Here is a 288,358-nt window from a genome sequence, read left to right as displayed (position 1 = left end):
TCGATCTCCAGGAGAAATCTTAATCTGATTGTAGCCAGAGAATCCGTCCATTAGTGAGTACATCTCATACCCAGCTGTCATGTCGACTATCATATCAATATTTGGCAATGGAAAGTCATCTTTTGGACATGCTTTATTGAGATCTCTAAAATCTGTACAAACTCTGATAGATTTATTTGCCTTTGACACAGGTACTATGTTGGAAATCCATTCAGCATAATCTATCGCTCTGATAAATCCAGCTTTGAGTGGTTTCTCTAGTTCAACTTTGACCAATAGTACGACATGTGGGTGCATCTTACTAAGTTTTTGTTTAACTGGTTTTTCTACTGGTGTGATTGAGAGATGGTGCATAATGAGATCAGGATCTAAGCCTGGCATATCAGAGTATATCCATGCAAAATTTATTTTCTTCTCTAGGAATAGCTGAGTGAAATCCTTCAATTCCTCTGTTGATAGTGATTGAGCTACGTGAATAATTTGTGGTGTCTTGATTCCCAATATTCACTAGCTGAGTTGGCTCGATCAATATGGAAGACCACTCCTGAAAATGACTGGGTAGTATACCAAGTATCTCACCTTCAGGTGCCTTAGAGAGGTTTTCACCTTTGGGTATGTCTTTTATTTTCTCTTTTTTAGATTCTGACACTGCCACAATGTGGTTTTCACCATCAGATCTTTTATTTTTATCTTTCTTGTATTTGCGACTAAGATACTTGATATCCTCTTCAGTCATATTTTCACTCCATTCACTGGTGGAAGAGTTAATAGGTTCGACTGCATTGAGATAATAGGATAATGTATAGTCATTGGCAAAAATAGGTATATCCATGGGTTGATTCTGTAAAGTACAGTCAATCAATTCGGGATGTATTAGGGACAAATTTTGGATAGGTTCAAGAGCGTTCACAGTATTGTTATCATAGCTGCGGATCAAAAAGTCAAGTTCTAGAATGATACCTTGCGTAAGTGTCTCAAGACCAGGAAGAGTCAGATCATGATTATTAAAGTTCACGTTAATATTTAATCAATCTAATCCAATAGGCATACTTATAACATCATTGACTAAGTCAGACTGGACATCATGTCGTGGTTTAACAGCAAGAAGACTAGTGGGCAATTTTTCATTGTTTGTATCAGATGATTTAGAATTTGAGGATGAGTGGGTATCATCATGAACAGGACTGTCATTAGAGTCATCAGAATCATCAGAGTTATCTGATGAAGTTTCCAAGTCTCTTTCAGGTGATTTAGTAAGCATATGTATGGTATCAATACTAACATCTTTAATGCTACAAATTCTTTCATATTGTAGTTCATTTGTCATTTGTATCTGACACACCTGTTGACATGGTCTCATTGTTTCTGTGGCTTTCTGTCGTCTACTCCATTTAGCTTCTTCTAGACTGACAACTGGTTCTTGTCCTGCAGCTTCTAACTCTTCCTGTGTAGTGCTATAACTGATTTGTTCTATTTCAGGATAAGGACACATAGATGAGAAGCTTTCTGGTATTGTTCCTTCTTTCAATGCTTGTTCATAATTTGCTTGCCTCTTTTGTCTAATTTCTTGTATTTCCTTCTCTAGTTTTAGGCGCATCAACTCTTGAGTATCATCTATGATACCACTAGATTCTTCTGAAGTTTCTGTAGCGGATGTGTCTGAAAGATAGACAAGACCCCATTCATACTCATTTGAATCAGTCTCTGAATCATCTACCTGTTGCCTGCCAGTATATGTGACTGGAATTTTTAATGGTGCAAACAATTCTCTGATTCTTACAAATTCATCTCTTATATCTTCAGGAACCTCAACTTCTTGTATTATTGTAGCTAATACCGTTGAAGCTTGAGCACTGACTATTTCTTCTTTCTTGACTGTTGATTCCTCTCTCTCTTTTCTACGCTCTTCTTTCGTCTGTTTAGCATTTGCTTCATGTAATATTAAAGGCGATATCTTTTTCAAGCCTTTAGAATTAGAAACATGTTTTTGTTCTGATGTCTTTTTAGGGTTGTATCCTAGTCCAGCTTTATCATGTGTGGATTTGGTTTGTAGCTGAATTGGTTCAGTAATACCTTCTTTTTGTTTGCCCAAAGGACCAGTACCTGAGTACCCCATGCGCTGAATCATTTTTTAACCATGACCATACTAGTTTGAAGAAATCTCACAATGTCGTACCTCCTCATTTGGACTATCTTCCTTATAGAGCCAGTTAAGCACAACATCCTCTTCTATTTCATCTGCCAAGGAGGTAGAAGACTATATAAAGAGACCATCATATATAATATTTGGAGCTGGAGTTTGGGTTCTCATAGCCTCTGATGGCTTGCCTAACTATTTTGGTGATGGAGGAAGAGAAACTAATGATAATACTGGTTCTATCTTGTAGCTATCCATGCCGGTATCTGTAATCTTCAATCTCTTTTCTAAGTCTTTGATCAATGTTTCTGGATCTTCATTTGGAGAGGCTGCCCTATTATGAGGCATAAGAGTATCTTCACCTTTTGTCAATGCACTACAGATGACATTTGTATCAACCAGAATATTGACTTCAGCTCCATTATAAGGAAACTTTAAGCATTGGTGATATGTTGAGGGTACTACCTTCATTTCATGAATCCATGGCCTGCCCAACAATATATTGTATGACAATGGGATATCGAGAACCTGGAAAAGGACATCTCTCTCTGTCGATCCCACTCTGATTGGTAATGATACCAAACCTTTGGAGGTCCTCTCTTCTTCATCATAGGCTTTAATTGTTATTTTCTTGCCTGGGTCAATGACATTTTCAGAGAATCCTAGTTGTGTAAGCAGATGATAAGTATAGATATTCAACCCCGTGCCTCCATCTATCAAAACATGTTTAACTCTGTGTTTGTGGATCATGGCTTCAATATGCAATGGCTGGTTATGTGGATGATTTAATGAGTTGTCATCTTCCTCAGAGAAGGTCAAATAGTGAGGTGAAGTCAGATGACCCACCATAGACTGAAACCGATCAATGTCTAAATCTTTTGGAACGTTGGTAGTGAGCAATGCTTGGTGTAGAATTTCCTTGTGAGCAGATGAGAGCTGTAGCAATTCAAAAATTGAAATTTGAGCATTTGTCCTTTTCAACTGTTCAACCACGCTGTATCCAGAGGATGATGATGAGGAGGTTAATCTTTTAAATTTGTCCAAGGTTGATTCCTTTTGTTTATTTGGCACAACTTTCAGATTTGATGTTTCTTGAGCCGGTTTGGAAGAGCTAGCTCCTTGGAGGGTGACTTTCTTTTGAGATCTGGTCAGAGCTTTTGAATATCGTGATTCATTTGGTTTATCTTGAACTATAATCACATTGCAATGTTCTGAGTGTGAAGGTTCAATCATGTTGATAATGTTGTCCTGGCTGGCATAAGCATAATTTACCTTGGCACCTCCTTTGGTCTTTGAGGAATCACCTTGTTCATAAGCAAGCAAAGGGTCTTTAAATGCTTTATGATCAGCATTGGTTGGGTGATTCCCAACAACAACTTTACCAACGTCTATGAGATCCTGAATCTCATGTTTTAGCTTCATGCAATTGTTTATGTTATGACCCTTATTCCGATGGAAGTCACAATATCCATTTTCTCTCCACCATCTTGGTTTGACATCTGGATCATATGGTCTGGAGTTATCTGGTAGTGTTATCAAGTTGTTTGCCAATAGAGTTTTGAAAGCCGACTCATATGACTCTTCAAGAGGAGTAAAATCACGCTTAGGTCTAGAAAGCCAAGGCTTTTCTTTGAACCATTCCTTTGTTTTCTTTGGCTGATTTTCTACTGCAATTTCAGTGGCTTTAAGCGCTTGTGTAGCACTAGCCAGATTGAATATTATTGATTTTGAGTTGGTTTTGACAGTGTCTACTACTCCATCATTAACAACATTCTTGTTGTTGTCTTTGGCAAATTTCCAATACTTGTTCTTCTCTTTAGAACTGGATCCTGTTTGTGTTTCTTTCCAAGGTGTGATATCTCCCTTTTTTATGAGCACATCTTCCATTCAAATGGCATTATCTACCATTTTGTTAAATGATGGGTGTACTTGCATTTGTACACTATATTTCATTTCGGGGACCAAGTTATTGACAAATATATCCATTTTCTCAGAGTCCGGGATAGGTCGTGGGTACCTAGAGAACATCCTTCTCTAGCGTTGGAGAAAAGTAAGAAGAGGTTCCCCTGTTTTCTGTTGAGTATTACAAAGATTGATCATAGTCACAGGATGTCGAATGTTGTATGAGTATTTTTGTAAGAATAGTTGGATTAGTTCTTCAAATGTTTTTATTCCTTTGGGTAGACTTGAGAACCATTCCATTGCTTGACCCCCTAAACTCCTTGGGAAGAGACGCATAAGGTACGTTTGATCATGCATGAATTCCATACAAGCAGCACTAAATTCCCTGACATGATCTTGAGGATCTAAGGTACCATCATATTTATCAAATTTTGGGATTTCCACTCGTGAAGGGAACGGAGGCATGTGTAAATTCTTGTCAAATGGGAAGGGACCCAGAGAATATTGGTTCGGGGAATTGTCCTTATTCTTCAGGTTTGTGAGCTCTGTTCACAAAGCTATTAACTGCTTGTGTACCATGAGTATAGGTAAGTCTTTCCTCTTAGTAACAAGTGTCTGAACATCATATCCAACAGGAAGTTTAGCACCTTGATTTGCTAGTTCTAAGAAACAGTCTTCCTTTTCTCGGAGCATGATAGGTTTCATCATTTTTCTAAAGTCTTTGTCTTTCTGACAGTCAAGGATTTCTTTTTCTGGAGGTTCAGTAGCTTTGTGAGTCTCACTTAATGATGAGGAGTCATTATGATTTTCAGGAATATTACGGTCGTTTTTGTTTCCATCATTGTTTTCTGTCTCATGTATAGTGGGAGATTTTGGTTCATCAAAAATTGGTCCGCCTGATGACGATGGTATGTCAGTGAGGGGATCCTTCACGTAGAATGGATTATCTTGATAAGTGAAGGTTTTCTCTTTGGCTTTTGTCTTACGAGAACTCCTGGTTTGAATAGGCATTTTTATGGATTAGTGTGACCTAGAGTTGTTTTGTGATGAGGAGGTCAAGATCAATTTCAGAGCTAGTTTGTTCTGTTTAGCGTATTGTTTTGGGAGAAACAACTGAGATTTTGTCTGATTTCAGGAACGATCTATCCTGTCTAAGACATTTTCCTGGGTTGATTCTAAAATTGTAACTAAGATTCAGTCTGATTCAGGAACGATATATCCTATGTAAGACGTTATCTAAGTGACTTGAGTTTGATAGGTAGTTTTGATTGAACTAGCTAAAGGGTGATCGACCAAATCGTGCAACAACAAAAAAAAGGGTAGAGGTACACTATTTTGATCTATTTTATGCTCAGGAAAATGATAGCCAGTATTATGTTCGCTGTAGACTATGTTTTTGCCAATTTTGAATGTTCTGTCTAACAAAACCAGAGACTCGTACGACTGGGTTTTCTGAACCGGATGACAGTTTAGCAGTTATAGGATGATAGAAGTTTTGTTTCGTACGAGTTGTTGTCTTATACCGTACAACTAATGGGCATGTGCAGGACGACAAAAGACTTAGGTCGATTATGTCTCATATGAGACAGAATACAGTGCAGGATGATGAATGATTTAAACTCGTATGACAGAGAATCTGATATAGAACGACAATTGAGTAGATTCGTACGACACAGGACTGGTGCAACATGATAAATTATCAGACTCGTATGACTGTTCACAGGGCAGAGACTAAAAATTCTAAGTTTTCTGACTGCTGAGTATGACAAATTCTGAGATGGGCTGATTTTTTACTAGGATTGATACAGATAGAGTTTCGACTTAGGATGGACTAGTTTCTGACACGGACAGAGTTTCGACTCACTGAGTTGTTTCTGGTCTTCACTGATATTTGGTATTTCAGTTTTTTTGGTTTCAGGGATGAAAAACACAGAAAACAAGTACTATTTATAGTGACTCCAATCACAGCATGCAAACCCTAAGGAATTTGGTGAGGAAAGAAAACCTTTGCTTGTAGACTCAGGTACACACCCAATAGCTAATCAGAATACGGCCACTGAGTCTCACGCAATAGATTCTCAACGCCGTATTATCCGACTCCAAATGCTAATGGGGGCATGAAATGACAAGTATCTTGGGAGAGTTACTATCTCTCTTGCATAAAGATTATCCCCCTTTCAGAGATGAACCGGGTAGCTTCTAATTTTAAATTGGATTTAGTCAGGGATCCATTCGGCGCGTCGAGGTATAAACTCAATTAAGAGGTCTCCCAGCCTTGAAAACCAAGGTTTAATATACCCAAAGGTATAGAGGAGAGCTATTCCTGAGCACTGTCGTTGACTTTATTTTCATCAAATCACGTTTATTTTATAGTGGGTTAGAGTACTTGGCGTCTAGCCATTCCCACTTAGGTCATTCCCCTCACACTGGCCATAACAACTTTAAGAGTTTTTCAACCCCTCAGGAGGGCAGGCCCGCTAAAGATGTACAAATCTCAAACAAAGAAAAAGCTTCAAGGGTCTGGATTTCTGATTGTCTAGAAAAAGACAAGAGCATACTCTCCTACCTCTCAGAATTTTCTAAAAAGCACAAAAGACAGATTTGTTCTTTAACTAGATAGCAAGTTAGGTTCCTAAAAAATGAATTTAAAGAATACATGATGTTTAGTTGATTCTCCTTAGGCAACCTGCAAAGAGAATGAATCAGTAGTCATATTGTCTTTGTGCGACAAGCAATATTCTTCGACAAGCATTCTGCAAAAACTAGTTAGGCTGTGAAAAACTCTGAGACAGATAGATAAACAGTCAAGGTCAATTGTCAGAAATGAAAAATATGAAATTTTGCCTCTTTTACTAGAAAATACAGAATCGTACGACAGAGTCTCGACTCGTATGAGACAGGAAACAGTAAAGTACGAGACCAGATTGCTGATGATGTTGGCTTGTATGGAAGATGATTACTACTCATACGATAGAGTGTATGCTCGTACGACTGGCGTGTCTACCCGTACGATAATATGTTTGTAATTCATGCAACACCTACAATTTGTTGTTTCATCCTGTAAGAATTGTCGTACGAGATGTACGAACGAAAAACCGAAAAATCTGAAACCTGGAAAATAAGAAAAATAAAGCAGTCAGTCTTGGAGGACGAAAAAAAATGTAGTCTTCGGGCCCCACGGTGGGCGCCAGAAATCTGTGTGTGAAAAAGTGAACTTGTAGCTGCAAGCACAACACTTCAATTATTTCATTATATGCATGGTTAGTAATCAATAATCAATAAGAAATAAACCATAGCAAAGCGACTAATTGCCTTCTAAAAGATGCGAGTATAAGATTGCTCTCAAATTTTTTATAAGCAATACCAGTGACTAGACTACACCAAGACGAAGGATTTAATCTATATATGATATTAAGCTATATGGATGCAAGATGGATGAGTAATTCAAGCAAATTCAAGCAACAATGCATGCAAGCAATAATGAATGGATGCAAGTAATCTAAAAAAGCACAATGATTTCAAAAAGCTCAATTTAGGATTAATTGAAAATAATTGAGAAATTAGGTTGAGTTAACCTTGAGATAGATTCCAATTATAGTTTAATTGAAATGCATTCAAATTAGAAGTCCAAGTTGCATTGGAAAATAATAATAAATTAATTCCATGCACATCTGATAAAAATAGATAATTCTTCAATTTAATCAAGAAAAGAGTTTTCTTAATGCAACTGAACTTCTTTTTCTGAAAAGCTTTGAGTTCCAATTTTAGAGAATAATTCAACAATTCAATTAAATTGCTTTTCTGATTTCAAGTTCTAAATTTAGAAAAAGAAATAATATCTCAAGTTTGATTTCTCTCTCTCTTCAATTCTTTTTTTTTTTTTACTTTTGTTTTGTTTCAATTCAACTCTTTGTAATAAATTAATTCTTCTTTTGTAATAAATTAATCCTTTCGCATGATTGAATGGCAAATTTATTAATTAATTAAATATGCAAAGATATTTAATAAATTAAAATGGGATAATTGATCAAAATGATTATTCTTGAAATAATTCAATTAATTAAATAAATATTTAATTAATATTGAGTGGTTGATTTGCCATGTGATTTTTGATAATTAAGGAATTAATAATGTGCTCAAGATTGATTTAATTGCCTTTGGTTAGGACCTTGGTGATGTTGTCGAGATTAGGGGCCCATGGTTTAGATGACAAATTTTAGGGTATTACAACACCATGCTTGAAAATGCGAGTTTTGATTCTGAAGCCAAGAGCATGAAAGCATCATTATGAAACTTATTGTATTCGCAAATCATCATTTTGAAGTTTTTCTTCTTAAACTTATGTTTTGAAGCATCAAAATGGGTATGTGGAGGCAAAACAAGCTTGAAAATGCAAGTTCTAATTTCGGAGCCTCGTGAAACCACGATTATGAAACTTATCATACTCCCAAATGATCATTTTGAAGCTGGTGCTTCCTAAAGACAAGGTTTGAAGCATCAAAATGTGTGTTTGGATGCACAAAAAGATTGAAAATGAATTTTTTTATTCTGAAGCCACATGAAAGCGTAGTTACAAAACTTATAGTACTCCCAAATCATCATTTTCAAGCTTTCCCTTCCTGAACGCATGTTTTGAAGCATCAAAATGGGTGTTAGGAGGGACAATAAGCATCGAAATGCAAATTTTTATGCTGAAGCCACGAGCATGAAAGCGCAATTACGAAACTTATCTTAGTCCCAAATTATCATTTTGAAGTTTGTGCTTTCTAAACACATGTTTTGAAGCATCAAAAAGGGTGTTTGGAGGCACAAAAAGATTGAAAATGCAAGTTCTGATTCAGAAGCCATAAGAATGAAAGCACTATCATGGAACTTATCCTACTCCCAAATCATCATTTTGAAGCTTATGCTTCTTAAACATAAGTTTTGAAATATCAAAATGTGTGTTTGGAAGCAAAACAAGCATGGAAATTCAAGTTCCAATTCCGAAGCCATGAGCGTGAAAGCTCAGTTATGAAACTTATCGTACTCCAAATCATCATTTTGAAGCTTGTGCTTCCTAAACGCAAGTTTTTAAGCATTAACATGTGTGTTTGGAGGTACAACAAGCTTGAAAATGGAAGTTCTGATTCTGAAGCCACGAGCATGAAAGCATCGTTGTGAAACTTAATGTACTCCCAAATCATCATTCTGAAACATGTGCTTCCTAAACAAAACTTTTGAAGTATCAATATGGGTGTAAGGCACAACAAGCTTGAAAATGTAACTTCTAATTGAGGGGCCACGAGCATGAAAGCATGATTATTAAACTTATCGTACTCCCAAATCATCATTTTGAAGCTTGTGCTTCCTAAACTTAAGTTTTGAAGTATGAAAATGTGTGTTTGGAGGTACGATAAGATTGAAAATGCAAGTTTTGATTTCAAGGGCCATGAGCATGAAAGTTCGTTTATTAAACTTATTGTACTCGCAAATCATCATTTTGAAGCTTGTGCTTCCTAACCGCAATTTTTAAAGCATCAAAATAGGTGTTTCATGGAACAACAAGTTTGAAAATGCATGTTTGGATTTTGAAGCCACTAGCATGAAAGTGCGATTGTGAAACTTATCGTACTCCCAAATCATAATTTTGAAGCTTATGCTTCCTAAACACAAGTTGTAAAAGCATCAAAATGTGTGTTTGGAGATACAACAAGCTTGAAAATGCAAGTTCTGATTCCGAAGTCAGAGTACAAAAGCACGATTATGAAACTTATCGTACTCCCAAATCATCATTTTGAAGATGTTGCTTCCTAAACGAAAGTTTTGAAGTGTCAAAATGGGTGTTTGGAGGCAGAACAAGCTTGAAAGTGCAAGTTATGATTCTGAAGCCATGAGCATGAAATCATGATTATGAAATTTATTGTACTACCAAATCAACATTTTGAAGCTTGTGCTTCCTAAATGCACGTTTTGAAGCATGAAAATGGAAGTTTGGAGGCACAACAAGCTTGAAAATGCATGCTCTGATTTCAAAGCCACTAGCATAGTATGTAAGCATGATGATGAAACTTATTTTACTCTGAAATCATCATTTTGAAGCTTGCACTTCCTAAATGCAAGTTTTGAAGCATCACAATGTGTGTTTTGAGGCACAACAAGCTTGAAAATGCGAGTTCTGATTCTGAAGCCATCAACAACATGATTATGAAACTTATTGTACTCGTAAATCATCATTTTGAATTTTTCCTTCCTAAACTTATGTTTTGAAGCATCAAAATGGGTATGTGGAGGCACAACAAGCTTGAAAATGCATGTTTTGATTTCGGAGCCACGAGCATGAAAGCGCGATTATGAAACTTATCATACTCCTAGATGATCATTTTGAAGCTGGTGCTTCCTAAACATAAGTTTTGAAACATCAAAATGTGTGTTTGGACACACAAAAAGATTGAAAATGCAAGTTTTAATTCTGAAGCCACATAAAATTGCAATTATAAAACTTATCATACTCACAAATCATCATTTTCAAGGTTGCCCTTCATAAACGCATGTTTTGATGCATCAAAATGGCAGCTTGGAGGGACAAGAAGTTTGAAAATGCAATTTTTTATTCTGTAGCCACAACCATGAAAGCGCAATTATGAAACTTAACGTAATGCCAAATCATCCTTTCGAAGTTTTTGCTTTCGAAACACATATTTTGAAGAATCAAAAAGGGTGTTTGGAGGAACAAAAAGATTGAAAATGTAAATTTTTGATTGCGAAACCATGTGCATGAAAGCACGATTATGAAACTTATCCTACTCTCAAATCATCATTTTGAAGCTTGTGCTTCCTAAACATAATTTTTTAGACATCAAAATGTTTTTTTGGAAGCACAACAAGCTTGAAAATGCAAGTTATAATTCTGAAGCCTACAGCGTGAAAGCTCCGTTATGAAACTTATCGTACTCCCAAATCATCATTTTGAAGCTTTGCTTACTAAACACAATTTTGAAGAATCAAAATGTGTGTTTGGAGGTACAATAAGCTTGAAAATGCAAGTTTTGATTCGAAAGCAATGATCATCAAAGTGCGATTATGAAACTTATCGTCCTCCCAAGTCATCATTTTGAAGCTTGTGCTTCGTAAATGTAAGTTTTGAAGCATCAAAATGGGAGTTTAGAGGCACGAAAAGATTGAAAATGCATGTCTTGATTTCGAAGCCACGAGTATGAAAACATGATTATGAAATTTATCGTACTCCCAAATCATCATTTTGAAACTCGTGCTAACTAAACACAAGTTTTGAAGCATCAAAATGGGTGTTTGGAGGCACAACAAGCTTGAAAATGCAAGTTCTAATTCTGAAGCCACGAGCATGAAAGTGTGATTATGAAACTTATCATACTCCCAAATTATCATTTTGAAGCTTATGCTTCCTAAATACAAATTTTGAAGCATCAAAATGATTGTTTGGAGGCACAACAAGCTTGAAAATGCAAGTTCTGATTCCGAAGCCACAAGCATGATTATGACACTTATCATAATTTCAAATCATCATTTTGAAGCTTGTGGTTCCTAACTAAAAGTTTTGAATTATGACAATGGGTCTTTGGAGGCACAACAAACTCGAAAATTGCAAGTTCTGATTCAGAAGCCACGAGTATGAAAACGTGATCATGAAACTTATCGTACTCCCAACTCATGATTTTAAATTTTGTGCTTCCTAAATGCAAGTTTTGAAGTATCAAAATGTGTGTTTGGAGCTACAACAAGCTTGAAAATGCGAGTTTTGATTTAGAAACCTTATATGATTAGGAAACTTATCATACTCCCAAATCAGCATTTTCAAGGTTGTGCTTCCTAAATGTATGTTTTGAAGCATCAACATGGGTGTTTGGAGGGACAAGAAGTTTGAAAATGAAAATTTTTATTCCAAAGCCACGGACATGAAAGTTCGATTATGAAAGTTATTGTACTCGCAAATCATCATTTTGAAGTTTTTCTTCCTAAACACATGTTTTGAAGCATGAAAAAGGGTGTTTGAAGGCACAACAAGATTGAAAATGCAAGTTTTGATTTTGAAGCCACGACCATGAAAGCACGGTTATGAAACTTATCATACTTCCAAAGCTCCATTGTGAAACTTATCGTACTCCCAAATGATCATTTTGAAACATGTGCTTCCTAAACACAAGTTTTGAAGTATCAAAATGGGTGTTTGGAGGCACAACAACCTTGAAAATGTAAGTTCTAATTGAGGGGCGATGAGCATGAAAGCATGATTATTAAACTTATCATACTCCCAAATCATCATTTTGAAGATTGTGCTTCGTAAACACAAGTTTTGAAGTATGAAAATGTGTGTTTGGAGGTACAATAAGCTTGAAAGTGCAAGTTATGATTTCGAAGCCATGAGCATGAAAGTGCAGTTATTAAACTTATCATACTCGCAAATCATTATTTTGAAGCTTGTTCTTCCTAAATGCAAGTTATGTAGCGTCGAAATGGGTGTTTTATGGAACAATAAGTTTGAAAATGCACGTTTGGATTTTGAAGACACGAGCATGAAAATGTGATTGTGAAACTTATCGTACTCCCAAATCATCCTTTTGAAGCTTGTGCTTCCTAAACGCAAGTTGTAAAAGCATCAAAATGTGTGTTTGGAGATACAAAAAGCTTGACAATGCAAGTTTTGCTTCCGAAGCCACAAGCACGAAAGCACGATTATGAAACTTATCGTACTCCCAAATAAACATTTTGAAGCCTTTTCTTCCTAAATGAAAGTTTTGAAGTGTCAAAATGGGTGTTTGGGGGCAGAACAAGATTGAAAATGCAATTTATGATTCTGAAGCCATGAGCATGAAAGCGTGATTATGAAACTTATCGTACTACCAAATCAACATTTTGAAGATTGTGCTTCCTAAATGCACGTTTTGAAGTATAAAAATGGGTGTTTGGAGGCACAACAAGCTTGAAAATGCATGTTCTAATTCCAAAGCCACTAGCATGTAAGTGCGATGATGAAACTTATCATACTCCCAAATCATCATTTTGAAGCTTGTGCTTCCTAAATGCAAGTTTTGAAGCATCAAAATGTGTGTTTGGAGGCACAACAAGCTTGAAAATGCAAGTTCTGATTCTGAAGCCATGACCATGAAAGGATGATTATGAAACTTATCATACTCACAAATCACCATTTTGAAGTTTTCCTTCCTAAACTTATGTTTTGAAGCATCAAAATGGGTATTTGGAGGCATAAGAAGCCTTAAAAAGCAAGTTCTGATTTCGGAGCAATGATCATGAAATAATGATTATGAAACTTATCATACTCCCAAATGATCATTTTGAAGTTGGTCCTTCCTAATCACAAGTTCTTAAGCATCAAAATGTGTGTTTGGATGCACAAAAAGCTTGAAAATGCAAGTTTTGATTCTGAAGCCACATGAAAGTGCAGTTATAAAACTTATCGTACTTCCAAATCATCATTTTAAACCTTGCCCTTCCCGAACGCATGTTTTGAAGCATCAGAATGGGTGTTTGGAGGGACAGGAAGCTTGAAAATGCAAGGTTTCATTCTGAAGCCACGAGCATGAAATTACAATTATGAAACTTATCGTACTCCCAAATCATCATTTTGAAAATTGTGCTTTCTAAACACATGTTTTGAAGCATCAAGAAGGGTGTTTGGAGGTACAACAAGATTGAAAAGGCAAGTTTTGATTTCAAAGCCACGAGTATGAAAGCATGATTATGAAACTTATCGTACTCCCAAATCATCATTTTGAAACTTGTGCTAACTAAACACAAGTTTTGAAGCATCAAAATGGGTGTTTGGAGGCACAACAAGATTGGTAATCCAAGTTCTAATTCCAAAGCCACGTGCATGAAAGTGCGATTATGAAACTTATCGTACTCCCAAATCATCATTTTGAAGATTATGCTTCCTTAACGCAAATTTTGAAGAATCAAAATGGTTGTTTGGAGGCACAACAAGCTTGAAAATGCAAGTTCTAATTCTGAAGCCACAAGCATGAAAGCATGATTATGAAACTTATCATACTTCCAAATTATCATTTTGAAGTTTGTGGTTCCTAAACACAAGTTTTGAAGTATGAAAATGGGTCTTTGGAGGCACATCAAACTTGAAAAATACAAGTTCTGATTCAAAAGCTACAAGTTTGAAAATGCAAGTTTGGATTTTGAAGCCACGAGCATGAAAGTACGATTGTGAAACTTATTGTACTCCCAAATCATCATTTTGAAGCTTGTGCTTCCTAAATGCAACTTGGAAAAGCATTAAAATGTGTGTTTGGAGATACAACAAGCTTGAAAATACAACATTTGATTCCAAAGCCATGAGCACGATTATGAAACTTATCGTACTCCCAAATCATCATTTGGAAGCTTGTCCTTCTTAAACGGAAGTTTAGAAGTGTCAAAATGGGTGTTTGGAGGCACAACAAGCTTGAAAATGCTAGTTATGATCCTAAAGCCATGAGCATGAAAGCGTGATTATGAAACTTGTTGTACTACCAAATCAACATTTTTAAGATTGTGCTTCCTAAATGCACGTTTTGAAGCATAAAAATGGGTGTTTGGAGGCACAACATGCTTGAAAATGCATGTTTTAATTCTGAAGCCACTAGCATGTAAGCACGATGATGAAACTTATCATACTCCCAAATCATCAGTTTGAATCTTGTGCTTCCTAAACGCAAGTTTTGAATCATCAAATTGTGTGTTTGGAGGCACAACAAGCTTCAAAATGCAAGTTATGATTCTGAAGCTATGAGCATGAATGCATGATTATGAAACTTATCATACTCACAAATCATCATTTTGAATATTTCCTTCCTAAACTTATGTTTTTAAGCATCAAAATGGCTATGTGGAGGTGCAACAAGCTTGAAAATGCAAGTTCTGATTTCTGAGCCACGAGCATGAAAGCACAATTATGAAACTTATCATACTCCCAAATGATCATTTTGAAGCTGGTGCTTCCTAAACACAAGTTTTGAAGCATCAAAATGTTTATTTTTTTGATAAATATAAACGGGTTTTACATGGACCATAAACCAAAAGTTTTACATAAACCGGCCATCAACCAAACAAACATGAACCAATATCAGGGGAGCACCTCCGAACAGTCACGAAAGCGAAAGAGACACAGAGAAACAAGACAAATTAAAACAAAAACCCTCAATTAAGAGAGTGCACTAGATCCTTGTTCTTTTGGATGGAAATCTTGTTGATTTCATCCAGCTCCTCCATAATGAATCTGGAGGTACCCTTGTTGCTACTCCTAATTTTGGTTCTAGAACTAGGACTAGTGGTTTTATTGTCTCCAACAACCATATCTTCCCCTCCAAGATCTTTCACCGGTTCGCTGTGGTAGGCTCTGTAATCAACAACCATGGCATTGATCTTTTCAAGCCCCTCTATATTGTTGTTCATGGATTCTTTGCTTTTGTCAACCAGGTTCTTGAGGTTTTTCTTTATCTCCACCATAGACTGTTCCACCTTTTCAATTCTATGTTCATGATTGCATTTCATCACCTCGACATCCTGGGAGAGCTTTTGGGTCATAATCATGAGTTTCTCGGATTTGCTGGGCTCAGGGAAAGCAGTGAATATTTCAATAATCTCTTTAACCCCCACTTTGAGGGTATCAATTTATCGCTCCACCCACTTCCAACAGCTCTCTTGGCTTCTAGTAGCTTCCATTACCAGGTTCATCAGATTACCAGTCCTTTGTATCCCATTGTTCTCTTCTTTGGCCATGGTCCCTTGTTTTTCTTTAAGGACATTGATGGGGATGTCAAATTTTATTTCCTCATCCGAATTTTTTGGACCATAGTCCTTATCCATCAACTTCTTTTTAGAGAGGGGCAACGAGGCTCGACCTTAGAAATCAGTTTGCTGGTGGTTTTATATTTGTTGGCCACCCATCTGGGAGGATTCTTACTGCTAAACGTCCTAGGGGTGACCATCATCTCCCCTTCTTCTGCAGGTTTATAATTAGGGTCATCAAGAGGAATGGCACCCCCACAATCCTCCAAATCCATATTTGAGTCAAAGACATCCTAGATATTAGTTTGATGACTGGTCTTAGTTAAAGAGGGCTCAACTTCAAGGGACCTAGCATACTCCATGATGAGCACAATAAGCCCTTCATGGAGAATAGGGTTGTTTGGATTTTCCAAATGTTTTTCCAGGCTATTTTCTAAAGAGGAGGCTAGATAGAAAGGAACATAAATGATTTTACCATGCCTAAAATGATTCAAAATGGTAAAATGATAGGAAAAGATGTTGGCATATCTACCATCAAGTGTAATATACCTCATTATGAACTTGGCCATGTTAGCCTAGGGAGCCATAAGATCTTTCCTATTATAGCCGTCATCAGCCATCTTGGTGACTCTAGAGCGCTCCTTGTCTTTGTCAAAGAATCTCATCAAGTCCTCCTCCCCAATTTTCCTATCCCTATAAAATATTCTAGTAGTCGTCGCAAGACCAGTGACCATCACCACGAAGGTTTTATCAATCTGATATTCGGCTCCATAAGCCCTTAGGATCCCTTTTTTCCACCTGTTGACAAAGGCCTCCGTGAGAAGAGGAGAAGGGCCATGAAGTCGATCCAAAAAGGGGACGATTCCCCCATCAATGAATTCTTGCCACACATCCTTGTTTTTCTTCCATTTCTCGCAAGTAGACAGTTCTTTCTTGTTCTTGTCCCCACCCATTATGCTCTTGGTTGCCGAATAGCAGAAAATGGGCCACACCAGAAAAGGCTCCAAACAGTTGTAGGAAATGGGCCACACCAGAAAAGTCTCCAAATAGTAGCATAATATGGGCCACACAATAAGGCAAAAAATCCAGGCACTAGGGAAGTTTCTAGATCTTTAGTTAGGGAAAACAAAATGGAGTCATTTCCCGATCAACTCTATCAAATCATGACAAAAGATCATTGATTAACGTAGGTGGGCATAATCATCATGGTCCATCTCACATAGGTTTTTAGGGAATGAATCCCTACTACTCCACCATTTGGTCGCCACATATCCCACTGCCAGATTGGCTAGTAGATCCGTCACTTTATTTCCTTCCCGGTATACATGCTAGATTTTGAAATCTTCCAGCTCATTTATTATATCATGACAATCCTTGATCAGATTAGTTATCATCCGCTAGGATCCATGCATCCACTCAGATAGTTGACAGTGTTTAACAAGTCAGATTCCAACCAAACTATAGTAAAGCCTTATTTTTTAGCCATGTGTAACCTAATGTGGGCAGTGTTGGCTTCCGCATAGTGGTTAGACTGGGTGCCCAGAGGGAGCACCACCATAGAAACCAACATACCAAAATAATTCCTAGCCACTCCCCCGCACCCGGTCGGCCCAGGATTTCCTTTAGTCATCCCATCCACATTGATTTTGATCCAACCCATAGGGGGAGGATGACAACGAACATTTTGTCTGCATTGCTTGGTTTTGTGCACTGGAATGGCAATATTCTAGTCAATTTTCCACCGATTGATAGTATCCCAATCCTCCTGGAGAGTAGGGAGGGGATGATCATTCTTTCTTCTCGGGCAATAGTGCAAAAAATTCTCCTTGGTAGTAAAATGAATTTTAGTAGCCACAACAAATGCAGGAGTTTCCAAATCCCTAAAAAACTCTATTGTTTCTTTCTTTCTAGATGCCCTAGGCAATATGCGGAAGAGATAAATTCCAGAGAACTCCCAAAGTTTGATTATTAGAGGGGCGTTTCCATTCAAACCACATTCTATGGACAGTATCAGGGAAGACCCAATCAATGTTCCATATGTTAAGAAAGTGATTCGAGATATCCTTGGTAAAGGCATAATGAAGCAGCAGATGGCCAACATTTTCCTCTACCTCTTTACAAAGAAAATATCTATTGGTAAGAGGAATACCTCTTTTGCAAAGATTTTCAATGGTAGAGATCTTTCCCTACATAAACAACCAGAAAAAAATGTTAATTTTAGGAATTAAGTGCTTGTTCCAGATACCAGCCCAAAAGGGGGGGGGAGAAGCTTTTGGAGATGAACTTATAAGCATCAGGAACCTTGAACTTCCCAGAAGAGAAGAAATTCCAGAACACTTTATCCTCCCCTAGAGAATAGGGGATGTGAATACAATTCAACTAGGGTTGCATAGGTAACAAAGCATTATCCACACAGTTGAGGTCCAACCAGACTCCATATCTAAAATAATCAGCCACCCAGATGCCAATTTTTCTGAGATATAATTCATTGAAGGGAGGAGCCCAAATAGAGTCTAATAAGGGGCCATCACCAGTCCACCAGTCATCCCAAAATATTATTTTGGTACCATTCCCTAGCATCCATTTGAAACTATGCAAGATAACTTTGGAGGAGCCATAGAGATTGCTCCATAAATCATAAACAACATTGGGAAGATCATAATTTTATAGAGTGTTTTGGAAATCTGGAATGTGGTATTTATGTTTGAATATGTCAATCCATTCGGTATTCTCTTTAAGACATCTCCAAAGTTTCTTGACCATCTGGGCCTTATTGAAATCTCTCTAAATCTGGATGTCTAGTCCCCCATGGATATGGGAAGGCAAACCTGATTCCAAGCGACAAGATGTAATCTATTCTTAGATTTAGTTCCAGTCCATAAATTTTTTTTGTGAATTCTTTCTAGTTTATCAGCAATTTTGGCTGGGATTTTGAATAAGCTCATAGCATAAACTGGGAGGTTCTGAAGCGAGGCTTTGAGCAGCTGGAGTTTACTAGCTTGGATTAACAAAGCACCTTTCCACCTAGCCAACTTGTTATGGAATTTTTCTATAAGATTCTCCCAAAAGGAATTTGGAGCCGGACCATGGCAGAGAGGAAGACCTAAATAGGAGTCAGGAAAAGATCCAACTTTACAGCCAATAATTGAGGCAATCTTCATTTTCCTGTGTTCAGGGGTGTTAAAGAAGAAAATGGAGCTTTTAGCCAGGCTAATTTTTTGCCTTGAACCATGTTCATAGATATTCAAAGTCTTTTTTAAATTCTTAGCTTCTTTAACCGAACTTTCCCCCATCAATAGAGTCATCAACACATTGTTGGTGAGAGCATGAGGAGGCCTGAGAGGAGGGAAGTAAGCCCATAATATTACCATTTTTGACTTCCCTCTAAATAATTTTATTGAGAGCTTCACTCATTAGAATGGAAAGGAAAGGGGATAGAGGATCACCTTGTCTTATGCCCCTAGACATGGAGAAGAAACCAGAGGCAGATTCATTAATCAACACAAAAAATTTTGGGGTGGAAACACATTGCTCAATGATCTGGATGAAGTTATCTCCAAATCCAAAAGCCCTAAGGATTCGAAGGAGAAAGCTCCAATTGACTCTATCAAAAGCTTTCAACAGGTTCAATTTTAGAAAAAACCAGGTTTTTTATTGATAGAAAGGGAGTGGATATTCTCATGCACCACAATAACAGAATTCAGGATCTGCCACCCAGGGACAAACCCCATTTGATCTTTAGAAATTAAAGAGGGGATGAGAATCTTTAGCCTGAGCATCAAAATCTTGGTGAATATTTTATAAAGAGAATTGCAAAGGCTAATAGGTCTAAAATACTGAAAAAGAGAAGGTGTCAGGTTTCTTAGGGATGAGGACAAGGAAGGTGGTGTTCAGTTCCTTCAGGAGAGAGCAGGATCCAAAAAATTCTTGAGTTGCAGTGACCATATCAGTACAAATGATCTACCAAAAATTCTGAAAGAAAAAAAGAGGGAAACCATCAGGGTCGGGGACCTTGTTACCTTCAAAAGAGAAGACTGGATTGCGAACTTCATTAGGAGAGGGAATTCTCGTAAGCTCCAAGTTCATGTCCTGAGATATGATGGAGGGAACTTCCTGCAAGATTTCATTTTGAGCTAGAGGATCAAGAGGGTCATCCACAGAAAGGAGATTAGAGAAAAAGTTGATGGCTTCCTGGCAAATCTCATCATGCTTATCAACCCATCTCTGTCCGATCTGAATTTTGTTTATTCTATTAGCAGCCCTATGCTTAAGAGTCATCATATGAAAGAACTTGGTTTTTTTGGTCGCCACTTTTGAGCCATAAAGCTCTAGATCTCTGCTTCCAAAATTCCTCTTCTTTTGAAATAATGTCATGCAATTTAGTCAAAATTTCAATTTCTTTGTTCGAAACATCTTTATCGAACCTGAAAAATTGAATATAATTTTGAACCTCCTCAAGATCCAGTTTGAGCTTCTCTTTAGCTTTGAAGATATTGCCAAAGGAGGGTTTATTCCAATGTTGAATATTAGACTTGACATTGGAAAGCTTCTTGGTTATACGAAACATAGTCGTGCCCTGAATATCAATATTCCACCACTCCAAAAATTTATCTTGGATTTCAGGGGCCATCAGCCACATTTCTCAAATCTGAAGGGGTACACCTTTCTACCAGACAGCAAACTAATCAAGAGGCAGATGGGGAAGTGATCAGATCCAAGACGGGCCAAGGCATCCATCCGAAGCTAATTAGGAGAGACAAGCCCCCTATCGAGCTTAACCTGAATAAGATCCTCCCCACTACGTCCGTTGGACCAGGTGAACTTGGCACCAATAAGATCCAAATCCAAAAGGCTCAAAGAGTTGATCATGTTAGCCAAGTCATGTCTAATATCAATAGAGATAGGAATACCCCCAGATTTCTCTAGATTAGAGAGAGGGGTATTGAAATCACCTAGAAGAATCCATTTCTCATTAGGGAAGAGCGATCTAGCATGGAAAATGGAAGAGCAGAGGGATTTCCTAGCAGATCAACCATTAGGAGCATAGATGTTTTAAATAACCCAAGAGGATGCATCTTTAAGATTAGAGAATCTAGTAGCAATGTGATTAGGAGAAGAGAGAACCACTTTAACACATAGAAGCACCATCTGCCTCTACACAGTAAACACCGCAATCTCCAAAGATCGCCAGTTTAATTTTTTCCACTTTGCTACCAGGCATTTTCTTTTCTTGGACAAGGAAAATATGAAGTTTATGATCTCTGACCAAATTGGATAGCAGGTCATGCTTGTGGGGGTGATTTAAACCCCTTATGTTCCATCAGATGACTTTCATTTAGCATGAGGGGGGATCCCATCCCCATTTTTGGTAATGTTCTCTAGGCTCCATCTGCAATGGCAACCCAACTCTGCCTATCTCTGCTAACAACATTGGGTGGTCTCCCCACCCCCTAGATTCTGACCCATAGTTTGCTTTTTGTTTGTTTCTAGTTAAGACCCCCCCTGAGATCAGAGTGTTTTGGCCAATAGGGGAGTTCCTTCTTCTGTTTTTGGGTATGACCTCAATAAAAGGAGCAGAGTCCTCAAGAGATGATTCCTGCAAGGGGAGGTCAAGGATTTTGACTCAATATAGCTATCCATATCCACAATCAACTGAATGGGGATATCCTGAGCAAATCCAAAAGAATTTGGGAGAACCACATCAAAATAGGGGGCCTCCATAGCAGGGGAGTCCCCAATAATCTCCTAAATGGTTTGAGGGAGGGTCTGCGACTAGGGAATCCATCTTCTCTAAGGGACACAAATCATTCCTCTTCCTCCATTATTTCTTTGGCTTAGCAGGACACTGCCTGGCCTAGTGACCCACTTTTTTTTATAGTGGAAGCACGCGAAGGGGATGGATTCATACTCCACTTTCTGCACCCATCTGCCAAGCTTGGAGAAAAGATCTACCTCAGAAGGTAGATTTGTAGACTGTTTGACATTGACACATATTCTGGCATAAACTAGTCATCTTTTAGCTGTAGTCATTGGGTTGACTAGGATTAACTCACCGAAGCAAGCTGCAATTCCCGAAAATATTTCTTCTCCCCAAAATTCCATGGGTAAACCTGATAGTCTGACTTAGAGAGGGGCTTCATTACATTCCCAGTTTTTGGGATTAAAACCTGGTTCCCACTTTTTAAGGGCCAGTGAGGCTTTTCCTAGCATCCAAGGACCTCCCACCAAAATAGATCAAAAGTCTTCTTCACAGGCGAATGAAAAGGAGAAGAAGCCACCAGCCATAGTGGTGCAGGAGCACCTAGTTGATCAAGTAAAACTCTTATTTTTGAGTATATTATGCTTACATGTTTGTAATGTCTTGTGTTAGGTTGATAATGTTGTTTTAGGTTGTTGTGTGTGATGTTTAGTGGTTTTGATCTCATTTTGGGTTCAAGAGGTCAATTTTTGCCTTTCAGGCTTTGAGTTGACAATTTTTGGCAAAAATGTGCAAAATTGCCAAAAAGGTCTTCTAATGCTTTCCAAAGCATTGAAACATGTTTGCTAAGTGTTTTTAGGCATATCAAAGTTGTTTAGACAAGTTGATAAGGTTATATTGTCAAAAATGCCTCTTGGAGCAATAAATGTTGTCATTTGGCTTGAAAAGTTGTCAAAGTTGTCATTTTTGGGTTTTTCTTGCAAAATTGAAGTTATGGAAGCCTCATGTCCGTACTAAGGCTTGATAACCAACTGGAAAAACTATAAAAGGCCTCCCTTTTCCTTGGAAAGGGTTGGTGATTGTATGAGCTAAAGCTTCTTAATAAAATCATGAAATTTTGGCTTTTATGACTGGTTTTTCCTTCCTTTGGGCAACACTCCGTACTGTAGCTTCTTAGTCCATATTGCACCTTTGGGAAAGTCTGAAAAATAGTTTTATAATTCTCTCCAAGTGATTGTAGTACTGGTTTCCTTTGGCAATTAGTTTGTACAAATTTATTTTACTTCTGTGTGCTCGCTGCCCTGTGAAGGGTTTGAAGTTCCAAAATGCCACCACTTGACTGATCCAGGTCTGGGATTCCACAAAATGGATTTAGCCAAGTTGGAATTCATGTATATACTATACATATTATTTTCTTTATGCCAAAAGTGTGGTTGGAACAAGGACTTGAGTGAATACTAGGCAAGTATTGGTTATTTGGCTAGTAGCATGAACAAAAACTCAAGATTTGCACCCAAAAGTAATTTGGAGTGAACAAATGAATGAGGCAGAGGTCTGGGCATGTGGCCAAGGATGTTTAGCATCATCTTGTAGTGTTAGAGTAGCTTCTCTTTAATCATTCTCATTTTGTAAACAAAATAGTGAGTTCACTATTTTTGTGAATTGTGTTACCAAAATGCTCAAGGAATGCTTCAAAGCATAATCCAAGCCTTGTAACTGAGAAGGAAATGTAATAGGAAGAATCTCTAGTGTTTTTCAAACCTCATTGAGGTATATTTCCAATTCAAACCCTTCATTATGCAGGTCAAAAAGTGTAGCAACTGTTGATTGGTAAAAGGGCAGCAAATTAATAGTGACAATGGCAATTTTATTATTTTCTCACTTGCTTGCCAAGTGTTTGGCATTATGTTTGTAGGGTAGTAATAGGGGAAGGTTCTATTTCATGTGGAAGAAGTCCTAAGCCATTTTGGAGGCTTGAAGAGTGGAGTTGGAGAGACTTTCCAATGTTTTTTGGTCTAAACCCTACCAAACCCCCCAAATATGCCTAAAATGGTGGACAATCCTCTTGTTGCTCTAACAGTGGCCCAAACCATGAAAATCCATTAGTACATACCTCTAAAACACCTTCCAAAAATAGTTTATTGAAGGATAAGCCCATCATTGGGCAGGGTGAGCAAAAAAGAGTCCATTACCCCTCCACAGGCTAGTAGCCCTTTGACTGCATAACACAGAGTTTTTAGAACCCGATTGCAAGGAGGAGTTTGGGGCTCATGAGATTTTGTGTGGACATTCTAAAATAGTAAAAAAAGTGACAATTGGATCCTTAGATAGTGTGTAGCCTCATTTGGGGGTTTTTGGACCTTTGGTTGGTGAGTTGAGTAAGCCAAAGACTATGGGTCTTAAACCAAGTATGGTCATCAAAACTTGAGCAAATCTTGCTGCCCTACATGTCCATGTTGAAGACTCCTAATGCACTCTGAAACAGTGAGTTGGATGCCAAGAGAGTAGGGATTGAGGAGTGTGTAGTTGGGTGGAGTGAGCAGTTGGAGTAAGTTTGAGCATGGGTATGAGCTATCACCAAAAGGGAGGTTGTTAGTGAAGACTTGTAGAGAGACTTGACTATTGCAACTAAACTTGATATTGGCCAACATAAGGAGCAGACATAAACAATACTTTTGTTTCCTATTGTAACTTCTTGACCAAAATTGGTCTTTCGAGCACTTTCCTACCAACCTCCCTATCACATAGCCACAACATTAGTTTGACCTTTACCTTTCCATTTCCTAGCCACCTAGGATCTAATTACCTCAATATTTGGGCGTGGTCCAATAAATTTTCCAACCAAGGCTAAGTGCATGTGAGCTATATTCTGTTCAACAATATGTTCCGGTATAGAGATTGAGCAATTGCAAGAATTCCGGTCCACTTTATGCGGTATCAGTGAAATGGCCTTGCCCTTAAGTTTTGTTGCAAAAAGAGAGGCCCATTTCTTGTTGCATTCCACATAGGGAATTATATTATTGGGGCCCTCAACCTCACCAGGTTTGTTGGAAGTGCCAGATTTACCATTGGTAGTATTATGAATAGTACCACCATCCTATGGATCATTTGAGGCCCCATCCAAAGGATCTAGGACCGATTTAGTGGGGCAAGTCATGGCGGAATCCCCTCGGCTCCCAGAACCAGCATCAAGCAAATTGAAACTTGAACCTATTCCTGCATCAAGCGAATTCAAACTTGAACTTGACATTTATATGATTATTAAATTTACAATAACCATGTTTTATCCGCATCAAAATGTGTATTTAGACACACAAAAAGATTGAAAATGCAAGTTTTGATTCTGAAGCCACATGAAAGCGCAACTATAAAACTTATCGTACTCCCAAAACATCATTTTCAACCTTGCCCTTGCTAAACGCATGTTTTGAAGTAACAAAATGGGTGTTTGGAGGGACAAGAAGCTTGAAAATGCAAATTTTTATTCTGAAGCCACAAGCATGAAAGCACAATTATGAAACTTATCGTACTCCTAAATAATCGTTTTGAAGTTTGTGCTTTCTAAACGCATGTTTTGAAGAATCAAAAAGGGTGTTTGGAGGCACAAAAAGATTGAAAATGTAACTCTTTATTCCCAAGCTATGAGCATGAAAGCTCGATTATGAAAATTATCCTACTCCCAAATCATCATTTTGAAGCTTGTGCTTCCTAACCATAAGTTTTGAAACATCAAAATGTGTGTTTGGAAGCACAACAACTTTGAAATGCAAGTTCCAATTCTGAAGCTACGAGCGTGAAATCTCAATTATAAAACTTATCGTACTCCCAAATCATCTTTTTAAAGCTTGTGCTTCCTAAACACAAGTTTTTAAGCATTAACATGTGTGTTTGGAGGTACAAAAAGCTTGAAAATGCAAGTTCTAGTTTCAAAGCCACAAGCATGAAAGCATGATTATGAAACTTATCGTATTACCAAATCAACATTTTGAAGGTTGTGCTTCCTAAATGCACGTTTTGAAGCACAAAAATGTGTGTTTAAAGGCTAAACAAGCTTGAAAATGCATGTTATGATTCTGAAGCCACTAGCATGTTAGCGCGATGATGAAACTTATCATACTCCCAAATCTTGTGCTTCCTAAACACAAGTTTTGAAGCATCAAAATATGTGTTTGGAGGCACAACAAGCTTCAAAATGCACGTTTTGATTCTGAAGCCATGAGCATGAAAGCATGATTATGCAACTTATCGTACTCGCAAATCATCATTTTGAAGTTTTTCTTTATAAACTTACGTTTTGAAGCATCAAAATGGGTATGTGGAGGCACAACAAGCTTGAAAATGCAAGTTTTGGTTTTGGAGCTACGAGCATGAAAGTGCCATTATGAAACTTATCGTACTCTGAAATCATCATTTTCAAGCTTGCCCTTCCAAAAACGTATGTTTTGAAGCATCAAAATGAGTGTTTGGAGGGACAAGAAGCTTGAAAATGCAAGTTTTTTTTCCGAAGCCACAAGTATGAAAGCGCAACTATGAAACTTATCGTACTCCCAAATCATCATTTTGAAGTTTGTCCTTTCTAAATGCATGTTTTGAAGCCTTAAAAAGGGTGTTTGGAGGCACAAAAAGATTGAAAATGTAACTTTTGATTCCGAAGCCATAAGCATGAAAGCGCGATTAGGAAACTTATCCTACTCCAGAATCATCATTTTGAAGCTTGTGATTCCTAAACATAAGTTTTGAAACATCAAAATGTGTGTTTAGAAGCACAACAAGATTGAAAATGCAAGTTCCAATTCCGAAGCCATGAGCGTGAAAGCTCAGTTATGAAACTTATCGTACTCCCAAATCATCATTTTAAAGCTTGCGCTTCCTAAACACAAGTTTTTAAGCATTAACATGTGTGTTTGGAGGTACAACAAGCTTGAAAATGTAAGTTCTAATTTCAAAGCCACAAGGATAGAAACATGGTTATGAAACTTATCATACTCCCAAATCAGCATTTTCAAGCTTTTGTTTACTAAATGCAAGGTTTGAAGAATCAAAATGTGTGTTTGGAGGTACAACAATCTTGAAAATACATGTTCTGATTACAAAGCCACAAACATGTAAGCACGATTATGAAGCTAATCATCATTTTGAAGCTTGTGGTTCCTCAACACAAGTTTTGAATTATGAAAATGGGACTTTGGAGGCACAACAAACTTGAAAATGAAAGTTTTGATTTAGAAGCCATGAAGTATGAAAGCACGATTATGAAACTTATCGTACTCCCAAATCATGATTTTGAAGTTTGTGCTTCCTCAACGCATGTTTTGAAGCATCAAAATGTGTGTTTGGAGGTACAACAACTTTGAAAATGCAAGTTTTGATTCAGAAGCCATGAGCCCGAATCATCATTTTCAAGGTTGTGCTTCCTAAATATATGTTTTGAAGCATCAACATGGGTGTTTGGAGGGACAAAAAGCTTGAAAATGCAAGTTGTTATTCCAAAGCCACGAGCATGAAAGCATGATTATGAAAGCATGATTATGAAACTTATCATACTTGCAAATCATCATTTTGAAGCATCAAAATGGGTATGTGGAGGCACAACAAGATTGAAAATGCAAGGTCTGATTTCGGAGCCACGAGCATGAAATCGCGATTATGAAACTTATCATACTCCCAAATGATTATTTTGAAGCTGGTGCTTCCTAATCACAAGTTTTGAAGCATCAAAATTTGTTAGTGGATGCAAAAAAAAGTTGAAAATGCAAGTTTTGATTCCGAAGCCACAAGAAAGCACAGTTATAAAAATTATCGTACTCCCAAATCATCATTTTCAAGCTTGCCCTTCCTTAACATTGTTTTGAAGCATCAAAATGGGTGTTTGGAGGGACAAGAAGCTTGAAAATGTAAGTTTTTATTCCGAAGCCACGAGCATGAAAGCACAATTATGCAACTTATCGTACTCCCAAATGATCATTTTGAAACTTGTGCTTTCTAAACGCATGTTTTGAAGCATCAAAAAGGGTGTTTGGAGGCACAAAAAGATTGAAAATGTAACTTTTGATCCCGAAGCCATGAGCACGAAAGCGTGATTATGAAACTTATCCTACTCCCAAATCATCATTTTGAAGTTTGTGGTTCTTATACACATGTTTTGAAGCATCAAACAGGGTGTTTGGAGGCACAACAAGATTGAAAATGCAAGTTTTGATTTTGAAGCCACGACCATGAAAGCGCGATTATGAAACTTATCATACTCCCAAATAATCATTTTGAAATTTATGCTTCGTAAAAGCATATTTTGAAGCATAAAAAAGGGTGTTTGGAGGCACAAGAAGCTTGAAAATGCAAGTTTTGATTCTGAAGCCACGACCATGAAAGCGTGATTATGAAACTTATCATACTCCCGAATCATCATTTTGAAATTTATGCTTCCTAAAAGCATGTTATGAAGTATCAAAAAGGGTGTTTGGAGGCACAAGAAGCTTGAAAATGCAAGTTTTGATTCCGTAGCTACGAGCATGAAAATGTTGTTGTGAAACTTATCATACTCCCAAATCATCATTTTGAAACATGTGCTCCCTAAACACAAGTTTTGAAGTATCAAAATGGGTGTTTGGAGGCACAACAAGTTTGAAAATATAAGTTCTAATTGAGCGGTCACGAGCATGAAAGCGTGATTATGAAACTTATCATACTCCCAAATCATAAGTTTGAAGCTTGTGCTTGCCAAACGTAGGTTTTGGAGTATGAAAATGTGTGTTTGGAGGTACAATAAGCTTGAAAATGCAAGTTATGATTTGGAAGCCATGAGCATGAAAGTGGGGTTATTAAACTTATCATACTCGCAAATCATCATTTTGAAGCTTGTGCTTCCTGAACGTGAGTTTTGAAGAATCGAAATGGGTATCTCATGGAACAATAAGTTTGAAAATGCATGTTTGGATTTTGAAGCCATGAGCATGAAAGTGTGATTGTGAAACTCATCTTCATCCAAAATTATCGTTTTGAATCTTGTGCTTCCTAAACGCAAGCTATAAAAGCATCAAAATGTGTGTTTGGAGATACAACAAGCTTGAAAATGCAAGTTTTGATTTCGAAGCCACGAGCACGAAAGCATGATTGTGAAAATTATCGTACTCCTAAATCATCATTTTGAAGCTTGTGCTTCCTAAACAAAAGTTTTGAAGTGTCAAAATGGGTGTTTGGAGGCACAACAAGTTTGAAAATGCAAGTTATGATTCCGAAGCCATGAGCATGAAAGTGTGATTATGAAACTTATCGTACTACCAAATCAACATTTTGAAGCTTGTGCTTCCTCAATGCACGTTTTGAAGCATAAAATGGGTGTTTGGAGGCACAACAAGCTTGAAAATGCATGTTCTGGTTCCGAAGCCACTAGCATGTAAGCACGACGAAACTTAAATCATACTCCCAAATCATCATTTTGAAGCTTGTGCTTCCTAAACACAAGTTTTGAAGCATCAAAATGTGTGTTTGGAGGTGCAACAAGCTTGAAAATGCGAGTTCTGATTCTGAAGCCATGAGCATGAAAGCAAGATTATGAAACTTATCGTACTCACAAATCATCATTTTGAAGCATGTCTTCCTAAACTTATGATTTGAAGCATCAAAATGGGTATGTGGAGGCACAACAAGCTTGAAAATGCAAGTTCTAATTTCGGAGCCACGAGAATGAAAGCACGATTATGAAACTTATCATACTCCCAAATGATCATTTTGAAGTTGGTCTTTCCAAAAAACAAGTTTTGAAGCATCAAAATGTGTGCTTGGATGCACAAAAAGCTTGAAAATGCAAGTTTTGATTTTGAAGCCACATGAAAGCGCAGTTATAAATCATACTCCCAAATCATTATTTTCAAGCTTGCCCTTCCTCCTAAACACATGTTTTGAAGCATCAAAATGAGTGCTTGGAGGGACAAGAAGCTTGAAAATGCAAGTCTTTATTCTGAAGCCACGAGCATGAAAGCACAATTATGAAACTTATCGTACTCCCTAATCATTGTTTTGAAGTTTGTACTTTCTAAATGCATTTTTTGAAGCATCAAAAAAGGTGTTTGGAGGCACAAAAAGACTAAAAATGCAAGTTTTGATTCTGAAAGCGTGATTATGAAACTTATCGTATTCCCAAATCATAAACTTGAATCTTGTGCTTGCCAAACGCAAGTTTTGAAGTATGAAAATGTGTGTTTGTATGTACAATAAGCTTGAAAATGCAAGTTTTTTTTGGAACCCATGAGCATGAAAGTGCGGTTATTAAACTTATCATACTAGCAAATCATCATTTTGAAGCTTATGCTTCCTAAATGCAAGTTTTAAAGAATCGAAATGGATGTTTCATGGAACAACAAGTTTGAAAATGCACGTTTGGATTTTGAAGCAATGAGCATGAAAGTGTGATTGTCAAACGTATCGTACTCCCAAATCAGCTTTTTGAATCTTGTGCTTCCTAAAAGCAAGTTGTAAAAGCATCGAAATCTGTGCTTGGAGATACAACAAGCTTGAAACTGCAAGTTCTGATTTTGAAGCCACGAGCATGAAAGGATGATTGTGAAACTTATCGTACTCCCAAATCATCATTTTGAAGCTTGTGCTTTGTAAATGAAAGTTTTGAAGTGTCAAAATGGGTGTTTGGAGGCACAACAAGCTTGAAAATGCAAGTTATGATTCCGAAGCCATGAGCATGAGAGCATGATTATAAAACTTATCATACTACCAAATACATATTTTGAAGCTTGTGCTTCCTCAATGCACGTTTTGAAGAATAAAAATGGGTATTCGGAGGCACAACAAGCTTGAAAATGCAAGTTTTGATTCCGAAGCCACTAGCATGTAAGCATGATGATGAAACTTATCATACTCCCAAATCATCATTTTAAAGCTTGTGCTTCCTAAATGCAAGTTTTGAAGCATCAAAATATGTGTTTGGAGGCACACCAAGCTTGAAAATACGAGTTCTGATTTTGAAGCCATGAGCATGAAAGTATGATTATGAAACGTATTGTACTCGCAAATCATCATTTTGAAGTTTTTCTTCCTAAACATGTTTTGAAGCATCAAAATGGGTATGTGGAGGCAAAAAAGGCTTGAAAATGCAAGTTTTGATTTCGGAGCCACGAGCATGAAAGCGCGATTATGAAACTTATTATACTCCCAAATAATCATTTTTAAGCTTGTGCTTCCTAAACAAAATTTTTGAAGCATCAAAATGTGTGTTTGGATGCACAAAAAGCTTGAAAATGCAAGTTTTGATTGCAAAGCCACATTGAAGCGCAGCTATAAAACTTATCGTACTCCCAAATCATCATTTTCAAGATTGCCCTTCCTAAATGCATGTTTTGAAGCATCAAAATGGGTGTTTGGAGGGACAGGAAGCTTGAAAATGCAAGTTTTTATTCCGAAGCAACGAGCATAAAAGCACAATTATGAAACTTATCGTACTCCCATATCATCGTTTTGAAGTTTGTTCTTTCTAAATGTATGTTTTGAAACATCAAAAAGGGTGTTTGGAGGCACAAAAAGATTGAAAATACAAGTTTTGATTCTGAAGCCACGACCATGAAAGCGTGATTATGAAACTTATCATACTCCCAAATCATCATTTTGAAATTTATGCTTGCTAAAAGCATGTTTTGAACCATCAAAAAGGGTGTTCGGAGGCACAAGAAGCTAAAAAAATGCAAGTTCAGATTCCAAAGCCATGAGCATGAAAGCGTCATTGTGAAACTTATCGTACTCCCAAATCATCATTCTGAAACATGTGCTTCCTTAACATAAGTTTTGAAGTATCAAAATGGGTGTTTGGAGGCACAAAAGGCTTGAAAATGTAAGTTCTAATTGAGGAGCCACGAGCATGAAAGTGTGATTATGAAACTTATCGTACTCCCAAATCATAATTTTGAAGCTTGTGCTTGCTAAACGCAAGTTTTTAAGTATGAAAATGTGTGTTTGGAGGTACAATAAGCTTGAAAATGCAAGTTATGATTTGGAAGCCATGAGCATGAAAGTGCGGTTATTAAACTTATCGTATTCACAAATCATCATTTTGAAGCTTGTGCTTCCTAAACGTAAGTTTTAAAGAATCGAAATGGATGTCTCATGGAACAACAATTTTGAAAATGCACCTTTATATTTTGAAGCCATGAGCATGAAAGTGCGATTGTGAAACTTATCGTACTCCCAAATCATCATTTTGAATCTTTTGCTTCCTAAATGCAAGTTGTAAAAGCAACAAAATGTGTGTTTGGAAATACAAGAAGCTTGAAAATGCAAATTCTGATTCCGAAGCCACGAGCACGAAAGAATGATTGTGAAACTTATCATACTCCCAAATCATAATTTTGAAGCTTGTTCTTCCTAAACAAAAGTTTTGAAGTGTCAAAATGGGTGTTTGGAGGCACAACAAGCTTGAAAATGCAAGTTATGATTCTAAAACCATGAGCATGAAAGCATGATTATGAAACTTATCATACTACCAAATCAACATTTTGAAGCTTGTGCTTCCTCAATGCACATTTTGAAGAATAAAAATGGGTGTTTCGAGGCACATCAAACTTGAAAATGCAAGGTCTGATTCCAAAGCCACTAGCATGTAAGCGCGATGATGAAACTTATCATACTCCCAAATCATCATTTTGAAGCTTGTGATTCCTAAACGCAAGTTTTGAAGCATCAAAATATGTCTTTGGAGGCACACCAATCTTGAAAATGCGAGTACTGATTTTGAAGCCATGAGCATGAAAGCATGATTATGAAACTTATCGTACTTGCAAAATATCATTTTGAAGTTTTTCCTCCTAAACTTATATTTTGAAGCATCAAAATGGGTATGTGGAGGCACAACAAGCTTGAAAATGCAAGTTCTGATTTTGGAGCCACGAGCATGAAAGCGTGATTATTAAAATTATCGTACTCCCAAATCATCATTTTATAGTTTGTGCTTTCTAAACGTATGTTTTGAAGCATCAAAAAGGGTGTTTGGAGGCACAAACAGATTGAAAATGTAACTTTTGATTCTGAAGCCATGAGCATGAAAGTGCGATTATGAAACTTATCGTACTCCCAAATCATCATTTTGAAGCTTGTGCTTCCTAAACATAAGTTTTGAAACATAAAAATGTGTGTTTGGAAGCACAACAAGCTTGAAAATGCAAGTTTTTATTCCGAAGCCATGAGCATGAAAGCGCAATTATTAAACTTATCGTACTCCCAAATCATCATTTTGAAGTTTGTTCTTTCTAAACATATGTTTTGAAGAATCAGAAAGGGTGTTTGGAGGCACAAAAATATTGAAAATGTAACTTTTGATTCTGAAGCCATGAATATGAAAGCGTGACTATGAAACTTATCCTACTCCCAAATCATCATTTTGAAGCTTGTGCTTCCTAAACATAAGTTTTGAAACATCAAAATTTGTGTTTGGAAGCACAATAAGCTTGAAAATGCAAGTTCTAATTCCGAAGCCTAGAGCGTGAAAGCCCAGTTATGAAACTTGTCGTACTCCCAAATCATCATTTTAAAGCATGCGCTTCCTAAACGCAAGTATTTTAAGCATTAATATGTGTGTTTGGAGGTACAACAAGCTTGACAATACAAGTTATAATTTCAATGCCACGAGCATGGAAACGCAGTTATGAAACTTACGTACTCCCAAATCATCATTTTGAAGCTTTTTCTTACTAAATGCAAGGTTTGAAGAATCAAAATGTGTGTTTGGAGGTACAACAAGCTTGAAAATGCAAGTTTTGATTCAAAAGCCACGAGCATGAAACTTATCGTACTCCCAAGTCATCATTTTGAAGCTTGTGATTCCTAAACATATTGAACCATTAAATGGGTGTTTAGAGGCACGAAAAGCTTGAAAATGCATGTCTTGATTATGAAGCCACAAACATGTAAGCGCAATTATGAAACTAATTGTACTCCCAAATCATCATTTTGAAGCTTGTGCTTCCTAAACTCAAGTTTTGAAGTATCAAAATGGGTGTTTGGAGGTACAACAAGATTGAAAAGACAAGTTTTAATTTTGAAGCCATGAGTACGAAAGTATGATTATAAAACTTATCGTACTCGCAAATCATCATTTTGAAACTTGTGCTAACTAAACACAAGTTTTGAAGCATAAAAATGGGTGTTTGGAGGCACAACAAGCTTGAAAATGGAAGTTCTGATTCCAAAGCCATGAGCATGAAAGTGCGATTATGAAACTTATCATACTCCCAAATAATCATTTTGAAGCTTATGCTTCCTAAACTCAAATATTGAAGCATCAAAATGGTTGTTTGGAGGCACAACAAGCTTGAAAATGCAAGTTCTAATTCTGAAGCCACAAACATGAAAAAATGATTATGAAACTTATCATACTTCTTAATCATCATTTTGAAGTATGAAAATGGGTCTTTGGAGGCGCAACAAACTCAAAAAATTCAAGTTCTTATTCAGAAGCCACGAGTATGAAAACGCGATCATGAATCTTATCGTACTCCGAAATCATGATTTCGAAGTTTGTGCTTCCTAAATGCAAGTTTTGAAGCATCAAAATATGTGTTTGGAGGTACAACAAGCTTGAAAATGCGAGTTTTGAATTAGAAACCATGAACATGATTACAAAACTTATCGTACTCCCAAATCATTATTTTCAAGGTTGTGCTTCCTAAATATATGTTTTGAATCATCAACATGGGTGTTTGGAGGGACAAGAAGCTTGAAAATGCAAGTTTTTATTCCGAAACCATGAGCATGAAAGCGCGATTATGAAAGTTATCGTACTCCCAAATCATCATTTTGAAGTTTGTGCTTCCTAAACACATGTTTTGAAGCATCAAAAAGGGTGTTTGGAGGCACAACAAGATTGGAAATGCAAGTTTTGATTTTGAAGCCACGACCATGAAAGCGCGATTATGAAACTTATCATACTCCCAAATCATCATTTTAAAATTTATGCTTCCTAAAAGCATGTTTTGAAGCATCAAAAAAGGTGTTTGGAGGCACAAAAGTCTTGAAAATGCAAGTTCTGATTCCGAAGCCACGAGCATGAAAGCACCGTTGTGAAACTTATTGTACTCCCAAATCATCATTTCGAAACATGTGCTTCCTAAACACAAGTTTTGAAGTATCAAAATGGTTCTTTGGAGGCACAACATGCTTGAAAATGTAAGTTCTAATTGAGGGGCCACAAGTATGAAAGCGTAATTATGAAACTTATCATACTCCCAAATCATCATTTTGAAGCTTGTGCTTCCTAAACGCAAGTTTTGAAGTATGAAAATTTGTGTTTGGAGGTACAATAAGCCTGAAAATGCAAGTTATGATTTCGAAGCCATGAGCATGAAAGTGCAGTTATTAAACTTATCGTACTCACAAATCATCATTTTGAAGCATCAAAATGGGTCTTTCATGGAACAACAAGTTTGAAAATGCATGTTTGGATTTTGAAGACACGAGCATGAAAGTTATGATTTTGAAGCCATGAGTATGAAAGTGTGGTTACTAAACTTATCGTACTCCCAAATCATCATTTTGAAGCTTGTGCTTCCTAAATGCAAGTTATAAAAGCATCAAAATGTGCGTTTGGAAATATAACAAGCTTGAAAATGCAAGTTTTGATTCCGAAGCCACGAGCACGAAAGCATGATTATGAAATGTATCATACTCCCAAATCATCATTTTGAAGCTTTTGCTTCCTAAACAAAATTTTTGAAGTGTCAAAATGGGTGTTTGGAGGCACAACAAGCTTGAAAATGTAAGCTATGATTCTGAAGCCATGAGCTTGAAAGCATGATTGTGAAACTTATCGTACTACCAAATCAACATTTTGAAGCTTGTGCTTCCTAAATGCACGTTTTGAATCATAAAAATGGGTGTTTGGAGGTACAACAAGTTTGATAATGCATATTCTGATTTCAAAGCCACTAGCATGTAAGCATGATGATGAAACTTATCATACTCCCAAATCATCATTTTGAAGCTTGTGCTTTCCTAAATGCAAGTTTTGAAGCATCAAAATGTGTGTTTAGAGGCACAACAAGCTTGAAAATGGGAGTTCTGATTCTGAAGCCATGAGCATGAAAGCATAATTATGAAATTTATTGTACTCACAAATCATCATTTTGAAGTTTTCCTTACTAAACTTATGTTTTGAAACATCAAAATGGGTATGCGAAGGCACAACAAGCTTGAAAATGCAACTTCTGATTTCGGAGCCACGAGCATGAAAGCGCTATTATGAAACTTATCATACTCCCAAATGATCATTTTGAAGCTAGTGCTTCCTCAACACAAGTTTTGAATCATCATAATGTGTGTTTTTGGATGCGAAAAAAGCTTGAAAATGCATGTTTTGCTTCCAAAGCCACATGAAAGCGCATTTATAAAACTTATCATACTCCCAAATAATCATTTTCAACCTTGCCCTTCCTAAACACATGTTTTAAAGCATCAAAATGGGAGTTTGGAGAGTCAAGAAGCTTGAAATTGCAAGTTTTTATTCTGAAGCCACGAGCATGGAAGTGCAATTATGAAACTTATCGTACTCCCAAATCATCATTTTAAACTTTGTGATTTCTAAGCGCATGTTTTCAAGCATCAAAAAGGTGTTTGGAGGCACAAAAATATTGAAAATGTAACTTTTGATTGCGAAGCTATGAGCATGAAAGCGTGATTATGAATCTTATCCTACTCCCTAATCATCATTTTGAAGCTTGTGCTTCCTAAACATGGCTTTGCAATTTGGAGGCACAACAAGCTTGAAAATGCAAGTTATGATTCTAAAGCCATGAGCATGAAAGCGTGATTATGAAACTTATTGTACTACCAAATAAACATTTTCAAGCTTGTGCTTCCTAAATGCACGTTTTGAAGCATAAAAATGGGTGTTTGGAGGTACAACAAGCTTGAAAATGCATGTTCTAATTCTGAAGCCACTAGCATGTAAGCGTGGTGATGAAACTTATCATACTCCCAAATCATCATTTTGAAGCTCGTGCTTCTGAAACACAAGTTTTGAAGCATCAAAATGTGTGTTTGGATGCACAAAAAGCTTAAAAGTGCAAATTTAGATTTCGACGCCACATGAAAGCACAGTTATAAAACTTATGGTACTCCCAAATCATCGTTTTGAAGTTTGTGTTTTCTAAACACATGTTTGGAAGTATCAAAAAGGGTGTTTGGAGGCACAAAAAGATTGAAAATGTAACTTTGGATTCCGAAGCCATGAGCATGAAAGCGCGATTATGAAACTTATCCTACTCCCAAATCACCATTTTGAAGCTTGTGCTTCCTAAACAAGTTTTGAAACATCAAAATGTTTGTATGAAGCACAACAAGCTTGAAAATGCAAGTTCCAATTCCGAAGCCACGAGCGTGAAAGCTCAGTTATGAAACTTATCATACTCCAAAATCATCATTTTCAAGCTTGTGCTTCCTAAACGCAATATTTTAAGCATTAACATGTGTGTTTGGAGGTACAACAAGCTTGAAAATGCAAGTTCTAATTTCAAAGCCATGAGCATGGAAATGTGGTTATGAAACTTATCGTACTCCCAAATCAGCATTTTGAAGCTTTTACTTACTAAATGCAAGCTTTGAATAATCAAAATGTGTGTTTGGAGGTACAACAAGCTTGAAAATGCAAGTTCTCATTCCAAAGCCATGAGCATGAAAGCACGATTATGAAACTTATCATACTCCTAGGTCATCATTTTGAAGCTTGTGCATCCTAAATGTAAGTTTTGAAGCATCCAAATGGCTGTTTAGAGGCACGAAAACCTTGAAAATGCATGTTCTGATTATGAAGCCACAAACATTTAAGCGCAATTATGAAACTAATCATACTCCCAAATCATTATTTTGAAGCTTGTGATTCCTAAAATCAAGTTTTAAAGTATCAAAATGGGTGTTTGGAGGTACAACAAGATTGAAAATGCAAGTTCTGATTCCGAAGCCACAAGCATGAAAGTGTGATTATGAAACTTATCGTACTCCCAAATCATCATTTCAAAACATGTGCTTCCTAAACAAAAGTTTTGAAGTATCAAAATGTGTGTTTGGAGGCACATTAAGCTTGAAAATGTAAGTTCTAATTGAGGGGCCACGAGCATGAAAGTACGATTATGAAACTTATCGTACACCCAAATCATAATTTTGAAGCTTGTCCTTCCTAAACACAAGTTTTGAACTATGAAAATGTGTGTTTGGAGGTACAATAAGATTGAAAATTCAAGTTATGATTTCGAAGCCATGAGCATGAAAGTGCGGTTATTAAACTTATCGTACTCGCAAAGCATCATTTTAAAGCTTGTGCTTCCTAAACGCAAGTTTTGAAGCATCAAAATGGGTCTTTCATGGAACAACAAGTTTGAAATTGCACGTTTGGATTTTGAATTATCAAAATGTGTGTTTGGAGAAACAACAAGCTTGAAAATGCAAGTTCTAATTCCAAAGCCACGAGCACGAAAGCACTATTATGAAACTTATTGTACTTCCAAATCATCATTTTGCAGCTTTTGTTTCCTAAACAAAAGTTTTGAAGTTTCAAAATGGGTGTTTGGAGGCACAACAAGCTAGAAAATGCAAGTTATGATTGCAAATCCACTAGCATGAAAGCGTGATTATTAAATTTATCGTACTACCAAATCAACATTTTGAATCTTTGCTTCCTAAATGCACATTTTGAATCATAAAAATGGGTGTTTGGAGGCACAACAAGCTTGAAAATGCATGTTTTGATTCCGAAACCACTAGAATGTAAGCGCGATGATGAAACTTATCATACTCCCAAATCATCATTTTGAAGCTTGTGCTTCCTAAACGCAAGTTTTGAAGCATCAAAATGTGTGTTTGGCGGCACAAGCAGCTTGAAAATGCAAGTTCTGATTCTAAAGCCATGAGCATGACAGCATGATTATGAAACTTATTGTACTCACAAATCATCATTTTGAAATTTTTCTTCCTAAACTTATTATACTCGCAAATCATGATTTTGAAGTTTTTCTTCCTAAACTTATCGTATTCTCAAATGAGCATGAAAGCATGAATATGAAACTTATCGTACTCGCAAATCAAGAATTACATTTTCAATCTTTTATGCCTCCAAACACCCTTTTTGATGCTTCAAAACATCCGTTTAGAAAGCACAAATTTCAAAATGATGATTTGTGAGTACGATAAGTTTCATAATTGTGGTTTCATGCTCGTGGCTTCGAAATAAAAATTGCATTTTCAAGCTTCTTGTCCCTCTAAACACCCATTTCGATGCTTCAAAACATGCGTTTAGGAAGGGCATGCTTGAAAATGATGATTTGGGAATACGATAAGTTTTATAACTGCGCTTTCATGTGGCTGCAGAATTAAAACTTAGATTTTCAAGATTTTTGTTCGTCCAAACACACATTTTGATGCTTCAAAACTTGTGTTTAGGAATCATACTCCCAAATCATCATTTTGAAGCTTGCACTTCCTAAATGCAAGTTTTGAAGCCTCAAAATGTGTATTTGGAAGCACAACAAGCTTGAAAATGCAAGTTCTAATTAAGAAGCCATGAGCATGAAAGCATGATTATGAAACTTATCATACTTGCAAATCATCATTTTGAAGTTTTTCTTGCTAAACTTATCTTACTCGCAAAATCATCGTTTTTAAGTTTTTTCTTTCTAAACTTATTATACTCGCAAATGATCTTAAAAGCATGATTATGAAACTTATCGTACTCGCAAATCAAAAGTTACATTTTCAATCTTTTTGTGCCTCGAAACACCCTTTTTGATGCTTCAAAACATGCATTTAGAAAACAAAATCTTCAAAAAGAAGATTTGGGAGTACGATAAGTTTCATAATTGCGCTTTCATGCTCGTGGCTTCGGAATAAAAACTTGCATTTTCAAGGTTCTTGCCCCTCCAAACACCAATTTTGATACTTCAAGACATGCATTTAGGAAGGGCAAGCCTAAAAATGATGATTTGAGAGTATGATAAGTTTTATAATTGTGCTTTGATGTGGCTTCAGAATCAAAACTTGCATTTTCAAGCTTTTTGTACGTCCTAACACACATTTTGATTCTTCAAAACTTGTGTTTTAAGCACCAGCATCAAAATCGCGTTTTTCAGCTTGAACCTTGTTGTGCCTCCATATACCACTTTTGATGCTTCAAAACATAAGTCTAGGAAGAAAAACTTCAAAATGTTGATTTGGTAGTACAATAAGTTTTGTAATCACGCTTTCATGCTCGTGGCTTCAGAATAAGAACTTGTATTTTAAAGCTTGTTGTGCCTCCAAACACACATTTTCATACTTCAAAACTTGTTTTTAGGAAGCACAAGCTTCAAAATGATGATTTGGGAGTATGATAAGTTTCATCATTGTGCTTACATGCTAGTGGCTTCGGAATCAGAACATGCATTTTCAAGCTTGTTGTGCCTCCAAACACCCATTTTTATGCTTCAAAACGTGATTGTGCTTTCTAAACTCCCAAAGCTTGTGCTTTTCTAAACAAAAGTTTTGAAGTGTCAAAATGGGTGTTTGGAGGCACAATAAGCTTGAAAATGCAAGTTATGATTCCGAAGCCATGAGAATGAAAGCACAATTATGAAACTTTTCGTACTACGAAATCAATAATTTGAAGCTTGTGCTTCCTAAATAAAACTTCAAAATGATGATTTGGGAGTACGATAACTTTCATACTAAAAACTTGCATTTTCAAGCTTGTTGGCCCTCCAAACACCCATTTTGATGCTTCATAACATGCGTTTAGGAAGCACAAGCTTGAAAATGATGATTTGGGAGTACAATAAGTTTCATAATCATGCTTTCATGCTTGTTGCTTCACAAGCAAAATTTCCATTTTCAAGCTTGTTGTGCCTCCAAACACCCATTTTGATACTTCAAAACTTTCATTTATGAAGCACAGCCTTCAAAATGATGATTTGGGAGTACAATAAGTTTCATAATAGCACTTTATAGCTCGTGGCCTCAGAATCAAAACTTGGATTTTTAAGCTTGTTGTACCTCCAAACACACATTTTGATGCTTCAAAACTTGCGTTTAGGGAGCACAAACTTCAAAATGATGGTTTGGATGTACGATAAGTTTCATAATCATGCTTTCATTCTAATGCCTTCTGATTCAAAACTTGCATTTTCAAGTTTGTTGTGCCTCTAAAGACCCATTTTCGTACTTGAAAACTTGTGTTTAGGAAGCACAAGCTTCAAAATGATAAATTAGAAGTACGATAAGTGTCATAATTGGGCTTTCACGCTTGTGGCTTTGGAATCAGAACTTGCATTATCAATCTTGTTGTGCCTCCAAACAACCATTTTGATGCTTCAAAATGATGATTTGGGAGTATGATAAGTTTCGTAATCGCACTTTCATGCTTATGGCTTCAAAATCAAAACTTGCATTTTCCAGCATGTTGTACCTCCAAACACCCATTTTGATGCTTCAGAACAAGCTTCAAAATGACGACTTTGGAGTAGGATAATTTTCATAATCACGCTTTCATGCTCGTGGCTTCAAAATCAAAAATTGCATTTTCAAGCTTGTTGTACCTCCAAATACACATTTTAATGCTTAAAAACTTGCATTTAGGAAGGACAAGCTTCAAAATGATGATTTGGGATTACAATAAGTTTCATAACCAAGTTTTCAAGCTCGTGGATTTGGAATTAGAACTTGTATTTTCAAGCTTGTTGTGCCTCCGAACACACATTTTGATGTTTCAAAACTTGCGTTTAGGAAGACAAGCTTCAAAATGATGATTTGGGAGTACGATAAGTTTCATAATTGCGCTTTCATGCTCATGTCTTCGGAATCAAAATTTGTATTTTCAAGCTTGTTGTACCTCCAAACACACATTTTGATACTTCAAAACTTGTGTTTAGAAAGAGCAAGCTTCAAAATAATGATTTGGGAGTACAATAAGTTTCATAATCGTGTTTACATGCTTGTGGATTTGGAATCAAAACTTGCATTTTCAAGATTTTTGTGCCTCCAAACACCCATTTTGATGCTTTGAAACTTGCATTTAGGAAGTACAAGCTTCAAAATGATGATTTTGTAGTACAATCAGCTTCATAATCGTGCTTGCATGGTTGTGGCTATAAAATTAGAACTTGTGTTTTCAAGCATGTTGTGCCTCCAAACACCTCTTTTGATGCTTCAAAACTTGCGTTTAGGAAGCACAAGCTTCAAAATGATGATTTGGGAGTACGATAAGTTTCATAAATGTTCTTTAATGCTCCTGGCATCAGAGTCAGAACTTGCATTTTCAAGCTTGTTGTGCCTCCAAACACCTAGTTTGATGCTTCAAAACTTGCGTTTAGGAAGCACATGCCTAAAAATGATTATTTGGGACTACGATAAGTTTCATAATTGCGCTTTGATGCTCGTCACTTCAGAATCAGGACTTTCATTTTCATGCTTGTTGTGCCTCAAAACACCCATTTTGTTGCTTCAAAACTTTTGTTTAGGAATTACAAGCTTCAAAATGATGATTTGGGAGTACGATAAGTTTCATAATCACGCTTTCATGCTCATAGCTTTGGAATCAAAACTTGCATTTTTGAGATTGTTGCACCTCGAAACACACATTTTGATGCTCTAAACACAACATCAAAATATGTTTAGGAAGCACAAGCTTCAATATGATTGAATTTGGAGTACGATAAGTTTCATAATCACATTTTCATGCTCATTGTTTCGGTATCATAACTTGCATTTTCAAGCTTGTTGTGCCTCCAAACACCCATTTTGATGCTTCAAAACTTGTGTTTAGAAAGCAGAATATTTAAAATGATTATTTGGGAGTACGATAGGTTTCATAATTGCACTTTCATGCTCATGGCCTTAAAATCAGAACTTGCATTTTAGAGCTTGTTGTACCTCCAAACACATGTTTTGATGCTTCAAAACTTGCGTTTAGGAAGCACAAGCTTCAAAATGATGATTTGGGAGTACGACAAGCTTCATAATTGTGCTTTAATGCTCCTGGCATCAAAGTCTGAACTTGCATTTTCAAGCTTGTTGTGCCTCCAAATAGAAAGTTTGATGCTTCAAAACATGCGTTTAGGAAGCAGAAGCTTCAAAATGATGATTTTGGAATACGATAAGTTTCATAATCATGCTTTCATGCTCATGACTTCAGAATCAGGTGTTGCATTTTCAAGCTTGTTGTGCCTTGAAACACCCATTTTGTTACTTCAAAATGATGATTTGGGAGTACGATAAGTTTCATAATCATGCTTTCATGCTCATGGCTTTGGAATCAAAACTTGCATTTTCAAGATTCTTGCACCTCGAAACACACATTTAGATGCTTTAAAAATGTGTTTAGGAAGCACAAGCTTCAAAATCATTTTAAATATTGTGCTTCCTAATTACAAGTTTTGAAGTATCAAAATGGGTGTTTGGAGGCACAACAAGCTTGAAAATCCATGTTTTGATTCTAAAGCCATGAGCATGAAAGCGCGATTCTGAAAATTATCGTACTCCCAAATCATCATTTTGAAGGTTGTGGTTCCTAAACACAAGTTTTGAAGAATCAAAATGGGTGTTTGGAAGCACAACAATCTTGAAAATGCATGTTTTGATATCGAAGCAACGAGCATTAAAGGCAATTATGAAACTTATCGTACTAAAAAATCAATCATTTTGAAGCTTGTGCTTCCTAAATACAAGATTTGAAGCATCAAAATGTGTGTTTGGAGGTACAACAAGTTTGAAAATGCAAGTTTTAATTCCGAAAGCATGAGCATGAAAGCGCAATTATGAAAATGATCATACTCCCAAGTCATAATTTTGAAGCTTGTGCTTCCTAAACGCATGTTTTGAAGCATCAAAATGGGTGTTAGGCACAACAAGCTTGAAAATGAAAGTTTTTGATTCCAAAGCCATGAGCATGAAAGTGAAATTATGAAACTTATTGTATTCCCAAATCATCATATTGAAACTTGCGCTTCCTAAACACAAATTTTGAAGCATCAAAATGGATGTTTGGAGGCACAACAAGCTTGAAAATGCAAGTTCTTCTTTTGAAGCCACGAGCATTAAAGCGCGATTATGAAGCTTATCGTACTCGAAAATCATCATTTTGAAGCTCATGCTTCTTAAACGCAAGTTTTGAAGCATCAAAATGGGTGTTTGGAGGCACAACAAACTTGAAAATGCAAATTTTAATTCCAAAGCCACGAGCATGCAAGTGCGATTATGAAACTTATTGTACTCCCAAATCATCATTTTGAAGCTTGTGCTTCCTAAATGCAAATTTTGAGGCATGAAAATGGTTGTTTGGAGGCACATCAAACTTGAAAATGCAAGTGTTGATTCCAAAGGCACAAGCATGAAAGCATGATTATGAAACTTATCATACTTCCAAATCATCATTTTGAAGCTTGTGGTTTCTAAACGCAAGTTTTGAAGTATGAAAATGGGTCTTTGGAGGCCCAACAAACTTGAAAATGCAAGTTCTAATTCAGAAGCCTTGTGTATGAAAGCGCGAATATGGAACTTATCATAGTCCCAAATCATGATTTTGAAGATTTTGCTTCCTAAATGCAAGTTTTGAAGCATCAAAATGTGTGTTTGGAGGTACAACAAGTTTGAAAATGTAAGTTGTGATTCAGAAGCCATGAGCATGAAAGCATGATTAAGAAAACTTATCGTACTCCCAAATCATCATTTTCATGGTTTTGATTTCTAAATGTATGTTTTGAAGCATCAACATGGGTGTTTGGAGGGACAACAAGCTTGAAAATGCAAGTTTTTATTCCAAAGCCACGAGCATGAAAGCACGATTATGAAAGTTATCGTACTCTCCAATAATCATTTTGAAGTTTGTGCTTTCTAAACACATGTTTTGAAGCATAAAAAAGGGTGTTTATGAAACTTATCGTACTCCCAAATCATCATTTTGAAGCTTGTGCTTCCTAAATGCAAGTTTTGAAGTATGAAAATGTGTGTTTGGAGGTACAATAATCTTGAAAATGAAAGTTATGATTTTGAAGGCATGAGCATGAAGGTGCAATTATTAAACTTATCGTACTTGCAAATCATCATTTTGAAGTTTGTGCTTCCTAAACACAAGTTTTGAAGCATCGAAATAGGTTTTTCATGGAACAACAAGTTTCAAAATGCACATTTTGATTTTGAAGCCATGGACATGAAAGTGCAATTGTGAAACTTATTGTACTCTTGAATCATCATTTTCAAGCTTGTGCTTCCTAAATGCAAGTTGTAATAGCATCAAAATGTGTGTTTGGTGATACATCAAGCTTGAAAATAATCATTTTGAAGTTTTTCTTACTAAACTTATCATAGTCACAAATCATCATTTTTAAGTTTTTCTTCCTAAACTTATTGTACTTGCAAATGAGCATTAAAGCATGATGATGAAACATATCATAAACCCAAATCATGATTTTGAAGTTTGTGCTTCCTAAACGCAAGTTTTAAAGCATCAAAATGTGTGTTTGGAGGTACAACAAGCTTGAAAATGTGATTTTTGATTTAGAAGCCATGACCATGATTAAGAAACTTATTGTACTCTGAAATTATCATTTTCAAGGTTGTGCTTCCTAAATGTATGTTTTGAAGCATCAACATGGGTGTTTGGATGGACGAGAAGCTTGAAAATGCAAGTTTTTATTCTGAATCCATGAGCATGAAAGCATGATTACGAAAGTTTATCGTATTCCCAAATCATCATTTTGAAGTTTGTGCTTCCTAAACACATGTTTTGAAGCGAAAAAAGGGTGTTTGGAGGCACAACAAGATTGAAAATGCAATTTTTGATTCTGAAGCACGACTATGAAAGCGTGATTATGAAATTTATCATACTCCCATATCATCATTTTGAAATTTATGCTTCCTAAAAGCATGTTTTGAAGCATCAAAAAGGGTGTTTGGAGGCACAAGAAGCTTGAAAATACAAATTTTGATTCCAAAGCCACGAATGAGCATGAAAGCATCATTGTGAAACTTATCGTACTCCCAAATCATCATTTCAAAACACGTGCTTCTTAAACACAAGTTTTGAAGTATCAAAATGGTTGTTCGGAGGCACAACAAGCTTGAAAATTTAAGTAATAAATCAGGGGCCACGAGCATGAAAGCATGATTATGAAACTTATCGTAGTCCCAAATCATCATTTTGAAGCTTGTGCTTCCTAAATGCAAGTTTTGAAGTATGAAAATGTGTGTTTGGAGGTACAATAAGCTTGAAAATGCAAGTTATGATTTCAAAGGCATGAGCATGAAAGTGTAGTTATTAAATGTATCGTACTCGCAAATCATCATTTTGAAGCTTGTGCTTCCTAAACGCAAGTTTTGAAGCATCGAAATGGATGTTTCATGGAACATCAAGTTTGAAAATGCACTTTTGGATTTTGAAGCCATGAGCATGAAAGTGTGATTGTGAAACTTATCATACTCGCAAATCATCATGTTGAAGCTTGTGCTTCCTAAACGCAAGCTGTAAAAGCATCAAAATGTGTGTTTTCAGATACAACAAGCTTGAAAATCCAAGTTCTGATTCCGAAGCCACGAGCATGAAAGCATGATTATGAAACTTATCGTACTCCCAAATCATCATTTTGAAGCTTGTGCTTCCTAAACGCAAGTTGTGAAGCATGAAAATCTGTGTTTGGAGGCACAACAAGCTTGAAATGCGAGTTTTGATTCCGAAGCCAAGAGCATGGAAGCATGATTATGAAATTTATCGTACTACCAAATCATCATTTTGGAATTTATGCTTCCTAAAAGCATGTTTTGAAGCAGTAAAAAGGGTGTTTGGAGGCACAAGAAGCTTGAAAATGCAAGTTCTGATTCAGAAGCCACGAGTATGAAAGCGTGATTATGAAATTTATCGTACTACCAAATCAACAAATTGAAACTTGGGATTCCTAAATGCATGTTTTGAAGCATAAAAATGGGTGTTTGGAGGCACAACAAGCTTGAAAATGCATCTTCTGATTCTGAAGCCACTATCATGTATGCATGATGATGAAACTTATCATACTCCCAAATCATCATTTTGAAGCTTATGCTTCCTAAACGCAGGTTTTGAAGCATCAAAATATTTGTTTGGAGGCACAACAAGCTTGAAAATGCTTTTGCATACTAAACGCAAGGTTTGAAGAATAAAAATGTGTTTTTGGAGGTACAACAAGCTTGAAAATGCAAATTCGGATTCTAAAGCCACGAGCATGAAAGCACGATTATTAAACTTATCGTACTCCCAAATCATCAGTTTGAAGCTTGTGCTTCCTAAACCTAAGTTTTGAAGCATCAAAATGGGTGTTTAGAGGCATGGAAATCTTGCAAATGCATGTTTTGATTACGAAGCTACAAACATTTAAGTGCGATTATGAAACTAACCGTACTCCCAAATCATCATTTTGAAACTTGTGCTTCCTAAACTCAAGTTTTGAATTATCAAAATGGGTGTTTCGAGATACAACAGTATTGAAAATGAAAATTTTGATTTCGAAGCCACAAGTATGAAAGCATGATTATGAAAGTTATCGTACTCCCAAATCATCATTTTGAAGCTTGTGCTGACTAGACACAAGTTTTGAAGTTATCAAAATGGGTGTTGTGAGGTACAACAATCTTGAAAATGTAAGTTCTGATTTCAAAACCACGAGCATGAAAGTGCGAATTTGAAACTTATCGTACTCCAAAATCATCATTTTGAAGCTTATTCATCCTAAACGCAAATTTTGAAGCATCAAAATGGTTATTTGGAGGGACAACAAGCTTGAAAATGCAACTTTTTATTCCTAAGACACAAGAATGAAAGCTCGATTATGAAAGTTATCGTACTCCCAAATCATTATTTTGAAGTTTGTGTTTCCTAAACAAATGTTTTGAAGCATCAAAAAGGGTGTTTGGAGGCACAAGAAGATTGAAAATGCAAGTTTTGATTGCGAAGCCACTAGCATGTAAGCGCAATGGTGAAACTTATCATACTCCCAAATCATGATTTTAAAGCTTGTGCTTCCTAAATGCAAGTTTTGAAGCATCAAAATGTGTGTTTGGCGGCACAATAATCATGAAAATGCAAGTTATGATTCTGAATCCATGAGCATGAAAGCATGATTATGAAACTTATCGTAGTCGCAAATTATCATTTTGAAGTTTTTCTTTTTAAACTTTTCTTCCTAAATGTTCTTGTGCTTTCTAAGCTCTCAAAGCTTATACTTTCTAAACGAAAGTTTTGAAGTGTCAAATGGGAGTTTGGAGGCACAACAAGCTTGAAAATGCAAGTTATGATTCCGAAGCCACGAGCATGAAAGCGTGATTATGAAACTTATCATACTCCCAAATCAACATTTTGATGCTTATGCTTCCTAAATGCATGTTTTGAAGCATAAAAATGGGTGTTTGGAGGCACAACAAGCTTGAAAATGAATGTTCTGATTTTGAAGCCACTAGCATGTAAGCGCTATGAAGTTTTATAATTGCGCTTTCATGTGGCTTTAGAATCAAAACATGCATTTTCGAGCTTTTTGTGCATCCAAACACACATTTTGATGCTTCAAAACTTATGTTTAGGAATAATACTCCCAAATCATCATTTTGAAGCTTGTGCTTCCTAAACGCAACTTTTGAAGCATCAAAAAGTGTGCTTGGAGGCACAACAAGCTTGAAAATGCAAGTTTTGATTCTGAAGCCATGAGCATGAAAGCATGATTATAAAACTTATTGTACTCCCAAATAATCATTTCGAAGTTTTTCTTCTTAAACTTATCGTATTCACAAATGAGCATGAAAGCATGAATATGAAACTTATCGTACTCGCAAATCAAAAATTACATTTTCAATCATTTTGTGCCTCCAAACACCCTTTTTGATGCTTCAAAATATGCGTTTAGAAAGCACAAACTTCAAAATGATGATTTGAGAATACGATAAGTTTCATAATTGCGCTTTCATGCTCGTGGATTCAGAATAAAAACTTGCATTTTGAAGCTTCTTGTGCCTCCAAACACCCATTTCGATGCTTCAAAACATGCGTCTAGGAAGGGCAAGCTTGACACTTACATGCTAGTGGCTTTAGAATCAAAACATCCATTTTGAAGCTTTTTGTGTGTCCAAACACACATTCATCATCCTTACATGCTAGTTGCTTCGGAATAAAAACATGCATTTTGAAACTTGTTGTGCCTCCAAACACCTATTTTTATGCTTCAAAACGTGCATTTAGGAAGCACAAGCTTTAAAATGTTGATTTGGTAATACAATAAGTTTCATAATCACGCTTTCATGCTCGTGGCTTCAGAAACATAACTTGCATTTTCAAGATTGTTGTGCCTCAAAACACCCATTTTAACACTTCAAAACTTTCGTTTACAAAGCTTTTTGTGGCTTAGGGAGTACGATATGTTTTATAACTATGCTTTCATGTGGCTTCTGAATCAAAAATTGCATTTTCAAGCTTTTTGTGCGTTCAAACACACATTTTGATGCTTCAAAACTTGTGTTTAGGAATCATACTCCCAAATCATCATTTTGAAGCTTGTACTTCCTAAATGCAAGTTTTGAAGCATCAAAATGTGTGTTCGGAGGCACAACAAGGTTGAAAATGTAAGTTCTGATTCTGAAGCCATGAGCATGAAAGCATGATTATGAAGCTTTTGTACTCACAAATCTTCATTTTGAATTTTTTATTCCTAAACTTATCATACTCGCAAATCATCATTTTGAAGTTTTTCTTCCTAAACTTATTGTACTCACAAATGAGCATGAAAGCATGATTATGAAACTTATCGTACTCGCAAATCAAAAGTTACATTTTCAATCTTTTTGTGCCTCCAAACACTGTTTTTGATGTTTCAAAACATGCATTTAAAAAACACAAACTTCAAAACAATGATTTGGGAGTATGCTAAGTTTTATAATTGCACTTTCATGCTTGTTTCGGAATAAAAACTTGCATTTTCAAGCTTCTTGCCCCTCCAAACACCCATTTTGATGCTTCAAAACATTTGTTTAGGAAGGGAAAAGTTTGATGCTTCAAAACAAATGCTTCAAAACATTTGCTTGAAAATGATGATTTGGGAGTACGATAAGTTTTATAACCGCGCTTTCATGTGGCTTCAGAATCAAAACTTGCATTTTTAAGCTTTTTGTGCATCCAAACACACATTTTGATGCTTCAAAACTTGTGTTTAGGAAGCACCGACTTCAAAATGATCATTTGGGAGTATGATAAGTTTCATAATCATGCTTTCATGCTCGTGTCTCTGAAATAAGAACTTGCATTTTCAAGCTTGTTGTGCCCTCACATACCCATTTTGATGCTTCAAAACATAAGTTTAGGAAGAAAAACTTCAAAATGTTGATTTTATAGTACGATAAGTTTAATAATCACACTTTCATGTTCATGGCTTCAAAATAAGAACTTGCATTTTCAAGCTTGTTGTGCCTCCAAACACCCATTTTTATGCTTCAAAACGTGCTTGTGCTTTCTAAACTCCCAAACCTTGTGATTTCTAAACTAAAGTTTTGAAGTGTCAAAATGGGTGTTTGGAGGCACAACAAGCTTGAAAATACAAGTTATGATTCCAAAGCCACAAGAATGAAAGCGTGATTATGAAACTTGTCACTCTATCAAATCCACATTTTGAAGCTTTTGCTTCCTAAATGCACATTTTGAAGCATAAGAATGGGTGTTTGGAGGCACAACAAGCTCGAAAATGCATGTTTTGATTCCATAGCCACTAGCTTGTAAGCGTAATGATGGAACTTATCATACTCACAAATCATCATTTTGAAGCTTGTGGTTCCTAAACACAAGTTTTGAAGCATCAAAATGTGTGTTTGGAGGCACAACAAGCTTGAAAATGCAATTTCTGATTTCAAAGCCACGAGCATGAAAGCGCGATTATAAAACTTATCATGCTCCCAAATGATGATTTTGAAGGTGGTGCTTCTTAAACACAAGTTTTGAAGAATGAAAATGGGTGTTTGGAGGGATAAGAAGCTTCAAAATGCTTGTTTTTGTTCCATAGCCACGAGCATGAAAGCGCAATTATGAAACTTATCGTACTCCCAAATCATCGTTTTGAAGTTTGTGCTTTCTAAATGCATGTTTTGAAGCATCAAAAAGGGTATGTGGAGGCACAAAAAGCTTGAAAATGCAAGTTTTGATTCCGAAGCCACATGAAAGCGCAGTTATAAAACTTATCGTACTCCTAAATAATCATTTTCAAGCTTTACATACCTACTAAAAGCATGTTTTGAAGCATCAAAATGGGTGTTTGGATGGACAAGAAGGTTGAAAATGCAAGTTTTTATTTTGAAGCCATGAGCATGAAAGTGCAATTATGAAACTTATCATACTCCCAAATCATCATTTTGAAGCTTGTGCTTCCTAAACAAAAGTTTTGAAGTGTCAAAATAGGTGTTTGGAGGCACAACAAGCTTGAAAATGCAAGTTATGGTTCTGAAGCCACGAGCATGAAAGCATGAATATGAAACTTATCATTGCAAAATCTCACCATTCATTCCCGAAACTAATTTGGGGCTTGAAGGGGAGGGAAGCAGGGAATGAAGGAAACAGACAACAAGGGATGAAAACAAGCAGGGAAGGAAGCACAACCACCAATACTCATCTTACCTACCCTGCCTTACCTACCTTAACACCACCTACACTTACACCTACACTTGCACCTACACAACTCTTTCTATTTAAGCAACCCACTCATAAGCAACTCATAACTCACTAACCCACTACCAAATCAAGCTTTTGAAGCTTGTGCTTCCTAAATGCACGTTTTGAAGCATAAAAATGGGTGTTTGGAGGGTTAAGAAGCTTGAAAATGCAAGTTTGTTTTCCGAAGGCACGAGCGTGAAAGCGCAATTATGAAACTTACCGTACTCCCAAATCATCGTTTTGAAGTTTGTGCTTTCTAAATGCATGTTTTGAAGCATCAAAATGGGTATGTGGAGGCACAACAAGCTTGAAAATACAAGTTCTGATTTCAAAACCATGAGCATGAAAGCGCGGTTATGAAACTTATCATACTCCCAAATGAAGATTTTGAAGTTGGTGCTTCCTAAACACAAATTTTGAAGCATCAAAATGTGTGTTTGGATGCACAAAAAGCTTGAAAATGCAAGTTTTGATTCCAAAGCCACATGAAAGCGCATTTATAAAACTTATTGTACTCCCAAATCATCATTTTCAAGCTTGCCCTTTATAAACACATGTTTTGAAGCATAAAAATGGGTGTTTGGAGGGACAAGAAGCTTGAAACTGCATATTTTTATTCTAAAACCACGAGCATGAATGCACAATTCTAAAACTTATCATACTCCCAAATTATCATTTTGAAGTTTGTGCTTTCTAAATGCACATTTGGAAGCATCAAAATGGGTATGTGGAAGCACAACAAGCTTGAAAATGAAAAATCTGATTTCGGAGCCACGAGCATGAAAGCACGATTATGAAACTTATCTTACTCCCAAATGAGGATTTTGAAACGGGTGCTTCCTAAATACAAGTTTTGAAGCATCCAAATGTGTGTTAGGACGCACAAAAAGCTTGAAAATGCAAGTTTTGATTCCAAAGCCACATGAAAGCGCAATTATAAAACTTATCATAATCCCAAATCATCATTTTCAAGCTTGCCTTACGAAAACACATGTTTTGAAGCATCAAAATGGGTGTTTGGAGGGACAAGAATCTTGAAAATGCAAGTTTTTAGTCTGAAGCCATGAGCATGAAAGCGCAATTATGAAACTTATCATACTCCCAAATCATCATTTTGAAACTTGTGCTTCCTAAACTTGAAGTGTCAAAATGGGTGTTTGGAGGCACAACAAGCTTGAAAATGTAAGTTATGATTCCAAAGCCATGAGCATGAAAGCGTGAATATGAAAGTTATCGTACTACCAAATCAGCATTTTGAAGCTTGTGTTTCCTAAATGCACGTTTTGAAGCATAAAAATGGGTGTTTGGAGGCACAACAAGCTTGAATATGCATGTTTTGATTTCAGAGCCATGAGCATGAAAACGTGATTATGAAACTTATCATACTACCAAATGATCATTTTCAAGTTGGTGCTTCCTAAATACAAGTTTTGAAGCATCAAAATGAGTGTTTGGATGCACAAAAAATGTGAAAATGCAAGTTTTGATTCTGAAGCCACATGAAACCGTAGTTATAAAACTTATCGTAATCCCAAATCATCATTTTCAACCTTGCCCTTCCTAAACGTATGTTCTGAAGCATCAAAATGGGTGTTTGGAGGGACAAGAGGCTTGAAAATGCATTTTTTTTAATTCGGATGCCACGAGCATGAAAGTGCAATTATTAAACTTATTGTACTCCCAAATCATCATTTTGAAGTTTGTGCTTTCTAAACGCATGTTTTGAAGAATCAAAAAGGGTGTTTAGAGGCACAAAAAGATTGAAAATGTAACTTTCAATTTCGAAGCCATGAGCATGAAAGCACGATTATGAAACTTATCCTACTCCCAATTCATCATTTTGAAGCTTGTGCTTCCTAAACATAAGTTTTGAAACATCAAAATGTCAGTTTGGAAGCATGAGAAGCTTGAAAATGCAAGTCCTAATTCTGAAGCCATGAGCATGAAACCTCAGTTATGAAACTTATCGTACTCCCAAATCATCATTTTGAAGGTTGTGCTTCCTAAGTGCAAGTATTTAAGCATTAACAGGTGTGTTTGGAGCTACAATAAGCTTGAAAACCCAAGTTCCAATTTCAAAGCCAGGAACATGGAAACACAGTTATGAAACTTATCGTACACCCAAATCATGATTTTGAAGCTTTTTCTTACTACACTCAAGGTTTGAAGAATCAAAATGTGTGTTTGGAGGTACAAAAAGCTTTAAAATGCAAGTTCTGATTCCAAAGCTGCGAGCATGAAAGCGCGATTATGAAACTTATCGTACTTCCAAGTTATCATTTTGAAGCTTGTGCTTCTTAAACGTAAGTTTTGAAGGATCAAAATGGGTGTTTAGAGGCTCAAAAATCTTGAAAATGCATGATATGATTACGAAGCTACAAACATGTAAGCACAATTATGAAACGAATTGTACTCCCAAGTCATTATTTTGAAGCTTGTGCTTCCTAAACTCAAGTTTTGAAGTATCAAAATGGGTGTTTGGAGGTACAACAAGATTGAAAAGGCAAGTTTTGATTTCGAAGCCACAAGTATGAAAGCACAATTAAGAAACTTATCGTACTCCCAAATCATCATTTTGAAGCTTGTGCTTCCTAAACCTAAGTTTTGAAGCATCAAAATGGGTGTTTTGAGGTCCAACAAGCTTGAAAATGCAAGCTCTGATTCCGAATCCAAGAGCATAAAAGTGTGATTATGAAACTTATCGTACTCCCAAATCAACATTTTGAAGCTTATGCTTCCTAAACAAAAATTTGGAAGCATCAAAATGGTTGTTTGGAGAGGTGCAACAAGCTTGAAAATGCGAGTTTTGATTCCGTTGCCACAAGCATGATTATGAAACTTATCATACTTCCAAATCATCATTTTTAAGCTTGTGGTTCCAAAATTAAAGTTTTGAAGTATGAAAATGGGTCTTTGGAGGCACAACAAACTCGAAAATGAAAGTTCTAATTTAGAAGCCATGAGTATGAAAGTGCGATTATGAAACTTATCATACTCCCAAATCATGATTTTGAAGTTTGTGCTTCATATACACAAGTTTTGAAGTATCAAAATATGTATTTGGAGGTACAACAAGCTTGAAAATGCAACGATTATAAAACTTATCATACTCCCAAATCATTATTTTGAAACTTATGCTTCCTAAAAGCATGTTTTAAAGCAACAAAAATGGTGTTTGGAGGCACAAGAAGCTTGACAATGCAAGTTTTGATTCAGAAGCCACGAGGGTGAAAGCACTATTGTGAAAATTATCATACTCCCAAATAATCATTTTGAAGCTTGTGCTTCCTAAACGATAGTTTTGAAGTGTCAAAATGGGTGTTTCGAGGCACACCAAGCTTGAAAATGCAAGTTATGATTCTAAAGCCATGAGCATGAAAGCGTGATTATGAAATTTATCGTACTACCAAATCAACATTTTGAAGCTTGTGCTTCCTAAATGCATGTTTGGAGGCACAAAAAGCTTGAAAATGCATCTTCTGATTCCGAAGCCACTAGCATGTAAGCGCGAGGATGAAACTTACCATATTGTCAAATCATCATTTCGAATCTCATACTTCCTAAACGCAAGTTTTGAAGAATAAAAATATTTCTTTGGAGGCACAACAAGCTTGAAAATGCAAGTTTTGTTTCTGAAGTCAAGAGCATGAAAGCATGATTATGAAACTTATCTTACTCGCAAATCATCATTTTGAAGTTTTTCTTCCTAAACTTATGTTTTGAAGCATCAAAATGGGTATGTGGAGGCACAACAAGCTTGAAATTGCAAGTTCTAATTTTAGAGCCACAACCATGAAAGTTTGATTATGAAAATGATCATACTCTCAAATGATGATTTTGAAGCTGGTGGTTCCTAAACACAAGTTTTGAAGCATCAAAATGTGTTTTTGGACGCACAAAAAGCTTGAAAATGCAAGTTTTGATTCCGAAGCCACATGAAAGCGTAGTTATAAAACTTATTGTACTCCCAAATCATCATTTTCAAGCTTTTCCTTCCTAAACGCATGTTTTGAAGCATCAAAATGGGTGTTTAAAGGGACAAGAAGCTTGAAAATGCAAGTTTTTATTCCGAAGCCACGAAAGTGAAAGCTTAGTTATGAAACTTATCGTACTCCCAAATCATGTTTTTGAATCTTGCGCTTCCTAAACGCAAGTTTTTAAGCATTAACATGTGTGTTTAAAGTTACAACAAGCTTGAAAATGCAAGTTCTAATTTCAAAGCCACGAACATGGAAACGCGGTTATGAAACTTATCGTACCCCCAAGTCATCATTTTGAAGCTTGTGCTTCCTAAACGTAACTTTTGAAGAATCCAAATGGGTATTTAGAGGCACAAAAAGATTGAAAATGCATGTTTTGATTATGAAGCCACAAACATGTAAGCGCAATTATGAAACTAATCATACTCCCAAATCATCATTTTGAAGCTTGTGCTTCGTAAATTCAAGTTTTGAATTATCAAAATGTGTGTTTGGAGGTACAACAAGATTGAAAAGGCAAGTTTTGATTTCGAAGCAACAAGTATGAAAGCATGATTATGAAACTTATCCTACTCCCAAATCATCATTTTGAAGCTTGTGCTAACTAAACATAAGTTTTGAAGCATCAAAATTGGTATTTGGAGGTACAACAAGGTGGAAAATGCAAGTTCGGATTCTGAAGCCACGAGAATGAAAGTGCGATTATGAAACTTATCGTACTCCCAAATCATCATTTTGAAGTTTGTGCTTCCTAAACAAAAATTTTGAAGCATCAAAATGGTTGTTTGTAGGCACAACAATCTTGAAAATGTAAGTTTTGATTCCAAAGCCACAAGCATGAAAGAATGATTACTTCCAAATCATCATTTTGAAGCTTGTGGTTCCTAAACACAAGTTTTGAAGTATGAAAATGGGTGTTTGGAGGCACAACGAACTCGAAAATGTAAAATCTGATTCAATGAATATGAAAGCACAATTATGAAACTTATCTTAATCCCAAATCATGATTTTTAAGTTTGTGCTTCCTAAATGCAAGTTTTGAAGCATCAAAATGTGTGTTTGGAGGTACAACAAGCTTGAAAATGCAAGTTTTTATTTAGAAGCCATGAGCATGATTATGAAACTTATCGTACTCCCAGATCATCATTTTCAAGGTTGTGCTTCCTATACATTTTGAAGTATCAACATGGGTGTTTGGAGGGACAAGAAGCTTGAAAATGCAAGTTTTTATTCCAAATCCACGAGCATTAAAGCGCGATTATGAAAGTTATCATACTCCCAAAGCATAATTTTAAAGTTTGTGCTTCCTAAACACATGTTTTAAAGCATCAAAAAGGATGTTTGGAGGCACGACAAGATTGAAAATGCAAGTTTTGATTCTGAAGCCATGACCATGAAAGAGTGATTATGAAACTTATCATACTCCCGAATCATCATTTTGAAATTTATGCTTCCTAAAATCATGTTTTGAAGCATCAAAAAGGGTGTTTGGAGGTACAAGAAGCTTGAAAATGCAAGTTCTGATGTCTAAGCCAGGAGCATGAAAGCGTCGTTGTGAAACTTATCGTACTCCCAAATCATCATTTCAAAACATGTGTTTCCTAAACACAAGTTTTGAAGTATCAAAATGGGTGTTTGGAGGCACAACAAGCTTGAAAATGTAAGTTCTAATTGAAGGGCCACGAGCATGAAAGCGTGATTGTGAAACTTATCGTACTCCCAAATCATCATTTTGAAGCTTATAGTTACTAAACAGAAGTTTTAAAGTATGAAAATGTGTGTTTGGAGGTACAATAAGCTTGAAAATGCAAGTTATGATTTCGAAGCCATGAGCATGAAAGTGTGGCTATTAAACTTATCGTACTCACAAATCATCATTTTGAAGCTTGTGCTTCCTAAATGCAAGTATTGAAGCATCAAAATGGGTGTTTCATGCAACAACAAGTTTGAAAATGCATGTTTGGATTTTGAAGCCACAAGCATGAAAGTACGATTGTGAAACATATCGTACTCCCAAATCATCATTTTAAACGCAAGTTTTTAAAGCATAAAAATGTGTGTTTGGAGATACAACAAGCTTGAAAATGCAAGTTCTGATTTCGAAGCCACGAGCATGAAAGCACGATTATGAGACTTATCGTACGCCCAAATCATCATTTTCTAAAAGAAAGTTTTGAAGTTTCAAAATGGGTGTTTGGAGGCACAACAAGCTTGAAAATGCAAGTTATGATTCCGAAGCCATGAGCATGAAAGCGTGATTATGAAACTTATCGTACTACCAAATCAACATTTGGAAGGTTGTGCTTCGTAAATGCATGTTTTGAAGCATAAAAATGGGTGTTTGGAGGTACAACAAGCTTGAAAATGCAAGTTCTGATTCTGAAGCCATGAGCATGAGAGCATGATTATGAAACTTATCGTACTCCTGAATCATCATTTTGAAGTTTTTCTTCCTAAAATTATGTTTTGAAGCATTAAAATGGGTATGTGGAGGCAGATCAAACTTGAAAATTCAAGTTCTAATTTCGGAGCCACGAGCATGAAAGCACGATTATGAAACCTATCATACTCCCAAATGATGATTTTGAAGCTGGTGCTTCTAAAACACAAGTTTTGAAGCATCAAAATGTGTGTTTTGACGCACAAAAAGATTGAAAATGCAAGTTTTGATTCCAAAGCCACATGAAAGCGCAGTTCTAAAACTTATCATACTCCCTAATCATCATTTTCAAGATTGCCCTTCCTAAATGCATGTTTTGAAGCATCAAAATGGGTGTTTTTGAGGGACAAGAAGCTTGAAAATGCAATTTTTTATTCCACAGCCACAAGCATGAAAGAGCAATTATGAAACTTATTGTATTCCCAAATCATTGTTTTGAAGTTTGTGCTTTCTAAACACATGTTTTGAAGCATCAAAAATGCTGTTTGGAGGCACAAAAGATTGAAAATGTAACTTTTCATTCTGAAGTGATGAGCATGAAAGCGCAATTATGAAACTTATGCTACTCCCAAATCATCATTTTGAAGCTTGTGCTTCCTAAACATAAGTTTTGAAACATCAAAATGTGTGTTTGGAAGCACAACAAGCTTGAAAATGAAAGTTCTTATTCCATAGCCACGAGCGTGAAATCTCAGTTATGAAACTTATTGTACTCCCAAATCATCATTTTGAATCTCATGCTTCCTAAATGCAAGTTTTTAAGCATTAACATGTGTGTTTGGAGGTACAACAAGCTTGAAAATGCAAGTTCTAATTTGAAAGCCATGAGCATGGAAACACGGTTATGAAAGTTATCGTACTCCCAAATCATCATTTTGAAGCTTTTGCTTACACAACCTTTTGCAAGGTTTGAAAAATCAAAATGTGTGTTTGGAGGTACAACAAGCTTGAAAATGTAAGTTTTGATTCCAAAGCCATGAGCATGAAAGCATGATTATCAAACTTATCATACTCCCAAGTCATCATTTTGAAGCTTGTGCTTCCTAAAAGTAAGTTTTGAAGCATCAAAATGGGTGTTTAGAGGCACGAAAAGCTTGAAAATCCATGTCCTGATTACAAAGCCACAAACACGTGAGCATGATTATGAAACTAATCATACTCACAAATCATCATTTTGAAGCTTGTGTGCTTCCTAAACGCAAGTTTTGAAGCATCAAAATGTGTGTTTGGAGGTACTCATTATTCATGATAGGGTGGGTCAATGATACAATAAAGAACCATAGATTTAAGAAGAAGGCTCAGATTTCCAAAAAAAATAGTTACTCCAAAAAAGAAGTTACACAATGAAAGCACCATTGACAAATCCATGGGCATTCAAGGGCCTTGCTATTATAGTTATATCCGTCAAACCCTAAAAGAGCAATCAACCACCAAAAGAGAAGATCAAGGGTTTTTGACAAAAGACAATGGTCATGTGATTGTAGCCCTTATAGTAAAGTCTGAGCATGAGTGCCAGAAAACAACGAGTTGTGGAATTGATAAAGCTATAAAAAGAAGCGCATGATCACCATGCATCAAGATCTTAGCACTTTGCATGTTATTCTCAAACTTAACATAAAGAGTAAAAAACCTTTGAAGACTATTTGCAGACAAGGAGTCCACGTAACATGCAAAATAATCCAAAGTGTATGCAAAGAAAGCTCCTGTTCAAGATCCAGTTCAAGCTCACATAACAGAAAAATGCACAAGATTCAAAATGATGATTTTAGAGTACGATCAACTTTATAATCGCGCTTTCATGGTTGTGGCTATGAAATTATAGCTTTTGTTTTCAAGCTTGTTGTGCCTCCAAGCACCCATTTTGATGCTTCAAAACTTGCGTTTAGGAAGAACAAGCTTCAAAATGATGATTTGGGAGTACGATAAGTTTAATAATTGTGCTTTATTGCTCCTAGCTTCAAAGTCAGAACTTGCGTTTTCAAGCTTGTTGTGCCTCCAAACACCTAGTTTGATGCTTCAAAACTTGCAGTTAGGAAGCACAAGCTTGAAAATGATGATTTGGGACTACGATAAGTTTCATAATTGCGCTTTCATGCTCGTGGCTTCAGAATCAGGACTTGCATTTTCAAGCTTGTTGTGCCTCGAAACACCAATTTTGTTGCTTCAAAACTTTTGTTTAAGAATTACAAGCTTCAAAATGATGATTTGGGAGTACGATAAGTTTCATAATCACACTTTCATGCTCATGGTTGCGGAATCAAAACTTAAATTTTCAAGATTGTTGTACCTCAAAACACACATTTTGATTCTTTAGAAATGTGTTTAGGAAGCACAAGCTTCAAAATGATTGAATTTGGAGTATGATAAGTTTCATAATTGCACTTTCATGCTCATTGTTTCGGTATCAGAACTTACATTTTCAAGCTTCTTGTGCCTCCAAACACCCATTTTGATGCTTGAAACTTGTGTTTAGGAAGCAAAAGATTCAAAATGATTATTTGGGAGTACGATAGGTTTCATAATTGTACTTTCATGCTAATGGGCTTAAAATCAAAACTTGCATTTTAGATTTTGTTGTAATCAGAACTTGCATTTTAGAGCTTGTTGTACCTCCAAACACACATTTTGATGCTTCAAAACTTGCGATTAGGAAGCATAAGCTTCAAAATGATCATTTAAGTGTACAATAATTTTCAAAATCACACTTTCATTCTTGTTGTTTCACAATCAGAACTTGCATTTTCAAACTTGTTGTGCCTCCAAACACCTATTTTGATGCTTCAAAACTTGCGTTTAGGAAGCACAAGCTTCAAACTGATTATTTGGGATTACGATAAGTTTAATAATTGTGCTTTCATGGTCGTGGCTTTAGAACCACAACTTGCATTTATAAGATTTTTCTACCTCCAAACACACATTTTGATGATTCAAAACATGCTTTTAGGAAGCACAAGCTTGTTGTGCCTCCAAACACCCATTTTGTTGCTTCAAAATGATTTTAGATTTTGATAAGTTTCACAATCACGCTTTTATGCTCCTGGCTTCAGAATTAGAACTTTTATTTTTAAGATTGTTGTACCTTGAAATACACATTTTGATGCTTCAAAACTTGTGTTCAGGAAGCACAAGCTTCAAAATGATTGAGTTTGGAGTAGGATAATTTTCATAATCGCACTTTCATGCATGTTTTGGTATCAGAACTTGCATTTTCAAGCTTGTTGTGCCTACGAAGCATAAGCATCAAAATGTTGATTTGGGAGTACGATAAGTTTCATAATCGCACTTCCATGCAAGGCTTCAGAATCAAAACTTCCATTTTCAAGCTAGTTGTGCCTCCAAACACCCATTTTGGTGCTTCAAAACTTGCGTTTAGGAAGCACAAGCTTCAAAATTATGATTTGGGAGTAGAATAAGTTTCATAATCAAGCTTTGAAGCTCAAGCTCATGGCTTCAAAATTAAAACATACATTTTTAAACTTGTTGTGTCTCCAAACACCCATTTTGATGCTTCAAAACTTGGGTTTTTGAAGTGCAAGCTTCAAAATGATGTTTTCGGAGCACGATAAGTTTCAAAATCGTGCTTTGAAGCTCAAGACTTCAAAATTGAAACCTGCATGTTGAAGCTTGTTGTGCCTCCAAATGCCCATTTTGATGCATGAAAACTTGGGTTTTGGGAGGACGATAAATCTCAAAATCGCACTTTGAAGCTTGTGGCCTTGGAATCAGAACTAGTATTTTGAAGCTTGTTGTGGCTCGAGACACCAATTTATATTCTTCAAAACTTGGGTTTTCTAAGTACAAGATTCAAAATGATGTTTTGTGAGCATGATAAGTTAAAAAATCGTGCTTTCATGCTCATGGCTTTAGAATAAAAACTTGAATTTTGAAGCTTTTTGCGCCTCTAAACACCCATTTTGATGCTTTTATCCTCATGGATTCATAATCAAAACTTGCATTTTGAAGAATCATTATGTGTGTTTGGAGGTACAACAAGCTCTAAAATTCAAGTTCTAATTCCGAAGCCATGAGTATGAAAGCACAATTATAAAACCTATCGTACTCCCAAATCATCATTTTGAAGCTTATGCTTCCTAAACACAAGTTTTGAAGAATCAAAATGGATGTTTGGAGGCACAACAAGCTTGAAAATGCAAGTTCCGATATCAAAGCAATGAGCATTAAAAGCAATTATGAAATTTATCGTACTCCAAAATCAATCAGTTTGAAGCTTGTCCTTCCTAAATACAAGATTTGAAGCATCAAAATGTGTGTTTGGAGGTACAACAAGTTTGAAAATGCAAGTTTTAATTCCGAAAGCATGAGCATGAAAGCACAATTATGAAAATGATCATACTCTCAAGTCATGATTTTGAAGCTTGTGCATCCTAAAAACAAGTTTTGAAGAGTCAAAATGGCTGTTTGGAGGCACACAAGCTTGAAAATGCAAGTTTCGATACCAAAGCAACGAGCATTAAAAGTGATTATGAAACTTATCGTACTCCAAAATCAATCATTTTGAAGCTTGTGCTTCCTAAATACAAGATTTGAAGCATCAAAATGTGTGTTTGGAGGTACAAAAAGTTTGAAAATGTAAGTTTTAATTCCGAAAGCATGAGCATGAAAGTGCAATTATGAAAATGATCATACTCCCAAGTCAAGATTTTGAAGCTTGTGCTTCTTAAACACAAGTTTTGAAGCATCAAAATGGGTGTTTGGAGGCACAATAAGCTTGAAAATGCAACTTTTGATTCCAAAGCCATGAGCATGAAAGCGCGATTATGAAACTTATCGTACTCCCAAATCATCATTTTGAAGCTTGTGCTTCCTAAACACAAATTTTAAAGCACCAAAATGGTTGTTTGGAGGCACAACAAACTTGCAAATGCAAGTGTTGATTCCGAAGCCAAGCATGAAAGCATGATTATGAAACTTATCATACTTCCAAATCATCATTTCGAAGCTTGTGGTTACTAAACGCAAGTTTTGAAGAATGAAAATGGGTCTTTGGAGCCCAAAAAAACTTGAAAATGCAAGTTCTAATTTAGAAGCCACAAGTATGAAAGCGTGAATAGGAAACTTATCATACTCCCAAATCATGATTTTGAAGATTTTGCTTCCTAAACACAAGTTTTGAAGCATCAAAATGTGTGTTTGGAGGTACAACAAGATTGAAAGTGCAAGTTTTGATTTAGAAGCCATGAGCATGAAAGCATGATTAAGAAAACTTATCGTACTCCCAAATCATCATTTTCAAGGTTGTGCTTCCTAAATGTATGTTTTGAAGCATCAACATGGGTGTTTGGAGGGACAACAAGCTTGAAAATGCAATTTTTTATTCGGAAGCCACGACCATGAAAGCACGATTATGAATGTTATCGTACTCTCAAATAATCATTTTGAAGTTTGTGCTTCTTAAACACATGTTTTGAAGCATCAAAAGGGGTGTTTGGAGGCACAACAAGATTGAGAATGCAAGTTTTGATTCTAAAGCCACGACCATGAAAATGCAATTATGAAATTTATCATACTCCCAAATCATCATTTTGAAATTTATTCTTCCTAAAAGCATGTTTTGAAGCATCAAAAAAGGTGTTTGGAGGCACGCGAAGCTTGAAAATGCAAGTTTTGATTCCGAAGCCACGAGCATGAAAGCATCACTGTGAAACTTATCGTACTCCCAAATCATCATTTCAAAACATTTGTTTCCTTAACACAAGTTTTGAAGTATCAAAATGGGTGTTTGGAGGCACAAAAAGATTGAAAATGTAAGTTCTAATTGAGGGGCCATGAGCATGAAAACATGATTATGAAACTTATCGTACTCCCAAATCATCATTTTGAAGCTTGTGCTTCCTAAACGCAAGTTTTGAATTGAAGTATGAAAATGTTTGTTTGGAGGTACAATAAGCTTGAAAATATAAGTTATGATTTCAAAGCCAATGAGCATGAAAGTGCGGTTATTAAACTTATCGTACTCTCAAATCATTGTTTTGAAGCTTGTACTTGTGAAACACAAATTTTGAAGTGTCAAAATGGGTGTTTGGAGGCACAACAAGATTGAAAATGCAAGTTATGATTATGAAGCCAGGAGCATGAAAGTGTGATTATGAAACTTATCGTACTACCAAATCAATATTTTGAAGTTTGTGCTTCCTAAATGCACGTTTTGAAGCATACAAATGGGTGTTTGGAGGCACAACAAGCTTGAAAATGCATGTTATGATTCCGAAGCCACTAGCATGTAAGCGCGATGATGAAACTTATCATACTCCCAAATCATCATTTTGAAGCTTGTGCTAAAGCTTTCCATGAATCCAGTCTTTAGTGGAAAGTCGTATTAAACTTAATGGCCTCTATATGACTTGTTTTTTTATCTCAATGGTTAGTTAGGGATGGTTATAAGGCTAATTTGACATTTATTTTTATTTTTTATTGTTTAAATATTGTATATATTCAAGTAGGATATGAGGAGGCACAACGAGCTTGAAAATGGAAGTTCTGATTATGAAACTTATCATACTCCCAAATGATCATTTTGAAGCTGGTGCTTCCTAAACACAAGTTTTAACCATCAAAATATGTGTTTGGATGCACAAAAATCTTTAAAAATGCAAGTTTTGATTTTGAAGTCCCATGAAAGCATAGTTATAAAACTTATCGTACTCCCAAATCATCATTTTCAAGGTCATGCTTCCTAAATGTATGTTTTTAAGCATCAACATGGGTGTTTGGAGGGACAAGAAGCTTGAAAATGCAAGTTTTCATTCCAAAGCCATGAGCATGAAAGCATGATTATGAAAGTTATCATACTCCCAAATCATGATTTTGAAGTTTGTGCTTCTTAAACGCAAGTTTTGAAGCATCAAAATGTGTGTTTGGAGGTACAACAATCTTGAAAATGAAAGTTTTGAATCAAAAGCCTCATGCATGAAAGCATGATTAAGAAACTTATCGTACTCCCAAATCATCATTTTCAAGGTTGTGCTTCCTAAATGTATATTTCGAAGCATAAACATGGGTGTTTGGAGGCACAAGAAGCTTGAAAATGCAAGTTTTTATTCCGAAGCCATGAGCATGAAAGGGAAAATATGAAACTTATCATACTCCCAAATCATCATTTTGAAGTTTGTGCTTTCTAAACGCATCAAAAAGGGTATTTGGAGGCACAAAAAGATTAAAAATATAATTTTGATTCCGAAGCCATGAGAATGAAAGCACGATTATGAAACTTATCCTACTCCCAAATCATCATTTTTAAGCTTGTGCTTCCTAAAAATAAGTTTTGAAACATCAAAATGTGTGTTGGGAAGCACAACAGGCTTGAAAATGCAAGTTCTAATTCTGAAGCCTAGAGTGTGAAAGGTCAGTTATGAAACTTATCGTACTCCCGAATCATCATTTTGAAGCTTGCGCTTCCTAAACACAAGTTTTTAAGCCTTAACATGTGTGTTTGGAGGTACAACAAGCTTGAAAATGCAAGTTCTAATTTCAAAGTCACGACCATGAAAGCGCGATTATGAAACTTATCGTACTCCCAAATCATCATTTTTAAATTTATGCTTCCTAAAATCATGTTTGGAGGCACAAGAAGCTTCAAAATGCAAATTTTGATTCCAAAGCCACGAGCATTAAAATGCGATTATGAAACTTATCATACTCCCAAGTCATCATTTTGAAGCTTGTGCTTCCTAAACTTAAGTTTTGAAGCATCAAAATGGGTGTTTAGAGGCACGAAAAGCTAGAAAATGCATGTATTTATTCAAAGCCACATACATGTAAGCACGATTATGAAACTAATCATACTCCCAAATCATCATTTTCAAGATTGTGCCTCCTAAACTCAAGTTTTGAAGTATCAAAATGGGTGTTTGGAGGTACAACAAGATTGAAGCATCAAAATGGGTGTTTGTAGGCACAACAACCTTCAAAATGCAAGTTCTGATTCTGAAACCATGAGCATGAAAGTACGATAATTAAAATTATCGTACTCCCAAATCATCATTTTGAATCTTATGCTTCCTAAATGCAAATTTTGAAGCATCAAAATATTTGTTTGGAGGCACAACAAGCTTGAAATTGCAAGTTTTGATTCCGAAGCCACAAGCATGATTATGAAACTTATCATAATTCCAAATCATCATTTTGAAGCTTGTGGATCCTAAACGCAAGTTTTGAAGTATGAAAATGGGTCTTTGGAAGCACAACAAACTTAAAAATGCAAGTTCCGATTCAGAAGCCACGAGTATGAAAGCGCGATTATGAAAGTTATCGTACTCCCAAGTCATGATTTGGAAGTTTGTGCTTCCTAAACACATGTTTTGAAGCGTCAAAATGTGTGTTTGGAGGTACAACAAGCTTGAAAATGCAAGTTTTGATTCAGAACCCATTAGCCCAAATCATCATTTTCAAGGTTGTGCTTCCTAAATGTATGTTTTGAAGCATCACCATGGGTGTTTGGAGGGACAACAAGCTTGAAAATGCAAGTTTTTATTCTGATTCCACGAGCATGAAAGCACGATTATGAAAGTAATCGTACTCCCAAATCATAATTTTGAAGTTTTTGGTTGCTAAACACGTGTTTTGAAGCATCAAAAAGGGTTTTTGGAGGCACAAGAAGATTGAAAATGCAAGTTTTGATTCTGAAGCCATGACCATGAAAGCGTGATTATGAAACTTATCAAACTTCCAAATCATCATTTTGAAATTTATGCTTCCTAAAAGAATGTTTTGAAGCATCAAAAGGGGTGTTTGGAGGCGCAAAAAGCTTGAAAAATGCAAGTTCTAATTCTGAAGCCACAAGCATGAAAGTGCCGCTGTGAAAGTTATCGTACTCCCAAATCATCATTTCGAAACATGTGCTTCCTAAAAACAAATTTTGAAGTATCAAAATGGGTTTTTGGATGCACAACAAGCTTGAAAATGTAAGTTCTAATTGAGGGGCCACGAGCATGAAATAGTGATTATGAAACCTGTCATACTCTTGGAGGTACAATAAGCTTGAAAATGCAAGTTATGATTTCAAAGCCATGAGCATGAAAGTGTGGTTATTAAACTTATCGTACTCGCAAATCATCATTTTGAAGCTTATGCTTCCTAAACGCAAGTTTTGAAGCAACGAAATGGATGTTTAATGGAACAACAAGTTTGAAAATGCACGCTAGGATTTTGAAGCCACGAACGAGCATGAAAGTGCGATTGTCAAACTTATCATACTCCCAAATAATCATTTTGAAGCTTGTGCTTCCTAAATGCAAGTTGTAAGAGCATCAAAATGTGTGTTTGGAGATACAACAAGCTTGAAAATGCAAGTTTTGATTCCGAAGCCACGAGCACGAAAGCACGATTATGAAACTTATCGTACTCCCAAATCATCATTTTGAAGCTTTTGCTTCCTAAATGAAAGTTTTGAAGTGACAAAATGGGTGTTTGGAGGCACACCAAGCTTGAAAATGCAAGTTATGATTCTGAAGTCACGAGCATGAAAGCGTGATTATGAAACTTGTCATACTACCAAATCAATATTTTGAAGCTCGTGCTTCCTAAATGCACGTTTTGGAGCATAAAAAATGGGTGTTTGGAGGCACAACAAGCTTGAAAATGCATGTTCTGATTACGAAGCCACTAGTATGTAAGCACGATGATGGAACTTATCATACTCCCAAATCATCATTTTGAAGCTTGTGCTTCCTAAATGCAAGTTTTGAAGCATCAAAATGTGTGTTTAGAAGCACAATAAGCTTGAAAATGTGAGTTCTGATTTCAGAGCCATGAGCATGAAAGCGCGATTATCAAATTGTGTGTTTGAACGCACAAAAAGCTTGAAAATGCAAGTTTTGATTCCGAAGCCACATGAAAGCGGAGTTATAAAACTTATCCTACTCCCAAATCATCATTTTCAAGCTTGCCCTTCCTAAACACATGTTTTGAAGCATCAAAATGGGTGTTTGGAGGGACAAGAAGTTCGAAAATGCAAGTTTTTATTCCAAAGCCACGAGCATGAAAGCGCAATTATTAAACTTATCGTACTCCCATATCATCATTTTGAAGTTTGTGCTTTCTAAACGCATGTTTTGAAGAATAAAAAAGGGTGTTTGGAGGCACAAAAATATTGAAAATGTAACTTTTGATTCTGAAGCCATGTGCATGAAAGCGTGATTATGAAACTTATCCTACTCCCAAATCATCATTTTGAAGATTGTGCTTCCTAAACATAAGTTGTGAAACATCAAAATGTGTGTGAGGGAGCACAACAAGCTTGAAAATGAAAGTTCCAATTTCAAAGCCACGAGCATGAAAGCTCAGTTATGAAACTTATCATACTCCCAAATCATCATTTTCAAGCTTGTGTTTCCTAAACGCAAGTTTTTAAGAATTAACATGTGTGTTTGGAGGTACAACAAGCTTTAAAATGCAAGTTCTAATTTCGAAGCCACGAGTATGGAAACACGGTTATGCAACTTATCATACTCCCAAATCATCATTTTGAAGCTTTTGCTTACACAACCTTTTGCAAGGTTTGAAAAATCAAAATGTGTGTTTGGAGGTATAACAAGCTTGAGAATGCAAGTTCTGATTCCAAAGAGTGACCATGAAAGTGCGATTATGAAACTTATCGTACTCCCAAGTCATCATTTTGAAGCTTGTGCATCATAAACGTAAGTTTTGGAGCATCAAAATGAGTGTTTATAGGCACGAAAAGCTTGAAATTGCATGTTCTGAATATGAAGCCACAAACATGTAAGCGTAATTATGAAGCTAATCGTTCTCCCAAATCATCATTTTAAAGCTTGTGCTTCCTAAACTCAAGTTTTGAATTATCAAAATAGGTGTTTGGAGGTACAGAAAGATTGAAAAGGCAAGTTTTGATTTTGAAGCCACAAGTATGAAAGGACGATTATGAAACTTATCGTAGTCCCAAATCATCATTTTGAAGCTTGTGCTAACTAAACACAAGTTTTGAAGCATCAAAAAGGGTGTTTGGAGGCACAACAAGTTTGAAAATGAATGTTCTGATTCTGAAGCCAGGAGCATGAAAGTGTGATTATGAAACTTATGATACTCCCAAATCATCATTTTGAAGCTTATGCCTCCTAAACGCAAATTTTGAAGCATCAAAATGGTTGTTTGGAGGCACAACAAGCTTGAAAATGCAAGTTTTGATTCTGAAGCCACAAGCATGAAAGCATGATTATGAAACTTATCATACTTTCAAATTATCATTTTGAAGCTTATGGTTCCTAAACACAAGTTTTGAAGTATGAAAATGGGTCTTTCAAGGCACAACAAACGTGAAAATACAGGTTCTGATTCAGAAACCATGAGTATGAAAGCACGATTATGAAACTTATCGTACTCTCAAATCATGATTTTGAAGTTTGTACTTTGTAAATGCATGTTTTGAAGCGTCAAAATGTGTGTTTGGAGGTACAACAAGCTTGAAAATGCAAGTTTTTATTCAGAAACCTTGACCATGAAAGCGTAATTATGAAACTTATCATACTCCAAAATCATCATTTTTAAATTTATGCTTCCTAAAAGCATGTTTTGAAATTTATGCTTCCTAAAAGCATGTTTTGAAATTTATGCTTCCTAAAAGCATGTTTTGAAATTTGTGCTTCCTAAATGCAAGTTTTGAAGTATGAAAATGTCTGTTTAAAGGTACAATAAGCTTGAAAATACAAGTTATGATTTTGAATCCATGAGCATTAAAGTGTGGTTATTAAACTTATCATACTCACAAATCATCATTTTGAAGCTTGTGCTTCCTAAACATAAGTTTTGAAGCATCGAAATAGGTGTTTCATGGAACAACAAGTTTGAAAATGCACGTTAGGATTTTTAAGCCCTGAACGAGAATGAAAGTGTGACTGTGAAACATATCGTACTCCCAAATCATCATTTTGAAGCTTGTGCATCCTGAATCATATCTTACTCCCAAATCATCATTTTGAAGCTTTTGCTTCCTAAAAGAAAGTTTTGAAGTGACAAAATGGGTGTTTGGAGGCACAACAAGCTTGAAAATGCAAGTTATGATTCTGAAGCCACGAGCATGAAAGCGTGATTATGAAACTTATCCTACTACCAAATCAATATTTTGAAGCTTGTGCTTCGGGTGTTTGGAGGCACAACAAGCTTGAAAATGCATGTTCTGATTTCGAAGCCACTAGCATGTAAGCACGATGATGAAACATCATACTCCCAAATCATCATTTTGAAGCTTGTGCTTCCTATATGCAAGTTTTGAAGCATCAAAATGTGTCTTTGGAGGCACAACAAGCTTGAAAATGCGAGTTCTAATTCTAAAGCCATTAGCATGAAATAATGATTATGAAACTTATCGTACTCACAAATAATCATTTTGAAGTTTTCCTTCCTAAACTTATGTTTTGAAGCACCAAAATGATCATACTCCCAAATCATCATTTTGGACCTGGTGCTTCCTAAACACAAGTTTTGAAGCATCAAAATGTGTGTTTGGAAGCACAAAAAGATTGAAAATGCAAGTTTTGATTTCGAAGCCACATTAAAGCGCAGTTATAAAACTTATCGTACTCCCAAATCATCATTTTCAAGCTTGCCCTTCCTAAACACATGTTTTGAAGCATCAAAATGGGTGTTTGGAGGGACAAGAATCTCAAAAATGCAAGTTTTTATTTTGAAGCCACGAGCATGAAAGTGCAATTATGAAACTTATCGTACTCCCAAATCATCGTTTTGAAGTTTGTGCTTTCTAAACGCATGTTTTGAAGCATCAAAAAGGGTGTTTGGAGGCACACAAAGATTGAAAATGTAACTTGATTCTAAAGCCATGGGCACTAAAGCGCAATTATGAAACTTATCCTACTCTCAAATCATCATTTTGAAGCTTGTGGTTCCTAAACATAAGTTTTGAAACATCAAAATGTGTGTTAGGAAGCACAACAAGCTTGAAAATTCAAGTTCCAATTCCGAATCCACGAGTGTGAAAGCTCAGTTATGGAACTTATTGTACTCCCAAATCATCATTTTGAAGCTTGCGCTTCCTAAATGCAAGTTTTTAAGCATTAACATGTGTGTTTGGAGGTACAACAAGCTTGAAAATACAAGTTCTAATTTGAAAGCCACGAGCATGGAAAGACGATTATGAAACTTATCGTACTCCCAGACCATTATTTTGAAGCTTTTGCTTACTAAATGCAAGGTTTGAAGAATCAAAATGTGAGTTTGGAGGTACAACAAGCTTGAAAATGCAGGTTTTGATTCCAAAGCCACGACCATGAAAGCGCGATTATGAAACTTATCATACTCCCAAGTCATCATTTTGAAGCTTGTGCTTCCTAAACATAAGTTTTGGAGCATCAAAATGGGTGTTTAGAGGCACACAAATCTTAAAAATTCATGTTCTGATTACGAAGCCACAAACATGTAAGCACGATTATGAAGCTAATCATACTCCCAAATCATCATTTTGAAGCTTGTGCTTCCTAAACTCAAGTTTTGAATTATCAAAATGGGTGTTTGGAGGTATAAAAAGATTGAAAAGGAAACTTTTGAGTTCGAAGCCACAAGTATGAAAGCATGATTATGAAACTCATCATACTCCCAAATCATCATTTTCAAGCTTGTGCAAACTAAACACAAGTTTTGAAGCATCAAAATGGGTGTTTGGAGGCACAACAAGCTTGAAAATGCAAGTTCTGATTCTAAAGCCATGAGCATGGAAGTGTGATTATGAAACTTATAGTACTCCCAAATCATCGTTTTGAAGCTTATGCTTCCTAAACGCAAATTTTGAGGCATCAAAATGGTTGTTTGGAGGCACAACAAGCTTGAAAATGGAAGTTTTGATTCTGAAGCCACAAACATGAAAGCATGATTATGAAACGTATCATACTTCCAAATCATCATTTTGAAGGTTGTGGTTCCTAAACGCAAGTTTTGAAGTATGAAAGGTCTTTGGAAGCACAACAAACTTGAAAATGCAAGTTTTGATTCAGAAGCCACGCGTATGAAAGCGCGATTATGAAACTTATTGTACTCCCAAATCATGATTTTGAACTTTATGCTTCCTAAATGCATGTTTCGAAGCGTCAAAATGTGTTTTTGTAGGTGCAACAAGGTTGAAAATGCAAGTTTTGATTAAGAAGCCATTAGCCCAAATCATCATTTTCAAGGTTGTACTTCCTAAATTTATGTTTTGAAGCATCAACAAGGGTGTTTCGAGGGACAACAACCTTTAAAATGCAAGTTTTTATTCCAAAGCCATGAGCATGAAAGTGCGATTATGAAAATTATTGTACTCCCAAGTCATCATTTTGAAGTTTGTGGTTCCTAAACACATGTTTCAAAGCATCAAAAAGAGTGTTTGGAGGCACAACAAGATTGAAAATGCAAGTTTTGATTCTGAAGCCATGACAATGAAAGCATGATTATGAAACTTGTCATACTCCCAAATCATCATTTTGAAATTTATGCTTCCTAAAAGCATGTTTTGAAGCATCAAAAAGGGTGTTTGGAGGCACAAGAAGCTTGAAAATGCAAGTTCTGATTCCAAAACCACGAGCACGAAAACCCCATTGTGAAACTTATCGTACTCCCAAATCATGATTTCGAAACATGTGCTTCCTAAACACAAATTTTGAATTATCAAAATGGGTGTTTGGATGCACAACAAGGTTGAAAACGTAAGTTCTAATTGAGGGGCCACGAGCATGAAAGTGTGATTATAAAACTTATCGTACTCCCAAATCATAATTTTGAAGCTTATGCTTCCTAAATGCACGTTTTGAAGTATGAAAATGTGTGTTTGGAGGTACAATAAGCTTGAAAATGCAAGTTATGATTTCAAAGCCATGAGCATGAAAGTGTGGTTATTAAACAAATCGTACTCGCAAATCATCATTTTGAAGCTTGTGCTTAATGGGTGTTTCATGGAACAACAAGTTTGAAAATGCATGTTAGGATTTTGAAGCCACAAACAAGCATGAAAGTGCGATTGTGAAACTTATCGTACTCCCAAATCATCATTTTGAAGCTTGTGCTTCCTAAACGCAAGTTGTAAAAGCATCAAAATGTGTGTTTGGAGATGCAACAAGCTTGAAAATACAAGTTCTGATTCTGAAGCCACGAGAATGATTATGAAACCTATCATACTCCCAAATCATCATTTTGAAGCTTTTCCTTCCTAAACGAAAGTTTAGAAGTGTCAAAATGGGTGTTTGGAGGCACAACAAGCTTGAAAATGCAAGTTATGATTCTGAAGCCACGAGCATGAAAGAGTGACTATGAAACTTATCATACTCCCAAATCAACATTTTGAAGCTTGTGCTTCCTAATTGCACGTTTTGAAGCATAAAAATGGGTGTTTGGAGGCACAACAAGCTTGAAAATGCATATTCTGATTCCGAAGCTAGTAGCATGTAAGTGCGATGATGAAAATTATCATACTCCCAAATCATCATTTTGAAGCTTGTGCTTCCTAAACACAAGTTTTGAAGAATCAAAATGTGTGTTTCGAGGCACAAAAAGCTTGAAAATATGAGTTCTGATTTTGAAGCCATGATAAGGAAAGTATGATTATAAAACTTATTGTACTTGCAAATCATCATTTTGAAGTTTTTCTTCCTAAACTTATGTTTTGAAGAATAAAAATGGGTATGTGGAGGCACAACAAGCTTGAAAATGCAAGTTCTGATTTCGGAGCCACGAGCATAAAAGCGCGATTATGAACCTTATCATACTCCCAAATGATCATTTTGAAGTTGTTGCTTCTCAAACACAAGTTTTGAAGAATCAAAATGTGTGTTTGGACGCACAAAAAGCTTGAAAATACAAGTTTTGATTCTGGAGCCACATGAAAGCATAGTTATAAAACTTATCGTACTCCCAAATCATCATTTTCGAGATTTCCCTTCCTAAAGGCATGTTTTGAAGCATCAAAATGGGTGTTTGGAGGGACAACAAGCTCGAAAATGCAAGTTTTTATTCTGATGCCACGAGTATGAAAGAGAGATTATGAAAGTTATCGTAGTCCCAAATCATAATTTTGAAGTTGTGCTTCCTAAATACATGTTTCGAAGCATCAAAAAGGGTGTTTATAGGCACAACAAGATTGAAAATAAATTTTTTTGATTCTAAAGCCATGACCATGAAAGCGTGATTATGAAACTTATCATACTCCTAAATCATCATTTGAAATTTATGCTTCCTAAAAGCATGTTTTGAAGCATCAAAAAGGGTGTTTCGAGGCACAAGAAGCTTGAAAATGCAAGTTCTCATTCTGAAGCCACGAGCATGAAAGCGTCATTATGAAACTTATCGTACTCCCAAATCATCATTTTGAAACATGTGCTTCCTAAACACAAGTTTTGAAGTATTAAAATGGGTGTTTGGAGGCACAACAAGCTTGAAAATGTAAGTTCTAATTGAGCGGCCATGAGCATGAAAGTGTGATTATGAAACTTATCGTACTCCCAAATCATAATTTTGAAGCTTGTGCTTCCTAAACGCAATTTTTGAAGTATGAAAATGTGTGTTTGGAGGTATAATAAGCTTGAAAATGCAAGTTATGATTTCAAAGCCATGAGCATGAAAGTGCGGTTAGTAAACTTATCGTACTCGCAAATCATCATTTTGAAGTTTTTTGTTCCTAAATGCAAGTTTTGAAGAATCGAAATGGGTGTCTCATGGAAAAACAAGTTTGAAAATGCACGTTTGGACTTTGAAGCCATGTGCATGAAAGTGTGATTGTGAAACTGATCTTACTCCCAAATCATCATTTTGAAGCTTTTGCTTCCTAAACGCAAGCTGTAAAAGCATCAAAATGTGTTTTTGGAGATACAACAAGCTTGAAAATGCAAGTTCTGATTCCGAAGCCACGATCACGAAAGCACGATTGTGAAACTTATCGTACTCCCAAATCATCATTTTGAAGCTTGTGCTTCCTAAACGAAAGTTTTGAAGTGTCAAAATGGGTGTTTGGAGGCACAACAAGCTTGAAAATGCAAGTTATGATTCTGAAGCCACGAGCATGAAAGTGTGATTATGAAACTTATCGTATTACCAAATAAATATTTTGAAGCATAAAAATGGGTGTTTGGAGGCACAACAAGCTTGAAAATGCATGTTCTGATTCTGAAGGCACTAGCATGTATGCTGGATGATGAAACTTATCATACTCCCAAATCATCATTTTGAAGCTTGTGTTTCCTAAACGCAAGTTTTGAAGCATGAAAATGTGTGTTTGGAGGAACAACAAGCTTGAAAATGTGAGTTCTGATTCTAAAGCCATGAGCATGAAAGCATGATTATGAAACTTATCGTACTCACAAATCGTCATTTTGAAGTTTTCTTGCTAAACTTATGTTAAATGGGTATTTAGAGGCACAACAAGCTTGAAAATGCAAGTTCTTATTTCAGAGCCACGAGCATGAAAACATGATTATCAAACTTATCATGCTCCCAAACGATCATTTTGAAGTTGGTGCTTCCTAAACAAAAGTTTTGAAGCATCAAAATGTATGTTTGGACGCACAAAAAGCTTGAAAATGTATGTTTTGATTCCGAAGCCACATGAAAGCGCAGTTATAAAACTTATCATACTCCCAAATCATTATTTTCAAGCTTGCCCTTCCTAAATGCATGTTTTGAAGCATCAAAATGGGTGTTTGGAGGGACAAGAAGCTTCAAAATGTAAGTTTTTATTCTGAAGCCATGAGCATGAAAGGGCAATTATGAAACTTATCGTACTCCCAAATCATCCTTTTGAAGTTTGTGCTTTCTAAATGCATGTTTTGAAACATCAAAAAGGGTGTTTGGAGGCACAAAAAGACTGAAAATGTAACCTTTGATTCCGAAATCATGAGCATGAAAACACGATTATGAAACTTATATTAGTCCTAAATCATTATTTTGAAGCTTGTGCTTCCTAAACATAAGTTTTGAAACATCAAAATGTGTTTTTGAAGCAAAACAAGCTTGAAAATGCAAGTTCCAATTTCAAAGCCATGAGCGTGAAAGCTTAGTTATGAAACTTATCGTACTCCCAAATCTTCATTTTGAAGCTTGTGCTTCCTAAACACAAGTTTTAAAGCATTAACATGTGTGTTTGGAGGTACAACAAGCTTGAAAATGTAAGTTCTAATTTCAAAGCCACACGCATGGAAACACGGTTATGAAACTTATCGTACTCCCAAATCATCATTTTGAAGCTTTTTCTTACTAAACGCAAGGTTTGAAGAATCAAAATGTGCGTTTGAAGGTACAACAAGCTTGAAAATGTAAGTTCTGATTCCAAAGCCGCGACCATGAATGTGAGATTATGAAACTTACCATACTCCCAAGTCATCATTTTGAAGCTTGGGCTTCCTAAACGTAAGTTTTGGAGCATCAAAATGGCTATTTAGAGACACAAAAAGCTTGGAAATGCATGTTCTGATTATGAAGCCACAAACATGTAAGCGCGATTATGAAGCCAATCATACTCCCAAATCATTATTTTGAAGCTTGTGCTTCCTAAACTCAAGTTTTGAATTATCAAAATGAGTGTTTGGAGGTACAACAAGATTGAAAAGGCAAGTTTTGATTTCAAAGCCACAAGTATGAAAGAACGATTGTGAAATGTATCATACTCCCAAATCATCATTTTGAAGCTTGTGCTAACTAAACACACGTTTTGAAGCATCAAAATGGCTGTTTGGAGGCACAACAAGCTTGAAAATGCAAGTTCCAATTCCGAAGCCACGAGCATGAAAGTGCAATTATGAAACTTATTGTACTCCTAAATCATCATTTTGAAACTGATGCTTAACAAATGCAAATTTTGAAGCATCAAAATGGTTGTTTGGAGGCACAAAAAGCTTGAAAATGCAAGTTTCGATTCCGAAGCCACACACATGAAAGAATGTTATGAAACTTATCATACTTCCAAATCATCATTTTGAAGCTTGTGGTTCCTAAATGCTAGTTTTGAAGTATGAAAATGGTTCTTTGGAGGCACAACAAACTTGAAAATGCAAGTTCTTATTCAGAAGCCACGAGTATGAAAGTGTGATTATGAAACTTATCGTACTCCCAAATCATGATTTTAAAGTTTGTGCTTCCTGAACGCATGTTTTGAAGCATCAAAATGTGTGTTTGGAGGTACAACAAGCTTGAAAATGTAAGTTTTGATTTAGAAGCGATGAGCCCAAATCATTATTTTCAAGGTTGTGCTTCCTAAATGTATATTTGGAAGCATCAACATGGGTGTTTGGAGGGACAACATGCTTGAAAATGGAAGTTTTTATTCCGAAGCCATGACCATGAAAGCGCGATTATGAAAGTTATCGTACTCCCAAATCATCATTTTGAAGCTTGTGCTTCCTAACCAGATGCTTTGAAGCATCAAAAAGGGTGTTTGGAGGCACAACAAGATTGAAAATGCAAGTTTTGATTTTGAAGCCACGACCATCAAAGAGCGATTATGAAACTTATCATACTCCCAAATCATCATTTTTAAATTTATGCTTCCTAAAAGCATATTTTCAAGCATCAAAAAGGGTGTTTGGAGGCACAAGAATCTTGACTATGAAAGTTCTCATTCCGAAGCCATGAGCATGAAAGTGTCATTGTGAAACTTATCGTACTCCCACATAAACATTTTGAAACATATGCTTCCTAAACACAAGTTTTGAAGTATCAAAATGGGTGTTTGGAGGCACAACAAGCTTGAAAATGTAAGTTTTGATTCCGAAGCCACGAGCATGAAAGTACGATTGTGAAACTTATCTTACTCCCAAATCATCATTTTAAAGCTTGTGTTTTCTAAACACAAGCTGTAAAAGCATCAAAATGTGTGTTTGGAGATACAACAAGCTTGAAAATGCAAGTTTTGATTCCGAAGCCACGAGCACGAAAGCACGATTGTGAAACTTATCGTACTCTCAAATCATCATTTTGAAGCTTGTGCTTCCTAAACGAAAGTTTTGAAGTGTCAAAATGGGTGTTTGGAGGCACAACAAGCTTGAAATGCAACTTATGATTTTGAAGCCACGAGCATGAAAGTGTGATTATGAAACTTATCGTACTACCAAATAAACATTTTGAAGCTTGTGCTTCCTAAATGCACATTTTGAAACATAAAAATGGGTGTTTGGAGGCACAACAAGCTTGAAAATGCATGGTCTAATTACGAAGCCACTAGCATGTAAGTGCGATGATGAAACCTATCATACTCCCAAAACATCATTTTCAAGCTTCTGCTTCCTAAACGCAAGTTTTGAAGCATCAAAATGTGTGTTTGGAGGGACAAGAATCTTGAAAATGCAAGTTTTTATTCTGAAGCCTCGAGTATGAAAGTGTATTTATGAAACTTATCGTACTCCCAAATCATCTTCTTGAAGTTTGTGCTTTATAAATGCATGTTTTGAAGCATTAAAAAGGGTGTTTGGAGGCACAATAAGATTAAAAGTGTAACTTTTTATTCAGAAGCCATGAGCATGAAAGCGTGATTATGAAACTTATCCTACTCCCAAATCATCATTTTGAAGCTTGTGCTTCCTAAACATAATTTTTGAAACATCAAAATGTGTGTTTGGAAGCACAACAAGCTTGAAAATGCAAGTTCTAATTCTGAAGCCTAGAGCATGAAAGCTTAGTTATGGAACTTATCGTACTCCCAAATCATCATTTTGAAGCTTGCGCTTCCTAAATGCAAGTTTTTAAGCATTAACATGTGTTTGGAGGCACAACAAGCTTGAGAATGCAAGTTCTAATTTCAAAGCAAACGCGGTTATGAAACTTATCGTACTCCCAAATCATCATTTTGGAGCTTTTTCTTACTAAACGCAAGGTTTGAAGAATAAAAATGTGTGTTTGGATGTACAACAAGCTTGAAAATGCAAGTTCTGATTCCAAAGCAATGATAATGAAAGCACGATTATGAAACTTATCATACTCCCAAGTCATCATTTTGAAGCTTGTGCTTCCTAAACATAAGTTTTGAAGCTTCAAAATGTGTGTTTAGAGGCAAGAAAAGCTTGAAAATGTATGTTCTGATTATGAAGCCACAATTATATAAGCATGATTATGAAACTAATTGTACTCCCAAATCATCATTTTGAAGCTTGTGCTTCCTAAAATCAACTTTTGAAGTATCACACTAAGTGTTTGGAGGTTCAACAAGATTAAAAAGGCAAGTTTTTATTTCGAAGCCACGAGTATGAAAGCATGATTATGAAAATTATCGTACTCCCAAATCATCATTTTGAAGCTTATGCTAACTAAACACAAGTTTTGAAGCATCAAAATGGGTGTTTGGAGGTACAACAAGCTTGAAAATGCAAGTTTTGATTCGAAAGCCACAAGCATGAAAGCATGATTATGAAACTTATCATACTTCTAAATCATCATTTTGAAGCTTGTGGTTCCTAAATGCAAGTTTTGAAGTATGAAAATCGGTGTTTGGAGGCAAAACAAACTCAAAAAATGCATGTTCTGATTCAAAAGCCACAAGTATGAAAACACAATCATGAAACTTATTGTACTCCCAAATCATAATTTTGAAGTTTGTGCTTCATGAACGCAAGTTTTGAAGCATCAAAATTTGTGTTTGGAGGTACAACAAGCTTGAAAATGCGAATTTTGGTTCAGAAGCCATGAGCATGATTAGGAAACTTATCGTACTCCCAAATCATCATTTTCAAGGTTGTGATTCCTAAATGTATGTTTTGAAGCATCAACATGGGTGTTTAGAGGGACAAGAAGCTTGAAAATACAAGTTTTTATTCTGAAGCCATGAGCATTAAAATGCAATTACGTTATCGTAGTCCCAAATCATCATTTTGAAGTTTGTGCCTCCTAAACACAACATGTTTTGAAGCATCAAAAAGGGTGTTTGGAGGCACACGAATATTGAAAATGCAAGTTTTAATTCTGAAGCCATGACCATGAAAGCGCGGTTATGAAACTTATCGTACTCCCAAGTCATCATTTTGAAGCTTGTGCTTACTAAACACAACGTTTGAAGAATCAAAATGTGTGTTTGAAAGTACAACAAGATTGAAAATGCAAGTTCTGATTCCAAAGCTACGACCATGAAACTTATCGTACTCCCAAGTCATCATTTTGAAGCTTGTGCTTCCTAAACATAAGTTTTGGAGTATCAAAATGGGTGTTTAGAGGTACAAAAAGCCTGAAAATGCTTGTTCTGATTACGAAGCCACAAACATGTAAGCACGATTATGAAGCTAATCATACTCCCGAATCATTATTTTCAAGCTCATGCTTCCTAAACTTGAGTTTTGAAGTATCAAAATGGGTGTTTGGAGGTACAACAAGATTGAAAAGGTAAAAGCCACAAGTATGAAAGCACGATTATGAAACTTATCGTACTCCTAAATCATCATTTTGAAGCTTGTGCTAACTAGAGCTTTCGAGCCACACGCTTTGAAATGAGGTTCTAAGAGCATGATGTGCATCAAAATCACATCTTGAAATCTTCTTGTGCCTCCAAACACCAATTTCGATGCTTCAAAACTAAAGATTTTGAGGCATAAGCTCCAAAACAAGGTTCTAAGAGCACGATATGCATCAAAATCAAATTTTGACTCTCCCGGCTCCAAAATCAGGATTTGCATCTTGAAACCTTGTCGTGCCTCCAAACATCGATTTTGATGCTCCAAAATTGAGGATTTTGAGGCACAATTTCTAAAACAGGGTTCTAAGAGCATAATGTGCATCAAAATTGAATTTTGAGACTACTGGCTCTAGAATTGGGGCATGCATCTTGAAACCTTGTTTTGCCCCAAAACATTGATTTTGAAGTTCCAAAATTAGGGCTTTCAAGGCACAAGCTCTGAAATGAGGTTCTAACAACACGATGTACATCAAAATTGTGTTTTGATGCTACCGACTCTGGAATTGGGACTTGTGTCTTGAAACCTTGTTGTGCCTCCAAACACTAATTTTTGTGCTCCAAAAATGAGGCTTTTGAGGCATGACTTCTGAAATGAGGTTCTAAGAACACCATGTTTGTCAAAATCATGTTTTGACGCTATCAACTTGATAATTGAGACTTGTGTCTTGAAACCTTGTTGTGCCTTTAAACATTAATTTTGATGTTTTGAAACTAGAGCTTTCGAACCACATGCTTCGAAACGAGATTCTAAGAGCACGATGTGCATCAAAATCATGTTTTGACACTACAGGCTCTGGAATAAGGACTTGCGTCTTGAAAGCTTGTTGTGCCTCCAAACACCAATTTTGATGCTTCGAAACCAAAGATTTTGAGGCATAAGCTCCAAAACAAGGTTCTAAGAACATGATGTGCCTCAAAATCAAATTTTGATGCTATCGGCTCTAGAATGAGGACTTCCATCTTGAAACCTTGTTGTGCCTCGAAACAATGATTTTGATGCTCTGAAAGTAGGGTATTGGAGGCACAAGCTTCGAAAAGAGGTTCTAAGAGCACGATGTGTGCTAAAATCAGATTTCGACGCTATTGACTCGAGAATCGGGACTTACATCTTGAAACCTTATGCCTTCAAACATTGATTTTGATGCTCCAAAACTGGGTCTTTCGAGGCAAAAGCTCCGAAATGAGCTTCTAAGAGAATGATGTGCGTCAAAATGGAATTTTCATGCTACAGGCTCCGGAATAGGGACTTGCTTCTTGAAACCTTGTTGTGCCTGAAAACATTGATTTTGATGTTCCAAAATCAGGGCTTTCAAGGCACAAGCTCCGAAATGAGGTTCTAAGAGCATGATGTACATCAAAACAACTCTGGAATTGGGACTTGTGTCTTGAAACCTTCTTATGCCTCCAAACACTATTTTTTATGCTCCAAAAATAAGGCTTTTGAGGCACAACCTCCGGAATGAGGTTCTAAGAACACCATGTTTGTAAAAATCATGTTTTGCGCGATCAGCTTGAGAATCGAGACTTTTGTCGTGGAACCTCGTTGTTCGTTTAAACATGTATTTTGATGTTTTGAAACTAGAGCTTTCGAGCCACACTCTTCGAAACGAGATTCTAAGAGCATGATTTGCATCAAAATCACATTTTGACACTACAGGCTCTGGAAAAAGGGACTTGCGTCTTGAAAGTTTGTTGTGCCTCCAAACACCAATTTTGATGCTTCGAAACTGAGGATTTTGAGACATAAGCTCCAAAACAAGGTTCCAAGAGCACGATGTGCCTCAAATTCAAATTTTGATGCTACCGGCTCTAGAATCAGGACTTGCATCTTGAAACCTTGTTGTGCCTCCAAATATCGATTTTAATGATCCAAAACTAGAGCTTTTGAGGCACAATTTGTAAAACAGGGTTCTAAGAGCCCAATGTGCATCAAAATTGAATTTTGATGCTACTGGCTCTAGAATTGGGGCTTGTAGTTTGAAATCTTGTTGTGCCTCAAAACATTGATTTTGATGCTCTAAAACCGGGGCTTTTGGGGCACAAGCTTCGAAATGATGTTCTAAGAGCACGATGTGTGCCAAAATTAGATTTTGACGCTATTGACTCTAGAATCAGGACTTGCATCTTGAAACCTTGTTGTGCCTCCAAACATTGATTTTGATGCTTCAAAACTGGGTCTTTCAAGGTACAAGCTCCGAAATGAGCTTCTAAGAGAATGATGTGCGTGTGCGTCAAAACAAAATTTTGATGCTATAGGCTCTAGAATAGGGACTTACTTCTTGAAACCTTGTTGTGCCTCAAAACATTGATTTTGATGTTCCAAAATCAGGGCTTTCAAGGCACAAGCTCCGAAATGAGGTTCTAAGAGCATGATGTACATCAAAATTGTGTTTTCACACTACTGACTCTGGAATTGGGAATTATGTCTTAAAACCTTGTTGTGCCTGCAAACACTAATTTTTATGCTCCAAAAATGAGGCTTTTGAGACACAACCTCTGAAATGAGGTTCTAAGAACACCATGTTTGTCAAAATCATGTCTTGACGCTATCAGCTTGGGAATCAGGACTTGTGTCTTGAAACCTTGTTGTGCCTTTAAACATTGATTATGATGTTTTGAATCTGGAGCTTTCGAGCCACACGCTCTGAAACAAGGTTCTAAGAGCATGATGTGCATCAAAATCATGTTTTGACTCTACGGGCTCCGGAATAGGGACTTGCTTCTTGAAAGCTTGTTGTGCCTCCAAACACCAATTTTGATTCTTTGAAACCGAATATTTTGAGGCATAAGCTCCAAAACAAGGTTCTAACAGCACGATATGCGTCAAAATCAAATTTTGACGCTACCGGCTCTAGAATCAGGGTTTGCATCTTGAAACCTTGTTGTGCCTCCAAACATCGATTTTGATGCTCCAAAACTGGGGCTTTTGAAGCACAATTTGTAAAATAGCGTTCTAAGAGCACAATGTGCATCAAAATTAAATTTTGATGCTACTGGTTCTAGAATAGGGACATGCTTCTTGAAACCTTGTTGTGCCTCAAAACATTGATTTTGATGTTCCAAAATCAGGGCTTTCAAGGCACAAACTCATAAATGATCTTCTAAGAGCATGATGTACATCAAAATTGCATTTTGACTTTATCGACTCTGGAATTGGGACTTGTGTCTTGAAACCTTGTTGTGTCTCCAAACACTAATTTTTATGCTCCAAAAATGAGGCTTTTGGGGCACAATCTCTGAAATGAGGTTCTAAGAACACCATGTTTGTCAAAATTGTGTTTTGACGCCATCAGCTTGACAATTGGGAATTGTGTTGTGAAACCTTGTTGTTCCTTTAAACATTGATTTTGATGTTTTGAAACTGGAGCTTTCAAGGCACACGCTCTGAAATGAAGTTCTAAGAGCGCGATGTGCATCAAAATCACATTTTGACACTACAGGCTCCTGAATAGGGACTTGCGTCTTGATAGCTTGTTGTGCCTCCAAACATGAATTTTGATGCTTCAAAACTGAAGATTTTGAGGCATAAGCTTCAAAAGAAAGTTCTCAGAGCACGATGTGCATCAAAATCAAATTTTGACGGTACGGACTCCAGAATCAGGACTTGCATCTTGAAACCTTGTTGTGCCTCCAAACATCAATTTTGATGATCCAAAACTGGAGCTTTTGAGGCACAATTTCTAAAACTGGGTTCTAAGAGCACAATGTGCATCAAAATTGAATTTTGATGCTACCGGCTCTAGAATCAGGGCTTGCATCTTGAAACCTTGTTGTGCCTCAAAACACTGATTTTGTTGCTCTAAAAGCGATGCTTTCGAGGCACAAGCTTCAAAATGAGGTTCTAAGAGCATGATGTGCTCCAAAATTAGATTTTGATGCTATTGACTCTAGAATCGGGACTTGCATCTTGAAACATTGATTTTGATGCTCCAAAACTTAGTCTTTTGAGGCAAAAGCTCTGAAATGAGCTTCTCAGAGAATGATGTGCGTCAAAATGGAATTTTGATGCTATAGGCTCTAGAATAGGGACTTGCTTCTTGAAACCTTATTGTGCCTCAAAACATTGATTTTGATGTTCCAAAATTAGGGCTTTCAAGGCACAAGCTCCGAAATGAGGTTCTCAAACCACGATGTACATCAAAATTATGTTTTGACATTACTGACTCTGGAATTGGAACTTATGTCTTGAAACCTTGTTGTGCCTCCAAACACTAATTTTTATGCTCCAAAAATGAGGCTTTTGAGGGAGAACCTCCGTAATGAGGTTCAAAGAACACCATGTTTGTCAAAATCGTGTTTTGATGCCATCAGCTTGAGAATCAGGACTTGTGTCATGAAAACTTGTTGTTCCTTTAAACATTGATTTTTATGTTTTGAAACTGGAGCTTTTGAGCCACACGCTCCGAAACGAGGTTCTAAAAACATGATGTGCATGAAAATCATGTTTTGAAACTACAAGCTCCAGAATAGGGACTTGTGTCTTGAAAGCTTGTTGTGTCTCCAAACACCAATTTTGATGCTTCGAAACCAAATTTTGTTGTGCCTCCAAACATCGATTTTGATGTTGCAAAACTTGGGCTTTTGAGGCACAATTTCTAAAATAGGGTTCTAAGAGCACAATGTGCATAAAATTTGTATTTTGATGCTACTGGATCTAGAATCGGGGCTTGCATCTTGAAACCTTGTTGTGCCTCAAAACACTAATTTTGATGCTCTAAAATCGGGGCTTTCGAGGCACAAGCTTTGAAATGAGGTTCTAAGCGCACGATGTGCACCAAAATCATATTTTGACGTTATTGACTCTAGAATCGGGACTTGCATCTTGAAACCTTGTTGTGCCTCCAAACATTGATTTTGATGCTCCAAAACTGGGTCTTTCGAGGCACAAGCTCTGAAATGAGCTTCTAAGAGAATGATGTGCGTCAAAATGGAATTTTGACGCTACAGACTCTAGAATAGGGACTTGCTTCTTGAAACCTTGTTCTTCCTGAAAACATTGATTTTGATGTTCCAAAATCAAGGGTTTCAAGGCACAAGCTCCAAAAATGAGGCTTTTGAGGCACAATCTCTGAAATGAGGTTCTAAGCACACCATGTTTGTCAAAATTATGTTTTCACGCCATCAACTTCAGAATCAGGACTTGTGTCGTGAAACCTTGTTGTTCCTTTAAACATTGACTTTGATCTTTTGAAATTGGAGCTTTCAAGCCACACGCTCTGAAATGAGGTTCTAAGAGCACAATGTGCACCAAAATCATGTTTTGACACTACAGGCTTCGGAAAAGGGACTTTCTTCTTGAAAGCTTGTTGTGCCTCCAAATACCAATTTTGATGCTTTGAAACCAAGGATTTTGAGGCATAAGCTCCAAAACAAGGTTCCAAGAGCACGATGTGCCTCAAAATCAAATTTTGATGCTACCGGCTCCAGAATCAGGACTTGCATCTTGAAACTTTGTTGTGCTTCCAAAAATCAATTTTGATGATCCAAAACTGGAGCTTTTGAGGCACAATTTTTAAAACAGGCTTCTAAGAGCACAATGTGCATCAAAATTGAATTTTGATGCTACTAGCTCTAGAATCGGGGCTTGCATATTCAAACCTTTTTGTGCCTCAAAACACTGATTTTGATGCTCCGAAACTGAGGCTTTGGAGGCACAAGCTTCAAAATAATTTTCTAAGAACACAATGTGCGCCAAAATCAGATTTTGACGCTATTGACTCTAGAATTGGGACTTGCATCTTGAAACCTTGTGCCTCCAAACATTGATTTTGATGCTCCAATACTAGGTCTTTCGAGGAAAAAGCTCCAAAATGAGCTTCTAAGAGAATGATGTGCGTCAAAATGGAATTTTCACGCTACAGGCTCTGGAATAGGGACTTGCTTCTTGAAACCTAGTTGTGCCTCAAAACATTGATTTTGATGTTCCAAAATCAGGGCTTTCAAGGCACAAGCTCCAAAATGAGGTTCTAAGAGTACGATGTACATCAAAATTTTGTTTTCATGTTAACGACTCTAGAACTGGGACTTGTGTCTTGAAACCTTGTTATGCCTCCAAACACTAATTTTTATGCTCCAAAAATGAGGCTTTTGAGGAACAACCTCCGAAATGAGGTTCTAAGAACACCATGTTTGTAAAAGTCATATTTTGACGCCATCAGCTTGAGAATTGGGACTTGTGTCGTGAAACCTTGTTGTTCTTTTAAACATTCATTTTGATGTTTTGAAATAGGAACTTTCGAGCCACACACTCCGAAATGAGGTTCTAAGAGCATGATGTGCATCAAAATCACGTTTTGACACTACAGGCTCCGGAATAGGGATTTGTGTCTTGAAAGCTTGTTGTGCTTCCAAACACCAATTTTGATGCTTCGAAACTGAGGATTTTTAGGAATAAGCTCCAAGACAAGTTTCCAAGAACATGATGTGCCTCAAAATCAAAATTTGACGCTACTGGCTCCAGAATTAGGACTTGCATCTTGAAACCTTGTTGTGCCTCCAAAAATCGATTTTAATGATCCAAAACTGGAGCTTTTGAGGCACAATTTCTAAAACAGGGTTCTAAGAGCACAATCTGCATCAAAATTGAATTTTGATGCTACTGGCTCTAGAATCGTGGCTTGCAGTTTGAAACCTTATTGTGCCTCAAAACACCGATTTTGATGCTCTGAAACTGAGGCTTTCAGGGCACAAGCTTCGAAATGAGGTTCTAAGAGCATGATGCACGCTAAAATTAGATTTTGAAGCTATTGACTCTAGAATTGGGACTTGCATCTTGAAACCTTGGTGTGCCTCCAAACATTTATTTTGATGCTGTAAAACTAGGTCTTTCGAGGTACAAACTCTGAAATGAGCTTCTAAGAGAATGATGTGCATCAAAATGGAATTTTGACGCTACAGGTTCTGGAATAGGGACTTGCTTCTTAAAACCTTGTTGTGCCTCAAATCATTGATTTTGATGTTCCAAAATTAGGGCTTTCAAGGCACAAGCTCCGAAATGAGGTTCTAAGACTATGATATACATCAAAATTGCGTTTTGACGCTACCGACTCTGGAATTGGGACTTGTGTCTTGAAACCTTGTTGTGCCTGCAAACACTAATTTTTATGCTCCAAGAATGAGGCTTTTGAGGCACAACCTCTGAAATGAGGTTCTAACAACACCATGTTTGTCAAAATCATGTTTTGACGCTATCAGCTTGGGAATATGGACTTGTGTCTTGAAACCTTGTTGTGCCTTTAAACATTGATTTTGATGTTTTGAAACTGGAGCTTTCAAGCCACACGCTTTGAAATAAGGTTATAAGAGAACGATGTGCATGAAAATCATGTTTTGACACTACGGGCTCCGGAATAGGGACTTGCTTCTTGAAAGCTTGTTGTGCCTCCAAACAACAATTTTGATGCTTTGAAACCGAATATTTTGAGGCATAAGCTCCAAATCAAGGTTCTAATAGAACGATGTGCATCAAAATCAAATTTTGGCGCTACCGGCTTTAGAATCAAGACTTGCATCTTGAAACCTTGTTGTGCCTCCAAACATCAATTTTGATACTCCAAAACTAGGGCTTTTGAAGGACAATTTTTAAAACAGGGTTCTAAGAGCACAATGTGCATCAAAATTGAATTTTGATGCTACTGGCTCTAGAATAGGGACTTGTTTCTTGAAACCTTGTTGTGCCTCAAAACATTGATTTTGATGTTCCAAAATTAGGGCTTTCAAGGCACAAGCTCGGAAATGAACTTCTAAGAGCATGATGTACATCAAAATTCCATTTTGACTTTACCAACTCCGAAATTGGGACTTGTGACTTGAAACCTTGTTGTGTCTCCAAACACTAATTTTTATCTCCAAAAATGAGGCTTTTGAGGCACAATCTCTGAAATGAGGTTCTAAGAACACCATGTTTGTCAAAATTATGTTTTGATGCCATCAGCTTGACAATCGGGAATTGTGTCGCGAAACCTTGTTGTTCCTTTAAACATTGATTTTGATGTTTTGAAACTGGAGCTTTCGAGCCACACGCTCTGAAATGAAGTTCAAGAGCACGATGTGCATCAAAATCACATTTTGACACTACAGGCTCCGAAATAGGAACTTGCATCTTGATAGCTTATTGTGCCTCCAAACATCGATTTTGATGATCCAAAACTGGAGCTTTTGAGGCACAATTTATAAAACTTGGTTCTAAGAGCACAATCTGCATCAAAATTGAATTTTGATGCTACTGCCTCTAGAATCAGGGCTTGCATCTTGAAACCTTGTTGTGCCTCAAAACACTAATTTTGATGCTCTGAAACCAGGGCTTTCGAGGCACAAGCTTCGAAGTGAGGTTCTAAGAGCATGATGTGTGCCAAAATCAGATTTTAATGCTATTGACTCTAGAATCGGGACTTGCATCTTGAAACATTGTTGTGCCTCCAAACATTGATTTTGATGCTCCAAAACTCAGTCTTTCGACGCAAAAGCTCTGAAACGAGCTTCTAAGAGAATGATGTGTGTCAAAATGGAATTTTGATGCTATAGGATCCAAAATAGGGACTTGCTTCTTGAAACCTTATTGTGCCTCAAAACATTGATTTTGATGTTCCAAAATTAGGGCTTTCAAGGCACAAGCTCCGAAATGAGGTTCTAAGAGCACAATGTACATCAAAATTGCGTTTTGACATTACCGACTCTGGAATTTGGACTTGTGTCTTGAAACCTTGTTGTGCCTCCAAGCACTAATTTATATGCTCCAAAAATGAGGCTTTTGAGGGACAACCTCCGTAGTGAGGTTCTAAGAACACCATATTTGTCAAAATTGTGTTTTGATGCCATCAGCTTGAGAGTCAGGACTTGTGTTGTGAAAACTTGTTGTTCCTTTAAACATTAATTTTGATGTTTTGAAACTGGAGCTTTTGAGCCACATGTTCTGAAATGAGGTTCTAAAAGCGCGATGTGCATCAAAATCACGTTTTGACACTATAGGCTCCTGAACAGGGACTTGCATTTTGAAATCTTGTTGTGCCTCCAAACATCAATTTTGATGCTTCAAAACCAAAGTTTTTGAGGCATAAGCTCCAAAACAAGGTTCCAAGAGCACGATGTGCGTCAAAATCAAATTTTGAATCTACCGGCTCTAGAATGAGAACTTGCATCTTGAAATCTTGTTGTGTCTCCAAACATCGATTTGATGATCCAAAACTGGAGCTTTTGAGGGACAATTTCTAAAATAGGGTTCTAAGAGCACAATCTGCATCAAAAATGAATTTTGATGCTACTGGCTATAGAATTAGGGCTTGCATCTTGAAACCTTGTTGTGGCTCAAAAAACTAATTTTGATGCTCCAAAACAGGGGCTTTCAAGGCACAAGCTTCGAAATGAGGTTCTAAGAGCACGATGTGCACCAAAATTAGATTTTGACACTATTGACTCTAGAATCAGGACTTGCATCTTGAAATTGTGCCTCCAAACATCAATTTTGATGCTCCAAAACTAGGGCTTTTGAGGCACAATTTCTAAAACAGGGTTCTAAGAGCACAATATGCATCAAAATTGAATTTTGATGCTACTGGCTCTACCATCGAGGCTTGCATTTTGAAACCTTGTTGTGCCTCAAAAGGCTGATTTTGATGCTCCGCAACCGGGGCTTTTGAGGCACAAGCTGCAAAATGAGGTTCTAAGAGCACAATGTGCACCAAAATTAGATTTTGATGCTATTGACTCTAGAATCGGGACTTGCATCTTGAAACCTTGTTGTGCCTCCAAACATTGATTTTGATGCTCCAAAATTGGGTCTTTCGAGGCAAAATCTCTGAAATGAGCTTCTAAGAGAATGAGGTGCGTCAAAATCAAATTTTGACGTTACAGGCTCTGAAATAGGGACTTGCTTCTTAAAACCTTGTTGTGCCTGAAAACATTGATTTTGATGTTCCAAAGTCAGGGCTTACAAGGCACAACCTCTGAAATGAGGTTCTAAGAGCATGATGTACATTAAAATTGTGTTTTGACGCTATGGACTCTAGAATTGGGACTTGTGTCTGGAAACCTTGTTGTGCCTCCAAACACTAATTTATGCTCTAAAAGTGAGGCTTTTGATGCACAACTTCTGAAATGGGGTTCTAAGAGCACGATGTGCATCAAAATCACGTTTTGACACTACAAGCTCTGTAATAGGCAGTTGTGTCGTGAAAGTTTGTTGTTCCTCTAGACACCAATTCTTATGCTTTGAAACCGAAGATTTTGAGGCATAATTTCTAAAACAGGGTTCTAAGAGCACAATGTGCATCAAAATTGAATTTTGATGCTACTGGCTCTAAAATCGGGGCTTGCATCTTGAAACCTTGTTGTGCCTCAAAATACTAATTTTGATGCTCTAAAAACATAAAGCACAAGCTTCGAAATGAGGTTCTAAGAGCACGATGTGCACCAAAATCAGATTTTGGCGCTATTGACTCAAGAATCAGGACTTGCATCTTGAAACCTTGTTTTGTCTCAAAACATTGATTTTGATGCTCCAAAACTGGGTCTTTTGAGGCACAACCTCCAAAATGAGCTTCTAAGAGAATGATGTGCGTCAAAATGGAGTTTTGACGCTACAGGCTCTCGAATAGGGACTTGCTTCTTCAAACCTTATTGTGCCTCAATGATTTTGAGGCACAACCTCCGAAATGAGGTTCTAAGAACACCATGTTTGTAAAAATCTTGGTTTGACGCTATCAGCTTGAGAACCAGGATTTGTGTCTTGAAACCTTGTTGTGCCTTTAAACATTGCTTTTGATGTTTTGAAACTGGAGCTTTCAAGCCACACACTCTTAAATGACGTTCTTAGAGCACGATGTGCACCAAAATCACGTTTGACACTACAAGCTCTTGAATAGGGAGTTGCATGTTGAAAGCTTGTTGCGCATCCAAACATGAATTTTGATGCTTTGAAACCAAAGATTTTAAGGCATAAGCTCCAAAACAAGGTTCTAAGAACACGATGTGCGTCAAAATCAAATTTTGACTCTACCAGCCCAAGATTCAGGACTTGCATCTTGAAACCTTGTTGTGCCTCCAAACATCGATTTTCAAGCACAATTTCTAAAATAGGGTTCTAAGAGCACAACGTGCATCAAAATTGAATTTTGATGCTACTGGCTCTAGAATTGGGGCTTGGATCTTGAAACCTTGTTGTGCCTCAAAATACTAATTTTGATGGTCTAAAACTGGGGCTTTCGAGGCACAAGCTTCGAAATGAGGTTCTAAGAGCACGATGTGCGCCAAAATCAGATTTTGACTCTAGAATCAAGACTTGCATCTTGAAACCTTGTTGTGCCTCCAGACATAGATTTTGATGCTCCAAAACTCGGTCTTTCGAGGCATAAGCTCCGAAATGAGCTTCAAAGAGAATGATGTGCGTCAAAATAAAACTTTGATGCTACAGTCTCTGGAATAGGGACTTTCTTCTTGAAACCATGTTGTGCCTCAAAACATTGATTTGATGTTCCCAAATTAGATTTTGACGCTATTGACTCTAGAATCAATACTTGCATCTTGAAACCTTGTTGTGCCTCCACACATTGATTTTGATGATCCAAAACTAGGTCTTTCGAAGCACAAGGTCTGAAATGAGCTTCTAAGAGAATGATGTGCATCAAAATCAAATTTTGACGCTACAGGCTCCAGAATAGGGACTTGCATCTTGAAACCTTTTTGTGCCTCAAAACATTGATTTTAATGTTCCAAAATCAGGGCTTTCAAGGCATAAGCTCCGAAATGAGGTTCTAAGAGCATGATGTACATCAAAATTGCATTTTCACGCTACCGACTCTAGAATTGGGACTTTTGTCTTGAAACCTTGTTGTGCCTCCAAACACTAATTTTTATGCTCCAAAAATGAGACTTTTGAGCCACAACCTCCGAAATGAGGTTTTAAGAACATAATGTTTGTCAAAATCATGTTTTGACGCTATCAGCTTGAGAATCGGGACTTGTGTCTTTTAACCTTATTGTGCGTGTAAACATTGATTTTGATGTTTTGAAACTGGAGCTTTCGAGCCACACGCTCCAAAATGAGGTTCTAAGAGCACGATGTGCATCAAAATAATGTTTTGACAATACAGGCTCCAGAATAGGGACTTGCATCTTGAAACCTTGTTGTGCCTCCAAACACGAATTTCGATACTTCAAAACCGAAGATTTTGAGGCATAAGCTCCAAAACAAGGTTCTAAGAGCACAATGTGCGTCAATATCAAATTTTGACTCTACCGGCTCGAGAATTAGGACTTGCATCTTGAAACCTTGTTGTGCCTCCAAACATCGATTTTGATGCTCCAAAACTGGGGATTTTGAGGCACAATTTCTAAAACAGGGTTCTAAGAGCCCAATGTGCATCAAAATTGAATTTTGATGCTCCTGGCTCTAGAATCAGGGCTTGCATCCTAAAACCTTGTTGTGCCTCAAAACACTGATTTTGATGTTTTGAAACTATGGTTTTCCAGGCACAAGATTCGAAATGAGGTTCTAAGAGCACGATGTGCTCCAAAATCAGATTTTGATGATATTGACTCTACAATCAGGACTTGCATCTTGAAACCTTGTTGTGCCTCCAAACATTGATTTCGATGATCCAAAACTAGGTCTTTCGAGGCACAAGCTCTGAAATGAGCTTCTAAGAGAATGATGTGCATCAAAATGAAATTTTGACGCTACAAGCTCTGGAATTAGGACTTGTCTCTTTAAACCTTGTTGTGCCTCCAAACATTAATTTTATGCTCCAAAAATGAGGCTATTCAGGCACAACCTCTGAAATGAGGTTCTATGAATACCATGTTTGTTAAAATCATGTTTTGGTGCTATCAGCTTGAGTATAGGACTTGTGTCTTGAAACCTTGTTGTGCCTTTAAACATTAAGTTTGATGTTTTGAAACTGGAGCTTTCCAGCCACATGCTCCAAAATGAGGTTCTAAGAGCACAATGTGCATCAAAATCACGTTTTGACACTACAGGCTCTGGAATAGGGACTTGTGTCTTTAAAGCTTGTTGTGCCTCCAAACACCAATTTTGATGCTTCGAAACTGAAGATTTTAAGGCATAAGCTCCAAAACAAGGTTCTAAGAGCAGGATGTGTGTCAAAATCAAATTTGACGCTACAAGCTCCAGAATCAGGAGTTGCATCCAGAATCAATTTTGATGCTCCAACATTGAGGCTTTTGAGGCACAATTTCTAAAACAGGGTTCTAAGTGCACAATATGCATCAAAATTGAATTTTGATGCTACTAGCTCTAGAATCGGGGCTTACATCTTGAAACCTTGTTGTCCCTCAAAACATTGATTTTGATGCTCCGCAACCGAGGCTTTCAAGGCACAAGCTTCGAAATGATGTTCTAAGAGCACGATGTGCTCCAAAATCAGATTTTGACGCTATTGACTCTAGAATCGGGACTTGCATCTTGAAACCTTGTCGTGCCTCCAAAAATTCATTTTGATCCTCCAAAACTAGGTCTTTCGAGGCACAAGCTCCGAAATGAGCTTCTAAGAGAATGATGTGCGTCATAATCAAATTTTGACGCAACAGGCTCTGGAATAGGGACTTGCTTCTGGAAACCTTCTTGTGCCTCAAAAATTTGATTTTGATGTTCCAAAATCAAGGCTTTCAAGGCAAAAGCTTCGAAATTAGGTTCTAAGAGTATGATGTACATCAAAATTGCGTTTTGACACTACCGACTCTAGAACTGGGACTTGTGTCTTGAAACCTTGTTGTGGATCCAAACACTAATTTTTATGCTCTAAAAACGAGGCTTTTGAGGTGCAACCTCCGAAATGAGGTTCTAAGAACACCATGTTTTTCAAAATTGTGTTTTGACGCTATCGGCTTGAGAATCAGGACTTATGTCTCGAAACCTTGTTGTGCCTTTAAACATTGATTTTAATGTTTTGAAACTGGAGCTTTCAAGCCACACGCTCTGAAACAAGGTTCTAGCAGCACAATGTGCATCAAAATCACGTTTTGATACTACAGGCTCTAGAATAGGGACTTCTGTCTTGAAAGCTTGTTGTGCCTCCAAAAACCAATTTCAATGCTTCGAAACTGAAGATTTTGAGGCATAACCTCCAAAACAAGGTTCTAAGAGCACAATGTACATCAAAATCAAATTTTGATGCTACTGGCTCCAGAATCAGGAATTGCATCTTGAAACCTTGTTGATCCACCAAACATCGATTTTGATGCTCCAAAACTGGGGCTTTGAGGCACAATTTCTAAAACAAGGTTCTAAGAGCATAATGTGCATCAAAATTGAATTTTGATGCTAGTAGCTCTAGAATCAAGGGTTTTATCTTGAAACCTTGTTGTGCCTCAAAACACTAATTTTGATGCTCTGAAACCGGGGTATTCAAGGCACAAGCTTTTTAATAAGGTTCTAAGAGCACGATGTTCGCCAAAATCAAATTTTGATGCTATTGACTCTAGAATCGGGACTTGCATCTTCAAACCTTGTTGTGCCTCCAAACATTGATTTTGATGCTCCAAAACTGGGTCTTTCGAGGCACAAGCTCCGAAATGAGCTTCTAAGAGAATGATGTGCATAAAGATGGAATTTTGACGCTAAAATCTCCAGAATAGGGACTTGCTTCTTGAAACCTTGTTGTTCCTCAAAACATTGATTTTGATGGTCCAAAATCAGGGCATTCAAGGCCCAAGTTTTGAAATCAGGTTTTAAGTGCACGGTGTACATCAAAATTGCATTTTGACGCTATAGACTCTGGAATTGGGACTTGTCAAAATTGTGTTTTCATGCTATCAACTTGAGAATCGGGACTAGAGCTTTCAAGCCACACACATCAAAATCACATTTTGTGCCTCCAAACATTGATTTTGATGTTTTGAAACCTTTTTGTGCCTCCAAACATTGATTTTGATGCTCCAAAATTAGGTCTTTCGAGGCACAAGCTTCGAAATGAGCTTCTAAGAGAATGATGTGCGTCAAAATGGAATTTTGACGCTACAGGCTCTGTAATAGGCACTTGCTTCTTGAAACCTTGTTGTGCCTCAAAACATTGATTTTGATGTTCCAAAATCAGGGCTTTCAAGGCACAACCTCCAAAATGAGGTTCTAAGAGAATAATGTACATCAAAATTGCATTTTGACGCTACCGACTCTAGAATCGAGACTTGTGTCTAGAAACCTTGTTCTGTCTCCAAACATTGATTTTGATGCTCTGAAATGAGCTTCTAAGAGAATGATGTGCGTCAAAATGGAATTTTCATGCTATAGGCTCCAAAATAGGGGCTTGCTTCTTGAAACCTTATTGTGCCTCAAAACATTGATTTTGATGTTGCAAAATCAAGGCTTTCGAGGCACAAGCTCTGCAATCAGCTTCTAAGAGAATGATGTGCGTCAAAATGGAAATTTGATGCTATAGACTCCAAAATAGGGACTTGCTTCTTGAAACCTTGTTGTGCCTCAAAACATTAATTTTGATGTTCCAAAATCAGGGCTTTCGAAGAGCATGATGTACATGAAAATTACATTTTGATGCTACCGTCTCTGGAATTGGGACTTGTGTCTTGAAACTTTGTTGTGCCTCCAAACAGTAATTTTTATGCTCCAAAAATGAGGCTTTTGAGGCACAACCTCTGAAATGAGGTTCTAAGAACATCATGTTTGTCAAAATCATGTTTTGAAACTCGAGCTTTCGAGCCACACGCTCTGAAACAAGGTTCTAAGAGCACAATGTGCATGAAAATCACATTTTTACACAATAGCCTCTAGAATAGGGACTTGCGTCTTGAAAGCTTGTTTTTCCTCCAAACACCAATTTTGATGCTTTGAAATCGAAGATTTTGAGAGATAAGCTCCGAAACAAGGTTCTAAGAGCATGATGTGCATCAGAATAAAATTCTGACGCTACTGGCTCCAAAATCAAGACTTGCATTTTGAAACCTTGTTGTCGCTCCAAACATCAATTTTGATGCTCCAAAAACGGGGCTTTTGAGGTACAATTTTTAAAACTGTGTTCTAAGAACACAATGTGCATCAAAATTGAATTTTGATGCTACTGGCTCTAGAATCAGGGCTTGCATCTTGAAACCTTGTTGTGCCTCAAAAAACTAATTTTGATGATCCAAAACCGAGGCTTTCGAGGCACAAGCTTCGAAATGAGATTCTAAGAGCACGATGTGCACCAAAATCAGGCTTTTGTGCCTCCAAACACCAATTTTGATGCTTCGAAACCAAAGATTTTGAGGCATAAGCTCCAAATCAAGGTTCTAAGAGCATGATGTGCGTCAAAATGAAATTTTGACTCTACCGGCTCCAGAATTAGGATTTTCATCTTGAAACCTTGTTGTCCCTCTAAACATCAATTTTGATGCTCCAAAACTAGGGCTTTTGAGGCACAATTTCTAAAATAGGGTTCTAAGAGCACAATGTGCATCAAAATTGAATTTTGATGCCACTGGCTCTAGAATCGGAGCTTGCATTTTGAAACCATATTGTGCCTCAAAACACTGATTTTGATGCTCTAAAACTGAGGCTTTTGATGCACAAGCTTCGAAATGAGGTTCTAAGAGCACGTTGTGCACCAAAATCAGATTTTGACGCTATGGACTCTAGAATTGGGACTTGCATCTTGAAACATTGTGGTTCCTTCAAACATTGATTTTGATGTTTTGAAACTGGAGCTTTCAAGCCACACGCTCCAAAACGAGGTTCTAAGAACACGATGTGCATCAAAATCACGTTTTGACACTAGAAGCTCTGGAATAGGGACTTTCATCTTGGATGCTTGTTGTGCTTGCAAACACCAATTTCGACGGTTTGAAACCAAAGATTTTGAGGCATAAGCTCCAAAAAGAGGTTCTAAGAGCACGATGTGCGTCACAATCAAATTTTGACTCTACGGGCTCCTGAATCTGGACTTGGATCTTGAAACCTTTGTTGGCATTATGTGAACCAGTATGAGGACATAATGACATTGTATGTTGTCATTGATGTCAATATGCTGAAGAGGTGAGAACCGACATATGAGAGAATTGGTATAACACTGTGAACCGTCATTTGTGCCAAAGTGAAGTGGTGTGCTTGTTTAAGGTGAACCGGCATATGGTTATGGGAACCAGCACATGGAAGCATTGTATGACTACTGGTTGGTAGTCTCAACTTTAGGGTTTCTGGTTGAAGTGCTTCAAGCCTATGTGGCTCAACCATTGACTTATAGTGATGAGTTAGCATGATACCAAAGAACAGATTGTGTTGCCACGTAAGCCTTGTGTGCATGAAGGATCTTGCATGAAGAAGATTGTTCCTATCTACCTCGGGAATGTGAGAAGTCTGTAAAACGGTGATAACGTGTGATGGGTTATCAGACGCCATAAAATCGGTGGAAATGGACGATGGGGAATGTCTTGAGATTGGATCAAGAATTGCTGCATTTAATGCAGTGTGCTCAACGGCTAGGATTAAACCGTTTGAATTCCTTAACCTAACAAGTTTAGGGTTTAGGGTTTATGCTATCGACCTATCTATTTTCCTATAAGGTCGATGTTGTGTCTCTTTCTGAGGTTGTTGGCAAAAGTCGTGTATGTGTATCCAAGAGAAGGGATACATGATTCTTGCCAGACCAAAAGGAGAGAAGTGATACCTATAGAGTGTAAGTGCAGAAGGTGAAGAGGAGCTTAAGCGGATCTGCATTGGCATTGAGTGTTGTTACCAGATCATTGTAATACCTATTGATCTCTAACCACCTAAACAGTTGGAAAATCCCTTAACAGGGTAGCCTTAACCGGCTTGCTGTAAATCCTTTAACAGGGTAATTCAAAGCTATTGAGTTTGAAATCCTTTAGCTATTGAGTTCTTGAAATCCTCTAACAAGGTAACCTTTAACAGGGTTTAACCCTTAACCGGGTATTGTAGCCATCCCTTAACCGGGTGATCTCTAACAGGATCAGTTCCTAGCAGAACCTATTGTAATGTCTCTAACCGGACAAGGCTCCTAACAGAGCGGACTTCTAAAGAGTTCAAAAATAGCTTGTGGGTATTCATCCCCACCGTGGTTTTTCCCAGTTGGGGTTCCACATGAAAAATATGTGTGTCATGTGTGATGCTTTTATCTTGTGATGTTTTGCTATTGTCTGTCAAGCATATGATGGTTTTGTGTTTTATGCTTATCAATAAAACATGTTGAACTAGCTATTATTATGATCTGATGATAGATTACCTGTTTATGCATAAGAGAGAAATGGTAAGGTAGTCTTGAGTTGAGTGAAAAGCTAAGTGAGTAACTAGTTAATGCTTGTCTCAGTCAGTCTTAGCTTTACCGGTTGCACTCTATTTCAAACCAGTGTCACTGTTTGCCAATCAGTTGAAGTGTCTGCTGTTAGACCGATTTAGGAATGTATTTCAGTCTGTACTGATTCACCCCCCTCGTCGGTACCGGGTTAGTACTATCAGTTCATCATTGAGTTATCAACCTTGTTGTGCCTCCAAACATTGATTTTGATGCTCCAAAATTCGGGTTTTTGAGGCACAATTTCTAAAACAGGGTTCTAAGAGCACAACGTGCATCAAAATTAAATTTTGATGCTAGTGGCTCTAGAATCGGGGCTTGCATCTTGAAACCTTGTTGTGCCTCAAAACATTGATTTTGATGCTCTAAAATTGGGGCTTTCGAGGCACAAGCTTCAAAATGAAGTTCTAAGAGCACGATGTGCACCAAAATCAACCTTTTGTTCCTCCAAACACCAATTTTGATACTTCGAAACCAAAGATTTTGAGGCATAAGCTCCAAAACAAGGTTCTAAGAGCACAATGTGCATCAAAATGGAATTTTGACGCTGCAAGCTCTAGAATAGGGATTTGCTTCTTGAAACCTTGTTGTGCCTCAAAACATTGATTTTGATGTTTTAAAATAAGGGCTTTCAAGGCACAAGCTCAGAAATGAGGTTCTGAGAGCATGATGTACATCAAAAAAAAATTTTGACGCTACTGACTTTGGAATTGGGACTCGTGTCTTCAAACCTTCTTGTGCCTCCAAACACTAATTTTTATGCTCCAAAAATGAGGCTTCTGAGGCACGACGTTCGAAAAGAGGTTCTAAGAACAACATGTTTGTAAAAATTGTGTTTTGATGCTATTAGCTTGAGAATTGGGACTTGTGTCTTGAAACCTTGTTCTGCCTTTAAACATTGATTTTGATGTTTTGAAACTGGAGCTTTCGAGCCACATGCTCCAAAATGAGATTCTAAGAGCATGCATGGTTCTACGAAAACAATGTTTGTCAAAATCATGTTTTGATGCCATCAGCTTGACAATCAAGACTTGTGTCTTGAAACCTTTGTGTGTGTTTAAACATTGATTTCATCTTGAAAGCTCGTTTTGACACTACAGGCTCCAAAATAGGGACTTGCATCTTGAAAGCTTGTTGTGCCTCCAAACACCAATTTGCATGAGCATGATTTGCTTCAAAATCAAATTTTGATGCTATTGCCTCCTGAATCAGGACTTGCATCTTGAAACCTTATTGTGCCTCCAAACATCGATTTTGATGCTCCAAAATTGGGGCTTTTGAGGCACAATTTCTAAAACAGGGTTCTAAGGGCACAATGTGCATCGAATTGAATTTTGATGCTAGTGGCTCTAGAATCGAGGCTTGCATCTTGAAACCTAGTTGTGCCTCAAAAAATTGATTTTGATGCTCTAAAACTGGGGCTTTCGAGGCACAAGCTTCAAAATGAGGTTCTAAGAGCACGATGTGCACCAAAATCAGATTTTGACGCTATTGACTCTAGAATCGGAACTTGCATCTTGAAACCTTGTTCTACCTCAAAACATTGATTTTTATGCTCCAAAACTAGGTCTTTCGAGTCACAAGCTCCCAAATGAGCTTCCAAGAGAATCATGTGTGTCAAAATGGGATTTTGATGCTATGGGCTCTAGAGTAGGGACTTGCTTCTTGAAACCTTGTTGTGCCTCAATAAATTGATTTTCATGTTCCAAAATCAGGGCTTTGAAGGCAAACACTCCAAAATGAGGTTCTAAGAGCATGATGTACATCAAAAATGCATTTTGATGCAACCAACTCTGAACTTGGGACTCGTGTCTTGAAACCTTGTTGTGCCTCCAAACACTAATTTTTATGCTCCAAAAATGAGGCTTTTGAGGCACAACCTCTGAAATGAGTTTCTAAGAACACCATGTTTGTCAAAATCGTGTTTTGATGCTATCAGCTTGAGAATTGGGACTTGTGTCTTGAAACTTTGTTGTGCCTTTAAACATTGATTTTGATGTCTTGAAACTAGAGCTTTCGAGCCACACACTCCGAAACGAGGTTCTAAGAGCACAATGTGCATCAAAATCACGTTTTGACAATACAAGCTCCAGAATAGGGACTTGTGTCTTGAAAGCTTGTTGTGCCTACAAACACCAATTTTGATGCTTCGAAACCGAAGATTTTGAGGCGTAAGCTCCAAAACAAGGTTTTGAGAGCACGATGTGTGTTAGAATCAAATTTTGATGCTACCGGCTCCAGAATCAGAACTTGCATCTTGAAACCTTGTTGTGCCTCCAAACATTGATTTTGATGCTCCAAAACTGGGGCTTTCGAGGCACAGGCTCCGAAATGAGCTTCTAAGAGAATGATGTGTGTCAAAATGGAATTTTGATGCTACAGGCTCTGGAATAGGGTCTTGCTTCTTGAAACCTTGTTGTGCCTCAAAAGATTGATTTTAATGTTCCAAAATTAGGCCTTTCAAGGCACAAGCTCCGAAATGAGGTTCTAAGAGCATGATGTACATCAAAATTGTGTTTTGACGCTACCGACTCTAGAATTGGGACTTGTGTCTTGAAACATTGTTGCACCTGCAAACACTAATTTTTATGCTCCAAAAACAATTATTTTGAGGAACTACCTCCAAAATGAGGTTCTAAGAATACCATGTTTGTCAAAATCGTGTTTTGACGCTATCAGGTTGACAATTGGGACTTGTGCCTTGAAACCTTGTTGTGTCTCAAAATATTGATTTTCATGTTCCAAAATCAGGGCTTTCAAGGCACAAGATCCGAAATGAGATTCTAAAAGCATGATGTACATCAAGATTGCATTTTGACGCTACTGAATCTGGAATTGGGACTTGTGTCTTGAAACCTTGTTGTGGCTCCAAACACTAATTTTTATGCTCCAAAAATGCGGCTTTTAAGGCACCACCTCCGAAATGAGGTTCTAAGAACACCATGATTGTCGAAATCGTGTTTTGACGCTATCAGCATGAGAATCAGGACTTGTGTCTCGAAACCTTATTGTGCCTTTAAACATTGATTTTGATGTTTTGAAACTGGAGCTTTCGAGCCACATGCTCCGAAACAAGGTTCTAATACCACGATGTGCATGAAAATCTTGTTTTGACGCTATAGGTTCTGGAATAGGGACTTACGTCTTGAATGCTTGTTGTGCCTCCAAACACCAATTTTGATGCACAATTACTAAAACTGGGTTCTAAGAGCGTAATGTGCATCAAAATTGAATTTTGATTCTACTGGCTCTAGAATCGAGGCTTACATCTTGAAACTTTGTTGTGCCTCAAAACATTGATTTTGATGCTCCGAAACTAGGGGTTTCGAGCCACAAGCTTCGAATTAAGGTTCTAACAGCACGATGTGCGCCAAAATCATATTTTGACGCTACTGACTCTAGAATCGAAACTTGCATCTTGAAACCTTGTTGTGCCTCCAAACATTGATTTTGATGCTCCAAAACTGGGTCTTTTGAGGCACAAGCTCCGAAATGAGCTTCTAAGAGAATGATGTGCGTCAAAATGGAATTTTAGCTCTATAGGCTCCGGAATAGGGACTTGCTTCTTGAAACCTTGTTGTGCCTCAAAACATTGATTTTGATGTTCCAAAATTAGGGCTTTCAAGGCACAAGCTCCGAAATGAGGTTCTAAGAACACCATGTTTGTTAAAATCGGGTTTTGACACTACTGACTCTGGAATTGGGACATGTGTCTTGAAACCTTGTTGTGCCTCCAAACACTAATTTTTATGCTCCAAAAATGAGGCTTTTGAGGCACGACCTCCAAAATGAGGTTCTAAGAGCATAATGTGCATCAAAATTGAATTTTGATGCTATTGGCTCTAGAATCGGGGCTTGCATCTTGAAACCATGTTTGTCCTAAGAGCATCATGTACATCAAAATTGTGTTTTGAAGCTACCGACTCTGGAATTGGGACTCGTGTCTTGAAACCTTGTTGTGCCTCCAAATATAAATTTTTATGACTGAAAAACAAGGCTTTTGATGCTATCATCTTCAATATCAGGGCTTGTTGTGCCTCCAAACACCAATTCGATGCTTCAAAACCGAAGATTTTGAAGCATAAGCTCCAAAACAAGGTTCTAAGAGAATGATGTGCGTCAAAATCAAATTTTGATGCTACCGGCTCCAGAATCAGGACTTGCATCTTGAAACCTTGTTGTGCCTCCAAACATCGATTTTGATACTCCAAAACTAGGGCTTTTGAGGCACAATTTCTAAAACAGGGTTCTAAGAGCACAATGTGCATCAAAATTGAATTTTGATGCTAATGGCTCTAGAATCGAGTCTTGCATCTTACAACCTTATTGTGCCTCAAAACACTAATTTTGATGCTTCAAAAGTAGGGCTTTCCAGGCACAAGCTTCGAAATGAGGTTCTAAGAGCACGATGTGTGCCAAAATCAGATTTTGATGATATTGACTCTAGAACCGGGACTTGCATCTTGAAACCTTGTTGTGCCTCCAAACATTGATTTTCATGCTCCAAAACTGGGTCTTTTGAGGCACAAGCTCTGAAATGAGCTTCTAAGAGAATGATGTGCGTCAAAATGGAATTTTGATGCTACAGGCTATGGAATGATGTTCTAAGAGCACGATGTACATCAAAATTGGGTCTTTCGAGGCACAAGCTCCGAAATGATGTTCTAAGAGCACGATTTACATCAAAATTGCGTTTTGACGCTACCGAATCTGGAATTGGGACACGTATCTTGAAACCTTGTTGTGCCTCCAAACACTAATTTTTATGCTCCAAAAATGAGGCTTTTGAGGAACGACCTCCAAAATGAGGTTCTAAGAGCACAATGTGTATCAAAATTGAATTTTGATGCTATTGGCTCTAGAATCAGGGCTTGCATCTTGAAACCTTGTTGTGCCTCAAAACATTGATTTTGATGCTTTGTAACTGGGGCTTTTGACGCAAAAGCTTCGAAATGAGGTTCTAAGAGCACGATTTGCGCCAAAATCAGATTTTGATGCTATTGACTCTAGAATCGGGACTTGCATCTTGAAACCTTGTTGTGCCTTAAAACACTGATTTTGATGCTCCAAAACTGGGTCTTTCGAGGCACAAGGTCCGCAACAAGCTTCTAAGAGAATGATGTGTGTCAATATGGAATTTTGATGCTACAAGCTCCGGAATAGGGACTTTCTTCTTGAAACCTTATTGTGCCTCAAATCACTGATTTTCAGGTTCCAAAATCAAGGCTTTCAAGGCACAAGCTTCAAAATGAGGTTCTAAGAGCACGATGTAAATCAAAATTGTGTTTTGATGCTACCGACTCTGGATTTGGGACCCGTCTCTTGAAACCTTGTTGTACCTCCAAACACTAATTTTTATGCTCCAAAAACGAGGCTTTTGAGGCACAACCTCCAAAATGAGGTTCTAAGAGCACAATGTGCATCAAAATTGAATTTTGATGCTACTAGCTCTAGAATCGGGCCTTGCATCTTGAAACCTTGTTGTGCCTCAAAACACTGATTTTAATGCTTCGAAATCGGGGCTTTTGAGGCCCAAGCTTCGAAATGAGGTTCCTTGAGCATCATGTGTGCCAAAATCAGATTTTGATGCTATTGACTCTAGAATCGGGACTTGCATCTTGAAACCTTGTTGTGCCTCCAAACATTGATTTTGATTTTCCAAAATTGGGTCTTTCGAGGCACAAGCTCCGAAATGAGTTTCTAAGAGAATCATGTGCGTCAAAATGGAATTTTCATGCTAGAGTTTCTAAGAGTAAAATGTGCTTCAAAATCACATTTTGACACTACCGGCTTTGGAATCAAGACTTGCGTCTTGAAACATTGTTGTGCCTCCAAACACCAATTTTGATGTTCCAAAATCGAAACATTCTAGGTGCAAGATTCGAAGCAAGGTTCTAAGGGAACAATGTGCATCAAAATTGAATTTCGATGCTACCAGCACGGGAATCGGGACTTGCATCTTCAAACCTTGTTGAGCCTCAAAACATTGATTTTGATGTTCCAAAATCAGGGCTTTCAAGGCACAAGCTCCGAAACGGGGTTCTCAAAGCATGATGTACATAAAAATGGCGTTTTGATGCTATCGACTCTGGAATTGGGACTCATGTCTTGAAACCTTGTTGTGCCTCCAAACACTAATTTTTATGTTGCAAAAATGAGGCTTTTGAGGTATGACCTCCGAAATGAGGTTCCAAGAGCACAATGTGCATCAAAAATGAATTTTGATACGTCTGGCTCTAGAATCGGGGCTTGCATCTTGAAACCTTGTTGTGCCTCAAAATTACGATTTTGATGTTCTGAAACTGGGGCTTTCGAGGCACAAGCTTCAAAATGAGGTTCTAAGAGCACGATGTGCTCTAAAATCAGATTTTGACAGTATTGACTCTAGAATGGGGACTTGCATCTTGAAACCTTGTTGTGCCTCCAAACATTGATTTTGATGCTCCAAAACTAGGTCTTTCGAGGGACAAGATTTGAAATGAGCTTCTAAAATAATCATGTGCGTCAAACTGAGGTTCTAAGAACACCATGTTTGTCAAAACCATGTTTGGACGCTATCAGCTTGAGTATCAAGACTTGTGTCTTGAAACCTTGTTGTGCTTTTAAATATTTATTTTGATGTTTTGAAACTGGAGCTTTCGAGCCACATGCTCCAAAACAAGGTTCTAAGAGCGCGATGTGCGTCAAAATCAAATTTTGACGCTACCGGCTCCAGAATAAGAACTTGCATCTTGAAACCTTGTTGTGCCTCCAAACATCGATTTTGTTGCTCCAAAACTGGGGCTTTTAAGGCAAAATTTCTAAAACAAGGTTCTAAGAGCACAATGTACATCAAAATTGAATTTTGATGCTACTGGCTCTAGAATTGGGGCTTGCATCTTGAAACCTTGTTGTGCTTCAAAACACTGATTTTGAAGCTCTGAAACTGGGTCTTTCAATGCACAAGCTTCGAAATGAGGTTCTAAGAGCACGATGTGCTCCAAAATCAAATTTTGATGCTATTGACTCTAGAATCGAGACTTGCATCTTGAAACCTTGTTATGCCTCCAAACATTGATTTTGATGTTCCAAAATTGAGTCTTTCAAGAAACAAGCTCCGAAATGTGCTTCTAAGAGAATGATGTGCGTCAAAATGGAATTTTGATGCAACAAGCTCTGAAATAGGGACTTGCTTCTTGAAACATTGTTGTTCCTCAAAACATTGATTTTCATGTTGCAAAATCAGGGCTTTCAATGCACAAGCTCCGAAATGAGGTTCTAAGAGCACGATGTACATCAAAATTGCATTTTGACGCTACAGACTCTACAATTGGGACTCGTGTCTTGAAAGCTTGTTGTGCCATCAAACACCAATTTTGATGCTTTGAAACCAAAGATTTTGAGCAATAAGCTCCAAACCAAGGTTCTAAGAGCATTATGTGCGTCAAAGTCAAATTTTGACGCTACCGGCTCCAGAATCATATTTTGATGCTATTGACTCAACAATCGGGACTTGCATCTTGAAACCTTGTTGTGCCTCCAAACATTGATTTTGATGATTTGAAATTGGAGCTTTCGAGCCACACGCTCTAAAATGAGGTTCTAAGAGCATGATGTGCATTAAAATCACGTTTTGACACTACAGGCTCCGGAATAGGTACTTGCATCTTGAAAATGGAATAGGTCTTTCGAGGCACAAGCTCCGAAATGAGCTTCTAAGAGAATGATGTGCGTGAAAATGGAATTTTAATGCTATAGGCTCTAGAATAGGGAGTTGCTTCTTGAAACCTTGTTGTGCCTCAAAACATTGGTTTTGATGTTCCAAAATCATGGCTTTCAAGGCACAAGCTCCGAAATGAGGTTCTAAGAGCACGATGTACATCAAAATTGCGTTTTGATGCTACCGACTCTGGAATTAGGACTCGTGTCTTGAAACCTTGTTGTGCCTCCAAACACTAATTTTTATGCCTCAAAAATGAGGCTTTTGAGGCAAAATCTCCGAAATGAGGTTCTAAGAACACCATGTTTTTCAAAGTCGTATTTTCACGCTATTAGCTTTGGAATTGTGACTTGTGTCTTTAAACCTTATTGTGCCTTTAAACATTTATTTTGATGTTTTGAAACTAGAGCTTTCAAGCCACACGCTCCGAAATGAGGTTCTAAGAGCATGATGTGCATCAAAATCACATTTTGACACTATAGGCTCCGAAATAGGGACTTGTGTCTTGAAAGCTTGTTGTGCCTCCAAACACCAATTTCGATGCTTTGAAACTGAAAATTTTGAGGCATAAGCTCCAAAACAAGGCTCTAAGAGCATGATGTGCATCAAAATCAAATTTTGAAGGTACTGGCTCCAGAATCAGGACTTACATCTTGAAACCTGGTTGTGCCTCCAAAAATCAATTTTGGTGATCCAAAATTACAGCTTTTGAGGTACAATTTCTAAAACAGGGTTCTAAGAGCACAATGTGCATCAAAATTGAATTTTGATGCTACTGGCTCTAGAATCGGGGTTTGGATTTTGAAACCATGTTGTGCCTCAAAACACTGATTTTGATGCTCCAAAACTAAGGCTTTCGACACACAAGCTTCGAAATGAGGTTCTAAGAGCACGATGTGCGCCAAAATTAGATTTTGATGCTATTGACTCTAGAATCAGGACTTGCATCTTGAAACCTTGTTGTTCCTTTAAACATTGATTTTGATGTTTTCAAACTAGATCGTTCAAGCCACACACTCCAAAATGAGGTTCTAAGAACACGATATGCATCAAAATCACGTTTTGACACTACAGGCTCTGGAATAGGGACTTTCATCTTGGATGCTTATTGTGCTTGCAAACACCAATTTTGATGCTTTGAAATTGAAGATTTCAAGGAATAAGCTCCAAAACAAGGTTCTAAGAGCACAATGTGCATTAGAATCAAATTCTGACTCTACCGGCTCCAGAATCAGGACTTGCATCTTGAAACCTTGTTGTGCCTCCAAACATCGATTTTGATGCTCCAAAATTGGGGCTTTTCAGGCACAATTTCTAAAACAGGGTTCTAAGAGCACAATGTACATCAAAATTAAATTTTGATTCTAGTGGCTCTAGAATCGGGGCTTGCATCTTGAAACCTTGTTGTGTCTCAAAACACTGATTTTGATGCTCTGAAACCGGGGCTTTCGAGGCACAAGCTTCGAAATGAGGTTCTAAGAGCACGATGTGCACCAAAATCAGTTTTTGAAGCTATTGACTCTAGAATTGGGACTTGCATCTTCAAACTGATGAATACTAATAGGGGGGTGAATTAGTATGCCAAAAATCAATGCACTAAAACACTTACATAGTCTAAAGATAAACTGGCAAAGCAGTCTAACAGTCAAACCGGTTATCGCACATGTAAACCAAAATGCGAATAAAACATTCACCCACAAAAGCAATACTACCATAACACAAGATATTTGTCATGGAAACCCAACTGGGAAAAACCACAGTGAGATGGAACTCACAAGTCACTATCTACAGAATAGAAACCAGACCGGTTAAGGTCTTACAATGTTCTTCACCAGAATAGATCCTGTTAGGAATCTCAATCTCTGTTAGGAGATAAGTCCGATTAAAGACTACCTTGTTAGAGGATTTTAGATTCACATGTGTGAACCACCTTGTTAGAGGATTTTACAAAGGCTTTGAGGCCTACCCGGTTAAGGGTTACAAACTTGTCAAAGATGTGAGTAATCAACAAGTGTTTGATCTATCTAATAGCACAAACTGCTTGGTTAGATCTAGTATTGCTCATAGATAATGCATTCCAACATTACTTCAGTCTTCTCTCTCTCTCTCTCTCACATAGTTACAACTTGATCTTCTCAGATAAGATCATTCTCAACTTCCATCTTAAACCCTAGCACGACATTAACCCTTTTAGCAATAACTTAAAACCCTAGACATGATGTCCTTTTAAAGGAATCTGATTTCATGTCGGTCCAATAGGATTACATTTCAATTTCCTAGGTTCAATGAATCTAGACGTACTCAGTAACACGACACAAAAAGCACCGTCAATGTGTTGGCACCGTCAAACAATTGGTGGATTGGTAACTCATCACAAAGTATTACCGGTTCATACAAAATACCAGTTGCCGGTTTGATAAAATTGAAGACTAGTAAGAATGTGTTGTGCCGCTTTGCTCCCTCATGTTGCTTGGGATCTATGAACCGCTTGGGGTCGACATGCCGCTTCAGCCCGGGAAACACATTCTGCAAAATCACCACTAGTCTAAAGACTAGTATACAACATACCGGTTGAGCACAAGCTCATACACATAAAGGAGATCTCAATACAAGTGTGTGTCCATCAATGACAATCACAACATAAACAACAAAAATGCCAACAATCTCCCCCTTTGGCATTGATGGCAACACTTAGGAAAATAAAAATTTTGACATCTAAGTGTTTTAGAACAAAAACTTGCCATTAACAAAATTGCTCCCTCTAAGCATATACACTATCCCTTAATTAACACAGTGTATAGAAATTTTGCATACAGAGCATAATTATTGAGACATCAGAGCATATAGCATATATCAAAGCATATATCAAAATGTCAAAACCAGATATTTCTCCCCTATGTCAGAAGATCAAAATTTTATAACCAAAAACCATATATACTTCTCCCCCTTTGCCTACAATGACAAAGTACCGTTGAATAACCCTGTTTCCATATATATATATATAAGTTTATGACAATAATGAATAATACTTGTCAAAAACCGATTTATAGTCCTGCAAAAATTGTTTCATGGATAGAGACCAGGACTCAAGAAGAGAGGTTGCCACTTCCTTCTTTGTTTGCATCTGGGATACTTGTTCTTCCATGGCATCTACTATGCTCAGTTCCTGTGTGACTGTTAGGGCATCCAGGTTCAGATAACACTTTTGAAGAATTTGCAGTCATGGAAGTAATACCAGTTGAAGCTCCTACAAATCCCTAGACCGTGTACTAATCTCTTGCTCCATCTTGGCTGACTGGATCTGGAACAGGTGAACGGTTTGCCCATATGCTGCAAAGGAATCATAAGGTGTCTTAAATGTGCCCAAGTAGGACTGTAAGTCCATTTGAAGCTTTTGCTTCTTGGCTAGCACATCGTCACAGAATAGATGAGGTTGATAGATTTTGCTAAGTAGCAAGTTTCCCTCATCTAAGGCATTCCTTATGTCCTTTTGATCTTTCAGCAGTTCAGTCCTAAGCTCATTCATCTTTTTCACTACAGCAACATTAAGAGCTTTTTGGTGCTCTTTCTTTGCATTGGCCTCTATTGCTTCTTCTAGACTCTACACCTGATCATCCACTACAGTACATAGAAGTTTGAGCTATGCTAGTGATGATTCAGTGTCAGGAAGATTAGTACCGGGGATTAAACCGGTAAAGGTGTCTATAGCCGCCTGAATAATATCCTATTCCCTTTTCCTGCGAATGAATTCAAGGCACTCTTGGGCAACCTTGATGCTCTGCATAAGCTCAGACTCACTTGCAAATTGGAGATCATAAGGACTTAAGATAGCAGCCGGTTTGGCTTGGCTCCCGGTTGCCTTAGGAGTCTCCATCTATGTGCTCTTCATTGCTTCAGCTGTCTTGTCTTCTTCTTCCTTCTTTTTCTTCTCCTTCTCTTCCTCTTCCATCTTCTTCTTGTCTTCCTCTTCTTTCTACTTCTGCTCTACTTCTGCCTTCTTCTTTTCTTCCTCTTCCTTCTTCTTCTGTGCTTCCTCTTCCTTCTTCTTTTGTTCATCCTCTTCCTTCTTCTTTTGTTCTTCCTCTTCCTTCTTCTTCTTCTCTTCCGCTTCCTTCTTCTTCTTTTCTTCTTCTTTTCATTTCTCCTCTTCCTCTTTTCTCTTCTCTTCCTCTTTCTTCTTTTTCTCATCTTCATCCCTCTTCTTCTTCTCTTCCTGTTCCTTTGCCGCTTGCTGTGTGTCCTCAGCCTGTTCACCACCCTATTTGGCTTTTTGCCCCTATTCAGTTCCCTCAGAAGGTATGTCCTGAGTGACATCTTCTACATCCAGGGCATTGACATCAGTAGTGTCGATTTGTTCTTCCACCAGGTTTCCTTCCTCATCAAAAACGTCATCCAGTTTGGAAATAACCAGTTCTTTTTCCGCTTGGAGGTTGGCCATTCGTGCTTTGTGAGAGTTGATAGCATGAGCCATATGTTGATGAGTATCTTTTTTGACATCATCAATTCTCCCCTCCAACAACCAGAGTCTTCTTCTCCTTATGAAGAAGAGACCTTTATTTTGATCCAGGGCATCAAATAATTCTGAATTTGAGAGTTCGGGAAAGTACTGTGCAAAGACTTTCTCCCTAATCTCCTGTTCTTTTTCAATGGCAATGCACCATTTATTATCTAATGCTTTAAATAATGAATCCGGTGTCTGAGATTTAATCTCTAATGGTGACCGGTCATTTTTACACAAATAAAGAATGATTTCCTCTAGTAGTTCATCTTTCTCCTCACTATTAAATTCATCATAATAGTCTACTAAATCATGAAGTAATTTTCTCCTAATATTTTTTACTGTTCTTTGACAATGTGTCAAAGGTTTGTATGAGGAGATATCAATATTTACCAGTGCGGATGCTGCTGATTCATTCTTCTTCACCTTCTTTATCTGTCTTGCCTTCTTCGGCTTTTCATCAGACTCAGTTTCTTAGGAGTCTGGTTCATTTGTCTTAGTCTTCCTCTTTCTTTCGAAGACTTTTGCCTGTGTTACCTCCGGTTTCTTCTTTTTCAGTGACCGCTTGGTCACTCTTGGAGTTGAAGTGGTAGCCAGTGCTAATGCTACAGGCACTACCTTGGCTTTCTTAGCTGCCGGTTCTTTTCCTTTCTTCACTGATGGTTCTTCAACCGGTGCAATCCTCTCCAAGTAGGTTCCGATCCTCTTAGCCTTTGGATCAAGAGGTGAGGCAATAAGGGTTGAGGCATACCCTTCCAGCATGTCATGCATAACCTCATAGCCCATTGGCTCCACTCCCTCCATTCTAGGCTCAACAGCCTCCATTAAACATTTGTCCACCTGAATAGTGAAACATATGTCATCTTCATATTTCTTCACTATATCACCTGAGATTCTTACCCTCTAACTCATCTTTCTTCTAAAATCATCAAAATATTTGTTCAGTACTTCAAGGTAGCTGGTTCCAATGGCTTGAATGCTTTCCTTTATCTGTTTGGTTATCGGTTGGTCAAGGGACCATTGGACATCTCCTACACTAGGAAAGTAGCCTTGGAAATAGAAGAACAACCCTACCAGTAGTTGTCCAAACTTAAACCTCAGTGAATTATCCTATTTGATTGCCTTAAGATTCAACAGGAGTTGCCTCTGCATACCAGTGCATAAGTCAAAAGATGCATCCTCTTTTATCATCTGGTAAGCGGCATTTACCACTGCAGCAGATACAGAATTAATCCTGCTGGCTGAAAATGTTCTGTAGCCTATCACCATGCAGGCGTATTTCACCAGATCATCCTTGATAGGATTGACTATCATACCCCGTGAATCACTGGTTGAACCGGTGAGCTTGGCTATTTTGATTTTGCTCACTTTTCTCAGGGCTGGCACTTCCCCTGTGTTATAAAAACTAGTGACTGCATGAATTGCCTGAGGCATAATATCATGCGTCCTCTCCAGGTACATCTTGTCACCATGGACTCTGCTCAAAATAATTCTGATGTGATCCTCCGTGAAATCTTCTAGAAAATATACTGCGTTGTGGAATTTCTTCTTCTCTAAGACACTAAACTCTGGTTTTATCTTTTTGTCCTTGCCGCAAAATAGACCTAACTGAGTGTGAATGGCTAAAGACCCTAGGTCTTCTATTTTGCAATCAATATAATCAGAAATTCCCTCTTCAACTATGACTCCAGCTGGAACTTGTGATAAAGCATTATATTTGCACTTCCTCTAAATAAAACTTTCTGACTCTATGGATGTACTCGAATTGGTATGAGATGCAAAAGCCATTGTAGAGTATTTCAAGAACATGAAAAATACCTTTCAAACGCAAATTTAGGGCTTCCTGATTCTGCTTTACTCCACTCTCCATCGATTGCCAAATCACCGCTTCGTATTCTCCACTATCGCTTGCAAACTGGATTTGAATCTCTTTCAAGGTTTGTCAATTTCTTGAAATCTAAGCTCAAATCGCCTTTTCTTCGCTCTGCACTTGAAAATTTCTCTTTGCTCGAAATCAGATAGTGAGAAATGATTTGAAAAATGCGTTTATACATGTCTCTCACCTACCGCCATTAATGCTCCTCTATTAGGGCATAAACCCTAATTTGCCTTTTTACCGTTTCCAGTCTTTTGCCCAGTGACAGGTATCGCATACTGGTTAATTTCTTTTACCGGTGTAAACTGGGGGTTCGAAAGCTTTTCGCCGTTTGCTCCCCCTAAGCCTTTGAGGCTTAGTTTGCCGGTTCTGATATTTCCACACTAGGTGCAGAAACCGGTTCCTCTTCCAACATTGTTGGTTTCTTCCTCCATGTTTTCTTCATGTCACCTTGAAGTTTTTCAACATCGATTTCTCCTTCCTGAGTGACCAATATATCATTAGATATACTTTTTCTGCTTCTGCAAAATCTTGCAATGTGACCTGGTTTGTTGCAGTGATAGCAAACAAGTCCAGGTGCTCTCCAAGGTCCATTGTACATGTTTCCATTCTTCCTTCTGCATGTTACAGCAGTGTGACCATGACCATGATAGATCATACAACTTTCTCTCCATCCGGTTGCCGCTTGATGGCCACCACTTCTTGACTAATGATTGAAGACATTAAACTGGTTGTGGTTCCGATTCACAAAAGGTTCAGGACCCGTTCCTTGGGTCCTCTGAGGATATCTTCCAGTGTTATCCATCATAGACCTGCATTCAAATGCTCTATGCCAAAACTTGTTGCATGCATAACAATGACCATTGAACTTATTGGATCTAGGTACATTGTTGATAAAATATGGAAAATTATTTTAGGCTTTGCTCCTACATACATTGGCAGTGTGTCCTTCTTTAAGACAGTTAAAGCAAACATGTTTGAATTTTTGCTTACCTTTTCCTTTGAGTGTCAGTTGCTTCTTTGATGCTTCAGCATTTGTTCCTGAGCATTCTCCTTCCTCATGTCTAGAGAAACCAAGACCATTGGTATTCTTTGCCGGTCTAGATCACTCAAGCTTTTGCTCTAGCTTGATAGTACTTTTGCCAAACTTAGCCAGTATTTCCTTTGACTCAAAGAGTTCTTTGGAAATAGCAATGTTTGTCTCCATTAGACTTGCATTTTCAGAGATGGAAATGTTCAATTCTCCTTGTATGTCTTCCTTTTCCATTCTGCTCTCATGAAGGCAAGCAGTTAGTGCACTAATCTCTTGTTTCAACTTGGAGATCTCATGATCTCTATCCTTTATCTAATCTTCAGCTTTTCTCTAGTTCTCAAGCTCTTGACTAAACTAAATAGTTAGTCCTTCCAACTCCTTTCTCAGATCGGAGTTTGAATCATTCAGCTTATTTACTTCAACAATCATGGCTTCCATGTTAGCTTCATCTTTAGAACTACTTTCAGATAGTTCCATCAGCTTTAAAGCATGTTCTCTCCTTTTTTCTTGAGATGCCTTGTATTTGACCATAAGATCATCATAGGCTTGCTCAGACTTAGTGAGCCATTAAGTAAGTTCCCTCATGGTGTATTCCCCCATATATCTTTCCAAGTGCTTAAACTTATAGAAAGGTAGGCTCTGATACCAATTGATGAATACTAAGAGGGGGGGGGGTGAATTAGTATGCCAAAAATCAATGCACTAAAACATTTACACAGTCTAAAGATAAACCGGCAAAGCAATCTAATAGTCAAACCGGATACCACACATGCAAACCAAAATGCGAATAAAGCATTCACCCACAAAAGCAATACTACCATAATACAAGATATTTGTCGTGGAAACCCAACTGGGAAAACCACGGTGAGATGGAACTCACAAGTCACTATCTGTAGAATAGAAACCATACCGGTTAAGGTCTTACAATGTTCTTCACCAGAACAGATCCTGTTAGGAATCTCAATTCTATTAGGAGATAAGTCTGATTAAAGACTACCTTGTTAGAGGATTTTAGATTCACATGTGTGAACCACCTTGTTAGAGGATTTTACAAAGGCCTTGAGGCCTACCCGATTAAGGGTTACAGACTTATCAAAGATGTGAGTAATCAACAAGTGTTTGATCTATCTAATAGCACAAACTGCTTGGTTATATCCAGTATTGCTCACAGATAATGCATTCCAGCATTACTTCAGTCTTCTCTCTCTCTCTCTCATAGTTACAACTTGATCTTCTCAGATAAGATCATTCTCAACTTCAATCTTAAACCCTAGCATGACATTAACCCTTTTAGCAACAACTTAAAACCCTAGACATGATGTCCTTTTAAAGGAATTTGATTTCATGTCGGTCCAATAGGATTACATTACAATTTCCTAGGTTCAATGCATCTAGACGTACTCAGTAACATGATACAAAAAGCATCGTCAATGTGTCAGAACCGTCAAACAATCAGTGGATTGGTAACTCATCACAGAGTATTACCGGCTCATACAAAATACCGGTTGCCGGTTTGACAAAAATGAAGACTGGTAAGAATGTGTTGTGCCGCTTTTCTCCCTCGTGCCGCTTGTGATCTATGAACCGCTTGGGGTCGACATGCCGCTTCAGACCGGGAAACACATTCTGCAAAATCACCACTAGTCTAAAGACAATCAAAACATAAACAACAAAAATTCCAACACAAACCTTGTTGTTCCTCAAAACATTGATTTTGATGTTGCAAAATCAGGGCTTTCAAGGCACAAGCTCCGAAATGAGGTTCTAAGAGCATGATGTACAACAAAATTGCATTTTGACGTTACCGACTCTAGAATTGGGACTTGTGTCTTGACTCTAATAGCTCAAGAATCAGGACTTGCATCTTGAAACCTTGTTGTGCCTCCAAACATCAATTTTGATGCTCCAAAACTGGGGCTTTTGAGGCACAATTTCTAAAACATGGTTCTAAGAGCACAATGTGCATCAAAATTGAATTTTGATGCTATTGGCTCTAGAATCAAGGCTTGCATTTTGAAACCATGTTGTGCCTCAAAACACTAATTTTGATGCTCTGAAACTTAGGCTTTCGATGCACAAGCTTCGAAATGAGGTTCTAAGAGCATGATGTGCGCCAAAATCAGATTTTGACGCTATTGACTCTAGAATCAGGACTTGCATCTTGAAACCTTGTTGTGCCTTTAAACATTGATTTTGATGTTTTGAAATTGGAGCTTACAAGCCACACGCTCCGAAACGAGGTTCTAAGAACACGACGTGCATCAAAATAATGTTTTGACACTACAAGCTCTGGCATAGGGACTTTCATCTTGGCTGCTTGTTGTGCTTGCAAACACCAATTTCGATGCTTCAAAACCAAAGATTTCGAGGCATAAGCTCAAAAACAAGGTTCTAAGAGCACGATGTGTGTCAGAATCAAATTCTCACACTACCGGCTCCAGAATCAGGGCTTTTGAGGCACAATTTCTAAAATAGGGTTCTAAGAGCATAATGTGCATCAAAATTAAATTTTGATGCTAGTGGCTAAAGAATCGGGGCTTGCATCATGAAACCTTGTTGTGCCTCAAACCACTGATTTTGATGCTCTGAAATCGGGGCTTTCAAGGCACAAGCTTTGAAATGAGGTTCTAAGAGCACAATGTGCACCAAAATCAATTTTTGACGCTATAGACTCTAGAATCGGGACTTGCATTTTCAAACCTTGTTCTGCCTCAAAACATTGATTTTGATGTTTCAAAATCAGGGCTTTCAAGGCACAAGCTCCAAAATGAGGTTCTAAGAGCACGATGTACATCAGAATTGCATTTTGACGCTACCGACTCTCGAATTAGTACTTGTGTCTTGACTCTACCTTGTCGTGTTTTGACTCTACCGGCTCAAGAATCAGGACTTGCATCTTGAAACCTTGTTGTACCTCCAAACATCAATTTTGATGCTCCAAAACTGGGGCTTTTGAGGCACAATTTCTAAAACAAGGTTCTAAGAGCACAATGTGCATCAAAATTGAATTTGGATGCTCCTAGCTCTAGAATTGGGGCTTGCATCTTGAAACCTTGTTGTGCCTCAAAACACTGATTTTGATGCTCCGAAACTATGTCTTTTGAGGTACAAGCTTTGGAATGAGTTTCTTAGAGCATGATGTGTGCCAAAATTAGATTTTGACGATATTGACTCTACAATCGGGACTTGCATCTTGAAACCTTGTTGTACCTCCAGACATTGATTTTGATGCTCCAAAACTGGGTTTTTTGAGCCACAAGCTCCAAAATAAGCTTCTAAGAGAATGATGTGCTTCAAAATAGAATTTTGATGCTAGAGGATTCAAAAGAGGGACTTGCTTCTTGAAACCTTGTTGTGCCTCAAAACATTGATTTTGATGTTTCCAAATCAGGGCTTTCAAGGCACAAGCTCTGAAATGAGGTTCTAAGAGCATCATGTCCATCAAAATTGTGTTTTAATGTTACCGACTCTGGAATTGGGACTTGTGTCTTAAAACTTTGTTGTCTTTAAACATTGATTTTGATGTTTTGAAACTGGAGCTTTCGAGCCACATGCTCCGAAACAAGGTTCTAAGAAAATGATGTGCATCAAAATCACGTTTTGACACTACAGGCTCTAGAATAGGGCCTTTCATCTTGGATGCTTGTTGTGCTTGCAAACACCAATTTTGATGCTTTGAAATCAAAGATTTCGAGGCATGAGCTCCAAAACAAGGTTCTAAGAGCACGATGTGTGTTAGAATCAAATTCTGACTCTATCGGCTCCAGAATCAGGACTTGCATCTTGAAACCTTGTTGTGCCTCCAAACATTGATTTTGATGCTCCAAAACTGGGGCTTTTGAGGTACAATTTCTAAAATAGGGTTCTAAGAGCACAATGTGCATCAAAATTAAATTTTAATGCTAGTGGCTCTAGAATTAGGGCTTGCATCTTGAAACCTTATTGTGTCTCCAAACATTGATTTTGATGCTCCAAAATCGGGGCTTTCGAGGCACAAGCTCCGAAATGAGGTTCTAAGAGCACGATGTGCACCAAAATCAGTTTTTGACGCTATTGATTGTAGAATCGGGACGTGCATCTTCAAACCTTGTTGTGCCTCAAAACATTGATTTTGATGTTCCAAAATCAGGGCTTTCAAGGCACAAGCTCCAAAATGTGGTTCTTAGAGCAAGATGTACATCAATATTGCCTTTTGACGCTACCGACTCTGGAATTGGGACTTGTGTCTTGACTCTACCTTGTTTTGTTTTGATTCTACTGGCTCAAGAATCAGGACTTGCATCTTGAAACCTTGTTATGCCTCCAAACATTGATTTTGATGCTTCAAAACTGGGGCTTTTGAGGCACAATTTCTAAAACAAGGTTCTAAGAGCACAATGTGCATCAAAATTGAATTTTGATGCTCTTGGCTCTAGAATCGGGGCTTACATCTTGAAACCTTGTTGTGCCTCAAAACACTAATTTTGATGCTTTGAAACTCTGGCTTTGGAGGCACAAGCTTCGAAATGAGGTTCTAAGAGCATGATGTGCGCCAAAATCAGATTTTGACGATATTGACTCTAGAATCAGGACTTGCATCTTCAAACCTTGTTGTGCCTTTAAACATTGATTTTGATGCTCCAAAACTGGGTCTTTTGAGGCACAAGCTCTGAAATGAGATTCTAAGAGAATGATGTGCGTCAAAATGGAATTTTGACGCTACAGGCTCCAAAATAGGGACTTGCTTCTTGGAAGCTTGTTGTGCCTCAAAACATTGATTTTGATGTTCTAAAATCAGGGCTTTAAAGGCACAAGCTCTGAAATGAGGTTCCAAGAACATGATGTACATCAAACTTGTATTTTGACACTACCGACTCTAGAATTGGGACTTGTGTCTTGAAACTTTGTTGTGCGTCCAAACACTAATTTTTATGCCAAAAAAATGCGGCTTTTGAGACACAACCACCGAAATGAGGTTCTAAGAACACCATGTTTGTCAAAATCATGTTTTGACACTATCAGCTTGAGAATCAAGACTTGTGTGTTGAAACCTTGTTGTCCCTTAAAACATTGATTTTGATTTTCTGAAACTAGAGCTTTCGAGCCACACGCTCCGAAATGAGGTTCTAAGAGCACGATGTGCCTCAAAATCATGTTTTGATAGTACAAGCTCTAGAATAGGGACTTGCGTCTTGAAAGCTTGTTGTGCCTCCAAACACCAATTTTGATGCTTCGAAACCGAAGATTTTGAGGCATAAGCTCCAAAACAAGGTTCTAAGAGCACGATATGTGTCAAAATCAAATTTTAACGCTACCGGCTCCAGAATTAGGGTTTCCATCTTGAATCCTTGTTGTGCCTCGAAACATCGATTTTGATACTCCAAAATGAGGCCTTTTGAGGCACAATTTGTAAAATAGGGTTCTAAGAGTACAATGTGCAATTTTGATGCTCCAAAACTGGGGATTTTGAAGCACAATTTCTAAAACAGGGTTGTAAGAGGACAATGTGCATCAAAATTGAATTTTGATGCTACTGGCTCTAGAATTTTGATGCTACATGATGTTCTAAGAGCACGATGTGCAACAAAATCAGATATTGACATTATTGACTCTTGAATCGGCACATGCATCTTCAAACCTTGTTGTGCCTCCAAACATTGATTTTGATGCTCCAAAACTGGGTCTTTCGAGGTACAATATCCGAAATGAGCTTCTAAGAGAATGATTTGCGTCAAAATGGAATTTTGACGCTACAAGATCCAGAATAGAGACTTGCTTCTTGAAACCTTGTTGTGCCTCAAAACATTGATTTTGATGTTCCAAAATCAGGGCTTTCAAAGCACAAGCTCCGCAATGAGGTTCTAAGAGCATGATGTACATCAAAATTGTGTTTTGACACTACTGACTCTGGAATTGGGACTTGTGTCTTGAAACCTTGTTGTGCCTCCAAACACTAATTTTTATGCTCCAAAAATGAGGCTCTTGAGGCACAACCTCTGAAATGAGGTTCTAAGAAGACCATGTTTCTTAAAATCGTGTTTTAACGCTATCAGCTTGAGAATCGGGACTTGTGTCTTGAAACCTTGTTGTGCCTTTAAACATTGATTTTGATATTTCAAAACTAGAGCTTCCGGGCCACACACTTTGAAACGAGGTTCTAAGAGCACGATGTGATCAAAATTACGTTTTGACACTACAGGCTCCGGAATAGGGACTTGCGTCTTGAAAGCTTGTTGTGCCTCCGAACAATAATTTTGATTATTTGAAACCAAAGATTTTGAGAGATAAGCTCCAAAACAATGTTCTAAGAGCACAATGTGTGTCATAATCAAATTTCAACACTACCGACTCCAGAATCAAGACTTGCATCTTGAAACCTTGTTGTGTCTCCAAACATCGATTTTGATGCTCCAAAACTAGGGCTTTTAAGGCACAATTTCTAAAACAGGGTTCTAAGAGCACAATGTGCATCAAAATTGAATTTGGATGCTACTGGCTCTAGAATCGAGGCTTGCATCTTGAAACCTTGTTGTGCCTCAAAACATTGATTTTGATGCTCCGTAACTGGGACTTTTAAAGCACAAGCTTCGAAATGAGGTTCTAAGACCACAATGTGTGCCAAAATCAGATTTTGATCATATTCACTCTAGAATCGAGACTTGCATCTTGAAACCTTGTTGTGCCTCCAAACATTAATTTTCATGCTCCAAAACTGGGTCTTTCGAGGCACAAGCTCCGAAATGAGCTTCTAAAAGAATGATGTGCATCAAAATGGAATTTTGATGCTATAGGATCCGGAATAGGGACTTGATTCTTGAAACCTTATTGTGCCTCAGAACATTGATTTTGATTTTCCAAAATCAGAGCTCTCAAGGCACAAGCTCTGAAATGAGGTTCTAAGAGCATGATGTACATCAAAATTGTGTTTTGAAGCTACCAACTCTGGAATTCAAAATTATGTCTTGAAACCTTGTTGTACCTCCAAACACTAATTTTTATGCTCGAAATAAAAGGATTTTGAGGCACAACTTCCGAAATGGGGTTCTAAGAACATCATCTTTGTCAAAATTGTGTTTTGATGCTATGAGCCTGAGAATCAAGACTTGTGTCTTGAAACCTTGTTGTGCCTTTAAACATTGATTTTGATGTTTTGAAACTAGAGCTTTCGAGCCACACGCTCCGAAATGAGGTTGTAAGAGCACGATGTGCATCAAAATCACGTTTTGACACTACAGGCTCTGGAATAGGGACTTGCGTCTTGAAAACTTGTTGTGCCTCCAAACACCAATTTTGATGATTTGAAACTGAAGATTTTGAGGCATAAGCTCCAAAATAAGGTTCTAAGAACACGATGTGCGTCAAAATCAAATTTTGACTCTACTGGCTCCAAAATCAGGACTTGCATCTTGAAACCTTGTTGTGTCTCCAAACATCGATTTTGATGCTCCAAAACTGGGGCTTTTGAGGAACAATTTCTAAAACTGGGTTCTAAGAGCACAAAGTGCATCAAAATTCAATTTTGATGCTAGTGGCTCTAGAATCGGGGCTTGCATCTTGAAACCTTGTTGTTCCTCAAAACATTGATTTTGATGCTCTGAAACCAGGGCTTTCGAGGCACAAGCTTCGAAATAAGGTTCTAAGAGCTCGATGTGCACCAAAATAAGATTTTGACGCTATTGACTATAGAATTGGGACTTGCATCTTGAAACCTTGTTGTGCCTCAAAACATTGATTTTGATGTTCCAAAATCAAGGCTTTCAAGGCACAAGCTCCAAAATGAGGTTCTAAGAGCATGATGTACATCAAAATTGTGTTTTCACATTACCGACTCTGGAATTGGGACTTGTGTCTTGAAACCTTGTTGTGCCTCCAAACACTAATTTTTATGCTCCAAAAATGAGGCTCTTGAGGCACAACCTCTGAAATGAGGTTCTAAGAACACCATGTTTCTTAAAATCGTGTTTTAACGCTATCAGCTTGAGAATCAGGACTTGTGTCTTGAAACCTTGTTGTGCCTTTAAACATTGATTTTGATATTTCAAAACTAGAGCTTCCGGGCCACACACTTTGAAACGAGGTTCTAAGAGCACGATGTGCATCAAAATTAAGTTTTGACACTACATGCTCCAGAATAGGGCCTTGCATCTAGAAAGCTTGTTGTGCCTCCAAACACTAATTTTGATGATTTGAAACCAAATATTTTGTTTTCCAAAACAAGGTTTTAAGAGCACAATGTGCGTTAAAATCAAATTATGGTGCTACTGGCTCTAGAATCAAGACTTGCATTTTGAAATATTGTTGTGCCTCCAAACATCAATTTTGATGCTCCAAAACTGGGGCTGTTGAGGCACAATTTATAAAAACAGGGTTCTAAGAGCACAATGTGCATCAAAATTGAATTTTGATGCTACTAGCTCTAGAATCAGGGCTTGCATCTTGAAACCTTGTTGTGCCTCAAAAAACTGATTTTGATGCTCTGAAAGTGAGGCTTTCAAGGCACAAGCTTTGAAATGAGGTTCTAAGAGCATGATGTGCGCCATAATTAGATTTGCACGCTATTGACTCTAGAATCGGGACTTGCATCTTGAAACCTTGTTGTGCCTCCAATCATTGATTTTGATACTCCAAAACTGGGTCTTTTGAGGCACATGCTCTGAAATGAGCTTCTAAGAAAATGATGTGCGTCAAAGTCCAATTTTGATGCTACAGGCTCCTGAATAGGGACTTCTGTCTTGAAACCTTTTTGTGCCTCCAAACACTAATTTTTATGCTCCAAAAATAAGGCTTTTGAGGTACATCCTCCGAAATGGGGTTCTAAGAACACCATGTTTGTCAAAATCATGTTTTGACGCTATCAGCTTGAGAATCGGGACTTGTGTCTTGAAACCTTGTTCTGCCTTTAAACATTGATATTGATATTTTGAAACTAGAGCTTTCGAGCCACATGCTCCAAAATGAGGTTGTAAGAGCACGATGTGCATCAAAATCACATTTTCACACTACAAGCTTCGGAATAGGGACTTGCGTGTTGAAAGCTTGTTGTGCTTGCAAACACCAATTTTGATGGTTCGAAAATGAAGATTTTGAGGCATAAGCTACAAAACAAACTTCTAAGAGCACGATGTGCATCAGAATAAAATTCTGAATCTACCGGCTCCAGAATCAGGACTTGCATCTTGAAACCTTGTTGTTGTGCCTCCAAACATCGATTTTGATGCTCCAAAACTGGGGCTTTTGAGGCACAATTTCTAAAATAGGGTTTTGACTCTACAATCGACACTTACATCTTCAAACCTTGTTGTGTCTCCACACATTGATTTTGATGCTCCAAAACTGGGTCTTTCGAGGCACAAGCTCCGAAATGAGCTTCTAAGAGAATTTATGTGCGTCAAAATGGAATTTTGACGCTGCAAGCTCCAGAATAGGGACTTGCTTCTTGAAACCTTATTGTACCTCAAAACATTGATTTTGATATTCGAAAATCGGGGCTTTCAAGGCACAAGCTCCGAAATGAGGTTCTAAGAGCACGATGTACATCAAAATTGTGTTTTGAAGCTACCGACTCTGGAATTGGGACTTGTGTCTTGAAACATTGTTGTACCTCCAAACACTAATTTTTATGCTCCAAAAATGAGGCTTTTGAGGCAGAACCTCCGAAATGACGTTCTAAGAACACCATGTTTTTTGAAATCGTGTTTTGATGCTATCAACTTGGGAATCATGACTTGTGTCTTGAAACCTTGTTGTGCCTTTAAACATTGATTTTGATGTTTTGAAACTAGAGCTTTCAAGACAAACGCTCTAAAACAAGGTTCTAAGAGCACGATGTGCATCAAAACCACATTTTGACACTACAAGCTCCATTATAGGGACTTGCATCTTGAAAGCTTGTGCCTCCAAACACCAATTTTGATGATTCAAAACTGAACATTTTGAGGTATAAGCTCCAAAACAAGGTTCTAAGAGCACGATGTGCATCAAAATCAAATTTTGACGCTACCGGCTCCAGAATCAGGACTTGCATCTTGAAACCTTGTTGTGCCTCCAAACATCGATTTTGATGCTCCAAAACTGGGGCTTTTGAGGCACAATTTCTAAAACAGGGTTCTAAGAGAACAAAGTGCATCAAAATTCAATTTTGATGCTCTGAAACTAGGGATTTTGAGACACAAGCTTCGAAATGAGGTTCTAAGAGCACGATGTGCGCCAAAATCAAATTTTGACGCTATTGACTCTAGAATCAGGACTTGCATCTTGAAACCTTGTTGTGCCTCCAAACATTGATATTGATGCTCCAAAACTGGGTCTTTCGAGGCACAAGCTCCGAAATAAGCTTCTAAGAGAATGACATGCATCAAAATGGAATTTTGATGCTACAGGCTCAGAAATAGGGACTTGCTTCTTGAAACCTTCATGTGCCTCGAAACATTATTTTTGACGTTCCAAAATTAGGGCTATAAAGGCATAGGCTCCAAAATGAGGTTATAAGAGCACGATGTATATCAAAATTGCGTTTTGACGCTACCGACTCTGGACTTGGGACTTCTGTCTTTGAAACCTTGTTGTGCCACACACTAATTTTTATGCTCCAAAAATGAGGCTTTTGAGGCACGACCTCTGAAATGAGGTTATAAGAACCTAATGTTTGTCAAAATCGTGTTTTGATGCTATCATCTTGAACATCGGGACTTGTGTCGTGATGCCTTGTTGTGCCTTAAAACATTGATTTTGATGTTTTGAAACTAGAGCTTTCAAGACACATGCTCCGAAAGCTTTTTGTGCCTCCAAACACTAATTTGGATGCTTCGAAATCGAAGATTTTCAGGCATAATTAAGCTCCAAAACAAGGTTCTAAGAGCACAATGTGCGTCATTATAAAATTCTGATGCTACCAGCTCTAGAATCAGGACTCGCATCTTGAAACCCTGTTTTTCCTCCAAACATCGATTTTGATGCTCCAAAACTAGGGCTTTTGAGTCACAATTTCTAAAACAGGGTTCTAAGAGCACAATGTGCATCAAAATTGAATTTTGATGCTACTGGCTCTAGAATCGGGGCTTGCATCTTGAAACCTTGTTGTGCCTCAAAACATTGATTTTGATGCTGGGAAACTGGGTCTTTCGAGGCACAATCTTTGAAATGAGGTTTTAAGAGCATGATGTGCGCCAAAATCAAATTTTGACGCTATTGACTCTAGAATTGGGACTTGCATGTTGAAACCTTGTTGTGCCTCCAAACATTGATTTTGATGCTCCAAAATTGGGTCTCTTGAGGCACAAGCTCCTAAATGAGCTTCTAACAGAATGATGTGCGTCAAAATGGAATTTTGACTCTACAAGCTCTGGAATAGGGACTTGCTTCTTGAAACCTTTTTGTGCCTCAAAATATTGATTTTGATGTTCCAAAATTAGGGCTTTCAAGGCACAAGCTTCGAAATGAGGTTGTAAGAGAACAATGTACATCAGGATTGTGTTTTGACGCTACCGACTCTAGAATTGGGACTTGTGTCTTGAAACCTTGTTGTGCCTCCAAACACTAATTTTTATGCTCCAAAAATGAGGCTTTTGATGCACAACCTCCGAAATGAGGTTCTAAGAACACCATGTTTGTAAAAATTGAGTTTTGATGCTATCATCTTGAGAATTGGGACTTATGTGTTGAAACCTTGTTGTGCCTTTAAACATTGCTTTTGATGTTTCAAAACTAGAGCTTTCAAGCCACACGCTCCGAAATGAGTTTTAAGAGCACGATTTGCATCAAAATCACATTTTGACACTACAGGCTCCGAAATAAGGACTTGCATCTTGAAAGCTTGTTGTGCCTCCAAACACCAATTTCGATTCTTCTAAACTGAATATTTTGAGGCATAAGCTCCAAAATAGTGTTCTAAGAGGACGATGTGTGTCAAAATCAAATTTTTACGCTACAGGCTCCAGAATCAGGACTTGCATCTTGAAACCTTGTTGTGCCTCCAAACATCGATTTTGATGCTACTTACTCTAGAATTGGGACTTGTGTCTTGAAACCTTGTTGTGCCTCCAAACACTAATTTTTATGTTCCAAAAATGAGGCTTTTGAGGCAAAACCTCCATAATGGGATTCTAAGAACATTATGTTTGTCAAAATCGTGTTTTGACGCTATCAGCTGGAGAATCGAGACTTGTGTCTTGAAACCTTGTTGTGGCTTTAAACATTGATTTTGATGTTTTGAAACTAGAGCTTTCAAGCCTGGCGCTTTGAAATGAGGTTCCAAGAGCACAATGTGCATCAAAATCACGTTTTGACACTACAGGCTCTAGAATAGGGACTTGCGTCTTGAAAGCTTATTGTGCCTCCAAACACCAATTTTGATGATTCAAAACTGAAGATTTTGAGGCATAAGCTCCTAAACAATGTTCTAAGTGCACGATGTGCGTCAGAATTTTACCAGCTCAGAAATCAGGTTTTGCATTTTGAAACCTTGTTGTGCCTCCAAACATCGACTTTGATGCTCCAAACTTGGGGCTTTTTAGGCACAATATCTAAAATGGGGTTCTAAGAGCACAACGTGCATCAAAATTGAATTTGGATGCTACTGGCTCTAGAATTAGGGCTTGCATCTTGAAACTTTGTTGTGCCTCAAATCATTGATTTTGATGTTCCAAAATCAGGGCTTTCAAGGCACAAGCTCCGAAATGAGGTTCTAAGAGCATGATGTACATCAAAATTTTGTTTTGACGCTACCGACTCTAGAATTGGAACCTGTGTCTCGAAACCTTGTTGTTCCTCAAAACACTAATTTTTATGCTCCAAAAATGAGGCTTTTGAGGCATAAGCTCTAAAACAAGGTTCTAAGAACACAATGTTTGTCAAAATCGTGTTTTGACGTTATCAGCTTGAGAATCAGGACTTGTGTCTTGAAACCTTGTTGTGCCTCTTGAAATTTGATGCTCCAGGCTCCGAAATAGGGATTTGATTTTTGAAACCTTGTTGTGCCTAAAAACATTGATTTTGATGTTCCCAAATCAGGGCTTTCAAAGCACAAGCTTTGAAATGAGGTTCTAAGAGCACGATGTACATCAAAATTGTGTTTTGATGCTACCGACTCTTGAATTGGGACTTGTGTCTCGAAAGCTTGTTGTGCCTCCAAACAATAATTTTTATGCTCCAAAAATGACGCTTTTGAGGTATAAACTCCAAAGCAATGTTCTAAGAACAACATGTTTGTCAAAATCGTGTTTTGATGTTATCATCTTGAGAATCGGGACTTGTGTCTTGAATCCTTGTTGTGCCTTTAAACATTGATTTTGATGTTTTGAAACTGGAGCTTACAAACCAAAATCAAATTTTGACGCTATTGACTCTAGAATTGGGACTTGCATCTTCAAACCTTGTTGTGCCTCCAAACATTGATTTTGATGCTCCAAAACTGAGTCTTTCGAGGCACAAGCTCTGAAATGAGCTTCTAAGAGAATGATGTGCGTCAAAATGGAATTTTGATGCTACAGGCTCTGAAATAGGGACTTGCTTCTTCAAACCTTGTTGTGCCTCAAAACATTAATTTTGATGTACCAAAATCAGGGCTTTCAAAGCACAAGCTCCGAAATGAGGTTCTAAGTGCACGATGTACATCAAAATTGTGTTTTGACACTACCAACTCTGGAATTGGGACTTGTGTCTCGAAACCTTGTTGTGCCTCCAAACACTAATTTTTATGCTCCAAAAATGAAAATTTTGAGGTAATGCTCCAAAAAAAGCTTCTAAGAACACCATGTTTGTCAAAATCGTGTTTTGACGTTATCAGCTCGAGAATCAAGACTTGTGTCTTGAAACCTTGTTGTGCCTTTAAACATTGATTTTGATGTTTTGAAACTGGAGCTTTTGAGCCACACGCTCTGAAACAAGGTTCTAAGAGCATGATGTGCATCAAAATCATGTTTTGATACTACAGGCTCCAGAATAGGGACTTGTGTCTTGAAAGCTTGTTATGCCTCCAAACACCAATTTTGATGCTTTCAAACGAAAGATTTTGAGGCATAAGCTCCAAAACAAGGTTCTAAGAGCACCATGTGCATCAAAATCAAATTTTGACCCTACCGGCTCTAGAATCAAGACATGCTTCTTGAAACCTTGATGTGCCTCCAAACATCAATTTTGATGCTCCAAAACTGGTGCTTTTGATGCACAATTTCTAAAATAGGGTTCTAATACTGGCTCTAGAATTGGGGCTTGCATCTTAAAACCTTGTTGTGCCTCAAAACACTAATTTTGATGCTCCAAAATTGGGTCTTTTGAGGCACAAGCTCCGAAATGAACTTCTAATAGAATGATGTGTGTCAAAATAGAATTTTGATGCTACAGACTCCGAAATAGAGACTTGCTTCTTGAAACCTTGTTGTGCCTCAAAACATTGATTTTTATGTTCCAAAATCAGGGCTTTCAAAGCACAAGCTCCGAAATGAGGTTCTAAGAGCATGATGTACATCAAAATTGTGTTTTGATGCTACCGACTCTGGAATTGGGACTTTGTTTCGAAACCATGTTGTGCCTCCAAACACTAATTTTTATGCTCCAAAAACAAGGCTTTTGAGGCATAAGCTCCAAAACAAGGTTCTAAGAACACCATGTTTGTCAAAATTGTGTTTTGACGTTATCAGCTTGAGAATAGAGACTTGTGTCTTGAAACCTTGTTCTGCCTTTAAACATTGATTTTTATGTTTTGAAACTGGAGCTTTCGAGCCACACACTCTGAAATGAGGTTCTAAAAGCACGATGTGCATCAAAATCACATTTTGACACTACAGGCTCCAGAATAGGGACTTGCGTCTTGAAAGCTTGTTATTCCTCCAAACACCAATTTTGAAGCTTTCAAACTGAAGATTTTGAGGCATAAGCTCCAAAACAAGGTTCTAAGAGCACCATGTGCATCAAAATCAAAATTTGACCCTACCGGCACTAGAATCAGGACTTGCTTCTTGAAACATTGTTGTGCCTCGAAACATCGATTTTGATGCTCCAAAACTGGTGCTTTTGAGGCACAAATTGCTTCAAAACCTTGTTGGGAATTGCATCTTCAAACCTTGTTGTGCCTCCAAACATTAATTTTGATGCTCCAAAACTGGGTCTTTCGAGGCACAAGCTCTGAAATGAACTTCTAACAGAATGATGTGCGTCAAAATGGAATTTTGACACTACAGGCTTCGGAATAGGGACTTGCTTCTTGAAACCTTGTTGTGCCTCAAAATATTGATTTTGATGTTCCAAAATCAGGGCTTTGAAGGCACAAGCTCTGAAATAAGGTTCTAAGAGCATGATGTACATCAAAATTGCGTTTTGACGCTACCAACTCTAGAATTGGGACTTGTGTCTTGAAAGCTCCTTGTGCCTCCAAACACTAATTTTTATGCTCCAAAAATGTGGCTTTCTAGGCATGACTTCCGAAATGAGGTTCTAAGAAAACCATGTTTGTCAAAATTGTGTTTTGACGCTATTATCTTGAGAATCAAGACTTGTTTCTTGAAATCTTGTTGTGCCTTTAAACATTGATTTTGATGTTTTGAAACTGGAGCTTTCGAGCCACACATTCTAAAATGAAATTCTAAGAGCACGATGTGTATCAAAATCAGGTTTTGACACTACAGGCTCCGGAATAGGGACTTCATCTTGAAAGCTTGTTGTGCCTCCAAAAACCAATTTTGAAGCTTTGAAATCAAATATTTTGAGGCATATTTTCCAAAACAAGGTTCTACGAGCACGATGTGCATCAAAATTAAATTTTGCCGCTATCAGCTCCAAAATCAGGACTTGCATCTTGAAACCTTGTTGTACCTCAAAACATCGACTTCGATGCTCCAAAACTGGGGCTTTTGAGGCGGAATTTCTAAAAAAAGGTCCTAAGAGCACAATATGCATCAAAATTGAATTTTGATGCTACGGGCTCTAGAATCGGGGCTTGCGTCTTGAAACCTTGTTGTGCCTCAAAACACTGATTTTGATGCTCTGAAACTGCGGCTTTCGAACGGAAAAGCTTCGAAATGAGGTTCTAGGAACAATGACTGGGTCTTTCTAGCCACAAGCTCCGAAATGAGCTTCTAAGAGAATGATGTACATCAAAATGGAATTTTGACGCTACAAGCTCTGGAATAGGGACTTTCTCTTCTTGAAACCTTGTTGTCCCTCAAAACATTGATTTTGATGTTCCAAAATCAAGGCTTTGAAGGCACAAGCTCTGAAATGGGGTTCTAAGAGCATGATGTACATCAAAATTGTGTTTTGATGCTACCAACTTCTGAATTGGGACTTGTGTCTCGAAACCTTGTTGTGCCTCCAAACACTAATTTTTAAGCTCAAAAAATGAGGCTTTTGAGGCACAACCTCCGAAATGAGGTTCTAAGAATACCATGTTTGTCAAAATCATGTTTTGATGCTATCAGCTTGAGAATCGGGACTTGTGTCTTGAAACCTTGTTGTGCCTTTAAACATTGATTTTGATGTTTTGAAACCGGAGCTTTCAAGCCACACGCTCTGAAATGAGGTTCTAAGAGCATGATGTGCATCAAAATCATCTTTTGACACTACAGGCTCCAAACACCAATTTTGATGCTTTGAAACCGAAGATTTTCAGGCATAAGGTCCAAAACAAGTTTCTAACAGCATGATGTGTGTCAAAAACAAATTTTGACGCTACTGGCTCCAGAATCAAGACTTGCATCTTGAAACCTTGTTGTGCTTCCAAACATCGATTTTGATGCTCCAAAACTATAGCTTTTCAGGCACAATTTCTACAACAGGATTCTAAGAGCACAATGTGCATCAAAATTGAATTTTGATGCTATTGGCTCTAGAATTGGGGCTTGCATCTTGAAACCTTGTTGTGCCTTTAAACATTGATTTTGATGCTCCAAAACAGGGTCTTTCGAGGCACAAGCTCTGAAATGAGCTTCTAAGAGAATGATGTGCGTCAAAATGGAATTTTGATGCTACAGGCTCTGGAATAGGGACTTGCTTCTTCAAACCTTGTTGTGTATCAAAACATTGATTTTGATGTTCCAAATCAGGGCTTTCAAGGCACAAGCTCCAAAATGAGGTTCTAAGAGCACGATGTACATCAAAATTAAGTTTTGATGCTACTAACTTTGGAATTGGCACTTGTATCTTGAAACCTTGTTGTGCCTCCAAACATGAATTTTTATGCTCCAAAAATGAGCCTTTTGAGGCACAACCTCCGAAATGAGGTTCTAACAACACCATGTTTGTCAAAATCATGTTTTGACGCTATCAGCTTGACAATCAGAAATTGTGTCTTGAAACCTCGTTATCCCTTTAAACATTGATTTTTATGTTTCGAAACTGGAGCTTTCAAGCCACACGCTCCAAAACGAGGTTCTAAGAGCACGATGTGCATCAAAATCATGTTTTGACACTACAGGCTCCGGAATAGGGACTTGCATCTTGAAAGTTTGTTGTGCCTCCAAACACCAATTTTGATGCTTTGAAACAAAAGATTTTGAGGCATAAGCTCCAAAAATAGGTTCTAAGAGCACGATGTGCGTGAATATCAAATTTGGACGCTACCGACTATAAAATCAGGCTTGCATCTTGAAACATTGTTGTGCCTCCAAACATCGATTTTGATGCTCCAAACCTGGGGCTTTTCAGGCACAATTTCTAAAATAGGGTTCTAAGAGCACAATGTGCATCAAAATTGTATTTTGAGGGTACTGGCTCTAGACTCGGGGCTTGCATCTTGAAACCTTGTTGTGCCTCAAAACACTGATTTTGATGCTCTGAAACGAGCGCTTTCGAGGCATAAGCCTTGAAATGAGGTTCTAAGACCACAATGTGCGCCAAATTCAGATTTCGACACTATTGACTCTAGAATCGGGACTTGCATCTTGACACCTTGTTGTACCTCCAAACATTGATTTTGATGCTCCAAAACTGGGTCTTTCGAGGCATAAACTCACAAATGAGCTTCTAAGAGAATGATGTGCGTCAAAATAGAATTTTGACGCTACAGGCTCTCGAATAGGGACTTGTTTCTTGAAACCTTGTTGTGTCTCTAAACATTGATTTTGATGTTCCAAAATTAGGGGTTTCAAGGCACAAGCTCCGAAATGAGGTTCTAAGAGCATGATGTATATCAAAATTGCATTTTGACGTTATCAACTTTGGAATTGGGACTTGTATCTTGAAACATTGTTGTGCCTCCAAACACTAATTTTTATGCTCCAAAAACAAGGTTTTTGAGACGAAACCTCCGAAATGAGGTTCTATGAACACCATGTTTGTCAAAATCATGTTTTGATGCTATCAGCTTGAGAATAGGGAGTTGCTTCTTGAAACCTTGTTGTGCCTCAAAACATTGATTTTGATGGTCCAAAATCAGGGCTTTCAAGGCACAAGCTCCGAAACGAGCTTTTAAGAGCACGATGTACATCAGAATTGCGTTTTGATGCTACCGACTCTAGAATTGGGACTTGTGTCTTCAAACCTTGTTGTGCCTCCAAACACAAATTTTTATCCTCCAAAAATGAGGCTTCTGGGGCACAACCTCCGAAATGAGGTTATAAGAACACCATGTTTGTCAAAATCGTATTTTGACGCTATCAGCTTGAGAATCTGGACTTGTGTCTTGTAACCTTGTTGTGCGTTTAAACATTGATTTTGATGTTTTGAAATTGGACCTTTGTAGCCACACCCTCCAAAAAAAGGTTCTAAGAGCATGATGTGCGTCAGAATTAAATTCTGACTCTACCAACTTCAGAATCAGGACATGCATCTTGAAACCTTGTTGTACCTTCGAACATCAATTTTGATGCTCCAAAACTGGGGCTTTTGAGGCACAATTTCTAAAATAGGGTTCTAAGAGCACAATGTGCATCAAAATTAAATTTTGATGCTAGCATCTCTACAATCGAGGCTTGCATCTATAAACCTTGTTGTGTCTCAAAACACTAATTTTGATGCTCCAAAACTGGGGCTTTCAAGGCACAATCTTTGAAATGAGGTTCTAAGAGCACGCTATGCACCAAAATCAGTTTTTGATGCTATTGACTTTAGAATCGGGACTTGCATCTTGAAACCTTGTTTTGCTTCCAAACATTGATTTTGATGCTCCAAAACTGGGTCTTTCGAGGCACAAGCTCCGAGATGACCTTTTAATACAAACATGTGCGTCAAAATTCTCCGGAATAGGGACTTGATTCTTGAAACCTTGTTGTGCCTCAAAACATTAATTTTGATGTTCCAAAATTAGGGCTTTCAAGGCACAAGCTCCGAAATGAGGTTCTAAGAGCAAGATGTATCTCAAAATTGTGTTTTGATGCTACTGACTCTGGAATTAGGACTTGTGTCTTGAAACCTTGTTGTGCCTCCAAACACTAATTTTTATGATCCAAAAATGAGGCTTTTGAGGAACAACCTCCGTAATGGGATTCTAAGAACATTATGTTTGTCAAAATCGTGTTTTGACGCTATTAGCTGGAGAATCGAGACTTGTGTCTTGAAAACTTGTTGTGGCTTTAAACATTGATTTTGATGTTTTAAAACTAGAGCTTTCGAGCCTGATGCTCCGAAACGAGGTTCTAAGAGCACGATGTGCATCAAAATCACATTTTGACACTACAGGCTCCGGAATAGGGACTTACATCTTGAAAGCTTATTGTGCCTCCAAACACCAATTTTGATGATTTGAAACTGAAGATTTTGAGGCATAAGCTCCAAAACAAGGTTCTAAGAGCACGATGTGCGTCAGAATCAAATTCTGATGCTACCGGCTATAGAATCAGGACTTGCATTTTGAAAGCTTGTTGTGCCTCCAAACATCGATTTTGATGCTCCAAAATTGGGGCTTTTCAGGCACAATTTCTAAAACAGTGTTCTAAGAGCACAATGTGCATCAAAATTGAATTTTGATGTTACGGGCTCTAGAATCGGGGCTTGCATTTTGAAACGTTGTTGTGCCTCAAAACATTGATTTTGATGCTACGCAGCCGAGGCTTTCAAGGCACAAGCTTCGAAGTGAGGTTCTAAGAGAAAGATGTGCACCAAAGTTAGATTTTGATGCTATTGACTCTAGACTCGGGACTTCCATCTTGAAACCTTGTTGTGCCTCCAAACATTGATTTTGATGCTCCAAAATTGGGTCTTTCGAGGCACAAGCTCCGAAATGAGCTTCTAAGAGAATGAGGTGTGTCAAAATTGAATTTTGACACTACAAGCTCTGGGATAGGGACTTGCTTCTTCAAACCTTGTTGTGCCTCAAAACATTGATTTTGATGTTCCAAAATCAGGGCTTTCAAGGCACAAGCTCCGAAATGAGCTTCTAAGAGCACAATGTATATCAAAATTGCATTTTGATGCTACCGACTCTGGAATTGGGACTTGTGTCTTGAAACCTTGTTGTGCCTCCAAACACTAATTTTTATGCTCCAAAAACAAGGCTTTTGAGGCACAACCTCTGAAATGAGGTTCTAAGAACACCATGTTTGTCAAAATCGTGTTTTGATGCTATCAGCTTGAGAATCGGGACTTGTGGCTTGAAACCTTGTTGTGCCTTTAAACATTGATTTTGATGTTTTGAAACTGGAGCTTTCGAGCTCTAAAACGAGGTTCTAAGAGAACGATGTGAATCAAAATCATGTTTTGACACTACTCCAGAATAGGGACTTGCATCCTGAAAGCTTGTTGTGCCTCCAAACACCAATTTTGATGCGTAGAAACCAAAGATATTGAGGCATAAGCTCCAAAACAAGGTTCTAAGAGCACGATGTGCGTCAAAATGAAATTTTGACGCTACCGACTCCAAAATCAGGATTTCCATCTTCAAACCTTGTTGTGCCTCCAAACATCAATTTTGATGCTCCAAAACTGGGGCTTTTGAGGCACAACTTCTAAAACAGGGTTCTATGAGCACAATGTGCATCAAAATTGAATTTTGATGCTACTGGCTCTAAAATCGGGGCTTGGAACTTGAAACCTTTTTGTGCCTCAAAATACTGATTTTGATACTCCACAACTGGTGCTTTTGAGGCACAACCTTCAAAATGAGGTTCTCAGAGCACGATGTGCGCCAAAATCAGATTTTGACGCTATTGACTCTAGAATCGGGACTCGCATCTTGAAACCTTGTTGTGCCTCCATACATTGATTTTGATGCTCCAAAACTAGGTCTTTCGAGGCACAAGCTCCGAAATGAGCTTCCAAGAGAATGATGTGCGTGAAAATCAAATTTTGACGCGACAAGCTTCGGAATAGGGACTTGCTTCTTGAAACCTTGTTGTGCCTCAAAACATTGATTTTGATGTTTCAAAACCACAGCTTTCAAGGCACAAGCTCCAGAATGATGTTCTAAGAGCATGATGTACATCAAAATTGCGTTTTGACGCTACCGACTCTAGAATTGGGACTTGTGTCTTGAAACCTTGTTGTGCCTCCTAATACTAACTGTTATGCTGCAAAAATGAGGCTTTTGAAGCACAACCTCCGAAATGAGGTTCTAAGAACACCATGTTTGTCAAAATTGTGTTTTAAAGCTATAATTTTGAGAATAGGGACTTGTGTCTTGAAACCTTGTTGTTCCTTTAAACATTGATTTTGATGTTTTTAGACTGCAGCTTTCAAGCCACACGTTCCGAAATGAGGTTATAAGAGCATGATGTCCATCAAAATCATGTTTTGACACTACAATCTTCGGAATAGGGACTTGCATCTTGAAAGCTTGTTGTGCCTCCAAACACCAATTTTGATGCTTCGAAACCAAAGATTTTGAGGCATAAGCTCCAAAACAAGTTTCTAAGAGCATGATGTGCATCAAAATCAAATTTTGATGCTACCGGCTCTAGAATCAAGACTTGCATCTTGAATTTTTGCTCCAAAACTAGGGCTTTTGACAGACAATTTCTAAAACAGTGTTCTAAGAGCACAACGTGCATCAAAATTGAACTTTTATGCTACTGTCTCTAGAATTGGGGCTTGCATCTTGAAACCCTGTTGTGCCTCAAAACACTGATTTTGATGCTCTAAAACTAGGGCTTTCAAGGCACAAGCTTCGAAATGAGGTTCTAAGAGCACGATGTGTGCCAAAATTAGATTTTGACACTATTGACTCTAGAATCGACACTTGCATCTTGAAACCTTGTTGTGCCTCCAAACATTGATTTTGATGCTCAAAAACTGGGTCTTTCGAGGCAAAAGCTCTAAAATGAGCTTCTAAAAGAATGATGTGCGTCAAAATGGAATTTTGATGCTACAGGCTTAGGAATAGGGACTTGATTCTTGAAACCTTATTGTGCCCCAAAACATTGATTTTGATGCCCCAAAACATTGATTTTGATGTTCCAAAATCAGGGCTTTCAAGGCACAAGCTCGGAAATTAGGTTCTAAGAGCATGATGTAGATCAAAATTCAATTTTGACGCTATCAAATCTGGAATTGTGACTTGTGTCTTGAAACCTTGTTGTGCCTCCGAACACTAATTTTTATGCTCCAAAACCAAAGATTTGAGGAAGTCCTCCAAAATTAGGCTCTAAGAACACCATGTTTGTCAAAATCATGTTTTGACGCTATCAGCTTGAGAATCGGGACTTGTGTCTTGAAACCTTGTTGTGGCTTTAAAAATTGATTTTGATGTTTTGAAACTGGACCTTTCGAGACACACGCTCCAAAATGAGGTTCTAAGAGCATGATGTGCATCAAAATCATGTTTTGACACTACAGGCTCCGGAATAGGGACTTGCATCTTGAAAGCTTGTTGTGCCTCAAAACATTGATTTTGATGCTCCAAAATTAGGGCTTCCAAGGCACAAGCTCTGAAATGAGGTTCTAAGAGCACGATGTACATCAAAATTGCCTCAAAATCGAAGATTGTGAGGCATAGCTCCAAAATAAGATTCTAAGAGCACGAGGTGCGTGAAAATCAAATTTTGATACTAGCGGCTCCAGAATCAGTACTTGCATCTTCAAACCTTGTTGTGCCTCCAAACATCGATTTTGATGCTCCAAATCTGGGGCTTTTCAGGGACAATTTCTAAAACAAGGTTCTAAGAGCACAATGTGCATCAAAATTGAATTTTCATGGTATTGGCTCTATAATAGGGGTTAGCATCTTGAAACCTTGTTGTGCCTCAAAACATTGATTTTGATGCTCCGAAACCGGAGCTTTTGAGGCACAAGCTTCAAAATAAGGTTCTAAGAGCATGATGGTCGCCAAAATCAGATTTTGACGCTATTGACTATAGAATCAGGACTTGCCTCTTGAAACCTTGTTTTGCCTACAAACATTGATTTTGATGCTCCAAAACTGGGGCTTTCAAGGAACAAGCTCCGAAATGAGCTTTTAAGTGAATGATGTGCGTCAAAATGGAATTGTGATGCTACAGGCTCCAGAATAGGGACATACTTCTCTAAACCTTGTTGTGCCTCAAAACATTGATTTTGATGTTCCAAAATCAGGGCTTTCAAGGCACAAGCTCCGAAATGAGGTTCTAAGAGCATGATGTACATCAAAATTGCGTTTTGACACTATCGACTCTAGAATTGGGATTTTTTTCTTGAAACCTTGTTGTTCCTCCAAACACTAAATTTTACGCTCCAAAAATGAGGTTTTTAAGGCACAACCTCCGAAATGAGGTTCTAAGAACACCATGTTTGTCAAAATCGTGTTTTGACGCTATCAGCTTTAGAATCAGGACTTGTCCTGAAACCTTGTTGTGCCTTTAAACATTAATTTTGATGTTTCAAAACTGGAGCTTTCAAGCCACACGCTCTGAAACGAGGTTCTAAGAGCATGATGTGCATCAAAATCACGTTTTGACACTACAGGCTCCAGAATAGGGACTTGCATCTTGAAAGCTTGTTGTGCCTCAAAACATCAATTTTGATGCTTCCAAACCAAAGATTTTGAGGCATAAGCTCCAAAACAAGGTTCTAAGAACATGATGTGCATCAAAATCAAATTTGGACGCTACTGGCTCTAGAATCAGGACTTGCATCTTGAAACCTTGTTGTGCCTCCAAACATTGATTTTGATGCTCCAAAACTGGGGCTTTTGAGGCACAATTTCTAAAACAGGGTTCTAAGAGCACAATGTGCATCAAAATTGAATTTTGGTGGTACTGGCTCTAAAATCGGGACTTGCATCTTGAAATCTTATTGTGCCTCCAAACATTGATTTTGATACTCCAAAACTTGGTCTTTCGAGGCACAAGCTACAAAATGAGCTTCTAAGAGAATGATGTGCGTCAAAATGGAATTTTAACGCTACAGGCTTTAGAATAGGGACTTGCTTCTTGAAACCTTGTTGTGCCTCAAAACATTGATTTTGATGTTCCAAAACCAGAGCTTTCAAGGCACAAGCTCCGAAATGAGGTTCTAAGAGCACGATGTACATAAAAATTATGTTTTGATGCTACCGACTCTAGAATTGGGATTTGTATCTTGAAACCTTGTTGTGCCTCCAAACACTAATTTTTATGCTCCAAAAATGAGGATTTTGAGGCACAACCTCCGAAATGAGGTTCTAAGAACACCATGTTTATCAAATTCAGCTTGAGAATCAGGACTTGTGTCTTGAAAGCTTGTTGTGCCTTAAAATATTGATTTTGATGTTTTGAAACTGAAAATTTTGAGCCACACGCTCCAAAATGAGGCTCTAAGAGCACGAAGTGCATCAAAATCACGTTTTGACACTAGAGGCTCCTAAATAGAGACTTGCCTCTCGGAAGCTTGTTGTGCCTCCAAACACCAATTTGTATGCTTCAGAATTGAATATTTTGAGTTATAAGCTCCAAAACAAGGTTCTAAGAGCACGATGTCTATCAAAATCAAATCTTGATGCTATCGGCTCTAGAATCAAGACTTGCACCTTGAAACCTTGTTGTTCCTCCAAACATCGATATCTAAAACAGGGTTCTAACAACACAATGTGCATCAAACTTGAATTTTGATTCTACTAACTCTAGAATTGGGGCTTGCATCTTGAAACCTTGTTGTGCCTCCAAACAATAATTTTGATGCTCTGAAACCGTGGCTTTCAAGGTACATGCTTCGAAATGAGGTTCTAAGAGCACGAGGTGTGCCAAAATCACTCTGGAATTGGGACTTGTGTCTTGAAACCTTGTTGTGCCTCCAAAGACAAATTTTTATGCTCCAGAAATGAGGCTTTTGAGGTACAACCTCCGAAATGAGGTTCTAAGAACACCATGTTTGTCAAAATCATGTTTTGACACTATCAGCTTGAGAATTGGGATTTGTGTCTTGAAACCTTGTTGTTCCTTTAAACATTGATTTTAATATTTTGAAACTGGAACTTTCGAGCAACACGCTCCGAAATGAGATTCTAAGAGCACGATGTGCATCAAAAATGACATGATAGGCTACAGAATAGGGGCTTGCATCTTGAAATCTTGTTGTGCCTCCAAACACCAATTTTGATGTTTGTCAAAATCGCGTTTTGACGTTAGCGGCTTGAGAATCGGGACTTGTGTCTTGAAACCTTGTTGTGCCTTTAAACGTTGATTTTGATGATTTGAAACTAGAGCTTTCGAGCCACATTCTCTGACACGAGGTTCTAAGAGCACGATGTACATCAAAATCACATTTTGATACTACAGGCTCCAGAATAGGGACTTGCATCTTGATAGCTTGTTGTGACTCCAAACACCAATTTTGATGTTTTGAAACCGAAGATTGTGAGGCATAAGCTACAAAACAAGGTTCTAAGAGCATGATGTGCATTAGAATCAAATTCTGATGCTACCGGCTCCAGAATTAGGGCTTGCATTGTCAAACCTTGTTGTGCCTCGAAACATCGATTTTAATGCTCCAAAACTGGGGCTTTGGAGTCACAATTTCTAAAACAGGGTTCTAAGAGCACAATGTGCATCAAAATTGAATTTTGATGCTACTAGCTCTAGAATCGGGGCTTGCATCTTGAAACCTTGTTGTGCCTCAAAACACTAATTTTGATGCTCTGACACCGGGGCTTTCAAGGCACAAGCTTCGAAATGAGGTTCTAAGAGCACGATGTGCGCCAAAATCAGAATTTGACGCGATTGACTCTAGAATTGGGACTTGCATCTTGAAACCTTGTTTTGCCTCCAAACGTTGATTTTGATGATCCAAAACTGAGTCTTTCAAGGCACAAGCTTCGAAATAAGCTTCTAAGAGAATGATGTGCGTCAAAATGGAATTTTGACGCTACAGGATCTGGAATGGGGACTTGCTTCTTGAAACCTTGTTGTGCCTCAAAACATTGATTTTAATCTTCCAAAATCAGGGCTTTCAAGGCACAAGCTCCGAAATGAGCTTCTACGAGCACGATGTACATCAAAATTGCGTTTTGACGCTACCGACTCTTGAATTGGGACTTGTATCTTGAAACCTTGTTGTGCCTCCAAACACTAATTTTTATGATCCAAAAATGAGGTTCTAAGAACACCATGTTTGTCAAAATCATGTTTTGACGCTATCAGCTTGAGAATTGCGATTTGTGTCTTGAAACCTTGTTGTGCCTTTAAACATTGATTTTGATGTTTTGAAACTGGAGCTTTCGAGCCACATGCTTTGAAATGAGGTTCTAAGAGCACGGTGTACATCAAAATCACGTTTTGACACTACAGGCTCTAGAATAGGGACTTGTGTCTTGAAAGCTTGTTGTGCCTCCAAACACCAATTTCAATGCTTCAGGCTCTGGAATAGGGACTTGCTTCTTGAAACCTTTTTGTGCCTCAAAACATTGATTTTGACGTTCCAAAATCAAAGCTTTCAAGGCACAAGCTCCAAAATGAGGTTCAAAGAGCACGATGTACATCAAAATTGCATTTAAATGATACCAACTCTGGAATAAGGACTTGTGTCTTGAAACCTTGTTGTGCCTCCAAACACTAATTTTTATTCTCCAAAAATGAGGCTTTTGAGGAAGGACCTCCGAAATGAGGTTCTAAGAACACCATGTTTGTCAAAATCGTGTTTTGATGCTATCAATTTGAGAATTGGGACTTGTGTCTTGAAACCTTGTTGTGCCTCAAAACATTGATTTTGATGCTCGAAAACCTAGGCTTTCAAGGCATAAGCTTTGAAATGAGGTTCTAAGAGCACGATGTGCGCCAAAATTAGATTTTGACACTATTGACTCTAGAATCGGGACTTGCATCTTGAAAACTTGTTGTGTCTAGAAACATTGATTTTGATGCTCCATATCTAGGTCTTTCGAGGCACAAGCTCCAAAATGAGCTTCTAGGAGAATGATATGCATCAAAATGGAATTTTGACACTACAGGCTTCGGAATAGGGACTTGCTTCTTGAAACCTTGTTGTGCCTCAAAACATTAATTTTGATGTTCCAAAATCAGGGCTTTGAAGGCACAAGCTCTAAAATGAGGTTCTAAGAGCACGATGTACATCAAAGTTGCGTTTTGACGCTACCAACTCTAGAATTGGGACTTGTGTCTTGAAACTTTCTTGTGCCCCCAAACACTAATTTTGATGCTCCAAAAATGAGGCTTTCTAGGCATGACTTCCGAAATGAGGTTCTAAGAACACACCATGTTTGTCAAAATCATATTTTGACGCTATCAACTTGAGAATCAGGACTTGTGTCTTGAAATCTTGTTGTGCCTTTAAACATTGATTTTGATGTTTTGAAACTGTAGTTTTTGAGCCACATGCTCCAAAACGAAGATTTTGAGGCATAAGGTCCAAAAAAATTTTTCTAAGAGAATGATGTGTGTCGAAAACAAATTTTGACGCTACCGGCTCCAGAATCAAGACTTGCATCTTCAAACCTTGTTGTACTTCCAAACATCGATTTTGATGCTCCAAAACTGGGGCTTTTGAGGCACAATTTCTACAATAGGGTTCTAAGAGCACAATGTGAATCAAAATTGAATTTTGATGCTACTGGCTCTAGAATTGGGGCTTGCATCTTGAAACCTTCTTGTGCCTCCAAACATTGATTTTGATGCTCCAAAATAGGGTCTTTTGAGGCACAAGCTTAGAAATGACCTTCTAAGAGAATGATGTGCATCAAAATGGAATTTTGATGCTACAAGCTCTGGAATAGGGACTTGATTTTTGAAACATTGTTGTGTCTCAAAACATTGATTTTGATGTTCCAAAATCAGGGCTTTTAAGGCACAAGCTTCGAAATGAGGTTCTACGAGCACGATGTACATCAAAATTAAGTTTTGACGCAATCGACTCTGGAATTGGGACTTGTGTCTTGAAACCTTGTTGTGCCTCCAAACACGAATTTTTATGCTCCAAAAATGAGGCTTTTGAGGCACAACCTCCGAAATGAGGTTCTAAGAACACCATGTTTGTCAAAATCGTGTTTTGACGCTATCGGCTTGAGAATTGGGACTTATGTCTTGAAACCTAGTTATGCCTTTAAACATTGATTTTGATGTTTCGAAACTGTAGCTTTCGAGCCACACGCTCCAAAACGAGGTTTTAAGAGCACGATGTGCATAAAAATCATGTTTTGACACTACAGGCTCCGGAATAGGGACTTGCGTCTTGAAAGTTTGTTGTGCCTCCAAACACCAATTTTGATGCTTCGAAATAGAAGATTTTGAGGCATAAGCTCCAAAACAAGGGTCTAAGAGCACGATGTGCATGAAAATCAAATTTTGACGCTACCGGCTACAAAATCAGGACTTGCATCTTGAAACATTATTGTGCCTCCAAACATTGATTTTGATGCTCCAAACCTGGGGCCTTTCAGGCACAATTTCTAAAATAGGGTTCTAAGAGCACAATGTGCATCAATATTGAATTTTGAGGGTACTGGCTCTAGACTCGGGGCTTGCATCTTGAAACCTGGTGTTGGGTCTCAAATCAACAGACTGGATAGGTTCTAAGGAAATGCCAACTCCTATGATCAAACCCACCAATTGACTTGGCCAACTTATAGAGTGAACCTATTTGGTTACTAACTCTCTCACTTTAGGCTCTGCAGGACCTAGGCGGGTATACCTACTCACTAGTTGTTCCTTCAACTAATGCTTTTTAGAGCAGATTTAGTGTCTTAATCTGAATTCCTCCTATCTCAGAATGGCATAAGTTTCTAGGACGAAGATATAGCAGATGAGTTCAAGATTGTTGTTGTAGAAGCTACTTGATCTTTATGCTTAGAAATTTATATGTATACACTATCGCCAACTTACTCTATATTTCCTACTCAACTACTCTTATTACTGTTTGTCCAGTTGTGAATTTTATAAATTGTAATGAGGGTTATACTTAATGATCAGTGCCTTTTATGTTTTCTAGGCTACAGAGTCAGTTACTTCTTTATGGACTTAATATATTGGTTATGAGACAATGATTAAACCCATCCCTTATAGGTCTGTCAATTGTTATTTCCTTATGAGCTCAGTTAATCACTTGTATTATAAAATTGCTTGTGTGTATTTAACCCAAACCTTATGAGACCACACAAGAAAGAATTATCAGGAATGATTACAATCCACAGATAAATCTTTTAATTCAATTAGAAATAACACAGAATGAATACTTTACTGAAAGAATATAAACAATCTTATCTATTATGATAATATCACACACAAATGCCACAAAGGAGAATACTCTGCAAATTAGGAACAGGAACAAAGATTTGATCTTGTATTGATTCTTCAATCTTCGATTACAATTGATTAGCCCCAAAGTTGTGTTTCTATCTGGCTGTCTTTTTTCATTCCATTTTCATACAAAAATCCTTCACTTTATATATGTAAACGAAGGGTCATGACAAGAGACGTGTCCTTTTGTTTATACATTAATCAGGAAGACAGTTTGTTAACTAATCTAAACACAAGAAGACTAAACATTCCCATGTGTTCGGTATATTTGTCATCTTTGTAAAATCTGACAGTGTCAACCAACTTCTTCATTTCAAACTCTTGTATATTGTATCCCGATAGGATGTAATTCACTAATGCCGTCAGGTCTTCTTTCTTTTGTAATTCCTGTAATGATTGCTCTTTGATATTCACCAATTCTATTTTTCACTGATCCAAGGTAATCAATATACCTTCTCTATAAAAAGAGGGCACCCTAGGGGTATTCCCTTTATCCAAAGTTTGTATTTCTTTTTCCAGCATACTTCCGAATTCTTCATGGGGTCCTGTAAAAGTATCAATCTCTGCCTGCTCCTCTGGTGTGACATCAACTGTAAAAGTATCAATCTCTGCCTGCTCCTCTGGTGTGACATTAGTGATCCCTTTGACTCTGGATGCAAGCTGCTTATGCTGGTCGAAAGCCTTTATAGTTCCAGTATATGTAAACCAATACTTTTCCGCAGCAGGCATCATTGATTTGAATCTGTGATCAATTATGTCATTGACCACCTTATACATCTTTTGCTTCATATCTTCAACCTGCTTGGTAGCCTTTTCTGCTTTGTACTTCCAGTATGAGGCGTCTGAAATATCATCTAGGCTTCGACCTGTGGGATATGCAGTATACTCATTTATGGGAGTTCCTGTCTCATGCTGCAGTATCCTTGTTTGTAGCCTCTGGTTTTCATCTTTAGTCTTCTCATATAAACCCTTGTAAGTAATATTTTCCCTGACCAAAAACTCTGTCTGATCCACATTTAGCCTGGCTACATCTAGATTCAATTTTGCTGTAACCCTAGGGTCAGTCTTCCCTACCTGATGGACCATAAGATGTCCAAAGGTTTCTTCTGTATCCATAATAATTGGCCTTTTCCCTTTTGGGTACAGTGCCCATTGCAACAGAGCCTTTTGATCAGGATCATATCCTGAACTTGTAAACAATTTATCTACCTCTTGGGGTAATACCTGCTGGTTCGGGTCTTGCTTCTTTAGGAATCTATCAAACATAAGTGCTGAATTCATGTCCCAACCTGAAAAGATAATGATACCAGCCTCTTTTAGCATCTTCCTCCCCTTTTCAGGGGTCATATCCTTCATGAGAGTATCAATCTCATCCTGCAGCCTTTTCATCTGCTCTTCTTCTGGTTTCCCAGCCATAATTCTTCTCACATGAGCCCCTTTGTACTGGTATAAGAATGAAAGGAATTCCTTTGAGGATGTGAACCCTTCTTCTGCAACAAAATCTTCATGCTCTGTCATTCTGATATCAACCACTTCCCTGATATTGAATTCACCAGTTTCCATATCCACTTCTACCTCAAAGCCAGGGGGATAGTCTTCCCTAGGGGAGTCAGCAGGGATGCTACTAGCAGTTGATTTTGGTGACATGTGAGCCAATGGCTCACTGTCTCTCCCAGTTTTGATAAAATGGAGAAACTGTGGGGGCACTCTATGCATAATTTCTGCCTCATGCTGAAGCAATTTTTTAGCTACCTCCAAGGGATCTTGGAGATCTCCAAGTAGATTTCCATCTACTTTCCCCCTCACTCTCTTCCACTTGAAATCTTCCCAAGTCATCTCAAATCTTTCTCTCAAGGCCTTGGCTTCCTCCCTTTCAAGATTCTTGATTAAATCATCTGGCATTTGAGCCACATGTATTCCAGCCCTTAGTTTCTTAGATGTTCTTGCAGCTTTCACATATCCCTCAGGATCAAAGTTCTCTCTAGGACTACCTAGAGTCATGCCATAATAATCTAACTTACTCTAGAGTAAATGATAACTTTTGGAATTTTTAACAATGAAATTAGAAAATACTAGTAGCCCTGGCACAATAGATTGTTTACCAAAATCTGTGAGATGTTTGGCACTGACAACAGACAATTGTCTTACAATCTCCAGACTAGCCACCCTATTTGGCACTGTAATTGGGAGCATGTATGGCTTCCCTTCATACCCAAATACTCTAATTTCTGTATGATTAGGGTGACAGTACCAATCACCCCAGTTATGATCAATCTGAGACTCTGGAGAGAAATCTTTCTGTCTGAGGAATCTTTTGATCTCAGGGGACAAAGTATAGTCTCTATGTTGTCCGAGGGCTGCACTGAGTGGTTTTACAAAGTATTCCTGGAAGTGCCAGTATTGGTTGTTTGTAAATCTTTGGTCCCATGCGGAGACCCACAATTGGACTGGTTTCTTCAAACCACTTTTATCATAAGCTCTGATGCTAAAATCATCTGACCAGAAATTGGACTCTTGTCCACAATAAAGAATAGCGTGCAACAACAAAGAATACAAGGAGAAATGAATATTTACAAGGTCTCCTTTTAACTTTTCCAACCCATGATTTAAGGCTTCTGCAACATAAGTGGCATAATCAAACGGCCTAGGGTCTTTTGATTGCAAGTCAACACATAGAACCATAACCCCAATATCCATGAGAGGATGAGCCTCTAAGCCTAAAACTTGGGATGCGGCATAGTACGTATACTTGAAGTAAGGATGGAATTGGTTGACATCAAAGGGTACCTTGTCAACTGTACTAAAAGGAACAATGGATCCTCCAACCTTTGGCCAGTGAATGGGTAATCTCCATTTCCTATAGATGTCCTCTAAATTGAAAAACTCTTGTGACAATTTCTGCATGTCAATCTTCTCCTCTACATCCCAGTCTAGATCAAACATCATATCAATTGTCTGTTTATTCATTGCCACCATAGGATTTCCTTGGTAATCATTTATGGTCTTGGTTTCTGGATTATAGGAATCTACTAGGGCTTTCATTAATTCAACATCTACAAATACATTTGGCACCACCAGTTTCCCTAAATTCCTCTTCCACGGGTTACTTATGGGCTCAGGAGCTTCCCTTCTCTTGTAACCAAATAAAAACAACTCATGTCCTTTGATCTCAGTCCATATGTCTCCCAGATGTTCAAATCTGTCTTCTAATCCTTCCTCCTCATTTTTTATTTTCTTGGACCTTACACTGGAATTTGGACATTGGTCCAACAAATCCTGAACTAAAGCTCTACCCTCTTTCTTCTGTCGTTTAGGTTTTTCTTCAGGGTCTAATTCTTTTCCTTTCCTACTCTTTTTAGAAGAAGATGAAGGTTCCATAACTTCAATCAATACAGGATATCACACTTACTTGGAGAATTGTTAAACCTCTTCTGTCAGCTTGGATTGTTCCTTTCGAGCCACAGCCAGCTTCCTGCAACTTTCTGAATCTTGGCAATTATCTGGTTCTCATGAAAATTCGATCAATTTAGCTGCAATTTTGTGAGAAAATTGTATCAGACACAATAGTTAATGTCTCTGTGCTTGCAACGGTCACTCAAGTGTTTGAACTTAATTGAGATGTGACACCTTCAATTTAAGCTTTTAATTCCTTCACGGGAACCAATGTTCAGCTGAAGTGACTGTGAATTAGCTTTTCGTCGAAACCTTTGTCTTCGATGGCACTTTTTAATCTCCAATCAAAAGTTATTCTTCCTCGACACAACTTACTTTATGTTCTTTCGAGATCGATGAAAGCCTTGTATCAGGAAAATTGCTTTTCATCGATATACTATTTGCTTGTTAGGAAATCCTTCCTTTCGGTGAAAAATATATGTCGTTGAGTTATTCCAGGCCCTGCTCGATATCAGATTTTCATCGATACAACCACAACTTCGGCTAATGACTCAAGTGCTTCCTCGATGTATCATTTTCATCGAAAAACACTATCGATAAGAATATATTTGGTTTCTTCGATATTATTTCATCGGTAAATGGCTCTTGTCAAAAATCATATTTTAGTTTCCTTGATACCATCCTTTCTTTGATGAGATCTTTGTCCATGAATTTGTCATGACTTTCATCGAAATTGTTTTTGATGAATCTTATGCTTCGATGAAACTTTATGCTGGCCCGCCAAAGTCCCTTTCTCATCGATATATTTTCCCTATCGATGAGACTTCTATTTTGATAAAGTATCTGATAGTCCTGCCGAAGTCCTCTTCTTCTTCGATGCCTTTCCTTTATCGATGAAACCCTATTGCTATCGATGGGGTTTGTCTTTCGATGGACATTTTTAGGTTTCATCGGTAGCTTAACTTCTTCAACATCACCTTTTGTTCATTTTCTGCTTTTCGATGAAACTGGAGCACTGATGAGTCATTTCTTTCATCTACCGAAAGAGATATTTCTCCGAAGTCATCTTAGTGCTCTACATTTTATGTTTCATTTTGATGAAACTTTCCTTTCGGTGAGACTTTTCTTGAGGTGTTCTATGTAATATGTTGGCCGATGATCTTTTATTATCGATGAAAACATTTTAAGTTTCATAGATATTTTTCATATGACCCTCCTAAGGGGAAAATATAAACAATCTCCTAATTCTGCACCAACTTTTCACACCTTCAGGAAAATTTTAAAATTTTAAATTTATTGTTCAACACCTGGTTGTGCCTCAAAACACTTATTTTGATGCTACGAACCAGGGGCTTTCAAGGCACAAGCTTCAAAATGAGGTTCTAAGAGTATGATGTGCGCCAAAATCAGATTTTGACACTATTGACTCTAGAATCGAGACTTGCATCTTGAAACCTTGTTGTGCCTCCAAACATTGATTTTGATGTTCCAAAATTTGGTCTTTCAAGGCACAACCTCCGAAATGAGCTTCTAAGAGAATGATGTGTGTCAAAATGGAATTTTGATGCTACAGGCTCCGAAATAGGGACTTGCTTCTTGAAACCTTGTTGTGCCTCAAAACATTGATTTTCATGTTGCAAAATCAGGGCTTTCAAGGCACAAGCTCCAAAATGAGGTTCTAAGAGCACGATGTACATCAAAATTGCATTTTGACGCTACAGACTCTGCAATTGGGACTCGAGTCTTGAAAGCTTGTTGTGCCTCCAACCACCACTTTTGATGCTTTGAAACCAAAGATTTTGAGGAATAAGCTCCAAACCAAGGTTCTAAGAGCATTATGTGCGTCAAAATCAAATTTTGATGCTACTGACTCCAAAATCAGATTTTGACACTATTGACTCTACAATTAGGACTTGCATCTTGAAACCTTGTTGTGCCTCCAAAAATTGATTTTGATGATTTGAAACTGGAGCTTTCGAGCCACACGCTCTAAAATGAGGTTCTAAGAGCATGATGTTTATCAAAATCACGTTTTGACACTACAGGCTCCGAAATAGGTACTTGCTTCTTGAAAGCTTGTTGTGCCTCCAAACACCAATTTTGATCATTCGAAACCAAAGATTTTGGGGCATAAGGTCCAAAACAAGGTTCTAAGAGAACAATGTGCATCAAAATCAAATTCTGACGCTACCGGCTCTAGAATTTTGATGCTACTTGCTCTAGAATCGGGGCTTGCATCTTGAAACCTTGTTGTGCCTCAAAACACTGATTTTGATGCTCCAAAACTGGGGCTTTGGAGGCACAAGCTTAGAAATGAGGTTCTAAGAGAACGATGTGCGCCAAAATCAGAATTTGACGCTATTGACTCTAGAATCGGGACTTGCATTTTGAAACCTTGTTGTGCCTCCAAACATTGATTTTGATTCTCCAAAACTGGGTCTTTTGAGGCACAAGCTTCGAAATGATCTTCCAAGAGAATCATGTGCGTCAAAATGGAATTTTGATGCTACAGGCTTCGAAAAAGGGACTTGCTTCTTGAAACCTTGTTGTGCCTCAAAACATTGATTTTGATGTTCCCAAATTAGGGCTTTCAAGGCACAAGCTCCGAAATGAGGTTCTAAGAGCACGGTGTACATCAAAATTGCGTTTTGACACTATTGACTCTGGAATTGGGATTCATGTGTTGAAACTTTGTTGTGCCTCCAAAATGAGGCTTTTGAGGCACGATCTCCGAAATGAGGTTCTAAGAACACCATGTTTGTCAAAATCGTGTATTGACGCTATCAGCTTGAGAATTGCAACTTGTGTCTTGAAACCTTGTCGTGCATTTAAACATTGATTTTGATGTTTTGAAACTGGAGCTTTCGAGCCACATGCTCTGAAATGAGGTTCTAAAAGCACGATGTGCATCAAAATCATGTTTTGACACTACACGCTATGTAATAGGGACATGTGTCTTGAAAGCTTGTTGTTCCTCCAAACACCAATTTCGATACTTCGAAATTGAAGATTTTGAGGCATAAGCTCCAAAAGAAAGGTTCTAAGAGCACGATGTGTGTCAAAATCAAATTTTGATGCTACCGGCTCCAGAATCGGGACTTGCATCTTGAAACCTTGTTGTGCCCCCAAACATCGATTTTGATGCTCCAAAACTAGGGCTTTTGAAGCACAATGTCTAAAACAGGGTTCTAAGAGCACAATGTGCATCAAAATTGAATTTTGATGCTACTGGATCTACAATCGAGGCTTGCACTTGAAAACTTGTTGTGCCTCAAAACATTGATTTTGATGATACGAAACTGGCGCTTTCGAGGCACAACCTTCGAAATGAGGTTCTAAAGGCACGATGTGTAACAAAATCAGATTTTGACGCTATTGACTTTAGAATCGGGACATGCATCTTGAAACCTTGTTGGGCCTCAAAACTTTGATTTTGATGCTCAAAACCTGGGTCTTTCAAGGCACAAGCTCCGAAATGAGCTTCTAAGAGAATGATGTGCGTCAAAATGGAATTTTGATGCTATAGTCTCCCGAATAGGGACTTGCTTCTTGAAACATTATTTTGTCTCCAATCATTGATTTTCATGTTTCAAAATCGGGGCTTTCAAGACACAAGCTCCAAAATGAAGTTCTAAGAGCATGATGTACATGAAAATTGTGTTTTGACGCTACCGACTCTGGAATTGGGACTCATATCTTGAAACCTTGTTGTGCCTCCAAAGACTAATTTTTATCCTCCAAAAATGAGGCTTTTGAGGTACGACCTTCAAAATGAGGTTCTAACTTTTGAGGTACGACCTCCGAAATGAGGTTCTAAGAGCACAATGTGCTTCAAAAATGAATTTTGATACTACTGGCTCTAGAATCGGGGCTTGCATCTTGAAACCTTCTTGTGCCTCAAAACACTAATTTTGATGTTCCAAAACCAGGGCTTTCGAGGCACAAGCTTTGAAATGAGGTTCCAAGAGCACGATGTGCACCAAAATTAGATTTTGACGCTATTGACTCTAGAATCGGGACATGCATCTTGAAACCATGTTGTGCCTCCAAACATTGATTTTGATGCTCCAAAACTGGGTCTTTCGAGGCACAAGCTTTGAAATGAGCTTCTAAGAGAATGATGTGCGTCAAAATGAAATTTTGACGCTACAGGCTCCAGGATATGGACTTGCTTCTTGAAACCTTGTTGTGCCTCAAAACATTGATTTTGATGTTCCCAAATCAGGGCTTTCAAGGCACAAGCTTGAAAATGAGGTTCTAAGAGCATGATTTACATCAAAATTGCGTTTTGACGCTACCGACTCTGGAATTGGGACATGTGTCTTGAAACCTTGTTGCACCTCCAAACACTAATTTTTATGCTCCAAAAATGAGGCTTTTGAGACACAATATCTAAAATGAGGTTCTAAGAACACCATGTGTGTGAAAATTGTGTTTTGATGCTATCAGCTTGAGAATTGGGAGTTGTGTCTTGAAACCTTGTTTTGCCTTTAAAGATTGATTTTTATATTTTGAAACTGGAGCTTTCAAGCCACACGATCCAAAACAAGGTTCTAAGAGCACGATGTGCATCAAAATCACATTTTGATAATACAGGCTCCATAATAGGGACTTGTATCTTGAAGGCTTGTTGTGCCTCCAAACACCAATTTTGATGCTTCGAAATCGAAGATTTTGAGGCATAAGCTCCAAAACAAGGTTCTAAGAGCACGATGTGCATCAAAATCAAATTTTAATGCTACTGACACCAAAATCAGGACTTGCATCTTGAAACCTTGTTGTGCCTCTAATCATCTATTTTGATGCTCCAAACCTAGGGCTTTTGAGGTACAATTTCTAAAATAGGGTTGTAAGAGCACAATGTTCATCAAAATTGAATTTTGATGCTAGTGGCTTTAGAATCGAGGCTTGCATCTTGAAACCTTGTTGTGCCTCCAAACATTGATTTTGATGCTCCAAAACCGGGTCTTTCGAGGCACAAGCTTCGAAATGAGCTTCTAAAAGAATGATGTACCTCAAAATGGAATTTTGACAGTAATGTTTCTGGAATAGGGATTTACTTCTTGAAACCTTGTTGTGCCTCCAAAAACTAATTTTTATGCTCCAGAAATGAGGCTTTTCAGGCACAAGCTCCGAAATGAGGTTCTAAGAACACGATGTTTGTAAAAAAATGTGTTTTGACGCTATCAGCTTGAGAATCGGGACTTGTGTCTTGAAACCTTGTTGTGCCTTTAAACTTTGATTTTGATGTTATGAAACTGGAGCTTTCGAGCCACATGCTCTGAAATGAGGTTCTAAGAGCACAACGTGCATCAAAATCACGTTTTGACACTATAGGCTCCAGAATAGGGACTTGCATCTTGAAAGCTTCTTGTGCCTACAAACACAAATTTTGATGCTTCGAAACTGACGATTTTGAGGCATAAGCTCCAAAACAAGGTTCTAAGAGCACGATGTGTGTCAAAATCAAATTTTGACTCTACCGGCTCAAGAATCAGGACTAGCATCTTGAAACCTTGTTGTGCCTCCAAACACTGATTTTGATGCTCCAAAACTGGGGCTTTTGAGGCACAATTTCTAAAATAGGGTTCTAAGAGCACAATATGTATCAAAATTGAATTTTGATGCTATTGGCTCTAGAATCAAGGCTTGCATCTTGAATCCTTGTTGTGCCTCAAAACATTGATTTTGATGCTCTGAAACCAGCGCTTTCAAGGCATCAGCTTCGAAATGAGGTTCTAAGAGCATGATGTGCGCCAAAATTAGATTTTGATGATATTGACTCTAGATTGGAGACTTGCATCTTGAAACCTTGTTGTGCGTCCAAACATCGAATTTGATGCTCCAAAACTGGGACTTTTGAAGCATAATTTCTAAAATAGGGTTCTAAGAGCACAATGTGTATCAAAATTGAATTTTGATGCTACTGGCTCTAGAATCGGAGCTTGGATCTTGAAATATTGTTGTGCCTCAAAACACTGATTTTGATGCTCCGAAAATGCGAGGCACAAGCTTCAAAATGAGTTTCTAAGAGCACGATGTGTGCCAAAATCAGATTTTGATGCTATTGACTCTAGAATCGGGACTTTCATCTTGACACCTTGTTGTACCTCCAAACATTGATTTTGATGCTCCAAAACTGGGTCTTTTTCAGGCACAAGCTCCAAAATGAGCTTCTAAGAGAATGATGTGTGTCAAAATGGAATTGACACTACAGGCTCTCGAATAGGGACTTGCTTCTTGAAACCTTGTTGTGCCTCAAAACATTGATTTTGATGTTCCAAAATTAGGGATTTCAAGGCACAAGCTCCGAAATGAGGTTCTAAGAGCACGATGTATATCAGAATTGCATTTTGACGCTACCGACTCTTAAATTGGGACTTGTGTCTTAAAACCTTGTTGTGCCTCCAAAAACTAATTTTTATGTTCCAAAAATAAGGCTTTTGAGGCACAACCTCCGAAATGAGGTTCTATGAACACCAATGTTTGTCAAAATCGTGTTTTGATGCTATCAGCTTAAGAATAGGGACTTGCTTCTTGAAACCTTGTTGTGCCTGAAAACATTGATTTTGATGTTCCAAAATCAGGGCTTTCAAGGCACAAGCAATCAGGGATTTCAAGGCACAAGCTCCGAAACGAGGTTCCAAGAGCATGATGTACATCAACATTGTGTTTTGATGCTACCGACTCTGGAATTGGGACTTGTGTCTTGAAACATTGTTGTGCCTCCAAACGCAAATTTTTATGCTCCAAAAATGAGGCTTTTGGGGCACAACCTATGAAATGATGTTCTAAGAACACCATGTTTGTCAAAATCCTATTTTGACGCTATCAGCTTGAGAATCCAGACTTGTGTCTTGTAACCTTGTTGTGCATTTAAACATTGATTTTGATGTTTTGAAATTGGACCTTTCAAGCCACACCCTCCAAAATGATTTTCTAAGAGCACAATGTGCATCAAAATCATGTTTTGACACTCCAGGCTCTAGAATAGGGACTTGCATCTTGAAAGCTTGTTGTGCCTCCAAACACCAATTTTAATGCTTCGAAACCAAAATTTTTGAGGTATAAGCTCCAAAACAAGGTTCTAAGAGCAAGATGTGCATCAGAATCAAATTCTGACTCTACCATCTCCAGAATCAGGACTTGCATCTTGAAACCTTGTTGTGCCTCCAAACATCAATTTTGATGCTCCAAAACTGGGGCTTTTGAGGCACAATTTTGAAAACAGGGTTCTAAAAGCACAATGTGCATCAAAATTAAATTTTGATGCTAGTGGCTCTAGAATCCAAGCTTGCATCTTGAAACCTTGTTGTGTCTCAAAACAGTGATTTTGATGCTCCAAAACTGGGGCTTTCGAGGCACAATCTTTGAAATGTGGTTCTAAGAGCACGCTATGCACCAAAATCAGTTTTTGACGCTATTGACTCTAGAATCGGGACTTGCATCTTCAAACCTTGTTTTGCTTCCAAAAATTAATTTTGATGTTCCAAAATCAAGGCTTTCAAGGCACAAGCTCCAAAATGAAGTTCTAAGAGCAAGATGTACCCCAAAATTATGTTTTGACGCTACTGACACTGGAATCGGGACTTGTGTCTTGAAACCTTTTTGTGCCTGCAAACACTAATTTTTATGCTCCAAAAACGAGGCTTTTGAGGCACAACCCCTGTAATGGGATTCTAAGAACATTATGTTTGTCAAAATTGTGTTTTGACACTATCAACTGGAGAATCAGGACTTGTATCTCGAAACCTTGTTGTGGCTTTAAACATTGATTTTGATGTTTTGAAACTAGAGCTTTCGAGCCTTATGCTCCAAAACTAGGTTCTAAGAGCATGATGTGCATCAAAATCACATTTTGACACTAAAGGCTCCGGAATAGGGACTTGCATTTTGAAAGCTTATTATGCCTCCAAACACCAATTTTGATGATTCAAAACTAAAGATTTTGAGGCATAAGCTCCAAAACAAGGTTCTAAGAGCACGATATGTGTCATAATCAAATTCTGATGCTACCGGCTCCAGAATTAGGAATTGCATTTTGAAACCTTGTTGTGCCTCCAAACATCGATTTTGATGCTCCAAAATTGGGGGCTTTTCAGGCACAATTTCTAAAACAAGGTTCTAAGAGCACAATGTGCATCAAAATTCAATTTTGATGCTACTCGCTCTAGAATTGGGGCTTGCATCTTGAAACCTTGTTGTGCCTCCAAACATTGATTTTGATGCTCCAAAATTGGTTCTTTTGAGGCACAAGCTCCGAAATGAGCTTCTAAGAGAATGAGGTGCGTCAAAATCGAATTTTGACACTACAAGCTCTGGAATAGGGACTTGCTTATTCAAACCTTGTTGTGCCTCAAAAAAATGATTTTTATGTTCCAAAATCAGGGCTCTCAAGGCACAAGCTCGGAAAAGAGGTTCTAAGAGCACGATATACATCAAAATTACCTTTTGACGCTACCGACTCTGGAATTGGGACTTGTGTTTTGAAACCTTGTTGTGCCTCCAAACACTAATTTTTATGCTCCAAAAATGAGGCTTTTGAGGAACAACCTCCGAAATGAGGTTCTAAGAACACCATGTTTGTCAAAATCGTGTTTTGACGCGGCTTGAGAATCGGGACTTGTGGCTTGAAACCTTGTTGTGCCTTTAAACGTTGATTTTGATGTTTTGAAATTGGAGCTTTCGAGTCACATGCTCTGAAATGAGGTTTTAAGAGCACGATGTGCATCAAAATCATGTTTTGACACTACAAGCTCCAAAATAAGGACTTGCATCTTGAAAGCTTGTTGTGCCTCCAAACACCAAATTTGATGCTTGGAAACCGAAGATATTGAACCATAAGCTCCAAAACAAGGTTCTAAGAGCACGATATACATCAAAATTACCTTTTGACGCTACCGACTCTGGAATTGGGACTTGTGTTTTGAAACCTTGTTGTGCCTCCAAACACTAATTTTTATGCTCCAAAAATGAGGCTTTTGAGGAACAACCTCCGAAATGAGGTTCTAAGAACACCATGTTTGTCAAAATCGTGTTTTGACGCGGCTTGAGAATCGGGACTTGTGGCTTGAAACCTTGTTGTGCCTTTAAACGTTGATTTTGATGTTTTGAAATTGGAGCTTTCGAGTCACATGCTCTGAAATGAGGTTTTAAGAGCACGATGTGCATCAAAATCATGTTTTGACACTACAAGCTCCAAAATAAGGACTTGCATCTTGAAAGCTTGTTGTGCCTCCAAACACCAAATTTGATGCTTGGAAACCGAAGATATTGAACCATAAGCTCCAAAACAAGGTTCTAAGAGCAGGATGTGCATCAAAATGAAATTTTGACGCTACCGTCTCCAAAATCAGGACTTCCATCTTGAAACCTTGTTGTGCCTCCAAACATCAATTTTGATGCTCCAAAACTGGGGCTTTTGAGGCACAACTTCCAAAATAGGGTTCTAAGAACACAATGTGCATCAAAATTGAATTTTTATGCTACTAGTTCTAGAGATGGGGCTTGCAACTTGAAACCTTGTTGTGCCTCAAAACACTGATTTTGATGCTCCGCAATCAGGGCTTTCGAGGCACAGCCTTCGAAATGAGGTTCTCAGAGCACGATGTGCGCCAAAATCAGATTTTCATGCTATTGACTCTAGAATCGGGACTTGCATCTTGAAACCTTGTTGTGCCTCCCCACAATGATTTTGATGCTCCAAAACTGGGTCTTTCGAGGCACAAGCTCCGAAATGACCTTCTAAGAGAATGATGTGTGTGAAAATCAAATTTTGACGCTACAGGCTCCGGAATAGGGACTTGCTTCTTGAAACCTTGTTGTGTCTCAAAACATTGATTTTGATGTTCCAAAACTAGGGCTTTCAAGGCACAAGCTCCAAAAATATGTTCTAAGAGCATGATGTATATCAAAATTGCATTTTAATGCTACCGACTCTGGAATTGGGACTTGTGTCTTGAAACCTTGTTGTGCCTCCAAATACTAGCTTTTATGCTCCAAAAATGAGGCTTTTGAAGCACAACCTCCGAAATGAGGTTCTAAGAACACCATGTTTGTCAAAATTGTGTTTTGACGCTATCATTTTGAGAATAGGGAGTTGTGTCTTGAAACATTGTTGTGCCTTTAAACATTGATTTTGATGTTTTGAAGCTGTAGCTTTCAAACTACATGCTCCGAAATGAGGTTCTAAGAGCACGATGTGCATCAAAATCACGTTTTGACACTACAATCTTTGGAATAGGCACTTGCATCTTGAAAGCTTGTTATGCCTCCAAACACCAATTTTGATGCTTCGAAACCGAAGATTTTGAGGCATAAGCTCCAAAACAAGTTTCTAAGAGCATAATGTGTGTCAAAATCAAATTTTGATGCTACCGGGTCCAGAATCAGAACTTGCATCTTCAACCCTTGTTGTGCCTCCAAACATTGATTTTTTTGCTCCAAAATTGGGCCTTTTGACACACAATTTCTAAAACAGGGCTCTAAGAGCAAAAAGTGCATCAAAATTGAATTTTTATGCTACTCAAAATGAAATTTTGACGCTACCATCTCCAAAATCAGGTCTTCCATCTTGAAACCTTGTTGTGCCTCCAAACATCGATTTTGATGCTCCAAAACTGAGGCTTTTGAGGCACAACTTCCAAAATAGGGTTCTAAGAGCACAATGTGCATCAAAATTGAAATTTTATGCTACTAGTTCTAGAGATGGGGCTTGCAACTTGAAACCTTGTTGTATCTCAAAACACTGATTTTGATGCTCCTTAGCTGGGGCTTTCGAGGCACAGCCTTCAAAATGAGGTTCTTAGAGCATGATGTGTGCCAAAATCAGATTTTCATGCTATTGACTCTAGAATCGGGACTTGCATCTTGAAACCTTGTTGTGCCTCCGCACAATGATTTTGATGCTCCAAAACTGGGTCTTTCGAGGCACAAGCTCCGAAAGGACCTTCTAAGAGAATGATGTGTGTGAAAATCAAATTTTGATGCTACAGGCTCCGGAATAGGGACTTGCTTCTTGAAACCTTGTTGTGTCTCAAAACATTGATTTTGATGTTCCAAAACTAGGGCTTTCAAGGCACAAGCTCCGAAAATATGTTCTAAGAGCATGATGTATATCAAAATTGCATTTTGATGCTACCGACTCTGGAATTGGGACTTGTGTCTTGAAACCTTGTTGTGCCTCCAAATACTAGCTTTTATGCTCCAAAAATGAGGCTTTTGAGGGACAATTTCTAAAACAGGGTTCTAAGAGCACAATGTGCATCAAAATTGAATTTTGATGGTACTCGCTCTATAATTGGGGTTAGCATCTTGAAACCTTGTTGTGCCTCAAAACACTGATTTTGATGCTCTGAAACCGGGGCTTTCGAGGCACAAGCTTCGAAATAAGGTTCTAAGAGCATGATGTGCGCCAAAATTAGATTTTGACACTATTGACTATAGAATCGGGACTTGCATCTTGAAACCTTGTTTTGCCTACAAACATTGATTTTTATGCTCCAAAACTGGGGCTTTCGAGGCACAAGCTCTGAAATGAGCTTTTAAGAGAATGATGTGCGTAAAAATGGAATTGTGACGCTATAGGCTCCGGAATAGGGACTTCCTTCTTGAAACCTTGTTGTGCCTCAAAAACATTGGTTTTGATGTTCCAAAATTAGGGCTTTCAAGGCACAAGCTCCGAAATGAGGTTCTAAGAGCACGATGTACATCAAAATTGTGTTTTGACGGTACTGACTCTGGAATTGGGACTTGTCTTGAAACCTTGTTGTGCCTCCAAACACTAATTTTCATGCTCCAAAAATGAGGTTTTTAAGGCACAACCTCTAAAATGAGGTTCTAAAAACACCATGTTTATCAAAATCATGTTTTGACGCTATCAGCTTGAGAATCGGGACTTGTCTTGAAACCTTGTTGTGCCTTTAAACATTGATTTTGATGTTTTGAAACTGGAGCTTTCAGGCCATACGCTCTGAAATGAGGTTCCAAGAGCATGATGTGCATCAAAATCACATTTTGATACTACAGGCTCCGCAATAGGGACTTGCGTCTTGAAAGCTTGTTGTGCCTCAAAACATCAATTTTGATGCTTCCAAACCGAAGATTTTGAGGCATAAGCTCCAAAACAAGGTTCTAAGAGCACGATGTGCGTCAAAATCAAATTCTGACACTACCGGCTCCAGAATTAGGACTTGCACCTTGAAACCTTGTTGTTCCTCCAAACATCAATTTTGATGCTACAAAACTGGGGCTTTTGATGCACAATATCTAAAACAGGGTTCTAAGAGCACAATGTGCATCAAAATTGAATTTTGATGCTACTCACTCTAGAATTGGGGCTTGCATCTTGAAACCTTGTTGTGCCTCCAAACATTGATTTTGATGCTCCAAAACTAGGGCTTTTGAGGCACAATTTCTAAAACCGGGTTCTAAGAGCACAATGTGCATCAAAATTGAATTTTGATGCTACTGTCTCTAGAATTGGGGCTTGCATTTTGAAACCATGTCTCAAAACATTGATTTTGATGCTCTGAAACTGAGGCTTTTGATGCACAAGCTTTGAAATGAGGTTCTAAGAGCACGATATGCGCCAAAATCAAAATTTGACGCTATTGACTCTAGAATCGGGACTTGCATCTTTAAACCTTGTTGTGCCTTTAAACATTGATTTTGATGTTTTGAATCTAGAGATTTTGAGCCACACACTCCGAAATGAGGTTCTAAGAACATGATGTGCATCAAAATCACATTTTTACACTACAGGCTCTAGAATAGGGACTTTCATCTTGAATGATTGTTGTGTTTGCAAACACATATTTCGATGCTTTGAAACCGAAGATTTCGAGGCATAACCTCCAAAACAAGGATCTAAGAGCACGATGTGCCTCAGAATCAAATTTTGACTCTACTGGCTCTAGAATCAGCACTTGCATCTTGAAACCTTCTTTTACCTCCAAACATCGATTTTGATGCTCCAAAACTGGGGCTTTTGAGTCACAATTTCTAAAACAGGGTTCTAAGAGCACAATGTGCATCAAAATTAAATTTTGATGCTAGTGGCTCTATAATCGCGGCTTGCATCTTGAAACCTTGTTGTGTCTCAAAACACTGATTTTGATGCTCTGAAATAGGGGCTTTCGAGGCGCAAGCTTCGAAATGAGGTTCTAAGAGCTCGATGTGCTCCAAAATCAATTTTTGATGCTATTGACTCTAGAATCGGGACTTGCATCTTCAAACCTTGTTCTACCTCAAAACATTGATTTTGACGTTCCAAAATCAGGGCTTTCAAGGCACAAGCTCTGAAATGAGGTTCTAAGAGCACGATGTACATCAAAATTGCGTTTTGACGCTACCGACTCTGGAATTGGGATTTGTGTCTTGACTCTACCTTGTTATATTTTGACTTTACTGGCTCAAGAATCAAGACTTCCATCTTGAAACCTTGTTGTGCCTCCAAACATCGATTTTGATGCTCCAAAACTGGGGCTTTTCAGGCACAATTTCTAAAACAGGGTTCTAAGAGCACAATGTGCATCAAAATTGAATTTTGATGCTCCTGGCTCTAGAATCGGGGCTTGCATCTTGAAACCTTGTTGTGCCTCAAAACACTATTTTTGATGCTCTGAAACTATGGCTTTCAAGGTACAAGCTTCGAAATAAGCTTCTAAGAGCACAATGTGTGCCAAAATCAGATTTTGATGATATTGACTCTACAATCGGGACTTGCATCTTGAAACCTTGTTGTGCCTCTAGACATTGATTTTGATGCTCGAAAACTGGGTCTTTCGAGCCACAAGCTCCGAAATGAGCTTCTTAGAGAATCATGTGCATCAAAATGGAATTTTGACGCTACAAGTTTCGGAATAGGGAATTGATTCTTGAAACCTCATTGTGCCACAAAATATTGATTTTAATTTTACCAAATCAGGGCTTTCAAAGCACAATCTCCGAATGAGATTCTAAGAGCACGATGTCCATCAAAATTGCGTTTTAATGTTACTGACTCTGGAATTGCGACTTGTGTCTTGAAACCTTTTTGTGCCCCAAACACTAATTTTTATCCTCCAAAAATGAGGCTTTTGAGGCACAACCTCCGAAATGAGGTTCTAAGAACGCCATGTTTCTCAAAATCGTGTTTTGATGCTACCAGCTTGAGAATCGGGACTTGTGTCTTGAAACCTTGTTGTGCCTTTAAACATTGATTTTGATGTTTTGAAACTGGAGCTTTCGAGCAACACGCTCTGGAATGAGGTTCTAAGAGCACAACGTGCATCAAAATCACATTTGACACTACAGGCTTCGGAATAGGGACTTGCATCTTGAAAGCTTGTTGTGCCTCCAAACACCATTTTTTGATGCTTTGAAACCAAATATTTTGAGAGATAAGCTCCAAAACAAGGTTCTAAGAGCACGATGTGCATGAAAATCAAATTTCAATGCTACCGGCTCCAGAATCAGGACTTGCATCTTGAAACCTCATTGTGTCTCCAAACATCGATTTTGATTCTCCAAAACTGGGGCTTTTGAGGCATAATTTCTAAAATAGGGTTCTAAGAGCACAATGTGCATGAAATTTGAAATTTGATGCTAATGGCTCTAGAGTCGAGGCTTGCATCTTGAAACCTTGTTGTGCCTCAAAACACTGATTTTGATGCTCTGAAACCGGGGCTTTCGAGCCACAAGCTTCCAAATGAGGTTCTAAGAGCACAATGTGCACCCAAATCAGATTTTGATGATATTGACTCTAGAATTAGGACTTGCATCTTGAAAACTTGTTGTGCCTCCAAACATTGATTTTCATGCTCCAAAATTGGGTCTTTTGAGGCACAAACTCCGAAATCAGCTTCTAAGAGAATGATGTGCGTCAAAATGGAATTTTCATGCTACAGGCTATGGAATAGGGACTTGCTTCTTGAAACCTTATTGTGCCTCAAAACATTGATTTTGATGTTCCAAAATTAGGGCTTTCAAGGCACAAGCTTTGAAATGAGGTTCTAAGAGCATGATGTACATCAAAATTGCATTTTGATGCTACGGACTCTGGAATTGGGACATGTGTCTTGAAACCTTGTTGTGCCTCAAAACACTAATTTTTATGCTGCAAAAATGAGGCTTCTGAGGTACAACCTCCAAAATGAGGTTCTAAGAACACCATGTTTGTCAAAATCATTTTTTGACGTTATCAGCTCAAGAATCGGGACTTGTGTCTTGAAACCCTTTTGTGCCTTTAAAGATTTATTTTGATGTTTTGAAACTGGACCTTTCGAGCCACATGCTCTGAAATGAGGTTCTAATAGCATGATGTGGATCAAAATCAAATTTTGATGCTACCAACTCCATAATTAGGACTTGCATCTTGAAACCTTGTTGTGCCTCGAAACATCTATTTTGATGCTAGTGGTTCTAGAATCGGGGCTTGCATCTTGAAACCTTGTTGTGTCTCCAGACATTGATTTTGATGCTCCAAAACTAAGTATTTTGAGGCACGAGCTTTGAAATGAGCTTCTGAGAGAATGATGTGCATCAAAATGGAATTTTGACGCTACAGGCTCTGAAATAGGCACTAAAAACAAGTCTTTTGAGGCACAACCTCTGAAATGGGTTTCTAAGAACACCACGTTTATCAAAATCGTGTTTTAATGCTATCAACTTGAGAATTGGGATTTGTGTCTTGAAACCTTGTTGTGCCTTTAAACATTGATTTTGATGTTTTGAAAATGGAACTTTTGAGCAACACGCTCTGAAATGAGGTTCTAACAGCACGATGTCCATCAAAATCACATTTTGACACTACAAGCTCCAGATTAGGGACTTGTGTCGTGAAAGCTTGTTGTGCCTCTAGACACCAATTTTGTGATAACTCAATGATGAACCACTAGTACCAAACTAGTACTGAGAGGGGGAGGTGAATCAGTACAGACACAAATACAGTCCAAAACCAGTTTGACAACAAAGACCTGAATGACTGATAAACAGAGATACCGGTAAAACAGAGTGCAACCGGTAACATCCAGTATAGCTCAGTCAGTCATGAACCGGTCACTCACTAAGCTTTTCTCTTAGCTCAATACCACATTATCATAATATTCACATGCATGAACTAGTAGACTTAACCATCAAATATTCACAACAGTGAGTTCAATATGTTTTATAGACAGGCAAAAAACATAGAACCTTTATGTGCATAACAGATAAACAAAGCATCACAAGACAAAAGCATTTCACATGACACACGTATTTTTCACGTGGAAACCCAACTGGGAAAAACCACAGTGGGGATGAGTACCCACAAGCTGCTTTTTGAACTCTTTAGAAGTCCGCTCTGTTAGGAGCCTTGTCCGGTTAAGAACATTACAATAGGTTCTGGTAGGAACCAGTCATGTTAGGGATCACCCAGTTAAGGGATACCCGGTTAAGGGTTAAACCCGGTAGGGTCACCTTGTTAGAGGATTTTAAGACCTCAATAGCTGAAAGGATCTCCTAAGCTTCTCTAGCTTCTCAGAACTCATTAGCTTCGAGTTGCCCAGTTAAGGGATTTACAGCAAGTTGGTTAAGACCACCCGATTTAAGGGATTTTGAATCAAGCCAGTTAAGGCTACCCTGTTAGGGGATTTTACAACTGTTGAAGTGGTTAGAGATCAATAGGTATTACAATGATCTATTAACAACACTTAATACTAATACAGATCCGCTTAGGCTCCTCTTTTCCTTCTGCACATTCACTTTGCAAGTATCTCTTCTCTCCTATGGTCTGGCAAGAATCTCGTATCACTTTCGTTGGATACACACTCACAACTTTTGCCAACAACTTCAGACATAAACCTAACATCGACCTTATAGGGAACATACAGGTTGGTAGCAAAAACCTTAAACCCTAAACTTTTTAGATTGAGCAATTCAAATGGTTTGATCCTGACCCTTGAACCATACTGCATTAAATGCACCAATCTTGAGTTGATCTCAAGACATTCTCCATCGTCCATTATCCACCGTTTTCATGGTGGCTGATAACCCATCACGCGTTATCACCATTTGACAGACTTCGCACATTCCTGAGGTAGATAGGAATAGTCTTTTTCATGCAAGATCCTTCACGCGCACAGAGCTTACGTGGCAACACGATCTGTTCTCCATCATACTGCTAACTCATCACACAAAGATCACCGATTGAGTCACATAGACTTGAGGTACTCCAATCGGAAACCCTGAAGTGGAAGCTGCCTTACCAACCGGTAGTCATATAGTGCTTCCATGTGTCGGTTCCCATGACTGCATGCCAGTTCACTTTGAACAAATGTGCCACTTCACTTTGGCATATACCGATTCACATGACTGCATGCCGGTTCAGTTTGAACAAATGTGCCGCTTCACTTTGGCATATACCGGTTCACACTATGTCTCATATTGACTTCAATGACAACATACAATATCATTATGTCTTCATACCAGTTTACATAAGGCTCATGCTGGTTCACATAATGCCAACAATCTCCCCCTTTGGCATTGATGGCAATATACAATAGATATCTTCTCTGCTTCACATCTTCTCCCCATTTGCTGCAGATATCGTTTCGCTTCACTTCTTCTCCCCCTTTGACAATAATGCCAAAGTGGAGGTATAATCATCACTACTTCCTCATGCTGCTCCCCTTGAGGAGTAGCATCCTTAAACACACCAATCAACCAAAGATTTGTCTATCCAGTACCTGACTGATGTGGAACAACCACTTTTAGTTCACCTCCTGAAGGGGCAATACCCCTAATTCACCTCTCAAATGCACAAATGTTGTCTTTCGGAGAGGCTTGGTGAATATGTCTGCTAACTGCTCCTTACTGGAGACATACTCCAGAGCAATCTCTTTATTCTGAACCTTTTCCCTCAAGAAATGATACTTAAGCTCAAAATGTTTGGTTCTAGAATGTAAAACCGGATTCTTTGATATATTGATAGCACAGTTTGTATTATCACAGAATATACTTACTAGTTCAGATACAGGGATCTTGAAGCCTTCCAGTACATGCTTCATCTAGATTGTCTGAGTGCAATTCATGAAAGCTGCAACATACTCTGCTTCTGTTGTAGACTGAGAGATGCAACTCTGCTTTTTACTCATCCATGAGACCAATCTACCACCGAGAAAGAATGCACCACCGGTTGTGCTCTTCCGATCATCCACATTACCGGTCCAATCAGCATCTGTGAATACTTTCATATTGAAATTATTGTTGTATGGGTACCACAATCCATAGTCAATTGTTCCCTTCAGATACCTAAGAATCCACTTGACTGCACTCAAGTGAGATTCTCTTGGACTCTTATGGAACCTTGCAGTGATGCCAACTGCATGTGCAATATCTGGTCTGCTATGCACTACATAATGCAACTTACCAATCATTGATTGGTATTCCTTCTCATCAACTAGTGCGGAATCATCCTCCTTTGTCAATTTGCAACTAGTCACCATCGGTTTACCAACCGGTTTGCTATCTTCCATGCCAAAAGTCTTCAACACCTCTTTGACATATTTGGACCGAGTGATGAAGATTCCATCTTTCATCTGCTGGATCTGCAGTCCAATGAAGAACTTAATCTCCCCTATGAGTGACATTTCAAACTCTTTCTTCATCTCATCAGCAAACTCATGACTCATCTTGTCATCTCCACCAAAGATGATGTCATCAACAAAAACTTCATAGATCAGGATTTGATCTTCTTCAAACTTCAAGTAGATATTGCTATCTTCACTTATTCTCTCAAATCCAATCTTCACAAGATGGGAATGTAGGCACTCATATCATGCCCTAGGTGCTTGCTTTAGACTATATAATGCTTTGTGTAGCCTACATACCATGTCACTGTCTTCAGATAGGGTAAACCCATCTGGTTGCTCAATATATACCTCCTCTTCAAGTACACCATTTAGGAATGCAGATTTTACATCCATTTGATATACCTTGAATCTCTTAAAAGCTGCATATGCAAGAAGCATACGAACTCCTTCCAATCTGGCTATAGGAGAAAAGGTTTCCCCATAGTCTTCACCTTCTTCTTGAGCATATCCTTTGCATACCAGTCTGGCTTTATTCCTAATCACTGTGCCATCCTCATTCAACTTATTTCTGAACACCCATTTGGTGCCAATGACATTTTTATGCTCTGGTCTGGGTACCAAGGACCATGTACCATTTTTCTCTATCTGGTCAAGTTCTTCTCCCATTGCCTTGATCCAGTCTTCATCATTATGAGCTTCTTTGAATGATTTAGGCTCAAATTCAGAGATCATACATAAGTTTTCTCTGATCTTTCTTCTGGTCTTGGGATCATGATTCAACTTGACATACCGAGGAATGGTCTTAATTGGTTCTTCTTGCTTTTCTTCTTCATCCTTATCTTCATCAGTATCAACATTCACCGGTTCAAGAACACTGTTACTGGTGCTCGGTTGACTGACAACCTGTTCCCAGAATGTTGCAACCAGTTCATTTACAACTTTCTCACTGTCGGTTTTCTCAGTCTTCTCAGAGGATTCATCAACTCTTACATTGATGCTTTCCATAATTCTCTGAGTCCTATTGTTGTAGCACTTGAAAGCTTTACTCTTGGTGGAATATCCTAGAAATATTCCTTCATCACATTTAGCTTCAAATTTGCCCTGATGTTCACTCCTCTTGATGTAACATTTGCTACCAAAGACCTTAAAATAGTTTACCACAGGGGTCTTACTGGTACAATACTCATAAGGAGTTTTGTCCTTGCCCTTTTTGATGAGTACCCAGTTCATAGTGTAAACTGCAGTGCTCACCGCTTCTCTCCAAAAGGTGTGAGCAACCTTTCCTTGGATCAACATAGTTCTAGCTGCTTCAACCACAGTCCAGTTATTCCTCTCTGCTAGGCCATTCTGTTGTGGAGTCCGGGGGGCAGACAACTGTCTCTTGATGCCAAATTCTTCACAGTACTTGTTGAATTCACTGGAAGTGAATTCCCCTCCTTGATCAGTTTTGAGACACTTGATCCTTTTACCGCTTTCCTTTTCCACTAATGCTCTGAAAGCTTTGAATTTCCCAAAAGCTTCAGACTTGTCTTTCAAGAATGTCACCCACATCATTCTTGAGCAGTCATCAGTGAGAATCATGAAGTACCTATCACCCTGCACACTTCTAGTTTTCATAGAACCACATAAATCAGTATGCACAAGATCAAGAAAGTTGTCAGCAGTGAAAGATTTACCTTTAAAAGTTGAGGAAGACATTTTCCCCAATTGACATTCTCTACACAAGGTATTATCCGGTTTGCTCAGCACCAGCAGCCCTCTAACTACCTTGATCTTACAAGCCTTCACAATGTTGTCAAAGTTCACATGGCAGAATCTCCTATGCCATATCCAGCTATCATCAAGCTTATCCATAAGACATGTACTTATATTAGCATTTAGATGAAATAGGTTACCTTTAGTCTGCATGTCGATGGCTACCAATTTACCATCTTTACCTTTGATTCTCCAAACTCCATTCTTGAATTGCAGAGTGAGTCCACTGTCATTTAACTGGGCAACACTTAGAAGGTTGTGTCTGAGACCATCAACCCAATACACATTGTCAGCACTTCTCTTTCCATTCAAGGATATGGACCCTCTACCTTTGACCATGCATGGTGCATCATTGCCAAAGTGAACCACACCACCATCATACTCTTCTAATGATAGAAACTTGCTCCGATCACCAGTCATATGGTGAGAGCAGCCACTGTCAATGATCCACTCATTGGAATCATCAAACTGGGAGACAAGAGCCTTCTTGTCTGTCACATCTTCCTTTATAGCAATGAACACAATGTCATCATTCTCTCCATCTTCTGATTCCTCATCTGTGACACCTTCATCAACTGCCACAAAACAATTTCTCCAGTTTCCTCCTTTGAATTTCTTGAACCTTTCTAGTTTGTCCTTGTTGTCACTATTAGGATAGTTCATAGCAATATGTCATATCCAATTGCAGGAGAAACATTTCAAAGGTAGCTTACCTTTGTATTTACCAGTTCCCTTTGGGAATCTCCTAGCTAGAAGAGCTTCAAATTCCATCAGAAACTCTTGATCCTTCATTTCTCTGTTCTGACTAGGTTCCCCACTAGTGCTAGCCTCTTTTCCTTTCCTGGATGGTATAGCAGAAGCTTTAAAAGCTGATTCTGACTTTTGAACACTACCATCGAAGCTATTCAGCTCATAGGCTGTCAACTTGGCTATGATGGAGTCCAAGGATGCCTTAGACTTGTCTATTGATCTCAGCTCCTAAATAGAAGCAACCCTTATTGCATAGACCGGCAACAGGGATCTCAAGACTTTACTTACCACAGTGGAATCTTCTATTTTTCCACCTACACTCTTTATTTCTCCAACAACTATTTTGATTCTTATTCCATACTATTGAATGGTCTCTCCTTCAACCATTCTCATGTCTTCAAACTTTCCTCTCAAGCTCTCTTCCTTAGCCTGTTTTACATGCTCATCACCACCATAGATATTTTCAAGAGCATCCCATACTTTTTGGGGATTTTCCTTGTCCAGAACATCAATAAACTCAATGTCAGATATACTACTGATGAGGGCTTCCATGACTTGCCCATTTTCTTGTATCTCTCTCTTTTGGTCACCGGTGAGAGTACCGGTAGGAACAACATATATATTTTCAACATAACTCCAGTGCTGAACACCCATGCTTTTGATGAATATCTTCATCTTGTCTTTCCATATACCAAAGTTTTCCCTGTTGAACTTTGGACCTTCCCTCTTCATCATTTGGCTAGGATCTTTTCCTCAAGCGGTTAAGCTTACAACACAGAGGACCTGGAGTGCTCTGATACCAATTGATAACTCAATGATGAACCACTAGTACCAAACCGGTACTGAGAGGGGGGGGTGAATCAGTACAGGCACAAATACAGTCCAAAACCAGTTTGACAGCAAACACTCACAATGACTGATAAACAGAGATACCGGTAAAACAGAGTGCAACCGGTAACATCTAGTATAGCTCAGTCAGTCATGAACCGGTCACTCACTAAGCTTTTCTCTTAGCTCAATACCACATTATCACAATATTCACATGCATGAACTAGTAGACTTAACCATGAAATCTTCACAACAGTGAGTTCAATATGTTTTATAGACAGGCAAAAAACACAGAACCTTCATGTGCATAACAGATAAACAAAGCATCACAAGACAAAAGCATTTCACATGACACACGTATTTTGCACATGGAAACCCAACTGGGAAAAACCATGGTGGGGATGAGTACCCACAAGCTACTTTTTGAACTCTTTAGAAGTCCACTCTATTAGAAGCCTTGTCCGGTTAAGAACATTACAATAGGTTTTGGTAAGAACCGATCCTGTTAGGGATCACCCGGTTAAGGGATACCCAGTTAAGGGTTAAACTCGGTAGGGTCACCTTATTAGAGGATTTTAAGAACTCAATAGCTAAAAGGATCTCCTAAGCTTCTCTAGCTTCTCAGAACTCATTAGCTTTGAGTTACCCAGTTAAGGGATTTACAGCAAGCCAGTTAAGACCACCCGATTTAAGGGATTTTAAGGCATAAGCTCCAAAATAAAGTTCTAAGAGCACAATGTGCGTCAAAATCAAATTTTGATGCTATCAGCTCAAGAATCTGGACTTGCATCCTGAAACCTTGTTGTGCCTTGAAACATCAAATTTGATGCTCTAAAACTGGGGCTTTTGAGGCACAATTTCTAAAACAGGGTTCTAAAAGCACAATGTGCATCAAAATTGAATTTCGATGCTACTGGCTCTAGAATCGGGGCTTGCATCTTGAAACCTTGTTGTGCCTCCTGTAGCGTAGAAATTAGGATTCATCACAAGATAAGTAGATCAATCAAAACACTAAACAATCAAAGCAATATCATGAGAACACTCATTGAAATGAACCTAATTCTAAAGCACATTCAATAGAGGCACAAAAACAAAGCATTTAAAAGAAAATGTCATGCAAACCATATGCTTCTTCCATGCGGCTCCATTGTTGTTCTTTCCTCTTCAATGGGTTTGTGGATCTCACCTACAAGTGCTCTCACAATTGAAAGCAAAAAAGCTCAAGAGTACTAGAAACGAAAGTTCGGTAGTTTGATAGCAATTCGGGGTTCATGAAGGATTCGAAGGATTTGATTTGATTGAAAATCATCCAATTTATAGAAGAATTGGATAAGTGACAAGATTAGCATGATGCAATTCAAATGGAAATTGCAAATCAATATGACAAATTATGACAAATTATGCACTTTCCATGCACAATTTGATTGATTGATAATTGATGACAAGTTATGACAAATTGAAATGTCATTCCCATAGAATTAGGAGATGAAATAGGAGGGAAAAGAAATTAGAAATTAAGAAAATAGGAAATTGAAATTGATGACAAATTAGGAATTTAGAAATTGAAGGAAAATTAGAATTTAGTGAATTAATCAATAATTTTTCATTTATTAATTAATTCACTCACAAAGAGGAATAATTTAGCCAATTAAATGAATATTTAATTGTAATGAGGAAACTTAGGATTAATAAATAATTTAGTAATCCTAGAGGAAGAAATGGCAAATTAGGTTAAATGAATAAACCATAAAACCCTAGAAGACGAATTAGAAATGCGAAAATGACAATTAGGTCTTGATTGAAGATAATTAATGTCATGATTTTAAATTGATAAATGACCAATGCGACAAAATGATTTGATAAATGCGCCAATTGACGAGGAACAATGACAAATTGATCCAAATTGACATAATTGAGACAGACAACGATCGATGACAAATCGATCGCAAAATGACAAAATTGACAAGTGGACAAGGATCGACAACAAAATAGATTGCAAGATGACAAGATAATGACCACGATCGATGACAAATCGATCGCCAAAATGACAAGATTGATAACGACCACGATCAATGACAAATTGATCGCAAGATGACAAGATTGAACATGACAATGATCGATGACAAATCGATCGTTAAAATGACAAGATTGAAGGATTGATGATAAATCGACAAGATTGATAAGAGGACAACGATCGATGACAAATCGATCGCAATATTGACAGGATTGATAAAGAGGACAAAACCCTAATTAGGATTGACAATGTCCAAAATGGTAAGATTGATGATAAAATTGATAAGATTGACAGGAGGACAAAACCCGAATTAGGATTGACGATGTCACAAATGATGACAAATGAATATGCACATTGATGCGATAGGGTAAAATCGATCAAAATCATGACTGGATAATGTTGTCGACAAGACCAAATTCGAAGACGAGATGATTGAAGAATGTAGAAGAATGACTTGATGCTCGTAAATGATGAAAATCAAGTGCGTGACATAGGAGAAATGTTAATGCGACGCAAAAACCTAAAATGAGGCAATGCGCAAATGTTAAAGTATGACCTCGCAAGCGTTGACCATTTTTGGGTGTCTACACCTCCAAACATTGATTTTGATGCTCCAAAACTAGGTCTTTTGAGGGCACAAGCTATACAAAATGAGCTTCTAAGAGAATGATGTGCGTCAAAATTCCATTTTGACGCTACAGGCTCAGGAATAGGGACTTGCTTCTTGAAACCTTTTTGTGCCTCAAAACATTGATTTTGATGTTCCAAAATTAGGGCTTTCAAGGCACAAGCTCCAAAATGAGGTTCTAAGAGCACGATGTACATCAAAATTGCGTTATGAAGCTATCAACTCTGGAATTGGGACTTGTGTCTTGAAACCTTGTTGTGACTCCAAACACCAATTTTTATGCTCCAAAAATGAGGCTTTTGAGGCACGATGTCCGAAATGTGGTTCTAAGAACACCATGCTTGTCAAAATCATGTTTTGACACAATCAGCTTGAGAATCGGGACTTATGTCTTGAAACCTTGTTGCGCCTTTAAGCATTGATTTTGATGTTTTGAAACTAGAGCTTTCGAACCACACGCTCGGAAACGAGGTTCTAAGAGCATGATGTGCATCAAAATCACGTTTTGACACTACAAGCTCCAGAATAGGGACTTGCATCTTGAAAGCTTGTTGTGCCTCAAAACACCAATATTGATGCTTCAAAACCGAAGATTTTCAGGCATAAGCTCCAAAACAAGGTTCTAAGAGCACGATGAGCATCAAAATCAAATTTCGACACTACCAGCTCCTGAATCAGGACTTGCATCTTGAAACCTGGTTGTGCCTCCAAACATTGATTTTGATGCTCCAAAACTGGAGCTTTTGATGCACAATTTCTAAAACAGGGTTCTAAGAGCAAAATGTGAATCAAAATTGAATTTTGATGCTACTGGCTCTACAATCGGGACTTGCATCTTGAAACCTTGTTGTGCCTCAAAACACTAATTTTGATGCTCTGAAACTGGGGCTTTCGACACACAAGCTTCGAAATTGGGACTTGTGTCTTGAAACCATGTTGTGCCTCCAAACACTAATTTTTATGCTCCAAAAATGAGGGTTTTGAGGCACAATGTCTGAAATGAGGTTCTAAGAACATCATGTTTGTCAAAATCTATTTTGACGCTATCAGCTTGAGAATCGAGACTTGTGTCTTAAAACCTTATTGTGCCTTTAAACATTGATTTCGGTGTTTTGAAACTAGAGCTTTCGAGCCACACGCTCCGAAATGAGGTTCTAAGAGCATGATGTGCATCAAAATCACATTTTGACACTAGAGGCTCCGGAATAGGGACATACAACTTGAAAGCTTGTTGTGCCTCCAAACACCAATTTTGATGCTTCAAAACCAAACATTTTGAGGCTTAAACTCCAAAACAAGGTTCTAAGAGCACGATGTGCATCAAAATCGAATTTTGATGCTACTAGATCTAGAATCAAGACTTGCATTGTCAAAGCTTGTTGTGCCTCCAAACATCGATTTTGATGCTGCAAAACTGGGGCTTTTGAGGCACAACTTCTAAACACAAGGTTCTAAGAGCACAATGTGCATCAAAATTGAATTTCGATGCTACTGGCTCTAGAATTGGGGCTTGCATCTTGAAACCTTGTTGTGTCTCAAAGCACTGATTTTGATGCTCTGAAACCGAGGCTTTCGAGGCACAAGCTTTGAAATGAGGTTCTAACAGCGCGATGTGCACCAAAAATAGATTTTGACGCTAATGACTCTAGAATCGGGATTTGCATTTTGAAACCTTGTTGTGCCTCCAAACATTGATTTTGATGCTCCAAAATTGTGTCTTTCGAGGCACAAGCTCCAAAATGAGCTTCTAAGAGAATCATGTGCATCAAAATAGAATTTTGACACTACAGGCTCCGGAATAGGGACTTGCTTCTTGAAACCTTGTTGTGCCTCAAAACTTTGATTTTGATGTTCCAAAATCAGGGCTTTCAAGGCACAAGCTCTGAAATGAGGTTCTAAGAGCATGATGTACATCAAAATTGCGTTTTGATGCTACCGACTCTGGAATTGGGACTCATGTCTTGAAACCTTGTTGTGCCTCCAAACACTAATTTTTATGCCTAAAAATGAGGCTTTTTTGGCACGATCTCCGAAATGAGATTCTAAGAACACCATGTCTGTCAAAATCATGTTTTGATGCTATCATCTTGAGAAAATTTTGAGGCTACCGGCTACAGAATCAGGACTTGCATCTTGAAATATTGTTGTGCCTCCAAACATCGATTTTGATGCTCCAAAACTGGGGATTTTGAAACACAATGTGCATCAAAATTGAATTTTGATGCTACTAGCTCTAGAATGGGGGCTTGCACTTGAAATCTTGTTGTGCCTCTAAATACTAATTTTGGTGATCCGAAACCCGCGCTTTCAAGCCACAAGCTTCGAAATGAGGTTCTAAGAGCGTGATGTGTAACAAAATCAGATTTTTACGCTATTGACTCTAGAATCGCGACTTGCTTCTTGAAACCTTGTTGTGCCTCAAAACATTGATTTTGATGCTCCAAAACAAGGTCTTTCGAGGCATAAGCTCCAAAATGAGCTTCTAAGAGAATGATGTGCATCAAAATGGAATTTTAACGCTACAGGCTCCAGAATAGGGACTTGCTTCTTGAAACCTTATTGTGCCTCCAATCATTGATTTTCATGTTTCAAAATCGAGGCTTTCAAGACATAAGCTCCAAAATGAGGTTCTAAGAGCGTGATGTACATGAAAATTTTGTTTTGACGCTACCGACTTTGGAATTGGGACTCGTGTCTTAAAACCTTGTTGTGCCTCCAAACACTAATTTTTATGCTCCAAAAATGAGGCTTTTGAGGCACGACCTCCGAAATGAGGTTCTAAGAGCACAATGTGCATCAAAAATGAATTTTGATACTACTGGCTCTAGAATCGAGGCTTGCATCTTGAAACCTTGTTGTGCCTCAAAACACTGATTTTGATGCTCCGAAACTGGGGCTTTCGAGGCAGAAGCTTCGAAATGAGGTTATAAGAGCATGATGTGCTCTAAAATTAGATTTTGATGCTATTGACTCTAGAATCAGGACTTGCATCTTGAAACCTTGTTGTGCCTCCAAACATTGATTTTGATGCGCCAAAACTGGGTCTTTCGAGGCACAAGCTTCGAAATGAGCTTCTAATAGAACGATGTGCGTCAAAATCGATATTTCACGCTATAGGCTCCGGAATAGGGACTTGCTTCTTAAAACCTTGTTGTGCCTCAAAACATTGATTTTGATGTTCAAAAATTAGGGCTTTCGAGGCACAAGCTCTGCAAACGAGTCTCTAAGAGCACAATGTGCGGTCTTTCGAGGCACAACCTCCGAAACAAGGTTCAAAGAGCATGATGTACATGAAAATTGTGTTTTGACGCTACCATCTCTGGAATTGGGACTTGTGTCTTGAAACTTTGTTGTGCCTCCAAACACTAATTTTTATGCTCCAAAAATGAGGTTCTAAGAACACCATGTTTGTCAAAATCATGTTTTGACACTATCAGATTAAGAATCAGGACTTGTGTCTTGAACACTTATTGTGCCTTTAAACATTGATTTTGATGTTTTGAAACCGGAGCTTTCAAGCCACAAGCTCCAAAACGAGGTTCTAAGAGCACAATGTGCATCAAAATCATGTTTTGACGTGATAGCCTCCAGAATAGCGACTTGCATCTTGAAAGCTTGTTGTTCCTCCAAACACCAATTCTGATACTTCGAAACCAAATATTTTGAGAGATAAGCTCCAAAACAAGGTTCTAAGAGAATGATGTGTGTCAACATCAAATTCTGATGCTACCGGCTCAAAAGTAAGGACTTGCATTTTGAAACCTTGTTGTGCCTCCAAACATCGATTTTGATGCTCCTAAACTGGGGCTTTTGAGGTACAATTTCTAAAACAGGGTTCTAAGAGCACAATGTGCATCAAAATTGAATTTTGATGCTACTGGCTCTAGATTCCGGGCTTGCATCTTGAAACCTTGTTGTGCCTCAAAACATTGATTTTGATGTTCCAAAATCAGGGCTTTCAAGGCACAAGCTCTGAAATGAGGTTCTAAGAGCGTGATGTACATCAAACTTGTATTTTTGTGCTACCGACTCTGGAATTGGGACTTGTGTCTTGAAACCTTGTTGTGCCTCCAAACACTAATTTTTATGCTCAAAAAATGAGGCTTTTGAGGCACAACATCCGAAATGAGGTTCTAAGAACACCATGTTTGTCAAAATCGTGTTTTGACGCTAACAGCTTGAGAATCGAGACTTGTGTGTTGAAACCTTGTTGTGCCTTTAAACATTGATTTGATGTTTTGAAACTAGAGTTTTCAAGCCACACACTCCGAAACGAGGTTCTAAGAGCACGATGTGCATCAAAATCACGTTTTGACAGTACAGGGTCCGGAATAGGAACTTGCATCTTGAAAGCTTGTTGTGCCTCCAAACACCAGTTTTGATGCCTCGAAACTGAAGATTTTAAGGTATAAGCTCCAAAACAAGGTTCTAAGAGCACGATATGCGTGAAAATAAAATTTTGACACTACCGGCTCCAAAATCATGGTTTGCATCTTGAAACCTTGTTGTGCCTAGAAACATCGATTTTGATGCTCCAAAAGTAGGCCTTTTGAGGGACAATTTCTAAAATAGGGTTCTAAGAGTACAATGTGGAATTTTGATTCTCCAAAACTAGGGATTTTGAGGCACAATTTCTAAAATAGGGTTGTCAGAGGCCAATGTGCATCAAAATTTAATTTTGACACTACTGGCTCTAGAATCGGAGCTTGCATCTTGAAATCTTATTGTGCCTCAATAAACTGATTTTGATGCTCCGAAACTGGGGCTTTCAATGCAGAAGCTTCAGAATGACATTCTAAGAGCATGATGTGCGCAAAAATCATATTTTGACATTATTGACTCTAGAATCGGCACTTGCATCTTCAAACATTGTTGTGCCTCCAAACATTGATTTTGATGCTCCAAAACTGGGTCTTTTGAGGCACAAGATCCGAAATGAGCTTCTAAGAGAATGATGTGTGTCAAAATGGAATTTTGATGTTGCAAGCTCCAGAATAGAGACTTGCTTCTTGGAACCTTGTTGTGCCTCAAAACATTGATTTTGATGTTCCAAAATTAGGACTTTCAATGCACAAGCTCCGAAATGAGGTTCTAAAAGTATGACGTACATCAAAATTGCGTTTTGACGCTACCGACTCTGGAATTGGGACTTGTGTGTTGAAACATTGTTGTCCCTCCAAACACTAATTTTTATGCTCCAAAAATTAGGCTTTTGAGGCACAACCTCCGAAATGAGGTTCTAAGAACACCATGTTTGTCAAAATCATGTTTTGACTCCATCAGCTTGAGAATCAGGGCTTGCATCTTGAAACCTTGTTGTGCCTCCAAACATTGACTTTGATGCTCCAAAACCAGGTCTTTCGAGGCACAAGCTCCGAAATGAGCTTCTAAGAGAATGATGTGCATCAAAATGGAAATTTGAAGCTATAAGCTCCAGAATAGGGACTTGCTTCTTGAAACCTTGCTGTTCCTCAAAACATTGATTTTGATGTTCCAAATTACGACTTTCATGGCACAAGCTCCGAAATTAGGTTCTAAGAGCATGATGTACATCAAAATTGCGTTTTTATGCTACCTACTCTAGAATTGGGACTTGTGTTTTGAAACATTCTTGTGCCTCCAAACACTAATTTTTATGCTCCAAAAATGAGGCTTTTGAGGCACGACCTCCAAAATGAGGTTCTAAGAACACCATGTTTGTAAAAATCGTGTTTTGACGCTATTAGCTTGAGAATCGAGACTTGTGTCTTGAAACCTTGTTGTGCCTTTAAACATTGATTTTGATGTTTTGAAACTGGAGCTTTCGGGCCACACACTCCAAAAGGAGGTTCTAAGAGAACGATGTGCATCAAAATCACATTTTGACACTACAGGCTTCGGAATAGGGACTTGCATCTTGACAGCTTGTTGTGCCTCCACACATCAATTTCGATGCTTCGAAACCGAAGATTTTGAGGCATCAGCTCCAAAACAACGTTCTAAGAGCACAATGTGCGTCAAAATCAAATTTTGACGATACCGGCTCCAAAATCAGGACTTGCACCTTGAAACCTTGTTGTGCGTCCAAACATCGATTTTGATGCTCCAAAACTGGGGCTTTTGAGGCACAATTTGCATCAAAATTGAATTTTGATGCTACTGGCTCTAGAATCAAGGCTTTCACCTTGAAACCTTGTTGTGCCTCAAAACATTGATTTTGATGCTCTGAAACTGGGGCTTTCGAGGCACAAGCTTCGAAATGAGGTCCTAAGAGCACGATGTGCGCCAAAATCAGATTTTGACGCTATTGACTCTAGATTCGCAACTTGCATCTTGAAACCATGTTGTGCCTCCAAACATTGATGTTGATCCTCCAAAACTAGGTCTTTCGAGGCAAAAGCTCCGAAATGAGCTTCTAAGAGAATCATGTGTGTCAAAATGGAATTTTCACGCTACAGGCTCCGGAAAAGGGACTTGCTTCCTGAAACATTGTTGTGTATCAAAACATTGATTTTCATGTTCCAAAATCAGGGCTTTCAAGGCACAAGCTCCGAAATGAGGTTCTAAGGGAACGAAGTACATCAAAATTGCATTTTGACACTATCGACTCTGGAATTGGGACTCGTGTCTTGATACCTTGTTGTGCCTCAAAATATCAATTTTAATGTTTTGAAACTGGAGCTTTCGAGCCACAGGCTTCGAAATGAGGCTCGATGTGCATCAAAATTACGTTTCGACACTATAGGCTCCGGAATAGGGACTTGCATCTTGAAAGCTTGTTGTGCCTCCAAACACCAATTTTCACGCTTTGAAACCAAAGATTTTGAGGCATAAGCTCCAAAACAAGGTTCTAAGAGCACGATGTGCATCAAAATATAATTTTGACACTACTGATTCTAGAATCATGACTTGCATCTTGAAACCTTGTTGTGCCTCCATCCATTGATTTTGATGCTCCAAAACTGGGGCTTTTGAGGCACAATTTCTAAAACAACGTTCTAAGAGCACAATGTGCATCATAATTGAATTTTGATGCTATTAGCTCTAGAATAGTGGCTTGCATCTTGAAACTTTGTTGTGCCTCAAAACAATGATTTTGATGCTCTGAAACTAGGGCTTTTGAGGCACAAGCTTCGAAATGAGGTTCAAAGAGCATGATGTGCACCAAAAGTAGATTTTGACGCTATTGACTCTAGAATCGGGCCTTGCATCTTGAAACCTTGTTGTGTCTCCAAACATTGATTTTGTTGCTCCAAAACTGGGTCTTTCGAGGCACAAGCTTGGAAATGAGCTTCTAAGAGAATGATGTGCGTCAAAATGGAATTTTGACGCTACAGGCTCCGGAATAGGGACTTGCTTCTTCAAACCTTGTTGTGCCTCAAAACATTGATTTTCATTTTCCAAAATCAGGGCTTTCAAGGAAAAATCTCTAAAATGAGGTTCTAAGAGCACGATGTACATCAAACTTGCATTTTGATGCTACCAACTCTAGAATTGGGACTCATGTCTTGAAACCTTGTTGTGCCTCCAAACACTAATTTTTATGCCTCAAAAACAATGCTTTTGAGGCACGACCTCCGAAATGAGCTTCTAAGAACACCATGTTTGTCAAAATTGTGTTTTGATGCTATCAGCTTGAGAATTGGGACTTGTGTCTTGAAACCTTGTTGTGCCTTTATACATTGATTGGGTGTTTTGAAACTGGTGCTTTCGAGCCACACGCTCCGAAACAAGTTTCTAAGAGCATGATGTGCATCAAAATCATGTTTTGACACTACAGGCTTTAGAATAGGGTCTTGCAACTCGAAAGCTTGTTGTGCCTCCAAAAACCAATTTTGATGCTTTGAAACCGATGATTTTGAGGCATAAGCTCCAAAACAAGGTTCCAAGAGCATGATCTGCATCAAAATCAAATTTTGATGCTATCGGCTCCAGAATCAGGACTTGCATCTTGAAACCTTGTTGTGCCTCCAAACATCGATTTTGATGCTCCAAAACTTGGGCTTTTGAGGCGCAATTTCTAAAATAGGGTTCTAAGAGCACAATGTACATGAAAATTGAATTTTGATGCTACTAGCTCTAGAATAGGGGCTTGCACTTGAAAACTTGTTGTACCTCAAAACACTGATTTTGATGCTCCGAAATAGGGGCTTTTGAGGCAAAAGCTTTGAAATGAGATTCTAAGAGCACTATGTGCACCAAAATTAGATTTTGACGCTATTCACTCTAGAATCGGGACTTTGATCTTGAAGCCTTGTTGTGCCTCAAAACATTGATTTTGATGCTCCAAAACTGGGTCTTTCGAGGCACAAGCTTCGTAATGAGCTTCTAAGAGAATGATGTGCGTCAAAATGGAATTTTGATGCTACAAGCTCCAAAATAGGGACTTGCTTCTTGAAACCTTATTGTGTCTCCAATCACTGATTTTCATGTTTCAAAATCGGGGCTTTCAAGGCACAAGCTCCGAAATGAGGTTCTAAGAGCACGATGTACATCAAAATTGTGTTTTGATGCTACCGACTCTGGAATTGGGACTCATGTCTTGAAACCTTTTTGTGCCTCCAAACACTAATTTTTATTCTCCAAAAATGAGGCTTTTGAGGTACGACCTCCGAAATGAGGTTCTAAGAGCACAATGTACGTCAAAATTGAATTTTGATGCTACTGGCTCTAAAATCGGGGCTAGCATCTTGAAACCTTATTGTGCTTCAAAAAACTAATTTTGATGCTTCGTAACCGGGGCTTTCAAGGCACAAGCTTCGAAATGAGGTTCTAAGAGCACGATGTGCACCAAAAATAGATTTTGACCCTATTGACTCTAGAATCAGGACTTGCATCTTGAAACCTTGTTGTGCCTCCAAACATTGATTTTGATGCTCCAAAACTGGTTCTTTCGAGGCACAAGCTCCGAAATAATGAGTTTCTAAGAGAATGATGTGTGTCAAAATGGAATTTTAGCGCTATAGGCTCCAAAATAGGGACTTGCTTCTTGGAACCTTGTTGTACCTCAAAACATCAAAATGGCGGAATGAAGGACCCCCAACCCCATTTCCTTATTGAAGGGGAATCGGAGAAGGACATGACTCAATGAAAAGAATCCATACGTCCTGAACTGTATATGCTTTCCGTTTTCCGCATTACCACATCAATAGACCAGATTAGATTGCTTAGATCACTTGGTCCTCGCTAACCCTTTACCTTAGCCAATTTCACCTATCGTTTAGCCACGTTTGGACACCACTGAAACCATTTCTTAGACACTACTTAGCGGCAAAACTTACAACAGCATCCTTATAAAACTTCCTACAATATTTAGAGCCTCCCACTTGATAGAAGATTTATAGATTTGACAGATAGGAACCACTACATCCAAAATTAGGGCTTCAAAGGCACAAGCTCAGAAATGAGGTTCTAAGAGCACGATGTACATCAAAATTGCATTTTGACGCTACCGACTCTAGAAATGGGACTCGTGTCTTGAAACCTTGTTGCGCCTCCAAACACTAATTTTTATGCCTCAAAAACAAGCTTTTTGTGGCACGCCCTCCTAAATGAGGTTCTAAGAACACCATGTTTGTCAAAATCATGTTTTGACATTAATTAGCTTGAGAATCTGGACTTGTGTCTTGAAACCTTGTTGTACCATTAAACATTGATTTTGATGATTTTAAACTGGAGCTTTCGAGCCACACGCTCTGAAATGAGGTTCTAAGAGCACGATGTACATCAAAATCACATTTTGTTACTATAGGCTCCAGAATAGGGACTTGCATCTTGCAAGCTTGTTGCGACTCCAAACACCAATTTCGATGTTTCAAAACCAAAAATTTTGAGGCATAACCTACAAAACAAAGTTCTAAGAACATGGTGTGCATAAAAATCAAATTCTGATGCTACCGGCTCTAGAATCAGGGCTTGCAATGTCAAACCTTGTTGTGCCTCCAAACATCGATTTTGATGCTCCAAAACTGGGGCTTTGGAGGCACAATTTCTAAAACAGGGTTCTAAGAGCACAATGTGCATCAAAATTGATTTTTTATGCTACTAGCTCCAGAATTAGGGCTTGCATCTTGAAACCTTGTTGTGCCTCAAAACACTGATTTTGATGCTCCGAAATCATTGCTTTCGAGGCACAAGCTTCAAAATGAGGTTCTAAGAGCACGATGTGCGCCAAAATTAGAATTTGATGCTATTGACTCTAGAATTGGGACTTACATCTTGAATCCTTGTTGTGCCTCCAAATATTGATTTTGATGATCCAAAACTGAGTCTTTCAAGGCACAAGCTCTGAAATGAGATTCTAAGAGAATGATGTGCATACAAAATGGAATTTTGACGATGCTACAGGCTCTGAAATGGGGACTTGCTTCTGGAAACCTTGTTGTACCTTAAAACATTGAGTTTAAGGTTCCAAAATCAGGGCTTTGAAGGCACAAGCTCTGAAATGAGCCTCTACGAGCACGATGTACATCAAAATTGTGTTTTTAAGGTACCAACTCTGGAATTGGGACTTGTGTCTTGAAACCTTCTTGTGCCTCCAAACACTAATTTTTATGCATCAAAAACAAGGCTTTTGAGGCACAACCTCCGAAATGAGGTTCTAAGAACACCATGTTTGTCAAAATCGGTTTTGACGCTATCAGCTTGAGAATTGCGACTTGTGTCTTGAAACCTTCTTGTGCCTTTAAACATTGATTTTTATGTTTTGAAATTGGAGCTTTCGAGCCACACGCTCTGAAATGAGGTTCCAAGAGCACGATGTGCATCAAAATCACGTTTTGACACTAAAAGCTCTGGAATAGGGACTTGTGTCTTGAAAGCTTCTTGTGCCTCCAAACACCAATTTCGATGCTTCGAAACAGAATATTTTGAGGCATAAGCTCTAAAACAAGTTTCTAAGAGCATGATGTGCATCAAAATCAAATTTTGATGCTACCGGCTCCAGAATCAGGACTTGCTTCTTGAACCCTTGTTGTGCCTTCAAACATCGATTTTGATGTTCCAAAACTGGGGCTTTGAGGCACAATTTGTAAAATAGGGTTCTAAGAACACAATGTGCATCAAAATTGAATTTTGATGCTACTAGCTATAGAATTGGGGCTTGCATCTTGAAACCTTGTTGTGCCTCAAAACACAGATTTTGATGCTCCAAAACCAGGGCTTTCAAGGCACAAGCTTCAGAATGAGGTTCTAAGAGAAGGATGTGCGCCAAAATCAAATTTTGATGCTATTGACTCTTGAATCAGGACTTGCATCTTCAAACCTTGTTGTGCCTCCAAACATTTATTTTGATGCTCCAAAACTGGGTCTCTCCAGGCGCAAGCTCAAAAATGAGCTTCTAAGAGAATGATGTGCGTCAAAATGGAATTTTGACGCTACAATCTCTAGAATAGGGACTTGGTTCTTGAAACCTTGTTGTGCCTCAAAACATTGATTTTGATGGTCCAAAATCAGGGCTCTCAAGGCCCAAGCTCTGAAATTAGGTTTTAAGAGCATGATGTACATCAAAATTGTGTTTTCACGCTACAGACTTTGGAATTGGGACTTGTGTCTTGAAACCTTGTTGTACCTCCAAACACTAATTTTTCTGCTCTAAAAATGAGTATTTTGAGGTGCAACCCTCGAAATGAGGTTCTAAGAACACCATGTTTGTCAAAATTGTATTTTGATGCTACTCACTCTACTATCGGGGCTTTCATCTTGAAACCTTGTTGTGCCTCAAAACACTGATTTTGATGCTCTGAAAGCGGGCATTTTGAGGCACAAGCTTCGAAATGAGGTTCTAAGAGCATGATGTGCGCCAAAATAAGATTTTGACGCTATTGACTCTAGAATCGGGACTTGCATCTTGAAACCTTGTTGTGCCTCCAAACATAGAATTTTGACGCTACAAGCTCTGGAATAGGGACTTGCTTCTTGAACCTTGTTGTGCCTCAAAACATTGATTTTGATGTTCCAAAATGAGGGCTTTCAGGAAAAAAGCTTTGAAATGAGGTTCTAAGAGCACGATGTACATCAAAATTGAGTTTTGATGCTACCGACTCTTGAATTGGGACTCGTCTCTTGAAACATTGTAGTGCCTCCAAACACTAATTTTTATGCCTAAAAAATGAGACTTTTGAGGCACGACCTCCGAAATGAGGTTCTAAGAACACCATGTTTGTCAAAATCATGTTTGGACACTATTAGCTTGAGAATCAGGACTTGTGTCTTGAAACCTTGTTATTCCTTTAAACATTGATTTTGATGTTTTGAAACTGAAGCTTTCAAGCCACATGCTCCCAAATGAGGTTCTAAGAGCACGATGTGCATCAAAATAACGTTTTGACAATACAGGCTCTGGAATAGGGACTTGTGTCTTAAAAGCTTGTTGTGCCTCCAGACACCAATTTCGATGCTTCAAAACTGAAGATTTTGAGGCATAAGCTCCAAAACAAGGTTCTAAGAGAACGATGTGCGTCAAATCAAATTTTAACGCTATCGGCTCCAAAATCAGGACTTGCATCTTGAAACCTTGTTGTGCCTCCAAACATTGATTTTGATGCTCCAAAACTGGGGATTTGAGGCACAATTTCTAAAACAGGGTTCTAAGAGCACAATGTGCATCAATATTGAATTTTTATGCTATTGGCTCTAGAATTGAGGCTTGCATCTTGAAACCTTGTTGTGCTTCAAAACACTGATTTTGATGCTCCGAAACTGGGGCTTTTGAGGCACAAGCTTCGAAATGAGGTTCTACAGAGCACGATATGCGCCAAAATCAGATTTTGATGCTATTGACTCTAGAATCGAGACTTGCATCTTGAAACCTTGTTGTGCCTCCAAACATTGATTTTGATACTCCAAAACTAGGTCTTTCAGGGAACAAGCTCCGAAATAAGCTTCTAAGAGAATGATGTGCTTCAAAATGGAATTTTAACGCTATAGGCTCCGGAATAGGGACTTGCTTCTTGAAACCTTTTTGTGCCTCAAAACATCAAAATGGTGGAACGAAGGACCCCCAACCCCATTCTGGTTGTCATCGCTTGCTGACCCTCTCTCTCTCTCTCTCTTAATTTCACCTATCCTTTAGCCACGTTTGGACACCACTGACACCATTTCTTGGACACTACTTGGCAGAAAAACTTACCCAACAGCATCTTGATAAAACTTCCTACAATATTTAGAGCCTCCCACATGACAAAAGATTTATAGATTCGAGAGATAGGAAACACTACATACAAAATCAGGGCTTTCAAGGCACAAGCTCCGAAATGAGGTTCTAGGAGCATGATGTACATCAAAATTGCATTTTGATGCTACTGAATCTGGAATTGGGACTCCTGTCTTGAAACCTTGTTGCACCTCCAAACACTAATTTTTACACCTCCAAACACTAATTTTTATGCCTCAAAAATGAGGATTTTGAGGCATGACCTCCGAAATGAGGTTCTAAGAACACCATGTGTTGGCAAAATCATGTTTTGACGCTATCAGCTTGAGAATTAGGACTTGTGTCTTGAAACCTTGTTGTGCCTTTAAACATTGATTTTGATGATTTGAAACTAGAGCTTTCGAGTCACATGCTCTGAAATGAGGTTCTAATAGCACGATGTGCATCAAAATCATGTTTTGACACTACAGGCTCTAGAATAGGGACTTGCATCTTGAAAGCTTGTTGTGCCTCCAAACAGCAATTTCGATGCTTCCAAACCAAAGATTTTGGGGCACAAGCTCCAAAACAAGGTTCTAAGAGCACGATGTGCATCAAAATCAAACTCTGACGCTACCGGCTCCAGAATCAAGACTTGCATTGTCAAACCTTGTTGTGCCTCCAAACATCGATTTTGATGCTCCAAAACTGAGGCTTTTGAGGCACAATTTTTAAAATAGGGTTCTAAGAGCACAATGTGCATCAAAATCAAATTTTAATGCTACTAGCTCTAGAATTGGGGCTTGCATCTTGAAACCTTGTTGTGCCTCAAAACACTGATTTTGATGCTCCGAAACCGGGGCTTTTGAGGCACAAGCTTCGAAATGAGGTTCTAAAAGCATGATGTATGCAAAAATTAAACTTTGACACTATTGACTTTAGAATTGCGACTTGCATCTTGAAAACTTGTTGTGCCTCCAAACATTGATTTTGATGCTCCAAAATTGGGTCTTTCGAGGCACAAACTCCGAAATGAGCTTTTAAGAGAATCATTTGCGTCAAAATGGAATTTTGACGCTAAAGGCTCGGGAATAGGGACTTGCATCTTGAAACCTTGTTGTGCCTCAAAACATTGATTTTGATGTTCCAAAATCACGGCTTTCAAGGCATAAGCTCCGAAATGAGGTTCTAAGAGCATGATGTACATCAAAATTGTGTTTTGACGCTAATGACTCTAGAATTGTGACTCATGTCTTGAAACCTTCTTGTGCCTCCAAACACTAATTTGTATGCATAAAAAATGAGGCTTTTGAGGCACGATCTCCAAAATGAGGTTCTAAGAACACCATGTTTGTCAAAATTGTGTTTTGACACTATCATCTTGAGAATTGCGAATTGTGTCTTGAAACCTTGTTGTGTCTTTAAACATTGGTTTTGATGTTTTGAAACTGGACCTTTCGAGCCACACGCTCTGAAATGAGGTTCTAAGAGCAGGATGTGCATCAAAATCACGTTTTGACACTACAGGCTCTAGAATAGGGACTTGTGTGTTGGAAGCTTGTTGTGGCTCCAAACATAATTTCGATAATTTGAAAATGAATATTTTGAGGCATAAGCTGCAAAACAAGATTCTAAGAGCACGATGTGCGTCAAAATCAAATTTTGACGCTACCGGCTCTACAATCAGGACTTGCATCTCGAAACCTGGTTGTGCCTCCAAACATCAATTTTGACGCTCCAAAACTGGGGCTTTTGATGCACAATTTCTAAAACAAGGTTCTAATAGCACAATGTGTATCAAAATTGAATTTTGATGCTACTGGCTCTAGAATCAGGGCTTACACTTTAAAACATGTTGTGCCTCAAAACACTAATTTTGATGATCCAAAACCGGCACAATTGAGGCACAAGCTTCGAAATGATGTTCTAAGAGCACGATGTGTGCCAAAATCAGATTTTGATTCTATTGACCCTAGAATTGGGACTTGCATCTTGAAACCTTGTTGTGCCTCAAAACATTGATTTTGATGCTTCAAAACTTGGTCTTTCGAGGCACAAGCTCCGAAACGAGCTTCTAAGAGAATGATGTGCATCAAAATGGAATTTTGACGCTACAGGCTCCGGATAGGGACTTGCTTCTTGAAACCTTATTGCATTTTGAAACCTTGTTGTACCTCCAAACATTGATTTTGATGATCCAAAACTGAGTCTTTCAAGGCACAAGGTCTGAAATGAGCTTCTAAGAGAATGATGTGCGTCAAAATAGAATTTTGACGATGCTACAGGCTCCGAAATGGGGACTTTCTTCTTGAAACCTTGTTGTGCCTCAAAACATTGATTTTGATGTTCCAAAATCAGAGCTTTCAAGGCACAAGCTCTGAAATGAGATTCTAAGAGCGCTATGTATATCAAAATTGTGTTTTGATGCTACCGACTCTGAAATTGGGACTCCTGTCATGAAACTTTTTTGTCCCTCCAAACACTAATTTTTATGCCTCAAAAATGAGGCTTTTGAGGCACGATCTCCGAAATGACATTCTAAGAACACCATGTTTGTCAAAATCATGTATTGACGCTATCAGCTTGAGAATTGCTACTTGTGTCTTGAAACCTTCTTGTGCCTTTAAACATTGATTTTGATGTTTTGAAACTGGAGCTTTCGAGCCACACGCTCCGAAATGAAGTTCTAAGAGCACGATGTGCATCAAAATCATGTTCTGACACTACAGGCTCTGGAATAGGGACTTGTGTCTTGAAAGCTTGTTGTGCCTCCAAACACCAATTTCGTTGCTTTGAAACTGAAGATTTTGAGGCATAAGCTCCAAAAGAAAGGTTCTCAGAGTACGATGTGCGTCAAAATCAAATTTTGATGCTACCGGCTCCAGAATCAGGACTTGCATCTTGAAACCTTATTTTGCCTCCAAACATCGATTTTGATGCTCCAAAACTAGGGCTTTTGAGGCACAATGTCTAAAATAGGGTTCTAAGAGCACAATTTGCATCAAAATTGAATTTTGATGCTACTGGCTCTACAATCGGGACTTGCACTTGAAATCAGATTTTGACGCTATTGACTCTAGAATCGGGACTTGCATCTTGAAACCTTGTTGTGCCTCAAGACATTGATTTTGATGCTCCGAAACTAGGTCTTTCGAGGCACAAGCTCCGAAATGAGCTTCTAAGAGAATGATGTGTGTCAAAATAGAATTTTGATGCTACAGGCTCCAGAATAGGGACTTGCTTCTTGAAACCTTATTATGTCTCCAATCATTGGTTTTCATGTTTCAAAATTGGGGCTTTCTATACACAAGCTCCTAAATGATGTTCTAAGAGCATGATGTACATGAAAATTGCATTTTGATGCTACCAACTCTGGAATTGGGACTCGTGTCTTGAAACCTTGTTGTGCCTCTAAACGATAATTTTTATGCTCCAAAAATGAGGCTTTTGAGGTACGACCTCCAAAATGAGGTTCTAAGAGCACAATGTGCATCAAAAATGAATTTTGATGCTACTAGATCTAGAATCGGGGCTTGCATCTTGAAACCTTGTTGTGCCTCAAAACATTGATTTTGATGCTCCGAAACCAAGGCTTTCGAGGCACAAGCTTTGAAATGAGTTTCTAAGAGCATGATGTACGCCAAAATAAGATTTTGACGCTATTGACTCTAGAATCGAGACACAACTAGGTCTTTCAAGGCACACGCTCTAAAATGAGCTTCTAAGAGAATGATGTGCGCCAAAATGAAATTTTGACGCTACAGACTCCAGAATAAGGACTTGCTTCTTGAAACCTTGTTGTGCCTCAAAACATTGATTTCTATGTTCCCAAATCAGGGCTTTCAAGGCACAAGCTCCAAAATGAGGTTCTAAGAGCACGATGTACATCAAAATTGCATTTTGACGCTACCAAATCTGGAATTGGGATGTCTCTTGAAACCTTGTTGTGCCTCCAAACACTAATTTCGATGCTCCAAAAATAAGGCTTTTGAGACACAATTTCTGAAATGAGGTTCTAAGAACACCATGTTTGTCAAAATTGTGTTTTGACGCTATCAGCTTGAGAATCAAAACTTATGTCTTGAAACCTTGTTGTGCCTTTAAAGATTGATTTTAATGTTTCAAAACTGGAGCTTTCAAGCCACATGCTCTGAAATGAGGTTCTAACAGCACGATGTGCATCAAAATCACGTTTTGACACTATAGGCTCCATAATAGGGACTTGCATCTTGAAAGCATGTTGTGCCTCCAAACACCAATTTTGATGCTTCGAAACCAAAGATTTTGAGGCATAAGCTCCAAAACAAGGTTCTCAGAGCATGATGTGTGTCAAAATCAAATTTTGATGCTACGGACTCTAGAATCAGGACTTGCATCTTGAAACCTTGTTGTGCCTCCAAACATCGATTTTGATGCTCCAAACCTAAGGCTTTTGTGGCACAATTTCTAAAATAGGGTTGTAAGAGCACAATGTTCATCAAAATTGAATTTTGATGCTAGTGGCTCTGGAATCAGGGCTTGCGTCTTGAAACCTTGTTGTGCCTCCAAACATTGATTTTGATGCTCGAAAACAAGGTCTTTCGAGGCGCAAGCTCCGAAATGAGCTTCTAAGAGAATCATGTGCGTCAAAATGGAATTTTCACGCTATAGGCTCCAGAATAGGGACTTGCTTCTTGAAACCTTGTTGTGCCTCAAAACATTGATTTTGATGTTCCAAAATCAGGGCTTTCGAGGCACAAGCTCTGCAAACGAGGCTCTAAGAGCACAATGTGTGGTCTTTCGAGGCAACAAGCTACGAAATGAGCTTCTAAGAGAATGATGTGAGTGAAAATGGAAATTTGATGCTATAGACTCCAAAATAGGGACTTGCTTCTTGAAACCTTGTTGTGCCTCAAAACATTAATTTTGATGTTCCAAAATAAGGGCTTTCAAGGCACAACCTCCGAAACGAGGTTCAAAGAGTATGATGTACATGAAAATTGCATTTTGACGCTACCATCTCTGGAATTGGGACTTGTGTGTTGAAACCAGAGCTTTCGAGCCACACATTCCGAAACAAGGTTCTAAGAGCACAATGTGCATCAAAATCACGTTTTGGTGAGATAGCCTCCAGAATAGGGACTTGCATCTTGAAAGCATTTTGTTCCTCCAAACAGCAATTTTGATGCTCTGAAATCGAATATTTTGAGAGATAAGCTCCAAAACAAGGTTCTAAGAGCATGATGTGCATCATAATCAAATTTTGATGCTACCGGCTCCAGAATCAGGACTTGCAATTTGAAACCTTGTTGTGCCTCCAAACATCGATTTTGATGCTCGAAAACTGGGGCTTTTGAGGTACAATTTCTAAAACAGGGTTCTAAGAGCACAATATGCATCAAAATTGAATGTTGATGCTACTGCCTCTAGAATCGGGGCTTGCATCTTGAAACCTTGTTGTGCCTCAAAACACTAATTTTGATGCTCTAAAATTGGGGCTTTCGAGGCACAAGCTTCAAAATGAAGTTCTAAGAGCACGATGTGCACCAAAATCAACCTTTTGTTCCTCCAAACACCAATTTTGATACTTCGAAACCAAAGATTTTGAGGCATAAGCTCCAAAACAAGGTTCTAAGAGCACAATGTGCATCAAAATGAAATTTTGACGCTACCGGCTCTAGATTCAGGATTTGCATCTTGAAACCTTGTTGTGCCTCCAAACATCGATTTTGATGTTCCAAAATTGGAGCTTTTGAGGCACAATTTCTAGAATCGGGGCTTGCATTTTGAAACCATGTTGTGCCTCAAAAAACTGATTTTGATGCTCTGAAACTGAGGCTTTCGATGCACAAGCTTTGAAATGAGGTTCTAAAAGCACGATGTGCGCCAAAATCAGATTTTGACGCTATTGATTCTAGAATCGGGACTTGCATCTTGAAACCTTGTTGTGCCTTTAAACATTGATTTTGATGTTTTGAAACTGGAGCTTTTGAGCCACACACTCCGAAACGAGGTTCTAAGAACACGATGTGCATCAAAATCACGTTTTGACACTATAGGTTCTAGAATAGGGACTTTCATCTTGGATGCTTGTTGTGCTTGCAAAGACCAATTTCAGTGGTTCGAAACTGAAGATTTCGAGGCATAATCTCCAAAACAAGGTTCTAAGAGCATGATGTGTGTCAGAATCAAATTTTGACTCTACTGGCTCCAGAATTAGGACTTGCATCTTGAAACCTCGTTGTTCCTCCAAACATTGATTTTGATGCTCCCAAACTGGGGCTTTTGAGGCATAATTTCTAAAATAGGTTTCTAAGACCACAATGTGCATCAAAATTAAATTTTGATGCTAGTGGCTCTAGAATCTGGGCTTGCATCTTGAAACCTTGTTGTGTCTCAAAACACTAATTTTGATGCTCTGTAATTGGGGCTTTCGAGCCATAAGCTTCGAAATGAGGTTCTAAGAGCATGATTTGCACCAAAATCAGTTTTTGATGCTATTGACTCTAGAATCGGGACTTGCATCAAAATTAAATGGAATTTTGACGCTATAGGATTCGAAATAGGGACTTACTCTTGAAACCTTGTTGTGCCTCAAAACATTGATTTTGATGTTCCAAATTCAGGGCTTTCAAGGCATAAGCTCCGAAATGAGGTTCTAAGAGCACGATGTCCATCAAAATTGCATTTTAATGCTACCGACTCTGGAATTGGGACTTCTATCTTGAAACCTTGTTGTGCCTCCAAACACTAATTTTATGCTCCAAAAATGACGCTTTTGATACACAACCTCCAAAATGAGGTTGTGAGAACACCATGTTTATCAAAATCGTGTTTTGATGCTTCCAGCTTGAGAATTGGGACTTCTATCTTGAAACCTTGTTGTGCCTTTAAACATTGATTTTTTTGTTTTGAAACTGGAGCTTTCAAGCTACACGCTCCGAAATGAGGTTCTAAGAGCACGATGTCCATCAAAATCACATTTTGACACTACAGACTCTGGAATAGGAACTTGCATCTTGAAAGCTTGTTATTCCTCCCAATACCAATTTTAATGGTTTGAAAGTGAAAATTTTTAGTCATAAGATCCATAACAAGGTTCTAAGAGCACGATGTGCGTCAACATCAAATTCTGACGCTACGGGCTCCAGAATTAGGACCCACATTTTGAAACCTTTTTGTGCCTCCAAACATCGATTTTGATGCTACAAAACTGGAGCTTTTGACGCACAATTACTAAAACAAGGTTCTAAGAGCACAATATGCATCAAAATTGAATTTTGATGCTCCTAGCTCTAGAATTGGGGCTTGCATCTTGAAACCTTGTTGTGCCTCAAAACACTGATTTTGATGCTCCAAAACTGTGATTTTTGAGGCACAAGCTTCGAAATGAGGTTCTAAGAGCAGGATGTGAGCCAAAATCAGATTTTGATGATATTGACTCTACAATCGGGACTTGCATCTTGAAACCTTGTTGTGCCTCCAAACATTGATTTTGATGCTCCAAAATTGGGTCTTTTGAGGCACAAGCTCCGAAATGAGCTTCTAAGAGAATGATGTGCGTCAAAATGAAATTTTGATGCTATAGGCTCCGGAATAGGGACTTGCTTCTTGAAAACTTTTTGTACCTCAAAATAGTGATTTTGATGTTCCCAAATCAGGGCTTTCAAGGCACAAGTTCCGAAATGAAGTTCTAAGAGCACGATGTACATCAAAATTGTGTTTTGACGCTATCGACTCGAGAATTGGGACTTGTGTCTTGAAATCTTGTTGTGCCTCCAAACACTAATTTTTGTGCTCCAAAAATGAGGCTTTTGAGGCATAACCTCCAAAATGAGGTTCTAAGAACACCATGTTTGTCAAAATTGTGTTTTGACGCTATCAGCTTGAGAATCAGGACTTGTTTCGTGAAACCTTGTTGTGCCTTTAAACATTGATTTTGAATTTTTGAAACTAGAGCTTCCGAGCTACACGCTTCGAAATGAGGTTCTAAGAGGACGATGTGCATCAAAATCATGTTTTGACAGTACAGGCTCCGGAATAGGGACTTACATCTTGAAAGGTTGTTGTGCCTCTAGACACCAATTTTGATTATTCAAAACTGAAGATATTGAGAGATAAGCTCCAAAACAAGGTTCTAAGAGCACGATGTGCGTGAAAATCAAATTTCAACGCTACCGGCTTGAGAATCAGGACTTGCATCTTGAAACCTTGTTGTGTCTCCAAACATCGATTTTGATGCTCCAAAACTGGGGCTTTTGACGCATAATTTCTAAAATAGGGTTCTAAGAGCACTATGTGGATCAAAATTGAATTTTTATGCTACTGGCTCTACAATCGAGGCTTGCACTTGAAAACTTATTGTGCATCAAAACACTGATTTTGATGATCCAGAACTGGTGCTTTCGAGGCACAAGCTTCGAAATGAGGTTCTAAGAGCACGATGTGCGTCAAAATCAGATTTTGATGATATTGACTCTAGAATCGGGACTTGCATCTTCAAACGTTGTTGTGCCTTTAAACATTGATTTGATGCTCCAAAACTAGGTCTTTCAAGGCATAAGCTCCGAAATGAGCTTCTAAGAGAATGATGTGCGTTAAAATGGAATTTTGACGCTACAGGCTCTGGAATAGGGACTTGCTTCTTGAAACCTTGTTGTGCCTCAAAATATTGATTTTGATGTTCCAAAATAAGGACTTTCGAGGCACAAGCTCCGAAATGAGATTCTAACAGCATGATGTACATCAAAATTATGTTTTGATCCTATCGACTCTGGAATTGGGACATGTGTCTTGAAACCTTGTTGTGCCTCCAAACACTAATTTTTATGCTCCAAAAATGAGGCTTTTGAGGCACAACCTCTGAAATGAGGTTCTAAGAACATCATGTTTGTCAAAATCATGTTTTGATGCTATCAGCTTGAGAATTGGGACTTGTGTGTTGAAACCTTGTTGTGCCTTTAAACATTGATTTTGATGTTCTGAAACTAGAGCTTTCAAGCGACACGCTCTGAAATGAGGTTCTAAGAGCACGATGTGCATCAAAATCACGTTTTGACAGTACAGGTTCTGGAATAGGGACTTGCGTCTTGAAAGCTTGTTGTGCCTCCAAACACCAATTTTGATGTTTTCAAACCAAAGATTGTGAGGCATAGCTCCAAAATAAGATTCTAAGAGCACGATGTGCGTGAAAATCAAATTTCTAAAACAGGGTTCTAAGAGCACAAAGTGCATCAAAATTGAATTTTGATGCTACTGGCTCTAGAATCGAGGCTTGCACAAATCTTGAAACCTTTTTGTGCTACAAAACACTAATTTTGATGCTCCAAAATCAGGGCTTTTGAGGCACAATCTTTGAAATGAGGTTCTAAGAGCACGATATGCACCAAAATCAAAGCCTCGGTTTTGGAGAATCAAAATCAGTGTTTCGAGGCACAACAAGGTTTGAAGATGTAAACCCCGATTATAGAGCCAATACCATCAAAATTTAATTTTGATGCACATTGTGGTCTTAGAACCCTGTTTTACAAATTGTGCCTCAAAAGCCCCAGATTTGGAGCATCAAAATCGATGTTTGGAAGCACAACAAGGTTTCAACATTGAAGTCCTGATTCTGGATCCAGTAGCATCAAAATTTTATTTTGATGCATATCGTGCTCTTAGAATCTTATTTTGGAGCTATGCCTCACAATCTTCGGTGTCAAGGCATCAAAATTTGTGTTTGGAGGCACAACAAGCTTTCAAGACACAAGTCCCTATGTCGGAGCCTGTTGTGTCAAAACGTGATTTTGATGCACACCGTGCTCTTAGAACCTTGTTTCAGAGCGTGTAGCTTGAAAGCTCCAGTTTCAAAACATCAAAATCAATGTTTAAAGCTACAACAAGGTTTCAAGACACAAGTCCCGATTCTCAAGCTGATAACATCAAAACATGATTTTGACAAACATGGTGTTCTTAGAACCTCATTTTGGAGGTCGTGCCTAAAAATCCTCGGTTTTGGAGCATAAAAATTAGTGTTTGGAGGCACAACAAGGTTTCAAGACACAAGTCCCAATTCCAGAGTCGGTAGCATCAAAACTTAATTTTGATCTACATCATTCTCTTAGAAGCTCATTTCGGAGCTTGTGCCTTGAAAAACCCAGTTTTGGAGCATCAAAATCAATGTTTGGAGGCACAACAAGGTTTCCAGATGCAAGTCATGATTCTACAGTCAATAGAATCAAAATTTGATTTTGGCACACATCGTGCTCTTAGAACCTCATTTCGAAGCTTGTGCCTCGAAAGCCCCAGTTTCCGAGCATCAAAATCAGTGTTTTGAGGCACAACAAGGTTTCAAGATGCAAGCCTCGATTCTAGAGCCAGTAGCATCAAAATTTAATTTTGATTCACATTGTGCTCTTAGAACCCTGTTTTAGAAATTGTGCGTCAAAAGCCCCAATTTCGGAGCCTGTATTGTCAACACGTGATTTTGATGCACATCTTGCGTTTAGAACCTCATTTCCGAGCGAATGCATCGAAAGCTCCAGTTTTAAAACATCAAAATCAATGTTTAAAGGCTCAATTAGGTTTCAAGACACAAGTCACAATTCTCAAGCTCATAGCGTCAAAACAAGATTTTCACAAACATGGTGTTCTTAGAACCTCATTTCGGAGGTCATGCCTGAAAAGCCTCATTTTTTTAGCATTAAAATTAGTGTTTGGAGGCACAAAAAGATTTCAAGATACAAGTCCCAATTGATGAGTCGATAGCGTCAAAACCCAATTTTGATGTACCTCTTGCTCAAAGAACCTCATTTCGAAGCTTGTGCCTTGAAAGACCTGATTTTGGAACATCAAAATCAATTTTTTGAGGCACAACAAGGTTTCAAGAATCAAGTCTCTATTTCAAAGCCTATAGCGTCAAAATTCCATTTTGACGCACATCATTCTCTTAGAAGCTCATTTCAGAGCTTGTGTCTCGAAAGACCCAGTTTTGGAGCATCAAAATCAATGTTTGGAGGCACAACGAGGTTTCAAGATGCAAGTCCCGATTCTAGAGTCAATAGCGTCAAAATCGGATTTTGGCGCACATCGTGCTCTTAGTACCTCATTTTGAAGCTTGTGCCTCGAAAGTCCCGGTTACGGAGCATCAAAATCAGTTTTTTGAGGAACAACAAGGTTTCAAGATGCAAGCCCCACTTCTAGAGCCAGTAGCATCAAAATTTAATTTTGATGCACATTGTGCTCTTAGAACCCTCTTTTAGAAATTGTGCCTTAAAAGCTCCAGTTTTGGAGCATCAAAATCAATGTTTGAAGGCACAACAAGGTTTCAAGATGCAAGTCCTGATTCTGGAGAAGGTAGAGTCAAAATTTGATTTTGATGTACATCTTAGAACCTTGTTTTGGAGCTTATCCCTCAAAATCTTCAGTTTCGAAGCATCAAAATTGGTGTTTAGAGGCACAACAAGTTTTCAAGATGCAAGTCCCTACTCCGGAGTCCGTAGTGTCAAAATGTGATTTTGATACACATCGTGCTCTTAGAACCTTGTTTCGAAGTGTGTGGCTCGAAAGCTCCAGTTTCAAAACATCAAAATTAATGATTAAAGGCACAACAAGGTTTCATGACAAAAGTACCGATTCTCAAGCTGATGGCATCAAAACACGATTTTCACAAACATGGTGTTCTCAGAAACTCATTTCGAAGTTTGTGCCTCAAAAGCCTCATTTTTGGAGCATAAAAATTAGTGTTTGGACGCACAACAAGGTTTCAAGACACAAGTCCTAATTCAAGAGTCAAAATTCCATTTTGAGGCATATCATTCACTTAGAAGCTCATTTCAGAGCTTATGCCTTGAAAGACCCAGTTTTCAAACATCAAAATCAATGTTTGGAGGCACAATAAGGTTTCAAGATGTAAGTCACGATTCTAGAGTCAATAGCATCAAAATTTGATTTTGGCACACATCATACTCTTAGAACCTAATTTCGAAGCTTGTGTCTCAAAAGCCCCGATTTTGAAGCATCAAAATCAGTGTTTTGTGGCACAACAAGGTTTCAAGATACAAGCCTCGATTCTAGATCCACTAGCATCAAAATTCAATTTTGATGCTCATTGTGCCCTTAGAACCCTATTTTGGAAATTGTGCCTCAAAAGCCCTTGTTTTGGAGCTTATCTCTCAAAACACGATTTTCATGCACATCGTGCTCTTAGAACCTCATTTCGGAGCATGTTGCTTGAAAGCTCCAGTTTTAGAACATCAAAATCAATGATTAAAGGCACAACAAGGTTTCGAGATACAAGTCCCGATTCTCGAGCTGATAGCATCCAAACACGATTTTGACAAACATGGTGTCCTCAGAACCTCATTTCGAAGGTTGTGCCTCAAAAGCCTCATTTTTGGAGCTTAAAAATTAGTGTTTGGAGGCACAACAAGGTTTCAAGACACAAGTCCCAATTCCAGAGTCAGTAGCATTAAGACACAATTTTGATGTAGATCGTGCTCTTAGAACCTTGTTTTGGAGCTTATGCCTGAAAATCTTTGATTTCGAAGCATCAAAATTGGTGTTTGGAGGCACAATAAGCTTTCAAGATGCAAGTCCCTATTATGGAGCATGTAGTGTCAAAACGTGATTTTGATGCACATCTACTCTTAGAATCTCGTTTCAGAGCGTATGGCTCGAAAGCTCCAATTTCAAAACATCAAAATTAATGTTTAAAAGCGCAACAATGTTTCACGACAAAAGTCCCAATTCTCAAGCTTGTGCCTCGAAAGACCTAGTTTTGGAGCATCAAATTCAATGTTTGGAGGCACAACAAGGTTTCAAGATGCAAGTGTCGATTCTAGAGTCAATAACATCAAAATCAGATTTTGGTGCACATCGTGGTCTTAGTACCTCATTTTGAAGCTTGTGCCTCGAAAGCCCCGATTTCGGAGCATCAAAATTAGTGTTTTGAGGAACAACAAGGTTTCAAGATGCAAACCCCGATAATAGAGCGAGTACCATCAAAATTAAAAATTAAATTTTGATGTGCTCTTAGAACCCTATTTTAGAAAATTGTGCCTCAAAATCCCTAGTTTTGGAGCATCAAAATCGATGTTTTGAGGCACAACAAGGTTTTAGGATGCAAACCCTGATTCCGGAGCCGGTAGCGTCAAAATTTGATTTTGACGCATATCGTGCCCTTAGAACCTTGTTTTGGAGCTTATGCCTCAAAATCTTTGGTTTTCAAGACACAAGTCCCAATTCCAGAGCTTGTACAATCAAAACATGATTTTGATGCACAACGTGCTCGTAGAACCTCGTTTCGGAGAGTGTGGCTCGAAAGCTCTAGTTTCAGAACATCAAAATCAATGTTTATAGGCACAACAAGGTTTCAACACACAAGTCTTGATTCTCAAGCTGATAGTGTCAAAACATGATTTTGACTAACATGGTGTTCTTAGAACCTCATTTCGAAGGTTATGCCTCAAAAACCTCATTTTTGGAGCATAAAAATTAGTGTTTGGAGGCACAACATGGTTTCCATAAACAAGTCCCAATTCTAGAGTCGGTAATGTCAAAACATAACTTTGATGTACATCATTCTCTTAGAACCTCATTTCGGAGCTTGTGTCTTGAAAGCCCTGATTTTGAAACATCAAAATCAATATTTTGAGCCACAAAAAGGTTTCAAGAAGCAAGTCCCTATTCTAGAGCCTGTAGCATCAAAATTCCATTTTGACGCACATCATTCTCTTAGAAGCTCATTTTGGAGCTTGTGCCTTGAAAGACCCAGTTTTGGAGCATCAAAATCAATGTTTGGAGGCACAACAAGGTTTGAAGATGCAAGTCTTGATTCTAGAGTCAATAGCATCAAAATTTGATTTTAGCGGACATCGTGTTCTTAGAACCTCATTTTGACACTTGTCCTAAGAAAGTCCTAGTTTCAGAGCATCAAAATCAATTTTTTGAGGCACAACTTTTCAAGATGCAAGCCCCGATTCTAGAGCCACTAGCATCAAAATTCAATTTTGATGAACAATGTTCTCTTACAACCCTGTTTAAGAAATTGTGCCTCAAAAGCCCTAGTTTTGGAGCATCAAAATCGATGTTTGGAGGCACAACAAGGTTTCAAGTTGCAAGTCCTGATTCTGGAGCTGGTAGTGTCAGAATTTGATTTTCACGCACATCGTGCACTTAGAACCTCATTTCAGAGCATGTGGCTCGAAAACTCCAGTTTCCAAACATCAAAATCAATGTTTAAAGGCACAACAAGGTTTCAAGACACAAGTCCCGATTCTCAAGCTGATAGTGTCAAAACACGATTTTGACAAACATGGTGTTCTTAGAACCTCATTTCAGAGGTTGTGCCTCAAAAACTTCATTTTTGGACCATAAAAATTAGTGTTTGGAGGCACAACAAGGTTTCCAGAAACAAGTCCCAATTCTAGAGTCGGTAGCATCAAAATGCAATTTTGATGTACATCGTGCTCTTAGAAACTCATTTCGGAGCCTGTGCCTTGAAAGCCCTGATTTTGGAACATCAAAATCAATGTTTTGAGGCAGAACAAGGTTTTATGAAGCAAGTCCCAATTCCAGAGCCTCTAGCATCAACATTCCTCCATTTTGACGCACATCATTCTCTTAGAAGCTCATTTCGGAGCTTGTGCCTCAAAAGACCCAATTTTTGAGCATCAAAATCAATGTTTGGAGGCACAACAAGGTTTCAAGATTCAAAGCCCCGATTCTAGAGCCAGTAGCATCAAAATTCAATTTTGATGCACATTGTGCTCTTAGAACCTTGTTTTAGAAATTGTGCCTCAAAAGCCCAAGTTTTGGAGTATCAAAATCGATGTTTGGAGGCACAACAAGGTTTCAAGATGCAAGTCCTGATTCTGGAGCTGGTAGCATCAAAATTTTATTTTGATGCACATCGTGCTATTAGAACTTTGTTTTGGAGCTTATGCCATAAAATCCTCGGTTTTGAAGCATCAAAACTGGTGTTTGGAGGCACAACAAGCTTTCAGGATGCAAGTCCCTATTCCAGAGCCTGTAGTGTCAAAACACGATTTTGATGCACATCATGCTCTTAGAACCTCATTTTGAAGCATGTGGCTCAAAAGCTCCAGTTTCAAAACATCAAAATCAATGTTTAAAGGCACAATAAGGTTTTAAGACACAAGTCCTGATTCTCAAGCTGATAGCATCAAAACACAATTTTGACAAACATGGTGTTCTTAGAACCTCATTTCGGAGGTTGTGCCTCAAAACCCTCATTTTTGGAGCATAAAAATTAGTGTTTGGAGGCACAACAAGCTTTCCAGAAACAAATCCCAATTCCAGAGTCGGTAGCATCAAAATGCAATTTTGATGTACATTGTGCTCTTAGAACCTCATTTTGGAGCTTGTGCCTTGAAAGGCCTTATTTTGGAACATCATAATCAATGTTTTGAGGAATAACAAGGTTTCAAGAAGCAAGTCCCGATTCCAAAGCCTATAGTGTTAAAATTCCATTTTGATGCACATCATTCTCTTAGAAGCTCATTTCGGAGCTTTTGCCACAAAAGACCCAATTTTGGAGCATCAAAATCAATGTCTAGAGCCACAACAAGGTTTCAAGATGCAAGTCAATAGCGTCAAAACCTGATTTTGGCACACATCAGGCTATTAGAACCTCATTTCAAAGCTTTTGCCTCACGTTTTCGGAGCATCAAAATCAGTGTTTTGAGGCACAACAAGGTTTCAAGATGCAAGCCCTGATTCTAGAGCTAGTAGCATCAAAATTGAATTTTGATGCACATTGTGCTCTTAGAACCTGTTTTACAAATTGTGTGTCAAAACCCCCAGTTTTGGAGCATCAAAATCGATGTTTGGAAGCACAACAAGGTTTCAAGATGCAAGTCATGATTCTGGATCCGGTAGCGTCAAAATTTTATTTTGACGCACATCATGCTCTTAGAACCTTGTTTTGGAACTTATGCTTCAAAATCTTCGGTTTCAAAGCATCAAAAATTGTGTCTGGAGGCACAACAAGCTTACAAGATGCAAGTCCCTATTCCTGAGCTTGTCGTGTCAAAACATGATTTTGATGCAAATCGTGCTCTTAGAACCTCGTTTCAGAGCGTGTGGCTCGAAAGCTCCTGTTTCCAAACATCAAAATCAATGTTTAAAAGGCACAACAAGGTTTCAAGACACAAGTCCTGATTCTCAAGCTGATAGCGTCAAAACATGCTTTTGACAAACATGGTGTTCTTAGAACCTCATTTCGGAGGTTGTGCCTCAAAAGCCTCATTTTTGGAGCATAAAAATTAGTGTTCAGAGGCAAAACAAGGTTTGAAGACACAAGTCCCAATTCCAGAGTCGATAGCGTCAAAATGCAATTTTGATGTGCATCGTGCTCTTAGAACCTCATTTCGGAGCTTGTGCCTTGAAAGCCCTGATTTTGGAACATCAAAATCAATGTTTTGGGGGACAACAAGGTTTCAAGAAGCAAGTCCCTATTCTGGAGCCTATAGCGTCAAAATTCCTCCATTTTGTCTCACAACATTCTCTTAGAAGCTCATTTCGGAGCTTGTGCCTCAAAAGACCCAGTTTTTGAGCATCATAATCAATGTTTGGAGGCACAACAAGGTTTCAAGATGCAAGTCTCGATTCTAGAGTCAATAGCTTCAAAATCTCATTTTGGCACACATCGTACGCTTAGAACCTCATTTTGAAGCTTCTGCATAAAAAGTCCTGGTTTCGGAGAATAAAAATCAGTGTTTTGAGGCACAACAAGGTTTCAAGATGCAAGCCCCGATTCTAGAGCTAGTAGCATCAAAATTCAATTTTGATACACATTGTGCTCTTAGAAACTTGTTTTAGAAATTGTGCCTCAAAAGCCCCAGTTTTGGAGCATCAAAATTGATGTTTGGAGGAACAACAAGCTTTCAAGTTGCAAGTCTTGATTTTGGAGCCACTAGCATCAGAATTTAATTCTGATGCACATCGTGCTCTTAGAACCTTGTTTTGGAGTTTATGCCTCAAAATATTCGATTCCAAAGCATCCAAATTGATGTTTGGAAGCACAACAAGCTTACAAGATGCAAGTCTCTATTCCGGAGCCTATAGTGTCAAAACGTGATTTTGATGCACTTCGTGCTCTCAGAACCTCATTTCAGAGCGTGTGGCTCAAAACCTCTAGTTTCGAAACATCAAAATCAATGTTTAAAGGCACAACAAGGTTTCAAGACACAAGTCCTGATTCTAAAGTTGATTTTGACAAACATGGTGTTCTTAGAGCCTCATTTCAGAGGTTGTGCCTCAAAAGCCTCATTTTTGGAGCATAAAAATTAGTGTTTGGAGGCACAACAAGGTTTCAAGACATAAGTCCCAATTCCAGAGTCGGTAGCATCAAAACACAATTTTGATTTACATCATGCTGTTAGAAGCTCATTTCGGAGCTTGTGCCAAAGACCTAATTTTGGAACATTAAAATCAATGTTTTGAGGGACAACAAGGTTTCAAGAAGAAAGTCCCTATTCCAGAGCTTGTAGCATCAAAATTTGATTTTGACACACATCATTTTCTTAGAAGCTCATTTCGGAGCTTGTGCCTCGAAAGACCCTGTTTTGGAGCATCAAAATCAATGTTTGGAGGCACAACAAGGTTTCAAGATGCAAGTCCTGATTCTAGAGTCAATAGCGTCAAAATCTGATTTGGGGCACATCGTGCTCTTAGAACCTCATTTCGAAGCTTGTACCTCGAAAGCCCCGGTTGCGAAGCATCAAAATCAGTGTTTTGAGACAGAACAAGGTTTCAAGATGCAAGCCCCGATTCTAGAGCCAGTAGCATCAAAATTCAATTTTGATGCACATTGTGCTCTTAGAACCCTTTTTTAGAAATTGTGACTCAAAAGCCCCAGTTTGGAGCATGAAAATCGATGTTTGGAGGCACAACAAGGTTTCAAGATGCAAGTCCCCATTCTACAGTCAATATTGTCAAAATCTAATTTTGGCGTACGTCGTGCTCTTAGAACCTCATTTCAAAGCTTGTGCCTCGAAAGCCTTGTTTTCAGAGCATCAAAATCAGTGTTTTGAGGCACAACTAGGTTTTAAGATGCAAGCCTTGATTCTAGAGCTAGTAGCATCAAAATTCAATGTTTGGAGGCACAACAATGTTTCAAGATGAAAGTCCCGATTCTAGAGTCAATAGCATCAAAATCTGATTTTAGCGCACATCGTGCTCTTAGAACCTCATTTCAAAGCTTGTGCCTCGAAAGCCCTGATTTTGGAGCATCAAAATCAGTGTTTTGAGGCACAACAAGGTTTCAAGATGCAAGCCCTCATTCTAGAACTAGTAGCATCAAAAATTCAATTTTAATGCACATTGTGCTCTTAGAACCCTGTTTTAGAAATTGTGCCTCAAAAGCCCCTGTTTTGGAGCATCAAAATCGATGTTTGGAGGCACAACAAGGTTTCAAAATGCAAGTCCTGATTCTAGAGTAGCATCAGAATTTGATTTTGATGCACATCGTGCTCTTAGAACCTTATTTTGGAGCTTATCTCTCAAAATCTTTGGTTTTGAAGCATCAAAATTGGTGTTTGGAAGAACATCAAGCTTTCAAGTTGCAAGTCCATATTCTGGAGGCTATCGTGTCAAAACATGATTTTGATGCACATTGTGCTCTTAGAACCTCATTTTGGAGCGTGTGGCTCCAAAGCTCCGGTTTCAAAACATCAAAATCAATGTTTAAAGGCACAATAAGTGTTCAATGCACAAGTCTCGATTCTTAAGCTGATAGCGTCAAAACATGATTTTGACAAACATGGTGTTCTTAGAACCTCATTTTTGGAGCATAAAAATTAGTGTTTGGAGGCACAACAAAGTTTCAAGACACAAGTCCCAATTCCAGAGACGGTAGCATCAAAACAAAATTTTCATGTACATCATGCTTTTCGAACCTCATTTCGGAGGTTGTGCCTTGAAAGCCCTGATTTTGGAACATCAAAATTAATGTTTTGAGGAACAACAAGGTTTCAAGAAGCAAGTCCCTATACTGGAGCGTATAGCATGAAAATTCCATTTTGATGCACATGATTCTCTTAGAATCTCATTTTGGAGCATCAAAATCAATGTTTGGAGGCACAACAAGGTTTCCAGACACAAGTCCCGATTCTAGAGTCGGTAGCGTTAAAATGTAATTTTGTTGTACATCGTGCTCTTAGAACCTCATTTCAGAGGTTGTGCCTTGAAGGCCCTGATTTTGGAAGATCAAAGGCAATGTTTTGAGGCACAACAAGGTTTCAAGAAGCAAGTGCCTATTCCAGAGCCTGTAGCGTCAAAATTCTGTTTTGACACACATCATTCTCTTAGAAGCTCATTTCAAGGCTTCTGCCTCAAAAGACCCAATTTTGGAGCATCAAAATCAATGTTTGCAGGCACAACAAGGTTTCAAGATGCAAGCCCCGATTCTAGAGCCATTAGCATCAAAATTCAATTTTGATGAACATCAAAATCGATGTTTGGAGGCACAACAAGGTTTCAACATGCAAGTCCCTATTACGGAGCCTATAGTGTCAAAATGTGATTTTGATGCACATTGTGCTCTTAGAACCTCATTTCGGAGCATGTGGCTCAAAAGCTCCAGTTTCGAAACATCAAAATCAATCTTTAAAGGCACAACAAGGTTTCAAGACAAAAGTCCCGATTCTGAAGCTGATAGCGTCAAAACACAATTTTGACAAGCATGGTGTTCTTAGAACCTCATTTCAGAGGTTCTATCTCACAAGCCTCATTTTTGAAGCATAAAAATTAGTGTTTGGAGGCACAACAAGGTTTCAAGACACATGTCCCAATTCTAGAGTCGATAGCATAAAAATGTAATTTTGATGTACATCGTGCTCTTAGAACCTCATTTTGGAGCTTGTGCCTTGAAAGACCTAGTTTTGGAGCATCAAAATCAATCGGTGGAGGCACAACATGGTTTCAAGATACATGTCCCAATTCTAGAGTCAATAGCATCAAAATCTGATTTTGGCGCAAATCGTGCTCTTAGAACCTAATTTCAAAGCTTGTGCCTCAAAAGCCCTGGTTTCAGAACATCAAAATCACTGTTTTTGAGGCACAACAATGTTTCAAGATGCAAGCCTCGATTCTAGAGCCGGGTAGCATCAAAATTCATTTTTTGATGCACATTGTGCTCTTAGAACCTCATTTCGGAGGTCATACCTGAAAAGCCTCATTTTTCGAGCATAAAAATTAGTATTTGGAGGCACAACAAGGTTTCAAGATACAAGTCCCGATTCCAGAGTCGGTAGCAAGTCCCTATTGTGGAGCCTATAGTGTCAAAATTCCATTTTGACGCACATCATTCTCTTAGAAGCTCGTTTAACAGGTTGTGCCTCGAAAAACCCAGTTTTGGAGCATCAAAATTAATGTTTAGAGGCACAACAAGGTTTCAAGATGCAAGTCCCAATTCTAGAGTCAATAGCGTCAAAATCTAATTTTGTTACACATCGTGCTCTTTGAACCTTATTTCAAGGCTTGTGCCTCGAAAGCACCGGTTTTGAATCATCAAAATCAGTGTTTTCAGGCACAACAAGTTTTCAAGTGCCATCCCCGAATGTAGAGCCAGTAGCATTAAAATTCAATTTTGATGCATATTGTGCTCTTAGAACCCTGTTTTAGACATTGTGCCTCAAAAGCCCTAGTTTTGGAACATCAAAATCAATGTTTGGAGGCACAACAAGGTTTCAAGATGCAAGTCCTGATTCTGGAGCTGGTAGTGTCAAATTTTGATTTTGACACACATCCTGCTCTTAGAACCTTTCTTTTGGAGCTTATGCCTCAAAATCTTCAGTTTTGAAGCATCGAAATTGGTTTTTGGAGGCACAACAAGCTTTCAAGACACAAGTCCCTATTCCGGAGCCTGTAGTGTCAAAACATGATTTTGATGCACATCATGCTCTTAGAACCTCATTTCGGAGTGTGTGGCTCGAAAGCTCCAGTTTCAAAACATCAAAATCAATGTTTAAAGGCACAACAAGGTTTCAAGACACAAGTCACAATTCTCAAGCTGATAGCGTCAAAACACGATTTTGACAAACATGGTGTTCTTAGAACCTCATTTCAAAGATCATTCCTCAAAAGCCTCACTTTTGAGGCATAAAAATTAGTGTTTGGAGACACAATTTTGATGTACATCGTGCTCTTAGAACCTCATTTTGGAGCTTGTGCCTTCAAAGCCCTGATTTTGGAACATCAAAATCAATGTTTTGAGGCACAACAAGGTTTCAAGAAGCAAGTCCCTATTTGAAAGCCTGTAGTGTCAAAATACCATTTTGACACACATGATTCTCTTAGAAGCTCATTTCGGAGCTTGTGCCTCGAAAGACCCAATTTTTGAGCATCAAAATCAATGTTTGGAGGCACAACAAGGTTTCAAAATGCAAGTCCCGATTCTAGAGTCAATAGTGTCAAAGTCTGATTTTGGCACACATCGTGCTCTTGGAACCTCATTTCGAAACTTGTGCCTCGCAAGCCCCAGTTTTGGAGCATCACAATCAGTGTTTTGAGGCACAACAAGGTTTGAAGATGCAAGCCCCGATTCTAGAGCTAGTAGCATCAAAATTCAATTTTGATGCACATTGTGCTCTTAGAACCTGTTTTAGAAATTGTGCCTCGAAAGCCCCAGTTTTGGAGCATCAAAATCGATGTTTGGAGGTACAACAAGGTTTGACAATGCAAGTCCTGATTCTAGAGCCGGTAGCTTTAAAATTTGATTTTGACACACATTGTGCTCTTAGAACCTTATTTTGGAGCTTACGACTCAAAATCTTCAGTTTGGAAGGATCGAAATTGGTGTTTGGAGTGACAACAAGCTTTCAAGATGCAAGTCCCTATTCCAGAGCCTGTAGTGTCAAAACGTGATTTTGATGCAGATTGTGCTCTTAGAACCTCATTTCAGAGTTTTTGGCTCGAAAGCTCCAGTTTCAAATCATCAAAATCATTTTTTAAAGGCACAACAAGGTTTCAAGACACAAGTCCCGATTCTCAAGCTGATAGCATCAAAACATGATTTTGACAAACATGGTGTTCTTAGAACCTCATTTCGGAGGTCGTGCCTCAAAATCCTCGTTTTTGAGGCATAAAAATTAGTGGTTGGAAACGCAACAAGGTTTCAAGACACGAGTCCCAATTCCAGAGTTGGTAGCATCAAAATGCAATTTTGATGTACATCATGCTCTTAGAACCTCATTTCGGAGCTGGTGCCTTGAAAGCCCTGATTTTGGATGTAGTGGTTCCTGTCTCTCAAATCTATATATCTTCTCTCATGTGGGAGGCTCTAAATATTGTATGTAGTTTTATCAAGATGTTGCTGGGTAGGTTTTGCCGCGAAGTAGTGTCCAAGAAATGGTGACAATGTTGTCCAAATGTGGCTAAAAGATTGGTGAAATCGGCTAAGGTTAGCGAGGACCAAGCGATCTAAGCAATCTAATCTGATCTATTGATGTGGTAATGCGGAAAAAGGCAAGCATATCCAGTTCAGGACGTATTGATTCATTTCATAGAGTCATGTGCTTCTCTGATTCCCCTTCAATAAGGAAATATGGGGGAAAGGAGAAAGGCGTGGTTCTGGGAACATAAGAGAGAGAGGGTCAGCGAGCAATGATAACCAGAATGGAGTTGGGGGTCCTTTGTTCCGCCATTTTCATGTTTTGAGGTAAAACAAGGTTAAAAGAAGCAAGTCCCTATTCCCAAGCCTATAGCGTTAAAATTCCATTTTGACGCACATCATTCCTCTTAGAAGCTCATTTTAGAGATTGTTCCTCGAAAGACCCAGTTTTGGAGAATTAAAATCAATGTTTGGATGCACAACAAGGTTTCAAGATGCAAGTCCCGATTCTAGAGTCAATAGCATCAAAATCTGATTCTGGAGCCGGTAGTGTCAAAATTTGATTTTGAAGCACATCGTGCTCTTAGAACCTCATTTTGGAGCTTGTGCCTTGAAAGCCCTGTTTTTGAAAACATGAATATCAATGTTTTGAGGCACAACAAGGTTTCAAGAAGCAAGTCCCTATTCCAGAGCCTATAGCATAAAAATTCCATTTTGACACACATCATTCTCTTAGAAGCTCATTTCGGAGCTTGTGCCTCGAAAGACCCAATTTTGGAACATAAAAATCAATGTTTGGAGGCACAACAAGGTTTCGGATCATAAAATTTTTGTTTTGAGGCATAACCAAGTTTCAAGATGCAAGCCCTGATTCTAGAGCCAGTACCCTCAAAATTCAATTTTGATGCACATTGTGCTCTTAGAACCCTGTTTTAGAAATTATCCCTAAAAAGCCCCAAGTTTGGAGCATCAAAATCAATGTTTGGAGGCAAAACAAGGTTTCAAGATGCAAGTCCTCATTTTGTAGTCGGTAGCATCAAAATTTGATTTTCACACACATCGTGCTCTTAGAACCTTGTTTTGGAGCTTATGCCTCAAAATATTCGGTTTCAAAGCATCAAAATTGGTGTTTGGAGGCACAACAAACTTTCAAGACACAAGTCCCTATTTGGGAGCCTGTAGTGTCAAAACATTATTTTGATGCACATCGTGCTCTTAGAACCCCGTTTCGGAGCAGTGGCTCCAAAGCTCTAGTTTTGAAACATCAAAATCAATGTTTAAAGGCACAATGAGGTTTCAAGACAAAAGTCCCGATTCTCAAGCTGATAGCATACAAATTTGTGTTTGGAGGCACAACAAGGTTTCAAGACACAAGTCACAATTCGTGCTCTTAGAACCTCATTTCGAAGCTTGTGCCTTGAAAGCCCTGATTTTAAAATATCAAAATCAATGTATTGAGACACAACAAAGTTTCAAGAAGCAAGTCCCTATTCCGGAGCCTGTAGCATCAAAATTTCATTTTGACACACATCATTCTCTTAGAAGCTCATTTAGAAGCTTGTGCCTTGAAAGACCCTGTTTTGGAGCATCAAAATCAATGTTTGGAGGCACAACAAGGTTTCAAGATGCAAGCCCCGATTCTAGAGCTAGTAACATCAAAATTCAATTTTGATGCACATTGTGCTCTTAGAACCCTGTTTTAGAAATTATGCCTCAAAAGCCCCAGTTTTGGAGGATCAAAATCTATGTTTGGAAGCACAACAAGGTTTCAAGATGCAAGTCTTGATTCTGGGGCCGGTAGTGTCAAAAATTTTTTTTGACACACATCATGCTCTTAGAAACTTGTTTTGACCTTATGCCTCAAAATCTTCGGTTTCGAAGGATCACAATTAGTGTTTAGAGGCACAACAAGCTTTCAAAATGCAAGTCCCTATTCCGAAGCTTGTAGTGTCAAAAGATGATTTTGATGCAAATTGTACTCTTAGAACCTCGTTTTAGAGCGTGTGGCTCGAAAGCTCCAATTTTAAAACATAAAAATCAATGTTTAAAGGCACAACAAGGTTTCAACACACAAGTCTCGATTCTCAAGCTAATAGCGTCAAAACATGATTTTGACAAACATGGTATTCCTAGAACCTCATTTCGGAGGTTGTGCCTCAAAAGCCTCATTTTTGGAGCTTAAAAATTAGTGTTTGGAGGCACAACAAGGTTTCGAGACACAAGTACCAATTCCAAAGTCGGTAGCATCAAAATGCAATTTTGATGTATATCATGCTCTTAGAACCCCATTTCGGAGCTTGTGCCTTCAAAGCCCTAATTTTGGAACATCAAAATCAATGTTTTGAGGGACAACAAGGTTTCAAGAAGCAAGTCCCTATTCCAGAGCCTCTAGCATCAAAATTCCATTTTGACACACATCATTCTCTTAGAAGCTCATTTCGGAGCTTGTGCCTTGAAAGACCCAGTTTTGGAGCATCAAAATCAATGTTTGGAGGCACAACAAGGTTTGATGCAAGTCTGGATTCTAGAGTCATTTTCAATAGTGTTAAAATCTGATTTTTGTGCACATCGTGTTCCTAGAACCTCGTTTTGAAGCTTGTCCCTTTGAAAGCCCCGGTTTCGGAGCATCAAAATAAGTGTTTCGAGGCACAACAAGGTTTCAAGATGCAAGCCCCGATTCTAGAACCAGTAGCATCAAAATTCAATTTTGATGCACATTGTGCTCTTAGAACACTCTTTTAAAAATTGTGCCTCAAAAGCCCTAGTTTTGGAGTATCAAAATCAAATTTTTGAGGCACAACAAGGTTTCAAGATGCAAGTCTTGATTTTGGAGCCGGTAGCATCAAAATTTGATTTTGACGCACATCGTGCTCTTAGAACCTTGTTTTAAAACTTATGCCTCAAAATCTTTGATTTCGAAGCATCAAAATTGGTGTTTGGAGGCACAACAAGCTTTCAAGATGAAGTCCCTATTCTAGAGCATGTAGTGTCAAAACGTGATTTTGATACACATCGTGCTCTTAGAATTTCATTTCGGAGCGTGTGGCTCGAAAGGTCCAGTTTCAAAACATCAAAATCAATGTTTAAAAGCACAATAAGTTTTCAAGACACAAGTCCTGATTCTCAAGCTATTAGTGTCAAAACACAATTTTGAGGCACAACAAGCTTCCAAGACGTAAGTTTCTGGAGCCTGTATTGTCAAAACATGATTTTGATGCACTTAATGCTGTTAAAACCTCATTTCAGAGTGTGTGGCTCAAAAGCTCCAATTTCAAAACATCAAAATCAATGTTTAAAGGCACAACAAGGTTTCAAGACACAAGTCCTGATTCTCAAGTTGATTTTGACAAACATGGTGCTCTTAGAACCTCATTTCAGAGGTTGTGCCTCAAAAGCCTAATTTTTGGAGCATAAAAATTAGTGTACATCGTGCTCTTAGAACCTCATTTTGGAGCTTGTGCCTTGAAAGCCTTGATTTGCAAACATCAAAATCAATGTTTTGAGGCACAACAAGGTTTCAAGAATCAAGTCCCTATTCTAGAAACATCATTTTAGAAGCCCATTTCAGAGCTTGTGCCTCGAAAGACCCAGTTTTGGAGCATTAAAATCAATGTTTGGAGGCACAACAAGTTTTCAAGATGCAAGTCCTGATTCTAGGAGTCAATAGCATCAATATCTGATTTTTGCACACATCGTGCTTTGAGAAACACATTTCGAAGCTTGCTCGTCGAAAGTCTCGGTTGCAAAGCATCAAAATCGGTGTTTTGAGGCACAATAGGGTTTCAAGTTGCGAGCCTCGATTTTAGAGCCAGTAGCATCAAAATTCAATTTTGATGCACATTGTGCTCTTAGAACCCTGTTTTAGAAGTTGTGCCTCAAAAGCCCCGGTTTTTGAGCATCAAAATCGATGTTTGGAGGCACAACAAGGTTTCAAGATGCAAGTCCTGATTCTGGAGCCGGTAGCATCAAAATTTTATTTTGACGCACATCGTGCTCTTAGAACCTTGTTTTGGAGCTTATGCCTCAAAATCTTCAGTTTCCAAGCATCAATGTTGGTGTTTGGAGGAACAACAAGCTTTCAATACGTAAGTTCCTATTCCGGAGCCTGTAGTGTCAAAATGTGATTTTGATGCACATCATACTCTTAGAACCTCATTTCAGAGCATGTGGCTTGAAAGCTCCAGTTTCAAAACATCAAAATCAATGTTTAAAGGCACAACAAGGTTTCAAGCGACAACTCCCGATTGTCAAGCTGGTAGCGTCAAAACATAATTTTGACAAACATGGTGTTCTTAGAACCACATTTCGGAGGTTGTACCTCAAAAGCCTCATTTTTGGAGCATAAAAATTAGTGTTTGGAGGCACAACAAGGTTTCAAGACACAAGTCCCAATTTCAGAGTCGATAGCGTCAAAACGCAATTTTGATGTACATCATGCTCTTAGAATGTCATTTTGGAGCTTGTGCCTTCAAAGCCCTGATTTTGGAACATCAAAATTAATGTTTTGAGGCACAACAAGGTTTCAAGAAGAAAGTCCCTATTCTAGAGCTTGTAGCGTCAAAATTCGATTTTGACGCTCTTCATTCTCTTAGAAGCTCATTTCAAAGCTTGTGCCTCGAAAGACCCAATTTTGGAGCATCAAAGTCAATGTTTGGAGGCACAACAAGGTTTCAAGATGCAATTCCAGAGTCTAGAGTCAATAGCGTCAAAATCTAATTTTGGTGCACATCGTGCTCTTAGAACCTCATTTCGAAGCTTGTTCCTCAAAAGCCCCGGTTGCGGAGCATCAAAATCAGTGTTTTGAGGCACAACAACGTTTCAAGATGCAAGCCTTGATTCTAGAGCTAGTAGCATCATAATTCAATTTTGATGCACATTGTGCTCTTAGAACCCTGTTTTAGAAATTGTGCCTGAAAAGGTCCAATTTTGGAGCATCAAAATCGATGTTTGGAGGCACAACAAGGTTTCAAAATGGAAGTCCTGATTCTGGAGCCGGTAGCCTCAGAATTTTATTCTGACGCACATCGTGCTCTTAGAACCTTGTTTTGGAGATTATGCCTCAAAATCTTTAGTTTCGAATCATCAAAATTGGTGTTTGGAGGCACAACAAGCTTTCAAGATGTAAGTCCCTATTCTGGACCCTGTACTGTCAAAACATGATTTTGATGCACATCGTGCTCTTAGAACCTTGTTTTGGAGCGTGTGGCACAAAAGCTCCAGTTTCAAAACATCAAAATCAATGTTTAAAGACACAACAAGGTTTCAAGACACAAGTCCCAATTCTCCAGCTGATAGCGTCAAAACATGATTTTGACAAACATAATGTTCTTAGAATCCCATTACGAAGGTTGTGCCTCAAAAGCCTCATTTTTGGAGCATAAAAATTAGTGTTAAGAGGCACAACAAGGTTTCAAGACATAAGTCCCAATTCCAGAGTCGGTAGCGTCAAAACACAATTTTGATTTAGATCACGCTCTTAGATCCTCATTTCGGAGCTTGTGCCTTGAAAGCCCTTATTTTGGAACATCAAAATTAATGTTTTGAGGCAAAACAAGGTTTCAAGAATCAAGTCCCTATTCCGGAGCCTCTAGCATCAAAATTCCATTTTGACGGACATGTTTGTATTAGAAGATCATCTTGGAGCTTGTGCCTCGAAAGACCCAATTTTGGAGCATCAAAATCAATGTTGGAAGCAAAACAAGGTTTCAAGATACTAGTCCCGATTCTAGAGTCAATAGTGTCAAAAACTAATTTTGGCGCATACCGTGCTCTTAGAACCTCATTTCAAAGATTGTGCCTTGAAAGCCCGATCTTGGTGCATCAAAATCAGTGTTTTGCGGCACAACAATGTTTCAAGATGCAAGCCCCGATTCTAGAGCCACTCATTGTGCTCTTAGAACCCTTTTTTAAAACTTGTTCCTCAAAAGGCCTTGTTTTTGAGCATCAAAATCAATGTTTGGAGGAACAACAAGGTTTCAAAATGCAAGTCCTAATTCTGGAGCCGGGTAGCGTCAAAATTTGATTTTGGTGCACATCGTGCTCTTAGAACCTTCTTTTGGAGCTTGAGCCTTAAAATCTTTGGTTTCGAAGCATCAAAATTGGTGTCAAGTCCCTATTCCAGAGCCTATAGTGTCAAAACATGATTTTGATGCACATCATGCTCTTAGAACCTTGTTACGAAGAGTGTGGCTTGAAAGCTCCAATTTCAAAACATCAAAATCAATGTTTAAAGGCACAACAAGGTTACAAGACACAAGTCCGGATTCTCAAGCTAATTCCGTCAAAATACGATTTTGACAAACATGGTGTTCTTAGAACCTCATTTCGTAGGTTATGCCCCAAAAGCCTCATTTCAGAGCTTGTGCCATGAAAGCCCTGATTTTGGAGCCTCAAAACATTGGTTTTGAGGCACAACAAGGTTTCAAGAAGCAAGTCCCTATTCCGGAGCCTGTAGCTTCAAAATTCTATTTTGAAGCACATCATCCTCTTTGAAGCTCATTTCGGAGCTTGTGCCACGAAAGACCCAGTTTTGGAGCATCAAAATCAGTGTCTGGAGGCACAACAAGGTTTCAAGATGCAAGTCCCAATTCTAGAGTCAATAGCGTCAAAATCTGATTTTGACACACATCGTGCTCTTAGTACCTCATTTCGAAGCTTGTGCCTCGAAATCCCCAGTTTCGGAGCATCAAAATTACTGTTTTGAGGCACAAAAAGGTTTCAAGATGCAAGCCCTGATTTTAGAGCTAGTAGCATCAAAATTCAATTTCGATGCACATTGTGCTCTTAGAACGCTGTTTTAGAAATTGTGCGTCAAAAGCCCCGATTTTGGAGCATCAAAATTGATGTTTGGAGGCACAACAAGGTTTCAAGATGCAAGTCCTGATTCTTGAGCCGGTAGAGTCAAAATTTGATCTTGACGCACTTCGTACTCTTAGAACCTTGTTTATGAGCTTATGCCTCAAAATCTTTGGTTTCAAAGCATCAAAATTCATGTTTGGAGGCACAACAAGCTTTCAAGATGCAAGTCCCTATTCCGGAGCCTATAGTGTGAAAACATGATTTTGATGCACATCATGCTCTTAGAACCTAGTTTTGAAGCGTTTGGCTCGAAAGCTCGAGTTTCAAAACATCAAAATAAATGTTTAAAGGCACAACAAGGTTTCAAAACACAAGTCCCTATTCTCAAGTTGATAGCGTGAAAACACGATTTTGAAAAATATTGGTGTTCATAGAACCTCATTTCGGAGGTTGTGCCTCAAAAGCCTCAGTTTTGGAGCATAAAAATTAGTGTTTGGAGGCACAACAAGGTTTCAAGACACAAGTCCCAATTCCAGAGTCGGTAGCGTCAAAACGCAATTTTGATATACATCATCTTTTTAGAACCTCATTTCGGAGCTTGTGCCTTGAAAGCTCTGATTTGGGAACATCAAAATCAATGTTTTGAGGCACAACAAGGTTTCGAGAAGCAAGTCCTTATTCCGAAGCCTGTAGCGTCAAAATTCAATTTTGACGCACATCATTCTATTAGAAGCTCATTTCGGAGCTTGTGCCTCAAAAGCCCCAATTTTGGAGCATCAAAATCGATATTTGGAGGCACAACAAGGTTTCATGATGCAAGTCCCGATTCTAGAGTCAATATCGTCAAAATCTAATTTTGGCGCACATCGTACTCTTAGAACCTCAGTTCAAAGCTTGTGCCTCGAAAGCCGTGGTTTCAAAGAACCCAAATCAATGCTTTGAGGCATAACAAGGTTTCAAGATGCAAGCCCCGATTCTACAGCCAGTAGCATCAAAATTCAATTTTGATGCACATTGTGCTGTTAGAACCCTGTTTTAGAAATTGTGCCTCAAAAGCCCTAGTTTTGGAGCATCAAAATCGATGTTTGGAGGCACAACAAGGTTTCAAGATGTAAGTCCTGATTCTTGAGCCGGTAGAGTCAAAATTTGATTTTGATGCACAACGTGCTCTTAGAACCTTGCTTTGGAGTTTATGCCTCAAAATCTTCAGTTCTGAAGCATCCAAATTGATGTTTGGAGGCACAACAAGCTTCCAAGATGCAAGTCTCTATTCCAGAGCCTATAGTGTCAAAACGTGATTTTGATGCACTTCGTGCTCTTAGAACCTCATTTCGGAGCGTGTGGCTCAAAAGCTCCAGTTTTGAAACATCAAAATCAATGTTTAAAGGCACAACAAGGTTTCAAGACACAAGTCCTGATTCTAAAGCTGATTTTAACAAACATGGTGTTCTTAGAACCTCATTTCGGAGGTTGTGCCTCAAAAGCCTAATTTTTGGAGCATAAAAATTAGTGTTTGGATGCACAACAAGGTTTCAAGATACAAATCCCAATTCCAGAGTTGGTAGCATCAAAACACAAATTTTATGTATATCATCTTAGAACCTCATTTCGGAGCTTGTGCCTTGAAAGCCCTGAATTTTGATGCAAGTCCTGATTCTGGAGCCGGTAGCATCAAAATTTGATTTTAACGCACATCGTGATCTTAGAACCTTGTTTTGGAGCTTATGCCTCAAAATCTTTGGTTTTGAAGAATCAAAATTGGTGTTTAGAGGCACAACAAACTTTCAAGACGCAAGACCCTATTCCAGGGCCTGTAGTGTCAAAACATGATTTTGATGCACATCATGCTCTTAGAAACTCATTTCGAAGCGTGTGGCTCGAAAGCTCCAGGTTCAAAACATCAAAATCAATGTTTAAAGGCACAATAAGGTTTCAAGACACAAGTCCCGATTCTCTAGCTGATAGCGTCAAAACATGATTTTGACAAATATGATGTTCTTAGAACCCCATTTTGGAGGTTGTGCCTCAAAAGCCTCTTTTTTGGAGCATAAAGATTAGTGTTTGGAGGCACAACAAAGTTTGAAGACACAAGTCCCAATTCCAAAGTTAGTAGCGTCAAAACACAATTTTGATGTACATCATGCTCTTAGAACCTTATTTCGGAGCTTGTGCCTTGAAAGCCCTGATTTTGGAACATCAAAATCAATTTTTTGAGGCACAACAAGGTTACAAGAATCAAGTCCCTATTCCGGAGGTTGTAGCATCAAAATTTCATTTTGACGCACATCATTCTCTTAGAAGCTCATTTCAAAGCTTGTACCTCGAAAGACCCAGTTTTGGAGCATTAAAATCAGTGTTTGGAGGCACAACATGGTTTCAAGATGCAAATCACGATTCTAGAGTCAATAGCATCAAAATTTGATTTTGGCACACATCATTCTCTTACAACCTCATTTCGAAGCTTCGGTTTCAGAGTATCAAAATCAACGTTTTGAGGCATAACAAGGTTTCAAGATGCAGGCCCTGATTCTAGAGCCAGTAGCATCAAAATTCAATTTTGATACACATTGTGCTCTTAGAACCCTATTTTAGAAATTGTGCCTCAAAAGCCCTAGTTTTGGAGCATCAAAATCGATTTTTGGTGGCACAACAAGGTTTCAAGATGCAAGTCCTGATTCTGGAGCCGGTAGCATCAAAATTTGATTTAGAACCTTGTTTTGGATCTTATACCTCAAAATGTTCATTTTCAAAGCATTGAAATTGGTGTTTGGAGGCACAACAAGCTTTCAAGATGCAATCCCTATTCCGGAGCCTATCGTGTCATTTTTGATGCACATCGTGCTCTTAGAATTTCGTTTCGGAGTGTTTGGAGGCACAACAAGATTTAAAGACACAAGTCCCAATTCCAGAGTCGATAACGTCAAAAGCAAATTTTGATGTACATCAAGCTCTTAGAACCTTATTTAAGAGTTTCTACCTTGAAAGACACAGTTTAGGAGCATCAAAACCAATGTTTGGAGGCAAAACAGAATTTCAAGATGCAAGTCCCAATTCTAGAGCAATTAGCATCAGAATTCAATTTTGATGCACATTGTGCTCTTAAAACCCACTTTTAGATATTGTGCCTCAAAAGCCCCAGTTTTGGAGCATCAAAATTGATGTTTGGAGGAACAACAAGGTTTCAAGGTGCAAGTCCTGATTCTGGAGCCGGTAGCGTTAGAATTTGATTTTGATGCACATCCTGCTCTTAGAACCTTGTTTTGGAGCTTATGCCTCAAAATCTTCGGTTTCGAAGTATCCAAATTGGTGTTTGGAGGCACAACAAGCTTCCAAGATGCAAGTCTCTATTCCAAAGCCTATAGTGTCAAAACATGATTTTGATGCACTTCCTACTCTTAGAACCTCATTTCGGAGTGTGTGGCTCAAAAGCTCCAGTTTCGAAACATCAAAATCAATGTTTAAAGGCACAACAAGGTTTCAAGACACAAGTCCTGATTCTCAAGCTGATTTTGACAAACATGGTGTTCTTAGAACATCATTTTGGAGGTTGTGCCTCAAAAGCCTCATTTTTGGAGCATAAAAATTAGTGTTTGGAGGAACACCAAGGTTTCAAGATACAAATCCCAATTCCAAAGTCGGTAGCATCAAAACATAATTTTTATGTACATCGTGCTCTTAGAACCTCATTTTAGAGCTTGTTTCTTGAAAGCCCTGATTTTGGAACATCAAAATCAATGTTTTGAGGCACAACAAGGTTTCAAGAAGCAAGTCCCTATTCTGGAGCCTGTAGCATTAAAATTCCATTTTAACGGACATCATTCGCTTAGAAGCTCATTTCGGAGCTTGTGCCTCGAAAGACCTAGTTTTGGAGCATCAAAATCAATGTTTGGAGGCACAATAAGGTTTCAAGATGCAAGTCCCGATTCTAGAGTCAATAGCATCAAAATATGATTTTGGCGCACATCATGCTCTTAGAACCTCATTTTTAAGCTTGATACTCGAAAGCCCCAGTTTTGGAGCATCAAAATCAGTGTTTTGAGGCACAACAAGGTTTCAAGATGCAAGCCCTGATTCTAGAGCCAGTACCACCAAAATTCAATTTTGATGCACATTGTGCTCTTAGAACCCTGTTTTAGAAATTGTGCCTCAAAAGCCATAGTTTTGGAGCATCAAAATCGATGTTTGGAGGCACAACAAAGTTTCAAGATGCAAGTCCTGATTCTGGAGCCGGTAGTCTCCAAATTTGATTTTGACGTACATCGTGTTCCTAGAACCTTGTTTTGGAGCTTATGGCTCAAAATCTTCTGTTTGGAAGCATCAAAATTGATGTTTTGAGGCACAACAAGCTTTCAAGATGCAAGTCCCTATGCGAGAGCCTGTAGTGTCAAAACATGATTTTGATGCACATCGTGCTCCTAGAACCTTGTTTCAGAGCGTGTGGCTCGAAAGCTCTAGTTTTGAAACATCAAAATCAATGTTTAAAGGCACAACAAGGTTTCAAGACAAGTCCCGATTCTCAAGCTGATAGCGTTAAAACATGATTTTGACAAACATGGTGTTCTTAGAACCTCATTTTGGAGGTTGCACCTTAAAAGCCTCATTTTTGGAGCATAAAAATTATTGTTTGGAGGCACAACATGGTTTCAAGACACAAGTCCCAATTCCAGAGTCGGTAGTGTCAAAACACAATTTTGATGTACATTGTGCTCTTAGAACCTCATTTCAGAGCTTGTGCCTTGAAATCCCTGATTTTGGAACATCAAAATCAATGTTTTGAGACACAACAAGGTTTCAAGAAGTAAGTCCCTATTCTGGAGCCTATAGCGTCACAATTCCATTTTGACGCACATCATTCTCTTAGAAGCTCATTTCGGAGCTTGTGCCTTGAAAGCCCCAATTTTGGAGCATCAAAATCAATGTTTGTACGCAAAACAATGTTTCAAGATGCAAATCTTGATTCTATAGTCAATAGCGTGAAAATATAATTCTGGCGCACATCATGCTCTTAGAACCTCATTTCAAGATGCTAACCCCAATTATAGAACCAGTACCATCAAAATTTAATTTTGATGCACATTGTGCTCTTAGAACCCTATTTTAGAAATTGTCCCTCAAAAGCCTCAGATTTGGAGCATCAAAAACGATGTTTAGAGGAACAACAAGGTTTCAAGATGCAAGTACTGATTCTGGAGCCGGTAGCATCAAAATTTGATTTTCACGCACATCGTGCTCTAAGAATCTTATTTTGGAGTTATGCCTCACAATCTTCGGTTTCGAGGCAATTTTGATGTACATCATGCTCTTAGAACCTCATTTCGGAGCTTGTGCCTTGGAAGCCTTGATTTTGGAACATCAAAATCAATGTTTTGAGGCACAACAAGCTTTCAAGATGCAAGTCCCTATTCCGGAGCCTGTAGTGTCAAAACATGATTTTGATGCACATTATGCTCTTAGAACCTCGTTTCGGAGCGTGTGGCTCGAAAGCTCTAGTTTCAAAACATCAAAATCAATGTTTAAGCCACAACAAGGTTTCAAGACACAAGTCTCGATTCTCAAGCTGATATCATCAAAACACGATTTTGACAAACATGGTGTCCTTTGAACCTAATTTTGGAGGTCGTACCTCAAAATCCTCAGCTTTGGAGAATAAAAAATAGTGTTTGGAGGCACAACAAGGTTTCAAGACACAAGTCCCAATTCCAGAGTCGGTAGCGTCAAAATTTAATTTTGATCCACATCGTGCTCTGAGAACCTAATTTTAGAGCTTGTGCCTTGAAAGCCCTGATTTTGGAACATCAAGATCAATGTTTTGGGGCACAATAAGGTTTCAAGAATCAAGTCCCTATTCCGGAGCCTGTACTGTCAAAATTCCATTTTGACGCACATCATTCTGTTAGAAGCTCATTTCGGAGCTTGTGCCTTGAAAGACCTAGTTTTGAAGCATCAAAATCAATGTTTAGAGGCACAACAAGGTTTCAAGATGCAAGTGCTGATTCTAGAGTCAATAGCATCAATATCTAATTTTGGCATACATTGAGCTCTTAGAACCTCATTTCGAAGCTTGTGCCTTGAAAGCCCTAGTTTCGGAACATCAAAATCAGTGTTTTGAGGCACAACATGGTTTCAAGATACAAGCCCCGATTCTAGAGCCCGTAGCATCAAAATTCATTTTTGAAGCACATTGTGCTCTTAGAACCCTATTTTAGAAATTGTGTCAAAAGCCCCAGTTTTGGAGCAAAAAAATCAATGTTTGGAGGCACAAAAAGAGTTGAAGATGCAAGTCCTGATTATGGAGCTGGTAGCGTCAAAATTTGATTTTGATGTGCATCGTGCTCTTCGAAACTTGTTTTGGAGCTTATGCCTCAAAATCTTTGGTTTTGTAGCATCAAAATTGGTGTTTGGAGACACAACAAGCTTTCAAGATGCAAGTGCTTATTCCTGAGATTGTAGTATTAAAACATGATTTTGATGCACATCGTGCTCTTAGAACCTCATTTCGGAGTGTATGGCTCGAAAGCTCCAGTTTCAAAACATCAAAATCAATGTTTAAAGGTACAACATGGTGTTCTTAGAACCTCATTTCGGAGGTTGTGCCTCAAAAGCCCCAGTTTTGGAGCATCAAAATCGATGTTTGGAGCCACAACAAGGTTTTAGGATGCAAGTCCTGATTTTGGAGCCGGTAGCGTCAAAATTTCATTTTGACGCACATCATGCTCTTAGAACCTTTTTTTGGAGCTTATGCCTCAAAATCTTCAGTTTCCAAGCATCAAAATTGGTGTTTGGAGGCACAACAAGCTTTCAAGAAGCAAGTCCCTATTCCAGAGCTTGTAGTGTCAAAATGTGATTTTGATGCACATCGTGCTCTTAGAACCTCATTTCGAAGCATGTGGCTTGAAAGCTCCAGTTTCAAAACATCAAAATCAATTTTTAAAGGCACAACAAGGTTTCAAGCCACAAGTCCCGATTCTCAAGCTGATAGCATCAAAACATGATTTTCACAAACATGGTGTTCTTAGAACCTCATTTCGGAGGTTGTTCCTCAAAAGCCTCGTGTTCCAGAGTCGGTAGCATCAAAACATAATTTTGATGTACATCATGCTCTAAGAACCTCATTTTGGAGCTTGTGCCTTGAAAGCCCTGATTTTGGAACATTAAAATCAATGTTTTGAGGCACAACAAGGTTTCAAGATGCAATTCCGGAGTCTAGAGTCAATAGCATCAAAATCTAATTTTGGTGCACATCGTGCTCTTAGAACCTCATTTCAAAGCTTGTGCCTCGAAAGCCCTGGTTGCGGAGCATCAAAATCAGTGTTTTGAGGCACAACAACGTTTCAAGATGCAAGCCCCGATTCTAGAGCTAGTAGCATCAAAATTGAATTTTGATACACATTGTGCTCTTAGAACCCTGTTTTAGAAATTGTGCTTGAAAAGCCCCAATTTTGGAGCATCAAAATCGAAGTTTGGAGGCACAACAAGGTTTCAAAATGCAAGTCCTGATTTTGGAGCTCCGAGATGACCTTCTAATACAAACATGTGCGTCAAAATGGAATTTTGATGCTATAGGATGCTGAATAGGGACTTGATTCTTGAAACCTTGTTGTGCCTTAAAACATTGATTTTGATGTTCCAAAATCAGGGCTTTCAAGGCAAAAGCTCCAAAATGAGGTTCTAAGAGCATGTTGTACATAAAAATTGTGTTTTGATGCTACTGGCTCCAGAATAAAGACTTACATCTTGAAACCTTGTTGTGCCTCCAAACATCGATTTTAATGCTCCAAACATGGGGTTGTTGAGGCACAATTTCTAAAACAGGGTTATAAGAGCACAATGTGCTTCAAAATTGAATTTTGATGCTACTGGCTCTAGAATTGGGGCTTGCATCTTGAAACCTTGTTGTGCCTCAAAACAATGATTTTGATGCTCCGAAATTGGGGCTTACAAGACACAAGCTTCGAAATGAGGTTCTAAGAGCACGATGTGCGCCAAAATTGGATTTTGATGCTATTGACTCTAGAATCGGGACTTGCATCTTGAAACCTTGTTGTGCCTCCAAACATTGAATTTGATGCTCCAAAACTGGGTCTTTCGAGGCAAAAGCTCCAAAACTGGGTCTTTCGAGGCAAAAGCTCCAAAATGATGTTCCAAAATTAGGGCTTTCAAGGCACAAGCTCCAAAATGAGGTTCTAAGAGCACGATATACATCAAAATTGCATTTTGATGCTGCCAACATTAATTTTTATGCTCCAAAAATGAGGATTTTGAGGCACAACCTCTGAAATGAGGTTCTAAGAACACCGTGTTTGTCCATCTCATGTTTTAACGCCATCAGCTTGAGAAGCAGGACTTTTGTCGTGAAACTTTGTTGCACCTTTTTAAATGTTGATTTTAATATTTTAAAATTGGAGCTTTCGAGCCACTCGCTCTAAAATGAGGTTCTAAGAGCACGATGTGCATCAAAATCATGTTTTGACACTGCAAGCTTCGGAATAGGGACTTGCGTCTTGAAAGCTTCTTGTGCCTCCAAACACCAATTTTGATGCTTTGAAACCGAAGATTTTGAGGCATAAGCTCCAAAATAAGGTTCAAAGAGCATGATGTGTGTCAAAATACAAGCCCCAATTCTAGAGCTAGTAGCATCAAAATTCAATTTTGATGGACATTGTGCTCTTAGAACCCTGTTTTAGAAATTATGCCTCAAAAGCCCAAGTTTCAAAACATCATGCTCTTAGAACCTCGTTCCGGAGCATGTGGCTCGAAAGCTCTAGTTTCTCTTAGAAGCTCATTTCGGAGCTTGTGCCTGGAAAGACCCAGTTTTGGAGCATCAAAATCAATGTTTGGAGGCACAACAAGGTTTCAAGATGCAAGTCCCGATTCTAGAGTCAATAGGGTGAAAATCTCATTTTGGCGCATATCCTGCTCTTAGAACTTCATTTCAAAGCTTGTGTCTCAAAAGCCCCTTTTTCAGATCATCAAAATCAGTGTTTTGAGGCACAACAAGGTTTCAAGATGCAAGCCCCGATTCTAGAGCCAGTAGCATCAAAATTCAATTTTGATGCACATTGTGCTCTTAGAACCTTGTTTTAGAAATTGTGCCTCAAAAGCTCCTATTTTTTAGCATCAAAATCGATCTTTGGAGGCAAAACAAGGTTTCAAAATGCAATTCCTGATTCTGGAGTCAGTAGCGTCACAATTCGATTGTGACGCACATCGTGCACTTAGAACCTTGTTTTGAAGCCTATCTCTCAAAACGTGATTTTGATGCACTTCGTGCTCATAGAACTTCATTTCGGAGCCTGTTGCTTGAAAGCTTTAGTTTTAGAACATCAAAATCAATGTTTAAAGGCACAACAAGGTTTCAAGACAAAAGTCCCGATTCTAAAGCTGATAGCATCAAAACATGATTTTGACAAACATGGTGTCCTTAGAACCTCATTTCAAAGGTTGTGCCTCAAAAGCCTCATTTTTGGAGCTTAAAAATTAGTGTTTGGAGGCACAACAAGGTTTCATTAAAACACAATTCTAAAACAGTGTTCTAAGAGCACAATGTGCATCAAAATTAAATTTTGGTGCTACTGGCTCTAGAATCGGGGCTTGCATCTTGAAACCTTGTTGTGCCTCAAAACACTGATTTTGATGCTCTGAAAATGCGAGGCACAAGCTTCAAAATGAGGTTCTAAGAGCAGGATGTGTGCCAAAATCAGATTTTGACGCTATTGACTCTAGAATTGGGACTTGCATCTTGAAATCTTGTTGTGCCTCCAAACATTGATCTTGATGCTCCAAAACTAGGTCTTTCGAGGCACAAGCTCCGAAATGAGCTTCTAAGAGAATGATGTGCATCAAAATGGAATTTTGACGCTATAGGCTCTCGAATAGGGACTTGCTTCTTGAAACCTTGTTGTGCCTCAAACATTCATTTTGATATTCCAAAATCAGGGCTTTCAAGGCACAAGATCCGAAATGATGTTCTAAGAGCATGATGTACATCAAAATTGCATTTTTATGCTACCGACTCTATAATTGGGACTTGTGTCTTGAAACCTTGTTGTGCCCTGAAACACTAATTTTTATGCTCCAAAAATGAGGCTTTTGAGGCACAACCTCCGAAATGAGGTTATAAGAACACCATGTTTGTCAAAATTATGTTTTAACGCTATCAGCTTAAGAATCGGGACTTGGGTCTTGAAATCTTGTTGTGCCTTTAAACATTAATTTTGATGTTTTGAAACTGGAGCTTTCGATCCACACGCTCTGAAACGAGGTTCCTAGAGCACGATGTGAATCAAAATCATGTTTTCAAACTAGAGGCTCCGAAATAGGGAGTTGCATCTTGAAACCTTGTTGTGCATCCAAACATGAATTTCGATCCTTTGAAATCAAAGATTTTGAGGCATAGGCTCCAAAACAAGGTTCTAAGAGCACGGTGTGCGTCAAAGTCAAAGTTTGATGCTACTGGCTCAAGATTCAGGACTTGCATCTTGAAACTTTGTTGTGCCTCCAAACATCGATTTTGATGCTCCAAAATGGGAGCTTTTGAGGCACAATTTCTAAAACAGGGTTCTAAGAGCACAATGTGCATCAAAATTGAATTTTGATGTTACTGGCTCTAGAATCGGGGCTTGCATCTTGAACCCTTGTTGTGCCTCAAAATACTGATTTTGATGCTCCGAAATCAGGGCTTATGAGCCACAAGCTTCGAAATGAAGTTCTAAGAGCACGATGTGCTACCGACTCTGGAATTGGGACTTGTTTCTGGAAACCTTGTTGTGCATCCAAACACTAATTTTTATACTCCAAAAATGAGGCTTTTGAGGCACAACCTCTAAAATGAGGTTCTAAGAACACCATGTTTGTCAAAATCATGTTTTGACGCTATCTGCTTGAGAATCGGGACTTGTGACTTGAAACTTTGTTGTGCCCTTAAACATTGATTACGATATTTCAAAAATGGAGCTTTCGAGCGACACGCTCTGAAACGAGGTTCTAAGAGCACGATGTGCATAAAAATCACATTTTGACACTACAGGCTCCATAATAGGGACTTGCATCCTGAAAGCATGTTGTGCCTCCAAACACCAATTTTGATACTTTGAAATCGAAGATTTTGAGGCATAAGCTCCAAAACAAGGTTCTAAGAGCACGATGTATGCCAAAATCAAATTTTGACGCTATCGGCTCCAAAATTAGGACTTGCATCTTGAAACCTTGTTGTGTCTCCAAACATCGATTTTGATGCTCCAAAGCAGGGGCTTAAGAGGCATAATTTCTAAAACAGAGTTCTAAGAACACAATATGCATCAAAATTAAATTTTGATGCTACTGGCTCTAGAATCGGGGCTTGCATCTTGAAGCCTTGTTGTGCCTCAAAACACTGACTTTGATGCTCCGCAACCGAGGCTCTCGAGGCACAAGCTTCGAAATTATGTTCTAAGAGCACGATGTACTCCAAAATAATATTTTGACGCTATTGACTCTAGAATTGGGACTTGCATCTCGGAACCGTGTTGTGCTTTTGAGGCACAATTTCTAAAATAGGGTTCTAAGAGCACAATGTGCATCAAAATTGAATTTTGATACTACAAGCTCTAGAATTGGGGCTTGCATATTGAAACCTTGTTGTGCCTGAAAACATTGATTTTGATGCTCAGAAATAGGGTTCTAAGAGGATGATGTGCGCCAAAATTAGATTTTGACTCTATTGACTCTAGAATCAAGACTTGCATCTTCAAACCTTGTTGTGCCTGCAAACATTGATTTTGATGCTCCAAAACTGGGTCTTTCGAGGCACAAGCTTCGAAATGAGCTTCTAAGAGAATGATTTGCGTCACAATGGAATTTTGACGCTACAGGCTCCAGAATAGGGACTTTTGGGGCACAACCTCCAAAATGAGGTTCTAAGAACAACATGTTTGTCAAAATCGTATTTTCATGCAATCAACTTGAGTATCTGGACTTGTGTCTTGTAACCTTGTTGTGCCTTTAAACAATGATTTTGATGTTTTTAAATTGGACTTTTCGAGCTACACGCTTCGTAACGAGGTTTTTAAGAGCACGATATGCATCAAAATCATGTTTTGACACTACAGGCTTTGGAATAGGGACATGCATCTTGAAAGCTTGTTGTGCCTCCAAACACCAATTTTGATGCTTCGAAACCAAAGATTTTGAGGCATAAGCTCCAAAACAAGGTTCTAAGAGCACGATGTGCGTCAAAATCAAATTTTGAGGCTACCGGCTCCATCTTGAAACCTTGTTGTGCCTGCAAACATTGATTTTGATGCTTGAAAACTGGGGCTTTAGAGGTACAATTTCTAAAAGAGGTTTCTAACAACACAATGTGCATCAAAATTGAATTTTGATGCTACTGGCTCTAGAATCAGGGCTTGCATCTTGAAACCTTGTTGTGCTACAAAACACTGATTTTGATGCTCCAAAATCAGGGCTTTCAAGGCACAATCTTTGAAATGAGGTTCTAAGAGCACGATATGCACCAAAATCAGTTTTTGACGCTATTGACTCTAGAATCGGGACTTGCATCTTGAAACCTTGTTTTGCTTCCAAACATTCATTTTGATGCTCCAAAACTGAGTCTTTCAAGGCACAAGCTCCGAGATGATCTTCTAATACAAACATGTGTGTCAAAATGGAATTTTGACGCTACAGGATCCAGAATAGGGACTTGATTCTTGAAACCTTGTTGTGCCTTAAAACATTGATTTTGATGTTCCAAAATTAGGGCTTTCAAGGCACAAGCTCCGAAATGAGGTTCTAAGAGCATGATGTACATAAAAATTGTGTTTTGACGCTACAAGTCCCAATTCCAAAGTTGGTAGCTTCGAGATGCAATTTTGATATACATCGTGCTTTTAGAACCTCATTTCAGAGCTTGTGCCTTGAAATCCCTAATTTTGGAACATTAAAATCAATGTTTTGAGGCACAACAAGGTTTCAAGAAGAAAGTCTCTATTCTAGAGCCTGTAGCATCAAAATTTGATTTTGACGCACATCATTCTCTTAGAAGCTCATTTTGGATCTTGTGCCTCAAAAGACCTAGTTTTGGAGCATCAAAATCAATGTTCGGAGGCACAACAAGGTTTGAAGATGCAAGTGCCTATTCTAGAGTCAATAGCGTCAAAATCTGATTTTGACGCACATCGTGCTCTTAGAACCCTGTTTTGGAGCTTATGCCTCAAAATCTTCAGTTTCGAAACATCAAAATTGGTGTTTAGAGGCACAACAAGCTCTCAAGATGCAAGTCCCTATTCCGGAGCCTGTAGTATCAAAACATGATTTTGAGGCACATCGTGCTCTTAGAACCTCATTTCGGAGCGTGTGGCTCGAAAGCTCCAGTTTCAAAACATCAAAATTAATGTTTTAAGGCACAAGAAGGTTTCAAGACACAAGTCCCAATTCTAGAGTTTGTAGCATCAAAATGCAATTTTGAGATACATCGTGCTCTTAGAACCTCATTTTGGAGCTTGTGCCTTGAAAGCCCTAATTTTGGAACATCAAAATCAATGTTTTGAGGCACAACAAGGTTTCAAGAAGCAAGTTCCTGTTCCGGAGCCTGTAGCGTCAAATTATTTTCGGAGCTTTTGCCTCAAAAGAACCAGTTTTGGAGCATCAAAATGAATGTTTGGAGGCACAACAAGGTTTCAGGATGCAAGTCCCAATTCTAGAGTCAATAGCATCAAATTCTAATTTTGGCACACATCGTGCTCTTAGAACCTCATTTCGAAGTTTGTGCCTCGAAGCCCTGATTTCGGAGTATCAAGATTAGTCTTTTGAGGCAGAACAAGTTTTCAAGATGCAAGCCCGGATTCTAGAGCCAGTAGCATCAAAATTCAGTTTTGATGGACATTGTGCTCTTAGAACCCTATTTTAGAAATTGTGATTCAACAGGCCCATTTATGGAGCATCAAAATCGATGTTTGGAGGCACAACAAGGTTTCAAGATGCAAGTCCTAATTCTGGAGCTAGTAAAGTCAAAATTTGATTTTGATGCACATCGTGCTCTTAGAACCTTGTTTTGGAGTTATGCCTCAAAATCTTCGGTTTCAAATCATCAAAATTGGTATTTGGAGGTACAACAAGCTTTAAAGATGCAAGTCCCTATTCTGGAGCCTATACTGTCAAAACATGATTTTAATGCACATCGTGCTCTTAGAACCTCATTTTGGAGCGTGTGGCTTGAAAGCTCCAGTTTCAAAACATTAAAATCAATATTTAAAGGCAGAACAAGGTTTCAAGACACAAGTCCTGAATCTCAATCTGATAGCGTCAAAATATGATTTTCACAAACATGGTGTTCTTAGAACCTCATTTCAGAAGTCGTGCCTCAAAATCCTCATTTTTGAGGCATAAAAATTAGTGTTTGGAGGCGCAACAAGGTTTCAAGACACAAGTCGCAATTCCAGAGTCGATAGCTTCAAAATGAAATTTTGATGTACATCGTGCTCTTAGAACCTCATTTCGGAGCTTGTGCCTTGAAAGCCATGATTTTGGAACACAAAAATCAATGTTTTGAGGCACAATAAGGTTTCAAGAAGCAAGTCCCTATTTTGGAGCCTGTAGCATCATTCTCTTAGAAGCTCATTTCGGAGCTTGTGTCTTGAAACACCCTGTTTTGGAGGATCAAAATCAATGTTTGGAGGCACAACAAGGTTTCAAGATGCAAGTCCCGATTCTAGAGTCAATAGCGTCAAAATCTGATTTTGGCGCACATCGTGCTCTTAGAAGCTCATTTCAAACCTTGTGCCTCGAAAGCCCCAGTTTTGGAGCATCAAAATCAGTGTTTTGAGGCACAACAAGGTTTCAAAATGCAAGCCCCAATTCTAGAGCTAGTAGCATCAAAATTCAATTTTGATGGACATTGTGCTCTTAGAACCTTGTTTTAGAAATTATGCCTCAAAAGCCCAAGTTTCAAAACATCATGCTCTTAGAACCTCGTTCCGGAGCATGTGGCTCGAAAGCTCTAGTTTCTCTTAGAAGCTCATTTCGGAGCTTGTGCCTGGAAAGACCCAGTTTTGGAGCATCAAAATCAATGTTTGGAGCATTAAATTTTGATGCTACTGGCTCTACAATCGGGGCTTGCATCTTGAAACCTTGTTGTGCCTCAAAGAATTGATTTTGATGCTCTGAATCTGGGGATTTTGAGACAAAAGCTTTGAATGAGGTTTTTAGAAAATTCGAAATGAGGTTCTAAGAGCATGATCTAAATCAAAATTGTGTTTTGACACTACTGACTTTGGAATTGGGACTTGTGTCTTGAAACCTTGTTGTGCCTCCAAATAGTAATTTTTATTCTCCAAAAATGAGGCTTTTGAGGCACAACCTCCGTAATGGGATTCTAAGAACATTATGTTTGTCAAAATCATTTTTTGAGACTATCAACTGGAGAATCGGGACTTGTGTCCTGAAACCTTGTTGTGGCTTTAAACATTGATCTTGATGTTTTGAAACTGGAGCTTTCAAGCCACATGCTCCGAAACAAGGTTCTAAGAGCACGATGTGCATCAAATTCACGTTTTGACACTACAAGCTCCAGAATAGGAACTTGCATCTTGAAAGCTTATTGTGCCGCCAAACACCAATTTTGATGATTCGAAACTGAAGATTTTGAGGCATAAGCTGCAAAACAAGGTTCTAAGAACACGATGTGTGTCATAATCAAATTCTGATGCTACCAGCTCAAGAATCAGGACTTGCATTTTGAAACCTTGTTGTGCTTCCAAACATTTATTTTGATGCTCCAAAATTCGGGCTTTTTAGGCACAATTTCTAAAACAGGGTTCTAAAAGCACAATGTGCATCAAAATTGAATTTTGATGCTACTGGCTCTATAATCGGGGCTTGCATCTTGAAACGTTGTTGTGCCTCAAAACACTAATTTTGATGCTCCGCAACCGGGGCTTTTGAGGCGCAAGCTTCGAAATGAGGTTCTAAGAGCACGATGTGCACCAAAATTAGATTTTGACGCTATTGACTCTAGATTCCGGAATTGCATCTTGAAACCTTGTTGTGCCTCCAAACATTGATTTTGATTCTCCAAATTGGGTCTTTCAAGGCACAAGCTCCGAAATGAGCTTCTAAGAGAATGAGGTGCGTCAAAATTGAATTTTGACGCTTGTGCCTCCAAACATTGATTTTGATGCTCCAAAACTAGGTCTTTAAAGGCAAAACCTTTCAAATGAAGTTTTAAGAGCTCGATGTACATCAAAATTGTGTTTTGACGTTACCGACTCTGGAATTGGGACATGTGTCTTGAAACCTTGTTGTGCCTCCAAACACTAATTTTTATGTTCCAGAAATGAGGCTTTTGAGGCACAACCTCCAAAATGAGGTTCTAAGAACACCATGTTTGTCAAAATCATGTTTTGACGCTATCAGCTTGAGAATCGAGACTTTTATCTTGAAACCTTGTTGTGCTTACAAACACGAATTTCGATGCTTCGAAATCGAAGATTTTGAGGCGTAACCTCCAAAGCAAGGTTCTAAGAGCATGATGTGTGTCAAAATAAAATTTTGACTCTACCAGCTCAAGAATTAGGACTTGCATCTTGAAACCTTTTTTGGCCTCCAAACATCGATTCTGATGCTGCAAAATTGGGGCTTTTGAGGCACAATTTCTAAAACAGGGTTCTAAGAGCACAATGTGATTCGAAATTGAATTTTGATGCTACTAGCTCTAGAATCGGGGCTTGCATCTTGAATCCTTCTTGTACCTCAAAACACTGATTTTGATGCTCTGTAACCGGGGCTTTTGAGGCACAAGCTTCGAACTGAGGTTCTAAGAGGACGATGTGCGCCAAAATTAGATTTTGATGATATTGACTCTAGAATCAAGACTTGCATTTTGAAACCTTGTTGTGCCGCCAAATATCAATTTTGATGCTCCAAAATTGGGGCTTTTCAAGCACAATTTCTAAAAGAGGGTTCTAAGAGCACAATGTGCATCAAAATTGAATTTTGATGCTATTTTCTCTAGAATCGGGGCTTGCATCTTGAAACCTTGTTGTGCCGGAAAACAATGATTTTGATGCTCCAAAACTGGGGCTTTTGAGGCACAAGCTTTGAAATGAGGTTCTAAGAGCTAGATATGTACCAAAATTAGTTTTTGACGCTATTGACTCTACAATCGGGACTTGCATCTTGAAACTTTATTTTACTACCAAGCATTGATTTTGATGCTCCAAAACTGGCTCTTTCGAGACACAAGCTCCGAGATGAGCTTCTAGGACAAACATGTGCGTCAAAAAGGAATTTTGACGCTATACGCTCCAGAATAGGGACTTGATTTTTGAAACCTTGTTGTGCCTCAAAACATTGATTTTGATGTTCCAAAATCAGGGCTTTCAAGGCAAAAGCTCAGAAATTGGGTTCTAAGAGCACGATGTATATCAAAATTGTGTTTTGACGCTACCGACTCTGGAATTGGGAAATGTATCTTGAAACCTTACTGTGCCTCAAAACACTAATTTTTATGCTCCAAAAACAAGGCTTTTGAGGCACAAGCTCCGTAATGGGATTCTAAGAACATTATGTTTGTCAAAATCGTGTTTTGATGCTATCAGCTTGAGAATCGGGACTTGTAGCTTGAAACCTTGTTGTGCCTTTAAACATTGATTTTGATGTTTTGAAACTGGAGCTTTCGAACCACATGCTCTGAAATGAGATTCTAAGAGCACGATGTGCATCAAAATCACGTTTTGACACTAAAGGCTCCGGAATAGGGAATTACGTCTTGAAAGCTTGTTGTGCCTCCACACACCAATTTTGATGCTTTGAAACCAAAGATTTTGAGGCATAAGTTCCAAAACAAGGTTTTAAGAGCACGATGTGCATGAAAATCAAATTTTGATGCTACCAGTTAAGGAATCAGGACTTGCATCTTTAAACCTTGTTGTCCCTCCAAACATCGATTTTGATTCTCCAAAACTGGGGCTTTTGAGGCACAATTTCTAAAACAGGGTTCTAAGAGAACAATGTGCATCAAAATTGAATTTTGATGCTACTGGCTCTAGAATAGGTGCTTGCATCTTTAAACCTTGTTGTGCCTCAAAACATTGATTTTGATGCTCCAAAACTGAGGCTTTCGAGGCACAAGCTTTGAAATGAGGTTCTAAGAGCATGATGTGCGCCAAAATCACATTTTGACATTATTGACTCTACAATCGGGAATTGCATCTTGAAACCTTGTTGTGGCTCTAGATATTGATTTTCATGCTCCAAAACTGGGTCTTTCAAGGCACAAGCTCCGAAATGAGCTTCTAAGAGAATGATGTGCGTCAAAATGGAATTTTGACGCTACAATTTCCGGAATAGGGACTTGCTTCTTGAAACATTGTTGTGCCTCAAAACGTTGATTTTCATGTTCCCAAATCAGAGCTTTCAAGGCACAAGCTCTGAAATGAGCTTCTAAGAGCACGATGTACATCAAAATTGCGTTTTGACGCTACCGACTCTGGAATTGGGACTTGTGTCTAGAAACCTTGTTGTGCTTTTAATCATTGATTATGATGTTTCAAAAATCGAGATTTCAAGCCACACGCTCCGAAACACGGTTCTAAGAGCATGATATGCATCAAAATCACGTTTTGACACTATAGGCTCCGTAATAGGGACTTGCATCCTGAAAGCTTGTAGTGCCTCCAAACACCATTTTTGATGCTTTGAAACCGAAGATTTTGAGGCATAAGCTCCAAAACAAGGTTCTAAGAGCACGATGTGCACCAAAATCAAATTTTGACGCTACCGGCTCCAGAATCAGGACTTGCATCTTGAAACCTTGTTGTGCCTCCAAACATCTATTTTGATGCTCCAAAACTGGGGCTTTTGAGGCACAATTTCTAAAACAGGGTTCTAAGAGGACAATTTGCATCAAAATTCTATTGGCTCTAGAATCCGGGATTACATCTTGAAACCTTTTTGTGCCTCAAAACTATGATTTTGATGCTCCGTAAGCGGGGCTTTTGAGGCACAAGCTTCGAAATGATGTTCTAAGAGCACGATGCGCCCCAAAATCAGATTTTGACGCTATTGACTCTAGAATCGGGAATTGCATCTTGAAACCTTGTTGTGCCTCCAAACATTGGTTTTCAAGCTCCAAAACTGGGTCTTTCGAGGCACAAGCTCTGAAATGAGCTTCGAATAGAATGATGTGCGTCAAAATGGAATTTTGACACCACAGCTCCGGAATAGTGACTTGATTCTTCAAACCTTGTTGTGCCTCAAAACATTAATTTTGATGTTCCAAAATCAGGGCTTTCAAGGCAAAAGCTCCAAAACGAGGTTCTAAGAGCACAATGTACTTCAAAATTGCGTTTTGATGCTACCAAATCTGGAATTGGGACTTGTGTCTTGAAACCTTGTTGTGCCTCCAAACACTAATTTTTATGCTCCAAAAATGAGGCTTTTGAGGCACAACCTCTGAAATGAGGTTCTTAGAACACCATGTTTGTCAGAATCATGTTTTGATGCTATCAGCTTGAGAATCGGGACAGGTGTCTTGAAACCTTGTTGTGCCTTTAAACGTTGATTTTGATGTTTTGAAACTAGTGCTTTCGAGCCACAAGCTCCAAAACAAGGTTCTAAGAGCACGATGTGCATCAAAATCACGTTTTGACACTACAGGCTCTCGAATAGGGACTTGCATCCTAAAAGCTTGTTGTGCCTCCAAACACCAATTTTGATGCTTCAAAACCAAATATTTTGAGGTGTAAGCTCCAAAACAAGGTTCTAAGAGCATGATATGCGTCAAAATAAAATTTTGACGCTACCGGCTCCAGAATCAGGACTTGCACTTTTCAGGCACAATTTCTAAAACACGGTTCTAAGAGCACAATGTGCATCAAAATTGAATTTTGATGGTACTGGCTCTAGAATCGGGGCTTGAATCTTGAAACCTTGTTGTGCCTCAAGACATTGATTTTGATGTTGCAAAATTAGGGCTTTCAAAGCACAAGCTCTGAAATTAGGTTCTAAGAGCACGAAGTACATCAAAATTGCGTTTTGACGCTAACGACTCTGGAATTCGGAATGGTGTCTTGAAACCTTGTTGTGCCTCCAAAGACTAATTTTTATGCTCCAAAAATGAGGCTTTTGAGGCACACCCTCCAAAATGAACTTCTTAGAACACCATGTTTGTCAAAATTGTATTTTGATGCTATTAGCTTGAGAACTGGGACTTGTGTTTTGAAACCTTGTTATGCCTTTAAACATTGATTTTGATGTTTTGAAACTAGAGCTTTCAAGCCACACGCTTTGAAATGAGGTTCTAAGAGCATGATATACATCAAAATCACATTTTCAAACTACAGGCTCTGGAATAGGGAGTTGTGTCTTGAAAGCTTTTTGTGCCTCCAAACACCAATTTTAATACTTCGAAACCGAAGATTTTGAGGGATATGCTCCAGAACAAGGTTCTAAGAGCACGATGTGAATCAAAATCAAATTTTGACTCTACCGGCTCAAGATTCAGGTCTTGCATCTTGAAACCTTGTTGTGCCTCCAAACATCAATTTTGATGCTCCAAATCGGGGGCTTTTGAGGCACAATTTCTAAAACAGGGTTCTAAGAGCACAATGTGGATCAAAATTGAATTTTGATGCTACTGGCTCTAGAATCGGGGCTTGCATCTTGAAACCTTGTTGTGCCTCAAAACACTGATTTTGATGCTCCGAAACTGGGGCTTTCAAGGCACAAGTTTCAAAATCAGGTTCCAAGAGCACGATGTGTGCCAAAATCAAATTTGATAATATTGACTCTAGAATCAAGACTTGCATCTTGAAACCTTGTTGTGCCTCCAAATATTGATTTTGATGCTCCAAAATTGGGTTTTTCAAGGCACAAGCTCCGAAATGAGGTTCTAAGAGCACGATGTACATCAAAATTGCATTTTGACGCTACCAACTCTGGAATTGGGACTTGTGTCTTGAAAGCTCGTTGTGCTTCCAAACACTAATTTTTATGCTCCAAAAATGAGGCTTTTGGGGCACAACCTCCGAAATGAAGTTCTTAGAACACCATGTTTGTCAAAATCGTATTTTGAATCAATCAGCTTGAGAATCCGGACTTGTGTCTTGTAATCTTGTTGTGCCTTTAAACATTGATTTTGATGTTTTGAAATTGGAGCTTTCGAGCCACACGCTCTGAAACGAGGTTCTAAGAGCATGATGTGCATCAAAATCACGTTTTGATACTACAGGCTCTGGAATAGGGACTTGCATCTTGAAAGCTTGTTGTGCCTCCAAACACCAATTTTGATGCTTTGAAACCGAAGATTTTGAGGCATAAGTTCCAAAACAAGGTTCTAAGACCATGATGCGCATTAAAATCAAATTTTGATGCTACCGGCTCCAGAATCATGACTTGTATCTTGAAACCTTGTTTTGCCTCAAAACACTGATTTTAATGCTCCGCACCTGGGGCTTTCGAGGCACAAGCTTCAAAATGATGTTCTAAGAGCACAATGTGCCCCAAAATAAGAATTTGATGCTATTGACTCTAGAATCTGTGCTTGCATCTTGAAAACTTGTTGTGCCTCAAAACACTAATTTTGATGCTCCAAAACTGAGACTTTCTTAGCACAAGCTTCAAAATGAGGTTCTAAGATCATGATGTGCGCCAAAATCAAATTTTGATGCTATTGACTCTAGAATCAGGAATTGCATCTTCAAACCTTGTTGTGCCTCCAAACATTGATTTTGATGCTCCAAAACTGGGTCTTTTGAGGCACAAGCTTTGAAATGAGCTTCTAAGGGAATGATCTGCATTAAAATGGAATTTTGATGCTACAGGCTCCAAAATAGAGACTTGCTTCTTGAAACCTTGTTATGCCTCAAAACATTGATTTTGATGTTCCAAAAAGAGGGCTCTCAAGACACATGCTCCGAAATGAGGTTCTAAGAGCACGATGTACATCAAAGTTATGTTTTGACATTACCAACTCTGGAATTGGGACTTGTTTTTGGAAACCATGTTGTGCCTCCAAACACTAATTTTTATGCTCCAAAAATGAGGTTTTTGTGGCACAACCTCCGAAATGAGGTTCTAAGAACACCATGTTTGTCAAAATTGTGTTTTGATGCTATCAGCTTGAGAATCAAGACTTGTGTGTTGAAAGCTTGTTGTGCCTTTAAACATTGATTTTGATGTTCTGAAACTAGAGCTTTCGAGCCACATGCTCCGAAATGAGGTTCTAAGAGTAGGCTATTCATCAAGATCATGTTTTGGTTGTACAAGCTCTGGAATAGGGACTTGCGTCTTGAAAGCTTGTTGTGCCTCCAAACACCAATTTTGATGCTTTGAAACCGAAGATTTTGACCTATAAGCTCCAAAACAAGGGTCTAAGAGCATGATGTGCGTCAAAATCAAATTTTGACGCTAGCGGCTCCAGAATCAGGGTTTGCATCCTTAAACATTGTTGTGCCTTGAAACATCGATTTTGATGCTCCAAAACTGGGGATTTTGAGGCATAATTTTCTAAAATAGGGTTCTAAGAGCACAATGCACATTAAAATTGAAGTTTCATGGTACTGGCTCTATAATCGGGGTTTGCATCTTGAAACCTTGTTGTTCCTCAAAACAATCATTTTGATGCTCCGAAACTGGGGCTTTCGAGGCACAAGCTTCAAAATGAGGTACTAAGAGCACGATGTGCGCCAAAATCCGATTTTGATGCTATTGACTCTAGAATCGGCACTTGCATCTTGAAACCTTGTTGTGCCTCCAAACATTGATTTTAATGCTCCAAAACTAGGTCTTTTGAGGCACAAGCTTGAGAATTGGGACTTTTGTCGTGAAACATTGATTTTGATGTTTTGAAACTGGAGCTTTCGAGTCATACGCTCCGAAACGTGGTTCTAAGAGTAGATGTGCATCAATATCATGTTTTGACACTATATGCTCCATAATATGGATTTTCATCTTGAAAGTTTGTTGTGCCTGCAAACACGAATTTTGATGCTTCGAAATTGAAGATTTTGAGGCATAAGCTCCAAAACAAGGTTCTAAGAGCATGATCTACATCAAAATTGTGTCTTAATGCTACCGACTCTAGAATTGGGACTTGTGTCTTGAAACCTTGTTGTGCCTCCAAACACTAATTTTTAAGCTCCAAAAATTATGCTTTTGAGGCACAACCTTCGAAATGAGGTTCTAAGGACACCATGTTTCTCAAAATCATGTTTTGAAGCTATCAGCTTGAGAATCGGGACTTGTGTCTTGAAACCTTGTTATGCCTTTAAACATTGATTTTGATGTTCTAAAACTGGAGGTTTCTAGCAACATGCTCCGAAATGAGGTTCTAAGAGCACGATGTGCATCAAAATCACATTTTGAGAGATAAGCTCCAAAACAAGGGTTTTTGACGCACAATTTCTAAAATAGGGTTCTAAGAGCACAATGTGCATCAAAATTGAATTTTGATGCTAGTGGATCTAGAATCGGGGCTTGTATCTTGAAACCTTGTTGTGCCACAAAACAATGATTTTGATGCTCCGAACTTGAGGCTTTCGAGACACAAGCTTCGAAATGAGGTTCTAAAAGTACGATGTGCACCAAAATTAGATTTTGATGCTATTGACTCTAGAATCATGACTTACATCTTGAAACCTTGTTGTGCCTCCAAACATTGATTTTGATGCTCGAAAACTGGGTCTTTCGAGGCACAAGCTCCGAAATGAGCTTCTAAGTGAATGATGTGCCTCGAAAAGGAATTTTGACTCTAAAATTAGGATTTGTGTCTTGAAACCTTGTTGTGCCTCTAAACACTAATTTTTATGCTCCAAAAGCGAGGCTTTTGAGGTACAACCTCTGAAATGAGTTTCTAAGAACACCATGTTTGTGAAAATCGTGTTTTGTTGCCATCAGCTTGAGAATCGGTACTTTTGTCATGAAACCTTGTTGTGCCTTTAAACATTGATTTTGATGTTTTGAAACTGGAGCTTTTGAGCCACATGCACCGAAACAAGGTTCTAATAACACGATGTGTATCAAAATCAAATTTTGACACTACGGGCTTTGGAATAGGGACTTGCATCTTGAAAACTTGTTGTTCCTCTAAACACCAATTTTGATGCTTTGAAACTGAAGATTTTGAGGCACAAGCTCCAAAACAAGGTTCTCAGATAATGATGTACATCAAAATCAAATTTTGACTCTATCGGCTCCAGAATCAGGACTTGCATCTTGAAACCTTGTTGTGCCTTCAAACATTGATTTTGATGCTCCAAAACTGGGGCTTTTAAGGCACAATTTCTAAAAGAGGGTTCGAAGAGCACAATGTGCATCAATATTGAATTTTGATGCTACTGGCTCTAGAAGGGGGGCTTGCATCTTGAAATCTTGTTGTTCCTCAAAACTCTAATTTTCATGCTCCGAAACTAGGGCTTTCGAGGCACAAGCTTCAAAATGAGGTACTAAGAGCACAATGTGTGCTAAAATCCAATTTTGATGCTATTGACTCTAGAATTAGGACTTGCATCTTGAAACCTTGTTGTGCCTCCAAACATTGATTTTGATGCTCCAAAACTGGGTCTTTCGAGGCACAAGCTCCGCAATGAGCTTCTAAGAGAATGATGTGCGTCTAAATGGAATTTTGACGCTACAGGCTCCAGAATAGAGACTTGATTCTTGAAACCTTGTTGTCCCTCAAAAAATTGATTTTGATGTTCCAAAATCAGGGCTTTCAACGCACAAACTTCGAAATGAGGTTCTTAGAGCAAGAGGTACATCAAAATTGGGTTTTGACGCTACTGACTCTTCAATTTGGACTTGTGTCTTGAAACCTTTTTGTGCCTCCAAACACTAATTTTTATGCTCCAAAAATGAGTCTTTTTAGGCATGACCTCCGAAATGAGGTTCTAAGAACACCATGTTTGTCAAAATCTTGTTTTGACGCTATAAGCTTGAGAATTGGGACTTGTGTCTTGAAACCTCGTTGAGCCTTTAAACATTGGTTTTGATGTTTTAAAACTGGAGCTTTTGATCCATACACTCCGAAATGACGTTCTAAGAGCAAGATGTGCATCAAAATTATGTGTTGACACTACAGGCTTCGAAATAGGGACTTGCGTCTTGAAAGCTTGTTGTGCCTCCAAACACCAATTTTGATGCTTCAAAACCAAAGATTTTGAGGCATAAGGTCCAAAACAAGTTTCTAAGAGCACGATGTGCACCACAATCAAATTTTGACGCTACCGGCTCCAGAATCAGGACTTGCATCTTGAAACCTTCTTGTGCCTTGAAACATCGATTTTGATGCTCCAAAGTTGGGGCTTTTGACGCACAATTTCTAAAACAGGGTTCTAAGAGCACAATGTGAATCAAAATTAAATTTTGATGCTACTGGCTCTGGAATCGGGGCTTGCATATTGAAACCTTGTTGTGCCTCAAAATCACTGATTTTGATGCTCGAAAACTAGGGCTTTCAAGGCACAAGCTTCGAAATGAGGTTCTAAAAGTACGATGTGCGCCAAAATCAAATTTTGACACTATTGACTCTAGAATCTTGACTTGCATCTGGAAAGCTTGTTGTGCCTCCAAACATTGATTTTTATGCTCCAAAACTGGGTCTTTCAAGGCACAACCTCCGAAATGAGCTTCTAAGATAATGATGTGCGTCAAAATTGAATTTTGACGCTACAGGCTCGGGAATAGCGACTTACTTCTTGAAACCTTATTATGCCCCAAAACATTAATTTTGTTGTTCCAAAATTAGGGCTTTCAAGGCACAAGATCTGGAATTAGGTTCTAAGAGCACGATGTACATCAAAATTAAGTTTTGACGCTACCGAATTTGGAATTGGGACTTGTGTCTTGAAACCTTGTTATGCCTCCAAACACTAATTTTTATGCTCCAAAAATGAGGCTTTTAAGGCATAACCTCCAAAATGAGGTTCTAAGAACACCATGTTTGTTAAAATCTTGTTTTGACGCTATCAGCTTGAGAATCGGGACTTGCATCTTGAAACCTTGTTGTGCCTTTAAACATTGATTTCTATGTTTCAAAACTAGAGCTTTCTAGCCACATGCTCTGAAATGAGGTTCTAAGAGCACGATGTGCATCAAAATCACGTTTTGACACTACAGGCTCTGGAATAGGGAGTTGCATCTTGAAAGCTTGTTGTGCCTCCAACCTGGAGCTTTTGATGCACAATTTCTAAAATAGGGTTCTAAGAGCACAATGTGCATCAAAATTGAATTTTGATGCTACTAGCTCTTGGATTGGGGCTTGCATCTTGAAACCTTGTTGTGCCTCAAAACACTGATTTTGATGCTCTGCAACCAGGGCTTTCGAGGCACAAGCTTCGAAACAAGGTTCTAAGAGCACGATGTGCGTCAAAATCAGATTTTGACGCTATTGACTCTAGAATCGGTACTTGCATCTTGAAACCTTGTTGTGCCTCCAAACATTGATTTTGATGCTCCAAAACTGTGTCTTTCGAGGCACAATCTTTGAAATGAGATTCTAAGAGAATGATGTGCATCAAAATGGAATTTTGATGCTACAGACTGCAAAATGGGGACTTGCTTCTTGAAACCTTGTTGTGCCTCCAAAATTGGGTCTTTCGAGGCACAAGCTCCAGAATGAGCTTCTAAGAGAATGATGTGCATCAAAATCGACTTTTGACGCTATAGGCTCTAGAATAGGGACTTGCTTCTTGAAACCTTGTTGTCCCTCAAAACATTGATTTTAATGTTCCAAAATCAGGTCTTTCAAGGCACAAGCTCTGAAATGAGGTTCTAAAAGCACGATGTCCATCAAAATTGCGTTGTGCTATGGAATTGGGACTTATGTCTTGAAACCTTGTTGTGCCTCCAAACACTAATTTTTATGCTCCAAAAATGAGGCTTTTGAGGCACAGCCTCCGGAATGAGGTTCTTAGAACACCATATTTGTCAAAATTGTGTTTTCATGCTATCAGATGAGAATCGGGACTTGTGTCTTGAAACCTTGTTGTGCCTTTAAACTTTGATTTTGATGTTTTGAAACTAGAGCTTTCGAGCCACACACTCCGAAACAAGGATCTAAGAGCACGATGTGCATCAAAACACTACGCTCTGGAATAGGGACTTGCATCTTGAAAGCTTGTTGTGCCTCCAAACACCAATTTTGAGGCATAAGCTCCAAAACAAGGTTCTAAGAGCATGATGTGCATCAAAATCAAATTTTGATGCTACCGGCTTCAGAATTAGGACTTGCATCTTGAAACCTTGTTGTGCTTCCAAACATCGATTTTGATGCTCCAAAATTGGGGATTTTGAGACACAATTTCTAAAATAGGCTTCTAAGAGCCCAATGTGCATCAAAATTGAATTTTGAAGGTACTGGCTCTAGAATCGGGGCTTGCATCTTGAAACCTTGTTGTACCTCAAAACACTGATTTTGATGCTCCGAAATCGGGGCTTTCGAGTTTCAAGCTTCAAAATGAGGTTCTAAGAGCACGATGTGTGCAAAAATCATATTTTGATGCTATTGATTGTAGAATCGAGACTTTGAAACTTTATTGTGCCTCTAAATATTGATTTTGATGCTCCAAAATTGGGTCTTTCAAAGCACAAGCTCCGAAATGAGTTCCTAAGAGAATTATGTACGTCAAAATGGAATTTTGACGCTATAGGCTCTGGAATAGGGACTTGCTTCCTGAAACCTTGTTGTGCCTCAAAACATTGCTTTTGATGTTCGAAAATCAGGGCTTTCAAGGCACAAGCTCCGAAATGAGGTTATAAGAGCACGATGCACATCAAAATTTTGTTTTGTCGTTACTGACTCTGGAATTGGGACTTGTGTCTTGAAACCTTGTTTTGCCTCTATACACTAATTTTTATGCTCCAAAAATGAGGCTTTTGAGGCACAACCTCCAAAATGTATTTCTAAGAACACCATGTTTGTCAAAATCATGTTTTGACGCTATCAGCTAGAGTATTGGGACTTGTTTCTTGAAACCTTGTTGTGCCTTTAAACATTGATTTTGATGTTTTTAAACTGGAGCTTTCGAGCCACTTGCGCCGAAACGAGGTTCTAACAGCACAATTTGCATCAAAATCACGTTTTGACACTACAGGCTCCGGAATAGGGACTTGCGTCTTGAAAGCTTGTTGTGCCTCTAAACACCAATTTTGATGTTTCGAAACCAAATATTTTGAGGCATAAGCTCCAAAACAAGGTTCTAAGAGCACGATGTGTGTCAAAATCAAATTTTGACACTACCGACTCCAAAATTAGGACTTGCATCTTGAAACCTTGTTGTGCGTCCAAATATCGATTTTGATGCTCCAAAATTGGGGCTTTTGAGGCACAATTTCTAAAATATGGTTCTAAGAGCACAATGTGCATCAAAATTGAATTTTCATGCTACTAGCTCTAGAATCGAGGCTTGCATCTTGAAACCTTGTTGTGCCTCAAAACACTGATTTTGATGCTCCGAAAATGTGAGGCACAAGCTTCAAAATGAGGTTCTAAGAGCACGATGTCTGCCAAAATCAGATTTTGACACTATTGACTCTAGAATCGGGACTTGCATCTTGAAACCTTGTTGTGCCTCAAAACATTGATTTTGACGTTCCAAAATCAGGGCTTTGAAGGCACAAGCTCCGAAATGAGGTTGTAAGAGTACGATGTACATCAAAATTGTGTTTTGATGCTACTGACTCTGGAATTGGGAGTTGTGTCTTGAAACCTTGTTGTGCCTCCAAATACTAATTTTTATGCTCCAAAAATGATGGTCTAAGAACACCATGTTTGTCAAAATCATGTTTTGACGCTATTAGCTTGAGAATAGGGACTTGTGTCTTGAAACCTTGTTGTGCCTTTAAACATTTATTTTGATGTTATGAAACTGGAGTTTTCGAGCCACAAACTCTGAAACGAGGTTCTAAGAGCATGATGTGCATCAAAATCACGTTTTCACACTACAGGCTCCGGAATAAGGACTTGCATCTTGAAAGCTTGTTTTCCCTCCAAACATGAATTTCGATGCTTCGAGACCAATGATTTTGAGGCATAAGCTCCAAACCAAGGTTCTAAGAGTACGATGTGCTTCAAAATCAAATTTTGACTCTAGCGGCTCTAGAATCAGGGCTTGCATCTTGAAACCTTGTTGTGCCTCAAAACACTGATTTTGATGCTCCGAAATCGGGGCTTTTGAGGCACAACCTTCGAAATGAGATTCTAAGAGCACGATGTGCACTTAAATCAGATTTTGACACTATTGACTGTAGAATCAGGACTTGCATCTTGAAACCTTATTGTGCCTCCAAACATTGATTTTCTAAGAGCACGATGTGCATCAAAATCACGTTTTGACACTACACGCTCCAGAATAGGGACTTGCAACTCGAAAGCTTGTTGTGCCTCCAAACACCAATTTTTATGCTTCGAAACCGATGATTTTGAGGCATAAGCTCCAAAACAAGGTTCTAAGAACACGATGTGCGTCAAAATCAAATTTTGACACTACCAGCTCCAGAATCAGGACTTGCATCTTGAAACTTTGTTGTGCCTCCAAACATCGATTTTGATGCTCCAAAATTGGGGCTTTTGAGGCACAATTTCTGAAACTGGGTTCTAAGTACACAATGTGCATCAAAATTAAATTTTGATGGTACTGGCTCTAGAATCGGGGCTTGCATCTTGAAACCTTGTTGTGCCTCAAAACATTGATTTTGATGCTCTGAATCTAGGGCTTTTGAGGCACAAGCTTCGAATGAGGTTTTAAGAGCACGATGTGTGCCAAAATCATATTTTGACGCTATTGACTCTATAATCGGGACTTGCATCTTGAAACTTTGTTGTGACTCCAAAAATCGATTTTGATGCTCCAAAACTGGGGCTTTTGAGGCACAATTTCTAAAACAGGGTTCTAAGGGCACAATGTGCATCAAACTTGAATTTTAATTATATTGGCTCTAGAATAGGGGCTTGCATCTTGAAACCTTGTTGTGCCTCAAACCACTAATTTTGATGATCCAAAACCAGGGCTTTTCAGGCACAAGCTTTGAAATGAGCTTCTAAAAGTGTGATGTGCACCAAAATCAGATTTTGATGCTATTGACTCTAGAATTAGGACTTGCATCTTGAAACCTTGTTGTGCCTCGGAACATTGATTTTGATTCTCCAAAACTGAGTCTTTCGAGGCACAAGCTCTGAAATGAGCTTCTCAAAGAATGATGTGCGTCAAAATGAAATTTTGACGCTACTGGCTCCGGAATAGGTACTCATTTCTTGAAACCTTGTTGTTCCTCAAAACATTGATTTTGATGTGCCAAAATCAGGGTTTTCAAGGGGCACAATCTCTGAAATGAGGTTCTAAGAGAATGATGTACATCAACATTGCATTTTGACTCTACCCACTCTGGAATTGGGACTTGTGCCTTGAAACATTGTTTTGACTCCAAACACTAATTTTTATGTTCCAAAAATGAGGCTTTTGAGTCACAATCTCCGAAATGAGGTTCTAAGAACACCATGTTTGTCAAAATCGTGTTTTGATGCTATCAGCTTGAGAATTGGGACTTGTGTCTTGAAACTTTGTTGTGCCTCAAAACATTGATTTGTATACTCTGAATCTGGGGCTTTTGAGGCACAAGATTCGAATAAGGTTTTAAGAGCACGAACAAAGTTTCAAGATGCAAGTCCCGATTATAGAGTCAATAGTGTCAAAATCAGATTTTGACGCACATCGTGCTCTTAAAACCTCATTCGAAGCTTGTGCCTCAAAAGCCCCAGATTCAGAGCATCAAAATCAATGTTTTGAGGCACAACAAGGTTTCAAGATGCAAGCCCCGATTCGAGAGGCAGTAGCATCAAAATTTAATTTTGATGCACATTGTGCTCTTAGAACCCTGTTTCAGAAATTGTGCTTGAAAAGCACCAATTTTGGAGCATCAAAATCGATGTTTGGTTTAACAACAAGGTTTCAAGATGCAAGTCCTGATTTTGCAGCCGGTAGCATCAAAATTTGATTTTGACGAACATCATGCTCTTAGAACCTTGTTTTGGATCTTATGCCTCAAAATCATCGGTTTCGAAGCATCAAAATTGGTGCTTGGATTCACAACAAGCTTTCGAGACGCAAGTCCCTATTCTGGAGCTCTTAGTGTCAAAACGTGATTTTGATGCACATCGTTCTCTTAGAAACTCATTTCAGAGCATGTGGCTCGAAAGCACCAGTTTCAAATTACCCAAATTAATGTTTAAAGGAACAACAAGGTTTCAAGACACAAGTCCCAATTCTCAAGCTGATAGCATCAAAATACGATTTTGACAAACATGGTGTTCTTAGAACCTCATTTCCGAGGTTGTGACTCAAAAGCCTCATTTTTGGAAAATAAAAATTAGTGTTTGGAGTCAGAACAAGGTTTCAAAACACAAGTCCCAATTCAAGAGTGGGTAGAGTCAAAATGCAATTGTGATGTACATCATGCTCTTAGAACCTCATTTCGGAGATTGTGCCTTGAAAGCTCAGATTTTGGCACATCAAAATCAATGTTTTGAGGCACAACAAGGTTTCAAGAAACAAGTCCCTATTCCGGAGCCAGTAGCGTCAAAATTTTATTTTGACGCACATCATTCTTTGAGATGCTCATTTCAGAGCTTGTGCCTCGAAAGACTCAATTTTGGAGCATCAAAATCAATGTTTGGAGGCACAACAAGGATTCAAGATGTAAGTCTTGATTTTAGAGTCAATAGCATCAAAATCTGATTTTTTTGCACATCGTGCTGTTAGAACCTCATTTCGAAGCTTGTGCCTCTAAAGCCCCGATTTCAGATCATCAAAATTAGTGTTTTGAGGCAAAACAAGGTTTCAGTAGCATCAAAATTAAAGTTTGATGCACATTGTGCCCTTAGAACCCTATTTTAGAAATCGTGCCTCAAAAGCCCAAGTTTTTTAGCATCAAAAATGGTTTTTGGAGTCACAACAAAGTTTCGAGATGCAAGTCCCGATTATAGAGTCAATAGTGTCAAAATCTGATTTTGGCGCATATCGTGCTCTAAAAACCTCATTCAAAGCTTTTGTCTCAAAAGCCCCAGATTCAGAGCATCAAAATCAATGCTTTGAGGCACAACAAGGTTTCAAGATGCAAGCCCCGATTGTAGAGCCAGTAGCATCAAAATTTAATTTTGATGCACAATGTGCTGTTAGAACCCTATTTCAGAAATTGTGCCTCAAAAGAACCAATTTTGAAGCATCAAAATCGATGTTTGGAGGCACAACTAGGTTTCATGACATAAATCCTGATTCTAGAGCCGGTAGTGTCAAAATTTGATTTTGACGCACATCGTGCTCTTAGAACCTCATTTCGGACGTTGTGACTCAAAAGCCTCATTTTTGCAACATAAAAATTAGTTTGGAGCTTATGCCTCAAAATCATCGGTTTCGAAGCATCAAAATTGGTGTGTGGAGGCACAATAAGCTTTCGAGATGCAAGTTCCTATTCTGGAGCCTGTAGTGTCAAAACGTCATTTTGATGCACATCGTGCTCTTAGAAACTCATTTCAGAGCATGTGGCTCGAAAGCACTGTTGATGTACATCATGCTCTTAGAACCTCATTTTGGAGATTGTGCCTTGAAAACCCTGATTTTGACACATCAAAATCAATGTTTTGAGACACAACAAGGTTTCAAGAAACAAGTCCCTATTCCAGAGCCAGTAGTGTCAAAATTCTATTTTGACGCACATCATTCTTTGAAAAGCTCATTTCAGAGCTTTTGCCTCGAAAGACTCAGTTTTGGAGCATCAAAATCAATGTTTGGAGGCACAACAAAGTTTTAAGATGCAAGTCCTGATTCTAGAGTCAATAGCATCAAAATCTGATTTTGGTGCACATCTTGCTCTTAGATACTCATTTCGAAGCTTGTGCCTCAAAAGCCCTAGTCTCGAATCATCAAAATCAGTGTTTTGAGGCACAACAAGGTTTCAAAATGCAAGCCCCTATTCTAGAGCCAGTAGCATCAAAATTCAAGTTTGATGCACATTGTACCCTTAGAACCCTGTTTTAGAAATTGTCCCTCAAAAGCCCTAGTTTCGGAGCATCAAAATCAATTTTTGGAGTCACAACAAAGTTTCAAGATGTAAGTCCCGATTATAGAGTCAATAGCATCAAAATTTGATTTTGGCACACATCGTGCTCTTAAAACCTCATTCGATGTTTGTGCCTCAAAAGCTCGAGATTCAGAGCATCAAAATAAATGTTTTGAGCCACAACAAGGTTTCAAGATGCAAGCCCCGATTCTAGAGCCAGTAGCATCAAAATTTAATTTTGATGCACATTGTGCTCTTAGAACCCTGTTTGAGAATTAAAGCCTCAGAAGCCCAAATTTTGGAGCATCAAAATCGATGTTTGGATGCAGAACAAGGTTTCAAGATGCAAGTCCTAATTCTGGAGCCGATAGTGTCAAATTTTGATTTTAAAGCACATCGTGCTCTTAGAACCTTGTTTTGGAGCTTATGGCTCAAAATCATCGGTTTCGAAGCATCAAAATTGGTCTTTGGAGGCACAACAAGCTTTCAAGATGCAAGTCCCTATTTCGGAGCTTATAGTGTCAAAACATGATTTTGATGTACATCGTGCTCTTAGAAACTCGTTTTAGAGCATATGGCTTGAAAGCACCAGTTTCAAAAATCCCAAATCAATGTTTAAAGGCAAAACAAGGTTTCAAGACACAAGTCCCAATTCTCAAGCTGATAGCATCAAAACACGATTTTGACAAACATGTTCTTAGAACCTCATTTTGGAGGTTGTGACCCAAAAGCCTCATTTTGGAGGTTGATGCACATCATGCTCTTAGAACCTCATTGATTTTGATGTTCCAAAACTAAGTCTTTCGAGGTAGAAGATCTGAAATGAGCTTCTCAAAGAATGATGTGCATCAAAATGGAATTTTAACGCTACTGGCTCTGGAATAGGGACTTTCAAGGCACAATCTCCGAAATGAGGTTCTAAGAGCATGATGTACATCAAAATTGTATTTTGACTCTACCCACTCTGGAATTGGGACTTTTGTCTTGAAACCTTGTTGTGACTCCAAATACTAATTTTTATGTTCAAAAAATGAGGCTTTTGAGTCACAACCTCCGAAATAAGGTTCTAAGAACACCATGTTTGTCAAAATCATGTTTTGATGCTATCAACTTGAGAATTGGGACATGTGTCTTGAAACCCTGTTGTGTCTTTAAACATTGATTTTGGTGTTTTGAAACTGGTGCTTTCGAGCCACATGCTCGGAAATGAGTTTCTAAGAGCACGATGTGCATCAAAATCATGTTTTGACACTACACGCTCCAGAATAGGGACTTGCATCTCGAAAGCTTGTTGTGCATCCAAACCGATGATTTTAAGGCATAAGCTCCAAAACAAGGTTCTAAGAGCACAATGTGCATCAAAATCAAATTTTAGGCTCGAGAATCAGGACTTGCATCTTGAAACCTTGTTGTGCCTCAAAACATTGATTTTGATGCTCTGAATCTGGGGCTTTTGAGGCACAAGCTTCGAATGAGGTTTTAAGAGCACGATGTGCGCCAAAATCAGATTTTAACCCTATTGACTCTATAATCGGGACTTGCATCTTGAAACTTTGTTGTGACTCCAAAAATCTATTTTGATGCTCCAAATCTGGGGCTTTTGAGGCACAATTTCTAAAACAACGTTCTAAGGGCACAATGTGCATCAAACTTGAATTTTGATTCTATTGGCTCTAGAATAGGCACTTGCATCTTGAAACCTTGTTGTGCCTCAAGACACTGATTTTGATGATCCGAAACCAGGGCTTTTGAGGCACAAGCTTTGAAATGAGGTTCTAAAAGCGTGATGTGCACCAAAATCAGATTTTGATGCTATTGACTCTAGAATCAGGACTTGCATCTTGAAACCTTGTTGTGCCTCCAAATATTGATTTTGATGATCCAAAACAAAGTCTTTCGGGGCAAAAGCTCTGAAATGAGCTTCTCAAAGAATGATGTGCGTCAAAATGGAATTTTGACGCTACTGGCTCCGGAATAGCGACTCATTTTTTGAAACCTTGTTGTTCCTCAAAACATTGATTTTGATGTGCCAAAATCAGCGCTTTCAAGGCACAATCTCCGAAATGAGTTTCTATGAGCATGATGTACATCAAAATTGCATTTTCACTCTACCCACTCTAGAATTGGGACTTGTGTCTTGAAACCTTGTTGTGACTCCAAACACTAATTTTTATGTTCCAAAAATGAGGCTTTTGAGTCACAACCTCTGAAATGAGGTTCTAAGAACACCATGTTTGTCAAAATCATGTTTTGATGCTATCAGCTTGAGAATTGGGACTTGTGTCTTGAAACCTTGTTGTGCCTCAAAACATTGATTTGGGTGTTTTGAAACTGGTGCTTTCGAGCCACAAGCTCTGAAACGAGTTTCTAAGAGCACGATGTGCATCAAAATCACGTTTTGACACTAGAGGCTCCAGAATAGGGACTTGCGTCTTGAAAGCTTATTGTGCCTCGAAACACCAATTTTGATGCTTCAAAACCAATGATTTTGAGACATAAGCTCCGAAACAAGGTTCTAAGAGCACGATGTACGTGAAAATCAAATTTTGACGCTACTGGCTCCAAAATTAGGACTTGCATCTTGAAACCTTCTTGTGCCTCCAAACATCGATTTTGATGCTCCAAACTTGGAGCTTTTGAGGCACAATTTTTGAAACAGGGTTTTAAGAGCACAATGTGCATCAAAATCAAATTTTGATGCTACTGGCTCTAGAATCGGGGCTTGCATCTTGAAACCTTGTTGTGCCTCAAAACATTGATTTTTGTGCACTGAATCTGGGGCTTTTGAGGCACAAGCTTTGAATGACATTTTAAGATCACGATGTGCGCCAAAATCAGATTTTGACGCTATTGACTCAATAATTGGGACTTGCATCTTGAAACTTTGTTGTGACTCCAAAAATCAATTTTGATGCTCCAAAACTAGGGCTTTTCAGGCACAATTTCTAAAATAAGGTTCTAAGGGCACAATGTTCATCAAATTTGAATTTTGATGCTACTGAAACCTTGTTGTGCCTCAAAACACTGATTTTGATTATCCGAAACCAGGGCTTTCAAGGCACAAGCTTCGAAATGAGTTCTAAGAGCACGATGTGCACCAAAATAAGATTTTGATGCTATTGACTCTAGAATCAGGACTTGCATCTTGAAACCTTGTTGTGCCTTCAAACATTTATTTTGATGCTCCAAAACTGAGTCTTTCGAGGCACAAGCTCTAAAATGAGCTTCTCAAAGAATGATGTGTGTCAAAATGGAATTTTGATGCTACTGGCTCTGGAATAGGGACTTGTTTCTTGAAACCTTGTTGTGTCTCAAAACATTGATTTTGATGTGCCAAAATAAGGGCTTTCAAGTCAAAATCTCCGAAATGAGGTTCTAAGAGCATGATGTATATCAAAATTGCTTTTTGGCTCTACCCACTCTGGAATTGGGACTTGTGTCTTGAAACCTTGTTGTGACTCCAAACACTAATTTTTATGTTCCAAACATCGATTTTGAGGCTCCAAAATTGGGGCTTTTGAGGCACAATTTCTGAAATAGGGTCCTAAGAGCACAATGTGCATCAAATCGGGGCTTGCATCAACCTTGTTGTGCCTCAAAACATTGATTTTAATGCACTGAATCTGGGGCTTTTGAGGCACAAGCTTTGAATGAGGTTTTAAGAACACGATGTGCGCCAAAATCAGATTTTGATTCTATTGACTCTATAATTGGGACTTGCATCTTGAAACTTTGTTGTGACTCCAAAAATCAATTTTGATGTTCCAAAACTAGGGCTTTTCAGGCACAATTTCTAAAATAAGGTTCTAAGGGCACAATGTTCATCAAATTTGAATTTTGATGATCCGAAACCAGGGCTTTCGAGGCACAAGCTTCGAAATGAGTTCTAAGAGCAAGATGTGCACCAAAATAAGATTTTGATGCTATTGACTCTAGAATCAAGACTTGCATCTGGAAACCTTGTTGTGCCTCCAAAAGCATCAAAATTGGTGTTTGGAGGCACAACAAGCTTTCGAGACGCAAGTCCCTATTCTGGAGCCTGTAGTGTCAAAATGTGATTTTGATGCACATCGTGCTCCTAGAAACTCATTTCGGAGCATGTGGCTCGAAAGCACTAGTTTCAAAACACCCAAATCAATGTTCAAAGGCACAACAAGGTTTCAAGACACAAGTCGCAATTCTCAAGTTGATAACATCAAAACACGATTTTGACAAACATGGTGTTTTGGAGGTTGTGACACAAAAGCCTCATTTTTGGAACATAAAAATTAGTGTTTGGAGTCACAACAATGTTTCAAGACACAAGTCCCAATTCTAGAGTGGGTAGAGTCAAAATGCAATTTTGATGTACATCATGCTCTTATAGCCTCATTTCGGAGATTGTGCCTTGAAAGCCCTGATTTTCGCACATCAAAATCAATGATTTGAGGCACAACAAGGTTCCAAGAAACAAGTCCCTATTTCGGAGCCAGTAGTGTCAAAATTCTATTTTGACGCACATCATTCTTTGAGAAGCTCATTTCAGAGCTTGTGCCTCGAAAGTCTCAGTTTTGGAACATCGAAATCAATGTTTGGAGGCACAACAAGGTTTCAAGATGCAAGTCCTGATTCTAGAGTCAACAGCATCAAAATCTGATTTTGGTGCACATCGTGCTCTTAGAACCTCATTTCAAAGCTTGTGCCTCAAAAGCCCTAGTTTCATATCATCAAAATTAGTGTTCTGAGGAACAACAAAGTTTCAAGATGCAAGCCCCTATTCTAGAGCCAGTAGCATCAAAATTCAAGTTTGATGCACATTGTGCCCTTAGAACCCTATTTTAGAAATTGTGCCTCAAAAGCCCCAGTTTTGGAGCATCAAAATTGATTTTTGGAGTCACAACAAAGTTTCAAGATGCAAGCTCCGATTATAGAGTTAATAGCATCAAAATCTGATTTTGGTGCACATCGTGCTCTTAAAACCTCAATCGAAGCTTGTGCCCCAAAAGCCCTAGATTCAGAGCATCAAAATCAATGTTTTGAGGCACAACAAGGTTTCAAGATGCAAGCCCCGATTCAAAAGCCAGTAGCATCAAAATCGAACCTTTTTTGAGAAATTGTGCCTCAAAAGCCCCAATTTTGGACATTGTGTTTGGAGTCACAACAAGGTTTCAAGACACAAGTCCCAATTCCAGAGTGGGTAGAGTCAAAATGTAATTTTGATGTACATCATGCTCTTAGAACCTCATTTCGGAGATTGTGCCTTGAAAGCACCGATTTTGGCACAACAAGGTTTCGAGAAACAAGTCCCTATTCCATGTTGGTATTTTGGTATGGTTTTGTCATTGATGTCAACACCTGCTAAATACACCTACTTTGGAGATCCAACAACATTCACCGGCAATCAGTAAACTGTTCAACCAATCACCGGTATATGGTTAACCGGCAGGATATAATGTTCACCGGTACCTGCAATGACATGGAAGACACTTGGTAATGTCGAAGACATCATGTGGAAACTTTTCCTTGAAGTAATATCATTTGTATATTTAATAGGTCCAAGTTATCTAGGGTTACACCGGTAGGTTTATCTTTTCCAGATCAGCTTGGCACGCTATGGAGATGATTTATTATTGTTATAAAAGCATTAAGCCGACATGTTCAATCGGTTATTGCATCGGATATTGTATTATTTGTAAAATGTTTTATTGTAATATCTTGTAGAGCCAACCTACTAAAATTGGTCTTAGGGTATGGTATAAATGTAAGATCTTATTTGTAAGATCAAATGTGGAATACGAAAAAGATTTAAGGAAGGATATATGTGAGATCAAGCAGAGATATACACGAAGACATCATTTGAAGGTGAAGTTAGGTTTTTGTAGAAGCATATTAGCATTACACCGATACTGAATCCACCATATGAAGATGTTATTTTGTGCAGTACATTCTCATTGGATTTAACAATCCAACTGTAGTCAGTGTGACTCCCATTTGTGTTTGAGCAGTGAGCTCTAGGCTGTTGGCCTTTCTGCATGTGCAGACCCCTCTTTGTACACTTACTATCTGCAGCAGTATCATCTGATTGTGGGTAAGGTTTCCCATCCTGGTTTTTCTCCTTACAGGGTTTCCACATACAATTATTTGTGTCATGTGTTGTGGTTGACTTTGTGCTTATGTTTCATGCATTAATTCTTACCGGTACAGCATTTCCTGTTAACACTGTTTACCGGCACATTTAACTGTCTTACCGGTATTAAGCATTAAGTTGGTTAATAAGATTTTGGTTTAAATTTATTGGAGCATCAAAATCAATGTTTGGAGGCACAACAAGGTTTCAAGATGCAAGTCCTGATTCTAGAGTCAATAGCATCAAAATCTGATTTTGGTGCACATCATGCTCTTAGAACCTCATTTCAAAGATTGTGCCTCAAAAGCCCTGGTTTTGAATCATCAAAATTAGTGTTTTCAGGCACAACAAGGTTTCAGTAGCATCAAAATTCAAGTTTGATGCACATTGTGCCCTTAGAACCCTATTTTAGAAATTGTTCCTCAAAAGCCCTAGTTTGGGAGCATCAAAATCGATTTTTGGAGTCACAACAAAGTTTCAAGATGCAAGTCCCAATTAGAAAAGTCAATAGCGTCAAAATCTGATTTTGGGGCACATCGTCCTCTTAAAACGTCATTCGAAGCTTGTGCCTTAAAAGACCTAGATTCAGAGCATCAAAATCAATGTTTTGAGGCACAACAAGGTTTCAACATGCAAGCCCCGATTCTAGAGCCAGTAGCATCAAAATTTAATTTTGATGCACATTGTGCTCTTAGAACCTTGTTTCAGAAATTGTGCCTCAAAAGCGCCAATTTTGGAGCATCAAAATCGATGTTTGGAGGAACAACAAGGTTTCAAGATGCAAGTCCTGATTCTGGAGCCAGTGGCATCAAAATTTGATTTTGACGCACATCGTGCTCTTAGAACCTTGTTTTGGAGCTTACCTCAAAACCATCGATTTTGAAGCATCAAAATTGGTGTTTGGAGGCACAACAAGCTTTCAAGACGCAAGTCCTTATTCTAGAGTTTGTAGTGTCAAAACATGATTTTCATGCACATCGTGCTCTTAGAAACTCATTTCGGAGCATGTGGCTCGAAAGCACTAGTTTCAAAACACCAAATCAATGTTTAAAGGCACAACAAGGTTTCAAGACACAAGTCCCAATTCTCAAGCTGATAGCATCAAAACACTATTTTGACAAACATGGTGTTCTTAGAACCTCGTTTCAGAGTTTGTGAATCAAAAGCCTCATTTTTGGAACATAAAAATTAATGTTTTGAGTCACAACAAGGTTTCAAGACACAAGTCCCAATTCCAGAGTGGGTAGAGTCAAAATGCAATTTTGATGTTCGGAGATTGTGCCTTGAAAGCCCTGATTTTGGCACATCAAAATCAATGTTTTGAGGCACAACAAGGTTTCAAGAAACAAGTCTTTATTCCAGAGCCAGAAGCGCCAAAATTCCATCATTCTTTGAGAAGCTCATTTCAGAGCTTGTGCCTCGAAAGACTCAGTTTTGGAGCCTCAAAATCAATGTTTGGAGGCACAACAAGGTTTCAAGATGCAAGTCCTTATTCTAGATTCAATAGCATCAAAATCTGATTTTGGTGCACATCATGCTCTTAGAACCTCATTTCGAAGCTTGTGCCTCAAAAGCCCTGGTTTCGGATCATCAAAATCAGTGTTTTGAGACACAACAAGGTTTCAGTAGCATCAAAATTCAAGTTTGATGTACATTGTGCCCTTAGAACCCTGTTTTAGAAATTGTGCCTCAAAAGCCCAATTTTGGAGCATCAAAATCGATTTTTGGAGTCACAACAAAGTTTCAAGATGCAAGTCCTGATGATAGAGTCAATAGCGTCAGAATCACGTTTTGACACTACAGGCTCTGGAATAGGGACTTGTGTCTCGAAAGCTTGTTGTGCCTCCAAACAACAATTTTGATGCTTCGAAACCGATGATTTTGAGGCATAAGCTCCAAACTAATTTTTATGTTCCAAAAATGAGGCTTTTGAGTCACAACCTCCAAAATGAGGTTCTAAGAGCATGATGTGGGTCAAAATCAAATTTTGATGCTACCGGCTCCTGAGTCAGGACTTGCATCTTGAAACCTTGTTGTGCCTCCAAACATTGATTTTGATGCTCCAAAATTGGGGATTTTGAGGAACAATTTCTCAAACAGGGTTCTAAGAGCACAATGTGCATCAAAATTAAATTTTGATGCTACTGGCTCTAGAATCGGGGCTTGCATCTTGAAACCTTGTTGTGCCTCAAAACATTGATTTTGATGCTCTTAATCTGGAGCTTTTGAGGCACAAGCTTCGAATGAGGTTTTAAGAGCACGATGTGCGCCAAAATAAGATTTTGACACTATTGACTCTATAATCGGGACTTGCATCTTGAAGCTTTGTTGTGACTCCAAAAATCGATTTTGATGCTCCAAAACTGGGGCTTTTGAGGCACAATTTCTAAAACAGTGTTCTAAAGCCACAATGTGCATCAAACTTGAATTTTGATGCTATTGGCTCTAGAATAGGCGCTTGCATCTTGAAACCTTGTTGTGCCTCAAAACATTGATTTTGATGATCCGAAACCAAGGCTTTTGAGGCACAAGCTTCGAAATGAGGTTCTAAGAGCACGATGTGCACCAAAATCAGATTTTGATGCTATTGACTCTAGAATCAGGACTTGCATCTTGAAACCTTGTTGTGCCTCCAAACATTGATTTTGATGCTCCAAAACTGAGTCTTTCGAGGCACAAGCTCTGAAATGAGCTTCTCAAAGAATGATGGAATTTTGACACTTCTGGCTCCGAAATAAAGACTTGTTTCTTGAAACCTTGTTGTGCCTCAAAACATTGATTTTTATGTGCCAAAATCAGGGCTTTCAAGGCACAATCTCCGAAATGAGGTTCTAAGAGCATGATGTACATCAAAATTGCATTTTGACTCTACCCACTCTGGAATTGGGACTTGTGTCTTGAAACCTTGTTGTGAATCCAAACACTAATTTTTATGTTCCAAAAATGAGGCTTCTGAGTCACAACGTCTGAAATGAGGTTCTAAGAACACCATGTTTGTCAAAATGAGGGATCTAAGAGCACGATGTGCGTGAAAATCAAATTTTGACACTACCAGCTCCAGAATCAGGACTTGCATCTTGAAACCTTGTTGTGCCTCCAAAACCCGATTTTTATGCTCCAAAATCCTCAATTTTGGAGCATCAAAATTGATATTTGGAGGCACAACAAGGTTTCAAGATGCAAATCCTGATTCTAGAGCCGGGGACATCAATATTTTATTTTGCCGTACATCGTGCTCTTAAAACCTTGTTTTGGAGCTTATCACTCAAAATCTTTCATTTTGAAGCATCGATATTGGTGTTTGGAGGCACAACAAGCTTTCAAGACGAAAGTCCATATTCCATTGCCTGTAGTGTCAAAATGTGATTTTGATGCAATCATGCTCTTAGAACCTCGTTTCGGAGCATGTGGCTCGAAAGCTCCAGTTTCAAAACATCAAAATCAATGTTTAAAGGCACAACAAGGTTTCAAGACACAAGTCCCGATTCTCAAGCTGATTGCGTCAAAACACGATTTTGACAAACATGGTGTTCTTAGAACCTCATTACGGACGTTGTGCCTCAAAAGCCTCATGTTTGGAGCATAAAAATAAGTGTTTGAAGGCACAACAAGGTTTCAAGACACAAGTCCCAATTCCGAAGTCGGTAGCTTCAAAAGGCAATTTTGATGTACATCATTCTCTTAGAACCTCATTTTGGAGCTTGTGCCTTAAAAGCCCCGATTTTCTAACATCAAAGTCAATGCTTTGAGGCATAACAAGGTTTCAAGAAGCAAGTCCCTATTCCAGAGCCTGTAGCGTCAAAATTCCATTGTGACACACATCATTCTCTTAGAAGCTCATTTCGAAGCTTGTGCCTCGAAAGACCCAGTTTTGGAGCATCAAAATCAATGTTTGGAGGTACAACAAGGTTTGAAGATGCAAGTCTTGATTCTAGAGTCAATAGCATCAAAATCTGATTTTGGCGCACATCGTGCTCTTAGAAACTCATTTCAAAGCTTGTGCCTTCAAAACCACGCTGTCGGAGCATCAAAATTAGTGTTTTGAGGCACAACAAGGTTTCAAGATGCAAGCCCCGATTCTAGAGCCAGTAGCATCAAAATTCAATTTTGATGCACATTGTGCTCTCAGAACCATGTTTTAGAAATTGTGCCTCAAAAACCCCAGTTTTGGAGCATCAAAATCAATGTTTGGAGGCACAACAAGGTTTCAAGATTGAAGTCCCAATTCTAGAGTCATTAGCGTCATAATCTAATTTTTGGAGGCACAACAAGGTTTCAAGATGCAAGTCCCAATTCTAGAGTCAATAGCGTCAAAATGTGATTTTGGCGCACATCGTGCTCTTAGAACCTCATTTCGAAGCTTGTGGCCCGAAAGCCCCGGTTTCAGAGCATCAAAATCAGCGTTTGGAGCAACAACAAGGTTTCAGAGCATCAAAACGCAATTTTTAGGTACATCGTGCTCTTAGAACCTCATTACAAAGCTTGTGCTTTGAAAGCCCTGATTTTGGAACATGAAAATCAATGTTTTGAGGCACAACAAGGTTTCAAGAAGCAAGTCCCTATTCCAGAGCTTGTAGCGTCAAAATTCCATTTTGATGCACATCATTCTCTTAAAAGCTCATTTTGGAGCATGTGCCTCGAAAGACCTAGTTTTGTAGCATCAAAATCAATGTTTGGAGGCACAACAAGGTTTCAAGATGCAAGTCCCGATTCTAGAGTCAATAGCGTCAAAATCTCATTTTGGTGCACATTGTGCTCTTAGAACCACATCTCGAAGCTTGTGCCACGAAAGCCTCGGTTTCAGAGCATCAAAATTAGTTTTTTGAGGCACAACAAGGTTTCAAAATGCAAGCCCCGATTCTAGAGCCAGTAGAATAAAAATTCAATTTTGATGCACATTGTTCTCTTAGAACCCTGTTTGGAGGCACAATAAGCTTTCAAGATGCAAGTCCCTATTTCGGAACCTGTAGTGTCAAAACGTGATTTTCAAAACATCAAAATCAATGTTTAAAGGCACAACAAGGTTTCAAGACACAAGTCCTGATTCTCAAGCTGATTGCGTCAAAACAAGATTTTGACAAACATGGTGTTCTTAGAACCTCATTTCTGAGGTCGTGCCTCAAAAGCCTCATTTTTGGAGAATAAAAATTAGTGTTTGGAGGCACAACAAGGTTTCAAGACACAACTCCCAATTCCAGAGTCAGTAGCATCAAAATGCAATTTTGATGTACATCATGCTCCTAGAACCTCATTTCGGAGCTTGTGCCTTGAAAGCCCTGATTTTGGAACATCAAAATCAATGTTTTGAGGCACAACAAGGTTTCAAGAAGCAAGTCCCTACAATTGAGCCCTTAGCATCAAAATTCCATTTTGACGCACATCATGTTCTTAGAAACTCATTTTGGAGCTTGTGCCTCGAAAGACCCAGTTTTGGAGCATCAAAATCAATGTTTGGAGGCACAACAAGGTTTCAAGATGCAAGCCCCGATTCTAGAGCCAGTTGCATCAAAATTCAATTTTGATGCACATTGTGCTCTTAGAACGCTGTTTTAGAAATTGTGCCTTAAAACTCCCAATTTTGGAGCATCAAAATCATTGTTTGGAGGCACAACAAGGTTTCAAGATGCAAGTCGTGATTCTGGAGCCGGTAGCATCAAAATTTGATTTTGATGCACATCGTGCTCTTAAAACCTTGTTTTGGAGCTTATGCCTCAAAATCTTCAGTTTAGAAGCATCAAAATTGGTGTTTGGAGGCACAACAAGCTTTCAAGACGCAAGTCCCTATTTCGGAGCCTGTACTATCAAAATGTGATTTCGATGCACATCATGCTCTTAGAACCTCATTTTGGAGCGTATGGTTCGAAAGCTCCGGTTCTGAAACATCAAAATCAATGTTTAAAGGCGAAAACAAGGTTTCAAGACACAAGTCTGGATTCTCAAGCTGATAGCATCAAAACACGATTTTGACAAACATGGTGTTCTTAGAACCTCATTTCGGAGGTCGTGCCTCACAAGCCTCGTTTTTAGAGCATAAAAATTAGTGTTTGGAGGCACAAAAAGGTTTCAAGAAGCAAGTCCCTATTCCGAAGCCTATAGGGTCAAAATTCCATTTTGACGCACATTATTTTCTTAGAAGCTCATTTCGGAGCTTGTGCCTCGAAAGACCCAGTTTTGGAGCATCAAAATCAATGTTTGGAGGCACAACAAGGATTCAACATGCAAGTCCTGATTTTGGACCCAGTAGAGTCAAAAGTTGATTTTGACGCACATCGTGGTCTTAGAACCTTTCTTTGGAGCTTATGCCTCAAAATCTACGATTTCGAATCATCAAAATTGGTGTTTGGAGGTACAACAAGCTTTCAAGACACAAGTCCCGATTCTCAAGTTGATGGTGTCAAAACACAATTTCTACAAACATGGTGTTCTTAGAACCTCATTTCGGAGGTTGTGCATCAAAAGAGTCATTTTTGGAGCATAAAAATTAGTGTTTGGAGGCACAACAAGGTTTCAAGAAACAAGTCCCAATTCCAAAGTCGGTAGCGTCAAAACACAATTTTGATGTACATCGTTCTCTTAGAACCTCATTTAGAAGCTTGTGCCTTGAAAGCCTTGATTTTGGAACATCAAAATCAATGTTTTGAGGCACAACAAGGTTTCAAGAAGCAAGTCCCTATTCCGGAGCTTGTAGCGTCAAAATTTCATTTTCAAACACATTATTCTGTTACAAGCTCATTTCGGAGCTTGTGCGTCGAAAGACCTAATTTTGAAGCATCAAAATCAATGTTTGGAGGCAAAACAAGGTTTCAAGATGCAAGTCCCGATTATACAGTCAATAGCATCAAAATCTGATTTTGGCGCAATTCATGCTCTTAGAGCCTCATTTTGAAGCTTATGCCTCGAAAGCCCCTGTTTCCCAACATCAAAATTAGTGTTTTGAGGCACAACAAGGTTTCAAGATGCAAGCCCCGATTCTAGAGCCAGTAGCATCAAAATTGAATTTTGATGCACATTGTGCTCTTAGAACCTTGTTTTAAAAATTGTGCCCCAAAAGCCCCAGTTTTGGAGCATCAAAATTGATGTTTGGAGAAAAAACAAGGTTTCAAGATGCAAGTCCTGATTCTAGAGAGGGTACCGTCAGAATTTGATTATGACGCACATCGTGCTCTTAGAATCTTTTTTTGGAGCTTATGCCTCAAAATCTTCAGTTTCGAAGCATCCAAATTGGTGTTTGGAGGCACAACAAGGTTTCATGACACAAGTCCCGATTCTCAAGCTGATAACGTCAAAACACGATTTTGACAAACATGGTGTTCTTAGAACCTCACTACGGAGGTACATCATGCTCTTAGAACCTCATTTTGGAGCCTCTGCCTTTAAAGTACTGACTTTGGAGCGACAAAAATAATGTTTTGAGGCACAACAAGGTTTCAAGAAGCAAGTCCCTATTTATGCCTTTAAATCTTCGGTTTCAAATCATCAAAATTGGTGTTTGGAGACACAACAAGCTTTCAACACGCAAGTACCTATTCCGGAGCCTGTAGTGTCAAAACCTAATTTTGATGCACATTGTGTTCTGAGAACCTCATTTAAGAGCATGTGGCTCGAAAGCTCCAATTTCAAAACATCAATATCAATGTTTAAAGGCACAACAAGGTTTCAAGACACAAGTCTCGATTCTCAAGCTGATAGCGTCAAAACATGATTTTGACAAACATGGTGTTCTTAGAACCTCATTTCGGACGTTGTGACTCAAAAGCCTTTTTTTTGGAGCATAAAAATTAGTGCTTGGACGCACAACAAGGTTTCAAGACACAAGTCCCAATTCCAGAGTCGGTAGTGTAAAAACACAATTTTGATGTATATCGTGCTCTTAGAACCTCATTTTGGAGCTTGTGCCTTGAAAGCCCTAATTTTGGAACATCAAAATCAATGTTTTGAGGCACAACAAGGTTTCAAGATGAAAGCCCTGATTCTAGAGCCACTAGTAGCAAAATTCAATTTTGATGCACATTGTGCTCTTAGAACCCTGTTTTAGAAATTGTGCCTCAAAAGCCCCAGTTTTGGAGCATCAAAATCGATGTTTGGAGGCACAACAAGGTTTCAACATGCAAGTCATAATTTGATTTTGATGCACATCGTGCTCTTAGAACCTTATTTTGGAGCTTATGCCTTAAAATCTTTGGTTTCAAAGCATCAAAATAGGTTTTTGGAGGCACAACAAGCTTTCAAGACGCAAGTCCCTATTCCAGAGCCTGTACATGATTTTGATGCACATTGTGCTCTTAGAACCTTGTTTCAGGGTGTGTGGCTTGAAAGCTCCAGATTCAAAACATTAAAATCAAGGTTTAAAGACACAAAAAGGTTTCAAGACAAAAAACCCGATTCTCAAGCTGATTGCATCAAAACACAATTCTAACAAACATGGTGTTCTTAGAACCTTATTTCAGAGGTTGTGCCTTAAAAGCCTCATTTTTGGAGGGCAAAAATTAGTGTTTGGAGGCACAACAAGGTTTAAAGACACAAGTCCCAATTGTAGAGTCGGTACCATCAAAATCCAATTTTGATGTACCTCGTGCTCTTAGAACCTCATTTTGAAGCTTGTGCCTTGAAAGCCTTGATTTTGGAACATCAAAATCAATTTTTTTATGCACAACAAAGTTTCAAGAAGAAAGTCTCTATTCCAGAGCCTTTAGCGTCAAAATTCCATTATGACGCACATTCTCTTAGAAACTCATTTCGGAGCTTGTGCCTCGAAAGACCCAGGTTTGGAGCATCATAATCAATGTTTGGAGGGACAACAAGATTTCAAGATGCAATTCTCGATTCTATAGTCAATAGCATCAAAATCTGATTTTGGTGCACATCGTGCTCTTAGAACCTCATTTTGAAGCTTGTGCCTCGAAAGCTGTAGTTTCTGAGCATCAAAATTAGTGTTTTGAAGAACAAAAAGGTTTCAAGATGCAAGCCCTTCTTCTAGAGCCAGTAGCATCAAAATTCAATTTTGATGTACATCGTGCTCTTATAACCTCATTTTGGAGCTTGTGCCTTGAAAGCCCTAATTTTGGAAAATCAAAATCAAAATCAGTGTTTTGAGGCACAACAAGGTTTCAAGATGCAAGTCCTGATTCTGGATCCAGTAGCGTCAAAATTTGATTTCGACGCATATCGTGCTCTTAGAATCTTATTTTGAATTTATGCCTCACAATCTTCGGTGTCGAGGCATCAAAATTGGTGTTTGGAGGCACACATCAAAATCAATGTTTTGAGGCACAACAAGATTTCAAGATTCAAGCCCCGATTCTAGAGCCAGTAGCATCAAAATTCAAGTTTGATGCACATTGTGGCTTTAGAACCATGTTTTAGAAATTGTGCCTGAAAAGCCCCATTTTTGGAGCATCAAAATCGATTTTTGGAGTCACAACAAGGTTTCAAGATGCAAGTCTTGATTCTGGAGCCGGTAGCGTCAAAATTTGATTTTGACGCACATCGTGCTCTTAGAACCTTGTTTTGGAGCTTATGCCTCAAAATCATCGGTTTCGAAGCATCAAAATTGGTGTTTGGAGGCACAACAAGCTTTCACGACGCAAGTCCCTATTCTGGAGCCTGTAGTGTCAAAACATCATTTTGATGCACATCGTGCTCTTAGAAACTCGTTTCGGAGCATGTGGCTTGAAAGCATTTTGAGCTAGTAGCGTCAAAATTCTATTTTGACGCACATCATTCTTTGAGAAGCTCATTTCAGAGCTTTTGCCTCGAAAGACTCAGTTTTGGAGCATCAAAATCAATGTTTGGAGGCACAACAAAGTTTGAAGATGCAAGTCCTGATTGTAGAGTCAATAGCATCAAAATCTGATTTTGGTGCTCATCGTGCTCTTAGATACTCATTTCGAAGCTTGTGCCTCAAAAGCCCTAGTCTCGAATCATCAAAATCAGTGTTTTGAGGCACAACAAGGTTTCAAAATGCAAGCCCCTATTCTAGAGCCAGTAGCATAAAAATTCAAGTTTGATGCACATTGTACCCTTAGAACCCTGTTTTAGAAATTGTCCCTCAAAAGCCCTAGTTTCAGAGCATCAAAATCGATTTTTGGAGTCACAACAAAGTTTCAAGATGCAAGTCCCGATTATAGAGTCAATAGCATCAAAATTTGATTTTGGCACACATCGTGCTCTTAAAATCTCATTCGAAGCTTGTGCCTCAAAAGCTCGAGATTCAGAGCATCAAAACAAATGTTTTGAGGCACAACAAAGTTTCAAGATGGAAGCCCCGATTCTAGAGCCAGTAGCATCAAAATTTAATTTTGATGCACATTGTGCTCTTAGAACCCTGTTTCAGAAATTTTGCCTCAAAAGTCCCAATTTTGGAGCATCAAAATCGATGTTTGGAGGCACAACAAGGTTTCAAGATGCAAGTCTTGATTCTGGAGCCGGTAGACTCAGTTTTGGAGCATCAAAATCAATGTTTGGAGGCACAACAAGGTTCCAAGATGCAAGTCCTGATTATAGAGTCAATAGCATCAAAATCTGATTTTGGCGCACATAGTGCTCTTAAAACCTCATTCGAAGCTTGTGCCTCAAAAGCCGCAGATTCAGAGCATAAAAATCAATATTTTGAGGCAAAACAAGGTTTCAAGATAAAAGCCCCTATTCTAGAGCCAATAGCATCAAAATTCAAGTTTGATGCACATTGTGCCCTTAGAACCCTATTTTAGAAATTGTGCCTCAAAAGCCCTAGTTTTGGAGCATCAAAATTGGTTTTGGAGTCACAAAAAAGGTTCAAGATGCAAGTCCCGATTATAGAGTCAATAGCGTCAAAATCTGATTTTGGCGAACATCGTGCTGTTAAAACCTCATTCGAAGATTGTGCATCAAAAGCACCAGATTCAGAGCATCAAGTTTTCAAGATGCATGCCCCAATTCTAGAGTCAGTAGCATCAAAATTTAATTTCATGTACATCATGCTCTTAGAACCTCATTTCGGAGATTATGCCTTGAAAGCCCTGATTTTGGCACATCAAAATCAATGTTTTGAGGCATAACAAGGTTTCAAGAAACAAGTCCCTATTTCGGAGCCAGTAGCGTCAAAATTCCATTTTGACACACATCATTCTTTGAGAAGCTCATTTCAGAGCTTGTGCCTTGAAAGACTCAGTTTTGGAACATCAAAATCAATGTATGGAGGCACATCAAGGTTTCAAGATGCAAGTCCTGATTCTAGAGTCTATAGCATCAAAATCTGATTTTGGTGCACATCGTGCTTTTCGAACCTCATTTCGAAGCTTGTGCCTCAAAAGCCCTAGTTTCGGATCACCAAAATTAGTGTTTTGAGGCACAACAAGGTTTCAAGATGCAAGCCCCTATTCTAGAGCCAGTAGCATAAAAATTCAAGTTTGATGCACATTGTGCCCTTAGAACCCTGTTTTAGAAATTGTACCTCAAAAGCCCCAGTTTTGGAGCATCAAAATCAATTTTTGGAGTCACAACAAAGTTTCAAGATGCAAGTCTCGATTATAGAGTCGATAGCGTCAAAATCTGATTTTGGCGCAGATCGTGTTCTTAAAACCTCATTCGAAGCTTGTGCCTCAAAAGCCCTAGTTTCGGATCATCAAAATCAGTGTTTTGAGGCACAACAAGGTTTCAAGATGCAAGCCCCTATTCTAGAGCCAGTAGCATCAAAATTCAAAATTGATGCACATTGTGCCCTTAGAACCCTGTTCCAGAAATTGTACCTCAAAAGCCCCAATTTTGGAGCATCAAAATTGATGTTTGGAGGCACAACAAGGTTTCAAGATCTAAGTCCTGATTCTGGAGCCGGTAGCCTCAAAATTTGATTTTGACGCACATCGTGCTCTTAGAACCTTGTTTTGGAGCTTATGCCTCAAAATCATCGGTTTTGAAGCATCAAAATTAGTGTTTGGAGGCACAACAAGCTTTTGAGATGCAAGTCCCTATTCTGGAGCCTGTAGTGTCAAAAGGTGATTTTGATGCACATCGTGCTTTTAGAAACTCGTTTTGGAGCATGTGGCTCGAGAGCACTAGTTTCAAAACACCCAAATCAATGTTTAAAGGCACAATAAGGTTTCAAGACAGAAGCCCCAATTCTCAAGCTGATAGCATCAAAACACGATTTTAACAAACGTGGTGTTCTCAGAATCTCATTTCTGGAAGATAAAAATTAGTGTTTGGATTCACAACAATGTTTCAAGACACAAGTCCCAATTCCAGAGTAGGTAGAGTCAAAATGCAATTTTGATGTACATCATGCTCTTAGAACCTCATTTCGCAGATTGTGCCTTGAAAGCCCTGATTTTGGCACATCAAAATCAATGTTTTGAGGCACAATAAGGTTTCAAGAATTGGGACTTGTGTCTTGAAACCTTGTTGTGCCTCCAAACAATAATTTTTATGGTCCAAAAATGAGGATTTTGAGGCACAACCTCCGAAATCAGGTTCTAAGAACACCCTGTTTGTCAAAATCGGGTTTTGATGCTATCAGCTTGAGAATTGGGACTTCTGTCTTGAAACCTTGTTGTGCCTTTAAACATTGATTTTGATGTTTGGAAATTGGAGCTTTCAAGCCACACGCTTCGAAATGACGTTCTAAGTGCACGATGTGCGTCAAAATCAAATTCTGACGCTACCGGCTCCAGAATCAGGACTTGCATCTTGAAACCTTGTTGTGCCTCCAAACATCGATTTTGATGCTCCAAAACTAGGGCTTTTGAGGCACAATTTCTAAAATAGGGTTGTAAGAGCACATTGTTCATCAAAATTGAATTTTGATGCTAGTAGCTCTAGAATCGGGGCTTGCGTCTTGAAAACTTGTTGTGCCTCAAAACACTAAATTTGATGCTCCGAAACTGCGACTTTCTTAGCACAAGCTTCAAAATGAGGTTCTAAGAGCACGATGTGCGCCAAAATCAAATTTTGATGCAATTGACTCTAGAATCAGGACTTGCATCTTCAGACTAGGTCTTTTGAGGCACAAGCTCTAAAATTTTATTTGGAAACTGGGTCTTTCGAGGCACAAGCTCTGAAATGAGCTTCTAAGGGAATGATGTACGTCAAAATGGAAATTTGATGCTATAGGCTCCAGAATAGGGACTTGCTTCTTTAAACCTTTTTGTGCCTCAAAACATTGATTTTGATGTTCCAAAATCAGGGGTTTCAAGACACAAGCTCTGAAATGAGGTTCTAAGAGCACGATGTATATCAAAGCTATGTTTTGACGTTATTGACTTTGGGACTTGTTTCTGGAAACCATGTTGTGCCTCGAAACACTAATTTTTATACTCCAAAAATGAGGTTTTTGAGGCACAACCTCCGAAATGAGGTTCTAAGAACACCATGTTTGTCAAAATCATGTTTTGACGCTATCAGCTTGAGAATCGAGACTTGTGTGTTGAAACCTTGTTGTGCCTTTAAACATTGATTTTGATGTTCTGAAATGAGGGCTTTCGAGCCAGACGCTCCGAAATGAGGTTCTAAGAGCATGTTGTGCATCAAAATCATGTTTTGATTGTACAGGCTTCGGAATAGGGACTTGCATCTTGAAAGCTTGTTCTGCCTCCAAACACCAATTTTGATGCTTCGAAACTGAAGATTTTGAGGTATAAGCTCCAAAACAAGGGTCTAAGAGCATGATGTGCATCAAAATCAAATTTTGATGCTAGCGGCTCCAAAATCAGGGTTTACATCCTAAAACCTTGTTGTGCCTCGAAACATTGATTTTGATGCTCCAAAACTGGGGATTTTGAGGCACCATTTTCTAAAATAAGGTTCTAAGAGCACAATGCGCATCAAAATTGAAGTTCAATGGTACTGGCTCTGTAATCGGGGTTTGCATCTTGAAACCTTGTTGTTCCTCAAAAGACTAATTTTGATGCTCCAAAACAGGGGCTTTCGAGGCACAAGCTTCAAAATGAGGTACTAAGAGCATGATGTGCGCCAAAATCCAATTTTGACCCTATTGACTCTAGAATCAGCACTTGCATCTTGAAACCTTGTTGTGCCTCCAAACATTGATTTTGATGCTCCAAAATTAGGTCTTTCGAGGCACAAGCTTGAGAATCGGGACTTTTGTCGTGAAACATTTTTGCACCTTTAAACATTGATTTTGATGTTTTGAAACTGGAGCTTTCGAGCCATATGCTCCGAAATGAGGTTCTAAGAGTAGATGTGCATCAAAATCACGTTTTGACACTACATGCTCCACAATAATAAACAAGGCAAAACACTTGAGATCTAAACTGAGTCCAAGATTGGACTATCTAGCATCTTTGCAGAAGGAAATCTCAGAGGCTTTAGCATAGGGAAGTAAAACACCGGTAGAACAATTGCAGCATCTCACCGGTACTGTGAAGAGGACTAAAACAACAATAAAAGATAGCAAAAAGTTTATGGATAGTATAAACTTAATTTTGGGCGATCTTTTCCAGATAATAACTACCCAACTACAAGGTTGAGGATATGGACAGGTATAACTACAAACTCTACTAACATCTTGACAACCTTTGTCATTGATGCCAAAGGGGGAGTAGTAGGATGAGAAAGTTCAAACACAGGAATCATATGCTTAGGGGGAGCCCTTCATATTTTTGGTAAATTTTTTTTGGACTACACATTTTGGACACTTTTTGAAATTTCTCATGAGTGTTGCCATCAATGCCAAAGGGGGAGATTGTTGGCATATGGACACTCCAATGAGACATTGTGTGTGATTGAAGGTTTTGTCATTAATGACAACCTTGCAATCCTATGGCACCGGCAAGACATCATACCAGCAAAGCATTACACAAGCAAGACAGTGCACCGGCACCGGCACTGGCACAGAAGAAAAGATGTATACCGGCATAGAGGCCGACAGGATTTTTGATGTGTAATATTTTGATTATTATTGTAAGCTGACTTGGCAAATTGTAAAATGACTCTTGTATATAAAGGAGGTCATTGTAGACATTTAAAAAATGTAAGGTAGCGAGCATAAATAAAATTATTAGGCAGACCTAATGTGCGAATTATAGGTCAAGGGTATATGTAAAGAACAGAGTTAGAACCGGTACTGAATCTGGCATTGGAGATGCTATTGTAAAGCAATACATATCATTGGATTAGTATAATCCTCATTGTAAGTCAGTGTGACTTCTCATTGAGCAGTGAGCTCTAGGCAGTTGGCCTTCCTACATGTGCAGGCTCCTATTGTAAGTAATATTCTCTTATTGGTCAGTAAGTGAATATTGTCGGTCACAAATCCCACCGAGGTTTTTTCCACATTGGGTTTCCTCGTTAAACATCTTGTGTTATGGTGTTTTTTTCATGTGGATGTTTCTAATTCTATTTATTGCATTAATTCTTACATACCAGTATACTTCTATTTTATGTTCTGCATGTTTTAACTTAAGAAATAATACTCACTGGTTAGATACTAATTCACTCGCCCCTCTCAGTATTCCGTGGGAATCCTAACATCGTGCTCTTAGAACCTCATTTTGAAGCTTGAAACTCGAAAGCCCCAATTTTGGAGCATCAAAATCAATCTTTTGAGGCACAACAAGGTTTCAAGATGCAAGCCCCGATTCTAGAGCCAGTACCACCAAAATTCAATTTTGATGCACATTGTGCTCTTAGAACCTTGTTTTAGAAATTGTCCCTCAAAAGTCCCAGTTTTGGAGCATCAAAATTGATGTCTGGAGGCACAACAAGGTTTCAAGATGCAAGTCCTGATTCTGGAGCCGATAGCATCCAAATTTGATTTTGATGCACATCGTGCTCTTAGAACCTTGTTTTGAAGCTTATGCCTCAAAATCTTCGGTTTCGAAGCATCAAAATTGATGTTTGGAGGCACAACAAGCTTTCAAGACGCAAGTCCCTATTCCGGAGCCTGTAGTGTCAAAACATGATTTTGATGCACATCATGGTCTTAGAACCTCATTTTAGAGTGTGTGGCTTGAAAGCTCTAGTTTCGAAACATCAAAATCAATGTTTAAAGTCACAACAAGGTTTCAAGAAAAGTCCCGATTCTTAAGCTGATAGCGTCAAAATGCAATTTTGACAAACATTGTGTTCTCAGAACCTCATTTCGGAGGTTGTGCCTTAAAAGCCTCATTTTTGGAGAGTAAAAATTAGTGTTTGGAGGCACAACAAGGTTTCAAGACACAAGTCCCAATTCCAGAGTCGGTAGCATTAAAATGCAATTTTGATGTACATCGTGCTCTTAGAACCTCATTTCAGAGCTTGTGCCTTGAAAGTCCTAATTTTGGAACATCAAAATCAATGTTTTGAGGCACAACAAGGTTTAAAGAAGTAAGTCCCTATTCTGGAGCCTGTAGCGTCACAATTTCATTTTGACGCACATCATTCTCTTAGAAGCTCATTTCGGAGCTTGTGCCTCGAAAGCCCTAGTTTTGCAGCATCAAAATCAATGTTTGTAGGCAAAACAAGTTTTCAAGATGCAAGTCCCAATTCTAGAGTCAATTGCATCAAAATATGATTTAGGCGCACATCATGCTCTTAGAACCTCATTTCGAAGCTTGTGCCTCAAAGGTTTCAGAGCTTCAAAATCAGTGTTTTGAGGCACAACAAGGTTTAAAGATGCTAACCCTGATTATAGAACCAGTAGCACCAAAATTCAATTTTGATGCACATTGTGCTCTTAGAACCCTATTTTAGAAATTGTGCCTCAAAAGCCCTAGATTCGGAGCATCAAAATCGATGTTTGGCGACACAACAAGGTTTCAAGATGCAAGTACTGATTCTAGAGCCGATAGCATCAAAATTTAATTTTCACGCACATCATGCTCTTAGAATCTTATTTTGGAGCTATGCCTCACAATCTTTGGTTTGGAGGCAAATTTGATGTACATCGTTCTCTTAGAACCTCATTTCGGAGCTTGTGCCTTGAAAGCCCTGATTTGGAACATCAAAATCAATGTTTTGAGGCACAACAAGCTTTCAAGACGCAAGTCCCTATTTCGGAGCCTGTAGTGTCCAAACGTGATTTTGGTGCACATCGTGCTCTTAGAACCTTGTTTTGGAGTATGTGGCTCGAAAGGTCCAGTTTCAAAACATCAAAATCAATGTTTAAAGCCACAACAAGGTTTCAAGACACAAGTCCCGATTCTATAACTGATAGCGTCAAAACACGATTTTGACAAACATGGTGTTCATAGAACCTAATTTTGGAGGTCGTGCCTCAAAATCCTCAATTTTGGAGCATAAAAATTAATGTTTGGAGGCACAACAAGGTTTCAAGACACAAGTCCCAATTTTCGAGTCGGTAGCGTCAAAATTTAATTTTGATCTACATCGTGCTCTTTAAATTCCAGAGTCAATACTAGCTCTATAAGTTTCAAAATATTAAAATCAATGTTTAAAGGCACAACAAGGTTTCAAGAAAAAAGTCCCAATTCACAACAACGTTTCAGTTTTTTACGCTATTGACTCTAAAATCGGGACTTTGTAAAAATTGTGTTTTGATACTATCAGCTTGAGAATCGAGACTTGTGTCTTCAAATATTGATTTTGATATTTTGAAACTGGAGCTTTTGAACCACACGCTCCGAAATGAGGTTCTAAGAGCATGATGTGCATCAAAATCACTTTTTAACACTATAGGCTCTGGAATAGGGACTTGCATCTTGAAAGCTTGTTGTGCCTACAAACACGAATTTCAATGCTTTGAAATCGAAGATTTGGAGGCACAACAAGGTTTCAACACACAAGTCCCAATTCCAGAGTCGGCAGTGTCAAAACGCAATTTTGATGTACATCATGCTCTTAGAACCTCATTTCGAAGCTTGTGCCTTGAAAGCCCTGATTTTGGAACATCAAAATCAATGTTTTGAGGCACAACAAGGTTTCAAGAAGCAAGTCCCTATTCCGGAGCCTGTAACGTCAAAATTCGAGTTTCACGAACATCATTCTCTTAGAAGCTCATTTCGGAGCTTGTGCCTTGAAAGACCCAGTTTTGGAGCATCAAAATCGATGTTTGGAGGCACAACAAGGTTTCAAGATGCAAGTCCTGATTCTAGAATCAATAGTGTCAAAATCTGATTTTGGCGCACATCGTGCTCTGAGAAGCTCATTTCGAAGCTTGTGCCTCGAAAGCCCCGGTTGCGGAGCATCAAAATTAGTGTTTTGAAGCACAACAAGGCTTCAAGTTGCAAGCCTCGATTTTAGAGCCAGTAGCATCAAAATTCAATTTTGACGCACATTGTGCTCTTAGAACCCTATTTTAGAAGTTGTCCCTCAAAAGCCCTAGTTTTGGAGCATCAAAATCGATGTTTGGAGGCACAACAAGGTTTCAAGATGCAAGTCCTGATTCTAGAGCCAGTAGCATCAAAATTTCATTTCGACGCACATCGTGCTCTTAGAACCTTGTTTTGGAGCTTATGCCTCAAAATCTTCAGTTTCCAAGCATCAAAATTGGTGTTTGAAGGCACAACAAACTTTCAAAAGGCAAGTCCCTATTCCAGAGCCTGTAGTGTCAAAACGTGATTTTGATGCACATCGTGCTCTTAGAACCTCATTTCGGAGCATGTGGAGCGAAAGCTCCAGTTTCAAAACATCAAAATCAATGTTTAACGACACAACAAGGCTTCAAACCACAAGTCTTGATTCTCAAGCTGATAGCGTCAAAACACGATTTTGACAAACATGGTGTTCTTAGAACCTCATTTCAGAGGATGTGCCTCAAAAGCCTCGTTTTTGGAGCATATAAATTAGTGTTTGGAGGCACAACAAGGTTTCAAGACACAAGTCCCAATTCCAGAGTTGGTAGCGTCAAAACATGATTTTGATGTACATCGTGCTCTTACAACCTCACTTTGGAGCTTGCGCCTTGAAAGCCTTGATCTTGGAACATCAAAATCAATGTTTTGAGGCACAACAAGGTTTGAAGAAGCAAGTCCCTAGTCCAGAGCTTGTAGCATCAAAATTCGATTTTGACACACCTCATTCTCTTAGAAGCTCATTTCGGAGCTTGTGCCTCGAAAGACCCAGTTTTGGAGCATCAAAATCAATGTTTGGAGGCACAACAAGGTTTCAAGATGCAATTCCCAAGTCTAGAGTCAATAGCGTCAAAATCTAATTTTGGTGCACATCGTGCTCTTAGAACCTCATTTCAAATCTTGTGCCTCGAAAGCCCCGGTTGTGGAGCATCAAAATCAGTGTTTTGAGGCACAACAATGTTTCAAGATGCAAGCCCCGATTCTAGAGCCAGTAGCATCAAAATTCAATTTTAATGCACATTGTGCTCTTAGAACCCTATTTTAGAAATTGTGCTTGAAAAGCCCCAATTTTGGAGCATCAAAATTGATGTTTGGAGGCACAACAATTTTTCAAAATGCAAGTCCTAATTTTGATGCACATCACGCTCTTAGAACCTCGTTTCAGAGCATGTGGCTCGAAAGCTCTAGTTTCAAAACATCAAAATCAATGTTTAAAGCCACAAAAATGTTTCAAGACACAAGTCCCGATTCTCCAGCTGATAGCGTCAAAACACAATTTTGACAAACATAATGTTCTTAGAATCCCATTATGGATGTTATGCCTCAAAAGCCTCATTTTTTGAGCATAATAATTTGTGTTTGGAGGCACAACAAGGTTTCAAGACACAAGTCCCAATTCCAGAGTCGGTAGCATCCAAACGCAATTTTAGAAATTGTGCCTCAAAAGCCCCAGTTTTGGAGCATCAAAATTGATGTTTGGAGGCACAACAAGGTTTCAAGATGCAAGTTTTGATTCTGGAGCCGGTAGCATCAAATTTTGATTTAGAACCTTGTTTTGGAGCTTATGCCTCAAAATCTTCGGTTGCGAAGCATCGAAATTGGTGTTTGGAGGCACAACAAGCTTTCAAGATGCAAGTCCCTATTCCGGAGCTTGTCGTGTCATTTTTTATCAATGTTTAAAGGCACAACAAGGTGTCCCAATTCTCAAGCTAATAGCTTTAAAACACGATTTTGACAAACATGGTGTTCTTAGAACCTCATTTCAGAGGTTATGCCTCAAAAGCCTCATTTTTGGAACATAAAAATTAGTGTTTGGAGGCACAACAAGGTTTCAAGATAAAAGTCCCAATTCCAGAGTTAGTAGCGTGAGAATACAATTTTGATGTACATCATGCTCTTAGAACCTCATTTCGGAGCTTGTGCCTTGAAAGCCCTGATTTTGGAACATCAAAATCAATGTTTTGAGGCACAACAAGGTTTCAAGAATCAAGTCCCTATTCCGGAGCCTCTAGCGTCAAAATTCTATTTTGACACACATGTTTGTATTAGAAGGTCATCTCGGAGCTTGTGCCTTGAAAGACCCAGTTTTGGAGCATCAAAATCAATGTTTGGAAGCAAAATAAGGTTTCAAGATGCAAGTCCTGATTCTAGAGTCAATAGCATCAAAAACTTATTTTGGTCCATATCGTGCTCTTAGAACGTCATTTCAAAGATTGTGCCTCGAAAGCCCCGGTTTTGGAGCACAACAAGGTTTCAAGATGCAAGTCCCGATTCTAGAGTCAATAGTGTCAAAATCTGATTTTGGCAGACATCGTGCTCTTAGAACCTCATTTTGAAGCTTGTGCCTCACATTTTCGGAGCATCAAAATCAGTGTTTTGAGGCACAACAAGGTTTCAAGATGCAAGCCTCGATTCTAGAGCTAGTAGCATGAAAATTCAATTTTGATGCACATTGTGCTCTTAGAACCATATTTTAGAAATTGTGCCTCAAAAGCCCCAGTTTTGGAGCATCAAAATCGATATTTGGACGCACAACAAGGTTTCAAGATGCAAGTCCTAATTTTGGAGCCAGTAGTGTCAAAATTTGATTTTGACACACATCGTGTTCTTAGAACCTTGTTTTGGAGCTTATGCCTCAAAATATTTGGTTTCGAAACATCAAAATTGGTGTTTAGAGGCACAACAAGCTTTCAAGACGCAAGTCCCTATTTCGGAGCCTGTAGTGTCAAAATGTGATTTTGATGCAAATTGTGCTGTTAGAACCTCGTTTCGGCGCAAGTGGCTCGAAAGCTCCAGTTTCAAAACATCAAAATCAATGTTTAAAGGCACAATAAGGTTTCAAGAAACAAGTCCCAATACTCTAGTTGATAGCTTCAAAACACGATTTTGACAAACATGGTGTTCCTAGAAATACATTTCGGAGGTTGTGCCTCAAAAGCCTCATTTTTGGAGCATAAAAATTTGTGTATAGAGGCAAAACAAGGTTTCAAGACACAAGTCCCAATTCCAGAGTCAGTAACGACAAAACAAAATTTTGATGTGCATCGTGCTCTTATAACCTCATTTCGGAGCTTGTGCCTTGAAAGCCCTGATTTTCGAACATCAAAAGCAATGTTTTGAGGCACAACAAGGTTTCAGGAAGCAAGTCCCTATTCCAGAGCCTGTAGCATCAAAATTCCATTTTGACGCACATCATTCTCTTAGGAGCTCATTTCGGAGCTTGTGCATTGAAAGACCCAATTTTGGAGCATCAAAATCAATATTTAGAGGCACAATAAAGTTTAAAAATGCAAGTCTCGATTCTACAAATAGCGTCAAAATATGATTTTTGCGCACATCGTGCTCTTAGAGCCTCATTTTGAAGCTTGAAACTCGAAAGCCCCAATTTCGGAGCATCAAAATCAGTGTTTTGAGGCACAACAAGGTTTCAAGATGCAAGCCCCGATTCTAGAGCCAGTACCTTCAAAATTCAAGTTTGATGCACATTGGGCTCTTAGAAGCCTATTTTAGAAATTGTGTCTCAAAATCCCCAATTTTGGAGCATCAAAATCGATGTTTGGAAGCACAACAAGGTTTCAAGATGCAAGTCCTAATTCTGGAGCCGGTAGCGTCAAAATTTGATTTTGACGCACATCATGCTCTTAGAACCTTGTTTTGGAGCTTATGCCTCAAAATTGGTGTTTGGAGGCACAACAAGCTTTCAAGATGCAAGTCCCTATTCCAGAGCGTAGTGTTTTGATGCACATCGTGCTCTTAGATCTTTGTTTCGGAGTGTGTGGCTCGAAAGCTCTAGTTTCAAAACATCAAAATCAAAGTTTAAAGGCACAACAAGGTTTCAAGACACAAGTCCCGATTCTCAAGCTGATAGCACGAAAACACGATTTTGACAAATATGGTGTTCTAAGAACCTCATTCCGGAGGCTGTGCCTCAAAAGCCTCATTTTTGGAGCATAAAAATTAGTGTTTGGAGGCACAACAAGGTTTCAAGACATAAGTCCCAATTCCATAGCACAACGCAATTTTGATGTACATTGTGCTTTTAGAAACTCATTTCAGAGCTTGTGCCTTGAAAGACCTGATTTTGGAACATTAAAATCAATGTTTTGAGGGACAACAAGGTTTCAAGAAGCAAGTCCCTATTCCAGAGCCTATAGCGTCAAAAGTCGATTTTGATGCACATCATTCTCTTAGAAGCTCATTCCGGAGCTTGTGCCTCGAAAGACCCAGTTTTGGAGACACAACAAGGTTTCAAGAAGCAAGTCCCTATTTTGGAGTCTGTAGCATCAAAATTCCATTTTGATGCACATCATTCTCTTAGAATCTCATTTCGAAGATTGTGCCTTGAAAGACACAGTTTTGGAGCATCAAAATCAATGTTTGGAGGCACAACAAGGTTTCAAGATGCAAGTACCGATTCTAGAGTCAATAGCGTCAAAATCTGATTTTGACGCACATCATGCTCTTAGAACCTTGTTTCGAAGCTTGTGCCTCGAAAGCCCTGGTTGCAGAGCATCAAAATCAGTGTTTTGAGGCACAACAAGGTTTCAAGATGCAAGCCCCGATCCAAGAGCTAGTAGCATCAAAATTCAATTTTGATGCACATTGTGCTCGTAGAACCCTATTTTAGAAATTGTGCATCAAAAGCCCCAGGTTGGAGGCACAACAAGCTTTCAAGATGCAACTCCCTATTCCAGAGCCTGTAGTGTCAAAACGTGATTTTGATGCACATCGTGCTCTTAGAACCTCATTTCAGAGCATGTGGCTAGAAAGCTCCAGTTTTGAAACATAGAAATCAATGTTTAAAGGCACAACAAGGTTTCAAGATGCAAGTCCCGATTCTCAAGCTGATAGCGTCAAAACAAGATTTTAACAAACATGGTGTTCTTAGAACCTCATTTTGGAGGTTATGCCTTAAAAGCCTCATTTTTGGAGCGTAAAAATTAGTGTTTGGAGGCATAACAAGGTTTCAAGACACAAGTCCCAATTTCAGAGTCGGTAGCGTCAAAACTTAATTTTGATGTACATCGTGCTCTTAGAACCTAATTCCAAATCTTGTGCCTTGAAAGCCCTAATTTTGGAACAACAAAATTAATGTTTTGGGGCATAATAAGGTTTTAAGAAGTAAGTCCCTATTCCTGAGCCTGTAGCGTCAAAATTCAATTTTGACGCACATCATTATCTTAGAAGCTCATTTCGGAGGTTGTGCCTTGAAAGACCCAGTTTTGGAGCATAAAAATCAATGTTTGGAGGCACAACAAGCTTTCCAGATGCAAGTCAAGATTCTAGAGTCAATAGTGTCAAAATCTGATTTTGGAGCACATCGTACTTTTAGAACCTCATTTCGAAGCTTGTGCCTTGAAAGCCCTAGTTTTCGAGCATCAAAATCAGTGATTTTGAGGCACAACAAGGTTTCAATATGCAAGCCCCGATTCCAGAGCTAGTAGCATCAAAAAAAAATTTTGATTCACATTGTGCTCTTAGAACCTTGTTTTAGAAATTGTGCGTCAAAAGCCCCAACTTTGGAGCATCAAAATCGATGTTTCGAGGCACAAGAAGGTTTCAAGATGCAAGTCCTGATTCTGGAGCCGGTAGCATCAAAATTTGATTTTGGTGCACATCGTGCTCTTAGAAACTTGTCTTGGAGCTTATGCCTCAAAATCTTTGGTTTCGAAGCATCAAAATTGGTGTTTGGAGGCACAACAAGCTTTCAAGACGCAAGTCCCTATTTCGAAGCCTGTAGTGTCAACACATAATTTTGATGCACATCTTGCTCTTAGAACGTCATTTCGGAGTGTATGGATCAAAAGCTCCAGTTTTAAAACATCAAAACCAATGTTTAAAGGCTCAACGAGGTTTCAAGACACAAGTCCCAATTCTCAAGCTTATAGCGTCAAAACAAGATTTTGACAAACATGGTGTTCTTAGAACCTCATTTCGGAGGTCATGCCTGAAAAGATTCATTTTTGGAGCATAAAAATTAGTGTTTGGAGGCACAAAAAGGTTTGAAGACACAAGTCCCAATTGAAGAGTCAGTAGCGTCAAAACCCAATTTTGATGTACCTCTTGCTCTAAGAACCTCATTTCGAAGTTTGTGCGTTGAAAGCCCTGATTTTGGCACAACAAGGTTTCACGACAAAACTACCGATTCTCAAGCTGATGGCATCAAAACACGATTTTCACAAACATGGTGTTCTTAGAAACTCATTTCAGAGGTTGTACCTCAAAAGCCTCGCTTTTGGAGCATAAAAATTAGTGTTTAAATCCTAATTTTAGAGTCAAAATTCCTTTTTGAGGCACATCATTCACTTAGAAGCTCATTTCGGAGCTTGTGCCTCGAAAGACCCAATTTTCAAGCATCAAAATCAATGTTTGGAGGCACAACAAGGTTTCAAGATGTAAGTCATGATTCTAGAGTCAATAGCATCAAAATCTAATTTTGGTGCACATCGTACTTTTAGAACCTCATTTCGAAGCTTGTGTCTCGAAAGCCTCAGGTTCGGAGCATCAAAATCAGTGTTTTGTGGCACAACAAGGTTTCAAGATACAAGCCCCGATTTTAGATCCACTAGCATCAAAATTCAATTTTGATGCACATTGTGCTCTTAGAACCCTATTTTAGAAATTGTGCGTCAAAAACCCTTGTTTTGGAGCTTATCTCTCAAAATGTGATTTTGATGCACATCGTGCTCTTAGAACCTCATTTCGGAGAATGTTGCTGGAAAGCTCCAGTTTTAGAACATCAAAATCAATGTTTAAAGGCACAACAAGGTTTCAAGACACAAGTCCCGATTCTCAAGCTGATAGCTTCAAAACATGATTTTGAGAAACATGGTGTCCTTAGAACCTCATTTCGAAGGTTGTGCCTCAAAAGCGTCATTTTTGGAGCTTAAAAATTAGTGTTTGGAGGCACAACAAGGTTTCAAGACACAAGTCCCAATTCTAGAGTCGGTAGCATTAAGACACAATTTTGATGTAGATCGTGCTCTTAGAATCTTGTTTTGGAGCTTATGCCTCAAAATCTTCAATTTCGAAGCATCAAAATTCGTGTTTGGAGGCACAACAAGCTTTCAAGATGAAAGTCCATATTATGGAGCATATAGTGTCAAAACATGATTTTGATGCACATCTACTCTTAGAACCTCGTTTCGGAGCGTATGGCTCGAAAGCTCCAGTTTCAAAACATCAAAATCAATGTTTAAAGGTGCAACAATGTTTCACGACAAAAGTCTCGATTCTCAAGCTTGTGCCTCAAAAGACCTAGTTTTGGAGCATTAAAATCAATGTTTGGAGGCACAACAAGGTTTCAAGATGCAAGTGTCGATTCTAGAGTCAATAGCGTCAAAATCAGATTTTGGCGCACATCGTGCTCTTAGTACCTCATTTTGAAGCTTGTGCCTCGAAAGCCCCAGTTTCGGAGCATCAAAATCAGTGTTTTGAGGAACAAGGTTTCAAGATGCAAACCCCGATTATAGAGCCAGTACCATCAAACTTCAATTTTGATGTGCATTGTGCTCTTAGAACCCTATTTTAGAAAATTATGCCTCAAAATCCCCAGTTTTGGAGCATCAAAATTGATGTTTCGAGGCACAACAATGTTTAAGGATGCAAACCTTGATTCTGGAGCCGCTAGCGTCAAAATTTGATTTTGACGCACATCATGCTCTTAGACCCTTGTTTTGGAGCTTATATGTCAAAATCTTCGGTTTTGAAGCATCAAAATTGGTGTTTGGAGGCACAACAAGCTTTCAAGACGCAAGTCCCTATTCCAGAGCTTGTACAACCAAAACATGATCTTGATGAATAGCCTACTCTTAGAACCTCATTTCGGAGCATGTGGCTCGAAAGCTCTAGTTTCAGAACATCAAAATCAATCTTTAAAGGCACAACAAGCTTTCAACACACAAGTCTTGATTCTCAAGCTGATAGCACGAAAACACAATTTTGACAAACATGGTGTTCTTAGAACCTCATTTCGGAGGTTGTGCAAAAAAAACCTCATTTTTGGAGCATAAAAATTAGTGTTTGGAGGCACAACATGGTTTCCAAAAACAAGTCCCAATTCCAGAGTCGGTAATGTCAAAACATAACTTTGATGTACATCGTGCTCTAAGAACCTCATTTCGGAGCATGTGTCTTGAGAGCCCTTTTTTTGGAACATCAAAATCAACGTTTTGAGGCATAACAAGGTTTCAAGAAGCAAGTCTCTATTTTGGAGCCTGTAGCATCAAAATTCCATTTTGACGCAGATCATTGCCCTTAGAAGCTCATTTCAAAGCTTGTGCCTCAAAAGACCCAGTTTTGGAGCATCAAAATCAATGTTTGGAGGCACAACAAGGTTTGAAGATGCAATTCTTGATTCTAGAGTCAATAGCATCAAAATTTGATTTTGGCGCACATCATGATCTTAGAACCTCATTTTGAAGCTTGTGCTAAGAAAGTCCTAGTTTTGGAGCATCAAAATTAGTGTTTTGAGGCACAACAAGTTTTCAAGATGCAAGCACAGATTCTAGAGCCACTAGCATCAAAATTCAATTTTGATGAACAATGTGCTCTTACAACCCTTATTTAGAAATTGTGCCTCAAAAGCCCTAGTTTTGGAGCATCAAAATCGATGTTTGGAGGCACAACAAGGTTTCAAGATGAAAGTCCTGATTCTGGAGCCGGTAGCATCAGAATTTGATTTTGATGCAAATTGTGCATTTAGAACCTTGTTTCAGAGCGTGTGGCTCAAAAGCTCCAATTTCCAAACATCAAATTCAATGTTTAAAGGCACAACAAGGTTTCAAGACACAAGTCTTGATTCTCAAGCTGATAGCGTCAAAACATGATTTTGACAAACATGGTGTTCTTAGAACCTCATTTCGGAGGTTGTGCCTCAAAAACCTCATTTTTGGACCATAAAAATTAGTCTTTGGAGGCACAACAAGGTTTCCAGAAACAAGTCCCAATTCCAGAGTCGGTAGCATCAAAATTAGTCTTTGGAGGCACAACAAGGTTTCAAGAAGCAAGTCACTATAACGGAGCCTGCAGCATCAACATTCCTCCAATTTGACGCACATCATTCTCTTAGAAGCTCATTTCAGAGCTTGTGCCTCAAAAGACCCAGTTTTTTAGCATCAAAATCAATGTTTGGAGGCACAACATGGTTTCAAGATGCAAGTCCCGATTCTAGAGTCAATAGCATCAAATTCTTATTTTGGGGCACATTGTGCTCTTAGAACATCATTTTGAAGCTTGTGCCTCGAAAGCCCCAGGTGCGGAGCATTAAAATCAGTGTTTTGAGGCAAAACAAGGTTTCAAGATACAAGTCATGATTCCTGAGCCGGTAGCATCAAAATTTGATTTTAATGCACATCATGGTCTTAGAACCTTGTTTTGGAACTTATGCCTCAAAATCTTCGGTTTCAAAGCATCAAAATTGGTGTTTGGAGGCACAACAAGCTTTCAAGATGCAAGTCCCTATTCCAGAGCCTGTAGTATCAAAACGTGATTTTGATGCACATCATGCTCTTAGAACCTCGTTTCAGAGCGTGTGGCTCGAAAGCTCCAATTTCAAAACATCAAAATCAATGTTTAAAGGCACAACAAGATTACAAGACACAAGTCCGGATTCTCAAGCTGATTGAGTCAAAATACGATGTTGACAAACATGGTGTTCTAAGAACTTCATTTCGGAGGTTGTGCCCCAAAAGCCTCATTTTTGGAGCATAAAAATTAGTGTATGGAAGCACAACGAGCTTTCAATACACAAGTCCCAATTCCAGAGTTGGTAGCGTCAAAATGCAATTTTGATGTACATCGTGCTCTTAGAACCTCATTTCGGAGCTTGTGCCTTCAAAGCCCTGATTTTGGAACATCAAAATCAATGTTTTTAGGCACAACAAGGTTTCAAGAAGAAAGTCCCTATTCCGGATTCTGTAGCGTCAAAATTCCATTTTGACACACATCATTCTCTTACAAGCTCATTTCAAAGCTTGTGCCACGAAAAACCCAGTTTTGGAGCATCAATATCAATGTCTGGAGGCACAACAAGGTTTCAAGATGCAAGTCCCAATTCTAGAGACAATAGTGTCAAAATTCAATTCTGATGCACATTGTGCTCTTAGAACCCTTTGTTAGAAATTGTGCCTCAAAAGTCCTAGTTTTTGAACATCAAAATGAATTTTTTGAGTCACAACAAGGTTTCAAGAAGCAAGTCCCTATTTTGGAGCCTGTAGCTTCAAATTTTCATTTTGACGCACACCACTCTCTTAGAAGCTCATTTCAGAGCTTGTGCCTCGAAAGACCAATTTTTGGAGAATCAAAATCAATGTTTGGAGGCACAACATGGTTTCAAGATGCATGTCCTGATTCTAGAGTCAATAGCATCAAAATCAGATTTTTACGCACATCGTGCTCTTAGAACCTCATTTTGAAGCTTGTGCCTCAAAAGCCCCGGTTTTAGAGCATCAAAATCAATGTTTTGAGGCACAAAAAGGTTTCAAGATGCAGGCCCTGATTTTAGAGCCAGTAGCATCAAAATTCAATTTTGATGCACATTGTGCTCTTAAAACCCTCTTTTAGAAGTTGTGCCTCAAAAGCCCCAGTTTTGGTGCATCAAAATCGATGTTTCGAGGCACAATAAGGTTTCAAGATGCAAGTCGTTATTTTGGAGCCAGTAGTGTCAAAATTTGATTTTGACGCACATCGTACTCTTAGAACCTTGTTTTGGAGCTTATGCCTCAAAATCTTCGGTTTCCAAGCAGCAAAATTGGTGTTTGGAGGCACAACAAGCTTTCAAGATGCAAGTCCCTATTCTGGAGCCTGTAGTGTCAAAACATGATTTTGATGCTCATCGTGCTCTTAGAACCTCATTTCGGAGCGTGTGGCTTGAAAGCTCCAGTTTTGAAACATCAAAATCAATGTTTAAAGGCACAATAAGGTTTCAAGACACAAGTCTCATTTCTCAAGCTGATAGCGTAAAAACACGATTTTGACAAACATGGCTTTCTTAGAACCTCTTTTCGGAGGTTGTGCCTCAAAAGCCTCCTTTTTGGAGCATAAAAATTATTGTTTAGAGGCACAACAAGGTTTCTAGACACAAGTCCCAATTCCAGGCTCCGTAGCATGAAAACGCAATTTTCATATACATCGTGCTCTTAGAACCTCATTTTGGAGCTTGTGCCTTGAAAGCCCTGATTTGGGAACATCAAAATCAATGTTTTGAGGCACAACAAGGTTTCAAGAAGCAAGTCCCTATTCTCGAGACTATAGTGTCAAAATTTCATTTTGACGCACATCATTCTCTTAGAAGCTCATTTCGGAGCTTGTGCCTTGAAAAACCCAATTTTGGAGCATCAAAATCAATATTTGGAGGCACAACAAGGTTTCAAGATGCAAGTCCTGATTCTAGAGTCAATATCATCAAATTTGATTTTGGCACAAATCGTGCTCTTGGAACCTGATTTTGAAACTTGTGCCTTGAAAGCCCCAGTTTCGGAGCATCAAAATCAGTGTTTTGAGGCACAACAAGGTTTCAAGATGCAAGCCCGGATTCTAGAGCCAGTAGCATCAAAATTCAATTTTGATCCACATTGTGCTCTTAGAACCCTGTTTTAGAAATTGTGCCTCAAAAGCCCCCGTTTTGGAGCATCAAAATTGATGTTTGGAGGCACAACAAGGTTTCAAGATGCAAGTCCTGAATCTTGAGTCGGTAGAGTCAAAATTTGATTTTGATGCACATCGTGCTCTTACAACCTTGTTCTGGAGCATATCCCTCAAAATCTTCGGTTTCGAAGCATTAAAATTGGTGTTTGGAGGCACAAAAAGCTTTCAAGACGCAACTCCCTATTCCAGAGCCTATAGTTTGAAAATGTGATTTTGATGCACATCATGCTCTTAGAACCTCATTTCAAAGCGTGTGGCTTGAAAGCTCTAGTTTCAAAACATCAAAATCAATGTTTAAAGGCATAACAAGGTTTCAAAACACAAGTCCCATTTCTCAAGCTGATAGCATCAAAATACAATTTTGACACACATGGTGTTCTAAGAATTTCATTTCGGAGGGTGTGCCTCAAAAGCCTCATTTTTGGAGCATAAAAATTAGTCTTTGGAGGCACAACAAGGTTTCAAGACACCATTCCGAATTCCAGAGTCGTTAGCATCAAAACGCAATTTTGATGTACATCGTGCTCTTAGAACCTAATTTCAGAGCTTGTGCTTTGAAAGCCCTAATTTTGCAACATCAAAATCAATGTCTTGAGGCACAACAAGGTTTCAAGATTCAACCCCCGATTCTAGAGCCAGTACCATCAAAATTCAATTTTGATGCACATTGTGCTCTTAGAACCCTGTTTTAGAAATTGTGCCTCAAAAGTGCAAGTCCTGATTCTGGAGCCGGTAGCATCAAAATTTTATTTTGATGCACATCATGCTCTTAGAACCTTGTTTCGGAGCTTACACCTCAAAATCTTTGGTTTTGAAGCATCAAAATTGGTGTTTGGAGGCACAACAAGCTTTCAGGATGCAAGTCCCTATTCGAGAGGCTGTAGTGTCAAAACGTGATTTTGATGCACATCGTGCTCTTAGAACCTTGTTTTGGAGCTTGTGGCTCGAAAGCACCAGTTTCAAAACATCAAAATCAACGTTTAAAGGCACAACAAGGTTTCAAGACACCAGTCCCGATTCTCAAGCTGATCGCGTCAAAACTCAATTTTGACAAACATGGTGTTCTTAGAACCTCATTTCGGAGGTTGTGCTTCAAAAGCCTCGTTTTTGGAGCATAAAAATTAGTTTTGGGGCACAAAAGGTTTCAAGAAGAAAGTCCCTATTCCAAAGCCTATAGCGTCAAAATTCCTCACATCATTCTCTTAGAAGTTCATTTCGGAGCTTGTGCCTCGAAAGACCCAGTTTTTTAGCATCAAAATCAATGTTTGGAGGCACAACAAGGTTTCAAGATGCAATTCTTGATTTTGGAGCTGGTAGCCTCAAAATTTGATTTTGACGCACATCATGCTCTTAGAACCTTGTTTTGGAGCATATGCCTCAAAATCCTCGGTTTCGAAGCATTAAAATTGGTGTTTAAAGGCACAACAAGCTTTCAAGACGCAATTCCATATTCCAAAGCCTGTAGTGTCAAAACCTAATTTTGATGCACATCATGCTCTTAGAACCTCGTTTCAGAGCGTGTGGCTCAAAAGCTCGAGTTTCGAAACATCAAAATAAATGTTTAAAGGCATAACAAGGTTTCAAGACACAAGTCCCGATTCTCAAGCTGATAGCGTCAAAACACGATTTTGACAAACATGGTGTTCTAAGAACCTCATTTCAGAGGTTGTGCCTCAAAAGCCTCATTTTTGGAGGATAAAAATTAGTGTTTGGAGGCACAACAAGGTTTCAAGACACAAGTCCCAATTCCAGATTTGGTAGCATCAAAACGCAATTTTGAAGGACATTGTGCTCTTAGAACCTCATTTTGGAGCTTTTGCCTTGAAAGCCCTGATTTTGGAACATCAAAATTAATGTTTTGAGGCACAACAAGGTTTGAAGAATTGAGGCACAACAAGGTTTCAAGATGCAAGCCCCGATTCTAGAGCCAGTACCATCAAAATTTAATTTTAATGCACATTGTGTTCTTAGAACCCTATTTTAGAAATTGTGCCTCAAAAGCCCCAATTTTGGAGCATCAAAATCGATGTTTGGAGGCACAACAAGGTTTCAAGATGCAAGTCCTGCTTCTAGAGACGGTAGCGTCAAAATTTGATTTTGATGCACATCGTGCTCTTAGAACCTTGTTTTGGAGCTTATGCCTCAAAATCATCAGTTTCGAAGCATAAAAATTGGTGTTTGAAGGCACAACAAGCTTTCGAGTTGCAAGTCCCTATTCTGTAGCGTGTAGTGTCAAAACGTGATTTTGATGCACATCGTGATCTTAGAAACTCGTTTCGGAGCATGTGGCTCAAAAGGACCAGTTTAAAAACACCCAAATCAATGTTTAAAGGCATAACAGGGTTTCAAGACACAAGTCCGAATTCTCAAGCTGATAGCATCAAAACATGATTTTGACAAACATGGTGTTCTTAGAACCTTATTTTGGAGGTTGTGACTCAAAAGCCTCATTTTTTGAACATAAAAATTAGTATTTGGAGTCACAACAAGGTTTCAAGACAAAATTCCCAATTCCAGAGTGGGTAGAGTCAAAATGCAATTTTGATGTACATCATGCTTTTAGAACCTCATTTCAGAGATTGTGCCTTTGAAAGCCCTGATTTTGGCACATCAAAATCAATGTTTTGAGGGACAACAAGGTTTGAAGAAACAAGTTCCTATTCCGGAGCCAGTAGCATCAAAATCCCATTTTGACGCACATCATTCTTTGAGAAGCTCATTTAAAAGCTTGTGCCTCGAAAGACTTAGTTTTGGAGCATCAAAATCAATGTTTGGAGGCACAACAAGGTTTCAAGATGCAAGTCCTGATTCTAGAGTCAATAGCATCAAAATTTGATTTTGGTGCACATCGTGCTCTTAGAACTCATTTCGAAGCTTGTGCTTCAAAAGCCATGGTTTCGGATCATCAAAATCAGTGTTTTGAAGCACAACAAGGTTTCAAGATGCAAGCCCCTATTCTTGAGCCAGTAGCATCAAAATTCAAGTTTGATGCACATTGTGCCCTTAGAACCCTGTTTTAGAAATTGTGCCTTAAAAGCCCCAGTTTTGGAGCATCAAAATTGATTTTTGGAGTCACAACAAAGTTTCAAGATGCAAGTCCCGATTATATAATCAATAGCGTCAAAATCTGATTTTGGTGCACATCGTGCTCTTAAAACCTCATTCGAAGCTTGTGCCTCAAAAGTCCCAGATTCAGAGCATCAAAATCAATGTTTTGAGGCACAACAAGGTTTCAAGACAAAAGTCCCAATTCTCAAGCTGATAGCATCAAAACAAGATTTTGATAAACGTGGTGTTCTTAGAACCTCATTTCGAAGGTTGTGACTCAAAAGCCTCATTTTTGGAACATAAAAATTAGTGTTTGGATTCACAACAAGGTTTCAAGACACACGTCCCAATTCCAGAGTGGGTAGAGTCAAAATGCAATTTTGATGTACATCATGCTCTGAGAACCTCATTTCGAAGATTGTGCCTGGAAAGCCCTAATTTTGGCACATCAAAATCAATGTTTTGAGGCACAACAAGGTTTCAAGAAACAAGTCCCTATTCCAGAGCCAGTAGCATCAAAATTCCATTTTGACGCACATCATTCTTTGAGAAGCTCATTTCAGAGCTTGTGCCTCAAAAGACTCAGTTTTGGAGTATCAAAATCAGTTTTCATTGCTTCTTGTTTTGTTTGGTTTAACAATATAGCTTATCCCAGTGAATTCTATGGACCTACCGGCCTAGAGGCCTCTCAAGCACAAGCATTTACTTTTCTAGTTACAGACCAACCTCTTGGAGCTAGTGTGAGGTCTACCCAAGGACCTACTGGTTTAGGTAAATATCTTATGCGTTCTCCTACTGGAGAAATTATTTTTGGAGGGGAAACAATGCGTTTTTTGGATCTTCGTGCTACCTGGTTGGAACCTCTAAGAGGTCCTAATGGTTTGGACCTGAGTAAGCTAAAAAAAGAAATACAACCTTGACAAGAATGACGTTCAGCAGAATATATGACTCATGCTCCTTTAGGTTCTTTAAATTCTATGGGTGGTGTAGCTACCAAGATTAATGCGGTCAATTATGTCTCACCTCGAAGTTGGTTAGCCACCTCTCATTTTGTTCCAGGATTTTTCTTTTTCGTAGGTCATTTGTGGCATGCAGGAAGAGCTCGTGCAGCTACAACAGGATTTGAGAAACGAATTGATCATGATTTTGAACCTGTTCTTTCCATGACCCCTCTTAATTAAACCAGAGATAAAACTAGATATTATCTTTATTGATCAATGTTTCAAGATGCAAGTCCTGATTCTAGAGTCAATTACATCAAAATCTGATTTTGGTGAACATCGTACTCTTAGAACCTCATTTCAAAGCTTGTGCCTCAAAAGCCCTGGTTTCGGATCATCAAAATCAATGTTTTGTGGCACAACAAGGTTTCAAGATGAAAGCCCCTATTCTAGAGCTAGTAGCATCAAAATTCAAGTTTGATGCACATTGTGCCCTTAGAACCCAGTTTTGGTGTATCAAAATCGATTTTTGGAGACACAACAAAGTTTCAAGATGCAAGTCTTGATTATAGAGTCAATAGTGTCAAAATCTGATTTTGGCGCACATCGTGCTCTTAAAACCTCATTCTAAGCTTGTGCCTAAAAAGCCCCAGACTAAGAGCATCAAAATCAATATTTTGAGGCACAACAAGGTTTCAAAATTCAAGCCCCAATTCTAGAGCCAGTAGCATCAAAATTTAATTTTGATGCACATTGTGCTCTTAGAACCCTGTTTCAGAAATTGTGCCTCAAAAGCCCAAATTTTGGAGCATCAAAATCGATGTTTAGAGGCACAACAAGGTTTCAAGATGCAAGTCCTGATTCTGGAGCCGGTAGCATCAAAATATGATTTTGATGCAAATCATGCTTTTAGAACCTTGTTTTGGAGCTTATGCCTCAAAATCATCGGTTCCAAAGCATCAAAATTGGTGTTCGGAGGCACAACAGGCTTTCGAGACGCAAGTCCCTATTCTGGATCCTACAGTTTCTAAACATGATTTTAATGCACATCATGCTCTTAGAAACTCGTTTTGGAGCATGTGACTTGAAAGCACCAGTTTCAAAACACGCACAAAAAGGTTTCAAGATGCAAGTCCTGATTCTGGAGCCGGTAGCGTCAAAATTTGATTTTGACGCACATCATGCTCTTAGAACCTTATTTCGGAGGTTGTGACTCAAAAGCCTCATTTTTGCAACATAAAAATTAGTTTGGAGCTTATTCTTCAAAATCATTGGTTTAGAAGCATCAAAATTGGTGTTTGCAGGCACAACAAGCTTTCGAGACTCAAGTCCCTATTTCGGAGCTTGTAGTGTCAAAACCTGATTTTGATAAACATCATGCTCTTAGAAACTCGTTTCAGAGCATGTGGCTTGAAAGCACCAGTTTAAAAACACCCAAATTAATGTTTAAAGGCACAACAAGGTTTCAAAATACAAGTCCCAATTCACAAGCTGATAGCATCAAAACACGATTTTGACAAATGTGGGGTTCTTAGAACCTCATTTCTGAGGTTGTGAATCAAAAGCCTCATTTTTGGAACATAAAAATTAGTGTTTGGAGTCACAACAAGGTTTCAAGACACAAGTCCCAATTTCAGAGTGGGTAGAGTCAAAATGCAATTTTTATGTACATCATGCTCTTAGAACCTCATTTCGGAGATTCTGCCTTGAAAGCCCTGATTTTCGCACACCAAAATCAATGTTTTGAGGCACAACAAAGTTTCAAGAAACAAGTCCCTATTCTGGAGCCAGTAGCGTCCATTTTGACGCACATCATTCTTTGAGAAGCTCATTTCAGAGCTTGTGCTTCGAAAGACTTAGTTTTGGAACATCAAAATCAATGTTTGGAGGCACAACAAGGTTTCAAGATGCAAGTTCTTATTCTAGAGTCAATAGCATCAAAATTTGATTTTGGTGCACATTGTGCTCTTAGAACCTCATTTCGAAGCTTGTGCCTCAAAAGCCCTGGTTTCAGATCATCAAAATAAGTGTTTTGAGGCACAATAAGGTTTTAAGATGCAAGCCCCTATTCTAGAGGCAGTAGCATCAAAATTCAAGTTTGATGCACATTGCCCTTAGAACCCTGTTTTAGAAATTGTGCCTGAAAAGCCCCAGTTTTGGAGCATCAAAATCGATTTTTGGAGTCACAACAAAGTTTCAAGATGCAAGTCCCGATTATAGAGTCAATAGTGTCAAAATCTGATTTTGGTGCAAATCGTGCTCTTAAAACCTCATTCGAAGCTTGTGCCTCAAAAGCCCCAAATTCAAAGCATCAAAATGAATGTTTTGAGGCACAATAAGGTTTCAAGATGCAAGCCTCGATTCTAGAGCCAGTAGCA

At 38.5% G+C, this 288,358-nt stretch overlaps 1 protein-coding gene across 1 annotated transcript; it reads left to right on the top strand.

Moving 5' to 3' along the window:
• Positions 1 to 144,500: 144,500 nt before the first annotated feature.
• On the top strand, positions 144,501 to 286,220 carry LOC131859025 (photosystem II CP43 reaction center protein-like). The gene is given in 2 exon segments (XM_059212536.1): positions 144,501 to 144,510; positions 285,646 to 286,220. Coding segments are annotated over 2 exon segments (585 nt in total).
• The last annotated feature ends 2,138 nt before the right edge of the window (positions 286,221 to 288,358 follow it).

Source organism: Cryptomeria japonica, chromosome 10 (genome assembly GCF_030272615.1).
Source record: "Cryptomeria japonica chromosome 10, Sugi_1.0, whole genome shotgun sequence".
NCBI lineage: Eukaryota > Viridiplantae > Streptophyta > Pinopsida > Cupressales > Cupressaceae > Cryptomeria > Cryptomeria japonica.
Note: the sequence above shows the minus strand (reverse complement) of the source record. Positions and strands in the feature narration are given on the sequence as shown.